This window comes from Rattus norvegicus, chromosome 2, assembly GCF_036323735.1.
Source record: "Rattus norvegicus strain BN/NHsdMcwi chromosome 2, GRCr8, whole genome shotgun sequence".
NCBI lineage: Eukaryota > Metazoa > Chordata > Mammalia > Rodentia > Muridae > Rattus > Rattus norvegicus.
This window is the reverse complement of record NC_086020.1, coordinates 26,266,772-26,555,129: the sequence shown is the minus strand read 5'-3', so window position 1 is coordinate 26,555,129 and position 288,358 is coordinate 26,266,772. Positions and strand designations below refer to the sequence as shown.

General features: G+C 42.5%; 2 protein-coding genes and 2 long non-coding RNA genes across 8 annotated transcripts; 2 read left to right on the top strand and 2 right to left on the bottom strand.

Annotated features, from left to right (window-relative positions):
- Positions 1-48,837: 48,837 nt before the first annotated feature.
- On the bottom strand, positions 48,838-55,996 carry LOC102548141 (uncharacterized). 2 transcript variants are annotated; one of them, XR_590823.4, is made up of 3 exons: positions 55,619-55,996; positions 50,293-50,348; positions 48,838-49,821 (listed from the first exon to the last, which is right to left on the bottom strand). It is a non-coding gene; the product is annotated as an uncharacterized LOC102548141 (long non-coding RNA). The 2 variants fall into 2 exon arrangements; XR_010064037.1 differs by lacking the exon at positions 55,619-55,996 and adding an exon at positions 52,320-52,823.
- On the top strand, positions 52,818-71,712 carry LOC134485817 (uncharacterized). The gene is made up of 2 exons (XR_010064036.1): positions 52,818-53,004; positions 71,327-71,712. It is a non-coding gene; the product is annotated as an uncharacterized LOC134485817 (long non-coding RNA).
- A 17,458-nt stretch (positions 71,713-89,170) lies between these two features.
- Jmy (junction mediating and regulatory protein, p53 cofactor) lies at positions 89,171-154,083 on the top strand. Of its 2 annotated transcripts, XM_039103451.2 has the most exons (11): positions 89,171-90,672; positions 107,467-107,640; positions 114,450-114,600; positions 118,173-118,342; positions 129,326-129,491; positions 129,881-130,068; positions 130,709-130,795; positions 141,151-141,246; positions 142,953-143,556; positions 144,851-145,161; positions 148,888-154,083. In XM_039103451.2, the coding sequence occupies exons 1-10, from the start codon at positions 89,680-89,682 to the stop codon at positions 145,156-145,158; spliced, it is 2,937 nt and encodes a 978-aa protein (XP_038959379.1). In that variant the 5' UTR covers positions 89,171-89,679; the 3' UTR covers positions 145,159-145,161; positions 148,888-154,083. The 2 variants fall into 2 exon arrangements, with proteins under 2 accessions (XP_038959379.1, XP_038959380.1); XM_039103452.2 differs by lacking the exon at positions 141,151-141,246 and having other exon boundaries at positions 89,172-90,672.
- Positions 154,084-166,850: 12,767 nt separating this feature from the next.
- Homer1 (homer scaffold protein 1) lies at positions 166,851-276,118 on the bottom strand. Of its 3 annotated transcripts, NM_031707.2 has the most exons (10): positions 275,820-276,118; positions 236,074-236,230; positions 231,397-231,528; positions 228,804-228,896; positions 221,519-221,658; positions 190,431-190,466; positions 189,228-189,384; positions 186,717-186,827; positions 185,893-185,973; positions 174,575-177,419 (listed from the first exon to the last, which is right to left on the bottom strand). In NM_031707.2, the coding sequence occupies exons 1-10, from the start codon at positions 275,822-275,824 to the stop codon at positions 177,231-177,233; spliced, it is 1,101 nt and encodes a 366-aa protein (NP_113895.1). In that variant the 5' UTR covers positions 275,825-276,118; the 3' UTR covers positions 174,575-177,230. The 3 variants fall into 3 exon arrangements, with proteins under 3 accessions (XP_006231837.1, NP_113895.1, XP_038958033.1); XM_006231775.5 differs by lacking the exon at positions 190,431-190,466 and having other exon boundaries at positions 166,851-177,419; positions 275,820-275,960; XM_039102105.2 differs by lacking the exons at positions 174,575-177,419; positions 185,893-185,973; positions 186,717-186,827; positions 189,228-189,384; positions 190,431-190,466 and adding an exon at positions 210,272-211,149 and having other exon boundaries at positions 275,820-275,960.
- Positions 276,119-288,358: the final 12,240 nt, after the last annotated feature.

The window sequence follows — 288,358 nt, the reverse complement described above, 5'->3', positions numbered from 1 at the left end:
TTTTGTGGAGCAACAACTACTCCCCAGTAATTTAAAGCTTGTTATATAAAAGCAAAGGCTTATAGTAAAACTCCTTCAGTGGGATCATCTAATAAAATATCAATATATAAATACACTATACAAATAAGGATTCAAAGTCCTAACTTCTTGTGTTAAAGCAGTGACAAATTTTTGACATAATGTAGAACTATTGGTAATCCCTTGAAGCAAAACGTTCCAGTGATATTGCTTCATGGGTTCTTTAAAATAACAAGCAGGCACACTAAATGCAAACCTTTTTGAGTCATGAGGATGCAAAAGAATAGTATAAAAACAATCTTTTAACTCTATAATAAGTCTACACATATTTTTTTGGAATGGCAGCAGGAGTAGGTAAGCCAGATTGTAATGTCCCCATAAGTTCCATAGTTCATTTATCTTTCCTAAATTTTGCAATAATCTTCACTTGCCTGAATTTTTTTCTTAATTGCAAATATAAGTAAATTAAAATCTTGAGCTAGTGACTGAATGGAACACTGGCAGTTTAACTATAATTTTAAAGTTTCCTTTGCAATATTACGGCATAGCCATAATTTTGGAGAGCAAAACCCAATTTTAAAAAATTTTAATTGGCCTTTTTAAATTTACATTTCAAATATTATGCCCCTTTCTGGTTTCCCATCCCATACCCCCACCCCTACTTCTATGAGAGTGTTCCCCACCCATCTACCCACCCCTTCCAGCCTCCCTGCTCTGACATTCCCCTACACCGAAGGGGTCCGGCCTTGGTAGGACCAAGGGCTTCTCCTCCCATTGGTGTCCAACAAGGCCATCCTCTGCTACATATGCAGCTGGAGCCATGGGTCTGTCCATGTGTACTCTTTGGATGGTGGTTTAGTCCCTGGGAGCTCTGGTTGGTTGATATTGTTCTTATGGGGTTGCAAGTCCCTTCAGCTCCTTCAATCCTTTCTCTAACTGCACTGGGGACCCCATTCTCAGTCCAATGGTTGGCTATGAGCATCCACCTCTGTATTTGTCATGCCCTGGCAGACACTCTCAGGAGACAGCTATATCAGGCTCCTGTCAGCTTGCATTTCTTGGCATCAGCAATTTTGTCTGGGTGCAAAACCCAATTTTTAACAGTGTAAATAATTCATTCTCTCTAAAATCCATGTCAAGTATGAAGGATCCTAGGTGTTTTCGCCAGCCTTACAACCTACCCACCTCGGGTCAAAGCTAGGCCAGTTTCCATTCTCCAGCCACAGTTCTCTGGAGGAGCAGGAACATTCTTGAAAAACCACAGAATGTACTCACTGATAGTCACCTGACCCTCTGGTCCCAGATAGAGTTCGAATGCATGTCATAATTTGCCCATGCTTGCTAGCCAATAGATTCAAAGGTCAATATGCTTAGTCAATAAGTTTAAACCGTAACCTTGCTGATGTAACCTGTACCCCTAAAAAGTATAAAAACTGCTCATTATAGCCATTTGGGATAACCTTCTAGTCACTGGTCCTGAGGAACTAACTGAAGGTCAGTCCCAACATGCTAGAAAATAAACCTCTTGCTTTTGTCTCGATGTGGTGTCTCACTCAGAGGATGTCTCTAAATAAGTACCACTAACCAAGGGTCCAAGGGGGTTCTTACTTTTGGGGGCTCATCAGGGATTTGAAGAGACACCCCCAGCCCCCAGCAACTACTGATCATAGGGGAAAAGACCAAGCTTGGCAATAGGCACCTACTCATAAGTGTTTGTCTCTCTGTCTTTGGCTTTCACTTTTGACTCATGAGCACAGTGTTGGCTAGAAAGTCTCTGGTCTGGTTCTGTCAATTGTGATGGGCAGACCTGCCTTAATGCTGTGACTGCAGGGAGTCTGGAGGACGTTTCAGGCCCCCAGAGGGAGTTGGGGGACTCCACTCCTTTTGAAAATGGCAAGATACAGTATCAGCAGGAGACAACCAAGTCTTCCTATAACCTAGTTTCTGCACCCATGGCAGGGGTGAACTGTCTGTGTGTTGGTGTCTTTTTCTGTGTTCTTGGACTTGGACTGATGTTATTTTTGGACATGGGACAGACTGAATCTATCCGTTAAACATCCTAGTTAACCACTGGAGGAAAGTTAGGGAAAGAGGAGAAAACTTGTCAGTAGTAGTAAAGAAGGGCAAGTTGGTTACTTTCTGCTACTCTGAATGGCCCTCCTTCAGAGTAAAGTGGTTACTCATAGGGACCTTCAATTTGCGGGTGATCAAAGCAGTAGAGGAAAGAATCTTTAGGCTAGGATCCTTCAGGTACACAGACCAAGTGCCCTATATAGTTACCTGGAAGGATCTAGTGGAGGACTCCCCCACAACTTCCCTTGGATAAAAGCTTTTTTTGTCTCCAAGACTCTCACAGGTCCTGGCCATGAAGGAGAAGAGCTTCTTAGAGACCATTGAGTCTGTAAAGAAGAACGTCCTCCAGAACTCTTCCACAGCAGACTGCTGATGGATCCTCCTCCCCCTTATCCTCCTACCATGATCCTGGTTCCCAAGGCCCATCCTCAAGGATCTCCCTTGAGCCCTTGTCTAGTGCCCCTTCCCCTTTCCCTATTCCTCCAGCCTCAGCAAGGGGGTAAAGTAATGTGAGGAAGGACCCTCACAACCGGGACCAGCTATGGGGACCCAAAGCAAAAGGGCCACTTCACCCAATACAAGAGTGGCCTTCCCTCTCTGAGCCTACTGGTCCATAGATGAGGATGGTAATCGGGCCATGCAATATTGGCCCTTCTTGTTGGCTGACTTGTACAACTGGAAGGCCCAATACACCCCTTTTCAGATAACCCCAAGTGGCTGATTAATCCCTTTGAGAGTGTTTTATTTTCTCATCAGCCCACCTGGGATGATGTCCAGCAACCCATGAGAGTGCTCTTCGTGACTGAAGAGTGACAAAGGATAATGTAGGAAGCCAGAAAGAATGTCCCCTCAGAAACAGGGTGACCATCGATTGACCAGGTTGTCATCAACAGTGGGTTTCCTCTGACTAGACCTGACTAGGACTTTAATATGGCATAAGGTAAGGAGCATCTGAAGGTCGACTGCTAGGCTCTGTTGGCAGGTCTCAATGGGGCCATACAACGACCAACCAATTTGATCAAGGTACGTGAGGTTAAACAAGGATGAGATGAGTTGCCCACAGCCTTTCTAATGTAACTCATGGAGGCATTCCATCAATATATACCCTAGGACCCCAGCAGTGAGAAGCATAAAGTTACCCTGACAATGACTTCTGTAGACCATGTTAGTAGTGTGAAGTCCAAATCAGACCTCTACCAGGACCCCTTGAATGAGACTCACAGAGGCGGTGATCGGTACAAAAGCAAGAGGAGTTTTATTGTTCCAACATGTTGGGGCTGTCCCACTTCAAGAGGGAGATGACCCTGACCAAATTCTAACAGGGGATTATATACCTTGCAAACACTTGGGGCAGAATTCAAACGTTGGGGCAAAATTTGCACAGTGGTAACTAGTCAGGGTTCTATGTACATTTGGTAGAGCAAAAGAATTTTCAAATTGACTCAGTGTACCGTTTTGGACTTTCCAAGGGAGTAAGTTGGGAGTCACAGGTAGCTTTGTTCAACAGTTTGGCTTTCAGCTGTTTCAGGAACTAAACTAGCTTTATTCCTCCTGGAAGGGAAGGGTCTTTGTGCTCAGAGGTTTGTGGTGGAATTTTCCCATGGCCTTAGGTTGAACCCAACTCTGGCTCTTTCATTCACTCCTTTTCTTTTAGCATAGCTTCTCTCTCTCTCTCTCTCTTTTTTTTTCTTTTTTTCCGGAGCTGGGGACCGAACCCAGGGCCTTGCGCTTGCTAGGCAAGTGCTCTACCACTGAACTAAATCCCTAACCCCTAGCATAGCTTCTCTTTAAGCTTATAGTCTTCTAGTTCATACTCTTGCTTCCCTGCTTCCAGCTGCATATAGTGTTAAGATCATGAACTGGACTGTATCTATTTATTCTCTTGTAAAAGCTACTAAATGATTTAAAATGCAGGGCCAAAAGTCAGAAGTAGAAGTAAAACTATCAAGGGATTCATAACAGGGGGAATATAGGACACACAGTACACATAGTTAGCAGGGACAATAGACTCAGTACTGAGACTGAGTCAACTTTAACTTGAGGGGGTTGGTGTCTTTGGAATCGTCTATTTTGGTACAGCTGTAGCCAAGTAGCCTTCTTTAGTGGCAAGACTGATGTGGTTATAGTGTGCCCAGGTCATGATCGTGGTCAACAGGATGATGAAATATCCTTTTCACCTGTGTTTAGAAGCATCTTGGTGAAATCTCCTCATATAGACCCAGTCTCTTTTTACTTGTGTGGTTCTGGACCTGGCCTGCATCATAGAGGGCACATAATTTAGGCCAAACATATTCATGAGCCAACTGGGCAGCTCTGACCTTAAATATTAAATTATTGTTTTTTAATTCTGTAATGTAGGCTGGACACAATCAAGGCTAGGATACCATATATATCTAATATAGGGCAAAGGGAAGGATCATCATGCAGTCCCCATCAGTCTCCAGGGCTAATTTGGTTAAGGTCTCTTTTAGAGTTCTATTCATTCTTTCTACCTACCCTGAATTCTGGGGACAATATGTCCAATGGAGTTTCCAATTAGTCCCCCAAATCTTAGCAAGTCTCTGACTTACCTGAGATACAAAGGCAGGCCCATTATCTGGTCCTGTTACTTTAGGAGCTCCAAACCTGGGGAAAATCTCTTCTAGTATCTTCTTGGCCATTATCAGCCTTGGTCAGGAATGCCTCTATCTATCCATCTATCCAGAGAAAATGTCCACAAATACCAGCAGATGTTTTGAGCCCATATCTTTCTTGTTTGATCTCTGTAAAATCAATTTTACCAGTAGGTCCCCAGTCTCTTACCTCACAGTCAGGAATTTGAATGTTTGGGGTTCCTGGGAGTGTTGGTCATCTGGCAAGCTTTAAAGTTTGTCATTATAGCCTGAAGAATGTTCTGCATAACCTTGAAAGTCATGCTGTGTCTGTCATTCATTTTACTTGCAAGTGAGTGACTCTGTGGATCTTTCTAAAAACAGTTCTTGTTAAAGAGTTGGATAATACTAGCTTTCGTTCAGTCAATCATCACCAGCCCATTCAATTTCTTTATCTGCATATATCAGTTGCTCTAGGTGGTTCAGGTAAGACAGCGGCCAATCTAGAGATGGCTCTTTCTTTCTTTCTTTCTTTCTTTCTTCTTTTAAATTTATTTATTTTATGTGAGTACACTGTCACTGTCTTCAGACACACCAGAAGAGGGCATCACATCCCATTATAGATGGTTGTGAGCCACCATGTGGTTGCTGGGAATTGAACTCGGGAACTCTGGAAGAGCAGTCAGTGCCCTTTACTGCTGAGCCATCTCTCCAGGCCCCCGCTGTTTCCTTAAGGCTACCTCCTTAGCAGCCTTGTCAGTCAGGCTGTTATCTCTAGCCATTTGTTCCTTTTTGGTGCCCTGTAGAATTTTATCTTTATTTTTGACAGTTCTTCTTTCTGCTGTTAGGAGCCCTTGTTCCTGGTAAATGGTTTCATGCACATGAGCAGTTGTAAATACATATCTGGCTGTCCCTGCAGATGTTAACAGCCAGTCCTTTTCCCATGATAAGGGCCTGCATTAATGTTGTTACCTTGGCTCTCTGGGTTGAAGTGTCTGAAAGAAGAGACTGCCCAGATTACCTCCATTTCTGTTGTCATTGCTGCCCCTGTTCTCTTCTGACCCTCGTGGATGAGGCTGTTTCTTTGTGTAAACCAGGTCTGCTCTGTCTCTGACAGGGGAGAGTCCTTCGAGTCAGGGCAGGTATTGTGTACTTGGACCCAAGCCTCATCATATTGATGAAGTAGACAGTCCAAATCAGGGTCTGGTGGGAGAGTCACATGGTTCAGGGAAACAGGTGGCTGGAAAATAATGCAGCCAGAGTTGATTAGTAAAATCTGATAATGAAGCGTGAAGGCATTACTGAGCCATCAATTAGAATTGCAGGGGGAAGGGGGTAGTCATGATCAGCTTCTATCCCAAAGTTAATTTATCTGCATCTTTTACCAACAGTGCTATGGCAACAATAAACACAGGCAAAGTGGCCATCCTGCTGCATCTGAGTCCGGTTTATTTGATAAATAAGCCTTTGGCTATTTCTATGGCAGTCTTTTCTCCTGGATGGAGGCTTTGTTAGACAGGTTCTAATTAATTTTTTTTTGTCTTAACCTGCACTCTTCTATAGTCTTCCTGCAACTTTTGTTAGCTTTAATCTGTACCTTTTCTCTATTATTTGACACTTAAAGCTAGGGCTACCATACTAGAATTCTCTTTTCTCGGGGTATATATATATATATATATATAGATAGATAGATAGATAGATAGATAGATAGATAGATAGATATAGATATAGATATAGATATAGATATAGATATAGATATAGATATAGATATAGATATAGATTAGATAGATATAGATATAGATATGTGTGTGTAGCCTTATACATATAGTCTTAAAGAATATCATTTTTATTAATTTCTTGTCTAATATCATATCTAAACCTTGGCCAAATTGCTTAAAGAGTCTGGTGGTAAATCTGGATATGTTCCCCACCCTTTACTGAGTTGAAACTCCAATCTGGGTGGGTTCCCTGTGGGGTCAGGAGCCGATTTCTTGGCCTCCGTCTATGGTGAAAAGAACCTGTGAGTGTTTTGGGGGGGAGTAGGAGTCATGCCCTGAAAAAACTTTATTCTACTTTATATCATCATGTAGCTGGTTCCTCAGGGGAAGGGATGCCTCTACATGAGCCTAGCAGAGGCATCCCCTTTTTTATATTTGATTATATCTTTTTAAAATAATTTTTTTCATCTTAACAACTCAGAGACCATGTTTATGCAGACAGGGAGCGAGCAATTCTCTTGGCAAGAAGGATAGCCATTTAGTGAACAAAATGAATGACCAGGAGTCAGCTGCAAGCTCTGTTGAGAGATACATATGCCCACTTGGGGCTTCTCTCGTCAGGGCCCCTGGATGCCAGTGTGCACTGTGTCTGTACTGGGCAAAAGGGAACAGGAAGAGGTGATAAGCTGGTGTGAGCTATAAAACCCAGAGCCAGTCCAAGAAAAAAGGAAGTCACTAAGTGACTGCTGCAAATTGAACTCAGGACCTCTGGAAGAGCAGTCAGTGCTCTTAACCACTGAGCCATCTCTCCAGCCCTAGAGCTGATGCTGTCAACAAGGATAGAGATGGCTGCTGGGCTGGAGTCGACTTTTGTTGTTCCTGTGGATGAAGAAAGTGTTAGCAAGGGGGAGGAGGGAAAATTTCTGAATCATTTTATCCCCTACTGCTGACACCCTGGAGAGATAAAAGGTCTTTCTCTGGGTGGCCCTTTAACATCAAAAGCAGGTCAGTCCAAGTTGCATTAAGTTGTCCTTAGTCTTTTTTAAAATGGGTCAGAATAAGGTTATGGTGAGAAACAGTCTGTCCCATGTTCAAAAATAATGTCAGTCCAAGTCCATTTCACAAAGAGACACAAACAATTGGCCCCTGCCACGGGTGGAATACACAGACTCATCTGTCCCACAGACGGAGTAACTAAGACAATCTGCCCCTGTCATGGGCAAAATTCACACAGACTACACACAAACTCTGCCTCTGCCGTGGGCAAAATACACACAGATCTGGTAACTTTGCTAGCTCAAGCTGGAACCAAAGTCCTAGAGACACCATTGGCTCATGCCAGAACTGGAGCTGGTGAGGCTGGCGTATCCTCCAAGCCCCTCCCTAGTTACTATGGTGATCCCGTCAGCTCACGCTCAAACCGGAGTCTGAAAAACTGGAGTGTTCTTCAAGACTCTCTCTCTCCCCTATGGGTCCCCCACAAGAGGTGAGCTCAGCCAATGCACCAAATGTAAGGACAGAATCAGACCTTTATTGAGACTCCTTGAATGAGCCTCATGGAGGAGGTGATCAATGCAAAAGCAAGAGTTTTATTGTTCCAACATGTTGGGGCTGTACCACTTCAAAAGGGAGCCAACTCTGAGCAAATTCTAACAGGGAATTATATACCTTGCAAGCAATTGCAAATCATCTTCAATTTCAATTGCAAACAACTTTCAAATCAACTCAGTGTTACCATTCAGGATTTTCCAAGGGGGTCAGTTGGGAGTCACAGGTGACTTTGTTCAATAGTTTGGCTTGCAGCTGTTCCAAGAACCAAACTAGCTTTAATCTTCCTGGAAGGGAGGGGTCTTTGTGCTCTAAGGTTTATGGTGGAATTTTCTCACTGGATTGAACCCAACTCTGGCTCTTTCAGTAGAAATATTAGGTAAAAGCTTCAGAGGCTAGAGGGACTACAGGGTAAGTTGTTGAGAGATTTAGTGCAGGTTGCTGAGGTTTACCATGATAGGGAAACAGAAGAGGAGAAGGAGCAAACAAAGAAAGAAAGAGGACAAAGGGGAGATGAAGAAAAAAAAAGACAGGAAAGAATATTGCAGAAAATTTTGGCTATGGTTGTCAGAAAGAGTAAGGAAGAAAGGACCCCTCCCACCAGGAGGAATAGAAAACCTCTAAAAAAATCAATGTGCATATTGCAAGGAAAAAGATCATTGGGCCAGGGAATGGCCGAATAAAAGGAATCAGGGTGGCTCAAAACCTTGGGAAAAATGAGCCCAGCCTGCAAAATTGTTGGCTCTGGGTGAAGACAGTCATTAGAGGAGACTGGGTTTGGCCCCCCTTCCCAAACCCAGGGCAACTCTGAGAGTGAAAGGAAAACCCACTCAATTCTTGGTGGAGACAGGGGCTCAACACTCATTCCTCCTCCAAGCTGATGGCCCCATTTCCAAGAAAAAAAATCTTGGGTTCAAGGAGCCACTGGCACCAAAATTTATTCATAAACTACCTGAAGAACAGTAGACCTAGTAGGGATGGGACCATTCATTTATGGTCATCCCAGACTGTCCCTACCCTCTGTTGGGGTGAGACTTACTCTCCAAGATGGGGGCCCTGATACACTTCCTGCCTGATGGGCCACAAGTAACTGGCCCCAAAGAAGAGCCCATACACGTTCTGACTACCAGACTAGATGATGAGTATAAATTATTTAAAACCACTTTACTCAGAACCAGGACTTGGCTTGGTGGTTGGAAACATTCCCATCAGCCTGGGCAGAAGCGGTGGGGATGGGCAAAGCAAAATGTCATCCTCCCATGGTGGTAGAACTCAAGGCACAGGCTACCCCAGTGTCTCTCAGACAATACCCTATGTCTTGAGAGGCACGACAAGGAATTAAGTCACACATCTACAGGCTCCTCCAGCTTGGGATGTTGAGTAAGTGCCATTCAGCCTGGAACACACTGTTCCTGCCAGGTAAGAAGTTAGGCACTAATGATTATCTCCCAGTCCAGGACTTATAAGAAAACCATCGAGTGGCTGACATCTACCTTACTGTGCCTAACCCCTAAACTCTGTTGAGTTCTTTGCCACCTTCCAGAATTTGGTACACAGTCTTAGACTTGAAAGATGATTTCTTCTGCCTGCCCTTGGCACCCCAAAGTCAAGAATACTTTGCCTTTGAATGAAAAAAATACCCATAGGATGGGACCACCAGCCTGCTGAAATGAACTAGATTACCCCAAGATTCAAAACTAGATTCAAAAACTCGCCCACTTTCTTTGATGAGGCATTTCACCAGGACCTGAGGTCCTATCAAGAGGCCAACACAGGTGATTCTTTTGCAGTATGTAGATGACATTCTCCTGGCAGCCAAAAGCAAAGGACAGTGCCTCAAAGGGTCTAAGAACCTGCTATCAGAGTTGGTCACACTGGGATATTGGGTTTCAGCTAAGAAGGCTCAAATATACCAACAATAGGTAAAGTACTTGGGGTACCTCCTGAAGAATGGGCAACAATGGCTCTTGGAAGCCAGAAGAGAGACTACACTCCACACCCCTCCACTTTCAGGCCCCAGGCAGCTGCCTGAGTTTCTAGGCACAGCCAGGTTTTGCTACCTGTGGATTCCAGGGTTTGCAGAACTAGCAGTCCCCCTCTACCCACTAACTAAGAGAAATGGGCCCTTTAAGTGGGGAAAAGAAAAACAAGAGGCATTTGATAACATCAAGTGGGCCCTACTGTCTGCCCCTGTACTTGGGCTCCTTGATGTCACCAAGCCCTTTCAGTTATATGTGGCTGAGAGTAGAGGTATTACAAAAGGTGTTTTGACTCAGAAATTGGGCCCCTGGAAAACACCAGTAGCCTACCTATCGGAAAGGCTCCCATGTCTTAGAATTATTGCAGCAGTGTCCACTTTGGTCCGAGATGCCAATAAATTGACTTTGGGACAACACTTGATGGCTCTGGAGAGCATGATAAGGCAGCCTCCTGACTGCTGCCTGACCAATGCCAGTATCACCCATTACCAGATTCTGCTTCTGAACTCTGACCAAATCAACTTTCCTCCACCAGTTGGGATCAATCCAGCCACCATGCTGCCTGATCCCAACTTCAAGCCACCATAGCTTGAGTGTCAAGAAATTCTGGCAGAAGCCCATGGGTGGAGGACAGAACTCTCTGACCAACCCCTACTGGGAGCCAAGGCTATCTGTTTTACAGATGTGAGTAGTTTTCTCCACGAAGATCAGAGTCGAGTGGGTGCTGCAGTGATGGACGGCACAAATGTCATCTGGACTGAACCTCTACCCCTGACTCATCTGTGCAGAAAGCGGAGCTAATTGCCCTCACCAAAGCCTTGGAACTTGGGGCCAGCAAGGAAATGAACATCTACACAAAAGCAGGTACCCCTTTGCGACAGCCCACATCCATGGGGCTATATACCAAGAGAGAGAACCGCTCACATCAGAGGGAAAAGAAATAAAAAACAAGCAAGAAATCTTGGATCTCTTGGATGCCCTGATGAAGCCAGAAACTGTATTATTCATTGTCCAGGACATCAGAAGGGAAGGGACCCAGTTCCCCGGGGCAATAATCAGGCAGATCAAGTGACTCAAGAAGCGGCTATGTGGGAGCCTATTCCAGTTATGGCCTGCAAGAGACACCCACTGGGAACTGGGATTGAACTAAGGGATGGCCTCACTAAGAACATACAGAATTTAAAAAAGACCTATATTGCTAGCCACCCTACAAAACTATTACCTAGAGAAGGAAGGACAATGACACACATAAGAAGGGAGAACTATACTCCCCAGAAAGCAAGCAAAAGACTTACTTGGCCAGATACATAAATGGACTCATTTAGGGGAGAGGAAGCTCATTCAAGTAGTCAAGGGATCTAAGGTATATGTAATGGACCTTAGGTCTTTAGACAGAGAGACAGTAGAACAGTGTAAGGTGTGCCAGCAAGTGAATATTTATGCAACAAAAAGCAACCAGGGCAAGAGACCTGGAGAGAGTGGCCTGGGGTATAGTGGGAGGTCGATTTTACAGAAGTTAAGCCAAGAAAATACGGTTAAAATACCTTGTAGTGTTTGTAGACACTTTCTATGGATAGGCTGAGGCTTTCCCCACCAAGCAGGAAACAGCTACTTATGGTAGCCAAGAACATATTAGAAGAAATCCTCGAGAGGTTTGGGGTGCCCAAGGTAATTAGATCAGATAACAGTCCTGTTGATGTTTCTATGATAAGTCAGGGATTGGCACAGGTATTAGGGACTAAATAGAAGCTCCATTGTGCGTTCCATCCCCAGAGCTTGGGGCAGGTAGAATGAACAGAATCCTAAAAGAGACCTTAACTAAATTGACCTTGGACTGGCACTGACTTCCCCTGGCCCAGAACACCCACTACCCTTTTAACCTTGACCCCTTGACTCCAGGGTGATTGAAGAGTCCCTAGCCAAAGTGTGAGAAAGTTTAGAACAACACCAAAGAGATCGAGGAAATTCCAAAGGCTGGTATCACTCCCTTTTTGATGCCTCCCCTTGGTTAATCACCCCTCATATCCACCTTTTTAGGACCCCTAATTGTTCTCCTACCTATTGTTGACCTTTGACCCCTGCATATTGAACAAGCTTATAGCCTTCAAAAAAGAGAGAATAGGAGTACTATAGCCGATGGTCCTGTGCCAACAATGTCAGACCCTGAGGACAGGACCTGAAGAATGTGAGTTAGTTACCACAGACCCCTGAGTGTAGCTCCAAGATTGGAGCTTGTACAAGAAAAAGGGGGGAATGAAGGACCGTAGTGGCTTTCATCAGCCTTACACCCACTGCCTCAGGTCAAGGCAGGCCAAGTACCAGCTTCCCACCTCAAGTCAAGGCTAGGCCAAGTTCCATTCTCCACCCACAGTTCTTGGGAGGAGCAAGAACATTCTTGAAAAACTGCAGAATGTACTAATTGATAGTCACCTGACCCTCTGGTCCCAGATAGAGTTCAAATGCACGTCATATGCTTGCTAGCCAATAGATTCAAAGGTCAATATGCTTAGCCAATAAGTTTAAACAGTAACCTTGCTAATGTAACCTGTGCCCCTAAAAAGTGTAAAAACTGCTTGTTGTAGCCATTAATGGTCACCTTCTAGTCACTTGCCCCAAGGGGCTGATTGAGGGTTGACCCCAATGTGCTGGAAAAATAAACCTCTTGTGTTTGCATCACACTCTGTTCTCATGTCTCATTTGGGGCTGGGGGTCTCCCAGTAGTTAGACTCACTTGAGTCTTACAAATCAAGGAGTGAATAACCAGCACATAAAGTTTTAACCATCTTTTCTTTTGAACATGAAACAGAGCAGAGCAATAAACAATACAACAAAATGAAAACACAGACATAAACTGACAGACATGGACAGCTTGGCATGTCAAAGACAGAGAATGGGCAGAGAGGGAAGAGAACTAGATGTGCCAAAGGGACCTGGATATCCTACCTAAGAGGCCTAGAATCAGAGCTAAGCATTTTTCAGCAGAAGCCAAAGAGGAAGCAGGACATTGTCTGGCCTCCTCCTGTCCCTAGGAGAGTTCTGGAACACCTTATGTTCACTTTCCTTCTCTTTTGCCAAAGCATCCCAGAAAATGCTTTTCCAAAACCCATTCTCTCTCTCTCATCTCTAGGATCTAAACTACCTCTAATCAAGGTCCAAAGACTAAAAGCATCTATGAGAATTATGTTCGCTCCTCAAGATTTTAGTATAACTCTAAGCACACACACAGAAAGTATTCTACCATTACCTTGTCCCCCTTTGCAAGGTTTATTCACTGCTGGCCCAAATTTTCCTTTGCAAGTGCTTCCTATTCCCACAGTGTCCTTCCCTGTGTCCCCCTTACTTGAGCTCCAACATTGAGGCACCATCTGACCAAGCCAGCTCATTCAGTCAACCGGATCTCAAGGGAGATATGGAGGACTGAAAAGAAAAAGACTTCCTGAGTCCTAGCCCAGCCTCAAATTTCTGCAAGGTGTTCCCAATGATCTCCACTCCTGTTAAAACTAACCTGGGCTACAAAGCGAGGCTCTGTCTTACAAAACAGAATAAACAAAAAGACCACTCTGGATAGTCTGGCATGAACCTCAATGTATATTTTTCTTTGGGTGTGTTTGTCCTCTTCTAGAGACCCTCACTATAAAGGCTTCTATGTGTTTGTATGTCTTTGTATGACACTGAAAAATTAGAACAGCAGATAGATTGATTATTGTACGCTCACAGGACATATTGCACAAGCTATAAGATTACCTTTTTGAAGAAAATTTAATGAGGAAATACTCAACTTATATTTAAAATATTTTTGTATGTATGCATGTATATGGAATGCATGTGTGCATGTCTTTATGTCTGTTCACACGTGTGTGGGACCATGTGTGTATGGGAATGTCACATGTATGTGTGAACACCTGTGCCTGGATGTCAGAGGTGAACATCTAACATTCTGCTCAATCACTTTGAACTTATAGACTGAGGCAGGATGTCGCCCTTGAACCCAGAGCTTGCTAATTCAGCTGGTCTAAGCACTCAGACTTTTCAGTCCACACCATCCATTGGCTGGGATTACAAGTGGGCCGCACTGACCCAGCACTGGCATAGGTTCTAGGCATCCAAACTCCAGTTCTCACATTTTTCTGTCAAGTATGGCTAGCACTTTACCTACTGAGCCATGCTCTCAAACTTCCAGTCTACTTGTTTTGTTTGTTGGTTGGTTGGCTGGCTTTTCATGACAGAGTTTCTTAGTGTATCCCAGCCGTCCTGAAACTCATTCTGTAGACCAGGCTGGCCTCTGCCTCAGAGATCCACCCGCCTCTGCTTTCTGAATCCTGGGATTAAAGGTATGTGCCACCACATATTGCCCAGCTTCAATCTATAATTTTTAAAGTGGCAATACACTTACCAATTTCAGATATGTTCAAAATTAAGATAATGTCACTGAATGGCATTTATTTTGACAAAGTTTCATAAGGTGGTGGGGAAATCTTCCTGCACCCCTACAAATTCAATGCCAAGGCCCATGTTCAAATAGACACTTTACTCTTCAGGAAGTCCCAATCACAAAGGTTATCTAAAGGGTTAGCATTTCTCACCAGCCATCTAGGTCTCTGTGCCATCCCATGTGGCAGGCAGCAACAATTTCTCCTTGTCTTTTTCCTCTCCTAGTTTAAGCTAATAGACCTTCATGAACTAGCCTTAGACGATGAAACAATTCTGTTGTATCTTGCAGCACTCCTCCAATTTCTTTTCTCTCAGCCATGGTCTCTGTCCTTCATGTTTCTGGCCACTAGTCCTAAAGAGGGGTTACAGAGCGCAGGACACAGGCCTGAACCCTCCTGAACTCCTTCATGAAGTCACTCTTCTCCCAACAGTGAGTTCTGTGCTATCTGTCTCAATTCAGCTATGATGAGGAACCCAGAGAGGAGAACAGGCCAAGATTCCTGTTTATCTCCTGCTATATTCTGACCTTGAAAACTTGGCTTTGTGAGTAAGAAAATTCCTTCTTGGTCCCAGTTCTAAAAGATACAAGTGTCTACTTGTACCAGGAAGTCAAGCTAAAAGGACTTGAGGCGGACACATTCTGTAAATGTTGGCTTGAGAATAAGTACAAGAAAAACCCAATGCCAGGAGGGCCTTTCAGTGCCACAGATTAGCAGATCCATGAGTGTGCGCTGCTCCCTGCCTACATACAGATCAGGATATTAGCACTTAACCACCACTCCAGTGTCATACCTACCTGCCTGCCTGGTACCATGCTCCCATCAACATAGTCCTGGATTAACCCTCTAAAACTAAACAAATCCCAATTAAATGCTTCCTTTTACTGAAAAGAAGGAGGAGGAGGGGTTGGGGATTTAGCTCAGTGGTAGAGCGCTTGCCTAGGAAGCGCAAGGCCCTGGGTTCGGTCCCCAGCTCTGAAAAAAAAAAAAAAAGAAGGAGGAGGAGGAGGAAGAGGAAGAGGAGGAGGAAGAGGGGAAGGAAGAGGAGGAGGTGGAAGAGGAGGAAGAGGAAGAAGAGGAGGAGGTGGAAGAGGAGGAAGAGGAAGAAGAGGAGGAGGGAGAGGGAAAGGAGGAGGAGGAAGAGGAGGAGGAAGAGGAGGAGGAAGAGGAGGAGGAGGAAGAGAAGGAGAAAGAGGAGTCCATATACCCCTGAAGGTATCTGTACACTGAGCATTGAAGGATCCACCCTAGGTGCTTTTACCAGCCTTACACCTACCACCTCAGGTCAAGATTAGGCCAAGTACCAGCTTCCTACCTCAGGTCAAGGCTAGGCCAAGTTCCATTCTCTACCTCCAGTTCTCAGGAGGAGCAGGGACATTCTTGAAAAACTGCAGAACGTACTGACTGATAGTCACCTGACCCTCTAGTCCCAGATAGAGTTCGAATGCATGTCATATGCTTGCTAGCCAATAGATTCAAAGGTCAATGTGCTTAACCAATAAGTTTAAACTGTAACCTTGCTGATGTAACCTGTACCCTTAAAAAGTATAAAAACTGCTTATTATAGCCATTCAGGGTCACCTTCTAGTCACTTGTCCCAAGAGGCTGATTGAGGGCTGACCCCAATGTGCTGGAAAAATAAACCTCTTATGTTTGCATCAAACTCTGTTCTCATGTCTCACTTTGGGGGGATCTCCCAGTAGTTCAGACTCACTTCGAGCCTTACAGCGTCATCCTAAAACTCCTTTGGAACTCTTTTTAATGTCAACTTCTGAGAGTGAATTTTGGGGGCATCGTGGCGTCTTTATCTTCTTCAGGGCTGCTTTCTGCCCTTGTGGTAAAAATGTATTCCTGATCTTTCCTTAAAGAGATTGAGTTGCCATTGGACAAATGATTACTGGATTCTATTTGCCTAGACAATGGATCATCTCTATTTTTAAAGAAAACAATTTGGAAGCATCTCACTCAGCCTTTGATGGTATGGTGTGTGTGTGTATGTGTGTGTGTGTGTGTGTGTGTGTGTGTGTGTGTGTGTGTGTGAATCAGCTCTCTGCGATTTGCATTTTAAGGCTAGGGGTGGAGTTCTTCTGGTAAGACTGAACAGAAATTTACAAACCAAGAAGGCATAGAGTGACTAGGGCTGAGTTTTGCTCAACACACATAAAGCCCTGAGTTCAATCCCCAGCAGTGCTTGAAGAGAGCTTGGTTGCTCAAGCCTGTTCCAGCACTCTGGGAAACAGTTCGGATGAGAAGTCAAGGTTACCCTCAGGCATATGGTGAGTTTGAAGCTGGCTTGGTCCACATTAGACACCACCTCACAGAAACAGAACCAAACCAAACAACAGAAACATCAGCACAGAGAATACAGCAAGCTTTTAAGGAAGGAGGTGAAAGGACATGGGCGGGGGACATGTCATTGCTTGACTATTACAAAGCTAAGTACATGGAGTGCACAGAAGTGTGTGTCCCAACTGAACATGTCCAGAAGGATGGTCTGGGCCATGAGAGAAGATGGAGGGGAGAGAGGGAGGAAGGGAAGAGAAAGGAAAGAAGGGGCTAAGAGAACCAAGACAGAACAAGGGAACCAAGAGAGTGATTAGCCAAACTGGCTGAGTTATACAGGGATCAGGCTGGGGGATGGGAAGCCCAGGCCCTGAGTTGAAGAGGTTTTGGGTAGTGGGCAGAGAGAGAATGGCTGGCAGACGGGACTGTGAATCTTGTCCCAGGTTTCTTTGAGACCTGACAATAGCCACTGGCTTCTCTTTAAAACTAAACGTGTCTCCATTGCTTCCTCTAAGGCCCAGTCTTTTCCTTTTGCTTCAACCTCTCCTTCCTTTTACCTTGTAGAGCACAGAAAAAGAGATGCAGACCTTCTTTTAGGGGTCTTCTCTCTTCTTCATGGAACCCAAAGCATCAAAATTTGATTTCCTCTTCGATCTGAAACTCTGCTCTCTTTGGATTAAGTCTCAAGTTCAGGGGCCTAGTTAAGAAACAAACAAAAGCCACCATTGCATTTGGAACAGGTTTCTGAATTTTCCAGTAGAACCGTCTGCCCATGCTGTGCTTGCCTGGTAGCTGAGATAAGAAACTACGAGTCTTTGCTGTCATCCACATTCTTGGGTGTACAAATGTGCATGTGTGGGCTAGAGGTTTAGCCCAGTGAAAAAGTGCTTGCCTACTGTGTGGTATGTTCTGTCTGCATCCTCATTTATGGCTATATATGTATTTACATCTTGACTGCATGGTATCAGTTTTTTCAGAACATGTAACAAAACAAAAGCAGCTCATCCAGGCAATTTCTTTTTGCAAAAAGGTTGCATCAGAACCAAAATCCAGCTAGTAAGCACACAGGGCAGGAAGTTGGTTTTTATTCTAGCACAGCTGGTGATTCTGTCTTTCCTCCACCACCACCACCACCCCCATAAGCTAGAATCCTACCTCACAATCTTTCTCAGTCTTTTGTATTGTTCTAAGGTTTGTTTTATTTATACATCTGAGTGAGTTCATGCCATATATGTTCAGATACCCACGAGAGCCAGAAGAGGGCATCAGAGCCCCAAAGCTGGAGTTGCGAGCTGCCTCTAGGGCTGCTAGGAACTGAGTTCATCTTTCAGAAGAGCAGTACTCACTCTTCTGCTGCTTCGCTGAGCTACCCCTCCTGGTCATGCGTGGCTGGTTTGAGCTCCTGGTCATCAAGCTCCAAGAAGCAGGGCGAGTGGGGGTCGGGTAAACAAAAGTCTTACCAGATGGGGAGAATTAAAGATTTGCAAAGATGTTTTTACAAGTGGGAAGATTAAAGATGGGGGAATTTGTAAAATATTGTCCCTTGACAGGCCAGCTTGGGCTACAGTGGTAAGATCCTATCTTTAAAAAAAAAAAAAAAGACAATTGTAAACTAGCATTTGTAAATTAACATCATCTTATACGCCATAAAATTACAATTTGTTGTGGAACAAAGCAATGTTTACTGCAGACTCAAACATATTTAGTTTTTCTATTAATCTAAGGAGCTCAATATACTTGAGCTCCTATTCCATAATCAACATTTTAATATTTCATGTTATCTGAAAATGACTTATACCTTTAACTTGGGAAAATAATTTAAGGATTAGAAAAATCTTTCAAATAAATGTTATGATATATAATTGCTACTCAAAGGGATCTTAATAAATTATGTTTTATATTAAGTTAAAGTTCTTGTTTTACTTTATTCTCTTCTCTCTGTGTTTGTTTGTTTGTTTGTTTGTTTTGAGACAAGGTCTCCCATTGTAGTCCTGGGAATCCACTATATTGTCAACATTGGTGTAGCATTGTGGAAATCCTCCTGCCTCTGCCTCCTGAGTGCTGGGATTAAGGCATGTACCATGTCCTGCTCAACTGCTAAGAATTAAGATCCTCACTACATGCTACTAAATTTATAAGAAGAATGATTTAATAAATTTTTAAGATATAAAGAATTACGATTTTTGTGTTTTGTTTCGTTTCGTTTGAATCAAGTTCTCACTATCATGTAGCCCTGTGGCTGCTCAAGAACTTGCAGTGTCAACTGACTCTTCAACCCCAAAACTCTAGAGGCAGAGGCAGGCGGATCTCTGTGAGTTCAAAGCCAGCCAGTTCTACATAGTAAGTTTCAAGGTAACCAAAGCTACATCATAGCGAGACCTTGTCTCAAACAAACAGAAAACAAATAATAATTTTTCCTCCTTTGGGGTTACCAACAGCTGGCAGCAATTGATAAAATAAGTTTTTGCTGAGTTTTCAGCTCTCTTCCAGGCTGTAACTCAGTGTTCGAGCACTCACGTAGCACACCCAGGTGCTGGGTTAGATTCCCCACACCACAAAAATAATCATAATGACATGAAGCCTCTCTCCAATTAGTCTCCTGGAGTTTGGAAACGGTTGAGTATTTCTAGCTTTATAGAATGTGGCGTTTGCATAGGAATCGATCGGCTCTTGTAACTGGACACACGTGGGCACTGGGTGTGTGGTCAAGTCTTCCGGTCATTCATACCACCTGCTGTAAGGAACTGAGGGCCGTCGGTGTGAAGCCAATAGAGAAGCTGACCTTTGCTGGTCTCATGGTAAACCAATGTCACTCTCTTGGGCGGCCATGCTCTGGTTAGCTATGAATTAATAAGTGTGCATGCAATTTCAGAAAGGAAGAAAAGAGAGGGAAGGAAGGAACTGCAGTTTTGATTCCTTGTTAAAAGTTCAGCAGCAGAAGTTTGAAAGAGCAGAGACGGTCGCTAACTTCTTCCTGTGTTTCGTACAAATAATTAGGCCAAGTTTAATGAGACTAAAACCTCATTTTGCAAACAAATTGAATTTGCTTGACTCTCACTGACAAAATTGGAGGAACAAGAAGATAGATTATGTTTCAGAAAAATACTATAATTTACTTATGATTGGACTTGACCTTCCTTCACTTTTTTTTTTTTTAATGTTATTACACATCTGCAACTTGAGCCAGATCTTGAATTCTTCCTTGGGTACAGGGTAATGAGCTTTTCACCACGGTAGTAAAATGCTTGAGACAGCTAACTCCATAGAGCCCCGTGGTTTATTCAGCCCACAGTTTGGGACATTCAAAGACCTGGTACTGCAGCCGGCTGGAGGTTCTGGTAAACATTTACGGTGACTCATAGATGGGAATCCAAGCTTGAGGAAGGGATAGTTATCATAGTTGAGTCATCCATTTCTTTCAAGGCCTGTCACAGTAGACAGAAGGGGCTCCTATTGGACCCCCACGTCAGCTATTATTACTATCCTTGGTGCTGTGAGGGTAAAAGCCTCCATTCTAGGGCTGGGGGTGTAGTTCAGTGGTAGAGTGTTTGTCTAATATGCATAAGGTTGTGGGTTCAATCCCGACAAGTGACATGAACGGAAAAGAAATTCCATTATTCAACTTGTTCACAGTCCTCACTTTGTCTCATACTATCATGGATCCAGAAAATATCTAATAAATACTTGTTTGTTGTAAGGTAAGATAATAAGAATGAAGACAACGTCCACACATAGCAGGCCATCTGCAGTCTTTCTCTACCCGAAAGAATAAACGTTAAACTCAAAATTAGCAAACCAGGAGGAAACAGTCATCCGGACACTGGAAGGCATCTTGGGATTCTAACACAGGTTAGGAGGAACCTTTCCCTTCCTGTCAGCTTGTGAAAGACAGCGGTTGGAGCATAGGCGCATGGACAGTCGGAAACAAACACTTTCCACTCTCTCGTGCCCAGTAGAATATCTCAGACTCGGATGCCCTAACGCTTCAAACTACTTTAGATTAGAAACACATATCTGATCATCTTACAACCGGGATTGGACTTAGCAGGTCTTGGCTGGCTCACCTGCTCATCTAACCAACTGCCAAAAGTCCCAGAATGTCTTTTTAAAGAAAACCTTCCCTGTCTTTCTCTTTCAGTTTCAACACACCCGGTAAGTGCGTTTGGGGGTCATAACTGTAGGGAGGTTTCTGCCCAAATTCATGCTTGTCCAAGTTTTAAAACCCTAAATCTAAAAGACCTTGATCAAGTATGAGGCTAATTTATTTATACTTAGAGAAAGGGCTTAAACATGTCCCAGAGGAATCAATATAATCTCCAGGAGTCCGAGGTGTGGTTCAGTGGTTAGAGCACTTGACTTGCACCAAGCAGGAGGCCCCGGCTGGGGAAGAAAAGGGGCTCTTGTACGTCCAAGTACATGAGCGTTTGTCCAAGAGGTGCCAAGCTCCTCAGAAGGGTCGGTTTAACTTTAAGTTTAAAATGTATCCTTTCAGGTACAGACATTGCCAATCGCCTGCCACATTACTTTCGCTTTCATTATCTTACCTTAAAACAAAGGAATAGTTGTTAGACATCCACAAAACAAGGAATGCGGCTAAGTAGAGTCGAGGGAGGGAGGAGTATTTCAATCTAAATCAATTCTAAACTATTCTGAGGCCCTCCCTTTCTACCTCATCTACCATCCATTGAGAGAGAGATACTGCAGAACTGGTATCTTTTGTCTAAGTTGCCTAAGCCATTTCCTCCGGATTCAAACAGTTACACATCTAACAATGTGCCTTGTCCTCCTGGACTTCTGAAAGGTGACCAGGCTTCACACGGACCCTTACTTCCATATCAACACACACACACACACACACACACACACACACACACACACACACACACACACACTTCCCACCCCTGTGTTCTCCAGTCACCATGACAACCCTTTCTGCCTCTATGTGCAAGCTATCTCAATCTGTCAAAACTTACTTTCTCTCTGTCATCCCCACTTCTGTTCCTGAAGCACACACGTTTACATTCTAGTAACCTAACCACCCTATTACCCCCTTTCTAACCTCTGCCACATGTATTCACAGTGTTATAGTAAAACCAACAACAAAAACCTTTAATAGATGCCATATTCTTTCATTAGCTACTATCATAGATCCTTAAATAGATTGTTTTAAGTTAAAATGATCTTCCCTTTTAATGCCACAACTTATTTTTATTTATTTTTGTTTTTTTGAGACAGTTTCTTTGTGTAACCCTAGCTGTGCCGGAACTGACACTGCAGACCAGGTTGGCTTTGAACACAGAGATCTGCAGGTATCTGCCCACAGACTGGCGGGATTAAAAGCAATGACCCCAACTTCTTGAGGCAGGATCTCACTGCAGAGCTCAGGCTGGCCTGGAACTTGCCATGTAGATCAGGCTGGCCTCGAACTCACAGAGATCCATGTGCCTCTCTGCATGATCATACCCAGCCCCCAACCTCTTCACATTGCTGGTGGGGCATCAGCTTCCTGTGAGGCTTTGGTTTGCTTTATAACTAGGTCAACTCCCTCTCTCCCTCTACTTCCAGCACTCTGTGCAGCTCCTTCGCATTACTCAGCAAGTTATCCTGCCTGCGTTACTATGTCTCAGTAGTTTCAGCCATAAAGGCGTAGATCACATTGAATTCTGTTTCCTCTCAGTACATACAAGCACTATACACCAACACCATGTCTGCCACATAGTAGTTGTTCAGAAGACAGCTATTGGGTAAATAAATACATAAATTCAAATGTAAGAAACCAACATCAAGCCTCTAGGAAACAGCAGCCTAAAGGAAAGGTTGGCGTTCTCTCGAACAAAAGAACGTATGAAAACTAGCGCCGTGTGGGAGCCCCCGTCAGTCAAGTGCATCTACGTTATGCTCTCCATGAAGCCAGGCTCTGCAACCCCACCCCTCTATGAATTTCTGGAGATCAGGACCACGGCAACTCAATTTGCTTCCAGGATGCTAATAACAACATAGTTCTTCTGTCAGTCCCTACCTCCTAGCATTCTTTGCTTTGTGCAAACTGTGACCACATAGACACATCATGTCCAAGGAAAGGGAGAGCCCCGAGGACGTCCACCCTGCGTGGTGGACAGCTCGTCTTGGAGGAACACGGGAGCTACATAGCTGTCTAGTCCTACCGCTAAGATGATTATTTTTTTTTAGAAAGACAATCACTTCTAAATGCAAGCCGGAGAATTTAGAATTTCAGATCAGCTTCCTCGGTGTGTGAGTGAGCCACTCAGGGGAGCAGAAGAGGAAGGATTCGAGTGTGTGAGTTCATTTAAGGACACGGCCCAATAAGGAAGAGCGGTGCAGCGGCAGCGTCTGATTGTTTTACGAAACAGTGTGAAGGGAATTGTTTGGCACTGTTTGTACATGACAGACTCACAATTCATGTCCTTAAATACGAAGCCCAAATCATTTGGCTATCTAAAAACTATGCTTCCTACCAGGAGCGTGTAGTAACTACTCAGAGGGAGGAAGAGGGTCCTGGAGGCAGGACCCTCAGCAATCCTCAGACAATGGCTCCCACTTCGAGGCACTTCCGGTTCCTGCTTGGTTTCTCACTGTGCACTGGCTCTGTGGCTCTCCAACGGCTTCGGTGTGTAAAACAAGAATGATGGATGTCCCTTCCAGCTCAGAATCACTTGAGTTAGAACTTTGTTTGGATAGGAGACTAGAGTCACCTGAACAGTTTATCCAGTTGCATGAGCATTTGCTGGTGAGGCTCCGGACTCCTTGGAAGAATCCATTTACAGGAGGAGTTGCCGTAAACAATAGAGTGGGCAGGGAAGCCTGTCCTTGCTTAAAATTCAGGAAGTAATAAAAGCTGTTGTGTTCGTGTGCCCTGGTAGGGTTACTGTTGATGCGATGAAACACTGTGACCAAAAGCAACTTGGGGGAGAAAAGCTCACCCATTTCCACATGGTAGCCCATCACTGAAGGATGTCAAACAAGGCAGGAACCTGGAGGCAGGCGCTGATGCAGAGGCCGTTGACACGTGCAGCTTACTGGCTTGCTCCTTGTGGCTTCCTCGGCTTGCTTTCTTATGAAACCTAGGACTACCAGCTAAGGATGGCACCGACCACAGTGGACACCCCAGCCCCCCAGCCCCCATCGATCACTAAGAAAATGCCTAACCAACTCGCTTACAGCCTGATCTTATGGAGGTAATTTCTCAACCGAGAGTCCTTCCTCTCTGATGACTCTACCTTGTGTCAAGTTGACATAAAACTAGCCAACAGATGTTGGAAGGCACTAGTGTGGCTTCTTGGGAGGTCCATCCGTTAAGGTCGCCAACTCACGATAATACCGGGCAACAACAGGAAGACTTTTTTGCAGAAAAGAACACGTCGTCCCAGTAACCCAAGAGCCTGGGAGGCAGAAACGGAAGGACGCAAAGTTTAAGGCTTGCTGAGTTTCTGAGGGAATTCTACAACAGTCTGAATGACACAGGGAGACCTCGTGCTGGGGAGAAGGTGGGTATGAGCAAGGGTACATAAGTTAAAGGTGCTTCAATCTCCCGCTTCTTCCTCCCAACACAGAGAGACCTCTTGTCCCCTCCTTAGGAAGACCAAATGTCAACAACGTCTTGATCCGTAAGGCCAAGTACAGTATAAACAGGAGTCTTATTTGCTCAACTCGTCTGCTAGGGAAAAAAAGATCTGAAATCCATTGCTTTGCTTTGCTTTACAGATGCTAGATATGTTGCTTTGCTGGGGCTTTTCCTGTTGGTTTGTTTGTTTGTTTGGTTTGGTTTTTATAAGATGGGGGTCTCACTATGCAGCCCAGAGTAGCCCCTATCCCAAAAGCCTTCTACCTCAGCTTCCCAAGAGCTGAGATTAACATGTATTGGCATGTCTGGCTCATTAAAAAAAAAAAAAAGATTCTGTATGCTTGTGTGTAATATGCATAAACACACACCTATATACAGACACATACACACACATATATATTCCTGAACACATAAATACAACCTACTCAGTCTGTATAACTGTCACTCGTGTGCATGTTCTCAGGGCTGACCATTTGGTATTGGAGAGCCAATCGGTGTGCTCTTCCCCGGAGATGACTATTTCTCGTGTTCTCAGTGTCCCCGAGTTGCCTGTAGATCTCTGAATGACTGAGACCTCCTGAGTTTCCCCGTCTACTTCAGCGTGTGCATTTTGATCCCTTTTCAGCTCATCTTAGGCAGTCACATTAGTGAGCCTTCGTGTCTTTAGTAGCTCAGGGAATGCGTCGCTTCGACATTCTTAGGAGAGGCAGTTCCACAGCACACCTCCTGCTGCCATTGGAAAAAAAAAAAGTCAGGGAAAACAGAATTTGTTAAAGTAATTCTCAAATTTAACACCCACGACTATACAGTCTCTCACATGTAGCAGAGCATATATATCTATATATATATATATTTTTTTTTAAAGAGTAATCTAGAAAATTGAGATGTGTACTTGGCTATCATACACATCTGTCGCTTCTCGCCAAACTTAATGCCGCCTCCCTTTGGAATCACGTTGGCTTCTGTTACTTTAAAGATTGAGTCTTGGGGTTGGGGATTTAGCTCAGTGGTAGAGCGCTTACCTAGCAAGCGCAAGGCCCTGGGTCTTACACAGACATGATAAAAGAGAACTTCTGCTTTGAAAGACCGCAGTATGAGTTCATTCTTTTAGTATCCAGTGCTAGCAGCTCGCTCTGAGTATTTTTAGCCTAAGCTGATCTTTCAATATTTATTTAATGTATGTAAGTAGCACATGTCCCTTCTGGCAATGGCGCTTACATTCTAACAAAGCCATGACTCTGAGGGGCCTACTGTTGTCTCTGGCGTCTCAAGGGTTCTGGGTCAAGTTACCCAGTGACTGTGGGCTCCGCCCTCATCCTTCTGAGTTCCTTATGAATAACATCGGCATAAGGACGCTTGTAATTACCTACTGCCAGCCAACCCTCTTTGAAGTTTCCAAAGGCACACTGCTCCGGATGTTTGCCCGTAGTTGTTTATTAGCTGGTCAGATTACAAAGCGAATCTTAATTTACTCAAAGCAAAGCAGCATCCTTTCATGCTTTAAGTCTGAGCTACAGTATCGCTAACTTAAACACAGAACAAGCACATAGAAACAATCCGTTTGCGTGGGAAACAGCATCATGCATAGATGTGACATGTAACCAGTTTTGTTTGGTGGCTAAGACTGAAAATGATCCAATCCCACCAAAGGAAAAGATAACATTTTTTTTTCTGGTAAGGTATGCTGTGCATTTCAACGACGTGACTCAGTGTTCACAGCCAATGGCTCGTCTTAAGATGGGCCGGGGAGGGGGCAGGAGTGTGGAAGCACACCTGTGATTCCAGCACTTAGGAGGTAGAGGTAGTTGTTGTTCAGGGCTATCCTCAGCTACGAGAGCATCTAAGGCTACTTGGGCTCAATGTGACACTGTCTCAAAGCAAAACAAGAACATAAAGTTGGATACAAATATTTGGGGGTTCTGCTGAGCACCGTTGACCCCACCTACAGCGCCTCACTGCAGCGTGTCTTAAATCTACTTTTGTTCTGAAAGCTTGTCATCTGGACTTCCCGCTGAATCTATATCCTAGCTTTTAAAATATGTGTTTTACGTTTTAATGATGTGCACTTGTGTGTGTTGGAGACAGGGGTACGGGTACACGAATGCAGATGCCCTCAGAGGTTGGAAAAGGGCATCCAACCGTCTGCGCCTGGAGTTATAGGTGATTATAACTCCCGTGCTCTGCGAGAGTAATGTAGGATCTTAACTCCCGCGTCGTCTCTCCAGACCCTACATCCTATTTTTATGTAAGAAATTTGCTAACAATCTGATATAAAGCATCCACACTTATTTTCACCTATCTCCATTGTAACTACACATGAACAGTCCTGTAAAACAAGAGACCAAGACAAAAGCCATAACCAAAAGCAACTATTTCCTAGGCACCGACTCTCTGAGCCAGTCGGGGACACGAGATGGCCAGATGCGCTCTCAGTTCGTCGCCATGGAATCAACTGTGCCGTCCCCATCAGCCCTAAAGAAGAGATATGGAGTTTGTGTGAAATCATGGACCAACCATCTTGTGCAAAGTCTGTAATGATAAAAACAGAGTTAAGGATTAGGAGATGACTCAGCCAGTGACGTGCTTGTCACAAAAGCACGTGGACCTGAGTGAAGATCTTCAGTCCCCACATTAAAATCCCAGGGATAGTGGCCACCATCTATGCCCCCACTGCTAGAAGGTAGTGCCAGGAGGAGAATTCCTGGGGCTCGCGGCCAGCCCAACAGAATCAGTGAGCTCCAGGTTCAGTGAGAACTCTGTCTCACAGAAGCAAAAAGAGGGTCAGTAAGATGGCTCAACAGGAAAAGGCCCTAGTGGTCAAAGCTGACAACCTGAGTTTGATCCCCAGAAGCCATGTGGTGGAAGGAGGGAATGCACTCCCTCAAGTTGTCCTGTGACCTTCGTATGGCACATGGGCAACTTCCTTACCCTGTACCACCAGCTCCCAACAAGCTAGATGGATAGAAGATAGATGATAGACAGACAGACAGACAGACAGACAGACAGACAGACAGACAGACAGAAGATAAATGCTAGATAGAAGATAGATTGATAGATGATACATACATACATAATAGAAGATAAATGATAAATAGATAGATACATAGATACATAGATACATAGATAGATACATAGATACATAGATAGATAGATAGATAGATAGATAGATAGATAGATACATAGATAGATAGATAGATAGATACATAGATAGATAGATAGATAGATACATAGATACATAGATAGATACATAGATAGATACATAGATAGATACATAGATAGATACATAGATAGATACATAGATAGATAGATACATACATAGAAAGAATCTGGGTATGATGGGATATACCTTTAATCCCAGCACTTAGTAGCTAGAGATATGGATCACTATTAGTTCAAGGCCAGCCTGGTCTACATAGAAAGTTACAGGACAGCCAGGGCTACCTAGAGAGACCCTGTCTCAAAAAAAAAAAGAAGGAAAGAAAGGAAAATTAAAAACAAAACAGAAGTAAGAAGAAGGTGGAGGGACGGAACATTAGCTCAGCAGTTGAAAGCTCTGGCTGCTCTTTCAGAAGACCTGGGTTCGATTCCCAGCATCCACATGGGGGCCCGCAACCACACCTAACTCCAGTTCCGTGGAATCTGACCCCCTCTTCTGACCTCTGTAAGGACCAGGCACAAACATACGTGGTGCACACGCATGCTTGCAGGCAAAACATTCATATACACAAAGTAAAATAAATAGGTCTAAGAGAGTATTAGTTAAAAATCATTAAGGTAGAAGACAACTGAGGATGAGGACAGACACGAACACAGAGCTGTGTGTACACTGTACCTGGACTGAGTTCAGACTCAGAGCCAAGGGGAAGGGAAATTTTGGTGTCAGGTGTGTCACAAATGGTTTCCCAACATTTAGGCATGACTAAAAGCTCCACCGAGGAAGCAGTTACCCTCTCCAGCAGGACTGTCACGGGAACCCCCCCGAGTCACATGCAAATTGTGTTGATATGATGTGTCGATTGTGGACGCAGCTCACAATCCCACAATTTTTCAACGTGCTCTTAAAGTCTAAAGGGATGATTCTGTGTGCTGTGCAGTCCTCAGACAAATAAGATGGCCTTTCCAGTGTAGTCCTGTGGCTGGCTCCTGCCGGACAGGACGGACTGCAGCAGCACAGTCTGTTTCTTTCTGCTTTTATTCCGGTCTCCCCACCCACCCTCATGACTCTCAGGTGTATTAACACCTCAACGATTACAACATGCAGAGTGACAAAGACTTATGGCGACTACAAAGTCATGTTCTCATTGGCAAATGCTTCAGATAATTAAAGAAAACAGCAGCAGTGAAGTTAGTAAATGGAGCTGGACACTAAGGGAAACATCCATATACAGTGTACAAAACAAAGGGTCCTGACTTAGAGTCACAGGTTACTACAGACCAAGTGCAGTACGGGTCATCTAGTTTAACGACCCACCTGACATTAACACAGGGTTCTTTTTGATTTTTAGTTTTTTTGATTTGTTTGTTTGTTTGTTTGTTTGAGACAAAGTTTTACTTTGTAGCCCAGGCTGAGCTGGAAATGTAGATCAGGCTGGCCTCAAATTTATAGAGATCTACCTGCCTCTGCCTCCCAACTGCTGAGATTAAGAATGTATCACCACATCTGGCCCCCTTTATAAATGAAATTAGTTTTATTTATGCCTTTCTGTCTCTGTCTCTGTCTCTGTCTGTCTGTCTCTGTGGGGGGGGGTTGTGTGGTGTTTGTGTGTGTGTGGGATGTGTGTGTGTGTGAGTGTGTGTGGGGGTGTGTTTGGGTGTGTGTGTGTGAGTGTGTGTGGGGGTGTGTGTGTGTGGGGGTGTGTTTGGGTGTGTTTGTGTGTGGGGGGTGTGTGTGTGTGTGTGTGTGGTGTGTGTGGGGGAGTGTGTTTGGGTGTGTGTGAGTGTGTGTGGGGGGGTGTGTGTGTGGGGGTGTGTTTGTGTGTGTTTGTGTGTGTGGGGTGTGTGTGTGTGTGTGTGTGTGGTGTGTGTGGGGGAGTGTGTTTGGGTGTGTGTGTGTGTGAGTGTGTGTGTGAGTGTGTGTGTGTGTGTGAGTGTGTGTGTGTGTGTGTGTGTGTGTGTGTGCGTGCTCAAATGCTCACAGATCTTCTGGCACTACCTGATGTGTGCTTGGAACCAAACTTTGATCCTCGGCAAAAGCAACAAGTACTCTTAACAGCTGAGTGTCTCTCCAACCCAGGCCTCTTTTCTCTGTTCTTCTTGACAAAAGGCCACTCTTGACCCAGCCCTGTGTGAATACGCCACCACCAATATCCAGCCAAATTCTACTTTGCTGAAACTTCCTCTCCCCGACTGCTCTGCCTCCCTCCAGTAGTCCATAGTTCAGTCTTTTTAAAAAATATATTCTGAACCACCTGCGTTCTCCTGTCCCCTCTAGGGAACCTTCTCCCCAACACCCAGGTCCGTCTCTAATTTCTTGTTCTCTGCAGTGACGCCAAGTTCACTTCCACACTTCCATCTAGGGAAAACAACAAAGAAAGAAACGACAGTGAAGATTCGGAGCTACGATCCACAAACAAGCGAGAATGTAGTGTTTGTCTTCCTAGGTCTGGGTTCCTCACTCCGGATAATATTTTCTAGTTCTGTCCTCTTCCCTATTTTCCTTCACAGCTAAATAGTGTTCCACACTGTATATGTACCACAATTTCATTATCCACATGAGATAGTTACTGACACCCTAATTTAATTTAATTTAATTAGCTGATGAAGCTAATTAAAAGGTTTAAGGTTTTGTTTTGTTTTGTTTTTTTACTGATGGCCAGACCAATAGCAGGCTTGTGCCTCTGAAGTCTCTTGCTGTTAGGGTTTAAATCTTAGCCCGTGTTCAGACAGAACACACCAAGCCAACATGGTTCCACGTGGAGAGGTTTAATGAGAGAAAAAGAATAGAAGAGAGGAAAGGAGGCCGGCCATGGGCATGTGGAGGGAAGGGGTTGGAGGGGGAGATGGGGAGAGAAGGGACAGGGACAGAGGGGAAGAAAGAGCAAGAGGAGAGTAAGAGAGAGGGGAGGGGCAAGCAGCCCCTTATAGAGTCAGGCACAGCTGGCTGTTGCTAAGCAACTGTGGGGCGGAGCATACCTGGCTGTTCCCAGGTGGCTGTGGGGGTGGAGCTTAAGCAGAATACCAACATTCCCCTGTTTTGGTTTAGTTAAAAAATTAGAGGTGATAGTGGAGCAGGAATAGGGTCATCGTGATCTCTGACTACTTCTTGCTTGCTTTGGGGCGACGTGTTTCTAGGGACCCTAGAAAAACGGGTATTGGATGTTTGTCCAGTCTTAGAGTTGGCTGTTTCCTTGTTGTCCAGGGTCTGTGGAACCAGCTGAGGACAGGTCAGAAGAAACAGGTCCAATAGAAGCATCTGTGTCTGTGAGAGGGGACTGGACATCTGGAGGTCGCTTCTCTGGAGCTGTCCTCAGTGTAGAAAGCACCTGGACTTGACAAGATGTTGGAACACACACACACACACACACACACACACACACACACACACACACACGTATACAGAATATACATATATACACACATATATTACGAGCGTCGTTTGGGAGAAAGAAAAATTTTCTCTTAGATGTATATTTGAAACCCAGAGGAATCCCACCCTTTGGAATATGTAGTGAGTGGGAACTTCGGGCAGATGTACTTATCTGGGTGGAGTCTATTCGGTCCATGAGAAGTAGGTCTGAGTGGGTTTCCTGTAGCTTACAAGTTTACAAAAGAAATAACATGAGTTAACAACATGAACATTCTTTAAGATAAGCTTTTTGGGGAGGAGAAGGAACAAGAATTTGTGATTACACTTGGATCATATAGTGGGAAGTTTCATTAGTTAGGCAAATTTATAAGAACTTGAATAGGACAGTGGAATAGCAAGAAGAGGAAATATGAAGCACTTAATCAATGAAAACCAACTTTAGGTGAGGAAGTAACGGATTACATCTGTGAAAACTTACAGCTGAACTAGCTGCTAGAAACTGAGTTCAGAGGTCTGTTTCTTAGTTGCTAAGTTAGTTACCTTAGCTGTCAATGTGGTCAGAAATCTGTGGAAGAATAAACCATAATCTAGCAGTCATGTAATATTTAAAAAATGACAGAGTCCTTCAGCCAGCCCTGTGGTCTCTGTGGTCTTCATGGCAACTTGGGCAGAGTCAGTCTGGCTTTCGAGCCCAGAAGACACAGAGCTTTTTCTCTGTGGAATGGATACGTGTGGCATGAGAAATGACTTCCCTTGATTTAGATAAATCATCTGACTCTGAGGGTATCCAGCTTTGTCCTCTGTGTTTCTCTGTGGTTGTCACAGCACAATTCAGGCAGACTCTCGAAGCTGTGTCCATATCTTCTGAGACCTTGTGTGGCAAACTGTTTAAGGCTTTGGGAAATTCTGCCTGTCATAAACTTAAACATATTAATATTATCAGACTTCTGACAAGATTGAGGGCTATATTGATTGGTCACATAAGAGTTACATAACATGTGCCTGTTAAATTGCATATTTGAGAATGTATATAGTAAATATAGAACATGATTGTTAGGGTTTAAATCTCGGCCCGTGCCTGGACAGAACACACCAAGCCAACATGGTTTCACGTGGAGAGGTTTAATGAGAGAAGAAGAGGAGAGGAGAGGAAAGGCCGGCCATGAGCACATGGAGAGAAGGAGGTGGGGGTGGGGAGAGAAGGGACAGGGACAGAGGGGAAGAGAGAGCAAGAAGGGAATAAGAGAGAGAGGAGGGGGCAAGCAGCCCCTTATATAGTCAGGCACAGCTGGCTGTTGCTAGGCAACTGTGGGGCGGAGCACACCTGGCTGTTCCCAGGTGGCTGTGGGGGTGGAGCTTAGACAGAATACCAACACTTGGTACCCAAGTGTTGCTATAAAATTATAAAAATTGCTGTCTTTTACCCCGCACTAGGTCCAGCACCACAGTGCCCCAAGATATCTGGTAGACATCTTCATCTCAGTCAGCAAAGGGTCTCACCTGCTCTGCTCCAATGGATGCAGAACTTTTAAAGGAAAACCCACAAAGAACATAATTTACATCAAAGTGAGAGGGGAGTCAGAGGCACTTTAAAACATTCATTCCTAGCAGAGCATGATGGTTATTTTAGGCATAATGTTTTGACTTAGATCTTTATTCACTATTTTATTTTACTGAGTTATTTTGGTTAATACATCTGGACAATGGCCAAACTATAGAAATCCCAAATATGTTGCCAAGGCTATTGTAACTGTTGAGAGAGGAAGAGGTTAAAGGGCTGTGAACAGCCTAAGCCCATACAAAATGGAGTGAGAACAAGATGACAGTACCTTAGTCACTTCAGGTGGAAGGACGTTTAAGGTATCTCCCATTTCTGAGCTATTGTGAACAGAGTGTCAATGAACACGGCTGGTCATTATCTGTGACATAGGAGGTCAAGTCCTTTGGGTATGTGCCAATGGGTGGTATAGCGGTTGGGTATGTGCCAATGGGTGGCATAGCTGGACCATGTGGTAGATCTGATTTTAGCTTTTGAGAATTCTCCACATGGTTTCAATAGTGGCTAGAGCAGCTGGCACTCCCATCGGGGTTGAGTCCGCCGTTCTCTTTCCCACATCCTTGTTAGCATTTGTAGTCAGATGTTTCTTGGTCTTAGTTGCTAAATAAAAGGAGTGAGATGTCAGAGTACTTTTAATTTTCAATTCCCTAATTATTAAGGAGGTGCTAATAAAGAGGGCAAAAAATGGGAAGGCAGATGTTAAGTTGGAGAGAGGAAGGGGGGTTTATACAGAGGAAGGGGAGAAGAATAAACAGCACTAAGGATGCTGGAAAAGCATTAAAAACATTTCATGTTTAATATATATGCATATATACATATATACATACACATGTATATATACAGATACACATATATACATACATATATGTATACATATACACCCACATATATATATACATATACATATATATTATACAACACTGAACAAGAAAAGTATTAGAAAAACATTTCACATTTAATATATATACATATGCATATATACATATGCATATGTACATACAGATACACACATATATACATATATGTATACATATATACACATATATACACATATACATATATACATACATGTATACACATATATATTATACAACACTGAACAACTTTTTGGCTTTCCTGTGACTCAGTTTCTCAACTATCTAAACGAGGTCCAGTAGTAACGATAATGTCTACCTACTAGAGCCGAAGAGACCAGGTGCTAGCGTCTGTGTTCTATGTAAAGCGGTGTCTAGTGTAGTGTTTTTACTTGATATGTAGAACACACTTTTAGTCCCACTTAGGAAGCAGAGGCAGATAGATATCTGTAAGTTCAAGAAGAGCCTGGTCTACACAGAGAGACCCTGCCCCACGCAAACAAACAAAATCCAATAGCACCACACACATGTACAATTCATATAAACACATGAATAAGCAGCCAGCAATGTTTCCATTATTTGTTTATTTACCCCACTCCACCCCTCTACCTCTTTGTCCCTGTCTCCATCGCTCTCAAGTACTGGGATTAAGCCTGGGACTTTGCACAGGTAAGGCAAGTGTTGCCATTGTCACGAAAATTCAGTTATTATTTCTCTTGAATATGTATGCATGTCTGTACGTGCATGTGTGCAAATGTAAGGGCATGGTGTGTGTGTGTGTGTGTGTGTGTGTGTGTGTGTGTGTGTGCGCGTGCATGTGTCTGCATGTCTGTGTGTAGAGGCCAGAGATCAATGATCAATGGCAAGTGTCTTCCTCGACTGCTCTCCATATTATTTTTGGTTTCGTTTGAAGACAAGGTTTCTCTGTCTTTCCCAGGCTGTCCTGGAACTCTCTCTGTAGACCAGGCTGGTCTCAAACTTAGATTTACTGGCCTCTGCCTCCCTACTGCTGAGATTAAGCCTCCATTCTATCTTTTTTCCCCCCTTTTTCTTTTTTTCAGAGCTGGGGACCGAACCCAGGGCCTTGCGTTTGCTAGGCAAGCGCTCTACCGCTGAGCTAAATCCCCAGCCCCCCATTCTATCTTTTGATTCAAGCCTCATATTGGGTACTGAGGCTCACCAATTAGCATGGGCTGTCTGGCCAGTGAGCCCAGGAGTCCTGTTCTTTGCCTGCATGGTGCTGGAACTACAGGCAAAGGCTACTACCATGCCCATGGTACATGGGTGCTGATCACTAAAGTTAGATCTTCATGCTTACAAGACTCCTGGGCTGTGTCCCCAGCCCCTTGGCCATTGTGATGGTTTGTCTATGCTCAGTCCAGGGGGTGGCACTGCTAGAAGGTGTGGCTCTGTTGGAGTAGGTGTTGTACTGTGGGTGTGGGCTTTAAGACCCTCATCCTAGCTGCCTGGAGGTCACTATTCTGCTAGCAGCCTTCAGATGAAGATGTAGAAGTCTCAGCTCCTCCTGCACCATGACTGCCTGGATGCTGGGATGATAATGGACTGAACCTCTGAACTTATACGCCAGCCCCAATGAAATGTTGTCCTTATAAGAGTTGCCTTGATCATGGTGTCTGTTCACAGCAGTAAAACCCTAACGGAGACAGCCATCATTAGTAGAAATGCTCCAGTTTGATAGATGAGGACACTGCATTAGGTGACGTAAGTGTGGTGGTTTCAATTATCATCATGAAATCCCTTTGTAGGTTGATGTCATTATGCAGGTGTAGACAGACAAGATAAAACAAGGCCTGTCATTGGGCGAGAGGGAAGGGAGGTGGGAACAGAGGTTTCAGAAGGGAGGGAGAAGCAGAGAGATAGGGATGGAGTGAGGAAGAGGAGCTGGGAGAACATGGCAACAGATGTTAAGATTCTTCTTTTCGTACAGATACAGGTTGTTATGACTATAAGGGATGGGTGTGTACAGGATTTTGTGTTATCTAGATGGGCAAATCATATCTTATCAATTGGATCAGACTTTATTGTGTGGTATGTTCTTTCATGTGGCAACTTAATTGAGGTCAAGAGAGTGTTTGGTGGCAGGATACACAGACCCACCATGGAATTGGTAACAACCCTCCAAGGAAGCTGAGTAAATGACTTGAGGACCGCCCGGGTCAGAGGGAGCATGGGAGAGAAAGTTAGGAGTGGTATACGCGGGACATCCCTTCAGGAATCAACCACTCTACCCTGAGTCTTCACTATGTCTTGCACAATTGATGTTCAGTTAGTTTTGCGTGCTAGCTTTGCATATTGGTCTATTTTTAAACAGATTCCACTCCAAGATTCTTTCCAGCGTCTGATTTAATCTAAGAGTTTGGGACCAAAAGTATGGCTTCCTGCAAAGATACTCCTATTATCACAGTTTATCACTAAATAAAACCTGTAGCACAGCCAATTTAAGCTTATCCCCCACTAGCACACAAATAAATGAGACTCGGATGATGGTTACTTTAATTGGCTTTGAAGGAACAAGTCCAATAGAAGTGTCTGTGCCTGTGAAGACTAGAGCATCTGGAGGTTGGTTCTTTGGAGCTGTCCTGGATGTAGTAAGTGCCTGGACTTGACAAGATGCTGAAACACACACACACACACACACACACACACACACACACACACACACTGTAGGTAGAGAATAAAATTAAGTATGTTTGGGAGAAAAAGAAATTCTTAGATGTACATTTGAAACCCAGAGGAGCCCCACCCTCTGGAATAGGTAGTACATAGGAACTTTAGGTTATCAATTAGCAGATGTGCTTATCTGATCCGAGAGAAGTATATCTGAGTGGGTTTCCTGTAGCTTATAAGTGTACAGAAGAGGTAACAACATGAGTTAACAACACAAACAGTCTTTAAGATGAGCTTTCCTTGGAGAAGAAGAAACAGGAAAGTTTTTTCCCTTCTGTCTAGGAGAGGGAATATACATCATTTTAAATTTAGTTAAAAGACAACCAAAGACAACTTAAATTTGAATTTGGGATTTAAACTCTTTTGGTTTGTGTTAGAGCAGTGGCATAGCAAAAAGAAGAAATATGAAGCATTTAGTCAATGGAAGCCAAGTTTAGGTAAGGAAGTAACAGATTACATCTGTGAAAGCTTGTGTCTGAACTTGTGAATCGTTTATCGTGAAGTCTGTAAGAAATCTGGCAGTCTTAGCTAGTCAACGAATTTATTAATGGGCTAATATCTTAGGGTAAGGAGCTAAGTCTGTTTTCTACCTGTCAAGCTACAGTTACCTCAGCTGTCAATGTGGTCAGAAATTTGGGAATAAATTATAATTTAGGTGTCATGTATTAGTTAAAAACTGACAGAGTCCATCTACAGTCCACTAGCTAAACAGTTCCCTGTGGTCTCCATGACACCTTGGGCAGAGTTAATCTGGCTTTCCAGCCCAGAAGATGAAGAGCCCTTTTTTCTCTGGAGAATAGATACGTGTAAAGTGAGAAATGACTCACCTTGACTTAGGCAATGTGAGTCACTTGATTCTTAAGGTATCCAGTCTTGTCTACAGTGTTTCTCAGTGGTTGTCATACCGAAATCTGGGCTGTTAGGCTTTGGGAGTCTCGGTCTTAAGTTTAAATATATTAATAATTAGTAGGCTTCTGACAAGATCGAGAGCTATATCGATTGGTCATATCTGAGTTAGACAACTTGGGTCTGTTAAATTATTTGTTGTGAATGTATATAGTATGTGGGGCATAACTTAGTAGTAGAAGCAAGAAGCATTATTTACCAAGGCAAGATTGGAACGATGGATTGTTAAGTAACTTTGACAGGTTGCATAGTATAGAAAAACATATTTTGCATTAGTAGAGAAACACTTAGTTAGAGTTCGCGTGCACCAGAATGTAAAGAAATAAGAGAGCTGACAGCAGTGGCTTGAGACCAGGGTGACAGAAAATGAGTGTGTCCAGGTGTGTTTAGGCCAGTGACATGAACTGAGTAGGTGCGCAGGCTATGGGAACAGGCCTGGAGTGTAGGAATGCCTGCCCCTTCTATTTCCAACCTGTGCTGGTCTGGTCCATGGAGGGAGAGACAGGCACGTACACGTGTGCTCTTGAAGCACCAGGCATGCACGCAGGCCAGGAGCATGGGATAAGCACACAGCCTAAAATGCACCCATCGCAAGAGTGACAATGGCTGCAGCAACAGAGTCAGGGGGTGGGGTCAAGAGCTGTGCTGTGGTGTGCCTGGGCTCCTGGCCTGCTGTGGGTCATGGGCAAAGCGGGCACCGCAGTGGCAGGATCAAGGAGGGCAGTGTGAGCGCAAGTGAGGCAGGATTTCCTCCTAGCAGCCAGAAGCCTGGGGCAGGAGCTGGCTACCTCACCCAACCTGTAGGAGCCCACCACCACGTGGGGTCAGGGCTCAGAGAAAGCACCTCAAGTAGCATGCTGTCTCCTAGCAACGTTTAAGCTGTTCCTGCGGTGGGCAGCCTGTGCTCACTTCATGAGTCCTGCGAAGATAGAGGGGGAGGGGGAGAGGGAGGGGAGAGCGAGGGGGAGAGGGAGAGAGGGAGGGAACAAGTAGAGGCACGTGGGAAAATAAGCATCCCCGCAGACAGTGTCCCGAGAAGCACAGGGAAGCAGGGCAAACGCTTTTTTTTTTTTTTTTTTTTTTTTTGGTTCTTTTTTTCGGAGCTGGGGACCGAACCCAGGGCCTTGCGCTTCCTAGGTAAGCGCTCTACCACTGAGCTAAATCCCCAGCCCTGCTTTTTATCTCCTGGCTGTGGCAGAGCTCGAGCATCCAGGCAGGGGCAGTAGCAGCCATGGCAGGCTGAGTGAGGGAGTCCAGGGGGCGGAAGGACAGGGGCAGATAGGCAGCACACTGGAAAGCAGCGTCTCAGCAGACAGAGTGAGTCCAAAGCAGAGGATGAGGCCAGACCCGCTTTTCACATAGCTAATGGGGAGCAGAGCAAATGGCAAGAGAATGAAGGCTGCTCCCTGCTGGCATGGCAGCAGTGGCTACAGTGGCAGGGCCTGGAGCGAGTGAGGGAGCGAGAATGCGGGAAGAGGGAAGGGGAAGTCTAGCTATGGATTCCTAGTGAGAGAGTCATTTTAAAGTGCCGGTTTAGTGGCTATGTAGAGATAATGCTTGCTGCATACTGTGAATTAGACCGGGGCATCCCAGTAAATAGGGATAAGGCAGCGAATACCGACCCATTGGGTGAGAGTAGGGTTATTAACTACCCCTACCAGAGTCCTGAGGATACTATTAGTAACCAGAGAGACAGACAGACAGGCCAGACCACCAGATTGGCACATACTGGTCTTGGGGACTAAGCTCTGGGCCAGTGCCCTGAATGACACAGAGCGGTTTACTCTGTGCCTGGCTGGGGATTTTCAGCAGTGAGAAAGAAACTGTCTCAAAAGGAGAGAGGAAAATCTCACCCAAGGGAAATTGTCTTAGAACGAGGGTCAGTGAAAAGACTGAATGTCTCCATCCTCAAGGGCAGCACAGGGGTAGCTCCAAGCTCAAGAACGCTCCCCTGGGACCACAGGGACGTTTATTCTGATCAGTGTGGGGAGGGGGCTTACCAGTTCTCCGAAGTTTAGGCTCTCCATGTGGTAGTGGGGGGTTGGGTAGGGAATGCAAACCTGCAGAGTTTCTAAATCGGAGTCACAGCCCCAAATTTTGTGCTTATAAAATGGTAGAGAGGGGGATATGTTTTGGTGGCTGTGTAGTCAGGTGTGGGGGAAGGGGGAGCCTCTGTGGGCCCATGCTGAGGCATCCCTTCCCCCTGAGGACCAGCCACATGACGGTATAGTATAGAACAGAGTTTATTCAGGGCATGGGGAGGAGAGATGAGAGGGTAGTAGAGACAGAGAACAGCCATATGCAGGTGGAGAGAGAGGGGGAGAAGCATGGGAGAGGGGGGTTCGGGGACAAGAGCCAGAGCAAAAAGACAAGAGTAAGAGAGCATCGGGGAAGCAAACAGCCCCTTTTACAGTGAGTCAGGCACACATGGCTGTTGCTAGGTAACTGTAGGGCGGAGCTTAGACAAAATGCTAACGCCAATGACCTGTGCTTGTAATCCGGAGGCTGAGGCAGGAGCATCAAAAATTTGAGTCAGAATGAGCTACCTAGTGAATTCTAGCCCAGCCTGGGCTACTCAGCGAGGCTTTGTTTCCAAGAGTAAAATAAAATTAGCCTCTGACATTGATGTATTGGTTCAGCAATAAAAATATAAGATTAAAAAAAAATTGTGTCTTTGCCAAGGAGTCTCTACTTGACTTACAAATTAGAGAGCCCCAGGGCTCTTCAAGCAGAGATATCCTCCGGCTCTGCAACAACACAAAGAACTTGGTGTGTGCATTATGCAAGAGAGGAGACATCGCCCAGGGGAGCAGGGAGACAGTACTACTTAGATTGTCACACCAGCAGCAACACCACTGAAAATGACACCCTCTACAGTATTGTTTTCCTCAGTAGAATGAGTTTCACAAGCCCTCTGTACAGGGCCACGTCTGTGCCTGCGGATTCCTCCTCCTCTGGGCCTCTTTCCGACTGGAACAAAGGAAAGGGGAGAGAGAGAGAGAAGCCCATCTGTTGGCCAGTGGCCGGCAGGCTTAGTCAGATTTCCATGGTGCCTGGCCAGCGGATACAGTGGCAGGATCGCCCCTGAGCCAGCGAGGACTAGAATCAGCTGTCTTCAGAGACAGTCTGCTCCGAAGATGGGCTTGAAGTCATGAGCAGATGCCAAGGAGGCTACAGTGGCCTGTGCCTCCCACTGGTTGGAAGAGAAAGGATCCCAGACTCCTTGAGCCACCGCTCTACCCTGTGGCTAGCTGCTGTTGTCCCTCAGTGGCCTTCCTCTGGACTGGAACCTTGGTTGCAAACGACATCTGTCTTTGTGTTTATTCTTTTCCAGGTTTTCTTTGGAAACCAGAATACGGAGAAGTACTTAGGTAGAGATAAAGAACTATGGGGGGTTTCTGGTTTTTGAGACCAAGTTGTTCTTTGTAGCTTAGACGCTCCTGAAATTTACTATTGTAGCCCAGGCTGACCTCCAACTTAGAGTGATCCTACTTGCCTCAGTATCCCAATCGTGGATCCCAGGAATGAGCTACCACACTTGGCTAGCCATAACTTTTTCTGGAGGTTCAGAGGACAGGGTCTGACTATGTGCCCCCTGTCTGGCCTCGAATTCAACGTAGACCAGGTTGGCCTTGAGCTTACTTTAATCACCATACCTCTAACTGCCTCACAGAGGGCAAAGATTACAGGCACATGCCACCACACTCAGCAAGAAGTGATTGTTATGTCAGAAAATAATAAAATATACTGTGTATTTTGTGTGTGTGTGCGTGTATGTGTGTGTGTGTGTGTGTACATAATATGTCAGCTTGTCTTTTTAGGGTTTCTATTGCTATGATGAAGCACCATGACCAAAAAAGCAAGTTGGGGAGAAAGAGCTTTATGGCCCACACTTCCACATTGCTGTTCATTATTGAAGGAAGTCAGGACAGGAACTAAAGCAGGGCAGGATCCTGGAGGCAGAAGCTGACACAGAGACCGTGCAGGGGTGCTGCTTATTGGCTTGCTCCCCGTGACTTGCATAACTTGCTTTCTTAGAGACCCCAGGGCCACCAGCCTAGGGATGGTACCACCCACAATGGGCTCTCCCCCATTGATCACTGAGGTCCTTAAAGCTGGACCTCATGGAGGCATTTCCTTAACTGAGGCTCCTTCTCCTCCTAGGACTCTAGATTGTTCCAAATTGTTATGGAACCAGCCAGTACAAAACTAAACTGGTGCTTTCATAGAACATACTTCCTTGGCACAGGAGAACTAGTAGTTCCTTAATCTACTGGAGACTGAAGTTTCTCACGGGCAGAACCTTAAGTTCAGACCAGACATTTGATTCTTTGGGTTCTCTCAGTCTATGATCCCAGAATGACAGGAAGTATAATATTTTTATGAAGGGCCTGAGAAATCCTCTGAGTCACAAGAGTTAGTCACAGAATGACCAAGGAAGGAGAAGAAAATAAAGACTGGAAACAGCATTGCTGACATTCACTTTTGTTAAAGAACCAGGCCCAGCTAGGAGGCAGATGGCTCAGCTGGCTGGGAGGCAGAGGCAGGGGGCTCTCTGTGGGTTAGAGACTAGCTTGTCTAGTGAGTTCCAGAACAGCCAGGACTATATAGAGAGGCTCTGTCTTAAAAAAAAAGCAAAACAAACAAATGAATATCTAAAATGTATAGACGTTTGATTGTTTGATGCTGAGGATAAAACCCATGCCCTTGCATCTGCGGGAGAAGCGCTCTACTGCTAAACAACACCTTCCAGGCCTCAAGGTTGTTTAGAGTGGATAGTCCAGTAATGTGTGCTGCCTACAGAGGAGACTAAAGAGTGCCTTGTTAATAAACAGTGACTTCCTTTCATCAGAAATCTTTTTTTCTGTGGGTGTGCCTGTGTGTTCAACAGCTGGTTTCTTTGGTCCCTTTGTCCAAAGCTTGGAGAAAAGGCCCCTGCGTTCTCTCTAGACTGGAGGAGCAGTGATGAATCCTGAGACACTGCAGATGGGCGTGTGTGTCAACATATGTGGGCAGAAGCAGGAGATTAGGAAATGCCACCACTGCTATTATGCCTGCCATCCAGAGCTAATCATCCCAGCGTCCGAAACAAAGGATGAGAATAAAGCTCCCTCCTGAGAATCACTTTGATAATATTAATTACACTAGCAGATACACTTACAAGCAACACACAGAGGTAAATCAAAGCTACTTCAGAGCTGGGCAGACAGAAAAGACCTCAGTCAAAGCAGAAAATGATGCCCAGTCTTGCAAAGGAAGCTAGTCATGATGACTAAAGAACGACTTCTGCTGCACGGAGTAACTCAAAGAAAGCAATCTGTGATCCCAATAAACACTGTGGTCATTTTGAAAGAGAAAAAAAAATTTTTTTGTTTAACGGCTCGTGAATACTAGTGATGTTCTGAAATGGTTTCTGGGGGAAACGTCTAGCAAGAGTGAGTCTCAAACACACTTAGTCACTGGGGCGATGGTTGAGCAAAGGCTGCAAAAGCTTCTACAGTCTGTTGTCTCCAGAGGCCAAGACCAGTCCAACCAGTCTGCAGATAGGAAGGAAAATAAATGAGAAAGAATAGATCAGAGGACTGGCCCTGTGCAGAGGAGAAAGAGTCTATCAACAAAGAGAACCTGGATAGCTCCCAGCCCAGGTGAAGGGGGAACTCAACGTCTTCCTAAGGAGAAGCCAACTGACAGTTCAGCAAGTGCATACTTTGCATCATCAACCAAGGGGCTACACAGACCCTGGGCAGGTTACTCTGGATGAGAAGCAAGAGCTCCTGCGTGAGAAGGTCGTGTTAAGATGCAACATGGCTCAGAGACACTATCTCATTAATCTAAAACCACTGAGAAGCACTGGGGGAGGGGCAGTGAAAGCTGAAGGACTTCACGTGACTGTGACTCTAGAGTCGCTGGCCCAAGGGCTTCATCAGATTATGGCTGAGCCAATATCCGAGAGGATTAAAGTTGGTGAAAAGAAGGAGGCAGGCACACGCACTCCAGAATATTGCCTTCTAAACTCTGGGTGAGTCCGAGATCAAGTTGTCTTCACTTGAGGAACTGAACACGTCCGTTTTGCTGCTCTGTTTTGTTCTGTTGAGGCAGGGTTTGTGTAGCTCTGGCTGTCCTGTCCCATTTTGGATATGAGGCTGCTCTGTAACTGACAGAGGATCATCTGCCTCTGGACCAAGGGTGTGAGCCACCACACCTAGCCTTTGAATATACCTTCTACATGATCATTACGGTGTAGACTTCTTTCTATGTAACCCAGCCAGCCTTAAACCTCCCCGAAAGCTGTGATTACAGTTATACACCACCACAGTGGAGTGGAAGTCCCCTTTTGAGATTCCTTCCCCCGACAGTATCATGGCATCAGTTGGGGGTTTTCATCCTAGGGATGGTGTCGGTGAACACAGATTTCTGTTTGTGTTATCTTTTGTTTGGCTTTTGTCTTGAGTCAGTCCCTCCTCCCTGACCCTCTCTGATATCTTGATTCAATAATGACTTCAAGGAGTGGCCAGGGGACGGGGGGCGAGAGGGGGAACAGAGCCTTTGATCATTATCATTTCCAATAGAAAATGCAGTTTCAATTCAAGGCCAGCCGGATGATAACCTCTGACCCACTTCCACCCCAAAACTCTACAGATAGATGGATATAGCATGGTTCACCTTTCACACCTCTTCCAGACACTGGGCTGAACATGGGGTACATTTCTAAGGATGAACCCTGCCCAAAGCTCCCTCCTCTGAGTAAGAGTGAGGAGTGGACCCCTGGCCTGAGGGGCAGAGGGGTGGGTCAGAAATAGAATTCTGATTTCTCATGGTTGTAAGACGGGATCTTAGGTAAGCGCTCTACCACTGAGCTAAATCCCCAGCCATAAGACGGGACCTTAAGAAGAACTCAAGATACAGACATCCCCAGCACTGTAAACCTTGCAAAACTGGAAACTAAAACAGATTATTAGCGTCCCAGTATGCCCTTCAGAAAGGATAGTTAAAGCACCAAAACCCATAAACGTTTCCTGATACTTATCTAATAACAGTTTTCCCCCTGTCAACGCAAGACACTGTCAGCATGTTCATACACTGTCACCAGGTTACTCATGGCCCCAAGATCAAAGGCTGGAGAAGATAGGTCTAGACCCAGGCTCTGTCCCTCATACAAGCTGCTGTAGGCTTGTATGTCTTCACATTCTAGAGCCTACATAATGCAACGCCAGTAATTGCCACAGAAAGGAGCATCTCTGTGACATACGTATGTATGTGCATGTGCATGTGCATGGATCACAATAGAACAGATTTCTGGACTTTTGTGTTCTGGTCTCAGCTCTGCTAATGAACCCTGAGAACAAGGACACATATCTTGATATGACCACAGTCTCTTCATCTGAAATATGTTGACATGAAACTGAACGGTCACAAAGTCACCCCAGGCTTAGTGGCACTCGCTTGCTATCCCAGGACTTGATAGGCTAAGGCAGGAGAATTTGGGGTTCAAAAGTAACTTTGACAGTATAACAAGCTCAAGGCCAGCTTGGGCTGTACACCAAAACCCCGTTTAAAAAACTTTTTTTTTTTAAGATGTAAAAAAAATTAAGCCCAGTGTTACCACACTATACCCTATAAAACCCTCGGGAGATATAGGCCGGTGGATCTCTGTGAGTTCAAAGGTAACCTGGCCCACAAACTAAGTTCCAGGCCAGCTGAGGCTACAAAGTGAGACCCTGTCTCAAAAAAAGAATTAATAATTTTAAGTATATATTCTAAATTAAAGAGTATGTTATAATTTATTTTTTAAATTTTATGTGCTTGGCTACATGACTGTCTCTGCACCCCTTGCACACCTTCCCCGGGGGGTCCAGAAGAAGGCATTAGATGTGGAGTTACAGACAGTTGTGAGCCACCATGTAGGTGCTGGGAAATCACACCCAGGTTTTTCGGGAGAGCAGCCAATGCTCTAACCATGAGCCATCTCTCCCACCTCTTAAATTATAATTCTCAGCCTATAGTGACATATTTGCACAGCTTATAGGAAGGCTCGGGGTTTTTGGTTTTTTTTGTTGTTGTTGTTTTTGCTTTATCTCATGCAGCTGTTGCAGAAGGCCGTGACAATCGACGTCTTGCATCGGGGAAGCACTGGAGGAGGCAAGGCAGAGACCAGCACTTTTTGCAATGGTCTCAGCACATAATGAGCTATAGATGCTGGACGGTGCTGCTGGAAATGGAGCATGCTGGAAAGACAGACATCTAAAGGACGGGAGGAGGTAGCTGGGGTAAGTATGGGACGCACCCGAGAGAGGGGCACTCCCAGCCACCAGGGTTATTAGCAACCCCGACTCTACATGATGGAAACACACCCATGCACATTGCTCCTAAGTAGTTCCTGGCACACACAACTGCACGAACTGACTCAGCCTTTCTCTGAGCTTATCCCGCCTTCCTTTCTTGTTCTGACTCTTGCCTCTACCTGCTTGAATCCCTGCCTAGGCATTTGTTGTGTGATAAAACTTTTCCTGGGGAGATAGTCTACTCATCCCAGATAGTGAGCCCACAACAGACCAAAGTGTGGATACCACCAAAGTCCAACTTGGTGAGCCAGTGAGTTTTATAGGGTTACTTACAGGAGGGTGAGGGGTTAGTTATGGGAGTGGAAATGACTCAAAGACTGATGCATTACCGAGGCCTACTCAGCAAGGGTGACGGCTCACAAAGCTGGGAACCTGGAGCACACTGTACAGCCTGTAGGCAGCTCAACAGGCTGGAGAGTGTCCTTTCCACGTGCCTCAGTTGATCTAAGCTTCTTCTGGGCAGCTCGGCTGGTTGTTTGCTTCTTCTAAGCCGGTCTGGTTCCAGAGTCCTCTTTGCAGTTTAGCTGGTCTGGAAGTGACTCTCAGCAGCTTGCCTTGTTTACTCTTGGGAAGAAGGGGCCTAGTGAATCTGATTGGTTTTAGGTACTTCCTGAAGCTATTTTTAAAATGTTTTACCTTATGGCTTATGAAGTTTTCCTGAAGCTGGAGTGTTTCAATCTTGCAGGAAATGCTTTTGTTACACAAAAGTATTATCATAAACTTGGAGGGTTCCCTGGGCAAGAGTAGAAGCAAAATGGAATTATAAAAAACAAAACAAACAAGCAAACAAAAAAAACCCAAAACTGACTTCTTTAAAAAAAAAAAAAGATTTATTTATTTAGTACACTGTAGCTGTGTTCAGACACACCAGAAGAGGGCATCAGATTCCATTATAGATGGTTGTGAGCCACCATGTGGTTGCTGGGAATTGAACTCAGGACCTCTGGAAGAGCAGTCAGTGCTCTTAACCACTGAGCCATCTCTCCAGCCCCTGACTTCTTATTCTTTTTTAAAGCTAGTTATTTATGTGTATAAATGTTTTGCTTGAATATATTCACATATATTCATATATTAGTCTGAGTCCAGGCAAAGGCCTTTTATGTTGTTTAAAGGTGTTTGTCGACTTAGAGGCCCCAAGCTTAGTTCTCAGCAGCAATGTCTGAAGTTTACAAATGTCTGTAGTAAATCATTCTCCACAGGGTCTGACACCCTCTCCTGACCTCTCTGGGCAGCTGCACACACACTCACGCACACACACACACACACACACACACACACACACACACACACATATGTGTATAGGATCCTTAGCCAGACCAGAAAGGTCCCCATGTCAGCTCTATCAGCTCTCACTGCAAAGTTCCCGAATCCTGTGGCCTGGCTTCTGCCCTCTGAGATTATTGGCTGTGCAGGTTCGTTGAGAGACCCATCCTGAATTAAATCATAACAAACGCAATGCTAACTGTTGTAGGTAACACGCACTCTGCAAAATTAACCTATCCTGAGAGAAGACTCATAAATATACCACTGAGGAAATGTGAGACCTCTCAGGTCTGATTGGTGTGTGGCAATAATGCATCTAACAGCCTAGCCCTGTGAGCCTCAGGCTTCCAAGCCACTCTGTATGTGGCTCTGTGTAATCTGAAGGCGTCTCTTCACTCTTGTGACACACCATGGGATGTGTGATAAGTAGCACACGGAAAGCATATCTGCTACGGATAAACAACTTCTAGTGGCCGTCCACTTACGGCACTGTACACTAAGAGAGTCCTCCCAATGTCACAGGACCCACCGTCACTCGGCTCCCCCTGGAGATGGTGTGGCATGTTGTCATTTAGCCGTATTCCCATACGTTTACTGACCTTGTCCCAAGCTTCTAACCACACCCAGCTTACTATCTATGAACACACTAAGCCAATAAAAATAAAATAAAAATAAAAATCTAACCTTTCAGTCTCTTTTAGGTTCTGCAGCAATGCACATCCCATTTGCTACATTGGTTTCTGCAAAGGAATGGCTGCAATTGTGACGATGCATTAACTTCCCATGCAGTGACCAACGGCCAAGGAGTCGGGGGTGGATCTGTCTAAAGTCATATTAATAGCAGCATATTCCAGTGTTCTTAGTATCTTCCTGTATGTTTTGTCTTAATCAAAGGAGACGTTTACATGTCGCTGTTTTTCTGTGAAATGGTTCATATATTAACATATTTATAAAATATGCCAAATAAAATAAAAGCCTGTTGACTCAGAAGTGATTAAATCTCTCGATGAACTCATGACTATTTGTTTTAGCTGCCTCGCTTTCCTGATTAAACAGCAGAAATAATTTGATAAATTATGTAAACAAATCACCACTTGAAGTGCCTAGTATGAGTCTTCTAAAGGCTGTTTATTTATGATCAGAGAACAATAAGATGGCTAAATTAAATAAGAGATAGGAAGCCACAGACAAACTTATTACATTCCCTCCCCCTCTTCCTGAGTGGTAATCTGAATTTAAATAAATTTTATTTAAATCAGGTCCATCTAAATTGCCGACATCACTGCAATCATCTTGAATAGTAGATGAGGCTGAATTTAAAAAAAAAAAAAACCACTCACCAGAGATTCATGGGATGAATAATAAAAAGCAAACCCTCCTCTTATTTTAATTAGGAGAAACATCAAGGGTAAAGTAAGCACTTACGAGATATATGATGAGAAGAAGAACTCTATGACCTCATAAAAGGGACACGGTAAGAAAAAGCCCCAAACCAATGTATGTCAAAACCACCCAGTTGGAATCAGTGGGTGTGCTGGCTGGTTTTGTGTGTGAATGTGGTGATCCTTTATTCTAAAAGTCGTAACCTCCAAACCACTAGTTAATCTATGTGAAATAGTCAGACGTAGTTCTAACTCACAGAACACACTCTTGGAGTGGCTGATGTAGTCGCACACACTTATAATCCCAGATCTTGGGAGGTGGAAGCAGGAAAATCAGAAATTCAAAGTCAGCCTTGCCTACAATCTGGAGTCCAAAGCCAGCCTGGGCTCCAAGGCCAGTCCGGGGTACACAAGTTCCTGTGTACAAAGAGGAGAGGGACACGGGGAGGGAGGAGAGGAGATGGGGAAAGAGAGAGTGGCAGAGAGAGAGAAGCATACACAGAGAGAGAGACACACAGAGACAGAGGCACAGGGAGACAGAGAGAGACAGAGACAGAGACATGGAGAGATTCATGGTGAGATGGGTCCGGCATAAATAAGCTCCCATCCTCTTTGGAGTTAAGAGAAGTTCAGATTCCTACTCTGCCTTGATTGCAGATAGCATGGGTATTTATAAAACTAAATTAATACAATGTCAATTTTTTTTTTTATCATCAGCACCAGAACCTCACTTCATTGAATTTATTTCCATTCTCCTATTGGCCTGTGACCCTGGTCCCTCTCGGGTGGTAGAACCTTTTGTTTGCACGGGGTGTGGTCTCACACTGGCTGGAACAGCAGAGAAAAGCAGGATGCAGGTGTATGACGCCACAGAGGAACGCTAGCCGCTTTATGGGTGTCCTACCCCGTACTGCTTCAGACTAATTTCCTGTGATTCGGAGGCCTTCAATCTGACCTGCTCCACTGCATTAGGCAGCCGCTGAGGTTAATACCACATCCTCATAGTCACCAGAGAAGTCAGTCCACCCTCCTGAGGCCACCGTGCACATTTGTTAACTACAGATGTTGAATGGAGCCAGGCTCTGTGGACTTATTATTTGGTAAAGAAATATGTTCTCCTCGGTGACTTTATTAGAAGCACACTTTTTTAGGCGTATGGGAACCGAGCGCACAGGTTATTAGTAAACAACCCAGTCTCAAATAAAACTTCGGATCCTCTTGCTTTCCGCAGCCTTCCAAGTGCTGATGTTACGGGCGTACCCACCACCTTCTCGCAGCCTGCAGACTCCGGCTCAGCTCTCCAGAACCTTCCTGGCTCTTCTGCTCATTTCCCATTCCTCCCATAATCTCCCCCTCTTTCTACCCATCAGCAGCTTCTAGAAGCTGGGCTTGCTCTGTGCTGCATGTCAGATTGAAGGTGACCACTACAGGGCAGCACAGGCACTGGATATAGGAAACAATGCATTGAATGTCTTGCCTTTATAGATGTATTCTGGGCACGACTTACATGTTGGAGGGGTCACATCAACCACATCAGGACTGCCCCTCTGTGAGGGATTTGCAATAGGGGTCTTGGTGGGGGTCAAAGTCCAACGGATTATGTTTGTCTCAAATTTTCTGGCATTCCCCTCTCTGCCTCTAACTGTCTCACAACCAGAAGGTTGCTTTGATCTTCCCCCATTACCAAGAGAACTTTACAGAATGAGGCCCGACCAGGACTTCCTGTTGCGCAATTTACACTTTTGGGGCTTTGATTACGCCTGCCAGGTGGCTTCCGGCCGTATCTAAACTAATGTTTGGTTGCTTCCTGTCCAGTCCCCACTAGGGCAGGAATCCCGAAGGATTCCGGGTCCCACAGTCCAACCTGCCAAATGGGTTTGTGGAATCTACAGAGAGCAGTTATAATTCTGAATTTCTGCGTCACTCAGACCCATTAGTAGAGGAAGAGTCGGCTGGGCATGGTGGGACATAGAATCCCAGCACACGAAAGGTCAGAACTCTAAACGAAGCCAGAGGATCTGAAGTGGGTGAGCCCAGGCTACAAAGCAAGTCAGCCTGCTACACAGGGATGATGCCCTTCCTGGAAAACAAAAACAAAACCAAACAAAACAGTAATGGCTGCAATGGCAGCGGCGGCAAGAATGGTGTGCAAAGCCCCAGGTTACAGGACCCACCGTTGACTTAGCAGGTGCTTTTTTTTTTTCCCCCGGAGCTGGGGACCGAACTCAGGGCCTTGCGCTTGCTAGGCAAGCGCTCTACCACTGAGCTAAATCCCCAATCCCTAGCAGATGCTTTCTTCTGCCTGGAGTTAGAAGACTTCAGGCATTAGGCAACAGCCAAACTGTTTTCAGTTAAAGTGAGACCAGGAACATGGCTCAGAGATGAGCACTGAGAGTGTGCTTTATGAGGTTGCTGAAGGTCCCAACTTAGGGCTTCATGTTTATAGCAAGCACTTAGGGCACAGAGCCATTCCCCAGCACCAGGAACTAAGAGAGGTAGCCTTGGCTAAACTAGACCCTCTTCATATAAACCCGGCTGACCTTAAACTCACCAGGATTCTCTTGGCTTCCCTTGTGCTTCAATTAAAGGCATGCACTCCAAGTAACCCTAAAAAAAAAAAAATCTAGTTTTCATTTTTGTTTTGCTTTTCTTTTTGTGTTTTTGAGAGAGGGTCTCTCTACATAGCCCTGGCTGTCCTGGGACTCGTTCTGTGGATGAGGCTAGCCTTAAACTCAGATACACCTGCCTCTGTCTCCCATGTGCTGGGATTAAACACATGGTCCATCATACACAAGCTCTAAAAAATAACTGATGGGGTTGGGGATTTAGCTCAGTGGTAGAGCACTTGCCTAGCAAGCGCAAGGCCCTGGGTTTGGTCCCCAGCTCCGAAAAATAGAAAAGAAAAAAGAAAAGAAAAAGAAAATAACTGATTAGAAAGAGTTTGGAGGGTTGGGGATTTGGCTCAGTGGCAGAGCGCTTGCCTAGGAAGTGCAAGACCCTGGGTTCAGTCCCCAGCTCTGAAAAAAAGAACAAAAAAAAAAAAAAAAAGAGTTTGGAACTGAGTGTTTCCCAAAGAACTGCGTGATATTTTATGTCTTAAAGGATTTTATAGTTGCATACACACACACACACACACACACACACACACACACACACACACACACACACATATATATACAGAGGAATGTTAGCATTTCTTCTAGGCTCTGCCCAACAATTACTTACAAAAGGGGCTGTTTGACCCCTTCTTGTTCTCTCTGACTCTTCTCTCCCTGACCCCTTTCTCTCTCTCTCTCTCTCTCTCTCTCTCTCTCTCTCTCTCTCTCTCTCTCTCTCTCTCTCTCTCTCTCTCTGCCTGTCTTTATTTCTCTGTCTCTACTCCCTTCTCAACTCCCCTTCCTGTGCCCTGAATAAACTCTATACTATACCTGTCATATGGCTGGTTCCTCAGGAGGAAGGAATACCTCAGCATGGGCCCACAGAGGCACCCCTTCCACCTCACCATACTGCACTCTACAAAACGTATCTTTGTCTCCTTTTTATAAAACACGACATTTGGTTCCGAGACTCGGATTTACAAACTCGAAGGTTGCACAAATTCATATTTCCCTCCCGTCACATGGACTTTCCAGCCATTGGATCGCTGAAATTCTCCATCCAAACAATGGCAAATTGGGAAGTCCCCATATTCACAGTCTTGTTTTAGGACCTCTACCCTTGATTGAGTGTACTCTCCCTCTCACCTAGAGACAGATTTCTCTTGGCTTCTCTCTCATATGCTGCTGAAAAAACCCTAGGCGTGGGTAAACCTTTCTCCCTCTGGCTCCTAGCTCAGCGCTGGTCCTGCACCTCAGTCACTAGTTTCCGTATGACAACATGGTATGTCCAGCCTGGGTGCTCATTCGTTCTAGTAATTAATTTACCTCGGACACCATAGTATGATTAATAGCTCCTTGGTTCTAGTTATTAATTTATCCTCGGGATGCTGCAAGTAATAAGATTAATAACTCCTATCCTTACCCAAACAGGGAAGGTCTTTGCCACTACTCCAAGGCTCCCTAGTGGGATATTTCCCTGTCTTAAAGGCTTCCAAAATTTGGCTCCAATACCACTAAGTAATAACTCTAAATGGTTTTACAACTCTTCCCAGGGATCCAAAAAATGGAAAGATTCCTATGCACAGGCATTGCTCCAACCAACTGTGCTGCAACTCTCCGCTTCCTGCCCCTCCACCTCCCTCTCTTACTCTCGGTCGGTCACTACCTGACTAGCCTCCATTCTCCACTTTCCATCCCTCCTCCTCTCTCCCATGCTCCCGGCTAACCCAACCCCACGGCACACGTGGTATGCTGCACTGGAGCAGAGTTGCTGCGAGGCAGAAGTGCAGCTACAAGCCTTGCCTCTCACCCTCCCCAGACGGGCTCACTCTCTTGCTTTTGCCCTCGCTTTTGCCTGCTTAATTGCCCTCCGCTGCCCAACACTGAGCGGAGCTGGAGGTGCGGCGTACACTTCTGCGATCTCACGACCGCCACGCTGCACCGTGTGCCCCTCACACTGCGCCACTTAGAGTCGTCTTACGTTTGCCTCTGCCGTGCTTCTGCCATTCCATTCTAAGATGCACAGCCACACTTCTAAGATATAACATGGCTTTCCTCCACCTGCGCCATCTTAGCTAAAGGCTAAGGGCGGTCACATGACTGGCTAGAGCTTCAGAGCCATCTTGGTTAAAGGCAGTTTCATGACTAACCGCCATCTTTTTTTATAGGCAGTCCCCACTTAGAACAGCCTCCGATTTCTATCCTTCCTTGACAAATAACAGTTTTAATGTTAATTTTAAGATATACATCAGTAAAAAGGTTAAAGGCCATTGCCTTAAATATGTATAGTCTTGTTTTTATTACAGTCGTTAAGTTTCAATGTACTCTCTTTGTTTACCAGATACATTCTAAGACAAGTAATTGTACAACACAGATTGACTAATTCAGATATACTTAATAGATACTGGCTGTCACTCTTGTCAGAAATCTGCTAAGTAAAACGTTAAATGTTTAAGCTTATTATGACAGAGACTCCCAAAGTCCAACGGTCCCTGCCCCCACCCCCAAGGTCTCTGAGAAGACACAGGGACAAGACTGCCTAGATTGTGGTATGATAACCACGGAGAAACACCACTCCATTGCCTTGCCTGCTGCCAGGCCTCAGCCTACACTGTAGACAAACAAAAGATACTGAGAGTTAATTGTCTCATATTGCCTAAGACAAGGTGAGTCATTTCCCACATTCCTACTCCATAGGAAAAAGCTTCTCGCCTTCTGGGCCTGACAGCCAGACTGACTCTGCCCAAGTTGTGAATGGAGACCCAGGGACATGGGAACTTTTTAGGTAGGGGACTACTGACCAACCTCTGTCATTTTAATTACTATATGACATCTAGATTATAATTTATTCTTCTGAGATTTCTGACTACATTGACAGCTAAGCTAACTGCAGCTTGACAGCGAGAAAACAGACCTCTAGCTCCTTTCTCCAAGGTAATCTACCACTGTATTAGCTTAGTAGTCAACTTGTTAACTAGCTAAGACTGACAGATCTCTTATCAAACAGATAGGTTTGCCTTGCTCACAAACTCCAAGATGAAGGATACACAAGTTCAGACATAAGCTTTCACAGATATAGCATTCTATTACTTATCTAAACTCAGCTTCTGTTGACTGACTGCTTCATATTTCCTCCCCTTGTTATGCCATTGCCCTAACATTTACCAATGGAGTTCTTATAAATTAGCCTAACTTTAATAAAACATTCTACTATACAGGACCCTTTATGTCACAAGTTCAAACTTTAAGTTTCCTTTGGTGTTTCTCATGCTAAATCTATATAATTAGCTATCATAGTCACAAGGTCAAGGTTTTGAGTTTCCTTTGTCTTTCAAATGTAAACTTAAAAATGTTTCTCATGGGATTGGAGAAATGGCTCAGTGGTTAAGAGCACTGACTGCTCTTCCGGAGATCCTGAGTTCAATTCCCAGCAACCACATGGTGGCTCACAACCATCTATAATGGGGTCTGGTGCCCTCTTCTGGTGTGTCTGAAGACAGCTACAGTGTACTCATAAGTGAGAAAAAAATTTTTTTAAAAAAATGTTTCTCGGGGCTGGGGATTTAGCTCAGTGGTAGAGCGCTTACCTAGGAAGCACAAGGCCCTGGGTTCGGTCCCCAGCTCCAAAAAAAAGAACCAAAAAAAAAAAAATGTTTCTCATTTTGATATTCAGTCTCCTAGACAGAAGATAAAAGCCCTTCCTGCTCCTCCTTCTGCTCCATGAAAGGTTTTTTTCTTCCCTAAGCTCACCTTAAAGACTGTTCATGTTGTTAACAAATTTATCTCTTTTATACACTTATAAGTGCCAGGAAATCCACGCAGATCTACCTCTCATGGACCAAATAAATTCCATTTAGATAAATACACTTGCTAATCGATAGCCTAAGTTCCAGCAGCTGGCGAGATGGCTCAGCGGTTAAGAGCACTGACTGCTCTTCCAGAGGTCCTAAGTTTGAATCCCAGCAACCATGTGTGGCTCACAGCCATCTGTAATGAGACCTGATGCCCTCTTCTGGTGTGTCTGAAGACAGCTACAGTGTATAAATAAATGATTATTTTAAAAATAGCCTAAGTCTCTACCTGTTACCTATTCCAAAGGGTGAGACTCCTCCCTGTTCCCTGGTTTTGGGATTGCCCTCACCACAGCCACTGAGACTTAATGGCTTCAAATGTAAAAACAAGTTCTTCTCCCATACTTTACTTTATTTCTGTCTGTAATATGTGTGTGTTTCTCTGTGTGTGTGTGTGTGTGTGTGTGTGTGTGTGTATGTGTATGTGTGTGTGTGCATGTGTGTATGCATGTGTATGTGTGTGTGCTTCAGCATCTTGCCAAGTCCATGCATTTACTCAAAATCTACATCCAGGACAGCTCCAGAGAAGCAATCCACAGATGCTCCAGTCTACTCTCACAGACACAGATGCTTCTACTAGACCTGCTCCTTCTTCCCACAGATCGTCCCACAGATCCTGGACAGCAAGGACACAGCCAACCCTCCTCAGACTGGACCAACATCCCCATCCCCATTTTCTTAGGTTCCCAGAAACATGTGGCCCTAAAGTCAGCAGGAAGTAACTAAAGATCACTGAGACCCTATTTCTGCCTCACCATCACCACTTTCTAGTTTCTCCTGTTTTAAATTAAACCAAAATGGAGGAATGTTAGCATTTTTTCTAGGCTCTGCCTAACAGTTACCTGGCAACAGCTGGGTAGGCTCACCACAAAAGGGGCTGCTTGAACCCTTCTTGCTCTCTCTGCCCCTTCTGTCTCTCTGACTCTCTCCTTTCCCTTACCCCTTTCTCCCTTTCCCCTCCCCCTCTCTCTCCAGTGTTCCTGGCCAGGCCAACCTCCTCTCTCTCTCTCTCTCTCTCTCTCTCTCTCTCTCTCTCTCTCTCTTTCTCTGTGTGTGTGTGTGTGTGTATGTGTGTGTGTGCGCGCGTGCGCACGCTTGTCTGACTTTCTCTGTCTCTACTCCCCTCTCAACTCTCCTTACTGTGTCCTAAATCAACTCTATTCTACACTGTACCCATCATACAGCTGGCACCTCAGGAGGAAGGGATGGCTCAACATGGCCCCTCCCACTTCAGCATACTGCACTCTACAAAACATGTCCTTGGCTCTTTTTAATAAAACACAACAGTTCTCCAAATCAAGATCCATCTGCCCCAGCCTTGATCCTCCTGCCCCAGCCTTGATCCTCCTGCCTCAGCCTCTGAAGCAGCTCCTATTAAGGCACACCACCACACCCAGCCAGAATAGGCCTTTTACTACCCAGAACTCACCGTTACTCTTGGAGCCATGCAAAGCCTTCTGTCTGTCCCAGAATTAGAGAAAACGAAGCAAGTAAAGAAGTGGTTTGTTGACAATGATGGGGTTGGCACCGTTGTCACTCTGGGGAAGAAAACTGATGTGTAAACACAGCTATGAGCAAATGACCTGGTGGACTTGTACAGAGGGAGTTTGGTGAGGCACCTGGCCCTCGGTCAAATGGCCTAACTCCCAGAAACAGGGCCGGCCAGACCCTTCAATCAGCCTCTGTCCTCTAGCCTTCACACATGCTGGCGTCTCTAAACATAAAAGCAGGGCAGTGGGCTTTGCCAGTGTTGTGTAGCCAAGATCCACGGTGAAGATTTATTGGCGCTTGAAAGTACCGCCCTCTGAGTTTGGTTTCTGTGTTTTCTTGGGATGAAAGCCAGGTCATGATGCAGTGCTAGGAGCTAAGGGTTGTTGGATGTCACTTCAGATGTACTGACTGGAGACAGAGGTGGAACATAACTCTGTGCAGCCATTAGCAGCATCAGGAAAGCCACACTTCTAAACGAGCATTGGAGCCTCACAAAGTGGAGGGCCCGACACCTCAGCAAACCCAACCCCCTAAAAAGCTGTGTGTGCTTTGACTCTGTGAGGAAGGGCACAGAGTGACTCAAGAGCAAGGAAACCTGACGAGCTGAGGAAGGCAGATGTCAATGCCACAGCACACACAAAGACAGACAGACACACACAGAGACAACACACAGACATACACACAGAGAGACAGACCTAAAACAAGCTCCTAGAATAAAAAGGAAGAATTTGACTGAGAAGCAGGGTCCACAGTCTTGAGGGCTGATGACAGAGAATCATATGACACAAGACACACATGAACACACACACAGACACACATAAACACATAGACACACATATAGAGACAGACAAACACACATACACAGAGTCAGACAGACACATAGACAAATACATAGACAAATAGACAAACACACACACAGACACAACAGATACACAGAAAGACATACACACAGACACACATGAACACATATACAAACATACACACACAAAGACAAACATACACACAAACACACAGACACACACAGAGACATATACAGACACAGAGAGAGACACACAGACACACACACACAGACAGACAGACACACAGAGACATACCTATAGACATACACACATATAGAAACACACAGACATACACACACAGACACACACACACACAAACACATACACAGAGAAACACACAGACACACACAGACACACAAACACACAGACATATACACACAGAGAGAGACAGACATACACACGGAGACACACCCATAGACATACACACACACACACACACACACACACACACAGAGAGACACATACAGACATACACACAGACACACAAGACATACAAATACACAGACATATACACACACAGACATACACAGACACGCAGAGAGACACACAGACATACACACACACACAAAAAAACATACACACAAAGTGAAACACACACAATGTGTTGTAGCTTTATAGCAAAATTTAAAACAGGAGAAATACAGACAGTTGAAAGCTCAGCTTCTCCAGCCTTCCCCAGTGCTGGCAGTTACAATACAACTGCTGTCTGTGACAGATGGACATATTTACAAGATATTTCTATTACTGTCCCCAAGTTATAGGTCATGAAACAAATGGAAGAGTTCATCCCAGGCTCCCAGGAAATGAGCAAAGCTGCCCTTCAAACTCTTAAGTCCTTGCTCTGCACCCTCCTCAAACCACAGTCACCAGCGTTCCCAGTACCAGGGTCTACAAGAGGACCTCTAGAGCCAGCTCTACAAACAGGATTCCCATCCGAAATCAGGTTACATGGGAAGCCAGCAAGGCTGTTGTCACCATGACACCCATTTGTAGCCTTATTTGAACATAGCACACCCCACTAACTCGAAGTTATTGGGATGACTGTCACTGAAGTCTGGGTGCCCTTTTCCCAGAGGGAAAAGCAAGAAAATCCTGGAAATCTGTAGAACAAGGCATAGACATACAATACCTGGGCCAGGGAGCTCTAAATTCCAGTTCTGATAATCACAGCTGTGGGCCCAATGCCCCATTTTCTTCCATTGATTTAGGAAGAGGAAGGACTCACTAAACACCCTGCTGTTATGTCTGCCAATAGAGTCAATTCAGGCCGATCACAGAGAGGGAGTTTTCCAAGTATGCCCAGAAAGAATGAAAGCTTGTGTGTGTCTGCCTATGACATATTGATTTCTCTTGCTACACTTTCTCTAATCAAACGGGTTGATGGCAACTTGAATCATTCATTTTCTAGTAATTTTATTTCCATGTGGACAGATCTCTAGCAAGGGTCCCCAAAATCCACGCAGATGAAGTCTGCTCACTGTTGAATTTACAGCTCCCAATGTGGAGGCGGGTTACATCAGAGGACAGGAAGGTGAGGGTGCCTAAAGAGGTCATTTTGATGGGGTGACCGAAGTTGTGGGAGATGGGCAGGGGTCTGGACTGGACAGTGAGAATTCCTGAAAACCTATGTGTAGAGGCTGTGGTGACCTCTTCTAGCCTGGTTTTCTAACAAAATGAAAAGCCTGCTGATCTCTAATCCTGCAACAGCGCTCACACACACATACACATGGCCGTTGGTTTGTACGGGATAAATCACCTTGGCTATAGGACACAACGTGTAGCCATAGATCTGCACATTGCTCTGAGGTGGCACCAGGGCGGCTCAGATAGTTCTAGTCTCCAGCAGATTTGGTGATGATATTTGCTACTTTTCTTGTTCCTGAGACAAAAATCCCTGAAAGAACAGATAGTTTTCCTCTGCTTGTAGGTTTAGATGTTCCATCACAAGGGGGAAAACATGGAGGAGCCCAAGGAGGCAGGAGAGTGTGGTAGTGGTGCTCCCAGGGCATGGACTAGGAAACAGAAGAGTCAGATTAGAACCAGGATGGGGTTTTGCCTTCAACGATCAATGACCCACCTCCACTACCCAGGGCCCACTTCTTAAGGCTCCACGGCCTCCTCAAAGAGCACCATAGCTTGGAACATGCCCTGTTCAGACTGTGACAGCAGCTATACTACAGAAAACATGTCAGGGAGGAGGAATACAGTTGGTTCTTTTACCCTGTAATCATGAACTGGAAGGAATAACATCTCATTAGGACCCTGAAAGAGAAAAGGCTCTTGGTAAGAAGTCACCACAAGAATATAGTCGATCTAAAACCTGGCCCTTTAAGTAGTGTGGATCATGCTAACTTCTGTTAACTATTCACCTAGTCAGATGGCCTCTGCCAGAGGAATCAGAGGCCATGAACAGGTGTGTGTGTGTGGGGGGGGGGCACGTGTATGCTGTGGCAGATGCTATGAGAGTTCTGATCACAGAATGTCACACCTGGCTTCCAAGGTGAATTGTTTTGCCTGGCAGAGAGGGTTGCCATTCTGAACGGCCAAAACCAACCCCGCTAATGGTTCTCTCTGGAGTCTGACCTGTATGGGCTGGATGCCAGGACAAGAGTTGAGTGTACCATTAGAGCAGCCTTGAATCTATGCAAAGCTTGAGGTCAGAATTTTGGGAATGTAGTTGCTGTAGATGTTCCAAGTTTCTCGTAACTCAGCCTGAATGGGTGCCTTCTCATTCCCTGGGCCTCTCACTGGCTACTCCACTGCCCACCCATCCTGCTGAGGAAGGACAGCAGGTCTGGGTCAGCCAACCAAAAAGATCAGGGAATAAATAATTACCACAATCTTTCACTGCTGAGGAGGAGGGGAAATTGAAAGTACTGACTGAACAAGAACCCAGACTTCAAGGTGATTTCAGAACATAGTTTCCAAGCAGGAGTTACAAAACATCAAAGAACACAGGAAAACTGTTACATCTCTCATCTGATGCTGCTCACAGGGCTGGGACTGGGAAACTAAAGCCGAGCCAGATTTGGGGCATGGAGAGAACTAGTGACCAAAGACAGGGAGAGCCTTTCCCAGGAAAATGTTTAAAAGGAGAGCTAGAGGGAGCTGCCAGGTCAGGCCAAGCCAGGCTAGGAGTAGGTCTTTGCTAATCATTTGCCTGGAAGAATGGAGGGAATGAATACAGATAAACTGGAAAAAAAATCACATCACCGGGCTGTTCCGTGCAGGGAATGAGAGGGTGGGCATGGACTAGTGACCAGGTACAAACAGCAGTTGGTAATCATGTCAGTTACAGGAAGCAGAAGAATTGGCCTTGAGGGGTTGGGGATTTAGCTCAGTGGTAGAGCACTTGCCTAGCAAGCGCAAGGCCCTGGGTTCGGTCCCCAGCTCCGGAAAAAAAAAAAAAAAAGAATTGGCCTTGAATATGAAGTTAGTTTTATTTAGGGGCCAGATGTAAGATGTGCAGAGGCTTTAGAGAGGGTCATCAGGCTGGGTGTGGTGATGCACACCTTTAATTACAGCACTTGGAAGGCAGGTAGGTGTGTGTGAATGAGCCTAGGGTATTGTGCATAGTGCATTCTGAGCCAGGCAGGGCTGCGGTTGCATAATGAAACTTGGGATATGGAAGACAGGGAGAGGGATGGGGAGGGGGAAGGAGAAAGGGAGGGGGACAGGGACAGGGAGAAGGAGAGGGACAGGAAGAGAACAACCTATGATCTGAAGGTACTTTAGGATCAGGAAAAGCTCTAAGATGATTAAACTCTTCAGCAGTTTTCTGACTTTGACTATCTCACTCTCTCAATGCATTTCAACCTCTCTGTTCCCTGGCTGCCGCAAAGTGAGCAGCTCTGCCCCACAGTATGCTGCCTTCGTCACACCTATTGGAAGGTTAGTGACTTTCTTTCTTGGTGTCTGGAGGTGGGAAAACCAGCTTCAGTTTATCTTGGTGATGAGGATCTTTCTTTTCTTTTCTTTTTTTCTTTTTGGTCTAGCGTAGGAAGCTAGTTCAAAGCAAGAGCCACGGTTGTGTAACTGCCATTCCTGGTGAGGTATTATTTATAGTTTAAATACTTTTAATTATTAATGTTTATTTAATGTTTTATGGGTGTTTTGCAGGCATATATGCCTGTGTACCATGTGCATGCCTGGTGTCTGATGAGGCCAGGAGAGGGTCAGAGTCCCTGTAACTAGAATAACGATTGGTCAAACCATGCTGGGAATCAAACCTATGTGTTTAACTGTTGTCTTACAGCTTCACATTTTAAACGATATGCCGATTGTGCCCAGGTCACAAGCCTTAAACCTGAACTCAGAATTCTTTCGTGCTCTGCATACTTTCTCGTGGCATTGTACAAATGAATGTGCTGTGTTAGTTTGAAAATCAGTTGATCTTAATTTTTCTTAACTCACAGATTGATTTAGCTTAGCAATAGGTTACCAGCAAAACTGGACAGAAACCACATAGTCCCCACGCGTGTCCACTGATCCGTGTCCACTGACCCACCATCCACAGCCTCCTCCACCCAGCCTGTGCATTCCCACATTCCACGGACCAAAGCGCTGGCAGCTTGCGGCATATCTTAAAAGCTCCTTTTCTCTTTCTTTCTCCTTCCTTCCTTCCTCCCTTCCATCCTTCATTTCTGTGTCTGTCTGTCTGTCTATCTATCTATCTATCTATCTATCTATCTATCTATCTATCTCTTTTTTCCCCTCCCTTTTGACAGAGTCTCACTCTGTAGCCCTGGTTAGCCTGGAACTTACTATGTAGACCAGGCTGACTCCAACACAACAGAGATCTGCCTGCCTCTCCTATCCACGTGTGCGGCATCTCATTCAGCATATTGCTGACATTGACAACCTGTGAATTTTAACAAATGTGATGGCATGTATTTACCATTTAGAATTAGGAAAATAGGGCTGGAGAGATGGCTCAGCCGTTAAAGGCTAGGCTCACAACCAAAAATAGAATTAGGAAAATAATTTTGTATTTAATTTTTTAATTAGAATATTTCTAACTCATCCATTCATTCACCAGAGGCAAGATTGATTGATTGATTGATTGATTGATTTATGTATTTATTTATTTTCGTGCCCAGGCTAATCTGGAACCCTAAGATCTAGCGATTCTCTAGACCTCACAGGCTGAGTCTGGAGTTACAGGTTCAGCTGGGCCAAGGCACCTGCCCTCAAGATACTAAGTTTGACAAAACAGATTAAGGGATTAAGATGTGTTTTGTCTTATATTTATATCGTTTGTCTAGTATGCTCAGAGCACTAAAAAATATTCAATCGTGGAATTGGAAAAAATATCTCCTCTTCCTTCCTTTTAATAGATCTTGAAAATGTTTTCATTTGAGATTTGTGAAATCTAAGATTTCTGGACTGTTTTCCAGGCTAAAGTAAAATTCAACATCGTCAGTCTTGCCTTTGTTCAAATGAATGGTATCAGTTGTCACAGTGCAACTCAGGGTCATAAATCTAAGTATGGTGACGTACAGTGTAAAACCAGTTTCCTGATAACCCCAGCTGGTCATGTTTCTTGTAGGGTATCTAAGGGAAGATACGGTGGGAAAGGTCAATTGTTTTAGGATAGGCAGCTTAAACAAGAACAATTAAATGGTCAAAAGCTGGAGGACAGCTCACTGGTGGAGAATTTACCTAGGAAAGACTCTTGGTTCAATCCAGAGGGGTGTGTGTTGTGGGTGATGTTTATAGAGTGCCCTGTCACCTTCAAGAAAAAGATACTGTCCCACAGAATCATGGAAAGGAACATTCTTCAACTCTGAGACACAGCTTCTGGGAGCAGGCACCAGAGAGGGGGGAGGGAGAGGAGGAGGGGAGATAAAGGGGAGTGCGGGGTGGGGGGGGACGAGAGAGAGGGAGGGAGAGAGGTAAGGGGAGGAGGAGGAGGGGAGAGAGAGCAGGTGATAAGGAATGTAAAAAGTTGTAGGGGCTGGGGATTTAGCTCAGTGGTAGAGCGCTTACCTAGGAAGCACAAGGCCCTGGGTTCGGTCCCCAGCTCCGAAAAAAAAGAACCAAAAAAAAAAAAAAATTGTAATAACATCTGAGGGGGTCAATGGGTGAAAAGCCTTTGATGACGCAATACCTTTGGTTGAGTTCCTGGAAGCAAAGTTGTAGGAAGCCTTAACAATGGTGTCTGCAACTGTGGAGGCAAATCTCCTGATAAGAGGATAAGGGAGGGAGGCATGACCAGAGCGTTTCATCAGATCTTGGTAGCCTCCACAGTGGCAGGGCCACAGAGAAACCAGGCCCAGGAGAGCACTGCGGTGGGTGACTGCTTTTTTGAGGCACTTGCTGAGCGGCTAGACTTTAACTCTCCGTGCTTTTTTTGGATCCAGAGCAAAAGTCAACTTCACGGCAACCAGGGTCTGACCAGTGTGAGCAGGGAGTGCTCAGTTATGTCATGTGGGGAAGGAGGAGGGGAACTGGAAACAGTACTTTGGAGGACAGAGGCTAGAAGAGAGGGAAGAAAAATGGAAATGAGTTGAAAACTTGCTAAAAGTTGGCAGCGATTAAATGAGAACGAGATCCAGTCCAATTTATGAACGGGCACCGTGTCTGGAGATGCTTTTCTCATCCGTTACTGATTTGCAGTTAACAAACAGGTGCAATATAGCTCAAATAGGGCCAGATCCAGGTAATCTGCAGTCGTGCCAGATAGCTCTCTATGGAACACAAAAGAGTCATTTCCGAACAGACTTTCAGAATTAGGCAGAAGCGCGGTAACGCTTACCTACAGCCTCAGCACTCAGGAGGCATAAGGGCAACACAATTTCACCGGCAAGCTGAGATCCGCGGTTAAAAACAGAGAAGAGGGGAAAATGTGGGAGAGACATGTATAAAGTATAAAGTATCACAGATCTATTAGTCTAGTTTTCTTAAACTAAAAACAAATCATTATGATTTGATTAATTTAGAAAAGGGATTTTTAAAAAATCTGTGTACTGACCATGCACACGTATCCTAGTTTGCATGTGGATGACAACCTCCCATGTTGGTCTCTTACTTGCCGCCATGTTATACCAGGGTAGCAGGTAGCTTCCGGGAGTCCTGCCTCTACCTCTTGTCTAGCTGTAGGAGCATAGGGACTCTAGGCATATACAACCACGGCCCGCTGTGTGTGCCTTAGCTCCTCCCACACAGTACGCACGCTATCCATTGAGCTCCCACTCTTCCTAATGCCGAGGCCCTGTAGTACAGCTCCTCCATTTCACCAGGCTCGCTCTCTCTGGGTTTGCCCCACTCATTGCCACCACAGACATTTACCACGGTGCTCATTGATTGCCAGCATAGACGACATTTACCACGGTGCGCATTGAGTGCCACCGCAGACACTTGCCACGGTCGGCTCACATGCGTTTTCAACTTGTTTACAGGAAGCTTCCATAAGGAACCTGAGAGTCGGCTTCCTGCTGCCTTCCTACCTCACAGCTTGGACCTTGTTCCTCTGACTAGAGAGACGTTTTGTTGTTGTTGTTGTTGTTGTTGTTGTTGTTGTTGTTGTTGTTGTTTTAAAACTTTTAATTTGTGGTCAACATAGCAGCAGGTTTCATTGTTTTCATACATATATCATTATGTTAATAATTTTGTCTTCTTCATCCACTGCCCACACCGCATACCTCAGAGTAGGCTTTTAAAAGCCACCAAAAGCTTGGTGGCCAGACCAGGAACTAGTGATTAGATTTCATCTACAGTACTTTTAGATTTGGGTGAAGTTCTTTTCTTCTTTTTGGAGGGTTGAAGGAGGGGTGTTGTTTTATCTTTTGTCTTGAGTCAGGGTCTCTCTATGTAGTCCTGGTTGTCCTAGAGCCTGTTATATAGATCAAGTTGACCTCAAACTCAGAGATCCTCCTGCCTCTGCTTCTCGAAGTCTGGGATTAAAGGCGTGTACCATCATGACTTCCCTAATTCCCTCTCCTTTAAAAATATTATTTAATGTATAAGATTACACTGTAGCTGTCCTCAGACACACCAGAAGAGGGCACCAGATCTCATTACAGATGGTTGTGAGCCACCATGTGGTTTCTGGGATTTGAACTCAGGACCTCTGGAAGAGCAGCCACTGCTCTTAACCCCTGAGCCATCCCAGCCCTAGTTCTTGCTTCTTTAAGGTCTCCAAAATGTCACAAGATTCTCCAGCTGCCAGAGCAGGACCTTCCCTTTTCCCCTCAGAGGTGGGAACTCTTGAAACCCACACCTGAACCTCACACCTTTTCTTTAAGAGATGTGAAAGAAGTGTCTATTTATCCCAGATAGAGAAGGAACCAGCAGACAAAGAAGGGGTTCTAGTTAAGTCTAGCAGGATGAGCCAACAGTTTATTGGGGTTACTTACAGGACCATGGGTGACTCAGAAACAGCTGTGTAACCCGAGCTCCACCCCCCTCCCCCATCTACTGTTTACCTCTTCTATAAAACTGGTGACAAGTGTGATGTCTTGAATGAGAATGTTCCCCCAAGTCTCAGGTTTTTAGATAAGTAGTTCCCAGTTAGTGGTTCTGTTTGGGGAGGTGGCACTGCCTTCCTGGAGTGGCTGAGTCACCGAGGGCAGGTCTTGAGATTAGTACCTCACACTGCTTCCTGTTTGTGCTCTCTGCTTCATGGTTGAGGTTGAAGATACGATCATCGTTCAGCTTCTTGAGCTGCAGGACGACTTCGAGTCTTCCTCGCCATCATAGATTCTGTCACTCTTGAACTGTAAGGCAAAACTGACTCTTTCTCTCTTAAACTGTCTTGGTCTTAGCATTTTATCACAGGAAAAAAAAGTTACTACACAGGGACCTCCAGGTATAAGCCAGCCCCCTCTCTCCACGAAGGGAATGTTAATAGGCTCAATCTCTCAGAGATGAGGGTCATTTGTTCGTGGTCACAGTTGCTCTGATTCAAGATGGCCAGGCTCTGGAAACCGATGTGCAAGAGCCAGGTAGTAGATGCTAGCCAAGCTTTGTGGGTGTTGCTTCATAAAATTTACTGCCGCTCCTAAAGGTTCCAGGTTGTCTTAGTGGCTCTGAAGCTATAACTTTTTCAATTACAATAATTTTGTTTATTCTCGCTGCTTGCTTTTTCGATAAGATCTTATTATATAGCCCCAGATGGCCCAGTACTCACTGGGTTGCCCAGGCTATCCTCGAACTTGTGACAATCTTCCTGCCTGGACCTCTGGGAGTATAAGCATGTGCTGTCATGTCCAACATCGAACTTGTGAGTTTTTTTTTTTTTTTGTCTTGAGCGTTCTGTTTAACCTTTGAAGACTCAAACATGAAACAAAACTTAAGAAAAATACAGCATTTTATCGAAAACCCAATGTCTTCAGGAAGGTGAAAGATGTAGATGGTGACCTTGGTCCAGTGCTGATTGTCAAAAACAAAAAGCAAAACGAAAACAAACCCAAACAAACAACCAAAAACCTCCATAAACCACAAAGGCAGGCCTATATGAAAGCTAAGCAAATTGAACTCAAACCTGTAGGGAGCAAAATGATAAAATCATGAAATTAGGCAACTTTCCCAGAATCCAAAGAGAAGAAAGGAAAATTCCCAGGCTTTATGCCTGAAATTTTTTGTTAAAAATGTTTTTTTTTTCCCATCCTTCCTTTCTTTTTTTTTTTTTTTTTTTTGGTTCTTTTTTTTTTCGGAGCTGGGGACCGAGCCCAGGGCCTTGCGCTTCCTAGGCAAGCGCTCTACCACTGAGCTAAATCCCCAACCCCCCATCCTTCCTTTCTTAATTTTTGTTGTCAATGGTTTTCAGGCAGGCTTTTGCCCGATACATTTAACCCAGGCTTTCTCAAATTCAAGGCAATCCTCCTGCCTCAGCCTCCCGAATATTGCTAGTTGTTTTTGAAGTGCCTCTGAGGGGGTAAGAGGTACTGGAGGTCAAGCCTAAGGCTTTGGTATGCAAGTGTTCTGCTACTGAGCTACACATCTATCCATACTTCTCTTTTCTTTCTCACCACACAGCTGGATGTCACTACATAGACAGGCTGCCCTTGAACTCAGAGATTCACCTACCTCTGCCCCCCAAGTGCTGGAATATTTTTAATTTTTTAAATTAATACTTCCCTGAATCGGTAATATGTTAAACTCCCAGTGGGTGCCGGCAGGCTTCTGCACCAGTGCTCTGAATTTGCAAATGAAAGACACACACACACACACACACACACACACACACACACACTGTTTTATTTTTAGTATACCCTAAGCAGCTCAATGGCTGGGCACTTCCAAACCTCCCTGTGGCTAACACACTCTCCCCTCCAATATTCCTGAATTATTACTTACTAAAATCTATGTTCCAACCTGGCTGCTGGAGAACCAGGCCTATAGCCCAATTGGGCCAAGATCCCCAGTTGTTACATGTTGGCAGTGTCTCTGTCTCTCTGTCTTACACGTCTCAGGCAGGACCTTCTCCTTCCCCTGCAATGGCAATTTTTCTCCTTCTCCTTTCCGTGGTTCCCTTACCTGAGAATTTTAAAGACCTGCCTCTGTTTTCTTTCCCAGCCATTGGCCACTGGCAACTTTACTTACCAATTAGAGCCAACTGGGGGCAGGGACCTTCAGTGTCTTACAGGCAGATGTGTGGTTCCCCATGTGATTTGGAGAGCTGAATTAACACAAACAACATTAGAACCAATCCATAGCACACACACCCCTTCCTCTTTCTTTGATAGTCAAGTGGATTTTTCAAAAGGATTTGCATTTGTTCAAGTTATTTCCCTAAAAACTTGGCACTCGAAAAAGTATTAGGGTTTTAGAGTATATGTTTGTTTTTCAACATAAGACAAGAGGTGTCTAACACTGAGAAGAAAAATAAAGTTTAAAAAGTTATCTCAAGACAGACAGCAACCACACTCAGTGGTAGAGTGATGATTGCGTACCATGTATAAGGCAATCATCCTTAGAATCAAGAAAACAAAAGTTTCACTGTGGAAAGATTGCTCGAGCTAGGAAGTTTGTTCAAGGCCAGTCTGGGCAACGTGAGAAGGACATGCCAGGTATTAAGTGGTCCGTGATAAGGCAGGAGGATCTGAAGTTCAAGACCAGCCAGGCTATGCAGCAAGGCCCTGGATAGTTGAAGCAGTGCTAGGATTGTGGACGGTCAGAATCACATCTGGCTCCTTTACATGGGTTCCAGGGACGGAACCAGCTCGAACTCACTGATGTAGTACATGACCAGGATGCTCTTACCACCTGGGACATGAACGAAAGGGGCTGACTGAGAATGGGAAGATTGGACTCAAACACATCTGCTCTCCAAATCCCAGTTCATCCAGGTGCTGAGGCAGGAGGGTTGTTTCGAGTTTGAAACAACTTGAGCTATATACAGTGAGTACCAGGACAGCCATAGCTTACATAGTAAGACCCTGTCTCAAAAACAAACAAACAAACAAACAAACAAACAAACAAATGTCTAAAAGTTAAATACTAGAGCTTAGGAATGTGGCTCAGTTGATAGAAGGCCTGCCTGGTATGCATGAGGTCCTGGGCTCAGGTATGGTGGTGAATTCATAAGAATCATAAGTTTAAAGTCATCCTGGATTACGTCCCAAGTTCAAGAGCAGGCTGAGCTATATCATACCTTGCCCCCACCCATATGCATATATACATACACACATACACATACACATGCACATACACACACATACACATACACACACATACACATGCACATACACACACATATACACACACACATACACACACATACACAAACACCTACACATACACATGCACATACACACACATATACACACACACATACACACACATACACATATACACACACATAAACATACACATACATACACACATAAACATACACATATACATACGTGTATGTATAAAGTCAATCTGAGCTCAACCACTTAGAAGTCTTGTGGCCTTCCTAACTACACGGCAAGAGTGGAAATATGGCTATTCTAATGTCTTAGCAAAAACTAATATTAGCATTCATGGGCCATCTACACAATGTCTAATTCTGAGTGGGCCAAAGATGTGCTATGGTGCAGTTCCTTATTGTTGTCATTAATTACTTCAAAGAAAGAGGAGGAAGCTGGAAGAAGGAGGCAGGATAATGTTTGGAAGGGTTTCCTCTTCAGGAAACAGTCAGCTATAAATGTATCCAAACGCTGAAAGAAAACTAATAGCATTTGGGACACGCTAACCCCCAAACATGGCACTGTGGCACCAGAACTGCAGAGAGGTCTCACTGCCCTTTGCCCCTGAAGCAGGTCATAAAACCTTCATTGCAAGGGTGCCCTCCTCATCCTGGCAGGAAAGGGACTGTGGTGACGCGTTCATCCTCAAAGACACAGAGCCGCCTGGAGGAATCTGAACAAACAGGCTTGCTGGGTTCTTTACTAGCATGAGCTCATGGTCTCTTTGTTCAAGCACACCCCTGCACTCCAGTCCACTCCTCATCCAACCTAAGCCCAAACACAGCTGTGCTCTTCCCTTGCTTCCTTATGTCTGATGACTTCCACGTCGCATAAAATTGGTAGTAATAGGGGTTGGAATTTAGTTCAGTGGTAGAGCGCTTGCCTAGCAAGTGCAAGGCCCTGGGTTCGGTCCCCAGCTCCGAAAAAAAGAAAAGAGAAAAAAAAATTGGTAGTAATAAATCTGTGTGCTCTTCCTCTATTAATCCGTCTTTTATTATATAATACTTAATCACCAGCCTTGCCGTGGGCAAAAGAAAACATTGCCTTTTCTCCTCTGCAGAACCAATGGGCAGATACTGTAAAAATAGTTCGGTAAGCAGGTTTTAGAATGACTAAGTCGGAAAGATAAGAGGAAAAGATGCTGAGGCTCCTTGTCATGGGCCTCCTTTTAATTAGAGAGTTGTTTGCTAAGAAGGTTGTAAACCAGAATCCCATGATGGTGGAGGATCCTTTTCAAACCCGAGATTGAGTATTCTCGTCTCACAGAGGTGCCTCTCTCCAGATAGACTACACTTAAGGAGCTTAGTGTGGATGCGAGTGAACACAAAGAAGACTGGTGAGCCAACCCAGTCAGGCATTTGTGTTAGAAAACATTCCCTTCATTTGTTCTACCTACCTTAGGCCTACGGGCTCAAGGGCCGCTCATTACAGATGTCTCACTTCTGCTTCCCATTCTTCCCCATCACTGTCCCAAGAGCCGAGGATGCCTACTCCTAACTTTGCTATTCGTGGATACGCTAGGGATTTCTCCTTTATTTTAAACTTTGTTGCTGCTGTCGTCTTTAAATGTATTTATTTATTCACTTCACAACCCAACATCAGCCCTCCTCTCCTCCCAATACCCCCTCATGCAAGTCCTCCCCTACCCCATCTTCCCCTTCTCTTTTGAGAAGGGTAAGTCGCCCCTCTAGGTGTCAAGTTGATCCAGGACTGGGTGTATCCTCTCCCACAGAGGCTATGCAGGGGTGCAGAAGCCACAGGCAGGCAGGCAGGCAGCAGGCTCAGGTACAGCCCCTGCTCCAGTTAGTGGGGGACCCACACGAAGACCTAGCTGCTCATACGATACAGATGTGCAGGGAGGTCTAGGTCCAGCCCATGCTCACTCTTTGGTGGGTGGTTCAGTCTCTGGGAGCCCTCAAGGTCCAGGTTAGTTGACTCTCTTGGTCTTCTGTGGAGTCCCTGTTTTCTTCTGAAGACACTGTTCCTCACCTGGGCAGCAGGGTAGAACTGGCCCTGGTAGTAGGGGTTGCTAAGAGCAGAGCCAATAACTTGAACAGCTCAGATACCTCTTAGGCCCAGACCCAGGGCTCTGAATTGACCCACCCAAATATCTACCCCATCCATGATCTGCCTAAGTGCACGGAGGGGCCAGGTCCTACAGATTTAAACTACAGGATCTCCGTGACACAGCACAACAACCAGATATCTGAGAAGAATCCCAGTGAGGTTCCAGTACTCATCCACAGGCTTCGTACCAGACCAAGGAGTCATTGTAATGAGCATTTGCAAACAAAACGTATGGGCAAAAGTGTGACATACTGTGACACGACACAGCTTCCACCATGAGATCCCTGTTTCGGGGGGAAGTTCAAGGGTGCGGGGCTGGTATGAGGGAGGGGAGGGGAGGGGTGAGAGGGATTGGAGGGCATGATGTGAAATTCACAAAGAACCATCAAAAAGTTTTGTTTTGTTTTTTAAAAAGATAGATGGCAAGATGACTGAGTGTGTAAAACATTGGCCTCACAAGCCTGGTGATCTAAGTTCAAGCCTCAGAACCCCACATAAAGGGGAAAGGAAAGACATGACTTCACAGAGCTGTCCTCACCTCACCACACGTATCTGTGGCACTTGTACCCACCCTGCCCCCAAGGTCCTACAGTCAAAGTAAAAGTAAATATTGAGAGAGAGAGAGAGAGAGAGAGAGAGAGAGAGAGAGAGAGAGAGAGAGAGAGAGAGAAAGAGAGAGAAAGAGGATTATTGATTCCTGGCTTTTGCTCCAAAGATGGTTTTCATTTAGCTGTGACCTGGGACGAACACACCCAACAAGACCTCCGGAGACTTCTGACAAGCACCATCGTCTATATTAAGTTTCTACGGCTGCATGACAAATTACTGGAGTCCAGCCACTTAAAAGAGCACACACTTATTAGCTTTCAGAGTTCCTGGGGCTCAAGAATCTTGAATCAGCTTGATTGAATGGTTCTGCCTCGGGGCTTCTCATATGGTTCTGGTTAAACTATCTCAGGGGACCTATCTACCACGTTCACAGGAACGCCTGGTTCTCAGGAGTTGCAGTCAGTACCACGTGGGCCTCCACACAGGGCCACTCACAATGTGACATCGTCTTTCCAGGTTTGTGACAATGGAACAGAGGTGTGAATGGAGGCAGAGACAGAGATGGAGGATAGGAGCCGATGAGAAAGAGAACAGGCGATAACCAAAGCCTCAGTTTAACATCCGAGCAATGGAAGCAGCACACTATCACCTCAGAGCGCTCACAGTCTGCTTGCCACTGAGACCAACGCTTCGTGCGGAAGGACAGGAGAGGACAGCATTGTGAATAAAGGAGGTTCCAGGGGCCACCTTGGAGGCTGACACCGCTCCCCCTAAAACAGGTCACCACAAACCCACACTAAGAGCTACTTGATCCTGCAAGAGATGGTAGATTGAACAGATGATCCAGAAGGGTCCTGGGGGTGGGGAGGGGCAGCTCATAAAGAATCTTCTAGACCAGTGAATTGGCTCGTGTGGAAAACTCCTTTGCTGTCCCTCCTGATGACTTGCTTCAGTTGGTAGAAGAGAGCTCTGACTCCTTTGCAGTGTCCTCTGACCTCTATACATGTGCCACAGCATGCCGGGGAATGCTGCGCTGTATGCACACATGCTAACACATGCATGCATATGTGCGCGCGCACACACACACACACACACACACACACACTATGTTAAAATTTAACTTAGACGACTGGAGGTCTGACTCAGCAGTTGGTAACATTTGCTGCTTGCTGCTCTTGCAGAAGATTCAGGTTTAGTTCCCAGTATCCATATATATACTGAGATATATATATATATATATATATATATATATATATATATATATATACACACATACACATATATATACTCAGGCACCTACATGAATGTGATGTACATACATAAACTCAAGGCATACACATATATCCATAGAATAAAATAAATATTTTAAAATGTAATTTTGAAAAAGGGTATGCTAAGAACAAACTTCCCATCACTTTATACTTTTTTCCTAGACATAGGTCTGAACTGAACTGGTATCCTTAGCAGGTGATAAAACATAGAATGTATTACATAATGGGTTGGGCAGTTTTCAGTATAAACAATGGGGCTTGAGTTATGAATGGCTATTCATCGGCAATTAGGAAAACTCAGCCTATATGGCATACTTTTTGACACTGTAGACCAGAGAGTGCAAATCTGTACACAGTGGCCTTTTGTGGCAGCAGGATGGGACACAGAAGTGGACGCCAACATTAGGCCATCGTTTTTGGCATCACTGATCAGAAGGAAGACAATGGCTTTCTCTGGAGCCAAGCCACCAGAAACTGTTGGCCTCTGGCCACCTTGTCCCTGTGCCCTATAGAGAGATGTCTCATTCTCTTGCTCTTTTTACCTCCAGGTTTCTAGACAAAAGTCCCTATGTGATTCAGGTTGGCCTCAAATTCCAGGCAACCTGCCCACAGCGGCTTCATGGATGCTGGAATTCTAGGCAAGTACGAACTACCATATCCAGTACATAGCTCACATGCTCCCTCTCTCTGCTCTCTGGCTCTCTCTCTCTTTCTCCCTCTCTCTCTGGCTCTCTCTCTGGCTCTCTCTCTCTCTCTCTCTCTCTCTCTCTCTCTCTCTCTCCCTCTCTCTGGCTCTCTCTGGTGCTCTTCCTCCCTCCTTCCCCCCTCCTCCAACCTCCTTTCCTTCTCCTCCCCCTCCCTCCATTTCTGGGGTAGGGCTTGACTGTGTATTTAGACTGATCTTAAAGTCATGGCTCTCTTCCTGTTTAACCTGCTAAGTGCTGGGAATTACAGACACATGCCTCCACATAAGGACCCTGGTCCTTTGCATCTCAGTTTCCTGGTTTCTGGTGCCAGGTTCTGACCTTACTGATGAAGACTTGTCATTCTGAGGCCCAGAGTCCCTGCTGCTCATTGCACTTGTCCCCGCACTGTCATCTCAGGATATGTTCTTCTCTGTCTCACCCGAGCGAGGCCCAGTGCCTGCAATTCCTCCTGGTCTAGCTAAAAGTTCCAAGTTTCACACAGTCTATTTTTAAAAATAACTTTCATGAGACAGTCTTACTATGTATCCCAGGCTGCCCTGGAACTTATAATGCTTCTGCCTTGCCTTCCTGAAGGCTGAAATTACAGGTATATATGGTCATGACCGGCAACAATCTGTCTTTTGTAGGGATTTTTGTTTTAGTGTCTGATATTGAGGATCGGACCTAGGGTCTCACACACGTTAGGCAAGTATTCTTCCACTGAGCCACACCAGAAATCAATGGTTTACAATTTTTGACCTGTCCTTTGAACTACCCAGCAACCCATGCATTCATCCATCCATCCACTCATCCATCTATCCATCTATCCATCCATCCATCCATCCACTCACCCATGCCTTCATCTATCCATCTATCTATCCATCCATCCACTCATCCTCCCTCATTCAATAATTCCAACTGACATCTATTCTCTTCCACTGTTCGCATGCCTGTGTGCCCCTGTTCATACATGCTGGTCCTCTCCATGGAGGGTAGATTCTGTCTTTGTTCTCCTTGAATCTGGACTTGCCTGTAGCTTCATCTGACTAATAGCATATGGCAAAGGTGTCCCATGCTGGTTCTAGATCATGACCATAAAAACCAGACAGCTTCTACTCTTGCTCTCAAAGACCTAGAGCCATTGTGTAAAATAGGCCAGCTACTTTGTTGAGAAAAAGACAGTAGGGGTTGGAAATGAGACATATTTTTGAGTCCCAGTCAATCTTCCTTTCCAATGGTTCTTGGAAAAGAGAGTTACAATCCCCATCCTCCCCTGCCCAGCCCACCCAAACAAAAACATGGTCACTGTTGTAAGATATGATGTTTCCAGGGTGGTTTGCAGTGGGACAACCAATACCATACTTTAAAATGGGAAGCACTGAAACGAACATGAAGCTTCTAGAAAGTTACCACAGTCAATTTGCACATCTACCACTTTAGGACTAAGTGGTATTGAGTTGGGTCAGAGATAAGTTACTGGTTTTGGAAAAGCAGTAGCTGATCCAGGAGCAGTGGCATAATTTATATTACTATACAGCCTTCAACTCAAAATCCGTCTGCCTCAACCTCCAGGGTGCTGAAATATAAATTATAGGCAGACAGACAGACAGACAAACAAACAGTGGAGGTTGGGAGTGCACACCTAGTGGTAAGAGCTTTATTTAACCTAGTCAAAGTTTGATCCTTAGCACCAAGTATTGGGAAAGCAGAAGACTTCATGTCCACTTTGTAGGGAGTTGAGAGGAAACTGATTCATGTAAAGGAAGAATGCAGGTATAGAGCAATGATCCTGGCACACAGGCTAAGTCACTTTCAACCCTGTTGATATGTTAGGGTCACTAGAGGCCTTGTGACAAATCTCTCAACCCCACCCTTTATCACCCTGTTTTAAATTATGGGGAGTGAGAGGAAGTGTCCTGAAATCTGACTGAGGTTGAGAATACACTGTGAGGACTAAATAAGGGGCTGAGGGTTTGTTTTAGTTAGTAAAGTGCTTGCTGTGTAAGCCTAAGACTCTGGGTTAGAATCCCAGATGCTGCAACATGTGCTAGAATCCCAGTGCTAGGGAGGCAGCATCAGGAAGATCTCTGGGTCTTTCTGGCCAGCCAGCCTGGCTGAATCAATGATGCCCAGGCTCAGGGAGAGATCTTACATTCTATATGTTGCAGAGAATAATCTAGAATAGCAATTTTTCATTTGGGTGAATGGATATATAGCAAAACACCATCAAATCACGTGCTCAAAATTCCAGCAGAAACTGAGTGGGGAAACCCATTTGAGACACTAGCTGGATTTCCCCTGCTAGTCCTAGGAGGGTCCCTTGGGTGAGGCTCCCACGTAAAAGCAGATAGAACAGGCAGAAATTGTATCATCAAATTGGACTCTCAACACCCAGCAGAAGCCAAGTGGAGATGGTCAACTGGTTTTCCTGATGAGCTTTCTCTCCATGGATGAGCTTCCTTGCTTCTCTTCCCACTGAAGACACTTTTATACCATGGGATAAATAATAGCAACTGCCTGCTGGAAACAATCACTCTCTAGCTATTCTCAAGGATACAGTGTTGCTACTCTTGGGATGTTTTACTGCTCTCTCCCCACCTATCTCCATATGAGGGGGAAGCTTGACATAAACATAAATATGCTTGGGTGTGATGACACAGACACCTTCTCAATGAATTCAAACAGCAGGTGGCAATTTGCCAATGTACTGATCATTAATTACACTTTGTCACAAAAACAAGGTAGCTAGCTGGGCGTGGTGGCACACCCCTTTAATCCCAGCACTTCAGAAACAGAGGCAGGCAGAACTGTTAGTTCAAGGCCATCATGGTTTGCAGAATGAGTTCTCAGTCAGCCAAGGTTATCACAGTGAGACTCTGTCGATGATGATGATGATGATGATGGTGGTGGTGGTGGTGATGATGATATATGACCAGTGATTGAGGCTTCCACACACATGTGTATACCCATGTGCATGCACACACCTGCATAAGAATATATCAAATCAGGCATTAGCAAGTACAAGGTTGGGAAGCTTGTATTACTTTAGAAGATTCAGAGAAAAGAGTGGGTAGAGTAGTGCAATAGATTTGTAGAGCGAAGGAAATATGAACAAGGAAGCTAAGACAAGAGAGAAATGTAGTAGACAGACTGCAGACTTGGCCGACTCCTTAAGACCTACAGAACGTGCCCTGCACTGTGCAGAGTGAGGCTCCTACGAGCAAATGAAGCCCCAAGGAAGGGTTAAACCGAGTGCAGCAGATTATCTTTTGGGGAGGTTAAAAGGCACTTTCTCTTGACTTTTTTCCCTCACTGTGAGAATTTATCTTAAAAGGCAAAACCAAGTATAAGGGTACAGGCCTTTCATCCCAGCACTTAGGAGGCAGAGGTAGGTGGATCTCTGTGAGTTCCAGGCCAACCTGGTCTACATAGTGAGTTCCAGGATAGCTCAAGGGGTACGTATTAGAGAGACCCCGTCTTTAAAAATTAAAAAGTAAAACCAAATAACATCTGGGAGAATTTTGAATTATGCAACATTAAAAAAAAAAAAAGAAAAAGACAGTTTAACTATGGCACCCAGGTGGACTTAGAACTCACCATTGTCGCTGCCTGAGCCTCACAAATGACAATATTATAAGCATGTGCTACTATTCTTGTCTTAGCAAATCTGAGGCAGGCCTAGGCTCCTTGAGATTCTGTCTAAAAAATAAAATAAAATAAGCGTAAATGAATAAGCAAGAGTAAAAAAAATGTTAAATTTTGATGTGTTATAGTAGCCATAGAAAGCTAACGCGTAACCATCCATATTGCCCGCACACCTTTAGTCCCAACATTTTGCAGGTGGCTTTGTGCATTTAAGGCCAACCTGGTCTACAGAATGAGCATAGCCAGGGCTACACAGAGAGACCCTATCTTGAAAAAACAAAAAAGAGAGAGGGGGGGAGGGGAGGGGAGGGGAGGGGAGGGGAGGGGAGGGGAGGGGAAGGGAAGGGAAGGGAAGAGAAGAGAAGAGAAGAGAAGAGAAGAGAAGAGAAGAGAAGAGAAGAGAAGAGAAGAGAAGAGAACAACATTGTGGTGATTTGTATATCCTGGGAAGTGACGCTCTTAGGAGCTGTGGCCCTATTGGGGTAAGTGTGTCACTGTGGGTGTGGGCTTTAAGACCCTCATTCTAGCTGCCTGGCAGCCAGTATTCTGGTAGCAGCCTTCAGATGAAGATGTAGAACTCTCAGCTCCTGCACCGTGCCTGCCTGGATGCAGTTATGCTCTCACCTTGATAATGGGCTGAACCTCTGAACCTGTAAGTCAGCCCCAATTAAATGTTGTCCTTGTAAGAGTTGACTTGGTCATGGTGTCTCTTCACAGCAGTAAAACCCTAAGTAAGACAAACATATAAAATGTGTGTGTGTGTGTGTGTAAAATAGAAGAGTGGGCTGGAAAGATGCTCAATGCTTAATAAGCTAAATAAATGCTAAAATAAGCATTTATTGCTTTTGAAGAGGACCCAGGTTCAGTGGCTCACAACCACCTATAATGCCAGTTCCAGGAGATCCAACTCCATCTTCCGACTTCCACAGGCAATGGGCACAAATGTGGTGCACATACATACATGCAGGAAAAACACTAATACACACAAAATGAAATAAATAATTCTAAAGGAAATTTTTTTTGAGACTGAGGCACTGGGGAAAAGGTAAAGTCAGTCCAGGCTACATAATGAGATTGTTTTGAAAAATAATGAATTAATCAATATATCATATTTTGATACAGTATCTCTTGTCACTCATGCTAACCTAGCAATTTCTGTGCTACCAAATATTTGGTTTTGGACCCAGGGACCTGGCACTGAAGAGCGTATTTTACAGATCAAAGCAGCAGACCTGGCCTCAGGGTTCTCCCAGCATCACTCAGTCCTTATCTGGCATACGCCATCCCCAACCCTGAACTTTCCAGGCCAGGAGCTGGGCTGCCCTTCTCACAGAGGCTCCTCTCTCTATAATCTAGACATTTTGATCTTCACTCTCCTCTTCTCTCTCCGTGCACTCCTTTCTCTCTTTCTCTTCCCCTTCCCTCCCTGTCTCTTCGTGGCGACTTCCTGGCCTCCTCCTTTGGGGCAAGTGAACTTGTGCACCTGCTCAACAAACCTGTGTTTAATATATTCTTATCTGGCTTGAATTAGCTCATCTCACTTTAAAATCCTAATCCTTTTGTCTCTATTTCTCTCTCAGGTTCCAAGACTACAAGCATGTACCATCATGCTGGGCTCAAAACATACTTTTAAAATAAGGCTTATTATGACAAGAAAACAAGAGGAAAATTTGTACTTAGAGATGTGTATATTTCCTCTCTCAAAAACATTTTGTAAAAATGTAGCTATGGTGTTATATTCAGACTTTGTTAATATTTGGCTTTACTACACCACAAAAAATTAGTACAGCAGATTCTATGCAATGAGAAAAAACCCAAACCCATTTTGTAGTTTCCTTAGAATTCCCCACACCCCCAAACTGTTGCAAATGTAACAATAAACCTATATGCTGGCAATTGGCCTTGGGGTATTCTGAAGATGTGTCCATTTCTAATTTCTGGGAATTATGTCGTGGTAATCCATTAAAATGGAGTTGAGGATCAGGCTTTGAACATCTCACTCCTGCTCACAGTGTGTCCTCGATGTGTCACGAATCAATGAACGAGTAGTAGAACGCCTTTCCAAGCACAGATGGCGTTCATGGCAGCTACGAGAATGGGCCTCGGATTGCTGAGCATAAGCAACAGATGCCCAGGCAGCTGCTTTAGGATCTGCCACCCTTCCCCCAGGCTCCCAGCCAGTGGTGGAGTAAGGCAAGGGGATGACGCAGGCCTGCTCCTGTGAAACACACCGAGTGGCCTCTGACAGGAGAGTGGACGATCCCCAGAGCAGGCTAGCCAAAGCTTCCTTAGCCACATTCTACTCCTAGAAGCTTTCCCCGCCGTCCTTTCTTCCCTTTCCTTCCCAGCAGTCCGGTAGACACCTCAGCCTTCCGGTTCTCCCTCAACGTTCGCGTCCTTCTTTGCCCTCGTAGATGCTTTCCTTTCATATCTCTTGTACCTCCGATCCCACCCGGTATTTGCTGCTTAGAGGATTTTTAAATAAGTGTTTCAATGTCTGAGTTTCTGAGGAGCCCCTAGAAGAAGGAAAACAGACACAGTTAGGGATGTGCTCAGGGGTATAAGTGGTAGCAGTTTAAATGTTGTCCTATTCTGGGCGTGGTCTGCAGCAATACTTGTGAGCATGTTACACACATACATTCATTAAATGTCCTAAATGGCTACTGTTATGTAAATGTACACATTAGAATTCTTTTTGGATTTTTGTTTCATTTGCTTTGGGACTGGTATTACTAGCCTCTAAATTGCACTCTTTCTGCTTCTGCCTACCCAATCCTGAGATTACAGGCATATGCTACCACATATAGCTTGGAGTTCTTTTAAAAAATAATATTAAAGTCCTTTAAAGACTTCACAGACACATTAGGTGAGGAGAGTAGCTTACTGTGGGATCTCATTTTTGTGTAAATAAATGGAGAAGAGGACATAATAAGATATACACCAAGGGCTTTTTTTGTCTGTTTTGTTTTTATGGTGTTGAGGTTTTGGGCATGGTGGGCTAGCATTCTAACAACAAAGCCATGTCCTCAGTTCTGCCATAGACAGTTTAAAGCAGTTATCTCTAGGTAGCATTTTATGTTTTTAGTCCTGGTGTGGTAGGACACGCCTTTAATCCCAGCATTCAGGAGGTGGAGACAGGTACATCTCTGTGTTCAAGGCCATCCTGATCTACAGATCGAGTTTCAGGACAGCCTGGGCTACACAGAGAAACCCTGTCTTGAAAAAATTTCCCCCTTGTTTTGATGAGGATAGAGAGATCCCTCAGCAGGGAAGAGCGTTTGCTACTCTTGTAGAGAACCCAGTTTGAGTTCCCAGTTCCCAAATGGCAGGCACACATGTGGAACATATACATATATAACATACATGCAGATGAAACACACAATGAAGTAGATAATAAATAAATAGAACAAAGTTTATTGTTTGGGAACTGGAGAGATGGATCCATTTTCTTCTTTTCTCTTTCCTTTCCCCCCTTTCTCTCTCCCTCTCTCCTCTCTCCCTCTTTCTCTAAGACAGAGTCTCACTGTGTAGTCCTGGCTGTCCTAGAACTTACCATGTAGGTGAGGCTGGTCTTGAATTTACAGAGATAATCTGCCTCGGCCTCCCAAGTACTGGGATTAAATGTATGCACCATCAAACTTGGTGTATACCACCTTTTCAAGGAGGACTTGAGTTCAGTTCTTTGATCCTAATTAAGGTGGTTTTCAACTTCCTATAATTCCAGCTCCAGGGAATCCAATTCCCTTTTCTGGATTCAGCAAGCAATGGGACTCCCATGTGTAAATACCCTCACACAGCATACACATACACACAAATTAAAATGGTACAAATCTTGGGCCAGGTGTGGGCATGAGCACCTTTAATCCCTGGGCTTGAGAGGTAGAGGCAGGTGCTTTCTGTGAGTTTGAAGCTGACCTGATCTACAGAAGGAGTTCCAGAAAAGCCAGGGCTGTGTAGAGAGATCTCTAGGGAAAAAAAAATCTATATATTGACATCCTTAAAAATAAGTAAAACTTTGTTTTAATGTGCCTGTAGTTTTAAATTTATATGCATGAAACACGCATTGTTTTTTGCAATATTTGATTTTCTCAACCTTTAAAGAAACTGTAAAGTCTGATTATGCATGGTGCTCATAGGTTCTAGATGTCACTCTCCTGCCTTTGAACTCTCCATATTCCAATCTTCCTACAGGTCAGTCATCCCAGACTACCCCACTGTTCCTGTCTCTCTCTCTCTCTCCACAGCTTAATGGCTGCAGGTTTGGCTCAGGGAACCTCTCTGATACGAGTCTCCTTCATTCCCAGGTTTGGTTGAGATCTCGACCTTCAGAGCACGGGCTCTGTCTTCCTGAAGGGCTGAATGGGGTAGCCTGGAGATGGGAGCTCCTCACGGGGTGAAACATGACTTTGGAGAAATGAGATGTGGGAAAGAAGCTGGCAGACACATTCTCCATTCCTGCCTAATTCCAGTCACTTCCCTGAGGGTGATTTTTCCTCCTCACAATCTCCTGTGTGGGGCTTGGAGGAAGCCCTGAGCAGGTTAAGTCCTGAGTGGGTGTGTGTTGTTGACACGTGAGCTGACCATGTCCAAGACAAAAGTCTCAGCCCTGTGGGAGTGTCATAGGGATGACAGACACTTAGATCAAGTGTTTATGCTGACAGTGTGTGCAGAAGATGCTTACCATAGCTTTCTCCCATGATGCACAGCGTTTTTCCTGGGACACATAGCTACTCTCTGGGATATTCACTGAAGATGTCTCCCCTACAGAGACAGCTGAGATTAGGTAAACCTACCACCTTACTCAGGTGTATACAATAAATACACTGACCTTCCAGGGCTGCTGTGGCCTTTCATCAGAGCCCAGACCATCCGACCCCACCTTTTCCACCTGACCCTGCCTTTTCTGTGTCGGTGTACCCGTGCGTTTGCTATTCTCTTGTCACCTCAGTCAGGTGAATTCCAAGCATGTGACATCCCTACCCATGCCAGGGCCTTTGGGCATCTTCGGAGTTGTAAAATCAGAATATGATATAAAACATCACGAAGGGTGATCAAAACACATGCGGACAAGCACTGTATAGACTTTCCTTAAAAAGGAGGAAACTGGTCTGGGGAGATGATGGCTTAGAGGTTAAGAGCACTGACTGCTTGTGGTTGTTTAAATATGCTTGGCCCAGGGAGTGGCACTATTAGGAGATGTGACCTAATTAAGACACTGCTCTACCAGAGGTCCTGAGTTCAGTTCCCAGAGACCATATGCTGGCTCACAACCATCTGTAACCAGATCCGATGCCCTCTCTGGTATGTCTGAAGATAGCTACAGTGTATTCATACATATACATAATAAGCTAAATAAGTCTTTAAAACAGAAAAGCTTGCTGTTCAGTTGTATGAAATAAACAGGCATTTTGGAATTCCAGGTTTGTCTTCCTTCTTTCCTTCCTTCCTTCCTTCCTTCCTTCCTTCCTTCCTTCCTTCCTTCCTTCCTTTCTTCCTTCCTTCAATATAGAATTTTGCTATTTTGCCCAGATAACCTCAAACTTGAGGTTCTCTTGCTCAGACTCCTGTGGCCACCACCGCAAACCAGGCTGTCTCAGCTTTGAGCCTTGGCCCACGATACATTGTGACAAAGATTGCCAAGGTCACATTGTTCTTGAGGTGGCGGCAAGCAATGACTGAGCAAGGCTTTCGTACCAGTGACCAGCCAGCCATTTCTGTTCAGCCTGCCTGCCCTTTAATAATCTTTGCTGCAGGAGGGCCCCTGGTTTGACTTCTTGCTCTGAGGTCTGAGGATAGGTTGTTGACTCCTCTGTTCAACGCAGTCTCCTCTGTTCTTTCACAGATGTTCATCTACAAACGCCTACATTCTTCACTCTGCTGTGGCCCATGTCCCAGGGAGCCTGCTGGCATGGGTGATACTAGAAGCTATCCCAGAGAACAGGGAGGAAGGTGGGTTTGGAGGCTGACCACTCGCCTTCTGGCTGATTGCCACAAATGCCCTCATTCTTTTACATTTGTTTTCTTTTATTGTTTGAGACAGGGTCACACTATATTGATATGGAACTCATGATGTAGACCAGGCCCACCTCAAATTCACAGATATCTGCCTCCCTTTTCCTCTCCGGGCTGGGACTAAAGGCGTGCACTATCACACCCTGGCAAGCAGCAAATTCTTAATGATAAGTGGAACAGAAATATTCTTGATAAAGACGGTAGTCCCCAGGTGGCCAAAAGAGGTGGTTCAGCAGTCGAGTGCCTTCCTTCAAGAGGACTAAGGTTTGGCTCCTAGCATTCACATGGCAACTTATAACCATTTTTAACCCCGGTTCCGGGGAACCTTTACCCCTTTCTGGTCTTTGTGGGCACCGGGCACAAGCGGTGCGCACGCTCGCACACACACAGACACACACAGACACAGACAGACACACACAGACACACACACACACACACACAGACACACACACCACCAGCAGACAGAACACTCATGAGATCGTAGCCCCAGTACTAGAATGTTTGCCGCTGGTGAGTTTGAGACAGTGTACCATGGAAAGGAATGCTCTGCTATTCTGTTTTAAGGTTTTAAAAATGTAAATGGATGCCAAGCCTGGTGCACAGACCAAGGCTGAAGCATGGTAGGCAGGCACAGGGTCGTCTTGGATGCCATAGATAGCTCTTGTTTCAGAAGAAAACAAAACAACAAAGACCAAATGGGGGAAGGTAAGAGAAAGGCGGGAGAAGCTGGAGTCAGGCAGCTGCTGCTGTTGCCCACGACCATGTTCCCCAGCATGCAATTGGTATAATGTAGGCCCATGGGACCTCGTGGTGGTCCCATGTTCATCTGTTGTGGAATTCGTCTGTCGTCTCAGAACTGGTGCCACCTGACTACTGGAGCGTGTCCATATGTGAGTGAATTAGAGCCTATTTACATCAAATGCTTATCCAAGGATGACCACGAATAACGAGATGGATAGCCATGTGGAAGACATCTTCCCAGCAGGCAGAGCTTCACAGAGGAACATCCAGCCATCCACAGTGTGAAAGAAGGGGTCCGGAGTCAAGCTATGCACAGATCGGTGGACAGTGATGAATAGTTGAGAGCCAGGAAAGAGAAAAATCAGAATTTTAGAGACAAGAAGTTAGGTACGACAATACCTAAGAACAAGCACACGGCGGCATGAGGCTTTAAAGAATCAGGTTACCACTCCTCTAGAAGGCACCTGCATGGCACGGGCATCACATACATAAGCAAAGCAACCTGAGGTGTTGGCGTTCCCTGTCCCAATAAGCAGATGAATGGCCATAGTGGCAGAGCTGGGGTTTGTGAGTGGTTTGGAGTGCATGCATTTAATATCAGCATTGGGAGGGAGAGGCAGACAGAGCTACATGGCAAGTTTCAGACCAGGTAGGCCTGCAGAGTAACATCGTCAGGGATCCCCTCCCCAGCACAGGGGGCAAGAAAGCAAGAGAGAAAAGTTACTGAGGTTGACCTAATAATTACTTGATTAGAAGGTTCCCCTTCTAATAAGACAACAGTGAGCCCCTGTGTATCATTATTGTCTGAGAAGGTTTGTGCTTGGCGGCAAATAGATTACTACATAAGATCCTTTCCTCTTATTCTGAAAAGGCTCCCCTGATCCCCATAGGAATAGATGTTTCATCTGAGTGTGGGCTGCCTTTTCTGTTCCCAAAGTCTCAGCCAGCACCAATAGTTAAGCCAGTTATACCGTATGTGGTCTACAGATTCAAAATATCATAAGATCCCACTGGAGAACCCACTTTTACAAGTGTATTATAAACTGTCCTCTGTAGAACTGGCTGGCGAGGGACAGATTTAGCTTGGTATGTCGAAGGCACGAGACAAATACCAGCTCACAGGCAGTTTCCTGAAGGGATGAGTGTCCAACCCCCAGGCAATGGTATAGACCAGCAGTTCTTAGCCTGTGGGCTGGGAACCCTTTGGGGGCTGAACGACTCACAAGGGTTGCCTAAGACAATGGGAAAACCATAGATATGTACACTGCGATTCATGGCAGTAGTAAAATTACTGTTACGAAGTAGCAGTGAAAATATGACTGAGTGTCTATGCACCGTGAGGAGCTGTATTAAAGCTTTAGGAAGGTTGAGACCACCAGTATAAACAATGGATTATAGACATTTATAAGGCGTCATGCTCCCGAGAGGAAGAGTACATGAGTCTGAGAACCAAGAGATGGAAGGATAGCCTCATTCTGTACATTCTTGGAGACTCGCAGGAGGTCAACCACGGTTTTGGGTTTTTCAGGGTTAGCGGTTTTGGGGTTTATTTTTGCCTGGGACATAGCAAAGGACCATTGAACTATAAAGCAACGTCTTCCACTGGACATTTTGAGTTCTGTCAGCTAGGGCCAGATAAAGGATCAGTGGTTTATAGGAAGAGCTCCTTGGCCCTGAGCATGACTTTGATGGAAAGAGAAATGCACGTGGACTGGAGTGATACGATAGGCTGTCTGTCCCATCTCCACACCTCCCCGCCCCCCACCCCACCCCCACCCCCAGTAGGCATTTCTTTTTCTTTTGTTTTGTTTTGTGAGACAGGGTCTCATGTAGCTTAGACCGGCCTCAAATGAACTGTGTAGTATAGAGGCATTTTAATCCAGCACCATGGCTACTTTGGCCGAAATATAGACACACCTTTAGTACACACACACACCTTTAATCCCAACAATGAAGCTTAAGTTAGTTTGTAGAAGGGAGCACCCTTGTTTGAAAGTGATGTCTAATTGAGAGGCAGATAAAGGGATGAATCAGAGAAAATTCAACAGACTAGGTAGGATATGCCCAACTCTCACAAAAACAGAGAAAAGAGAGGCTACCTGAGAGCGCAGTGTAGAGGGAGAAGGAGAGGAGACAGTTTTACCAGGAAAGTTTTACAGAGACAGGTTGAGGAGAGAAAAAAACCTAGACATGGGTGAAAAAAACAGAATGAGCTAGGGCATGAGAAGGAGCCAGAAGATTAGAGTATATTGTCAAAGCTAGTGTGAGACCAGGCAGAGCAATTCAGTCAGAAGCTGAAAGAAGCCAGTTTGAACCAGTCAGCGTAGAGAGGAGTTTGAGTCAGAACAGCTGAGTTGACCAGCCAGCCAAAGTTCAGAAAGAGCTAGAAAGGGTGTATTGTTCAGCCATAAATCACAGAGGCTGAAAACATTCTAGGCCTAGATAAGATTGCATGAAGGCTAGAAGCTTCGAGGACTAGGCCATTAGCAGACAGGCAGTGGGCCTCTGAGATGACAAAATCATTAGGCGAATAAAAGTTACATTTACAATGTAGTTGAGGCCAACCTGAAACTCCTGATCCTCCTGCCAAGTGCTAAGATTCCAGGCTCACGCTACTGTGCCTGCTTAATTATCACACGGATGGTGATGAGATAATTTATCACACGTATGGTGATGCGATAATATACAAACTAAATGACCAGGATTTAGACCTCTCAAGAATGAGGGCTTTGGACATTGTATCCAGGTGAACAACTGATGCAGAGAACAGGGAACTTTGGAATGCAGAATGGAGAAGCCATGAAAGCAACTGGAGTCCTAGATGTTGTAGTTTGTTCTAACCCCCCATTTGTAAATATTTCTCTTCAGAAAAGGAAGCTCACTATTCGAGGAGAGCAGCTTCCTAAATGCATTTATGAAACAGCTGTGGTGGCTCACAGGGTTGCGCTAAGACAGATACAAACATGTATGAATCGAGTCCTCCTTCAAGAAAGGCACATGTTTCTTAGTCCAGCGCTTGGGAAGCAGAGGCCGAGGCAGATAAAGCTTAGTGAGTTAAGTGAGTTAGAGGCTAGCCTAGTCTACATGGCCAGGCTAGGCTGGCCAGGGTGACATATTGAGATCCCATCTCAAAATAAATAATACATAAATAGATAAATGAAAGGCTCACTTCCCCACGGCTACAGAGGAAGATATGGTGGTTCGCTTCCACACTTTCAGGAGGTAGGCGAGTTCCAGTCCAGTCTCAGCTAAGAAGTAAGACTCAAAATTAAGCAACAAAAACAAGGATCGACTCCAGCTGTAAGGAGTGACCAACGGAGTCGCAGTCCTCAGCAGTCAGGGTCTTCTTGAGCCAATTTCAAGTTTCATGTCATGCCTTTCTCAGGTTGGGCCTCCAACGACCAAGCAAGGCTTCACTGCGTTCACTCTGATGGACCCCTGAAAGTCACACTTTGTCACGCAAGGCACTAAATCTTACTTAGGTCTCTTTTCTTTTACAGCTCACATTTACCCTCAGCTCTGCCAACCCTTTAAGTCCCCCTGTTTGTTTTCAGGGTCTGTTTCTGGGAAAATCTAGTGTGGCAGTCAGTGAATTTAGAACCTGCTCTGAGTTTGTCATTCACTCTCCTCCCCTTGGGACTAATCCTGATCGTCCAGAGTTCCTGTTTTCTCACATCCAAAGTTAAAGTCACCCATTCCTTTCCTGCCTACCTTGCACAGCATTGTGAGGGTAAACTGTGTAGGGAAATGCTATGCTTTTCGAAAATCTCAAACTGCTAGAGTTTCTATTAAAAGGTCTGAAGTGTTAAAGTAGCCCCCAGATGACCAAACAATCCTTGATAGTTTTCAAGCCTTTTCAGAGTTGCCATGGTGTTTGCGCCTTTTCTGCAGCTCTACCTATTCCCAGGGAGTGATTTACACACTCGACAATCAGATATAGACCTAAGTAAAGAATTCTAGAGTACTACAGTAGCGTGTCATGGGAATTCGGTTTGTTTCTTTTCTTTTCAAGGATAACAATGACTAAGAGAGGGGAAACTTGAAACATCGAGACTTCCCATTTGAAAAAGCACAGTGGCAAGAATGTTAAGAGAAAATACTTAACACCTGTGTAAACACGAACCCATTTCCCCACCGCTGGTTTGTGATAAGATGCGATTTTATAGCCGTAGATAAATATTACAGTTAATAGGTGTACATCCAATGCTGTTCTGTTTCGTGTGAGGCAGACTAACCTTGTAGCTCAGGTTTGCTAATGGAGGCAGTCGTGCCCCAGACTTCCAGATGGTAGGATTACAGGTGTAGCCACCAAGCCTGGTGTAGATTTCTTTTAGACAGATTAAGCATGCATTCTGCGGATTTGTACATAGGTATGACATGTATTGATCAAACAGAGATGGTGATTTAGAACTCTATCAGGAAAAAAATGTTTCCTTTTTATCAAAAAAGACAATTTTATTTTATAACCTTCTCATTTGCCTTGCCGAAGACTCCAATTTGCAGCGGCTTTCTTTCCTTGAGCATTTTATTTTTGTGTTGCAAGCACTGGGTTACAACTCCAGACCTCTCTGAGTTTTCTTTCCTCTCTCTCTCTCCTCTCTCTTTCTCACCGCCCCTCCCCCATGTCTCTCCTGGCCTGTGTAGACTAGGCTGGCTGTGAACTCCCAAAGATCTGACTGCCTCTCCCTACTGAGTTCTGGAATTAAAAGCGTGGGTCACCACGCCCAGCTCTTTCAGTATTTTCAAAGGTATGTTTTTGATTTGCATGGGAGAGCTGACACATATGTACAGTTACAAGCTTTGAAAAAATACTGTTCATTAAAAGAATTCCAAAAGGTTGAAGTCATTTTTTCTTTATGAATCTTGCTGTGAGGTTTTTTTGTTGATTAGGTTTTTTTTTGTTTTTTTTTTTTTGTTTTTTTGTTTTTTTTTGTTGTTGTTGTTTTAAATCCAAGAGTAGGCATGGGTTTCAAAGCAGGTATTTAAGGTTTAAAATGTTCAGCCAAGAGAGGGTCTAAAACTTGACTATCAATTTAGATTTCAAGCCAATACAAAACTGTGTGTAGCTGACAGTGTGAGGGTAACCCAGATGCTTTTGCACAAGTTTTGGAAATGTGGCTTAAAGTGTAAGAACTAATTCCTATTATACATTACTGTGGCACACCTGCCACAGTAATGACTTGGACACTGACAGGAAGAGATAGCATCAATTATATAAAGGACTATAAACCTCCTAGACAATGATAGGAATGTTTCAACACAGCTTAGTATGAATAATTAGATTTTTATGTCTTGCTTTCGAAACAAGGTCTTTCGCAGCTCCAGCTGGCCTTGAATTCCCATATCTTGCCTCTACTCACCAAGTGTTGGGGTTATAGTCATGCACTGCCTTCCAGGCTGATAAAAACTTTTTGTTTGTGCTCTTTGGGAACTCTGATAATTGAATACAACTTCAAAACTTTAGCGCAGTGACTGCCCAAAGAGATTCTCAGAACAGTACCCAATAAGGAGCAATAAAAGGGATACATTGAGATGAATGTTCACGCACTTTAGAACATAATTGAATTTTTTTGTACTGTTTCAGTATTCTACTGAGTTGTCTTCTGATACTTGTCTGTCTTGAATTGTGTCTGAAGGATCTCAGGGGAGAATCGAGCCCTTTGGCTTAGCCTTGTAAAGTGTGGCAGAGTTCTCGAACTGTTTAGGGTACGTTCTGAACACAGTTGAGATCCAGATTCACTCAGGGTGAAGGAGGGCTACATAAGGGTCCCTGAACAAAGTCTCAGTGTTCCTCTGCCTTTGCTCCTCTTTCCCGGGGTTCAAGGCCACTTGTGCAGCCAGACGCAGCAGTATCTCCTCTTGGAGAAAAGCGTCACCCCGCAGCCACAAACTCCCAGCCCGGGAAAAAGGGGGCGGGGCTGGGGCCCAGAGCGGCGGCGGCGGCGCGCAAGCGCTACAGGGGGACGCGGAGGGAAGGGGGGCGGGGCACCGCCGGGACGCGCGCCGCCGCCGCCGCCACCGCCGCCGCGTCAGCAGCGTGCCGCACGTGCCCGTGTTTACGTCCCTCGTGGAGCTGCCGACGTCACAGCCGAATGGCAACATTGTGGCGATGCTGAGACTGGAGGTTTAGGAGTCTGCTTTCTGGTTCCGGCTGGCTCGGCGCGGTCGCGGGGAGGCAGAGAGGCGGCTGGGAGGTCGGCCCCGGCGAGCGGCGGACGCGCGCCTCAGCGTCTCTGCACGCAGCTCCGTGGGCTCACGCAGGCCGGCCCGGCGGCCCAGGGCCCCGCGCTGCCGCAGCGAGCGGCTTGTAAACAGATCCGGCCGCACGTGACCATGTGAACTACCTGCTCCGGGCTGCGTATTGTCTCTTCTGAGAGTCGCGCCACAAAGGAGCCGGTGGATGAGCGGCCGGCGCGCTAAGATGGCTGAAGGCGCCGGGCAAGGGTGAGCTGGGGGCGCGACCGTCGCGGAGACTCGGCCGGGCGGCCCCCTTTGGCCGGACACCGGAGCTACCATGTCGTTCGCGCTGGAGGAGACACTTGAGTCCGACTGGGTGGCGGTGCGGCCCCACGTATTCGACGAGCGCGAGAAGCACAAGTTTGTGTTCATTGTGGCCTGGAACGAGATTGAAGGCAAGTTTGCTATAACCTGTCACAACCGGACGGCCCAGAGACAGAGGAGCGGTTCCCGGGAACAGACGGGGACGTCAGCATCTGATGGAAGCCGCGGGCCCGGCAGTCCGGCGGCCAGGGGTCGGCCGGAGGCCGCTGCCTCTTCTACAGCGCTCCGGAGCCCCGGGCCACGGAAGAGCCAGGCCTGGACTGAGAGCGGCTCTCCGCGCAGCGCGCGCAGCCTGAGGGAGGATTCCCTTCGGGGTCCGCTCGCCAAAGGACCGGAGAGTCCTCTCCGTAGCCCCGTGCGGGCCAAGGCCAGCCCGCACCGCAGAGGCGCCGAATCCCGAGATGCGACCGCCGGTGCCACGCCAACCCCGCCGGCGCCCCCGGTGTCGTCCGTGCGGGTGGTGAGTGCCTCTGGGGCGGTCTCCGAGGAGATCGAAGTCCTGGAATTGGTGAGGGAGGACGAGGCGCCACAGCCGCTCCCCGACTCGGAGCAGTCGCCGTCCGCCGCGGAGCAGGAGTCTCCGGCTGAAGAATGCAGCTGGGCCGGGCTTTTCTCCTTCCAGGATCTGCGGGCCGTGCATCAGCAGCTGTGCTCAGTGAACTCCCAGCTGGAGCCGTGCCTGCCGGTGTTCCCCGAAGAGCCGTCCGGCATGTGGACGGTGCTGTTTGGGGGCGCCCCCGAGATGACCGAGCAGGAGATCGACGCTCTATGTTACCAACTCCAGGTCTACCTGGGCCACGGCCTGGACACGTGTGGCTGGAAGATCCTTTCCCAGGTGCTTTTCACCGAGACGGATGATCCGGAGGAGTATTACGAAAGCCTCAGCGAGCTGCGGCAGAAGGGCTACGAAGAGGTGCTTCAGCGGGCCAGGAGGCGCATCCAGGAGGTGAGTCGGAGCTGCGGCCCTGGCTTTGATGTCTCTGCCAAGAGCTGGAGCCTGGGTTTGGGGCCCGCGAAGTGTCTTCTATCCGCAGGAAAAGGAAGAACGGGGGAGGTGGGGTGATCGGCTTTCTTTTCGTATCTCAGCGAGGAATCTTTGGGAAGTTTTTTGTCCCCCTCCCAAGTACCCAGTTTCCAAAAACAAAAACAAAAAGCAAAAAGATACAGGTAGAGATGAAAGTCTTTAGAAAACAGGTATTCTGTGAACTTAAAACTAAATGAATGTTACCCTCCCCCAAAGTAACTTGCCCAGACATTCACTCCTCTTTCAGGGTGTCATGTTTATGTACTGAAAATAGTTGTCTTATGGAACAAAGTTGATCTGCTTTCGTTTACCTTGTGTGTGTGCTCTGGTAACGTAGGCAGGTATGAAGTTTTACTTTTCAGCGTTTTGCAGTGCTGAAAGTGTACCACTGAACTACACCCCAGCCCTAAATTCATTTTTTAAAACGTGTGTTGACTTGTCCAAAAGAGAATTGACATATATAAAATTTTAGACTGTGATCTTTACAGACGGCTCATTTCACTCCTGATTTAGGAAGAGGGAAGGAAGGTCAAGGGCAGGGGTGCTTTACGCTATTCTATGGAGTGTGAAAACTTTAATATACTCTTCGATTTCTTTAAATAACAGGAAATTAAGGCTATACATAGGTATGTTTATTAAGTCAGACCTCCTCACCAGCTTCTGTAGAAACTTACTAGGAAAAGTGTAATTTAATAAGGTGACTTCTCCTAATGGACAGTATATACTTTTTCAAAGTAATTTACTGTTTTAATGTCATGTCACTACATTCTGTGCTTGAAGTTGGGATGGAGAAAAGCTCCTTTTCATGGAGTTCTTATTCCTAATTTGGTGTCAAATGTATGTTTGTTTAACTGGTGGTAGGCCAGGAATCCTGACTGTTCTTAGTTTCTTAATAGAATATTTGGTGGTTTGTCTTCCGTAGACTGTTGTTTCCCATTTATACCATGCACTAATAGTACATTTGCAGCTTCCTGCATCAAGACTCTTCACTCTAGCTCACGCCTTTAATCCCAGCACTTGGGGCAAGTGGATCTTTGTGAGTTCAAGGCCAGCCTGGTGTGAATAGGGAGTTTCAGGAAAGCCAGAGCTTCATAGTGACAAGCTGAAGGAAAGAGTTCAGAGTCTGCACCTCTTCCCTTTGGTTTACTGTATGGTGGCCATCACCCACAGTGCCTCCTGGGGTTCATCTCCCTCACTTCCAGCTTACTTCCTGGAGACTTCTGCCTTGACATCTCTTTGGGAGGAGGTGACACATAGGATGGATGTTCTTTCCATTGTTCATATCACCCTGTATTTCTTTAAGCTTTAAAGCCAAGTTTTTAGTATCAGCCATATGTATGTGTGTTATGTGCTCATTTCTCAAACTAGAAGCTTTTTTATCTCCAACTTAGAAGTATTTGCCTTCAGCCTTATTGATACGCAGTAAAAGGTGGTTAGCTGTCTTTAAAAATGAGCTTCCAAAAACTTAGTTTTCTAGAACTCAATTTTGAGGGTTAGTTTTTTTCTAAAACACATTTTTTCTTAGTTAAAATTGTATTGACTAGATGTTTTATTCTCTTTAAGGTGTTTTTTTTTTTTTTTTTTAAGATTTATTTATTTATTATATACACTGTAGCTGTCTTCAGACACACCAGAAGAGGGCATCAGACCCCATTACAGATGGTTGTGAGCCACCATGTGGTTGAACTCAGGACCTCTGGAAGAGCAGTCAGTGCTCTTAACCACTGAGCCATCTCTCCAGCCCCCCCCCCCCCTTTTTTTTTTAAGTAAAAAAATTTTAAACTTAAATTAAGGTCTCATTCTGTAGCCAGAGTGGCTCCGTGGCTTTGGAAACTGACCAATAGGTAGCCCAGTTAAGTGCTACAGCCCCTTGAGTGCTGGAACCACAGTGTGAGCTACCACAGCTGACTATTTATTCTCTTAGCAAAGGAAGAAACGGAAATAAGATAAAGTTTAAAGAGTCCTTTGTCTTGTGAAACAAATGTTTATTATAGACTCCTTAACAATAAATACATAATCTTTCAGTTCTTTAAGAAGGTGAATGGTATTTGAGACTAGCTCTCAATAGTGACAAGCAAGTTTGTAATACCTACTGTGAATTATACTGAAAGATTAAGTTCAGTGTGAGGATTAGAGTTGTCTTCCATAGACATGGAAGGGTATCAAGAACCTTTCTAAGTAATTTTATGAAGGTTGTTAATGTGTTCTCTTACTGCTTACATTCTTCTCTGTATTAGTGACTTGCTTTTTTTTTTTTTTTCTTTTTTCTTTTTTCTTTTTTTCAGAGCTGGGGACTGAACCCAGGGCCTTCCGCTTGCTAGGCAAGCGCTCTACCACTAAGCTAAATCCCCAACCCCTAGTGACTTGCTTTTATTGTGTCAGGGTATATGGGGTGGCTTGCATTATGCTAAGTAAGTGATCTGCCAGTACCCCATCCCTTGGCAGTAGCATTGGTTGGTGAAACAAGACTCTGTAAGTCTTGAGCAGCCCAAGTTTCCCTTGAGTACAACATCTCACATCAGCCTCTCTAGCACTGAAATGATAGATGTCACCGTAGCTACTTTTTCTTTTAACGGTAAAATCTATTTTATAGCAATTGTATGTCACTTGTATTATTTCTGTTGAGTTTATTTTTCCTACTTAGTTTAGTGTTTCAGTTGATATCTCAATCAACATAGCTTGTGGAATTGGACAAAATTATATTAGATATGTCTGGTAAATCACAGATACTTTAAAAGGTAGCTCTTGTTTATATTTTTCTTCTTCAGTTTCCTCGAATCTGCTACCTACTCTCATAGTATGACATTTTCCTAGCTATAAATTCCATATTTGTTTCTGTTCAAGATGAGTGAATTGCTTAAGGGAGGTTGTACCTCCAGTTAGGGTATTTAAGCAAAAGTTTTTGTACATAGTAAGCAGATCCTCTACCACTGAGCTACAGTTCCAGCCTCCCGTTTAAAAAAAAAAAAAAGTGGCTCAATGCTGTAGCATGTCAAGGCCTTGGTAGCCTTGGATTCCCAGCTTTGCCACCACTAGTTCAGAGCAGTCAACAGTAGTGGCTAAGGCATGGCCTCTTAATGTAGAGTTGTGGGTAAATATGGTTTTTATAAATTGATAAATGTATATTCCTTAAGGAAGATGTTCTTCAAAACTAGATTAAAATTCTCTTAAAGTTGCAAGTTTTTAGATCTTGAGACAGAATCCTTTATGTAGCTAGCCCAGACTGTCTTCGGATTTATGATCCTCTTCCCTTAGCTTCTTGACGGGGATGATGTGGAGGTCTCAACTCTTGACTTTTACACTTTTACACAGCAAAAAGGCTGAGGGGCTGGAAGAGTGGTTTCTGGGTGTTGCTGGACATCTGGAGTCCTGGTTTCAGTTTCCAGCACTGTGTAACGCTCCTGTAGTATCCCACACTAGTGTCAGCACTTGGAGTGGGAGGTCTTGGAGTGGAGGAGGATCAAGAAGTTCAAGGTTATCCACTGTGTAGCAAGTTGAAGCCAACCTGGGATACAGGAGACACAGTCTCAAAGACATAAAAATCAACAACATCCAGAAGAAAAACTGCTGTTGTAAATTATCTGTTCTCCTTGAATTGGAGTTTAATATTTGTAATACCCTTAAGGTCTAATATGGGTTACCAGATCTGTAGTCTCAGCTACTAAGGAGGTAGGTGGGACAATCATAGGCTTAAGACCTGCCCCGGTGAACTTAAGTGAAATCCTGTCAAATTAAGAAATAAGAAAGCTGGGAGATAGGTCAGTTGTAGAGCACTCACCTACAGTGTGTGAAACCCTAGGTTCAAAAATTGGTATGGGGAGCTTAAGAAGTCTTAAAAAGTTTTTGTTTATGATACATACCTTAGGACAAATGACTGGAGATTATAGTTCATGATGATTTTTAAGTTATACAATAATAAAATATTAATAAATTATTTTTAGATGGCAGACACATTCTTTTTTTTAAAATTTATTTATTATACATGAGTACACTGTAGGTGTCTTTAGACACACCAGAAGAGGGCATCAAATCCTATTACAGCTGTTTGAGTCACCAGGTGGTTACTGGGATTTGAACTCAGGACCTTCTGAAGAGCAGTCAGTGCTCTTGACCATTGAACCATCTCTCCAGCCTGACAGACACATTCTAAGATCATATATTACTTAAAGCCTGTCTAAACAAAATGCACTATTTGTTATTTGTAGTTTTGTCTTGGATTTTTCAATGGATTTATTGTAGTGTCTTCTGTTATATAGCAGAAAGGCAATTTTTATATGAATACAAGTGCCACCTCGGCCTCTTTGAACAGTATAGCAGTAGATCTTTGCTGTTGTCCAAGCTAAGGTTTGTGTTACTGTGTACATAGGTTTTGACCTAGATTTTGCAAGTAATTGTTTCTTGTATAAGCACAGCTATTCTTCAAATAATTGATTGTGGTGTTTCAGCTCATAAGCCTCAATTATAATAGAGGTTGCTTAAGATCTAAAATTTGTTTACTTTGGAATTTATTATTTATGTAAATATTCTAAATTCTAATATCTTTCAAGTTAAAACCATTGAGAGCAGAACATGCTGTCAAAAGAGGCACAGTGTACAATTTAGCAGGGTTTGGAGTCAGAATAGTCAGGATTTTGATTAGGACTCATTACATCCGATAGCATGCTTAGCTATTAAGTCTCTAGGATGAGAGGCAGAAAGATAAGCAAAGGATGTCTTATAGTTAGGACTGTGTGAGATTGGTAACTACCTAGCACTTCAGAGGTGGCTTCTAGTAAGTGTGACTTTCTTCTTCTTCTCAGGAGTCAGGATGCTGTAGTTTTTCATCCATCTTTTGAGGATTGTAACTTGTACTTGTTAGCATCAGATGGGTATTGAGCTCTAAAGACTCCTGGTGGGACCCAGCTTGAATGCTAGACAATACTCTACCATTGAGTTAAGTCTTCAGTGCAAGTGAATGTCTGCCTTATTATTGAAGCCAGAGTTGAGACTTAAGTGGGCATAGCTTTGGCTAGACATAAACTGTTAAGTGACAAATTCAGCTGCAGACCTAGGCTTGTCCTGCCAACCAACCTTGTGCTTTTTCTGCCATAACTTGCTACTTGTTTGGTTCCTTTTTCTTGCTAGCTTTCTTTTTTCTTTTCTTGATTAAAAAATAAAATCATTAGAAAAGGGTCTCAGGTAGCCCAGCCTGGCCTTGAATTCCTGATGCTTCTGCCACTTTTCCTATGCTGTGATTATAGGAGTAGGGTATCACTCCTGGTTCTTTTGGATTTCTTGGTCTAAATCATTGTGGTTCTCAATCTTCATAGTGCTGCGACCCTTTAACACAGTTGCTCATGTTGTGGTGACCCCAACCATAAAATTAACTTGTTACTTTATATCCTTAATTTTGCTACTGTTAATAACTGGTAATGTAAGTAATCTGTGTTTTCTGATGGTCTTTAGGAGAGAGCTGTGAAAGAGGGCCTTGCCCTACAGGTTAAAAGTTGCTGATCTAACTGCTTACACTCTTTCTTTGAAGCCACTCTTTCATTGAAGTCCAACGTTGCATAGTGCCACTCAAATTATTTCACAGATCCAATCTGTGTTTGGTTCCTCCTTGCTAAGGCAGGGCTAACTTGTACAGACTCCTGATGGTGTACTGGTGTGTATATTTGGAAGGCATGGTTATAGTTCCCTTCGTTTCTTAAACCTTCACCTATGACGAATGACGGGGTGTTACTGCTCCCGTATTACTTATTTGGCCTTTTGCTGACTATGAAGTACTTTTGGTAGTGTGACTAGAAAACAAAATGTGGGCTGTCTGTTGTTTAAATATCTGTGTGCTTTCTTGTAATGAGAAATTTCTTGTGGCTCTTTACTCTGTAAAAGGCTAAGATATGGTTCCTGTGAATCTGCCTAGTGCTCTGTTATTGATAGGAGGCTTGATTTGCAAGGTTGAGATAGAGCATTGAGGACTCGGTTTTTACTGTATTGCCATGAAGGGGCTTGATATAAACAACTTAAAAGAAGGACATATTTTTGGCCCCTGGTTAATAACTCTTTGAAACTGAGATAAGAGCATCATGGCAGAGAGGGAGTGGTGGGGCTGGGTTGCTCAATGCCAATGACTATGGACAAAATATTCTTTTCAGAATACATTCCAGTGACCTGCTTCTCTGGATAGCTTCACCTATAACAGCTTCACCTTCTAAAAGCTTCCACTATGAACCCATCAGTAGATTAACCCATTGTGCTCAGTCACTCCTAAATAGTGCCACTGTCTGACAAATACATGCTCTTCAATACATGAGCTTTTAAGTAAGTGGCAGGTCATATGCATACCAGAACAGGTTATAAATAGTGATGGTAAAGTTCTTTTTACTTTTGGAGTATTTTGTAACATACAGTACCAATTTCTGGAAACAGCACAGGCTCAGACAAATTGAGATCCTGGGACTCTGACATGGCCCTCACTCATGTGCTGGCTGGGTGGATGGAAGGATTTATTCTGGCGCACAGTGTGATGTTGCTGTTAATGAAGGTGGTGAAGCCATGGCAACACGAGGAAGCTGGTAACATTGCTCCTCTGCAGTTAGTAAGCAGGAGGTGAATGCTGGTACTCAGCTCACTCTTGTTATATGGTCCAGCATCTCACCCCATGGAATGGTGCCACCCATATTTAGGGTAGCACCATTCTTCCTGCCCCAGTTACCCAATCTAGAAGCTAGCTCCCTTATAAGTGCCAGGGGTTTGTTTATGTGATTCTAGATTCTATCAACTATTCAGTCAGGACCAACCATCATATTACTTAAAGTTTTTTGGAAAACCTTGATTTGCACATATACTGCAATCATCTAGTTCTGGCTGTGTTAGAGTTCTATGTGTAGACCAGGCTGGCCTCAGTCACAGATTTTCCTTGCCTCTGCCTCCCGATTGCTGGATTAAAAATGTTCATCACCATGCCTGGCATTTTTATGTATTAGATTTACTTATAGAAGTACTTTTATAGTGAGTCATGGCGGCTTATACCTGTAATTCCAGAGTTTGGGACAGTGAGGCAAGAAGGAGGGTCTGTAGACTTTAGACCAGATCCTGCCTCAGACAATACACACTCATTTTCTCCTCTACTCCCCTCTCCTCTCCTGTCCTCTTCTCTTGTCCTGTGTCTGTCTCCGTGTCTCTGTGTTTCTCAACCTAAAGTTACAGGAGGAACACACACAGTGTGTGATTTTTCTTTCTGTTCTATTTTTTGAGTTAGGTATCACCATATAGCCCTGGTAGCTTGGAACTATGTAGACCAGGCTGGCCTTATCTTCCTGCCTATACCTGCCCCAGGTAGGGGATGTGACTAAAGGTTCCTTCCAACACACCTGGCTAGATATTCTCAAGTTTTGTTTTATATTGTTCTGGCCAGGAGTAAGTTGGTTTAGATGTAGGCATATTTCACTTTAAAATTTTTCCACAGATATATCCTATTTGAAAGGAAAAATGCTGCCTCACAAGTATCTCTCAATACTTATTAGCCTCCAAAGTGGAAGTAGGGATCTGGCTTAGCCATGCTCCTGCCTAAAACAACTGAGTCACGGCTTTTAATTTAGTCTTTACTTTCCCCCTTATACTTGCACTTAAAACATGTTAGTTTCTTTACTAGTGTTTCTTGGTGGATCTAAAGTGAGGAGAAAGATGTCAACTCCTCACTTTGTTTTTAGTTTAGAGACCCTCCTTTGTATTGTTTATATTAAGTGCATTTTTGATACTAGGGAGCTAAATAAAAGGTGACAGTAAGTGTGGGTTAGCGAAGTCTTAAAAGAGGAAGTGTGTAGATTGACTTCCTAAGTAGTATTGAACCTTGGAAGTTTCAAGGGCATAATAAGTCATTGTAGTAAAAGGAAATTATGTTCATATCGAAGCTGCTTTGTAAACAGCTTGTTATGCTCGGGCTCCCTGGAGTTCCTTGGATTTGACTTTTTCTTGAGCTGTTTTTCTTCTTGTGGAACCTGAAGTTACTTATATTAAAGATATTTTATTTGTCTTGGTGAAAATTGCCAGACAGATTAGATAAAGGAACAGTTCTTAGCTGAAGTGTCAGCATGCTTAGAATTTATAGATTGGAATTGGAGGAATCTAAGTATGCTTTTGTTCTTTTAAAACCGAGTTTGACTGCACCATTTTCCAGTTGCCCTCTTCAGCTTACTATTCTTTTCATAGTTTCATATTTTCACTCTGTAAACTCAAAAGAACTACCTGTGAGTATAGGCCTCATAGTGAGGTAGTTAAGAAGGTGAGTTAGTCTGGGAGCTGTTGGTAACTTTCTTGGACTAAACTTTTGAGAAGTTACTGAGTTTCTCTGCCTCTGGTTCTTGGTTTCTGGAGAGATATAAAATTGCTCCTACTTCATAGGTCATGAGTGAGATCATCTGCTCTATCTATGCCTGGTGTGTAGAAACTCAGAGTAAATAAAATCATTCTTTGTCCCCTCACTCCTGAGGTACTGTACACTAGCGGGCTGCTGGACTCCTCAGAAATCCAAACCAATTTGTACTAAAAACAAGCTTGGTAATTACAGATATGTCTGGATGATAGAAGCTGATATCCCCAAACTGATATAATGTCAAAATAAGATCAGCAGGTTGATCTTGGCTTTGTGCATCATCAGAAACTCCTCCAGGACTCTCAAGACAGGTTGCTGCTACAAATGAATCTAATTGTTTTGGTTGGCCTTACGGTTGTGATCCTTTTGGTACAGTTGATTATAGTTTTGATTTTCCCCACCCTTATCCCAGAGTTCCACACCCTGCTTCTAAACTCTTGGTGTGTCTTTTTTGGATTTTTAGTTTTGGAGACAGTCTCACTGTATTGCCCAGGCTGGCTGTCTTAGTTAATGTTTTGTTGCTGTGAAGAGACACCATGACCAGGGCAACTTTATAAAGGAAAGCATTTAGTTGAGGTGGCTGGCTTACAGTTTCAGAGGTTTAGTCTATTACTGTTATGGTGGGAAGCATGGTACTGGAGAGGTGTATAGAGTGAGTTCCGGGACAGAACTACACAGAGAAACCCTGTCTTGGTACGTGGTAGGGAGAAAAAAGAAAAAGAAAAACAATAACAAAAACCCAGTTTAGCCCCTTAAGCTTTACTACATATTATACTCCTTGTCTTAGGGTTTTACTGCTGTGAACAGACACCATGACCTAGGCAACTCTTACAAGGACATCAATCAATCAATCAATCAATCAATCAATCAATCAATCACCAAGGTGGGCGCATGGCAGCTTCCAGGCAGGCACAGTGCAGGAGCTGAGCGTTCTACATCTTCATCTGGAGGCTGCTAGTGCAGAATACTGACTTCCAGGCAGCTAGGGTGAGGGTCTTAAAGCCAAAGCCCACAGTGACACACCTACTCCAACAAGGCCACATCTCCTAATAGTGCCACTCCCTGGACCGAGCATATACAAACCATCACACTCTGGGTTGCAACCCTTTTGGAGGTGGTTTTATGTAGGATATTTACATCACGGTTCATAACAGCATCAAATTTACAGTTGAGAAGGAGCAACAAAAATAATTTTATGTTTGGAGTCATCACAGCCTGAGGGACTGTATTAACTGGGCGCAGCATTAGGAAGATGAGGACCACTGCACTGTACTCATCTGTTCATTATTTCTAAGTTTCTCCTTTCTACTCTTTAAATGCTGGCTGTTTTGATCAGTTAAAATATACTTGCTCGGGGCTGGGGATTTAGCTCAGTGGTAGAGCGCTTACCTAGGAAGCGCAAGGTCCTGGGTTCGGTCCCCAGCTCCAAAAAAAAAAAAAAAAAAAAAAAAAAAACTTGCTCTCTCTTTCAGAATGTTGTGATTTTTTTTTTTTTAAATTGTACGTGCGTATCTTTACCTCAGTCTTGGATAGTATGGATTGCTGAGTTGAGTTCAACTGCCACTGAAAATATTCTCTTTGTGAGAGAATTCCTATGTATCTTTAGAGTATGGTGTGTCCGATAGTTGAGAACTGTCTGTCATCTTAGTTGGGTCATTCTTCCTCTCTCTATGCTCCCAGAAATAAGACTCAGGTTCAAACTATATTTACAAATCCCTTGACATATAGCTAGGCTCTTCTGACTAGATCATAACTTAAAAGAACCCACTTACTCCAGTCCACATTCTGCCACGAGGACGGTCCGCTGTGCTCAGCTGCCGTGCCTCTGCGTCCCATCTTCCCAGGTGAGCCTCCTGCCTGGAACTCCCAGAATCCTTTCTGCCCCCACATCCATACAGACACAAAATATTCTCTCTATAGCCTGTAATTGACTCCCTTCTACCTTTATTAATGTGCTTTTCAAAAGAGTTGAGTTTTACTTCGTTTAGATGCAGGATCTCACGTAGCCAGGAGGTAGCTTGACTTTGTAGCCAATGGTGACCTTGAACTTCAGGTCCTCTTGACTCATTAGTGCTGATAGTGTAGACCTGCTCCACCACGCACAGCCCAGTTTTATTACTTAGTTTTCATTATGTGTGTATGGGTTCCTGTGTGTCTTCGTGTGCATGCTTGTGGGGTCAGAGGTCAGAGCTGGGTATCTTCCTCAGTTGCTCTCCACCTTACTTTTGACATAGGATCTGTGACTGTTAAACAGTGGCTACTCTTTGAGCTTCACCATTGTCTTTGCCTCCCCAGCATTGGGCATCATAGTGCATGCCACTGTGCACAAGCTTTTCATCTGTTTTTTTCTATGGCTGTAGGTATCTGAACTCAAACAAGCATCTTACTGATTGAACTATTGTCGCAGCATGCCAGGGGTTTATTCTTGAGAAGAAATATTTTATATGTTAAATCTTTGAAAGGATTTATTCCTATTTGGGAAGGAGAAGATTTATGTGTTTATAAGTCAGTGTCATAAAATGTAGGTATTATGGCACTGTCTACCTAAGCTACATGTTGCAGTCTGTTGATTCTAAGTTACATGCCTGCATAGCATATTACTGCATGGAATGCAGTAAGCAATTGTAAGACAATGAACATTTGTGTATCTGAACAGAAGAGGCACTGTGAAAGCCTGTGTCCCTGTGAGGCCGTATCGATGAATGGGTCTTGCAGGATTAGTAGTTGTGTGTGAGTCAGTGATGAATAGGAAGGCTTAGGGCATGAGAGCCCTGGGACTGTGGCAGACTGCACATGGGACATGCTGTGGGATTGTAGTACTGTTACTGTCTGTGCCAGCTTGCTATTACAGTGATAAAGTATATCTCATGTGGTTACATGATTCTAGCACCCATTCCTGAAGAAAAGTGGCACTTTTTTCTTTTGCTACAGTTTTTAGGGACCCTTGAAAACTTTTTCACAATAATTGTTTGTAGGGCACTAAATAATAGTTTAGTACATTTATACATTATATATTGATTTAATCAGGTTATTACCTCATTCATTTAGTTCTTTTAAATCTTTGTTATTTTGAACTATATGAACAGAAGTAACTGTAACAACCTATGTAATTGAGCCCCTCCTTAATTCTTCTGTGACTTTGTACCCATTTAACATTTTCTCCATCCTCACCCTTCGCTCTACTCCCCCTTTTAGTGGCCTATCCACTGTTCTGTTTACTAGGTCTATGAGCTCAGCTGAAAAGTAATTTGTTATACTTTAAGAAACTAAAGAAAACTTTGTCCTTGTGTTAGAGGAGGCATTTTTCTCATTGAGCAGAGTTTTGTTTTAGGTTTAAGGTAGTTAAGAACCCACTCTTGCCAGTATTACCCTGGGATGGAAGCAAATGAAAAGGACATATAGCAGGGTCTGGTACCAGCCTGAAGCCCACTGCTTAGGAGGGTCTGGAGTAGAGTGGCCAAGTTCAACCCCTGCTTGAGCTATAGGAGTTCCAGTAACTTAAAGACTTTATGACAGAATAAAAAGTGTGTGTGTACGTGTGGGACTTGGGGGACAGGCATGATGGTTCCTTGTTAATACCAACACTCCTGAGGGAGAGGCAGGAGGATCTGTCTATATTGCAAGTACCAGGTTAGTCAGAGCTATAGTGAGACCCTGTCAAAAAGAGTGGGAAAAGGACCTAGGGGTCTCATTTGGCAGAATACCTGTCTCCCATGCAGAAAGCCCTGGGTTTAGAAGCCTAGCTTTTGGGAGGTAGAGACAGAAGGATGGGAAGAAGTTCAAGGTCATGTTTGGATTTGCTTAGTTCAAGGTAAGCCTGAGCTGTATGATCCTGTCTCAAGGAAAAAGAAAAGAAGGGTTGGAAATATAAGTAATGGAGAATTTGCCCAGGTGGTGTAAGCAAGGCCCTACCTACATTGGATTCTCGGACACACACACACACACACACACACACACACACACACACACACACGTTTGTTTTACTTATTAGGTTAGGTAGTTATATGTAAATCTTTACTTCATGTTTCCATGTTTGCAAAATAAATTACCTAAAAGTGCAGAAGAGCTTTGTCAGAGTTTAAAAAAACCAAAAAACATTATTATTTATTATGTGTAGAGGTGTTCAGCCTGCACGTGTGTCTGTATTCCATGTGTGTGTGATGCATGTGGAGGCCGGAAGAGAGTAAATCCCCGGGACTGGAGTTATAGACTTAGGTAGTTTGAACTGTGGCTGGTGCTGGGGGTCCTGGGAGAGCTGACAGTGCTCGCTAGCAGCCTCTGTGGTAGCTCTTGAAGCAGAAATAACATAGAACTGTACTTCCCACGCCCCTGCTTCTCCACGTGCCTTTTCTGTCACTGCTTATGCTGTGCTGACTGGTCTGGGCCCTGGCACATACTTTGCAGGGTGTTTTACATCCAGGTACATCTGCATTCTTAGTGCCTCAGGACTGCCCAGTTGGTCAAGGTGCATCATCCTCATTCAGAGACTTCACATTTTAAATGTGCTATTCTGACTGCCTTCATCCCAAAATCTGTCCTGAGTTCTTTCTACTTTTGTATTATTTATAGTATCCTATACATCTCAGTTTATGACCAGTGAATGTCCAAAGCACGGTTTGTTTATTCTCTGAACTTGAGAATACTGGTTGACTCTCTTCCCTTTCTTTCTTTGGTCAGTCTTCCTCATCTCGGTAGATGGTGACACACCCCTGTGCTAGTGTCTTGCAGGAGACTCATTTAAAGTTGAGCAAATTGTGATCTTAAATACATTCATTTATTTTAAGAATATTTTCAGATTACTTGGATTAAAATAGAAGTATATTTGAAGTTAAAAGTTATTGCTTTTAAAGTAATCTAGTGTTGGAAAACATGAAACTTTATAGCAAGGGCATATTAATAAATTAGTATTGTGAGGTGAGATGCCCTGCAAGACACTGCACGAGTATTAAGTTCATTGCTGCATAGTTGGGCACTGCCCTGTGGGAGAGTAAAGGCATGCTGGAAATACTGAATAAGTATTTAAAGGTCTCAAAACCTTTCTACCCTAGTTCTTGCATGTATCTGTGAAGCTTATTATAAGTTAATAGGCATGTAGTCACTCAATGTTTTTATTTGGGCAGAGAATAGTATTTACAACTATTTGTACTGCATTGCCTTTAGTGCTCTTGAAAGTCTTAACTAACTCAGGTCGGTAGTGTCTGAGGTTTTCTAACCTTGAATTGCTGTGCACCACACGAGTCACTGACTTCCCTTTGTTATTTAGAGTTGCTGCCATTCTTTTTTTTTTTTTCCCTTCATTTCTTTAATTTTGTTGTTTGTGAAACTTGGGAGTTTAATCATTATAAAAGCAAAGTTTCGTTTTCAAGTAGAATTAAAGATAAGGTTCATGTGTGTAACTGCAAGGATTTATTGCCTTTTAAAGGTATAAGTGAAAAGCTTATGATTAAAAATTTGGGGCTGGGGATTTAGCTCAGTGGTAGAGCGCTTACCTAGGAAGCACAAGGCCCTGGGTTCGGTCCCCAGCTCCGGAAAAAAAAGAACAAAAAAAAAAAATTTAGACCCTTCCTCCCTAACTGTTTTCATTGTTTTTGATCTGTGTAGCCTACAACATGCTTTGTGTGTGTGTGTGTACTCTCCTCTCATGTTCTCTCATCTCAGCAGTTCCCTGGGATTGCATGCTCTACCCACTGAGCAATTTCATGAGCCCTCTTCTTTGTTTTCATTTCTTCTATTTATCGTAGGGTTAATTTCATCTTTTACTGTTTTTTTTTAAAGTGGAAGTTTACTGATTTTATATATTTTATAGTATTTCCAGTGCTATACATTTTCCCCTTAAGTATTGCTTTTCTTTATGTCTAAAATTTTGTTATATTTTCACTTAATGTTTTTTAAGGTTTTATTTCAATTATGAGAATTCATTTATGTCAGTGTATAAGTATATACATGTGAGTTCGTGTGCCTACAGAGGTCAAAAGTTAGTTACCCCTCAAGCTGGAGTTCTGGGATATTGTGAGCCATCCAGTATGGGTACTGGGTTCTCTGCAAGAGTAGTTTCCTGAGCCATCGCCCTAAACATCCCCAGCATGGTTTTAAGACCTTTTCTTTGACTCATCCTTATTTAGAATTAATTTGGTTAATTTCTACGTATTTAAGAGATCTGGTAGTCTTTCTGCTAATGATTTCTATTTTAATTTTATTAGTGTTTGAGAGCATATTTAATAAACTTTCTAATCTTAAATTTGTCATATTTATGACACAGATGTCTGCCTAGGTGAATGTGTAAGCTTGAGAATGATGACTGTATTCTGCTGCAGTTACAAGGAGTGGCTGGTAGATGGAAGGTGGCTATCCAGTTGGTGGATGTGGTGTTGGGTCATGTTTTCTTATTGAGGGGTCCTGGGGTCTTCTCCTTAATAGTAGATTCTGTGTTTCTCTCCTGCAGTCTGCTTTTGTCTTGAATTTTGGTGCTCCATTTGTACATGTACACATACTAAGGATGTTTTCACTGTTGAATATTCCCCTGTATTTGATAACTTCCTTTGCTCTGAAGTCTGCTCTGTCAGGATTAATTCAGCTAATCCTATTTTCTTTTCTCTGATTAAGCATGTAGTTTTAATTATAGTCATGTAGAAATTGTTTTGTTAATTCCACTATCTTTAACTGAATCTGGTTAGGATGATTTCTTCTCTTTAGATTACATTTCACCTTTCAGTGTGTCTTGTGATTTTTGTATTGAGATCCTGGACCTAATCTACTGAGTGGAAAGACGATGCTAATAGGTGTTCAGTTTTTGGTTTTATGTTTAGTTGACTAGAATAGTTGTTCTCGAACTGTGAGTTGCGACCCTTTCACAGGGATCATATATTAGACATGCATATCAGATATTTATATCACAATTTATAACAATAGCAGAATTACAGTTATGAAATAGCAACTAAAATAATTTTATGGTTGGGAGTTATCCCAACATGAGGAGCTGTATTAAAGGGTCATAGTATTAGGAAGGTTGAGAACCACTGGGCTTAGGAATTAAGACTGTTATTCTAGGTATCAGGTTAAAACTTTGTTTGATAGTCTTCATGTTGTCTTTGAATTTCCCTAGAGACCTGGGTGAGATGTATCTTTTTGTCACTTGATCTTCCTTGTTGTCATAGGAGACTATTAGTATGGTGGCAAGGTACTGGATGGAGAGGAAGTATGGGAAAGTATTCTGTGCCCTTGGGTTGCCATCTTGACAAGTGCTTCGGTGTTGTGACAAAAGACAAGGGATGTTATGAATTGGATCTGTATCTCTTGTAGATAAGTAAGGTTCTGGTAAACTCCAGTAGTTTGTGCTCTGGTAAAATAGTTACTTTTGAAAGAAGGCCTTGTTAAGAACAGAATGTCACAGAATGGTATCCAGAATGGCTAATTTCTAACATGAGAACTAGAGTGGTCCAGGGAGTTGGCACTATTAGGAGGTGTGTCTCTTAGTCTCTTACAGGTGGTGTTTTGTTTTTTTTGGGGGTTTTTTTTTTTGGAGCTGGGGACTGAACCCAGGGCCTTGCGCTTCCTAGGCAAGCGCTCTGCCACTGAGCCAAATCCCCAACCCCCCCCCCCCCCTTTTTTTTTTTTTTGAGAATTTTCTAGTTATAATTTCACTGTGGTAAAACGAAACAAAAAACAAAACCATACGCAATATACTAGTTCTGTTCAGTTTCTAAGAGGTTTTTTTTTTTTTTTTTTAATGGCCTAAGACATGTCTCATGTCTGTCCTGATGCTTTGGGAGGTAGTGGGTTTTCTTCTCTCTCTCTCTCTCTCTCTCTCTGTATGTGTGTGTGTGTATGTGTGTGTGTGTGTGTATGTATGTCTCTGTGTCTGTCTGCCACACGCTGGTGGTGATAGGTAGTTTTTGAGATAGGATCTTATGTAGCTGAGCTTGCTTCCCCATTCACTAGATGAGGATGTCACTAAACTTGTCTATAGCTTCTACTCAGCTACCTTATATTACCCAGGCCCATCTGTCCAGGGGTGACACCACCCACAGTGGGCTGGGCCCTCCTGCACCAATTAGTAATCAAGAAAATGCCCTATAGAAATGCCCAGTCCCAGAAGTGTATAGGTTTGTGTCAATAATTAGTCAGCACAGTGATAGTTGTCTTTGGCTTTGTTTCATCATGTGATTGGAGGACATTTACTAGATTGCAGTTTAAAGCAGGCAGGTAGTATTCCTTTCTCTAATGAATCAGGCTGTGGTCTTGTACAGTGAGACACTTGGGGTATAGAAGTAAGCGACGCCGTACAAATTGTTTACTTCCTTTATGACTCTGGCTCAAAAGTACAGTATTTAGTGTTCTTAGTATTGAAACTTTGTTGTTCACAGCTCTTGGACAAGCACAAGACTATAGAAAGCATGGTGGAGCTTCTGGACCTGTATCAGATGGAGGACGAAGCCTACAGCAGCCTTGCAGAAGCTACAACGGAGCTCTACCAGTATCTACTCCAGCCCTTCCGAGACATGCGCGAGCTTGCCATGCTGCGGAGGCAGCAGATCAAGGTATTTGCTGTGCTCTAAGCCTAAGCTATGACCACACTGCCCCGTAGTTCTGAGGCTGGGTAGTCATACATTTTAACTACAAAAGAAGTTTTTAAAATAATGCAGACAGAGTCTTGGCCTTTCCTCCAAGGTCCTTGTTGGGACACTCCATTGACATGATCTTAACTTTTGAAAAATACTGAATTGTCAGTTATTTAAAAATAAATTTGGCACTTGCATTAAAAGGATGTCAGAAACCCAAGACTGGGTGTTAGAATTTGCTAACGTTGATTTGCTAAATCAACTGCAGACATATTTTGGGAATGTAACCTGAAAGGCAGGAAGAAAAGAGAACTAGATGGCATGGTTGTCCCACCAGTTCTGCACGGTGGCAGTGTTGCACTTTTGCAATTCAGGATTGACTGCTTCAGACTCTAGCCATCAACACAGCGTGTATTGAGTATCCACTTGAGAATCTGTAGACTGTGAGTGAGCTGCTGTCGCTAGTTACTCCATTTTCCTTGGGAAGCAGTGTAAGAAGAAACATTTCTTTACATTAGTAACTTTCTTTAAGGTAAAAATGATATTTTACTGTATTTGTTGTTCTAAGATGTTACCTCTCACACCATCAACCCTACGATTTTATTCTTTGTGCTTAAGAATGATTATTGCATACAGGTGTTACCTCCTAGTGACTCCCTACATCTAGTTATTGAGTTCATGGTGTGTCAGTGAATATGGTAAGTGGTACTATCACACAAATTACTCACTGGGATCGTTTAGGTCCTTGTCCGTAGTAATAGTTATCAGTTTAAATTGGTGTAATTCCAAAGAATGTTTTAAAATTAAATTATTACTACTTACCATTAAGTTAGAAAATACACATATTTGAAAAAAGGAATACTTGTTTGGCAAAGTATTTGTTATAAGCACCACTAAAATCAGTTGCTTATACATAGTATTTTATGGATATGATATTTCAATTCTTCTGAAGATCATTGTCTTAGAGTGTCTTTTGCTGTGATAAAGCACCATGACCAAAAGCAACTTGGGAGGAGAAGGCCTTTTCAGCTTACAGTCCCTATCATAGTCTATCACGGAAGTCGGGACAAGAACTCAAACAAGGGCAGGAACCTGGAGGCAGGACCTGATGCAGAGGCTAGGGAGAGGTGCTGCTTCTACTGACTTGCTCCCCATGGCTTGGTCATTCTTCGTTGTTACAGAACCTAGGACCACCTGCCTAAGGGGTGGCACTGTTCACAGTGAGCTTTGTGCCACACCAACTCCCAGTTGGTCCCAAGAGGCCCGCCCACAGGATAATCTAGTAGGGGCATTTTTCCAATTGAGCTTCCTTCTTCTAAAATGGCTCTGGCTTTGTAGCAGGTTGACATAAAACTAACCAGCACAGTGATTGAGAATTGAGATGTAAATAGAAGATGACAGTCAAGCTGGCCATAGCAATAACATTTCAAAATATTTTTAACATTTTTTTTTACAATGGTTAAATATATTGTATGTAGGGATATGTTTTTGTATGTATAGGTAACAGATTTGTATTGAGTTGGTAGCATTATAAATGCATTTCTAACTGGTAGTCTACAGAGGTTTTGGTTAGTCCATAGTGCTACTATTACCATGTCTCGGAAAGAGTTCCCTTGTGTGAGCACTACTCAACTTTGGGTGGGCTTATTGATGTCTTGGGAGAGCCAGCTCTGCTCTGCATGCTTAATGAGACATCAGGTGTGAAACAGAAGTCCAGCTTGGGGAGTATTCATGACATTACGTATTGCTTACAGAGCAGTCTGAAATATAACTCTTGAAGCTTGAACTCTTGAAAAAAACAGTGGTAGAGTATATGCTCAGCACCATAAAACAAGTTTAAAAAGTAGATTAAATTAAAAGGGAAAAAGATTGAGAATAATAAAGGAAACAGACAAAACTTAGACAAAAAACTGTGAGGGCAAACTTTACAGTGTAGGTTAGAAGCTTAGTCCAAATTTCTTTTTAACTCAGTAAACATAGATTGTGTGTGTGTGCATGTGTCTTTTTCCTTTTTTGAGAGAGAGTCTTTGTTTATGTAGTCCTGGCTGTCCTGAGCTCACTCAGGTCATGTAGACCTGACCCTGAGGCTCTCCTAGCTTCCACTCCCATCTTTTCTCACTCCTTTTCCTCAGAATTAGTCTGGAGGGCTCCCAGAAGTAAACCAGTACAGCAGTCAAATAATATATACGTTGGAAAAAGTTAAGTAAAACCTAGTATTCTTAGAAATTCTTCACTTTGAAAATTCGAAGGAATCTTAAAGGTGTTATTAGGAAGAATGTGTAAGTTTAATGGAATTTTGGTGTATAGTCAATATAAAGCAAGGCGTGTAAATTAATGCAGAGGTCACTCTGTAGGAGACTACCTGTCCCAGCATGTCTAATGTCCTAGGGCTCAATCCCCAGTAGCTCAGAACAAGTAACACCAAAACTGCTGAAATTGCAGCACATCTAAGGGAGAGGTAGAGCATAGTGATAGATTAGAAGACTTCATAATGTTTATAGTGTGCCAATATGTTAGTCAGTATTCTCTTACTGAAACAAAATGTCCAAGGCAGGGTCTTTTCAGTTCCAAGGAAGGGTAAGTTGGTAGTCTAAGCTCGGTGCCAGCTCTCGGGAGAGCACGTTTGAGGAGATGATAGCACAGTTGGTTGGGCCCTAAGCTGAAGGAAGAGCCTTTTACTCGGCTCCCACTCAAGGGCTTACCAGGCTTCCATCATCCATCCCCTGGAGCCAGGTTGTAGCAGACACACCTTTGTAGTGAGGTCTCACTTAATGGGTATACTGAATAAAATCACTTTTTGCCGTGCCTTTGCAATTAATTTTTATTTAAAGTTAATACTTAATAAAACTATTTGTCATGTGTTTTATATTTTACACACTGTAGAAGAGCAAAATTGAACTAGTGAACTTCTATAATTTGTCAAATTTTGGTGAGAACACTTAAGATCTGCTGTTAAAGAGATGTTTTTAGAGAGTATTATATTGTTAAGTATATTTTACTATGTTGAATAGATCTCTGTAACTTCCTAAAAGAAATTTTGTGTCCTTTAACCAAAATCTTCCCTATGTCCCAAGTCCCTCCCTTCTACATGAGTTAGTACCATTCTATTCCTTAGTACAGGCTGAATGGCATTTTTATATGTGTCTGTGTGCATGTCCGTGCTGTCTCTGTCCATTTGTCTAGTTGATGAACACGTGCATTCATCCCATCTCTTCACTATTGTGAGTAATGCTGAGTCAAATTGGACACACACGTCTCAGCATACTAACGGCAAGTCCTTTTCCCATACAACTAGACGTACGACTAGAAGACTATGTGGTCTGTCTGAGGAGCTACCATAATAGTTAACACTAATATGTTCCCATAGCAGTGTACAAAACCTCCCCTTTCTTCACTTCCTTTCCAGTATTTGTGACCTTCCTTTATGACTGTCCAATTAAATAGGAGTAAGATGATAACCTCATTGTGGCTTTGATTTACTTTTCCTGATTAGTGATATAGAACAATTTTTGTATGTCAGTTAGCCATATGTCCTGTTTCCTTAGCTCCTTTGCCAGCTTTTTAAAATTGTCATCTCCTATTTGGATACTAATCTTTTTTGAGATGTATGGCAGGGAATCAAATCCAGGCTCTTTTAATGCCACTCAGATACTTAGATTCTTTGCTACTGGCCAGCATCCTCAGGCCTCTCACTGTGCAACCTGGCCTCGAACGTTAGATCTGCCTTGTTGGCATCCTGGGTAGCTATGGTTACAGGTACATACTGGTGTACCCATTTCAGTCTTGGTGGTGTATTAAGAAGCTCTGATGGGGCTGGAGAGATAGGTCAATGCTTACTGCTTTTCTAGAGGATCTTAATTTGGTTCCCATTACCCATAGTGGGTGGCCTCTAACCAAGCATTTGTAACTCCAACTCCAAAGGATCTAATGCCTTCTGGCCTCCACTGTCACTTTAGCACTTACATATAACACATACACACAGAAAAACACATATGTATAAATAAACACATACGGTTTTTAAAAAAGTTCTTGATAATTGCTTATCATTGAACAAACATTCCCATTGCCTAATAAAGGTTACATTGTACTTAAACAGTATCAATAAGTATATTCACAAATCTGTGTTGGCATTTGCTTCACGGAAGAATCCAAAGTTAGGTTCTTCCAATATCTTAACAATGCACAGAAATACCCTAGTAACTTTTTACAAAATGCAGTAACCTAGCAAGGATGTACTTAAGGAGTCCCATGCCAGAGGATTTTATTTATAAGTCAGTCTTACTCTTCTGGCTACCAAAACTGACATACCTCTTCCCATGTGAAAACGGTCTCTGCTTTCTCTCTAGCCTTGACATTCCAAACAGAGCTGTCATGGTATTTAGCACATAATCCAGCTGAACAGGGCGGCTGCAACATCTTCAAGTTTTCCAAGTTAGGAGAAGATGCTAAGAGAGAGTTGTTGTGTGGGGCCTTGAGTACAATAAAATGATCGAGCAATTGGTTGCAACATTGTAACCGCTAAGTGCAAAAGTCCTCTGTGGAGCAGCCGAGGAAACAATGGGTAAAGCGTGTTTGTATTATTTGTGAAGGTGGAGACAGATACACATCTAACCAACAGCACTCTTCAGATGAGTGCTTTTCACCTCCTCCCACAAGAGCCATAGTACAAAATTGCAGTTTTCTAGATGTTTATCCCCTCCTTTTTTATCTGTTGCTCAGAGGCACAGTGTTTATTCATGCAGGTGGAAATAATTTCTGTCTTCCTCTTTTCTCTTTTCTCAGTTTTCTTTTGACAAGGTCTCACTTGGTAGATTAGGCAGACCAACCTGCCTCTGAGCTTCCTGAGTGCTGGGATAACCGGTGTGGTTTGAACCACCCTGCCTGGTAGAAACTGAAGCCACGGTCTTGCAGATCCAGGCAGGAGCTCTAAACTGACTTAGACCCCTGGGCCTTGCAAAATGCAGTTATTAAATAGGAAGAAAATGTCTGAAGATTTGCCACTCAAACACGACATCAGTACTATATTTTATATGCTTTCATTTCTTCCGTAATCTATTATGTAATTGAAATTTATTTTATCTATGATTTTGATCTGTATCCACCTATTACTATAGCATATTTTTATGTTAAGAGAAACACCATAAACATTCATATCGCAAAGAATTGAATTTTATGATCGGGTAACACAGCTTTCTCATTACAAGTCTGGCATTCATTTCACCCTTTAGTTCAAACAGCTCTTGGTGTAAACAGCTCTAGCTGTCACTCCTTAAAGATAGTTTCTTGTGCATGCTTGCGTGTGTGTTCATTCCTGCTCCTTAGATGACCTTATTTACCCTTATGGTTTTATAAATGCTTTCTTTGTGTTACTGATGTTCAGATTTATATCTCTGGCCCTGACCTTTGCAAAATTAATTCTAACACATATAAAACTAAATCCTAGGCCTTTAAATTTTTAAAGTTCCATTCCCTCTCAGAGTAAGGGTGCTAAATATCAGCTGGTTAAATTTTATTTTAGTTTTAGATTATTATGTTAATTCTGTATCTTGCATTGCTTAGAGAATATGGCTTGTTTTTTTATTTTTGAAATTCATTATTAGATTTCAGTGATTTGATACCTGGTTTTTATAATTTTAAAATATGCCATGGTTAGGGGTTGGGGATTTAGCTCAGTGGTAGAGCGCTTGCCTAGGAAGCGCAAGGCCCTGGGTTCGGTCCCCAGCTCCGAAAAAAAGAACCAAAAAAAAAAAAATGCCATGGTTGAATAACATCTGCTTTTCATTGATTTCTAATTTTTGTTTATTGCTCATGAGTTTAAGTGTGCATGGGTGTTTTGCCTACATGTTTATCTGTATACCATGTGTGTGCTTGGCACCCACAGAAGCCAGAAGAGCATGTCAGATCCCCTGGAAGTGGAGTTACAGATAGTTGTGAATTACATGGTGTTGGGAATTGAATCTGGGTCTTCTAGAAAAGCAGCTAGTCCTCTTAACTGCTGAGCCGCCTCTCTAGCCCCACTCCCCCTTTTAGGGTTTTCTCTATGAAGCTGTAGCTCTCCTGAAACATACTCTGTAGACCAGGCTTGACTCTTCCTCCTGACTGCTGAGATTATGGCGTACATCAACACTCCAACTCTTAGATCTTAATCCTCAAGTGTCATTAACATTCTTCCCCATGCTTCATCCTTCCGAGGACGGGGGTACCAGACATGGCTACTGTACCCTGCTTAAATGTATCTTATTCCAATTAATCTTTTGTATATGGTAAAGCAAGAATATATATGGATATATGGTCCATTTCTGTCCATTTTGTTTTCACCTTTGTTGTTGTAACTTTTGTAATACATAACTATTTATCTAAAAGGATAGAGTGCTTGTTTAGAATGTGCCAGACCTTTGTTTCCTTTAAAAAAACAAAAACAAAAACAAAAAAACCCCCCAAAACCAGTAAATTAAAGGGAAATTAATAATTGTTAACCTAAAATATAATTATTCTAAATAAATTGTTCATTGTCTTAACACTCACAAATGACCAAATGCTTTGCTGTATGCGCATTTTGGGGGGTCGGGATAGGAGGATGGAAAAAGGTAGGAAAGGAAGAACGGAAGGATATTCCCATGTCAAAAGTCTTCAGCGCCTTTATTAAGTCAGTTTAAAACCACTTACCTTTCTTCTAGAGCAGGATGAAGTAGTATCTTTATTGTAACACTGAGCCTGACTAGCACTCGCACATTACACCTATAAAGTGTTGGAGGACAAGTAAAAGAGTTTCCCTTTTCTCTCTAAAGATTTCCATGGAGAATGATTATTTGGGTCCTCGAAGAATTGAGAGTCTACAGAAAGAAGACGCTGACTGGCAGCGGAAAGCTCACATGGCTGTTTTGTCTATTCAGGACCTCACTGTCAAATATTTTGAAATAACAGCAAAAGCTCAGAAAGGTAAGCTTTTTGGTAAAACTCCTTAGGCATTTTTGAAACTGAGTAGTTAAGTTTTATGTTTAGAATAGTTATGTAGTAGAGTTTGGAGAATGCATTTCCCCCATTGGACAGAGAGTAGCCACGGTTAGCAGTCAAGGTATCCCTTCAATCCAAGCGTATGTGTGCACTGTATCCATTCTTTAGGTCGATAGGAAAACCTGGAGAAAGCTGTTGTGGGGTAGCCACCAACAAAGATGCTTGGACATCTTGTAAGTGTTCATTAGCCGGCTGGTGACTGCCCTGGGTGTTTGCAATCTGAGCCTTTCTCAGGAGGAGCATTTTAAGCACAAAACTATTTTCTAGGTTCACATATTTCAGTTAATAATTTTGGTTAGCCAGAAGTAAAACTACTGGAGCCAAAAGGCAAGGTTATCACATGCAGAGATTTCCCAGAACTGTGGACTCTGATGGATTAAGCCTTTGTTCCCATTTGGCAGGTGGTGCTGTCAGGGTGCTGAGTTTTAGCCTGAATGTTTTCCATCATGAAGTCAGTTGTGCTAAGGTCTGAGGCCCTGTTAAAAATACAGACACAGACACAGTGAGGTCATTTATTTAATCTTGGTAAAGCCAACAAATGGAGAAACAGTTGAAACAATTACCCATGTATATGCACACAAGTGAATTTTTACAGAACTAAACCTCACAGACTTGAGTTTAAAATGAATCTTAGTTAAAATAGAATGTTCCTTCTGTAGTACACTCTGTTGATCTGACAGTTGCTTTACTATTTAAATACAATTTTATAAGATGGCTAGAAAATTTAAAATGGCAGAAATATTTTTGATATAAAACAGACAATGGGGATATTTTGTTTGAGACCTTAAAATTGAGGATTAAGGAGACACTGAGTTGAGAGCTTCAGCTCCCTTTGTTACTATGTTCGTTGTTGTCACAGTACATGTTAAGACAGGTTCTTCCTTGCTCTTGTGGTAGTTTAGAGTAAATTCGTCTTTCTGTGTCTCTCTTCATTTGCTGTCTGTTGTCTTTCCCTAACAAAGAATGTTGTTTTGTATTTATTGAAGAGCACAGAAAACATGATATGAGAAAGAAATAAATGATTTTATTCTACAAAAATTTTTAGAGTTTTACAAGAGGTGTTTTACTGATCCAAGTTGACCCAAGACAGTACTCAAAACTGCAAACATGTTATGGACTTCTAGCCACATGTTGGTTCCAGCATTTATGGTGGATCTCTGGGTTCTTTAATATTGCTTTCAGCCTGTCGCCTGCTTACAGCAAATGATCGCAACACACACACATTACTCTGGGTCAGGGGCATGGCTGCGTATATCATTTTAAGGTCAAAGCTATGCATGTAGCTCGTGGTACAACACGGCTATGGAAGACTAAAGGTATAGTAAGAGTGGCTTCATTGTTTTCTCGAAGGACAGATTAGGCTGAGCACAAAATTTAGATTGAACAAAGTCTAACATGAGCTTAAGGCATGTTATTAGCATGATCTCAGGGTCTGGCAAAAATTGAGGTTTTGAAAGCAAGAGTTATTTTCAGAAAAAGCTATTTCCTCAGAGCCACTAAGAACAGCAGTGACTGTGACAGCAAAGCTCAGAGACCATGGAGCAGGACTTCTAAGGAAGCAAATCCCTATCTGTCAGAACGAGATTGTGTGATTTTTGAAGACTAAGTCAAGAAATAGCAATATTTGTAAAGTAAGCGCCAGAGGTAGTTTTATAGCTGGCTGGTATTCGAGCCTCAGTGTAGGAGCGGTAAGCGTGAGGAATTGACTGACAGCTACTTTTTTGTATGTAAATTATTAATGAATATATTTTTTTAAAGAAAACTTCTGGGGCTGGAGAGATGGCACAGCAGTTAAGAGCACTGGCTGCTTCTGAAGAAGGCAGATCGATTCCCAGCACCCACCTAGTTGCTCACAAACGTCTGTTAACTCCAGTTCCAGGGACTCTGATGCTCTTTTCTGGCTTCCATGGGTACTAGGCATACATGCTGTGCACAGACACACATGCACACCTGCACATGTAAATAAAACTAATATAAAGGATTTCTGAAAAATTTAAGGCAAAGCTTAGTAAATTCTGTATTGTGAAAGATAAACATACTACAAAATTAATCACTTGAAAATATGTGAGATTATCCCATGTTGTGGTTTATCCCATATCGCATTTTGAGCGAGTCTAATCGCCAGCTTCTGTCATTTGTTGAAATGTGATTGACATAAGGGTCAATCTTTTAGGGTTTCAGGAGGCATCCTGCCGGTGCTTCTATCTGTGATAAGCTTTTTCAAAAGGAGAGTTTATTTCAGTTGTTTATATGCATGTGTCTATGTGGTTGGTTCTGTGGATGTGACTTCAGGTACTCATGGAGGCCCAAGGCATTGGCTGTCCTGGAGCTGGCATATTTGTCTATAAACTGTCCAATGTTGGTGCTGCTAGTTGACCTCTGGTCCTCTGGAAGAGTTTGGGAGTTCATAATCACTGAGCCATTTCTCCATTTCTGCTTTTAAAAATTGGAACATATTAGCTGTCTGTCAACGATGAACTTTTGATCCAGTCCTGGATCAAACTACAAACTAAGACGCTTTTCCTCTCTGGGAAAGAAGAGGGCCATGCTGCCTCTGACTGCTGCTGGTTCCATCTGCACTCATATGTGGGGTTTGTTCCTCCTGCGTCTGGTCATCACAGTTTCCTGAAAGTTATCTAGGAACAAGTCAAGCTGGCCTGGAGATCCCCTACCTCTGCCTCCTGAGTGCTGGGACTAAAGGCACACACCACTACTCAGGAGAACAGAGAGTGTGTGTTATTGGACCAGGCATTAAAGACATTAAGTGTAATTTTTTGTGGGGTCAGTGAATGTTTTCAATATTTAGGGATTAGATTTCAACTATTATATACATATATGCTCTATATCTCTCTCTGTGCTCACGTTCATCCCAAATGTTATTTTTGTTGATTAATTTATTTCTTTGTTGTTGCTTTTTAAGATAGGGTCCCCCTATGTAGCCTTGGCTGTCCTGTAACTAATTCACTATATAACTCATGCCCAGCCTTCAATTTTTTATTTTACAATTTATACATATTTTAAATTTATGAGTCTGAGTTTATGTGTACCATGTGTTTATAGAATTCTGAGGAAGCCAGAGGAGAGTGTCTAATTCTCTGGAACTGGTTTTAACAGGTGCTTGTGAACTACTGTGTGAATGTTGGGAACCAAACCCAGGTCCTTTGCAGGAGCGGTAGAGCACTTACCTCCTCAGCCACCTCCCCACCCCATGGTGAAGGTTGTTTGTTTTGTTTGAGACACGGTCTCACTATGTAGGTCTGGCTGTTGAGGAATTCACAATGGAGACCAAGTTAGACTTGAAGATTTACTTTCCTTCTGGGTGCTGGGATTAAAGGCATATACACCACTACATGATAACAGAGAATGCATGACATTATTATGTGATAGAGATATTAAGTGTAATTTATTGTGGGGGGTCAGTGAAATCTAAGGCTTTATAGTTCTTCAGTGTGTAGTAGTCTTGTGCCTTAACATTTCTACAAAATTACCATTAACAGCTGTGTATGATCGGATGCGAGCAGACCAGAAGAAATTTGGCAAAGCATCATGGGCAGCAGCTGCTGAACGAATGGAAAAGCTCCAGTATGCAGTTTCTAAAGAGACTTTGCAGATGATGAGAGCTAAGGAGATTTGTCTGGAACAGAAGAAACATGCACTAAAAGAAGAGGTAACAAGACTGATCCTTAAAGTTTCAGAGACCATAAACCTTTAAGATCTGCATAAGTTAGATTCTTGATTTTGATAAACATCTTATTTAATATTTTTACATAACTACACTGACTGATTTTACATTGACTACACTGTCAGTTAATTTTATGTGCTTTGTGTGTGTGTGTATCTATGTGCATATTTGTGTATGTGTTGTGTACATGTATGTACAGATGTAGATGTATATATTTGTATGTGTATGCACAAGGCCTTGGGTGTCATTCCTCAGTTGATGACCACTTTGGTTTTTTTCAGAAAGGATCTTTCACTGTCAGTTAAGCTGGGTTAGCCTACCCAGGCATCCAGTTTGCCTGTCTCTCTAGCGCCTATGACTCCATACTTAGGATGTTTTAGTTTCTTTCTGAAGCTGTGATAAAATATAGACCAACAGCTAAGGGGAGGAAAGGATTTATTTGGTTTATTTTCAGGTCACAGTTGATTATCACTGAGGAACTTCAAGGCAGGACTTTGAAGCAGGAAGCTGCTTGCTGTCTTATTTTCTCCACTGGCTTAGGCTCATGTTCAGCTCTTTTGTTTAACTACCCAGGACCACCTGCTTAGGGAATGGTTCTGCCCACAATGGGCTAAGCTTCCCAACATCTGTTAACAGTCATTACAGTCCTTGATGATTGCACGGACCAACCATATAAAGTCACTCAACTCAGAGTCTTTACAAGTTGTTCTAGGCTGTGTCAGGTTGACAGTTAGGACACGTGACTATCTTCTTGCCTTATGGTTCTCGAGGAGTAGGGTCTGTGACCATTACAGCAGGGAATATAGTTGCAGGCAAGTATAACACTGGAGCCATAGCTAATGGCTTACATTTCAATCTGAAAAGTAGCTCAAGGCAGAGAGAGCCAACTCGGAATGGTGATGATAGATAGTCTTGACACTTTACAACCCATTCCCAGTGACACAGGTCCTCCAATAAAGCCTCACTCCCCAGTCCTTTCCAAACAGTTGACCAACTGGGACCAGGATCAAATGTGAGGCTGTGGGGGTCATTTGTCCTCAGGAGCCCATTCTCATTTAAGTCACCCCCCTTTGCAGCCCATTTTTATACTGTTTCTATGAGATAGCGTTTGTGATCGTGCTCAGCCTGTGGTGATCTGGTCACATGAGACTTCCCAGTAGCTTTGTCTAACAGTGGATGGACGGCGTACACCAAGGAACAAAAAGTCCAGTGGAGCTTAATTGTTTCTTGTAAGAAAAGTTTTTCAGGTTTTTGTTTTTGTTTTTTGAGACATGATTTCTCTGTGCAACTCTGACTGTCTTGGAGCTTGCTCTGTAAACCTGCTGGCCTTGAACTCAAGATCCACCTGCCTCTGCCTCCTGAGTGCTGGGCTTAAAAGCATGGGTCAGCACTGCACAGCTGAAAAAAGTTTCTTTGGCAGAATTTTTAATAGTCTTGAGGCAGTAGAACAGTGTTGGAAGTGGCCCTGTCAAGACCACATGCTATTACCTTTTATGTCAGGAACAGGACAGGGTTGGGCTTAGTTCCCTTGACTGTGTTCTGTAAGATGCCCTTCATCACCACCTTGTTCTTCTCACACGGCCAAGGACAGCACTAATCTCACTGCTGCTGCTGATTGTTTGCTTCTAAATGTTAGGAGAGTTTCATTAGAATGAATCATTTCAAAGTTCCCTGCGTTATGATATTTAATAATTTATTTAATCAGCCTCAGCAGTCTCTGCTGCACGGACTGTTTCCCAGCCGTCCTTCCCAAGGTACCTGCAGCTTGAGTTTCTTTAGGCTCTTGGTTCTGTCAGTCTGTCCTGAGGACGCATTTCCCAGCCATGTGTTCCGGGTCCATCCTGTCTACAGTGACTCTTGCTTTCTTCTTCCTTCTCCTTGTCTCTATCTGCTACTCCCAGCCCAGAGCTGAAACTCTACCTATCTCTATTTGCCCCAGCAATTAGCTGTCAGCCTCTTTTATTCAAGCAGTCAGAGAATAAAACTGAGCAAAGTTTACACATCATCATTTGGTTTATGCGAGGAAGTGCTCTTCTGACTGCAGCCAGGCCTTGGAGGCCACTAGCATTTGAGTACATAGCAGCACCAGAGCAGCCCTACACTGGTCTGCAACAGATTGCCTTTACTGAAAAAGCATTCTCTCTCTCTCTCTCTCTCTCTCTCTCTCTCTCTCTCTCTCTCTCTCTCTCTCTCTCATTCACTCTCACACAGCATTCCACTGATAGTTTCTGTAAGTATTAGAAGCAGTAAATGTTAAGACAAGACATACATTTTCAAAAATAAGGACAGTGAATAATTTAGGTATTAGAAACTGGAGATTGAGGAGAGTGTAGGAGGTTAAACCATAGAAGGTGATTTAGATGCTTCTAGCAGACTTGAGTTGTTGAGGTAAACTATTCAGCATGAGTATTTAACAGGTACCAGTGTTTGTGGAGGGCTGGAGAGATGACTCAAGGTTATATATGGCTCCTACTCCTACAGAGGACCTTGTTTGATTTCCAGCATCCACATGGTGCCTGGCTAGCTGTAACTTCTGTGCCAGTGAATCTGTGGCCTCCTGCTGGCCTCTATGGGCACTGCACACGCAGACATGCACACAAATAACATTTAAGTTTTAAGTGTTTATTAAATTTTGGACATTTCTCCTTGCTTTTCCTTATTAATACTTTGGGATAATTGTTTATTTTGGTACATATTATTTTTTTCCTATATGTGAGATAGCATTTCCCGTTGTAACTTTGTCTGGCCTTGAGACTGCAGCCCTCCTGTCTTATACCTTAGAGTGCTGCACGTTATATCTCTGCAGGAAAATGGGGCTTTAGTAAAGGGCCCGTGACTGCGGTTTGTTTGTTTGTTTTGGTTTTGTTTTAAATGTTTGAGTGCCTATGATTGTAAGTGGTTGTAAGCTGGTTATTGTAGGTTCTGGAAACTAAACTTGGCTCCCCTAGAAGAGCAGCAAGGGTTCCTAACTCTGGAACCACCTGTCTAGCTCCACAAACAATTAATTCTTAAAGGTACTTCAGTCCCCCACACTTTGGTGTTATGTTTATTTCTGGTTTCGTTTTCCCTGCCTTTTGGAATTCTACAGAATTCAATTACCCCTCTCTGTCTTAGTAACTCCTCTTGCTGTGAAGAGACACCATGCCCAGGGCAACTCGTATAAAAAAGCATTTAATTTGGGGCTTGCTTACAGTTTCAGAGGCTCAGTCTGTTTCACGGCAGGGAACATGGTGGCAGGCATGGAGCGTAGGTGAGAGCTATACCCTGGTCCACAGACTGGGGACACATTTCCTTCATCTATTCCCAACAATTCCAGTCCTTCTGAGCCTTTCAAATGAGTGCTACTTCCTAGTGACCAAGAATTAAGACATATGAGTTTATGGGGGACATTCTTAAGCAGTCTACCATACCCTCTCAGTTCATTCAACAAAAATAAATGTTTTTCTTAGAAATTTCAGTAAGTGATGGAGATAAATAACTCAATTTACCTCCTGCCCTGTCTTCCCCACATGGGCTGCATTTACAATTTATTCTCTCTCCCTCCACCCCTCTCTCTGTCTGTGTGTCTGTGTGTCTAGGGGGTTGTCATGCCATGGTGTTCCTCAGGAGGCTAGTGGACAACTTTGTGGGGTCACTTTGCTCCTTCCATAATTAGAAGCCTTCTGGAAGGGAAATTTGGTGTTTTTGATTTGGTGTTCTTAGGTTGCCAGGCTTATGAGGCAAGTGTCCTTAGTCCTCTGAACCTTTTCATTGACCCCACACGTAGTAGCCTTTTTAAAAGCAATTTAAAAAAAAAAACAGGAATAACATATGATCATAGACTAAGTGAAATTTGACAAGTACATGTGAAAATGATCTGTGAGTTTGATCAGATTCATGGTGGGCCATTGGAGAAAGATACAACTGACCAAGTATATAATTGACCGAGAGTCTTGGGCAAGACATAGCCTCGAAAGATTTAGACTAGTGTATGGTAGGAGAGGTAAGAAATAGAGTTGTAAAAATGGGTTTCTGTATGTTCTGCCAATGAGTCAGATTTTATCCTTAAGGCATCATGTCTCCATTGTAAGACAGATTTGCTATGGGTGAGCAGTTACTATGGAAACCCTGGGTTCACAAACTTGACGTCAGTATAACATCTCCACGGTGAGCACTCACTCATTCACACTCCACCCCTGGTAATTTGGACCTTTTGCATGGCTATGGATAAGGACTGAATTAAAAGCCATGTGGAGTTAACGTTGCTGCAGTCCGAGCATTTGATAAACGTTAGATCCAAGTTTGTAACACATTCATTTCAAATAGGTTGGTAAGAATGTATGCTTTTATTGTTTTGAGTAGAGTGAGCTGGGCAAAGGTGACTGGATTTATATTATGTTAAAGAAACTGCCATACTTATAGAATTATTATTAGATTTATGTTGATTTTTTTAACTATATTTTATATGTAGCAATACATACAGTTTACATTAAATAACATTTGGAGTAAAATGATTTAAACAGTAAAAAGGGGTAAATTTCAGGCTACAACAAACACTTCCTCCCCCAGCATGACAAGCATGTGTCATGTCCAGATCTTGTGCTCCAATGGCCAGTGGAATTAGAAAGCAAACCTAACTTTCAGAGTCGTTGCCTCAGAGGAGCGACACATGTTGGCTTCTTCTGGATGCAAAAATGTTTTTGATTTTTTAAAAAAGGATTTATTTATTTATGTATATAAGACACATCAGAAGAGGGATCAGATCTCATTACAGATGGCTGTGAGCCACCATGTGGTTGCTGGGAATTGAACTCAGGACCTGGAAGCCCAGCCAGTGCTCTTAACCTCTGAGCCATCTCTCCAGCCTGGGAAAATGGTTTTGTTATTTTAATACTCAGACACTTAAAATCATATCTATCATGAAAAAAGCTATGAAGGATCCAAAACTAGAGAGAGAAAAAAACAAAAAGATGAAACTTGCTTTGTAGACCAGGCTGACATCAAACTCAGAGACCTGCTTGCCTTTGCCGCCTGAATGCTGGGATTAAAGATGTGTACAACCATGCCTAGCCATAGAAAAATTTTTCCTCATAGTTTGCTTATATTTTCTCATCAGTGTACATAGATAGACGAAGCTCACAGGTCATGTTCACGTATCCTTGTCAAATTTCACTATAGTTTACGACCATATCTTATTCATGTTTTTAAAAAAATGGCTTTTTAAAAAGGTACCATTGTGGTATCAATGAGAGGGTTTAGTGGGCTAAATACACTTTATTAAAGCCGTTTTGTTAGGGAGGATAATTCTGTTGTGGGACTTTTATATAGAATTCATAGCACATGAATCCAGCACTAAATAATAATGAGAAGTTAAATAGAATAAAGCCACCTGGTCACATAACATCGAATACGAAGGCTGACCGGATGCTTTGTAGACAACCTGTATTGTTTTGGCTTGGGTATAATGAGCTATTCCACAATGGCAGTTATTAATTTAAAAAAATTAATACATGGTCTCAGTGTATATTCCAGGCCACCCTTGTACTTGGGATTGCAAGTGGATACCAACACTCAGGTCTTACTGACCCAGAAATTAGGCTCTGCTTGTTTGAAAAGAAGGGCCCCTAGCTGCACTCTAGAAAGCAGTCTTCAAATTAGTAGATTAAATCCTGACTTTTCCTTCTTACATTTATATATGAGTCGTTAGCTAAAATTGGACCTGGTCTGGGACACTTTACACTTTGTATTCAATCTCTGAAGGATGTCGGCCCCTCCCACATTTCCCTGAGGCATTTCTACTGCAGTCTCCCTTTATGGAGCTGGTTCCTCTTGGTTTCTGGCTCTCTGGATTTTCTTTTAAGTTAGCCTGTTTGTTGCTTGTGAAGTAGACTTTACCTTCATCTCATTTCTTAGTGTTGACATGGTCCTGAGCTGTTGGAGCAGTACAGGGTGCCAAAGGCAAAGACACCCGCCCCTAGCAGTAGAAAGTGCAGTCTTTTATAAATAGACCTCCAGCGTAGAGAAGGGAGAGGCTGACTAGAGGTCTAGAGTTTGCGAGTCTGTCGCCATTTTCCTTAGGCCACACCCATGATTGTAGTCATCTGCTTTATGTGTTTGTCTGCATTATGTGTCTGAATTCTACAGAGCATTTAAAATATTGCCAGTTAGTCATTCTTGCCAAGTTTATGCTTGTTGTATTTATAATATAGGTATTGTGCTTTATGTGTATTTAACTGTGAGGTACTGTCAGTTGTAATAGCCGTAATTTAAGTTGTCTGCATTACTCATGAGAAAAAGAACACATGAAAAAAATATTAAACCCGTTCCAAGCAAATGCTTTGCCCCTGAAGTCTTCTGTTGGTTAACACAGCCCTACCCAATGCTTTTAGATTAAGAGAGGCTTGTTTTTGTTTGTTTGAGACAAGGTAGTCCTGGCTGGCCTGAAATTTACTTTGTACAACAGAGGATGGCTCCCTGAGTTCTGGAGATTTGTTTAAAAAAAAAAAAAAAAAGTCAGTATTGCATTTTGAAGTGGAAGGAAACGGGAAGAAAAAGGACCAAGTAATCCAGCTCTAAGTGTTTTGTGTTGTCTGAGGAAGAGACTGAAGTAGTAGAAAATTAATGCAATTATTTTGTTTGTAACTCAAACAAGTCACTATGTTATGTACTTAAGTTACTTTAAAAACAAAATTATTGGTAATAAAATTAAAAGGTTAAAATTATGAATTTATATAATTAGAAATGCTTTTCATGAGGATAATGATGAACTTGAAGTACATTTTTCAAATTACACTTAGATATTGATAATCTCTTGAGCAGTGCTCTATTCGACACTTGAATTTTACTCACATTTAAGACTGTGGTGGCTTGAATAAGACTGGTCCCCACAGGCTTGCATTTGGGTGTCAGAAGGATTAGGACTTAAGTACGAGCTGTCCTGAGTGAAATGCTTTCTTTTATGAGAATTTCCTTGGTCATAATGTCTCTTCATAGCAACAGCACATTGACTAAGACAAAGATTAATAAGTTTGTTTTGATTTAAGCTTAGGTTATTTTCGTTATAATTATTAATTGAAGTAGAAGATAGTAAGGTTAACATGCCATTAAGAGACTAGTTATAATATGCCATGAAGAGACTAGTTATAGAAAGCACAGTGACAGTTCAGCTATCAGGGCTTCTGTCTTCTGGTTAGCCCACCCTCTGTAAAAAGCCTGCCTATCAGCACTCACTCTTTTCACAACAGAACATTTAAGCTAGTGGTCTTCTTGATATCTGAGTGTATATATTCTGTGCGTGTGCCCGTGTGCACCTGTTGAAGCCAACTCATTTCTTTCAGCTTTTTCCTAAAAGCGTGTAGGCAAGTTAAAATTGAGTTTATAGTTCCCTATTTCAGTTTTACTTTAGTACATGGAGCACTGAACGTTGTTGTAGAGTATTTAAGATTTGGTGGTACATCAGGACATCTCACAGTGAAGGAATCAGGTTTCAGTGTAATAAAACTACTCCTTGCTAGTAGCTGCCATGCTGACAGAACAGCTCTGGGGCTCAGGTCTGCAAGCTCACTCTTACTTCCCGAGAAAATGGCGGTCTTGTTTCTAGGTGTCATGAGCCCATGACTTGGTATGTATGAAACATTTAACACAATGTCTGGCATAGAAGGAGATTACACAATAGTAACTTGATATTACTCTAAATCTGATAAGTATTTTGTGTAAGTATTATGGATGGGGACAACAAAGAGGAGAAAGATATAATTCCTATGCCTTAGCTGTTTACCCATTTTAACATTTTAATGATCACCAAAGGAAGCTAAGGGGGTTGCTGTCTAAAGATAATGTGGCATTTTGTATGGGCCTTGTCAGAGAGCTCTAACCCCAAGGAGCTTAGATGTGGGCACAGCCTAAGAAATGGATGGGAAATTGAGGTTTTTCCTCAGGCAAGGAGACTGGGTTTGTAATATTTTTTCCTCTTTCATTCCTGGGGATGAAACCTAGTGGCTAATGTATGCTAAACAAGTATTCCACCAGTGAGCCTTGTAAAGACCGCTGTGCTTCTAGGAACTATGCATAGACCCGAAGAGAGAGAAGGGCACCTCTTATACATGAGAGAAGAACAGAAATGAAGCACCAAGTCATAAAGGAGTGGAAAAGCTTCACTATAACTTACACAGAGCAGACTTTCAAGGCCTACATCATAGCTCATTCACATTTAGGGGAACAGTGTAATATCACCTAACATACATGTCAGTGGTTTCTCTGCTCAGTTCAAGAGCAGATGCTAGGTTACAGCCCCCTTTCCACACAACAGACATACAAACGTGGAGCCAAGCGTAGGTGGCTACTACAGAGTGGGAAAAGACAATTACTTTTTAAAAACAAATCTGTTTCATAGAAATATTCCAAAATGCACAACTTGTCTAGTTTCCACTATATAAGTTTTTGATTTATATTACTTTAATTTTTTGCCATCTAATATATCTTTGCAGGAGCTACTAACAAAGGGAATTTAGGTTTTTTCATTTATTTATTTTTATTCATATCAGTATTTAGACTGCATGTTTGTCTGTATCATGGGCATGGTAGGTGTCTGCAGTTCAGAAGAAAGTTTTAGACCCTACTAATGAAGCAGCAGGCAGGTACAAGGCGCTGGGAACGGAACCTGCGGTCTCTGGCAGAACAGCTAGCACTCTTAGCCTCTGAGACATCTCTCTAGTCCCAGTGAAAAATGTAAACTTATACATTTATTATTTTAGATTACTTGTCCAGAAGAGGGCGTCAGAGACCCTGGAGTATGAGCTGTGAGCCGTCTGATAAGGGTGCTGAGAGCCTAGGCTAGCACATGCTCTTAACCACTGTGCCGTCTTTCTAGCTCCCTCCCGAAAGGGAAGTTTTCAGTATTCCTGAAAGCACTGAGGCTGTTCCCACCATTGAGGAATTCCAGCCAGGTCCATCAGGATTTTAGCAAGGTGAACTCAGAGCAGATAAATTCCAGAGAGGTGTTTTTGATTAATATCTATACATTTATTAAAAGATTTAACCAGACTTAGTTGATGGAATTTTTTTTTTTCTGGAGGCAGGGTCTGAGCACTGGTTGTCCTGAAACTAATGATATAGAGCAAGCTGGCCTGACTCATAGGCATCTGCCTGCCTCTGCTTCCCGTCTGTGTGCCCCACATCCGGATGGACCACTCCATAGTTAGATCTAAACTTCTGTCATTTCTTTTTCTGTCTTACTAAATGGATTTGAAGTTTGGCATTAAGAAAAACATTCTAATTAGTAATCTGTATGGATATCTAGATAATCAGGCAGAGTCTGAACTTTTGTTCAGAACGTCTGTTGGTGGTCTTATGTATCTATTACCTTCAAGGGTTCATGCAGCATTTAGATTTTGAATCCCCACCTTTCTGCCATAGAATCTCCTAGAACAGTGGTAATATACCTCCCTGATGTACTGGGTCCAAGTGATGCCAGCCTCACGTGCGGGAGGCATTAAACATTTCTTTGTGTTCTTCCCCTCTGGCCTTTACTACTAAATGCCCCTTTAGTAGTAAAGTCACTTGAAGCCACCAGGATCTCCAGGGCACCTTGATGTCTACATGAGGGTTCTGTGGGGCATTTAAAGACAACCTTATAGTTGCCATAACTGTGGTGTCCTATATTCTGGAAGAAATATTCTTGGAAGAGTATGTATAGTTGGACATGAGGAGCTGGTGTTGTCCACTTCAGTTCTTGAAAAGCTATCCTTTTGGCTTCTCGCGTCTTCTGGAATTGTAGTGTTGGGAGCAGCTTCTGAGTCCTCCCTTCTCCTTACTTGATTATTTCAAATGGGATGAAGGGAAAATCCCTTTCTCTTGAAGACCAGCCACACAGGCTTCATACAAGACACCTGCCACTTGAAAACATTTATGGGTTACTGCTTAGGCCCAACCGAGGGTCTCAAATTCATTTCTGCTACAGACAACAGGCTTGTTACTAAAAATAATATTGACCACCATTCATAGATTGCAAGGACCTTTCACATCTAAACCAATTCTCTCAGATCCATCTACTTAGCGTGTACTCACCTCACTCCAGCCACCAGATCCAGGAAGCTGTGCTGTGACCAAGGGGTGAGGGGAGTGCCAGCTGTGTGGATTAATCACTCTTGCAACCACCTACGCTAGGCTCCACGTTTGTATGTCTGTTGTGTGGAAAGGGGGCTGTAACCTAGCATCTGCTCTTGAACTGAGCAGAGAAACCACTGACATGTATGTTAGGTGATATTACACTGTTCCCCTAAATGTGAATGAGCTATGATGTAGGCCTTGAAAGTCTGCTCTGTGTAAGTTATAGTGAAGCTTTTCCACTCCTTTATGACTTGGTGCTTCATTTCTGTTCTTCTCTCATGTGTAAGAGGTGCCCTTCTCTCTCTATGCATAGTTCCTAGAAGCACAGCGGTCTCACCCCTGCTCCACCTTACGTAGTGGAAAGTAAACCTAGACAGTGAAGTTGTACAAGTAGGCCAGCCCTTTCATAGCTGAGCTGTTCCCAGCTCCCTAACATGTTTATTCTGAGATGACTGTCTCAGTGAGTTGTCAGACTGACCTTGAGCAGACTCTTCAGCAAGCTGGCCTTGAGTTGATCTAACAGCTTCACCTCCTGAACAGCTAGAGCTTCAAGCCTGTGCCACTAGGCCTGTGTTTTCCAGGTGAGCCACAGGCTCCAACCTTAAGTGGCCTTCTCTGCATTATCAGTTCCACACCTAGCTTAAAAGTCTGAGTTTCATTTTTGCATCTTTCATTCATTTGCTTATTCATTTGTTTTGTTTTGTTTTGTTTTTTTGTGGCCCTGCCTGCCCTGGAACTCACTCTGTAGATCAGGCTGACCTCAAACTCAGAGAGATTCCCTGCCTCTGCCTCTGCCTCCCCGGCACTGGGATTAGGCACAGTGCTACCACTGCCTGGCACTAACTTCTTCCCGAGCAGCTAACAGTGCTGTTTTCACTGCAGATGCAGAGTCTGCAGGGCGGCACAGAGGCCATCGCTCAGTTGGACCAGCTGGAGGCGGACTACTATGCCCTGCAGCTTCAGCTGTATGAGGTCCAGTTCGAGGTCTTGAAGTGCGAGGAGTTGCTACTGACTGCACAGCTGGAAAGCATCAGACGACTCGTATCAGGTGTGATGAGCGTGTGGTGAGCGTGTGGCGAGCGTGTGACCACAGACGCCCACAGAGACAGGATGTGCAGACGGTGACCACGGATCCCAGCTGGGCTCCTCCTGAGTAAAACATGTTTGGGAGCAGCCCCCCAACTCACAAGGTTTTGTAAACTCAGCATTCGAGGCTACACATGGCTGTTGAGTGTTTGTAGCAAACCTGCTTTGTTAAAGGAGGCCTCATCTAGAATCAGAGTTCGAAGTTTTACCTGTGTGGTGTGTCGGAGAGTAAGGACTGTATTTACCAGACACCGCTAAACATTGTGCATAATATAGTCTGAGGCTTATTTCCTTACCTTTTAATCGTGACTTAATGAAGAATCTCTTTCTTAACCCCCACTTTTCTAACAGAAAAGCGAGATGAAGTGGTGTACTATGACACTTACGAGAGCATGGAGGCCATGCTGGAGAAGGAAGAGGTGGCTGCCTCTGTGCATGCGCAGAGGGAAGAGCTGCAGAAGCTGCAGCAGAAGGCTCGCCAGCTGGAGGCACGGAGGGGCCGAGTCTCAGCCAAGAAAGCCTACCTCAGGAATAAAAAGGTACTGGCCCGTGTCTAGTAATTCACGTCGTAACGTGAGCTGTCATCATTTAAACTAAACATCCACTGCCTATTCTCAGCTCCCTTCCTTGTTTCTCTTGGCGGTGCCCTCCTTCATACTTCTCAGTGGGTGCACACTAGTGTTCTCAGGGTGACTGGATGGACATGGCTTCCCTGCAGGAGAGGTTCTGACGGGAAGACACCAGTACCACACATGGCCTTACCTAGTGCGGCTGGGGTGTTAAGGGAGTGAACTGATGCACAGTTGCTCAGGGTGAGACAGACTCAAGTGGTCAGTTCTGACTCTCCAGAGGTGATCTGTAAAGGAGAGAGAGAGGAGCTAGTCCTCATTAGCTCACACACACACACACACACACACACACACAGAGAGAGAGAGAGAGAGAGAGAGAGAGAGAGAGAGAGAGAGAGAGGGCAGTGGGGGAGAGGGAGAAAGAGAGGGAGAGGAGGTGGGAGAGATGGGGGAGGGATAAGAACTTACTTGCATCCATCCTTGTATCTTTCACAGAGATGTCTCTGTATAATTTGTTAAAAATGTGCTTAACCAAGGAATCTCTCCCTCCAGAATCTCTATGGTCCTTCTACGTTTCACTTTCATTACAACACATTTTATATTTCTCTAGGAAATTTGTATTGCAAAACACCATGAGAAGTTCCAGCAGCGTTTTCAGAGTGAAGATGAATACAGAGCCCATCATACAATACAGCTAGTAAGTGGGGACTCTTGGGGCCTGGAGACAAAACCTTACTTGTGTGTACTTACTGTGTGCCACCTATAACCTCAGGGTTGTCCACCTGTCTACTCTGTTCCGAGAGATAATGATTCTGAGACTTACATAGGACCAAATGCCTAGGCCAGTTGCCTTGGCTCTGTTCTCTGACTAGCTTCTAACTTAATTATCCTGCGTATTCTTAACTCTGTATGCCGCATGACTTATCAGCTTTAGGCGACTGTCTCCTCAGAGTTCCTCTTTTGCTCCTGACTCAATTCCTCTTTCTATCCTCTCTCTGCACCAGAACTTCCACTTTCCTATTTCCTACCTAAGCTTAATAGACCAAAGACATTGACAGGTGATGCTTCTGTACAGTATAAGAGATTCTACACTTGTGTCTGAAAAGGGATAAAGAGTATGAGAATTCTGTCACTAGCAATTGTGAATGTTATGTTTGAATGAATGAATGAGAGAATGAGAGATCAGTTTTAGGCAAAAATAAATTTCACATAAGAGAGTCCCCTCCTGGGGTTGAGGATTTAGCTCAGTGGTAGAGTGCTAGGCAAACGCAAAGCCCTGGGTTCGGTCCCCAGCTCCGAAAAAAAAGAAAAGAAAAAAAAAAAAAAAAAAGAGAGAGAGAGAGAGAGAGAGTCCCCTCCCAGCTGCACCTCCAGCTTTCTGTTCCTACCACTGTTGCACGTGTGCTGGTCACTAGTTGGCATGCTGTTGCTGTCCAAAGTCTGTTGTTATGTTCAAGTTCTTTGCTGGTATTGTGAGATCAGGGGCAAAATGGTGTGAATCTGTCTAGAATCAACCAGGTTAGTTTTACTGCCCTGCACGTGTTTGCAGTATACACATGGAACACACTCATGACTTTACTAATAATGCAGATGTAAAGTTTCAGTTGCTGGACACTTATCCTAGTGATTATATTGTTTTAGGAAACTGCCAAGCTGTTCTTCAGACAGAGTAAATGTGCTAGCGTGCACTTCCTCAGCAACCAATGAGAGCTCTGCATTGTTAGACCCTGTTCAGCTTTTCCTTGTTCACAATGATAGCTGTTCTGAAGGTAGTATTTCAGTGGTTTTAGGTCACATTCCCAAATGACATGGTGTTGAGTGTGGTTTTTGTGTGATCATCAGATTCCTTGCTGGGGATTTTTGTTATCTTTTGATAGGATGTCACGTAGAGCACGACCTTAGAATTGCTATGTAGATGAACCTCCCCCTCCCACTCCCGATGGACAACCACTCTGGGTTTTGTTGTTCACTCTTGAAATGAGTTTTTCTTTTCTCATTGTTGATGTTTTGTTTTGTGTTTTTTAAAGGTATATTTACTTATTTTGTATATGAGTACACTGTGACTGTCTTCACACACATCTGAAGAGGGCATCAGATCCCAGTACGGATGGCTATGAGCCACCATGTGGTTGCTGGGAATTGAACTCAGAACCTCTGGAAGAAGAGTCAGAGCTCTTAACCACTGAGCCACCTCTCCAACCCCACATTGTTGAGGAATTTTAAGAGAGTCCTTTATCAGATGTCTTTTGTGGAATTTTCCCTAGCATATGGTTATCCCACAGTTCCTAACTGTCCTCTTCAGAGATTTTACTTTGAGCAAACCTGAGTTCCTGGTTGCTATTTCCTGCTTTAAATACTGTAGGGCTCTTGTGCTTTACATTTTACACTATGGTCTACGCCCCATTTGAAGTCAGGCTGTATGGAAGTCTAAGGCGTCCACGCCCACTTTTGGTGTGTTATGTCTGCTTGTGTTCCACTGCGTTGCTTTTACCCGTTAGTCAAAGGTGAGTGATCTTGTCTCCATGGGTCTGTTTGGAGCCTGTTTTATTAACCCTAGTCTTTCCCTTTCAGTCTTCCTAAGGTTTAGAATACCACAAGATAATTTACAAGATTTGGATTGACATTGTTTTTAACTTGATAAAATTGAGAATAATATATTTTTATTGAATACAAATAAGGAGTAATTTTTTTATCAGAATTTTATATTTTCTTCATTTTGCTCTTGTAATACTGTGGTGGTAGGTTTTGTCTCTGTGGGGATTAGTAGTATTTGGTACTTGATTCCCAATTGGGTTGGGTGCACTAGGACTTGTTTCTGTGTCGTCTGTGCTGTGACGGGTTATTGCACTGGTACTCTTATGCTGATTGTCCTCTCTGCTTCCACATGGGTTTGTACAGAATTTCATTCCTTGACAATGTGTGTAGCTTTGTTTCATTTTCTTGTCTTACTACATTAGCTAGGACCTCTGTTTGGATCTAAGAAAGAATGGAGGAGGGGAACACCTTGGCCTTTTCCAGGTAGCAGAAAGCTGTCTTCTTACTGTTAGGTGTGGTGCCATGATTGTCACATTGAGGAATTGCTGCCGCCCTGCATTCCCGCTGCTGTTTACCTTGTGTGAGCTACATTAGGAATTTCCTTCCTCCCCACTATTGTACTGTAGCGGCTTCTTTACATAGTGAGTTCTGATTGTGGTGGGTTTGATATATCTATATTTAGTCAACACAAGGAGCTTATAAATATCGAATACCAAAAACACCAGGAAGGCTGTTTCTCTGAGCTTGCCACCACACTTGGGGTCAGTAAACCTTAGTTCATCTCTAGTTCTGTAAGCTAATTTGGTACAGTTTAGCTAAAGCTGCCCCTTATTATCAAAATTAAACAGGAAATTAGTCACTTATCCTTAATCATATGGCTATCTTGGCCAGACATAACAAACTAGTTAATATCCTTTTGCTTTCCATTTCTGTGTCTGTGGGTAAAAGTGCTGTGTGTACTTGGACAAGGGATCAGGTGGGGATTGAGGGTGCCCTGACTCTCATTGCTACCTGTTGTTATTACCTTAGTTACTAACATTCTCTTCTTAAATTTGTCCCTTTTTAAATGACTCTTCCCCAGAGAATTTACTAAGGGCAGAGAGAAATGAAAATGTACAGGGGTCTCAGAGATAAGTGTTGTCTTAAAACTTGGTGAAGCATTAGCATTAGATAGAGCACTTGCTGTGACAGAGTAGAATAGAAACGATGAAAGTCATGAAAGTCACCAAGTCACCGTCAGGCATGTACGTCAGGGAGTGGGAGTTGGCTTCAGGCACGTCCATTTTGAATTACCTCTAACAGTTTCACACTCAAAACATGCAGTCCCCCAGTCTCACAGTGCTCTAAGCTTTGTGTTGGACCTTATTCGCAGTTGCCCTTGCCTGCACTCAGCGCGCTGCATGCTCATGCATAGCTCATGCGCCTCAGGCTGTGCATGCTCAGACCCTGCGGTTATCTCTCTAGTGCCTCTCAAAGCCTCTTTGAAACTAAGCTTATCTTTGTTGAAATTTCTTGGGTGGTATGTCATTTAAAATATAACTCCTAATAGATTGACCATATTGTTTTAACAGTTTTTCATAGTTCATGTTGTAACTTCAGTGCAGCTCTGAGGGAGTTTAACATCCTATAAATGCTGAGAACAGCCCAAAGAAAGTGTGGCTTACTTGCTGACTAGTACTGCCCCTGTATGGTCAGAAACAAGTTGTATTTTCCCATTTAAAACATCCTTCACAGATATGGTGCTGCACAGCTATAATCGCAGCACTTACCAAAGGCAGGAAGATCGCTGGAAAATTGAGATCAGCATGGGCTACATAGAAAGATTCTGTCTTAAATGCAAAACAACAAAACATAATTAAGGTGAGCATGTGGCATATGCCTGTAGTTTGGCAGCCCTCTGGAAGCCGAGACAGAAGGATTCCAAGTTTGAGGTCAGATTTGGCTTCAGCCGTGGCAGTCTAGCAAAACTCTCAAAAATATCAAAGATCACACCAGGCGGGGATACAAGTCAGTGCCATGATTAACTCTTAGCAGAGCAGCCTTTTCTTATGGTAAGGGTTATTAACAGAGACAGAGACTTTGGACCACGCTGTCCTCAGTGGGCTGTCTTCATCACACCCCTGCCCTCAAGGCTCAGGATCTGTCCCTGTGGAAGAGAACTGGAGGGAAAGATCTTAAGAACCAGAGGTGGTTCATTTCTCCAAGGAAACCTTCTTCCACATACAATAGGACTGATCATAGAAACTGTGGCAGCATGTATAAAGTGTGCATAGGTTCAAGCCAGATGGGGTCACAGCATTGACCAGGAAGCTGCCTGCAATTCCCACTGGCAGAGGAAAATTCAGTTTTCTTCAATGGAGTACTACTGGGTGTATCAACCACACTACTGTGTTCCGACTGTGCCTGTCTAATCCCTGTCCTCAGATTCCCATAAAACACTGTATTATTGGGCTGGCAAGGGCTCTGGATAAAAGTGCTTGCCATATATGTCTGTGATCCTAGTTGGTGCCTAAGATCCTACAGTGGAAGAAAAGAACTGATTGTAAAAGTTGTCCTCTTGGGTTGAGGATTTACCTCAGTGATAGAGCGCTTGCCTAGCAAGCGCAAGGCCCTGGGTTCGGTCCCCAGCTCCGAAAAAAAGAAAAAAGAAAAAAAAAAAGTTGTCCTCTTGGGGCTAGAGAGATGTGGCCACCTTTCCAGAGGGTCCAAGTTCAATTCCTAGCACCTATATATGGCAACTCACAGGTGTCTTGAAACTTCTGTTCCAGGGGATCCAACACCCTTATATAGACATATAGTAGTCGGAATACCAATGTACATAAAATAAAGATAGATGAATTTAGAAAAAGTTGTCCCTCCCTTTGAGAGTCTCTCATCTCCCCCATCTCTGGTAGGTTCTGGAGGGTCCCCTTCCTTCTACCTCCCGAGGTTGCCTGTTTTCATTCTCTCTGCTGGCTCTCATGGCTTCAGTCCTTTTCTCCCACCCAGTACCTGATCCTGTTCCGCTCTTCCCCTCCCTGTCCCCTTTCCCACCCAGGACCCTCCCTCCCTCCACCCTCCTGTGATTGCTTTCTTCTCCCTCCCAAGTGGGATTGTGGTATCCTCACTTGGGCCCTTCAGCTTGTTAACCTTGTATCCTGGGTGTTCTGTTGTTTTGTTTTGTTTTTCCTTTGCTAATATCCATTTATTAGTGAGTACATACCATGCATGTCCTTTTGGGTCTGAGTTAACCTCACTCAGGATGATATTTTCTAGTTCCATCCATTTGCCTGCAAAACTCAGGATGTCCTCATTTTTAGTAGCTGAGTAGTATTCTATTGTGTACATGAACCACATTTTCTGTATCCATTCTTCTGTCGTGGGACATCTGGGCTGTTTCCAGCTTCTGGCTATCACAAATAAGCTGCTATGAACACAGAGGAACATATGCGCCTGCGGCAAGGTGGGGCATCTTTTGGGTATATACCCAAGAGTGGTATAGCTGGGTCTTCAGATCTATTTCCAATTTTCTGAGGAATCTCCAGATTGATCTCCAGAATTGTACCAATTTACAATCCCACCAGCAATGTAGGAGTGTTTCTCTTTCTCCACATCATTGCCAACTTGTGCTGTCACTTGCGGTTTTGACGTTAGCCATTGTGATTGGTGTAAGGTGGATTCTCAGGGTCGTTCTGATTTGCATTTCCCTGATCACTAAGGGTGAAATGCTTTAAATGCTTCTTTTCAGCCATTCAAGATTGCTCTGTTGTGAATTCTGTTTAGTCCTATACCTTGTTTGTTGATTGGGTTGTTTGGTTTCTTGGTGGTCAGCTTCCTGAGTTCTTTTTATATTTGGATTTAGCCCTCTATTGGATGTGGGGTTAGTAAAGATTTCTCCCAATCTGTAAGTTGCTGTTTTGTCCTATTGGCTGTTGTTTGCCTTACAGAAGCTTTCCAGTTTCAAGAGGTCCCATTTATTGATTGTTGATCTTAGAGCATGAGCCATTGGAATTCTGCTAAGGAAATTTCCCACTGTGCCAATGAGTTCAAGGTTCTTTCCCACTTTCTCTTCTATTATATTCAGTCTATCTGGTTTGATGTTGAGGTCCTTGTTCCACTCAGAAATGCCCTACAGTGGGGAGAGGGAACTTGTAGAGCCCACCTCCAGTAGAAGACAGGGCATCAAGTGGAGGGATGGGGTTGCCGTTTCACAGTCAGAAACTCTGACCCAGAATTGTTCCTGTCTGAAAGAACTACAGGGATGGAACTGGAGAAGAGCCTGGAGGAAAGGAGGTTCAGTAACAGTCCCAAATTGGGATCCAGCTCACGGGGAGGCTCCAAGACCTGACACTATTACTGATGCTATGGTGCTCACAAAAGGGGCCTATCTTGACTGCCCTACTAAAGACCCAACAAGCAGCTGAAAGAGTCAGATGCAGATAATTTACATCCAGCCAATGGACAGAACCTCGATCATAGGCCACATTAGAAAACTGGTACTCTTCTCTCCCACCATATCGATACTCTACCTCCATCTAGAAATCCCCACTCTAGTAGCCAAGCATAGTGCATGCTGAGTTCAAGGCCAACCTGAACTGTATTGTGAGACCAAGATTGAGGTTCATAGAACCCTGACCTAGCATGAGCTAAAAGAAAAAGGATGCCAGCTCCACCCTTCCTTTGATGTGTGGTGTAAGTAACTGACTCATAATTAGTGACCCAGAGGGACATGGACTTGCTCTTAAACAGCCTTTCTTACTGGCTTGTTGTTTGGAAGATATTTTAACAAATTACATCACTTCTTTAGTGCGTGACCTTGAATGAATTTCTTATGTAAGCATGGTTTACCCCTTTGCATTTGTGCCTATGTTTGATCACACGTCACATGTTGAAATATGTCCTGAGCAGGTTCATGATGCCTGGTGGTGTTGGCACATGACTTTTAGCCCCAGCACTGGAGAGGCAGAGACAGGCATTTTAGTTTATTATGAGCAGTTTTAATTTAGCATCGTGACAAGCAGTGTTTGCCTCAACCTGCTGAAAACCCTTATTGTGTATAATGTAAAGTGATGTGTGATCATTATAGAACAATAAAACAATCCAGAGAGAAGCTACAAGTTAAAAAAATGAATTCCAAAATTGTTGCTACTTTTAGCAAGAGTTCTTAATCATGACTCTGTAGGATAGTTGGGAAAGCATTGAGCATTGGGACCACAATAGATAAATGCTGGGAAGAGGAAAACTTCCTCATATTGCCCTTTCCTGGCGAGTGTGGTACAGATTTTGATGTAAAAACATCACATTCCTCCTCCTGGTTGGGACTCAGCTGTAGAGCTGAGCAAGTGCGTGTCTTCTGGGCTCCTCCTCTGCTCACTTCTTAATTTCTACGTGTTTGTTCCTTTGGATTGGTTGGGCTTAATTTAGGAACTGTTTCAGGACAACGTTCTGATATTTTCTTAAATTCTTGTTTGGAGAATGTCTTCTGGTTTCCCTTGTACAAAAAGAACAGGATAGCCAGCCGGTAGTATTACATGCATTATATCAGGGATATCTCCAAGTTTGAGGCCAGCCAGATGTTAGAGTGAGCTGTAGGACAGCCAGGCTGCACAGAGAAACCCTGTCTCGAGACCACCACCACCACCACCACAGATTGGGTAACCCGAGAGTAGTCACTGCCTCTCCCAACAGCATTTGGAGACACAGCCCCAGTCTTCTACAGCATTGATGTGGTAGTGAGTAAGTGTAAGACCCTCCACTCCTCACTGGATGGGGCTTTCTGTTTGTATTAACAGAAATCCAGTACATTAGGTGGTGAATGTTCTCCTGCCTTTTTTGTTGTCAATCTATTAGATGACCTATTTAAGAAACACCATGCTTCCATATGGAAATTGTCAGTTCATGTTGTCTTCTAAACTCGTTCTTTCCTATTTTGTGATGGTTGACACCGCTTTGTGCTGCTAGAGATAGAACCTAGCAGCATGCATGTGCCAGGGAGATGTTGGGTTCCTGGGCTGCATCTCAGTGCGTGTGATGGCCTCAGGCTCTGTTTCAGACAAGCAGTCACAGTCATCACTACCCTGTGCCATTTCTTACTGTCTTGGCATGGGACAAAGACAACCTGTGCCTGCTCTGTATTGGGCTCACTGAGTTCTCTCTACCCTAATGTGTCCATTCTTGAGGTTCAAATGATTTCCTGTGTGTATGTGGAAATCTTTTATATCATTGGCTGTTCTGGCTATATTTGGAAATCAATTGCTGGTGTTGCTGAGACAAGGCTTCACTCTTGTCCAGACTGACTCAGAATGCACATCATCCTCCCTCCTTGTCCCCCAAGTGCAGCTTGCTGTCCCCCTATAAAGTGTGAGCCACTTTGATTAGCTGCCGTTCTCAGTTCTCAGTTTTGAGCACTCCCGTGCGCAGTGAGGGTTACTGACCACAAGACAAGTCACTGCTTCTCTCTCTCTCTCTCTCTCTCTCTCTCTCTCTCTCTCTCTCTCTCTCTCATCTGCATCCACTCTGGTGTTTACTTTGTGATAAGCCATGGAGTATTTAGAGGAACATCCTCACTGAAGCTGTTCTCTTACTGGTGAGACTTGAAGGGTTTATCTGACATAAAAGGTTTATTCTGTAGAGATAGCTCAGATGTCCAAAGATGACTTGCTGTTCCTCATTCTAGTCAAAATTTCATTGTATTTGGCTATTATACACATCAAAATGTGACTGGAGGTTAATATCAACTTGGTACACTTGAAATTAGCATTTTCTTCTCAAACTTTCTGTTTTCAGTTTTAAAATAGGAAGGACAAACCAAGACTTACCTATTTAGTTTAACTGCCACCCTCTAAAGTGACCAAAATGACCTTGAGAATGATCTTGTTATTGTCTAGGTTTGCTAATAATAGTGTTTGTTTTGTGCCTCTGTTACTCTGGATATTTTAGCTTTTTCCTAAGGTGTTTTTGTTATCCTTTGATGTAAATAATTATTATTATTATATTATCCAGATATCCTATCATCTTTTATTTTTTAATATCCTCTCACCTAAAGGTTATACCCACCTCACATTTTTATTTTTTTATTTTTACCTGTTTAAAGGTAGACTGAGTTCACAACAATCTCTGTCTTGGCTTCTCAAGTATCATAATCACAAACGTGTATCTATCACGGGCCTTGGTTCAGTGTGCTTGCGTGTGCGTGCGTGCATGCTCGAGTGCTAGCGCTCAATTTCATTTGTCTTTCTTAGTCACTTTGCATTTTAGTTGTCTGTGCCAGGGTCTCATTGCACCTGTGACTACACTGGCTGGCCAGCAAACTCCAGGAATCTGTCTGTCTGTGCCCCTTTCCACACATGGCTTCTCAGTTCTCATGTTTTGCAGTAAATGTTTTGCTGATAAGCCATCTTTGTTCTTTTCTTTTCCTCTTATTTGTTTGTTTGTTTTGAGACAGGGTTTATTCTATAGCTACGGCTGTCCTAGAACTTACTATGTAGACCAGGCTGGCCTTGAATCCAGAGAGCTCTCCTGCCTCTGCCTCCTGAGTGCTGAGATCAAAGGTTTGTGCCCTCAGCACCCTCAGCCCACCTCTCACCTTCTGAAGAGACAGAGATCTTTTCCTTGTGGGTTTTGATGTCTTCATTCAGGGCTCACACAGCAAGAACTGCCGTTGTCAGGACTGAGGTTGAGCCATGAGGTGAAAGGGTGAGAGAAAAGAGGTTAATTCCTAGGTGAAATTAGTCTGTGAGAGGCAGTTTTGCTTTGTCTTGTCTTGTCTTAAATATGACTGCTTCGTGAGGTTGTGTGTCAGCCTTGAGCAGGGGTCACGGTAGTCTTCTCTCATTCTGTGTTAGCAGATGTGCAGCTGGGCGAGCCATCTCACCTAACATGATGCAGAAAGGCAGTAACACTTGCTTACCTAGAAAGTCTTTTCATTTGTTTAACTAGAATATGACCTGATGAGTGAGAGTTTCTTATGTAACACTGGGGTGGTTGAGCAGTGAGGAGAAAGTTAAACATGAGTGTTAATATCACAGGAGGCAAGGAATCAGGAAGAGTGTCGGGAGCACGCTTTTCTAATGCTGCTCAACACCGTGTAACATCAGATTATTGACATGGTTCCCTCCCTTCCAAAGGCCAGAGAAATAGAGTGAATTCTATGACAGCCAGAGCTACATAGAGAAACGCTATCTTGAAAAATAAAAACAAACAAACAAACTTATTGCTGTGCTAGTTGCTGATTTTTATTTGAAAACTCACTTATATTTGAGTTGGCTGAATGTGAAGCCAGAAGTAATGCTGACTGAATTTGTTTTAGCCCAAAGCCCTGAGACAAAGCTGTTTGTTTCAGAGAAGTGCCATCTTACTTAGCTGACTAGTGTGAGCTTAGGGAGTGTAGTGTTTTACATTGTCAAAGATTTTTGTCCAATGAGTCATCGTGACTAATTTGTTTGACATACTGGGGAAAATCTTCTCCTTACCTTTTCTCTTGTTGATAATTAAAATAAAGTGGGCACAGCATAATGCACTTACTTTGTTTGTTACCAGAAGAGAGACAAATTGCACGAAGAAGAGGAAAGAAAAAGTGCCTGGGTTAGCCAAGAGAGGCAAAGGACGCTGGATAGACTGCGAACATTTAAGCAGGTAATGAAAATGCAGTCTATTGATTATTCACATGGCTTTTCAGAGAACCATGGGCCTCTGACTGTAGGGCTTCTGTTCAGAGTGCTTCCTGGCCATAGTCGTTTAATTGGCTTCCTTCTCTATGGCCAAGCTGGACATTAATATTCTTCTGACTCCTGGTGCCCCACCTCCTGAGTGTATTAAGAATAGGGTTGGGGATTTAGCTCAGGCCCTGGGTTCGGTCCCCAGCTTCCAAAAAAAAAAAAGAATAAAGTGTCAAGAAAGCCTGGATTATTTTGAATTAAAGAAATTATTAATGGCAATAGTACAAAAACACTTCATTTCACTCCTATCAGAAAATTATCAGTTTTTTTTTTTTTTTTTTGAAAGGCAGTATAATTAAAAAAGCTGCAGGAGTGGTTCCCGACAGTTCCCACTCCTCGAGGATCTGTGCTCTGGCTGTTACTATGTCAGCCGCTTTCACACACTGTCCCCTTGGCAGGTTGTTACCTGCCTGGCACACACATTGCCTCCCGAGGGCTATGCTATCGTGGCCCCACATCACGCTAGCCCCACACATTCTATAGCCTAGCCTGTCTCCCTGTCACGGACTCTGCTCACACTCCCAACAACCCAGTGAAATCAAGACTCAACAAACTGTAACCCAACAACCAGATTTATATGTTAATACTCAATGTACAATACATCCACACGATAAACTTACAACCAATTGATGAGGATACAAACTGCCCACCTAGATAAGATAAATTTACAGAAATCCATCCTGACTATCTTGACAATTTAGGACCACCCAAGTCTGGGCCATCGTTCTCAGTCTCCATTTTCATTGTCTCCCTCTCCTGCAAAAACTTTGTCCCTGCCTTATTCTTTTACTGTCCAATCATGGCCTTGATCTAACTTGTGCCAGCCCTCACCTGCATAATGACATCAACCTACACCTTGTAAGCCCCCCTCCCCTGCCCCCTTTTTAAAGTTTCTTCTTTTTTTAAGCATTTGAAAATAGTTTCTTAGCTTATACATTAAGTAGTAATATATACATTGGATAGAGTTTATCTACTGTTTCTTCCTTTGAAGATTAAAGTCACGTGGCTAGTTTTCTTGTTTGTGACATGAGGTCTTGCTGGGTAGCCTTGGGTAGACTGGAATGTGTACAGACCAGGCTGGATGCAGACTCAGAGCCCGCCACTTGCCTCTGTGTCTTGGATGCTGGGATTAAACACAAGTGCAGCACAAGGCCCTGCATGTGGAGTTCTTAAGCAGTTGGCCTCATAGGTGAGAGGGGACAAGGCTTAGCATATTTGATAGTAGATAGTGAAGGGCTTGAGGATAATTGTTTGAAAGGTATTGAAAGTTAGGCACAGGGCTGGAGAGATGGCTCAGTGGTTAAGAGCACTGACTGCTTGTCCAGGGGTCCTGAGTTCAGTTCTCAGCAACCACATGGTGGCTCACAACCATCTGTAATGAGATCTGATGCCCTCCTCTGGTGTGTCTGAAGACAGCTACAGTATATATATATAAATTAATAAAAAAATTTTTAAAAGGAAGTTATGCACAGGCATTCTACTTTGTTTTTTTTCCCCCTGTCTCTTGGATAAAATCAGAAAAGAACCAAATAAATAACATTCTGTTAAAGGAGGAAATAATTAAGCATTTGTTGGCAAGTTAATTTAATACAATGCACCCATTCCCTAACTTTGATATTTTAGAGGTACCCTGGACAAGTCATCCTTAAGTCAACCAGATTACGAGCAGCTCATTCAAGAAGAAAAAGCACGGCAAGTCCTGTGCCCTGTGAGGAGCAGTGTGACTCTCTCCCAGCAGTGCTGCAGGGGGAGGGGAAAGCAGAGGCGGGAGAAGGAAGAGGCCAGCTTGGGTCTTCACAGACAGCAGAACCCCGGAGCCTTGTCCAGCTTGAAGACACTTCATCAGTACAACTTGAATCCACCTCATTACCTCCTCGTGCTGTCACCTCTGAACGGCCTCCTCCTGAGTCAGCTCCACTGTTGACCAATAGTGACCCCGAACGGTGTTCTGTTACTATAGATCCTCTCCCAGCCCCTCTTCCTCCAACACCGCCCCCTCCCCCTCCACCCCCTCCCCCTCCACCCCCACCTCTGCCGGTTGCAAAGGACAGTGGAGCCACCACCCCTGCAGAGACACTGGAGAAAGATGCACTTAGGACAGAGTGTGGTGGGAAGGGAATCCCCAAGTCGGCCAGCGCACCCACAGCACACCTCTTTGACAGCAGCCAGCTGGTCAGCGCCCGGAGAAAGCTCAGAAAGACTGCGGAGGGTTTGCAGAGGAGGAGAGGTGAGTGAGCGGACCTGTCCCACTCTGCTGGAGAGTGAAGCAAGGGTGTGTGTGTGTGTGGATGGATCCTTGCATGGAATTCTGTGTTGCAAAGCTTAAACTATGATTTTTCTATTTACCATTATTTGATAGTGAACATTCAGGGTCACAGCAGAGGAGAATTCTTACCAACTCACAGCAACAAGTGTTCTCAAACATGAGATGCTAGTCCTGTTTTTAAAATGGCCTCTGCCATGACATGTGATTAAGCAATACTTTTCGTGCTAGGTAAGAAGAGGTGCGAGGCCATTGGCAAGGCCATGTGTTTGGTCACAGTTTAGGATTGAAGACAGAAGAACAGGAAGCTATGTGTGCAACTCATTGCATGCCCCGGCATGCATCAATAGAGAGATTTCTAAACTCATTTCCCTGGCCTTTAAGGGACTTTGAATTTGCATGGGGCAAATAATGCAGAGCAATTTGCATATTACATATTGATCTGAGAATATTCTGTAAAATCTTTCATAATACAATCTGAATGGAACCTTGCATGTGAAATAACTGAAAAAAATCCACTGACAGTGAACCAGCATTAAATTGTGTGTGGTGGTGTGTTGGTGTGGGGGGGGACTGTGGGGGTGTACGGGAGTGTGTGTGGGGGTGTGTGGGGGTGTGTGGGAGTGTGTGGGGGTGTGTGGGAGTGTGTGTGGGAGTGTGTGTGGGTGTGTATGGGAGTGTGTGTGGGGGTGTGTGGGGGTGTGTGGGGGTGTGTGTGGGGGTGTGTATGGGAGTGTGTGTGGGAGTGTGTGTGTGGGTGTGTGGGGGTGTGTGGGAGTGTGTGTTGGGGTGTGTGGGAATATGTTGAGGTCAGAGTCTCTTGTAATACCATTCGAGTTGTTCTCTGCCTTACTTATTGAGACAGTTTCTCCCTGAACCTAGAGCTCACCATTTCAGATTGACTACCTAGCCAATGACCCTGCCCCACCCCCGTCAGGCTCCACCCATGTCCTTGCATGTCCCAAGTGCTAGGGTTATAGGTGTGCACAACTCTGTCCAGCTTTTATATGGATGTTGGTTCTAAACTTAGAGCCTCATCTTGGGCATAGCAAGGACTTTACCTACTAAGGCATCTTCTGGCTCCAGTATTAAATTAAAAAAAGAAATATGTAACAAATCACTGCCCTACTTTGGGTACTATGGGGGTCTCACCTGTCGTATTAAGACCTATCATATTCAGCGTGCATTGGAGGTCACAAAATTTGACCAAAACTTTAAAGCTCAATAATCCTCACTGACTGTTTTATCTTTTTCAAAGTGAGCTCACCCATGGATGAAGTGTTAGCATCCTTGAAGCGTGGTAGTTTCCATCTGAAGAAGGTTGAGCAGCGGACTCTGCCTCCCTTTCCTGATGAAGACGACAGTAATAATATTTTGGCGCAGATAAGGAAAGGGGTAAAATTGAAGAAGGTTCAGAAAGAAGTTCTGAGAGAGTCCTTCACGCTTCTGCCTGATGCAGACCCGTTGACACGGAGCATCCACGAGGCTCTGAGAAGAATTAAGGAGGCGTCCCCAGAGTCGGAGGACGAGGACGAGGCTCTGCCTGGCACAGACTGGGAGAACTAGCAGGTACACGGCCGCAGTCCTGGGCTGTGCTCGCTGATGAGCCCCGGCTTCCTTCCTGCTGAGTATGGGGCATGCTCATCATACGTGCTCCATAGCACGGATAATACATGTGTGCATTCCAGTTCTGACTCCAGAGCAGTGTCTTACTCAGTGCAGTGTCTATGTTTTAAAATCCTGTCCTTTACCCAGCATCCCTCTTGTGCAGTCAGGTGTAAGTGTCTCTAGTGTGTCACCGTTGCAGTTGTGAGGGCCTCTGTATCCAGTATCCAGGCTGGTCTGGAACTCCACTCGATTCTCTTGCCATCATGGTATGGATTACATGGTATGGCCAGCAAAGTGTTTTATTCATTTCTGTGTTTAAAGGTGTGTGTGGGGGGGGGGGTTGTCAGGGTGGGGCATGCACATGTGCGCAGTACCCACAGAGACGAGAAGAGACCATTGGTCTTTAGAGATGGAGTAACAGGTGGTTGTGAGCCCTCTGCCATGTGGTCTAGGAAGCTCTTTCAGGTCCTTCTGCAGGTTTTTAAGAGTGCTTGACCAACCATTAAGCCATTTCTCCAGCCCCAGAAAGACTTACAAACCGTTTGTTTCTATCTTGCTCATTAAAATATCTCAAGTGTAGTTATATTCCAAGTAAAGAAGACAGTGTTCTTTTTATCATCTTGACCAGAAAAGCCTTTTTAACTGAATTATTCAAGTTAGTCTTACTGAATCTTGATCCTTTCTTTGCTGCCCAGAAGGGAGTTTTCTCAGGCTAGAAAATTACCAAGTTATCTGGTTATATAGCTTTCTACATATTTAAAATGGTTCACTCACACTATTGTTCTTCACTGTCTACATTAATAAGTTACAAACACCTTGAATCCCGTGTCCAATATAATGGTTTTCACACGCACCGTAATACTTGCAGTCTGCTGTTTGCCGGCCTCCCTCCCCCTTTTGAGGTGGGATCTCACCTTGTAGCTCTAGCTGGTCTGGCACTAGATACACAGATCACGCTGGCCTCCCTTCTCATCTGCTGCTGTATTGGTGAGTTCTGGGATTAAAGGCATGTGCTACCAAGCCCTGCGGCTGCTTATTAAAAGCTAATTATGAAGTGATTAGCACAAATCACACTTACAGAATAGTGATGATAGCGTATGCCATAAGCTAGTTGCATAGCTAAAGGACTGACAGCTACGTCCTTGGCTGGAATAAGGTAATGTGTGCAAAATGTACAGGGCATATGACTTTCTACTCTGAATAATTCTGTTCTCTGACAGACTCTATGGCATTTACTAAAACAGGAAGAGTTAACGAGACTTGGTTGTACTGTTAATACCCCAGCCATGTTCAGGAGGATCATGACTTTGAGGCCAGCCTTTATCACATATCTCAAAACAAAAACTGACGAGTGAACCCCAAAGAGGCAACACACTAGCTAGAGGAGATGCGTGTGTGCGTGCGCGCACACACACACACACACACACACACACACACACACACACACACATGACAGCTATTATTTTTTTTAACCTGGGCATGGTGATACACACCTTTAATCCCAGCATTCAGAGACAGAAGAAGGACTCTGAGTTCAGTCTAGCCTGGTCTATATAGTGGTCTTCAGGACAGCAAAGACTACAGAGTTGTCTTAAGGGGCCTGCGAGAAAAATGTATTTTTAAAATGATTTTTAGCAAGGATGTATACAGGATAATTGTCCGTGGATGGGAGGGTCTGCACAGGATCCTTGGCTGTGTGTGATTCCATGAACTGGCCATAGGGACTTGGTGAGCCTGAATTCCGGCCTTTGACTCCAAATCTGCCGAGGTGGGTGTTTAGTGTATATGCAAGTGCACACGGATTGGGAAGACTTGGCACAATGAAATGGGAAGTATTGGGGGCGGGGATTTAGCTCAGTGGTAGAGCGCTTGCCTAGGAAGCGCAAGGCCCTGGGTTCGGTCCCCAGCTCTGAAAAAAAGAACCCAAAAAACAAACAAACAAACAAAAATATGGGAAGTATTCAAATAAATGATTACTACCAAAAGGGTTTTTACCTGTTCCTTTTGGACCTGGAGGTACGTTAAGGAAAACACCCCTCCTTGCAGCCCTCATCGTCAGCATGGGCCTCAGTCTTACACACAGGTCTAAAATCACATTCTCCATAATGTGTGATTGTGCATTACCTTCTCCCTGTGTTTTCCTTTATTGCTGTAATGTACGGAGACCCTAATTTTCAACCATAGCAGTGTTTCTGATTAATGTATTAATATTCAGAGACTCAAGTTGTCTTCCGGTCCTTTTCCAGAGTACATATTTGCATATCCTCTCCCCCTTCAGTGTCTCCTTTTGGCTTCTCCTGCTGCTTACCTGTGTAGCTCGCCCAGTCCCCACTGACTGGTTAACTGTCCTTTGTGTCCTTATTGCTACACACAACAGCACCTGTCAGCATTCCCATGTTGTCTTTTCCCATCCCACCAGGTCTTGCCGACACATAAGACAGGGCCTCAGCATGTTGTATAATTCAGCTGAGGTGATTTACATGGCTGGGCACTGAGTATCAGGACACTTTGTGAAGGGAGTATGAGAGGCTGGTAGTGTTGAACGAAAACCAGGGAAACACTGAGCAGATGTATGCCCTACATACCTTTAGAGCTCCTCTGAGAGATGACTGTGAGGTTTCCCAGAGATGACTGTGGCTAAGTGTCCCGCAGTAAGTAGCTTTCTAAACCTGAGACAGAATCATAGACTTTATGACAAGGTTCTAATTTGTCTCCTGTAGGGTCTTTCTCAAACTTCTAAGTATAACAGTTCAAAGAGAAAACTGCTGGTAGTCCTTTATAAAGGGAAAAGGAATACGTGAAATTGATCTCAACTTTTATCTGACAGGGGACTACAACAATAACCTTTCAGTATGCAATTGACATACAATTGTGAAATAGTTTGTGTGTGGTGTTTCCAGCTAGCACATCTCAGAGAAGGATCCTACCAAACCAAAATAGATGTACTGGGAAGACACTTTGTTAGAGCCTCTTAGTCTACAAATTAGTCATCTTCTGATCACATTAGCTGTGTTGAGATGCTCAGTGCCCATGTATAACTTCATTAGTAGAAAACAGAACTATAATACAGAAACAAGTTTGCAATACATGCTTGTTCATGTCTCTTTAAAGAATGGTTTTTATCCTCCTCCCAGCGGGCAGGTTGATAAAGCAGTCTGCCTCTGTTGAAGCTTAAAGACTACCATTTAATAGGTCCTACTTACTCTCCTAAGGAACGGAAATGAAAGTGAATCTAACACCCTCAATAGTGATCAAAATTTGTATTAAATGACTCTTGTTCTTACTACTTTAAGAATACAAACATCATGGGGTCTGGGGAGGCGGCTCAATTGTTAAAGATCATTGGCTGTTTTTTAGAGGCCCTGTATATAATTCCCAGTACCCATGTGGCAGCTTAGTGGGTAATTTCAGTCACAGGGATCTGACACCCTCTTCTGGCCTCTACAGGCACTGAAGGCACATGGTACACAGACATACTCATGCAGACACTCATTTACATAGAAAATAAAATCTAGTTTAAAAAATTATAAACATTTTTCTTAAAAGGAAATGCTATACCATTATTGTATAGATTACTATTGAAAAAATATTCATTGAAGATATTTCCAGGAGTATGAGGGAACAGACTTATGCTCTATATTTAAGAGGCATTTTGTTCTAATATTATATTATTTTGTTTGCAAACAGGTAACTTAACAGAGAGAAGAAAAATACCCATGGATGAAGACTGGCTCTGATTTTTTGGGGGAAAGTTTAAGCTCTTGGTCCCACAGTTGGATTCCATTAGATCCCGAGTCTATTGACAACATGGTATGACACACAAAAGGAAGGAGACAGGAGGTTATTACTGTTCAGTCACTCTCCTCGATAGTGCTGACGTCAGCTTTGTGTGCAATGTTCCTGACTGCAGTGAGAACAAGCGCCGGGGGACGGCTGTTCTTGCACATTCTTTTCCCCGTCTGCCCACTCATAGTCTCACCGTGGCCAGTCGTGTCCCTGTGAATTGGGAGAGCATGGGGTTGGCGTCCTTCTGCTGTGCAGGCTGCTTGGGATTCATCTTCCAGGGAACTGAGAAGATGCTTGCTTGAAGCACAGCTGCTTCTACACCAGGTTATAGAAGCAGAGTGACAGGCTGACGAAGATGTTTATCAAGGTAGTTATGGTCAGGAATTAAAAGAAAACAACACGAAATGCACTTAAAATGTCCACGTCACTCACTCATCTCCAAAGGAGATGTTCAGTACCTGAGAAGCCAGTGGAGATAGATGCCTATTGTGTGCACTGAAACATGGCACATTCTAACAGGGCATATTTTTAAGAGGCCACAGTCTTACATTTTGTAAGAGTTTGAAGTTAAAATTTCCATGCTTTTAAAATAGCGTTTCATAATTCTGTATTTAGAATAGTTTGAATTTTATGTGCGTCCTGTTTATGAGAAGCAATGCTTTGTAATTTGATAATGTTACTTTTAGTCTTTTTGTTTGAACTACTGCTTGATTACTATAACTCATGACTTTCCTATTGAGAATCAAAAATCAGGATTCAACAGTAGGGATACAAACAAATTACAACTCTTTGTATCATGCACCAGTTTAAGGTTTATTGCTGTGCTCCTGGTGGGGAGCATGTGTTGAGTAAAGGTCTGGAAGGCAGCGGGCGGTCCCGAGAGCCTCCAGCCGTTATTTCACCGTCTTTTTATTCCGCAGCTAGAACTTTAGGAGAGTGTTTGTTGCTGTGACTAAGTCTTTAAACTTACATGGGCAGATCCAGTGCTGGCTTGGCTGTGTCTGTAAGGGTCCATTTATGAGTGGAGCTGGTGCTGCTTGTCAGTGCGGACATGCCTGTAGGCAGATATGCAGGACCCGTTTCAGCACATTATAGTGTGTGCTAATGATGGAGGAGGAATTAAAATACCAAAAAGAACTTCATTCTTAGAACATTCTTCCCCAGCTTTGCCCACCTGAAAGCCTCGCAGTGTCTGCCTCCAGGAACATGGCTCCCTTCTTGTCACTTTTAAGAGATGTTTCTCTTTAAATTAATTATGAAAAATATTCTTGTAACGGGTTATAGAAAACCAAATCTTTGCACTTAAAACATTCATGTTTATTGATGAGACTAGTAGCATTTACTTAATGTATTGGTTTTAGTCCTAGCATAATTCCCACATCTTGTCCACAACAATTAAAGCAGCTCTGACAGACAAACCTCATTCCTAGAGGAACTCTGTGCCCTTTATACCCCGTAAGTACCAGAATGTGTCTAACCCAAAAGCCATTGGCTAGATAAAAATATTTGAAAAGCTTCAAAACTTAGAAACTTTCTAAAAGTCACCTATCATCCATGCACTGTAACATTTACAGACCTACCTGTCCGTCCGTGCATTGTAACATTTACAGACCTACCTGTCCGTCTGTCCGTGCATTGTATACCCAGGAGCTCAGTTACTTGCTTCTGAGACCTGGCCCTGCTGTGTAGCCCTGGCCAGCCTGGGACGCCCAGGTTTGCCACAGCCCTCTTCTCTCGTCTCTGCTCTCTGCCTCTGTTACAGGCGTGTGGGGGGGGGGGGGGCTGGATTTTTTTTTTTTAAAGATTCATTTTTAAAATTACTTTGAATTATGTATACAGAGGCTCTGGCTTGGTTACTGGGAACCAACCTTGGGTCTTCTGAAGTCATAGTGCATGTTCTTAATCCTAGATCCATCTCTCCAGTCCCATTTTTTTAAACTTCAGAAAAATCGGGAGTATAATTTAACAAAAGCCATTGTGTTGTAATCAGTTTTAGCAGCAGACGCCTAGGCTTTGTAGGTGGGGATGGATGAGGACAGGGAGCACCTCTGAGCACATCCTGACATCCAAGACACAGCACGGAGCCTTCAGCCTGTGCTCGAGGAAGTGATTTCCTCCCAACATGCCATTCTCTGCCTCGGATTCTTGTTCTCAAACTGGAGTGCAAGACCTCATGTTCCACCTCTAGCATTGCTTCTTAATCCTCAAGGAAAGATTTTTACTTCACAAAATCACACACACTGGAGTTATTCATCATAATAAAATTTAAAATAATTCGTATACATTATCAAATCACCAGACAAGTTCTCATTAATTAATTTAAAGTGGCTTTAGGGCCCCGGAAAATGACAGTAAGCATGGTGTGTTTTTCCTCCCATCTTAGTTTCCTAAACACTTAATAAAACACAGAGCTGCTGCTTCAGTTTAGATGCAACCGGGAGACCAGAAGTGATGAGCTCTGGCCTCACAGTTCATTCACGTCCTCAGTTGTCATGGCGTCAGCCAGTGTGTCCAGTTCCTCGTGTACCTGCATATTTTATACTGGAGATGGGAAAGCAGGAGATGACTTGGGATGCTCAATCTAGTGTTATTCTTCATACTTGAATGTCAGTTTCAATATTTCCCTGATTCAACCCCAATTATGTACAGCAGCCAGTGTACTATGTATAGAAAAGGCATCTCTCGATTCAAAGTCCTCATTGCTTTTTTAGCAGTAAGAGTTGCTGGAGAATGAGGACTTTTAGGGGCTAAGCAATGACCCTGTTTAAAGAGTGCTTTATATGGGGTATGAAGTTCATGAGACAGCCTGAAAACAATCATTCCTTACTTGTTCATTGTGCACTTAAAACTTTTTTGCAAAAATCTTTCCTTTCCTTCCTGAGATAGGTGTAGCCCTAGTTGTCTTGGAACTCCCTCTTTACACCTCAAACTCAGGGATTTGCCTGTCCCTGCCTCCTGAGTGCTGGGACTAAAGGCTTGTACCACTACACCTGTCGCAAAATCCATTTTTAAAAAGATACTGGTGTGGTGTGGACTCTCCTCCAGTGAACACAGACTCTACAGTGCGTGTGTTCAGAGGGTTCTCTTCTATAAACACGAATGTAGAATCATTCTTGGTGCACAGTCCTAGACTGTGGTGAGTTATGCAGACACCACACACTAACAATTAGAGTCCAGGAGGACACAGCATGGCAGCCAGCACCCACATGGCATGGGGTGTTGATGCACTTGCATTCTCTGGACACCCCACCCCCAGGAGACTTCTTTTTGGAATTCATTCACAGAATGTGATATTTGTTTAAACCAGTGCTTTTCACCCAGCTTTGTAATACACTCACCTCCAGACCCCAACCTACAAAGTGACTTTGGGTCTTCGTTGGGCCTGTCAGGGAGTTTCGAGTTTCTTACACTTCACCAGGTAAAATAGCTAAAGATTGACAGGACATTGCAAACAGTGCAGACAGCTTAAGATGCAGTGACGGGGAGCAGACACGTTTAAGGTTTCTGCACTGACTATAAATGATTATAGAAAGGTAAATGTGCGTATTGAACATTTTCTTTGTGCTTGGTGTTGCCAGTGAACCAAGACTTGAGACGGCAGAGGGGGAGAAGGCAGAAGCACTTAGTGCTGAGCACGCTACGCTCATGTCCTACTACTGGAGTAGTCAGGCCCGAGCCTTCCTGTTGGTTAAAGCACATTCAAATCCTGCCTAATTGCTTCGAAATATGAGGCAATGGTATTTTTTAATCCTATAAAATAATGTAATTTAAAAGGTTTTCCTAGAAAATGAGTTTATATTGTTATCTAAACTATGCTGTGTGTAAACAGAAACTTAAAAGTAGGAGGCAGGAGAGAAGGAGAGAGAGAGAGAAGAGAGAGAGAGAGAGAGAGAGGACTCCACTAAATGTTCCCCGAATTAAAGATGTACTTATTTTAACTTTTTTGTTTTGCCCACAGTAAATGTACAATTTGGCATGTGTATGATGATTTAATGGATTGGGTTCCAAGTTTATGAGTGCACTGTGTCTTCAGAGCACACTCACTGGGCCTCTGTAAGGCGCATGCACAGAACATGCCTGAGGCTGCATGCTACAGTCCTCACGACTGCTGCCTCACGCTGACTCCCAGCCGTTTGTTCTGAGAGGAGGGGAGTCTCATTTCATCTGTGTCTTTGCAGATTCAGTTACAGTGAACAGTGGCTCAGTTTGGCATTGGAAGTATGTAGGAAAGATCTTGAAATGTTTAAAAACAGAAGGTGTGGATGTTGAGTTTTAACAGGAGGAAACACTTTTCCTTGCATGTTGTATGTAAGTATGTAAGGGGTATGATGTGGTATTTTAGGTTCTCCGTGCACATTCCACTGCCTTTCCTGTAAGTCTTTGCAATTACTGGTGGCATCTCCCTTCTGTGTGGTTTCCCCTTCATTTGTGTGATATAACAAGGGTTGCATCCTCTAGCAGTTTCTTACAATGTCTTTGACACAATCCCCACTGCCTTGTTGAATCTCTCTCTGTACTGTATGCACTGCCAAGTGTGAAACCATAATACATAGTTTATTGAGAAAGGGAAGGCTGCATGAGTAAAACCCACTGGGGCTAAAGGAACCGACACGTTCTTTTCACCAGTTTTGGGTAAGTGAGAATTACAGTGGCAGACTGACTCACCATTACTAGCTTTGTACAATGTTATAAAGGCAGAACACTATGCACTGTGCTTGGCTTCACAGATGGCTTTCCCACCACGACATTAAGTGGATTGTCCACAGCATACTATAAATGCCATCTCTTGCAAATTTATATACCCAAATACGCTCAGCTAACTCAAGTGTTAGCAGTATAAGCAGACTCCTAAACAGGCATTTATAGCAATACTATGAATCTCCATCACTGTTGACCGCCGCCTTCTGCTCCTTAGTGCAGCCTTTCTGCATCGTAGTTGCCGCGTTTCTTACCTCTCACACTCCTGACTTCAGAGTTAAGTTCTTGCTCACCCAGTGTTGCACTCACCTTTCGTATTGTACATGCAATGTAACAACACAGTTTTGGTGCTTAACAAAATTCCTTTTTTCTTTAATAAAGGATATTTATTTGAATTAACTTGATTTTGTTTATTTAAATACTATCACCAGTAAGACATTTATTTCAAAATGGAGCATAGCAACATTGTGCAATATTAATATTTTATTTACTTCCTGCTGCCTAATACCTTGACAAGAGGCAGCTTGGGGAGAATGCATATTTTGGTTAGAGTCAGGGGAATAAGTCTGATGGCCTGGTCAGGATGAAGAGCAGCCTTGTGTTCAGATTGCTTCCTCCTTTCGACTCAGTCCAGGAAACCATGGAATGAGGCCTACAGGTTCACTGTCTGTCTCTTCCTCACTTACAGCGTGGTATTTCCGGTGCTGTGTTCCCATGGTGATTCTAGGTACAGTAAGGTTGATGATTCAAGAAGTTACAGTCACGTGGACTGTGTGTGTCCACTCTGAGCTCTTCTCCCCTGGATGCTGTTGTAAAACAGTCATGGCAGCTTTACATGTACACGGATGAAGCTCTAACACGTTTGCCCAAACGTGGAGATCTTTAAATGTCTTCATTTCAGGAGTTAATTCATGATGATCTAAATTGAAAGAGATTATCTTCATGCTTGGAAATGGATACTAGAGGCCAGTAGACACTGGCCAGTTTCTGTCATAATAGTTTAGTAGCAGAACAGGTAAAATCTATTTATCCCCCAAGGCCATGGAACTTGGACTGGCAACACGTGTTTTATGTAATTGAATGCCAGATTATGGCAGAGTTTGAGATAGGAGTCTGAGGCAGAAGGCAGAAGGTAACCGTCAGCTGCCTGGGCTGTAGCCCTGCACAGCGCCCTCTGGTTCTGAGGTCAGGTTTGTCCACTTGGCAGCAACTCCCCATGAGTGGATCATTTTCATGCTGAAACAAAGACCCAAAGACCCGAACTCCTGACAGCCCAGGTTGTCTGGTCACTCACATCCTTCTCTTTACTATTTGGCCTCCCATAGTCCAGACTGTGACCCTCTCCAGACACAGGCTATTGTGTCTGCGATACGGGGCTCAGCTTTGTTATCTTTGGGCCAGGACATAACTCTACAATCCCCCTCTGTCAAAAGAGGTGGCCATACTGTCCTGTGTCCCGGTACCTGGGAGGCAATTCTTAACTGCTCTGACTTCCTTTCTTATTTCCCAAGGTTTGGAAATCCCTGGATGCAGGACCTCTCACTCCCCAGCTCATACCTGGGCTTCATGATGGCTGCGCCAAATCTCCCATCCTCCCATTCTTGCCATGACTCAGTAACTCTTCTGGATAGGTGGTTTTCTTCTGGCCTGCGGCTCTCCAGCTATTTAACGAGTTCTTCATTTGGATCTCTGATCCAGAAATGGTGTCCCTGTCAAGATAAACTCACACCCGTCCACCTTTCCCCACCTTGCACAGTTCATGACCTGTTGCCCGTAGACCTTGCACTTTCTGCTCACAGCCGACTCTCAGAGTCTTACCAAAGTTGACTCTGACTTCCCATTTGGCAGGAAAGCCATCCTCTGGTCTCGACCTTCATCTTTGAGCTGTTCTGTGGCACTGGTTTCCATGTGGTCTCTCCGCTGCCTTCTCTCTCTCTGCATATTCTGTAGTGAGGTCAAGCCATGCTCCTCCCCGATGCTGCACTCTGTGAATTCCAGGAGGCTGACAGTCTCTGCCGTCTGCTCCTGTGTTCCTGAGCTCTCTGTAGACTTTTATTGCTGGAGCTCTTAAGCAAAGCCTCTCTTCCCAACAAACAACTTTGAGCAACTTTGTATGTCTCATTCACCTATCCATGTCTTAAAGCTTTTTAAAGTGTCTGAGCGCATGTTCTCACTTGGAGGTGTTTTACTTAAAGGGAAGGTGTCCCTCGCAATAGTTCGAGTTCAGGGAACTTGATTACCCTCACCTGTCCTTGCCTTGTGAGTGGTGAGGTTATAGATCCCTGCTCCCATGCCTGGTCTTTATGTGGAGACACAGAGGTCTTAGGCAAAGTGAGCTTATTAGGCTGGGCTCTCACCCAGAATCACCAGTGCCTGGTCACAGTGAGGATGGTGTTTGTACACTGACCACCTCAGCATGAATCCTTCTCTTGCTGCCTTCACAAGGAGCCATCCCTGCAGACACCTAAGTTTGCACTTCCAGAGCTGACATGTGACACCATCTGCCTGTGACAGCTGGATCCAGCAGCCCTAGCAAACCAAGGTAGTATCTATCAGGTTTCCACGATGGTGTCACCAAAGGACCTTGGCCTTTTTTCAAGTCTGTCCCATTACCTGACTCAACCTGTGTGACATCAGTTGTCCCATTGAGTGCCCTTGTTTCTTTCAGATGAACCAGGTAGCTAACTGTACCCACCAGATGAGAAATGCTAACATGGGTCTCCTGTCTGGGGCATGGCCCTCTGCTCAGTCAAGTAGTGGAACTGCCTGAGGTGATAAAGACTAGGACACCATGGCTGCTTCATCTGAGTTGTTTCTGTTATTAGGTAGACATGAAAGTGAGGAAAGAGAAAGCAAGACACTTGACTGGGGGTGGCTGTGTGCAGAATTCAAAAGTATCTACCACAATTAACAGTTCTGCTGAACTTTATAAATATTTTAATATACCAAATTTAGGAGACAGAGTTAAAAAAAATTAAGCACTTAAAAATGTCAATAGAGAAATGGGAGGAAAACCAGTACAGCACCTATAAAAGCAGTTAGCTTCCGTAGTAACTACAGTTTACTAATGGTTCCACTTTAGATCAGCAATTCCAAGTGTAGACACGGACTTGGAGTACAGTGTCACACTACTGACGGCACTAACAGGCTCTACAATACAGGACATCCACAAAGACAGACATGATGCTCTCCTGAGACAACTGTGTTGTGGATGACATGTGCCTGAATTAGGAGACGAGTGTGCTATGGCAGCAGTCTGTAATAGCCAACAACGAAAGAAAACCCAATGTCCTATCAGCAAGTAAGTGAACAAAGTGTTCCTAAAACATGAATGTACTTAGTGGGGGACAGTTTAAGAGAACCATTTGGGTGAATCCCACAAAGAGCAAAACAAAGCCAAATGTCTACTTGACATGATTCCAGTAAAGTTAAAAACACACAAAACTATAGTATTGAGGGTATTATTCAGATAGTAAAATGGTTGTCATAGAAATCACAATTGTGGTCACTGTTGAAGCAAAATACCAGGATGCTGACTGATTGAGGCTCTCTGTAGGGTGTCACATTGCTAATGTCTCAGATGGTTGTTTGAGAAGGGTTTAGTAACCTGTTTGATTAGGTCTATGCATTTTAGAAATGAGTATTGCACAACGTGTCTTTAAGGTGGTTTTAGGGTTCTAAAAATTGCTTCTAGAATTCAGTTAATTTTTTTTCTTGCAAAATAATTTGCATTGCTTATTACTAAAAGCACTGGGAACCATATCTAGCTGTCTAGCTGCTTCACTGTTTCCTTAGCTGGCTGCTAGTGAGCCAGATGCAGCGCCCTGGCGGGAGTAAGCACAGTGCAGGCTTCTGAAAGGAGTCTGTACTGTTTTAACTGGGACTCTGTGTGTGTGTGTGTGTGTGTGTGTGTGTGTGTGTGTGTGTGTGTGTGTGTGTGTGTGTGTCTATGTGTACTCTTCTGCTGTCAAGAGTATTTTTTTTAATGTATATTTCAAGTCTCGTGGGTGTGGTTTTTAAGAACAAAGCCACTGCAGTGTTCCGGTGTAGAATGAGGATCGAGGACTTGCCTAGTCTTGCCTCTCAGGATGTAAAGAGCGATGGAAAGGTCTGTGCATCTCATTATTGAGAGCCCTGAAAACATGACTATTGCTTATCATTACCTGGAAGGCAGTTTAGAAACAAAAATGTCCAAGACTAGGAAGATGTCCTGTGAGTCTGAAAAGGCAACAGTTACTGTTTATTCCCTTAATACTGAATATCAATCTGGCTTGTTTGTATCACAAACACTACTCAGTTTGTCACATTTTAAGTTAATAAACGACAGTAACTTCAACTTTGTGGAAGGAATGGAGTGCAGTCGTGCACACACTAGTGCATCTTTAAGAGTCTCCTGTACAGCCAGCCCCAAAGAAAAGACTATGGGTTGATATGTGGGGAGGGGAGTTGGTTAGATGGCAAAGCTGGCTTCCCACACCATTGCTCTACCCTAAAGCTACCATCACACTGCAGTCTCCAGTGTTCCCAACACAGAGCAAGAATGAGCTACTTAGAGGCACTGTCAAAGTTCCCACAGCATGGATGCAACCAAAACAGGAAAAGGAACTAACAGAAACAAACAGAACAGTTTGGAAACTGGGAAGGGGGTTATAATCACTTGTCTCCAAAGAGTAGAAATACACCCACACATGAATTCGCAATGAACACTTAGAAGTCAAGTCTGTGACTGTAAGACTGCCGAGGCTACAGACTCAGGCTTGGAACCAAGCTTGGTCACACTCCTTTATCCCTAGCAAGAGGATGGCTGAGCCGGTGGCGCTCTAAGTTTGAGGCCAACATGATCTATGTAGCAAGTTCAGTCCAACTAGGACTCCATAGTGAGACCCTGACTCAAAAATCAAAGTGACACTAAGTGAAGAAAGGAAAGCTGGCCAGAAGTAAACAATGGACAGTCGCGAGGGTTGATCCACGGGGATGCACTCTTTCTTGCCTGGAAGATGAGAGAAATGGCAGGGAAGGATTTTCCCAAATGTTCCCAGATGGTTGGTAGGAATTCAGGGTGGCCTTGCCTTCCGGTAGAACAGCAGTCCCCAAGGAACAGCCCAGCATTACCAGGACTTCAGGAACTCCCAGGAAGAGCTATAAAGGACAGTACTGGTTACCTGAGTGAGAGACATTTTAGTTGAGAAGTTGGTGGAATCCAGTGATGTCTATAGAGTGAAGTAGAAGAAACTCCATGAATATAGTTGTTCAGTTGTAGAGAATTGGGTAGGGTGTGTTTAAGGTCAAAGGCATTCGCTCGCTCATGTGAGGCTAAAAGAGATAAAAAGCCAAATAGGAAGCAGTCACTGCTCCCACCTCTTAGTTTATAATTAAGATGCTAGAGAGCTAGGCATAGAGGCACCCAGTTATGATTCTAGCACTCAAGGGACAGGAGAATCTCAGGTTCAAGACCAGCCTAGGCTACATAGCAAGACTTCAAGAAAAAGAAAACTAGGTGCCCCAAAGGTTAGATGAGGCAGGAAGAATATGCTCCTTTGCCCCCCATACCTACCCTAGTTCTCCATGGTAGTCATAGATCTGCTGTATTCATTGGAGTTTTCTGGTGACAGTTTCTCTTCCCCCTCTATTAAAAAAAATTAAAAATAACCATCACCAGTAATGGGATCCTACTGGTTCACATAAGAGGAGTTGTTTTAATGCATATTTACCCCGTAATTTGGTAACTCAACAGTGTTTGTGCATCCAGAGACACCCACAGAGAAGCCCAGGGAGGGCTCTCCCCTCACAGTAGCCATCACAGTAGAGAACTGGACATCTGTAGCACCTCCTGGCCTTAGACGGCAACTGTCTCGGGCATCAGGAAACCCTGATTCCTTCTGCCAGTTGATTTCCATTCCTTGTCTTCCTCTTGAAGTTCCCATCCTGATTACTAAGCCAAGCTACGTTTTCTGGAAAATCAGTGAAGAACACTCACATTACTAGAACTGCATATGCTCCAAGGGCCAGAGCATGGGTGTGTCCTATTTGTCCATGCCCCTACACTGTCATCTAAGAACACAGCCTGACCTACAAAAGGAGTGGACTGCCCAGGCCTGACAGCCTTGCAGTGGTGGGGAGGGGGTAGAGCTATGGCCGACTAGGGCATGCCAAGCTGCTGTCACCAGGCAATTACCAAGGCCTAATTTACTCCCTGGGTGACTGACTCACTGCAGAATACGGTAGTCCTTCGATCAAGAGTGTGCTGGTATCAAATACTTCAGTAGCCACCAAGAACAACAGTTATGAAGAGAAAGCACTAAATTGCGGCAGGTTCCCCGTGAGAGGCGGCTCCTGCGGAATAAATGATTTTGAACACTCTTTGCACATGTAAATATGAATGGAAATTTAACATGCCCATCTCTACCATGGCTTTATAATTGCTGCCCAAGTCTACAATAGTCTAGATGCCTCACCTTCCTTCCCAGGCTGAGGTCTCCTCTTGTTACCTCACAGCAGGCAGAGCTGAGAGGACTCTGCTAGGGTCTCAGCTAGAACCCAGTCATCTCACAGCCTGTGCAGGAAGTGCACTGAACGCAGTGTAGCCTCCCTGAGGGGAGTGACTTCAGACCTGTCCCTTCCCTTCTCTGTTTGTGCCGCAGTCTCCTCCTCTGAGACATAAGGCTGGACAGAACCTTATATTTTCAAATCTTCCATCTATAGTTTTTGAGTCCCAACAGGTCGCCGCAGGTGGTCGGTGAAGCGGAAGGGCTTTACAGCCCCAGGCTCCTGCCCACCAGCAGCATGAGGGGAATGGAGTCTCACACAGAAGAGAACATGTGCCAGCTGGGGGTGCAGTGAAAGAAGACAGGGAAAACCAGAGGGAGGCTGCCACCGTCCAGGAGAAGCCACAGAGCCCTGCTGAAGAGGATCAGTGGTCGCACCAGCCTGGGACAACGCTTCTTCCCAAGGCAGATCTTGTTTTGGGGACCCCAACCATAAAACCCACTTGTTCCCTTCAAAGTCATGTATGCCATGGTCAGAAATCCAAGGGACCTCATGCTAAGTGGTTGCTTCACCAACACTGACACCCTGGTCCCACAAAAGTCTCAGTACAGGTCTTTGCTCCCAGTCTCAGCTTAAATAACAGCTTACACAACACCCCAACATCACCCCGAGAAAAAATTTACATCTAAACGGTGTCCACCTAAAGAAAGAAACTGGTTTTTACAGTTGTACACACTGACAAGTCACCATGACAGATCCTCCAAGCAACCTGTATTTCCCACTAAAGTCCTCTGCTCCCTTGATGGCTTCTCCTTCCCTTCTCATTCTTTCTCTGTTGGGGATGGACCCAGTGCCACACCGCAGTGCTACACCCCCCAGCCGAGTCCTGTACTCTTGTAGTCTCAGTTCTGCCCAAGACAACCACTGATCTGCTTTTTGTCACTAGGGAGGTAGGCTTGCCCCCTTTCACCCAGCATGGGATTCAACACACACCATTCCCTCTCTAATTACTGGGCAAGCAGTCTATTGTACAGACGCAGTACTGTGGTCTGTTCCTTACACCATACAGTGATTTCCAGGTTGGAGCCACCGAGACTAGAGTCACACACTAGTGTCTACAGCATTGTGCACCTTTACTTTCCTTAGTAAATAATTGGGAGCAGAATGTTGGCTTGTATGGTAGGGGTATATTTAACATTCTCAACATTTTGAGGTAACACAGGACTTCTGGGCATTTGAAGAGGGAAAGATGAGTTTCTTCAGAGGCACAACCTTGAGCTCTCTCCTGTTCCCACAGTGTGATGAATGCCGTGGGGGACAAAAGGGAAGGTGGTTATAAGCTCTACACCATTTCCCACATCTGCAGTGGAAGACATCCGGGCCAGAGCTGATGGCACTTGCTAAACGGGCTGAGTCAGCAGTCCAGGGAGTGAGTGATTGTGGGAATGAGTGACAAAGGCAGGATGCATTCTTTGTCAAAGGAAATACCAGGAAGGGTATCTATCTATGCCTGTCAAGGTTGAATGTCCTTGGTCAACTTTATATTGGATGGCACATCAATAGTCTGCGGCTGGGGGATGGTGTCTAACAGGAGTGTCCCAACACAACTTCCTGAAGTTTGTGAATGTTGACGAATTCTCATTTCTCTAGGCCAGCCTCTTGGAGCTGGGAACAGTCCCACTCCTTTATGAGGACACGTCATGCCAGATAGAATGTAAGATGGCATTCTCCATTACAATAAAAATGGAATCAAACCACTACTTGACAAAATATTTGGCTATACCTCTCAATATTAAAATCGTATTTCAGTAGAAGGTCCTAGTTGAAACGTTTTTCTCTATTGTGTTGCTGTGTATTGTTCACAGAAGGTTCTTTATGAGCATTCTTAATGAGAGCAGCAAGTGTCTTATTTTAGCTGAACACACCTTGATACATGGCATTTTAAGTATTACAATTAAGTAGTCAAAAAATAAAATTTTGAGGACAAAAAAAATCAAGTCACTTGAATACTTAATCATAACCTCAACAACAAACAAAATTATACTTAATCCTTGTTCTGGCTAGTTTTGTGTCAACTTGACACAAGCTAAAATTAAAATCATCTGAGAGGAGGGAATCTTAATTGAAAAAAACGCCTCCATCAGGTGAGGTTGTAGGCAAACCTGTGAGCATTTATTCAGAGAGTAATAGAGAAAGGAGCAGTACAGGTGAGAACAGTCCTGGTTCTGTGTTCTGGAAGCAGCCCAAGCAAGCCAGGAAGGGCAAGCCAATACCAAGCTCTCTCCATGGCCTTGACATCAGTGCCGCTTCCAGGTTCTCACCTGGTTTGAGTTCCTTTTTTGGCCTCCCTCAGCGATTCTGGATATGTAAGCCAAAATAAACCCTTTCCTCCTCAGGTTGCTCTGGTTATGGTGTCTCCTCATGGCAACAGTGCCCTAACTATGGCACTCCTCCACGCATAGTATGTTGGGAATTTGAGATGTGAAAAGATTATATTGGTTAAGTTTTTCTTGGTTTATTTTTTCTAATGAAGTGGAAAGAATGGGAATGAAACTCAAGACTTCTTTGGACTAAACAATAAAAATAAGAACCTGTTGAGAGCTGCGGCCTTCATCTTGCTGGCACAATCGTCTGTTCTAATGGAAGCCAGGCTCACTGAGAAAGGCTCGTGAGCCTGAAGACGGGGTGTTGCCATGCGGCTCTGGCTGTCCCAGAACTCATGGAGATCAAAATAGCCTTGAACTCAGAGATTTGCCTGTCTCTGCCTGCACAGTGCTGGCATTAAGTGTACATCACCAACATCTAGCTTCCAAACACATTCTTGAACTTTCTATCAGGCAGAGTGCTAATGAGACAGTGTGTTTATGGAATTCTCACTGCAACGGCTTATCCTGCTTACCTCAGAACAAGCTATCTAGTCCTTACCTTAGAACATAATTTGAAATGAGAGATCTTTTCTTACAAGCGACACTCAGCATTATGTTGAAAACGTCTTTCCCGGAAGATCCACAAAGTCTGTAGCTGTGTTCCTTCACACGAATGGCATCTTTCCTTACAGTGGGAGGGGAGCCACACAGGTCACACAAGAGTTACCTAACTTTAGTCCTGGGGTGTCAGAATCCTGGCATCTCCACACAGTCACAATTCGGCTTTGGGTTTTGATATAAGCAAAACCAAATTTCCAATTGAGAATTTTAACAAAGAATTGGAGCATCTACCATGCAAATTTCCTTATGTTGGTTGTTCTTACCTGGAAGCTCAGAACCAGATGTCTGGAGTCACCTGCCCCTTTCTCAGGCCATGCTGAACTGTCCTTCAGAGTGTCCTTTCTAATTCCTTTCTCCTGGCACAGGGTTTACTATCCGGGATTTCAAGGGCTCCTGTCCTCTCTTCACTCTTCTGATTTGTCTGTCACAGCTACCCCAGCCATCCTTTTCTGGTAACTCTGAATCAATTCTCCCATTGCTCTCCAGTGTTGGCATCAGATCGACAAGACCTCTGAGAAACAAGCCACACAAATTCATGTGGCCCAAAAGAACTCACCTCCAGAATAAGCCAAGAAATAGGTCTGCCCAGCAGCCTCCCTACAAGTTCATGGTGGCGGGTACATTTTCTCAAGCTCAGCTAGGAAATACGGAAAGTCTAAACATCTATCTACTCACGGATTAGAGAGCCGGCTGAGCTCATCCCTGGAGTCCACATGAAGTTGGATGGAAAGATTTTTTCCTCTGATTGTCGCCAAGAGTAGGCTCATCTTGCCCTAACAAATTTTAAACATTTATTCTGTTCAGTAGAGGAAAACATGGCTTTTGTCAACTCAAGATTTAGGATTTCTTTTCTTCCTTCCCTGGTATTTAAGTTCCATGCCAGGGTGAAGGTGCGGCGGGCCTCTATCCATGCTGCATGTGCAGGAACATCTGAGTACTCCTAACATTCACCAAGAGGTCCCTCTCGGTGTTCTAGACCAACCCGTGGCCATGTTCTCCTTATCCTGGCCTTTGTCTAGGTACAGCAGCCATTTTTGTCTCTCATCCCTGTTGTTAAGGGGCTGAGTGGGGGACCTTTCTTTGTTGGACAGCTCCCTGGCTGGAATACATTTCCCCTCCATGCAGAAATATCTGTAGGTCACGCCCTGGGCCTCCAGGCTTCTGCTCTGACTTCTAGAGACTTCCTATTTATCACCAATGCCCATGGGATGGGAAGGAAGTCTGTGCCCAGGGACTCTATAGAGTCTTCCCAGCCCCAAACAGAGGCCCCTTCTGCTGTCCTTCCTTACCACACTGTCAGCTCTTGACCATCTCAGTCGACAAGAACACTCAAAAGTGGAGAGACTGCAGGAGCCTCTCAGTCCTGGGGGGCGGGGGGGGGGTCACTGAACTGGAAAGCTTTTGTGGGCACTGAATTGGTGTGGGATTGAGGAGATAAGGGAATGCTAACTATCAGGGATGGAGAAGAAAGTAAAAATGTCAAGCGCCTTTCTGTCACTTGCCTCTGGGCTGTTTCCTGTTTTGTTCAGCAGTTTCTCCACCTCTCTTTACCTGGTCTGCCACAGTGAAAAGCCTTCCTGAATCTGACCGGGAGGAGGTTTTGAGCCCCTCTTGCCTTTGTAGTCCCAGTGACTTAATTTCTCTTTGATGCAACTGCAGTCATGTTACTTCAAGGGTTTCACTGATTCTCCTTGATGGAAGTAGAGCTGCTGGAGGGCATGAGCCAAGCCTGCAGTCTGGGCTGCCCTCTGCTGTGCCACTGGTGTGCCCAGTCAGGGTCTCAGGGCTCAACTGCATGCGTTCTCATTTACCCTCATCCCTTGAATTTTCAGTCAGCAACTACTCTTCACGGTACAGTCCAAACACCTGCCCCCTCCAAAACGGCCTTCACGTGAGCACCTTCCCCACGCATGTGCCTTCCCCACGCGTTCGCCTTCCCACATGTGCGCCTTCTCTTGCATGCTGATGTCAGGCGGCTACCTGGCTCCCTCACAAGTCTGTACTGGTGATGGGAGGGCTGGCCTTCTCATCTGCTTCCTGGGCTGACGCATACCTCGTAAGTGTTCATAAAATGATGGGTGACCAGCTAGAGGACACTGGACGCCACCGGAGGCAAAGTGAAGGATGTGGCGGGGGCTCCTGACCTGAGGGGGAGACACTGTCCTTGCATTTTCCTATTTCTTTCCATCTTCCTGTTTGCCTCTTCAAAGACTATATATAAGTATTATAAATCAAGACTATAAAAGCATCATGGGCTTTAAACTATTTTTTCACTGGTACCCCTGGTATCTCCAGGACTCAGGGAGTGGCCTGGTGAGGAGCAAAGGAAACACAGGCTTTCTACTGCACTGTGCTCACCCGTTGCAGGATGCTTGAATCATGGCTTGCCAATACTATTTTAAAAGGCAGTGAAAACGGTCGTGAATTTATAGCATTAAGCACATTGGTTCTGTGTGTTAACAGTGCTTTTTCCAGAAGCCTGCAGCTCCGAGCCTGACCTCCAGAGTGCGTGGAAAGGCAGGAGGCGGTGGCACACGCCCCAGCTCACAGACCTGGTCACCAGGCAAAGACGAAAAGTGACCGTGCCATCCTTCTTCCAAGGCAGGCAATACGTTCAGCAATTCTAGCCACTGAATGACTACTCTTTCCAACGCATGTTGCTACACAGTGCTATAATTTTGAAGGAGTTTTATTATGGGAAATCAAACATTTATTTTTTGGTAGCTGGGAAATAACTGAATACTCCTACAACTTCACAAGTAATCTCTGGCTAAGGAGAAAAAATGGAAATGTCTAACCTTAGGTTCGAAAATAGAGAACTCTGTGGAGAAGAAAAGGGAATAAGGCAGATCTCTATGTGCCAACTTGGACACATCTAATAGCCTAAAACTAGGAAACGGTAGAAGGCCCCAGACCTTATGATACAATTTACCCCAAACTAAAAGTCTCATATATATATATATATATATATATATATATATATATATATATGCATGACATACTTAAAGGTTGTCATTCAATGCATCATACTAATGAAGTCAAAAGACAGAGTCAAAAGTGACCTTCCCTTTATCCTTATTACTTGAAAGTGGAAAGAAAACACGTGAATCCAGCGAGATAGCTCAGTGGGTTAGCAGTGTTTCACTTGAATTTGATCTCCAGAATGCATAAAGGCAGAAGAGTTTACTCCACATAGGAATTGAAGCCCACATGCCCCTCCCCCACAATAATAAACAAAGTTGCTTTTCTGAAGGCACATGAACCACTGCGTTTCAATTACAATGTGTCTCTGTAAAGGAGAGAGGTAGGAGGCCAGAGACAATACCACGGGAGATGGAAAACAAGCCACCTGATGATAGGACTTAACTGCCAAGGTGTTTGCATGCCTGGTTCGAGCACGCTGCCATGGGTGAGCACGGGGCAGTAGAAGGTCTGTGCTTTGAGGTGGCCTCACTTCTGCTGAAACTGACTCCCCAGGTTAAAAGTGGGGGCGACAAAACCACTTTGTTCATACAACTGCTGTGAAGGCTGCCATACTGAGTCAGCCACACCTCCACAAACCAGGTGGCCGTGTTTATGCTCACACAATACTCGTGCACGCAGCCCTGGGATCTCACTGCATGGGCACACCCCAAAATGATGGTTCTGCTACAGGAGACAAAGGTTAATAAAACAAAAAAGATGAACACAAGCAACTTTAAAGTTATTGTTTATTTGACAATTTCCAAATTGACTTGAAAAATTTATATGAGATTTTCAGCAAACTGTGAATACTGGTGGCTTCTTTTTCCTTCCTGTAATGTCAAACATGCTCAATTTGTTGCCCAGTGACAATGTCTACTCAAAGAATTCAAACTAATTATAAATGTCACTCAAACTAGAAATAAAAATCAAATACCACAGCAGACCAAAACCAAGTACAAAGAATATTTTTGTTGCTACCATTTGAGATTATTTCTATGAGTAATTTATAAGTAGTTATGCTTCTGAATTCATAAGAAAGAGGAACACTGAGGATAACAGAAATGTGAACTTTCTGAAGCAACGCGAATGTAATTCAGTATCAAACTCACAAACTGAAAGACTTTCATGAAAGACTACAGACCTAAGCCCCAAGAACTTGACCCCACGAAGCAAGGGAGCCACAGGAAGGCAGTGGCTACCTTCTTCTGGCTGTGGCCTAAGTATCCACCCCTCCCGATAACAAAATGAAGTTCAATACAGAGACAAACAATGGCATGGAGTATCTGATCAGCACACCATTAAAGACAATAACGCTGTTGTCATAAATGTAAAAATGAATCTTTAGAAGACACACCACTTCGGATGCCATTTATGTGCCACACTGAGAACATCCCAATCCCTACAGAAGTCAGCAGCAACCCTACCAATTTGGCTTAAACTCCAGGAAAAATTAGTTAACACAGATTTCAGTGTTTTTAAATGTTATATGTAGTGGATCTGAGTATGCTAAAATAGCATGTTTCTGTTTGTTGGTTTTTAATTCCTTTAAACCTAAAACATATTTAAAACAAATAAAGGATCTCAATGGAACACATTTTAAAGCATCGCCCTGAGTCCTGAGTTGAGTTGTGGCTTTATTTTCATATGAAATATGGCTTTCTAGAACTCTACTCTTGGCTCCCAGAGGCCCACTATGTGGGCTGAGCCACCCTTCCTGTCTAGTCTTCTTCAAGCTGCATCTAGCCTAAATTCTCACCTTCACTTTGTGTTCTCCCTGTCTTCAGGCTCTCAACTGCTGCCACACAGTGTCCATTCCAAAGTAGCTAATATCAGCTATTTTTTTTTTCCTAAGCTCCACACCTAGACTTTTTACATAGGTATTTTTCATACACACTAAATTCATTCAAAAAGAAACTCATTTACTCCAGTCATGCCCATTTTTGCATAAAGAACAACAGGTAGGAACCCATGCCTCTGGTCTCTGCCTACCAGCTTTTCCTTCATGTTCCACTCACCCTGTGGTTCAAGATGCCCAACAGTCAACCTGAATTCTCCCACAGCACCTGAACGAGTTAGGAACTCCTAGTTATTTCACCTCCTAACCACTCCAGACCCATCACTGCATATTTTATACCATCCCCAGGGCCATAGCTGTCAACAGTCTCTCAGCAGGATTACTGTCATTTACCTAACTGCCTGGTCTTATATTGTATTAGTTCTTTGCAACAAAATCACCTCACTATCTCTCCACTACTGCAGAATGAGCAATGTCCCAGTCAAACCTTGTATATAAACAACAATGTTCCAATATGCCTTCTGCCCCCTTTTGCCATGCCCTTTCCCATGTCTCATGCTTCTCTGCACTGGCCCACTCTAATCTAAATGGCTCCAGTGTTTTCCTGTCTTGAGCCTTTGCATATGATGTGCTCACAGTGGTTCTTTTACTTCTCTAATTGACTAGTTTTTGTCCCTTCAGCAAGAATTGAAGAAGGTTCATCTCCTTTGGAAAATACTTCCCCACCCTTCTCTAGGATGTTTCCTACCAGAGTCCTCTTTTACCACAGCACTTACAGTGCAAATAGTTCTTTCTTATACTCAAGTATGGCCTTTTTCCTATAGTTTCTATTCCAAAACAGAGCCTGGGCCATAGCTGGTGCTCAATGTCTATAGAAAGAATGTGTAAAAGGCATGTGGACTGGCTGGTGAGATGGCTCAGGAGGTAAAAGTGCTTGCCATGCAAGCTTGACAGTCTACATTTAAATCTCCACAGCTCAACATGGAAGGAGAGAACCAACTTACAAAAGCTGTCTCTGACCTCCACATAACGTGCACACATACTTTTCAAAAAGGCACGTGGGTCACATATGAATTTATTACAGAACACCAGCTTGGAGACTACAATTTCCCTGCAAACTTACTCCTTAACCTACAGCCTTTAAAAAAAATACATTTATCTAATTCAAACTTAATCTCCTACTTGCTCCTCAAAAAGTTAAACATAGAATTATCATATGAACTACCTATTTATATCTTAGGTATATAACCCCCTAAAACATGACACAGAGACTCAGATTTTTATACACAAATGTTCACAGCAGCATTATTGACAATGGTAGAAACAACCCAACATCCAGCAACAACTGACTGGATAAATAGTATGGCTAATCTTCATACAACATAATTTTATCAGTCTCAAGAAACAATGGAATTCTGAGACATTCCACAAGTGGATAAACCTTGAGAACATGCTACAAGAAACAAGCTAGACACAAAAAGACAAACACTGTATGACTCCATGCATACAAGGACCTAGAATAGGCAAATGCACAGAGATAAATGGTACAGTTCAGTCACCAGGAATGACAAAGTGGTTAAAATAACACCATGAAAGTATTTAAAGTCACTGAATTGTAATCTTAGAGATAGCTTAAATGGGAAATTTTATATTTGTTATGTCTATTTAAATTAAATTTGATGAAAGAGAAAAAGCCACCAAGGAGGCCTTTACAGCTCCCACACCTAGCACAATGCAAATACTTTAGTAATCATTAACTAACTGAGGTCTCATTGGGACTATGCTAAGTGCCTTCATCCTTCTCCAAGCTTTAACATACACTCATGATTTAATGGTTCAGAGCCAGCACTGACTAGTCATCCAGAATGAGCAGCAAGCACATCTCCAGTGAGCTTCCCTCAATGCAAGAAATGAGTTTCCAGGTTAGTTTGTTTCACAGAGAATAAGAGCTGCATTGTCTTCCTAAGGCCTTGCTACTTTCTAAAAAATATTTATTTCATGTGTTTGAGTGTTTTACATGTATTGTCTGTGCAGTATGTATATGTCTGGTTTCTGTGGTAGTCAGAAGAGGATGTCAGATCCCCTGGTTATGAATGGTTGTGAGCAGACAGGAACATGGGTGCTGAGAATTGAAACTGGGTGCTGCAACACGTGCTTTGAACTGCTGAGCCACCTTTCTAGCCCCTCTTGATTTTCTTTGCTTTTTATATTTATTATTTTCACTTTTCCCCCTTCCTTCCTTCCTTCCTTTCTCTCTCTCTCTCTCTCTCTCTCTCTCTCTCTCTCTCTCTCTTTATGGAGACAGGGTCTATGTAGATAAGGCTAGCCTTAAACTCACAGACATTTGTCTGCCTCTGCCTCCCATATGACAGGATGAAGGTGTGGTCCACCAAGCCCAGCTTCTATTATTTTGTTTTATGATGGGTTTTGCGAGGCATCCCAGGTTGGTCTCTAATTTGTAGCCCTCTCGCTTCAGTCTCTCAAGTGTGGGACTACCAATATGTGGTTCCAAAGTAAGCGGTCACTTATGTTCAAGGGATTGAAATCCTGCATATGAACAACTAGTTTCTTTAAAATCGCTGGAAAAGTCTGTAAGCTTTGTTTTCTTTATATTGGAACTAAAATATGGTCCATGAATAAGACACCTGTAAAAGTATGATGTGTAATTTACAATGGCAACAAGAGTTGTAAGCATCAAGAAAGGCTGAAGAGCAAACATGAGATATGTGGCTACTCATCATCTTAACAGGGCCAACACTGTCACCCAATGGACAATGTGTCCCCAGGACAGACGAAGCTCTGGGTTCAATGCCCAATACCGCACAAAAGTTGACAGGATGGCACATGCCTATGACCCTAGAAACTAGGTGCAGGCAGATCATCCTCAGACATTAGGTCTGAGACTACCCTGGACTAAATAAGACCTTTTTTCAAAACAACAACAACACAAACAAACGAAAAATAAGTTCTAATAGGCATTTTAGAGAGGCAAGGCAGATAAGTTAGGAAAACAAAAACAACAAACCCATAAACCTTGCACAGAAATATGCTCAAGAGCTGTACTTCCTGACAGATGCGCCAGACAGACACCCGACTGTGTGTGAACACCGCAGGGCCATCGTTTGAACCTTTCTCCTTTGCCCTGCTCTGCCTATGCCAAGCAGCTGGCACCGTGCCTCTCACAAAGCAGGTGTCCAACAGACACTCCTGTCCCCACTTACTTCAGACTACAGAGGAAGCCACACCACGCACATCTCACTGCCGGCCATGCTCTCTGAGATGCCATCCACGGAAGTCCAGAGGGACAGCGAGTCCACTTACAAGCCGCAGAGACCAGGTACTTACTGAATGAGTCCTCAGTAAGGTGGTGTCAACGCAGACAAGGCCAAACATGTCAACAGGAAACTACCATAAGGACTCCCTAGACTATAGACACAGCCATGGTCTGCACTTACGGAGACACCTGAGCACCTTCACTTAATGCCACGGTGAGAAAGCGGGGCAGTGTTTCTATCTTTGGGTCTATCAGTCATGAAAACAGCTAACAAAAGTAGGTCAGAATCCTGAGAAATGGTGAGTGTGGAAGCTTACGTCTTAGAGTTGGTTATGAGTCCTAACAAGAGGCAGGATTTTCTCAGAGTCTTTGAGATTCCTCAGGGCCATCCCCATTTATTTGGTGAAAAGCAGCAACAGCTAAGTAGTGTGGTGCACGCCTTTGATCCCGGTGCTCCGTGAGATCCAGGGCAGCCTACCTGGTTATGCAACAAATGCCAGGCTAGTCGGGGCTATACAGAGAGACCCTGTCTCAAAACACAAGCAAACAATAAAAAGAGTAACAGCAAACGGGGAGTACGACTGGGGAAGGAAGGGTTTTGTGTCTGGCCATCTCGATCTACCTCAGACAAAAACTGGTCATGTCGCTCCTCCCATCTGCGGCATTCACGTTCAGTAATGTTATTCCTCGATTTCCCCCTTCTTTTATTTACTTTTAAAAAGAGACAGGGTCTGTCTTGCCCTGACTGGTTCCCAACTCCTGGTCTTAAACTCTTCTCGAGCCTCAGCTGTCTGAGCTGCTGGGACTAGGGACACGGACTGCTATGCTAGACTTGAAGTGCGCCCTCTAAAGGACAGAAAGTGATTTTAGATTTCCTCTCTAAAGATGACAAAGTCCACAGGATTTTTGGGTGTTTCTAACCTTTTATTCTAACCCAGATGCAGTTTTCTTCATGTCCCACAGATCTTTGATAAAAATGACTTTAAAAATTCTGTAAATCTTATATTTTGTTTGTTTTTACTGAGGGTTTTTTTTTTTTTTTCCCGGAGCTGGGGACCGAACCCAGGGCCTTGCGCTTCCTAGGCAAGCGCTCTACCACTGAGCTAAATCCCCAACCCCTTTACTGAGGGTTTAATGTGTGACTCTGCATATATTTAAACATGTGTTCTACGTCTAAACAGTACCTGTAGCTCCTTGGAAAGGCATCTCCTCCAAGTCTCTCGCTCTGCGTGCTGTCCAGCTGTGGGTCTGTGTTACTTACTGTCTACTGCAGGAAGAAGCTTCTCTAATGAGGGCTGAGAAATCACTGACCTATCGGTACGGTGCAGTGGCAGACCATCAGGGGTCACCGCTAAGTTCATGTACGGAATGACAGTAGTAGGTTTTCCCAGAGGACCCTCACCATACCTAGTCACAGGTTCTTGATTTCATTCATACTATCTAAGCCCTGAATGAGGTATCTTTATCACATTTCTCCCCACGAGGCTGGGAACCTATGCAGAAGATGAGGCAGACAGATTCTAAGAGTCAGGGGTGGTGGATGATTTGAAGGAAGACATTTCCTAGACACTGCGGGCCTGATGACCGTATGGATTCTCAAAGACTAAGACAGTACTCTGAGACCTGCACAAACCCAAGCCAGAAAAGTCCCAGCACTGAGGAGGGGAGGTAGAAACTAAGTGTCTCCACTAACTAACAGGTTCTTTCCAATTGACAGCTGTTGGGGGAGGGAAAGTTCCTCCCGGGGAACACTGCGTATGCCAAGCCCAGGCCAGGGCAGGCCTGGTGCCCACACAGATCGGACTGCATGCTTTGAGTAGCTTCTCCCTCTTCTCTTTCATTCAAGAGAAAGACTATGAAGTTGGGCAGACAGGGATGGGGGAAGATCTGAGGAACAGAAGAGAATATAATGTGATAAAAAGCATGCATGAAGTGCTCGAAGGGCTGCATGGGTGGCTCTGTGGTCAAGAGCAGTTATTGTCCTTGCAGAGGCCCTGGCTCAGTCCCTAGCACCCACGCAGCAGCTCACAGCCATCTGTGACTCTCCTTCCATGGAGTCCAGCACCCTTCTGCACCTCCATGAGCACCAGACAGGTACTGGGTACTCAGACCGTGCACAGGAACACATGCAAAAACTCACACCTATCTTCTTTGTAAAGGTACCTGCTTTACCTAGTGGCTTAACACATTATTGTCAGCGTGGTACTGACGGGATGGGTGAAGCTGTCAGCGACCCAGATTCTCCCTGTGTAGTAGGCTTAAATTTATTTTTCTTTATTTTTGAGACACGGTCTTACCATAGATAGCCCAGGATAGTTTTCAACTCTCAGTCCTCCTGCCTCAGCCTTCTCAATGCTGGGATTAAAAGTATGAATGCTAATGGCCAGTTTAAAATGTGTTGTTGTTGTTGTTAGGACAATGGAATGAGTGAGTCTAAAATTTTTAAAAAATGTTCTTAACAAATACTTATTACTACCAGTCATATAGTGTGGTATTCTATTTAGGATATTTTTTTATAAAAATGTTTCAAACTCAACTATTTCTTACCTGAAAGTTCTCTTCTTTATGGTTTATATGGGTCTGGGAAGTGGCTCAGTGGCACAGTATTGCCTAGCCATGTGCTAGGTCCTGCCTGGGTTTGACCCCCCAAGCACCATAAAAGAAAAAGAAATGATGTTAATTTACCTCATGAACGCTAAAAGTTTATGTTAACACATATGGGAAACAAAAGTTCAATGAAGTCTATTTCGTGTCTTGAAGCACAAAATTTCAAATGTTAAAATTATTTGGTATCAAACACATGCGAGCTCAGAACAATAACCCACAAGCTTTCCCACGGCCTGCCTCCTAGTGCAGTCCCCGGGCGGTCAGCATCCAGAGAGGCAGCCTAAACCACGCTCCAGAGGCAAACAACAGCAGAGAAGGGGGAGGCTTACCTGCTAAAGGACAACGTAATTTTAACAGAGCAAGGCAATGGCTTTTTAAAGGTCACGTGGTAGCTTACCATTTCAGTCACCTGAAAGGACAAGTGACAAGCTCCTCCCCTAACTGCTCCCAGCGTCCAAAGACAACAGAGCATCCGGGTCTGAAGGTGCTGCAAAGTCCCTTTAGGGATGAGGAGCAATGCAATTTCTGAATGTTCATTTGTAGTCCAGAGAGGCAGAGCGAGAGAGGGAATGAAGAAAGAAGAATAAAAACTAATTTTCCAGGCAGGGAAATACTTATAAAACCTTTTATGTCAAAGTTAGGATTTTAAAACATCACATACTAATGCAAACTCCAGTAGCACCTGTGGGGTTGAAGTAGACGCTGCCGTCACTTAAATACTCAAATGTCCTTAAGAGACTGGGAAAAATGATGAAGTACATTCTCCAGAACAAATGTATTTCAAAATAAAAACTGTATTTTTGTTTTTTTTTCCAGTTTTTGCTTTTGTACAAGATTTCATAGTTATAATAACTTATACACAGATGGGATTGACCCCTGCTCTCCCTCGGGGTCTCTGCGAGTCCACACGTTCAGGCTACATTCCCCAACGCTATGATCTCATCAACATGTTACCACAGTTTGATCTAAATATAGATACACTATATAATATTTATCTCTGGGAAAAATCAAATTTTAATATGCAAATGTCTATATAATACAGCGATGGAAAAGCTACAGTAGGCACACAACCTATAGCATAGAGGCTCTCCTCATGTGAGTGATGTTTAAAATAGTCAGGAAGGTCTTACTCATATGTGCACTGTGTCCACCTTATCCCAAACACTGTACATGTCTACTGACAAGCTGGGACTTTATAGGTGCAGCCCTCAAGAGATTGTTAAGTTACTAAAAAAGAAACAGTTAGGCTCTATTGGACATGGAAAACACTCACAAAATTTTCCAATTTTAAATTTCACAGCAGTAGGAAAATATTAAAAATAATTTCTGTATATACATATAGGTATATGTATATATTGAGTTACACATATGCCTCACATTATCAGTACAATTCAAGTGGAGACATTTTGGTGAGTATTTTCCCATTAAATGATCACTATGCCAAAATTTAAAAATATTTTATTACATCATTAAAATAATTTGCTTACCTTATCAACAGCTTATACTGTTTTTTTTTTACTTTTTTAGATTTTTTTTTTAAACTCTTCATAACTAAATTCCCTGATCCCTAGTGTTAGACCTCTATTTAAATGAAAACCTGGTGTTCTTTGATATTCAGAAACTCATAGATAAAATCATGTCTGTTTTCAAAATTCTACCCATCAAATAGATTTTATTACCTGATTTATCAGAGAAATATCTCGGCTCTGAGCATGTGTACCTAAGTTATTCTCTTTATAATAGACAGGTAAGGAAAATACCCTAACGTCGATGGAGGTGACTGGCATGATGGGGTAGCACATAGAATGCATGGTGGCTAAGTGTCTGACACACATGTTTCAGAGACACCTTACTGTAGAAACTAATGTTAGAAACAAACAATTTATTTTTCACTCTAATATAAATTAATATGTATGTATTTACATACATACACATAAATATAAAACAAAACTAGTACTAAGAATCTGTTTATGAGTGAAAAAATGAGTTAATCTGCTTAATTTGTACTTAACAATTCAATCATTTGGGGTACGAACAAAAAAAAAAGTCAGTGCATTCATTGACTCCAGAGTTAGATACTCAAGCATACATGAAAAGAACCCTCTTCAATATCACAGGCATTGTACAGCAAGATATATGTATTCTGATGCAATTCCTACCCGGGCAGAGCAGACAGCACGTGGCTTACTTTTAAATTGTTTTGTGAAAGAAATGTATCATATAAAGAAATGCATGTTTGCTAAATGTCTTAAAATTACATCAAAACAACAGTAAAACCTGCTCTTGGAGAAGAGTCTGTTGACGGTATTTCCTGTTTTGAAATGCCTAGGTAACAGTTCAAAATATTGCCCTATGAAGTTTGAATAAAGACATGGTTTCTATGAAGACCCATCTGCCACGATCACGATTTAGATACAGTCCTCTGCTTGGCTGCTAGACGGGAGTGGACCTCCTTGAAAACAGCTATACACCTTAAAATTATCTATAATAAACAGCGCCCCTAACCATTATTTATCATAAATTGAAAAGCATTGATCATCCAGAAAAAATTTCTTGCCAAATATATAAATAAACGTAACTGCATATTTTCTCTAAATATCCTTAACATTGCTAGACTAAACCGTCAAAGACGGACTGCTGAATTTCAGTTCTGTGTCAAATTTACTATAAATTTAAAAAGAAAAATATCTGAAGGACTCAGCTGCCTTTGTTTAGTTGGCTTCAAAATGTATAATAAAATGGGAGATAATATCTTCTCATAAATACATGGAGTCAATATGGAAAAGTAAAGTACAACAGACAAGATTGGAGAACACGGAGTGTACCAGAGTAGTCACTAGAGTGAGAACACTCTCAGTACGAAAAGGGAAGAACTCCAGACACCCAGTTATAGTGATTCCAATTAGAGACATAGCTCCCCAACTCCTGGCAAGGATTAATTGGTAATGGCCCTTTCTCAGCAGCAAAAAAATATCCTGAGAAATTATTCAGATAACAACAAAGACAGGGCTTCCATTACTAAGTTTTTACACAAAACACAGCTGTAGATATCGTAAATAAATTTAAAAAGCAGATAATCTTCACTGTGTTGAACAGAAAAAGGAGAAGGGACCCAGACATTGTTAATTCTCCCATTGGCTACTATCAGGGGAAAAGATTGCATTAAGTGTCTACTTATAACTTTCTGGTTAACTATGGCCAATGTACATGGAGGTAATTTGTGGTTCAAGTTTTTCATGTCTTTTTTTCCCCCAACTAGCTATAAGCTAAATTCTAAAATTTATACTGAAATATACAATTCCAATTTTCAAAACACCCTCCTTCTGGAGGAATGATATTCAAAAAATTTTGTGCAATCTTGGTACAGAGCCCAAACAGTCCTACGAAGACAGACAGTATCTCTTCATCTATTGGCACTGAAATTTCACTTTCTTTAGCTGCATTCTAGTAGCTTGGCCAAATTATCCCGCAATTCTGTTAGTTCAAATATTTTCCCGTCCAGAATCTCTAGGAGAGTCTTCAGGTTACTGCGGAAAGCGTCCTGCTCGCTCTGGCTCTTCTCCAGGCGCTGCTCCAGCTCCGACAGCTGCCCCTCCAGGTCTTTATTTCGAATCTCAACTTCCTTCAGAGAGAAAAGTGTAACACACACACGCATGTCAGTTCATTCTTTAGATGACGACACATTCTGACTGTTCCTAGGTTTGACAATCAGGCTGTGCCTCTGACAGTCGCCTTCATACAACTTAAGGGGACTTGTATTGAGCCATCTCAGAAAGCCATGGCTTGACTATGAATACATCTGACTTCCCATCGTCAACCCATCCTCCTCTCTGTCTCACTCCAGGCGAAGGAGCACAACACCCAACCTGAGGATTAGGTCCAGCTCACTTTATGGAACTGAGAAATCAGGTGAGGGCCGGCGAGGACACAGTAACTTTAAAGAAAGAGTTAGCAAAGAAACTTCCTAAAATTCCATTGCAACTTTGTCTTATACTGATACTGATCCCATATTCAGGATCAAAGGATTGTATGTTTAAGAATATTTTTCAACTCTAAAAACTAAAATGAAAAGATACAGTAACTACATGTATCAGAAGTCTAAAGTTGACAATTCTATGCTGGCAATCCAGGAAAGAGAAAAATGACAAAAAGAAAGCAAAATTTTGTGACAGCACAAAAATGTTTAAACTTTTTTGATATTGTCTAAATTCTAGCACACTAAGAATTATTTAGGAATTATTATGACTTTTAACAATGTTTCTAAGTACGACAAATACTGTATAATGAAGCAAGTTGGAAAAAAAACCAAAGTTACATGAGTAATGATTTAACTTTAGCTTTAAAAATCAAATTTAGAGCTGGCTCAGTAGTTAACAGCACTGGCTGTTCTTCCAGAGGACCCGGGTTCAATTCCCAGCACCCACATGGCAGCTCACATCCACCTGTAACTTCATTTCCAGGTGAACAATGCCATCTTCTGGCCTCCACAGGCACAGGCATGCATGTGGTGCACAAATATTCATGTGGACAAAACATCCATACACACAGAAATAAAGATCTAAAAGAAAGAATTTTGGTGTTTAAATTATGAATACTTTTTAAACCATATTAATTTTTCTTACAGTTTTCTCTAAAATAAAATTTTTTAGAGCCAACAAGATAGTTCAGCAGGAAAAGCCACTTGTTTTCAAAACTCACATCCTAAGCTGGTGTAGACAGAGGCATGGATTTCTGTGAGATCAAGACCAGCCTGGTCTACAGAGTGTTTCAGGACAGCCGCAGCTACATAGTGAGACCCTGACTCATTCACTCACACAGTGTACACCATATACACACAGACCACACACATACACACACACGGATATGTAAATTTCCACTGTGGCACACACATGTAATAAATATATAAACGTAGTTAAAACATTGAAGTCTTGAGAAAACGATCTGGGTAAACTGATTTAAAAACATTAAAGAAAGTGACAGTTGATAATTCTGAATATAACCATGTGATTTTGATAGCACTGAGTATGAAGAAAGCTCAAGCAATATTGTAACATGCCCAGATGAGCTGCAGTGTAGAAGAATTAAGAGGGAAATAGAAAGCTATACTTAATAAGTCAAGAATATAAAGGCCCAATTTAATCTCAAAGTATTTGCTATTCAATATTAGCCATTTCAGTGTTAGTCACATATGTTTTTAATCAGTCTTTGACTAATCAACTAATAAAAAATTGAAATTAATATATATAAATTTAGAGGCTAAATCCATAGAGGCTGTAACCTATTAGAGAGAACAGGTCCTGCGATGAAATGTAGAACCCCCTCGTGACTGCAGAGTGCTCTTCTCAACAACGAGCTTACGGATCGAATGTTTCCAGCTACAGAAATAGACTGAACGTCATTTCCCCACCATGTCCAGCTCACAGCCACAGCTCAGTCTGCCCTCTACAGCGTCCCTTAGGAATGAAAGGCTCCCTTGTTCTCTCTCCCATCCAATGTAACATCCAAACATCTTAAATGGAACCACACAAAACAGTATTCCTTCAGTTGTTAAACAGCACTATACTCTTAAGATGACCGTCCTACCCAGAAAGGCCTCTGCAGGAATTTTACTGGTCAGGTAAGGTAGCAGCACTTGCACTGTGCAGATGGCTGTGACCTATTTTCAGAAGGGGAGAATATGTTTGTAGGTAAGAATAGATAACCTAGAGAACGGGGCCACTGGTGTGACTGGAGTCACAGCTAGCACTCTGCATGCTCTCTGGCCTTCGCTTCTCTCTCCGAGCTTATCTTCTACCATCATTCTCGCAGGTTAATTTCCTCATTTTCTAAGGGTCACAAAGGCCACCAATTTCATGGTGTACATGAAAATAAAAGTACTTTATAGGACAGAATCTCCAATTCCTTTGTGAAGAGAGTCAAAACAGAGAGATTTTTAAAAATTACCTATTATATCCATGGCCAATGGGACCAGGTATATTTAATTTTCTCTACATTCAAATCCTATACTATTCAATCTAAATAAAAGCCATACCAAAACTGTCTTATTGACATCTGCTGCACAGTTTACATTTAAGATATCAAGTATGCAATTAATATATATGCTTTATTAGACTTAGCATTTACATATAAGTATATTTTAATCAACAAGAGAAGCATCAATAACTCATTTCTACACAGAAAAAATGGATAAAAGAAATGTATGTATTTTGAAGAAGTTATTTTACAATTAGCTATTGGGCATTTTCTATTAGCAGACACTAGGAATAAAATATTCAGCATCAGTAAAATGGTCCCTACTTAAATGCGGAATGCTGTGTAGAAAGAAGAGACTGCCAGTAGAGAAGTAGAAGCTGTTTCTAGTGGACAAAGCGGTAAGAGTTTGTGCACTGACAGCTGCACCTGCCCTCCGCAAACCACAAGAACATACAATGAGGATAAACTGTGCAGAACAGACATCAGGACTTCACTATCACGAACGACGGAGAACACCGAAAGCATCAAATCACTGGCACTCAGAGACTGTAAGGAACAGTCTGCAGGTCTGATTCATAGGGGAACAGAGGGAGGGGGCCCTGCAGGGGAACACCTCTGCGACTGCCTAACCCTAAAACAAGAGCGGGGCAGGACGGAACAGGTCTGCATTTGAGGGATAACTCCACGTGAAACCTGAGAGGCAGTCTCAGCAAAGCAACACCTCTTCAGCAAAGAAAAAAGGGCAAGCGGTCTTTAGGAACAATGAAGGGATCACTTCTCGGCCTTTTGGCTAAGATCAAGGGCAGGAACAACAAAGGGCAAAAACAAAACAAAACGAAAAACCAACCGAACAAAAACGAAACAAAATAAAACAAAAAAACCAACCAACCAACCAAACAAACAAACAAAAAAAAACGAAAAACCAAGACAGAAAGTTTTTTTTTTTTTTCGGAGCTGGGGACCGAACCCAGGGCCTTGCGCTTCCTAGGTAAGCGCTCTACCACTGAGCTAAATCCCCAACCCCCCAAGACAGAAAGTTTAAGCTCTTGCTGTATAAAGAAAATTAAACACTGGAACACACATGACCCATCCCCTGCGGCCCTCAAAAGAGGGTGTTTGAAATACAAATTTATACGTCACTGAAAGTGCCATTCTGTCCACAAAAACACAAAGATATAGCACTCATTTATAAAGACAATGAAAAGAAAACACTAAACACTCAATAAAACAAAAAAGATTCTTGAAACCAAGAATGAAGCAGAAAAAAATTCTTAACAAAATATTCCTAGCTGAATTAAAGTTTATATAAAATATTTAAAAAGGAACTTGAATTGGGCATCCAGAACTAGAGACACACGGCTGGAGAGACGGCTTGAGCGGTCAGAGCACCTGGCTGCTCTTCCAGAGGACCTGGTTTCAGTTCCCAGCAACCACACGGTAGCTGACGGCAGAGTAGGAACTCCAGGTCCAGAGGATTCAAGGCCTTCTGCTGGCCTTCGAGGGTACTACAGATGTGACACAAAGGCAGAACATGAAGGCAAAACACTCATGAGCAAAAAATAAAAACAAATAAGTCTAAAACAACAGTAACAACGGAAATCAGGATGCTACAAAAATACACTGAAAAATATGAGTTAATTAAATTGGTGCAAACACAAGAAACTTAAACAAACAATGGAAACCCCACCAGAATTGAATTATAATGTCCTTACTAAAATAAAAAACAAAACAAAAATAGTTTTTACTAACATTTATAAATTCAGTTATTATTCCTTAATTTTATATATAAAATTTCAAGAGAATAGAAGCAAAGTAGGGAAAATCGGAAAACAGAAGACAAGAATATTCAACTGCATATAATTAGACATGTTGCAGAAGAAAAATAATACGTAAGAATAAATATTTAAATTCTGTATGTGACATGCTTTGCTAACTCTTTTGGCACTGAGGATGTCTAGAGAAACTGAAGTGAGGCTCTGCCACAGAGCTCAGGTCCTGAAGGAAGCGGAAGGTGAAGGTCTTGGATCTACACGGTTATTGCTGACATTACTACTGATGGACACAGCCTCTCATTATGTAGCCCTAGATGGCCTTTACTCTGTGACATAGACAAGGCTAACCTTGAACTCACAGAAATATGCTGGTCTCAGATTAAGGGAATACAGCACATCCAGCTGGATAAAGAAATCAAAATGGCCAATTAATACTTAAAAAAAAAAAACTTTCAACAATCACTTTGAGAAATATCTTGGTAAATCTAACCTTTTAAAACCACCACCACAACAAACAAACAAACAAACAAAAACAAAAAAAAAACAGAACCAGAACCAGAAGAAGAAGAAGAAGAAGAAGAAGAAGAAGAAGAAGAAGAAGAAGAAGAAGAAGAAGAAGAAGAAGAAGAAGAAGAAGAAGAAGAAGAATTAGAAGAAGAAGTCGTCATCCTCATAGCATTCAAGCAAACCAAGCCCCAAACTTATTAAGGCAAGAGAACAGAACTGCAAAGAGACTCTCAAGAGTGACAGATAAGGGCTGGAGCAGGGAAGGGCAGTTAAAGCACTGGCTGTTCTCCCAGAGGACATGCACACACATGGCAGCTCACAGCCATCTCTAACTCTAGTCCTTCTACGGACTATAAGGTACCTGGTACACACATGTGGTGCACACATATATGTAGGCAAAACACCAATACGCTTAGGTTAAAATTTAAAAACTGAATAATTTTAAGTGACATAAGTAAGGCTGTGAGAGTCGTGGCTGGTGGTGAGTGCTATGATTTGATCTGCCTGTCACTTCACAGCCCCTGTGATGAAAGCTAAGTATGAGGACATCTAGGAAGAAGAACTGGGGTCAAGAACAGAGCTCCATCCCCAGTGCCAACATCTCATTCAATGGATAAAACGCTCCTAGGTGTGAGGCTGGAGTCTGAGTCCCCAGAGCCCAGGGTAAATAAACGCAGGTAGGAGAGGCAGACAGTTTTAACTCTGAGCCAGCTGGTTAGCCAGCCTAGCCAGGCACGTGTGCTGTGGGTTGACGGAGAGACCCTGCCTCAGTGACTAAACTGGATGGAAAGCGATGCAGGACAGATTCCTGACACCAACCTTCACATGTGCATGCACATCTTACACAGTAAAAACATGCACACACACAGACCACAAACACACAGAAGAGGGAAATAGGGGAAGAAAAGTGGCTAATTTTAGGACCATGGATGAGAAACTGAGAGGAGCCTGGGATATCAACTTGCTCTGCAATGTGAAGTTCTTCAAAGAATGACATGGCCATGCCAGAGGACAGGATCTAGACTGAAGGATCTCTCCTTGGCCAAAGCTGACTCGCCAAGAAATACAGACATGACCACCAGACAGAACACCTGTCCCTGGAATGGACGGGTCCTACGTGGAAAAGCGAGTTTGTTATAAAGAAGAGTAAGATAATTGTAAGCGTCTGACTAAGGTATGAACAACTTTGATGTACGTAAGAGAAGACCCTCAGCTTTAGAAAAGAAGCAAGAGTGTTTACAGGGACAAGCACATGCGGTCCTTATGGCCAGGAAGTTCAGAAGAGAACCAGGACACACGGACACATCCAGAGAGTGACAGAGATGGCAGGATGAATGTAAGAGGGGAAGAGAGAGGGAGAGAGAAGGAGAGGCAGAGGGAGGGAATGAGGGACTGAGGTACGGAAGGGCACTACAAAATGATAAAACAAATAGAGCAAAGATATTAATGTTGGGGAAAGTGAGGAAAAGACCTATAGCTGACTTACTCTTGCAGCTTTTCTCTAACACTTCAGAATAGAAACCTTAGAGTAAACCAGACCATTTCAGTGGTGGTCAGAACAGGATGGGAGTGAAGCATGGTGACAGCACACAGAGCACACGTGGGAAAGGGGCACTTAGTGCTCTGTGAACAGACTGACTGAGAAGTCAGCATCTGAGCTAAGACTCCAATCACAGGGGAAAGCCGGGCACATGAAGACCCAGCAGCCTGAGGTTGTCTTGTTTCTTCTGTCCTGGAACTCACCCTGTAGACCAGGATGGCCTTCTACTCAGATCTGCCTGCCTCTGCCTCCCAAATGCCTGACTGAAGGCTGTCACGGTCTGGAGACAGCCCATGTGCTCTTAAGGGGAAACCTCAAATGGTACCTCAAAGATGTATGAAGAGGACAGACAGACAGGACAGGGAGACAGCTCAGCAGATGTCAGCTGCATAAACGACAGCCATCAATCCCCAGAACCCACGGAGAGACGAAAGGGAAACAAACACGACAAAGTTGTCCTCTGAGCTTCTCATACACACCACATGTAAACACACAAAGTTTAAAAAGTTTACAGATCTATAAATCTGATAAGTGGCCATCAGCATGGAAAATGGTTCAGTTTTACCCATAATAAAAAAACCTGTAACTTAAACAAGTGGGGGAGTGAGGCTTGGAATGGTGTTCGGCAGCGAGTGCTTACCCAGCCTGCACCGTGCGGAAAGCCCCGGGTTAATCCGAGGTCCATAGAGTAGAGAGATGCAGAAAAGTGAGCTGCTCCCTTTGTGTCTTAGGAGGGAAGACTGACGCTGGGCAGATGCCCTGCTCTCCAGACGGGCCCTCCTTAGCACAAACACTTAAAACCCCAAGCAAGCAACGCTTCTGAATCTCTCTCACAAGAATCACCAGAGTAAGCATTGACATGAAAGGATTCGTTTGGACATCATTACTATACACGGCACTGCAACAACATAAACGTCCATCCCAATAGGAATGATGAGAAAAAGCCGCGTTAAAAACAAAATTTAAGCAAACACTGGATAAAGTAATGTCACGTGCTTTGCTGTAGGGTGAGATTAGGGTTTTAAAAAATAAAATAAACTCTGCTGGGTACATTTTTATAAATACATAATATATTGATATTTAGAAATACCCAGGTATTAAAACTTAAATTATGACAACACATTACGTGTCCTCAGGCCTCAGGCCCCTCTGCACTGTACTGATGTGCTGCCAGCACAGAATCAGCAGACAGCAAGTGATGCTTCTTCCCATACACCGGCCTCCTCCTCCTCGCACGGGGCTCCCAGGCCTCTTCATTTGCCTCACTTGATGCACACTCTTGCTTCTATCCTAAAGGGCTTCTCGCCCTTCCTGAGGACAGTAGCTTAGGCTGGCAAAGGCAGCATAGTAATGACATTTGAAAAGTTTTTCTAAATCTGACTCCCACTAACACAGGATGCATGTATGTCTATTGGGGATGGCTTTGTGCACCGTGTATTCAAATGCTGGTTACTATACCAGGAGATCTGGGTGTGGTCGAGATTCCGTTATGCCATATGACAAACATCTTCTGACTCAGCATTTTGTACAACATTGTTCTCTGTCATCTTCTGATTGGTCAATAAAGAGCTGATCAGCTTATAGCTGGGCAGGAGAGGTAAGGCAGGACTTCTGTGCCTAGAGAAAGCGAGGGGTTTAGGGGAGGGAGAGACTGGACACAAGGCACTAGCCTTGAGCAGTGGCCAGAACACTGATGTAGGAGCAGCCAGGCCAGCACAACGGCGGCAGAAGAATAGATCAAAACCTGCCCAGCTTAGTGCCTGGAGTGTTTAATACAAACACCAGGTCTGTGTTATTTATTGTGGTGACAAAAAGGGAAGGAGAAAAGCTGAGTTACCTTTTACACGTGTCAATTAGAATCAGGAAGTATGTTACCTATACAGAAAAAAGTGGGCAAAGTTGACAAAGATCAAAGAAAGGAAAAAGGCACTAATTTTTGTTCCATTAAGGCACAAGGAACACCAGATTTCAGAGAGCAGTTCAGCACAAACACCAGCAAGTCCTTAGACTAAATTAATCCACTGGAGACATCCCCTTACATTTAGGGTACCTTTAATGATAAAAGTCAAAGTTTCCAAAGTACTTCAGTAAGAAAAATTATAAAAGCCCACTAATGACTACAAACTACCTAAATGAAGTAATCAGAGAATGTCAGGAAGAATGAATATTACTCATGAATCTGAGGTATTAGAAGAAAAAAAAGGAAAATGTATAAAAATGAAGGCTCAAAAAAGTCATTATGTTGTGAAAGAATGACGAATACTATCTCTATAGAAATCAGTAAATGTCTTGACTTAGCTTACCTGTAGTTTCTGAGTCAAAGAGTCCCTCTGTTCTTGAAGTTCTCTGGCGTTATCAATTTCTTGTTTTAATCTTTCTATTTCCTGGAAAAGGTAAGATAATATCTTTAATAACAGTTAACTTACGATAAGAAGGAAGAACTAATTTTTCCCTGAAATTATATCCTAGTTCTGAGGAGACAGTAATTAAAACCAAGCACACAAGCAGCCACCCTTTATTGACTTCCAGAGGGATATGTGTCCTTATAAGCGTTTTGCCTGAGACAGAACGGGGCTTCTGTGTTCCCTTCTTGGGAGCAAGGCGGGGTCTCACACTGTACAGTCCATGCCTTGAACTCACTATGTAGCAAAAGTTGGCTTCAAACGCAAGATCCTCCTGCCTCAGTCCCCTAGTTCTGGCACCATATCATATGCCCATCTCAGAATGATTTTTATCAACTAGTGTAATCTGATGGCTTTGGAATATCAAGAAATAGCTTTAAGTTTTAGATGAAATAATTTTTCTTGGTATATAAGATAGCTCTTTCTGACTATAAAAACCAAAGAAAGTAATAATTTGCAAAATTTCATTTTATCTCTAGTGGTTTCCTGTTGATTATATAAATATAATTCTCTTAAAATGGCAACACCATAGTTTAATACAATTAATAAAAACAGAAACAAGAGCAGGGAAAACACAAACAGGCTTCATAATATTCCATAAAAGTTTATCTTAAAAGAAGAAGCCCACACTCTCACGTTATTCCGGGTGGTGCTTTAGATCTGAGGGAATCTACTGTGCTGCACACCGTGTCCCACGGCGTGTGGAGGCCGAGTGGGGGGCTTACCTCTTCCTTTACTTTTAGGGTCTCTTCCAGCTCCTGCACTGTCTGACTCAGCTCTGTCTTGTGGCTGTGCACCGCGTTTGCTTGACTACTAACACATTCCAGCTCCGTGACCTGAGGTCAGTGAGAGCAGAGGTTAAATTAGGTGGTAATTTCAGGTTTCCTGCTGAGGTCACAGTGAACCCCCGAGATGCTAATAGATTCTGAGTTACTATATGAAAGACTATTAAGATTCTTGATAGAAAATAATTTTTTTTAAAGATAAACAAAAAAGGCAATGGCAAAAACCAAAGGATTATTAGATAGAGACAGGTTAGAGAAAACAAGTGATTATTCACTGTAAAAAATCCTTAAAAAGTCTTCCTTAAAATTTATAAAGTCTAGGTAGCCAGGCGGTGGTTGTGTACACCTTTAATCCCAGAACTCAGGAGGCAGGGGCAGGTGGATCTCTAAGTTCCAAGACAGCCTCCTCTCCAGACAGAAAAACCCTGTCTCAAAAAACACTTCAAACATTTAGATAAGTATAGATAGATCTGCTCTCCCCAGTGTAGTCTTCAAAACTAGTGTTTAGAGTAAGGATTTTTTCAAATAAATTTCCAAAATACAAGAGAATCTAAAAGGAAAGATATGCTTAAAAATACCTTAAAAGCTAGGATATCAGAATGACTTCATGTCAACTGTGCCTCTTATGGGAAAGAGAACAATTTTTCCACAAAGAATTTATCAAGAGCCTACAAGTAATATAATTTTTAATGAGCACTTGACACCCTTTTAATACAATAGGAAAAGCCAGTATCCTTAAAAGTTAGTCATCCCTAGTTAAGACTAGAGGAAATCATGTAACATTTACAGACAACCTACCACACACACTTTGGACGCCATGCTCTCAAAGTCTGCTTGACTAGACTAGAGCAAACTTGCCTTGCACTTTCCAAGTAGCAAATGGCCCTGCATATTCTCTAAGGACATCTTTCACAACCGCCCCTCCTTTCTACTTAGGCATTAATACACTGTCTCACACAGACCTTCTCCGGTCTAAACAAGTGCAGTGCTCCTGCAGTAGATTCAATTATAGCTGTGGGTCGGACAACTGTATGACATTCAATGCCTTCTGCTTTTTATAATACTAAATATTTTCTTTTTCTTTTCATTAATAAGGATTGAACCCAGGGCCTTGTACATGTGAAGCAAGCAATTCACCACTGGTAAATTAAATCCCAGGGACTTTCAATCATTGGCTGCAACCTATCAAACATTTACTTTGGCTAAGATGAATACTTCTGACAGAAGGCAACTGTCTTTGTCCTAAGAATAAATCAGGATCATGTCTATCTTCTTGACTAGAATCTCCTCTGACGACCATTCTGACCTTAGGCAGTCAGTTTTCAACTCAGCACCTATCTTCTGAAAGCCAATCCCTTCTGCTGGAACCCTCAAAGTTCTTTTCTCCCTGGTTCACAAAATGGAGCATCAAAAAAAAAAAAATTACTGGGAATGGGTTGGTGAGATAGCTCTGCAAGTAAAAGGGCTGCTACACTCACCCGATGATCTGAGTTCAGTCCCCAAAACTTCAACATGGGAGCCACAACATAAACTCACTCACAAGCCCATGCAGACGTTCTACACGCATGCACTCACGTGTGCTCACACACTTAAACATGCTTTGTTATTTAATATATAGCAGTTGTCTTTGGTTAAGCATTTCTTATATTTTTGGTTGTGAGCCTAGCCTTTAATGGCTGAGCCATCTCTCTAGCCCTGGTTAAAATTTTCTTAAAGGGACGTTCAGTGCTAGTAACAACCTTTCTCACAGATTTAAGAAAAATAAACCTGTGAACAAAATCAACAAATACGACAACAGCAGAACACAGAACCAACCAACTGTATTAGAGCAGTCCCATGAGTGTCAATGATTTCTGCACGCCTGTCTAAAGGCACTTGCCAGTATGGCTGCACTGCCTGACATACCCAAGCTGAGCTCTTAGCTGTGTTTTCCTGAGGAAAGAACTAAAAACTGGGGGGGATTAAATGGAAGGCAAATAGACCTCCCACAAGTCTTGAGTGGACTCCACAGCTGAGTACAGGGTTAAGAGTCAGGAAGTGGGGGTGGGCGTGGTGGAAGCAGAGAAAAGGCAGACACTGGAAGGGCTGAGCTGTGGTGGCACTGGCTATATGTACTTGGTACGACGCTCAGTCAGGTATCTCAGCTAACTTTCAGGAAGCTGTAGAGGACCTGTATTATTCCTATGCTACAGACTAACGTACTGGCTGAAAGAGAGCCGTTCCCAGAGGCCACGCAGCTCATGGTGGCACAGCTGGAACTGTAAATAGCTCCTTTGCTTTCAAACACTGTGCAGCCCTCACTCATTACACTGTGAAGAATATTCTTTGACCCAGCAAAAGCTCACACGTTTTCTGCCAACCAAAGAGTATCCCCAGAAGATGGCTGATGTGCATGTGCTGCACTCACTCTCCGCAGAGCCTGCTGCCCAGTCCTGGCAGAGCCGCCCTTACCCGCTTGTGCAGCCGCTCTGCCTCCTCCTGGTAGGCAGCCAGCTGTTGCTTCCACTGCTTCACGTTGGCAGTGGACTCCAGCAGCGCTGCGGTGAGCTTGGCATTGTTCCCCTTGAGCGTGGCTAGTTCAGCCTCCCAGTGTTTGCTGATGGCTGAACTAAAACGAAACAAGGAGCACATTTGGTCACTTCACTGAGGATTGTCCCCGAAAGCACAGCAACGTTTCGTTCTATTGTCAGATTTATAGGAAGCTTTTACGGAGTGCTTTCAAAGACAACCCCAAACATTAAAAAACAAAAGCACTGCGGCAGAACGATGGAACAGATCGGTGCGATACAGACATACATTGATATATATTGTACCTGACAACGTACGACATTGCTCAAGGGAATCCAAGCCCAGTACAACTTCATTCCTCAGTGGGACAAACAAGGAAGCTTACGTGACACTTAGGTTGGAACAGGTAGTGTAGTTTTTTAAATTACTGATTTGTATCTGTACATTAAGAATTTTTAAATGTTCCAATAAAACATTTATTATGATAATTAAAATGATTTCATAAGAGGCTAGAACAAGAAATCGGTTCTAATAACTTCTGTTACAAAAGCAATAGTATTCATTGGGAATTCTTGATAATTCTTGGTAATTACTTTGCTAACTTTCCAAAGGATAATCACCTTGTTTGAAAGAAAACTACAGTTTCTCTATTTTGTACTGAACTTTATTCCAATTAGTCGAATCCTAACTGTGTCCCAGTAAGCCCTGCCTCTCACAGCTTCCTGTACTCAATGGTTTTGTATTAAGTTCGTATCACAAGGCATGTGTTTTTACCAATTACTTTATGGTGATTTTTATCATATAATAAAAGGCAGTTTTCATCATCAAAATTCCTAAAGCTTACTGCCAGTTAAGACAGATTCACATCGTACCCCCTCACAGACAGAGAGGGACAACACAGCATTTCCAACGACAGCCTTAAAGAAAGCAAACAAACTCAAAATGTTAACCAAATAAGCAAAAACAAAACAAACAATATAGCCCCAAATTTAAGGACAGTCTTCAAAATAGTTGGTCAAAATACTTTAAAAATAATAGAAGACCGAGGACCAGAACAGAGGAGCAAACACACTAGACTCCTGGGTAGTTTTGGAAACAGAAAAGGAACAGAAGGCTGCAGGTGTAGTTTAGCAGTAAGGCACTTGCCTAGCATGAGAGAGGCCCTGGGTTCGATCCCCGGCACTGCCAAAGAAACAACACAGAAAAGAAAGAGTCGTTAGTGGAAAGCAGACTTTGTGGGTAACACTGCACTAGTGCTGACTCCCAGAGCTTTACGGTTACATCACAACCATACAGACGTTAATTCAGGGACGTGTGGTGAAGGGTATATGGGGACACTGAAGGTTTTATAACTGTCCGGGACATGTAAAGTTGTTTTACCAGTTAAACAACACAGTGAAGCAATAAATGAAACTATCAATTTAGCAAATTATTTTTCTCAAAAGAGAAACTCTTTTCAAGTTCTTCCTTTGTAGAATGGCACTTTAGATTTAGACTTTTTGAGAAAAAAAAAACATAACTATTCACTAGCTCTAAATGAATTAGTTTTTATTAAAACCACCTACCAGTTTTCCCCTAGAAGTGTTTCATTTAAATGGGCTCCTCAATCTGATAATGGAAATCTTATTGAACTAATTTAAAAATTTGTTATAAGCAAATATCAAATTTATTTAAAAAGGAAAATGACTTTAAGGACTTATCTCTAAAATCTACTTGCCAGATAACAGTACATTCTAAAGATGAACCACACCGTCTTTACAGAGAAAGAATGTGGGTACTTTAATATGCTATTTTTCTCGGTTTTATCTTATATTGTATTGATATAAAGTCCATTAAGAATTTGGTATGTCTACTTATTTCACTCATTATAGTGATACTGGACTCATCTCTTAACTCTATTGATCCTCCAGTCTTTACACGTTAACTAAACGCGTTAGCCAAGCATCAGTCAAATGCTAGCCACGAGCTGCATGTGGCTATTGAAACTGCTTAATGATAATCAGGTTAAAAATTCACTTTTCATCTCACTAGGCCCTTTCCCCATAATCAGTCAACAGCCACGAGCTGCACGAGACTCATGGTTTGCAAGGACACAGAATATTTCATTGTAGCAGAGGACTCTACTGGACCCTGTCATCCTTGCAGGATTTGAACTAGGTTTTCAGGGTCTTTTGTTAGGCATTTAATGATAACCCCGCAACCTAAATTTATATATCAAAGTTGTAATCCTTAGATCATCACAGTATCTGTGTTTAGAGAAGTAGGGTTTACACGAGATCCGTAGGGTAACCTAACTCATACGACCACTGTCTTTGCTAGAGAAGATATGACCATCTAAGTATAGCCCAACACAGTTTCCAATTTACCCTAGGATTCTCCAGTGTTTTAGTTAGGGCTTCTATTGCTTCAATGAAACACCATAACCAAAAGCAAGTTGGGGAGGAAAGGGTTAATTTGGCTTACACTTTCACATTGTCATCAGTCCACCACTGAAGGGAGTTAGGACAAGAACTCAAGCAGGGCTGCAATGTGGAGGCAGGAGCTGATACAGAGGCCATGTGGGGCTGTTAACTGGCTTGCCCAGCCTGCTTTCTTATAGAACTCCAGCCTAAGGGTGACCCGGGAGGTGGGGAGCATCTCCAGGACATGACAGAGACCTGGGATAAGGGAGGTGCCCCAGAATCAATGGGGGTGACCTTAGCTGTGACTCACAGCACTGGGGATATGGAACCTGAAGAGGCCACCTCCTGATTCCAGGCAGGAACCCCAGGGGAGTGATAGAGACAACAGCCCAGCCACAAAACTTTCAACCCACAATTTATACCATCTACAAGGAATGCAGGCACCCACATGGAGCAGAGACTGAGGAAATGGCCAACCAATAACCAGCCCAACTTGAGACCCATCCCATGGGCAAGGCCAGTCCTTGACAATATTAAGGATACTCTGTCATGCTTGCAGGCAGGAGTCTAGCATGGCTGTGCTTTGAGAGGCTTCACACAGCAGCTGACTCAGATGCAGATACCCACAGCCCCACAGTGGATGGAGCTTGGGGGACTTTTACAAAAGAATAGGGAGAAGGATGGCAGGCCTGAAGGGGACAGGAACTCCACAGGAAGACCACAGAGTTAACTAATCTGGACCCTTGGGGCTCTCAAGAGACTGATCCACCAAGCAAAGAGTTGGACCTACACCTCCCCACACATATGTAGCAGCTGTGCAATTGGTCTTCATTTGGGGCTTGAACAACTAGAGCAGGGGCTGTCCCTCAAGCCACTGCCTGCCTTTGGAATATGTTCTTCTAGCTGGGCTGCCCTGGCTGGACCTAGCCCTGCAGAGACCTGATGTGCCAGGGTTGGGGATACTCAAGGGAGGCCCCACTCATACTGAGAAAAAGGGGATAGGGGAATGGGGGAGTGGAGAGATGAGGGGAAGGATTATGGGAGGGGGTGACTGGGAGAGGGGCAGTGAGCGGGATGTAAAGTGAATAAGTTAAAAAAAAAAGGTGCCTGAAAGTTGGATCTTATGGAGGAGGCATCTTCTTAATTGAGGGTCCTCCTTTCAGATGACTCTAGCTTGTGTCAAGCTGACATAAAATTAGCCAGGACATCCAGTATCTTCTGCTGTTTATTTACATTCAAGGAGGCTCAAGTTTAAGGTAGAACTCCAAATGTCCAGTATGCCATGGTTAAATCCAGGTAAATATACTTATTTCTATGTCAAAGTAATTATATGATTATGCATGGAATATTATCTGTTTATGAACAAGAAGAGCTATTAAAAAGCATTTCTAGTTGGGTGGCAGCGGCACAGGCCTTTAATCCTAGCACTCGGCAGATGGATCTCTTGAGTTCAAATCTAGCCTGGTCTACAGAGCAAGTTCCAGGACAGCCGGGACAACACAGATAACCCCTATTACAAAACCCAAACCCAAACCAGGAGAGCATTTCTAAGACCGGGGAGGCAATACATGGGTAGAGGTGTTGCACTTTCCTGTAAGCTTATCTTCTCTCAGAAGCAGCACAGGTAAAAGACTGGAAAGAAAGGGGGACAAAGGAAGCCTGGATGAATGGAGACATCCTACCCTCACTCTGAAGGCTCTAAAGCCTGTCTGGGCTTAGTCTCCTGGAAAAGATAATCTCAAACTGTTACCTCTACTTCTTTGGACATAGGGGATGACCTATTACAGTCGGGAAACAGACAAATCTCTATACCTTAAAACAGAAAAGGGCTAAGGAACTCCCATAGAAGACCTTCCATTGAACAAGACTGAATTCACCGGCCGCTAGAAGGTAGCTGTGTGCTTAATGTCAAGCTGAGAGCAACCTCCCATTGTGGAAGGCATAAATATAAGACAAACCAAAAGCTTAGGAGGTGCCAGGAACTGTGGGAAAAATCTCTCCAGCAGGTCAGCATTGACCCTAAGTACAAGCTAATACTAGAGGTGGCTGAAAGTATAAACAAAACCAAAATCTAGTCTAAACCTGAGTAGAATGGCATAACTCCTAAACCAACACAAGAGTCATGCCCAAGTAGAGAATAAAATACAGTAGCTGGCCTTCCATATCTCTGGATCCCAACTCTGTGGACTCATCCAACCACTGGTAGGAAAGATTAGGAAAAATTTCTTGGTCTGTACTGAACATAAACAGATGTCTTATTAGTTCTTAAATAAGAAAGTGTTAACTATTTATCTAGCCTATATACTACATGAGTCTACCTCATCTAAAACTAGGACTACAGAAAGGTAAATGTGCGAATACCACTTGACTTGACATGAGACTTGAGGACCTACAGATTTTGGTATAGACAAAGGAACCAGTCCCTCATGGATAAAGGGGCAACTACTGTAAGTCACTGCTGCTGCTTACACGATATTTAGCATTCAGTAGGTTGCAGTGTGTATCACAGAGCGATAAATGAAGCCACTGTCAAAAGGGGACTCTCTTACTCAGAGGTGCACAGCGTACTGAGAGAGGAAGGCAAATGGCCACCTGAAGTCTTACTAGAGAAGGAGACACCAAGCTCTATCAGGTTGTGAATTTTGGCAGAGAAATGGAAAGTACAAACAAGAATCAAAAATACTAGAGATGAGAATGTTTTTTGACAGGTTCAGGGAAATTGACATAACTGCACAAAATTATTAGAAATCAAAGTGAAACACAAGGAGAAAAAGGAGAGCCCAAAACATGTATATTAATATCAACTACCTAGCAAAATATGCTACTGGACGAGTAGAACAGGGTTGAAGAAATAAATATTTTAAGACATAAAGGCCCATAACAGGGTTAGTCACAGCAGTGAAATGGTAGAGGGCAGCCCAATGTCCTTTAGTGGGTGGCTGGACCAACAAAATGAAGTATACAGGTACATGTAATGGAGGGAAATTCTGAAATGTTCTGTAACACAGACGAACCTTGAGGACATCATGTTACATACAAAAGGCCAGCCCCCAAAAGACAAATGCCATATGTCTCCACTCGTATTTGAGGTAGTCATGACAGGGAACACACAATGCTGCGAGGGAGGGGAGAGGAGCGTGAGGTAACTTTTTGATGAGTATCATAGATCAGATTTGCAAAATGAAATTACAGAAAAGGGGCTGACCACAGGGAGCACGGGGAACCTTACAGAACTGAGGACTTCCTAACCTTGCGTTACAGGCTTACAGATATAGAAACTGTTAAAATGTACTCGGATCTATGTTAGACACGTTAGGGAATGCCACTGTATGTAGATTCTTTAATAAAGTTATCTTACTACCAAGAAGACAGTAAGGAGCTTTCTATATGCTTCTCTACGTTCTTTCTGTGACTGCTTGGGAGAGCTGTCTTAGAATTGTTCCATGAGGTCTGTATTCTTGGCATGGGAAGAGACTGGGTGGGCAGGAAGTAGAGCAGCTGTGCTGCAGGTTAAGGAAAGGAGGTGCACCTCCGCTAGACATGGAGATAGGAAAGAGCTGGGGAAGGAGGAGTAGTAATGCAGCAGATACAGAAGGAAATAACACAGTCAAGGCATGAGGAGCAAGTGTGCTGGGGTCGTAGGCAACCGAAGCAGGGTCAAAGACACAGGACAGGAAAAGCTAGCTGAAGGTACCCAGGCTGTTAACGTACTTGCTTATCTCCATGCCTATACTTTGAGCCCCTGACGTATTAAGATCTGACACAATCAAGCTAAGAGATTTTCATATTACTATTCTCTTACTCTTCAGAGTACCCAAACCACAGTTGATTACACTACAATAAGAAAACACTGAAGAAAAATTCTCCTATCAGATTCTTTTACATACATTGCAGTCAGTACCCATGGACACAGTACACTAGATCTAAGACTCGTCTAGCCTGGACTAAGGGAGCACAGGGGAGTAGCTTAATATTGCATTCTTATGTTTTTATGCTTTGTGCTTCATTTTATTGTTTTATGTGCATGGTAAGCATACATGGGGGCATCACTTAGATGCAGTGCTCAAGGAAGCCAGAAGAGGTGTTGGAGCCTCTGGACCAGGAATCACAGTGAGGTGCCCTATGCCAGGAATCAGGCCAGGGTCCTCTGAAGGGCCATCAGTGCTCTCAACTGCCAAACCATCTCTCCAGCCCCAGGGCTCCACACTCCCTTCCACTGCTTACGAGGTAAATGAATGCACGATTTAAAAGTCGTTTGCCCACTGCCACGTCATCACAGGGTAAATCTGAGGGCATCTCTATTTCCTCTACTTCAGCTGTTCCTCGAGGCATCGTATTTCCAAAGCACAGTGAAATGCAATGTAGAGTGTGTATGCTGTGTGCGTGCGTGTATGTGTCTGTGTGTGTGTGCTGTGTGTGTCTGTGTGTGTGTGCTGTGTGTGTCTGTGTGTGTGTGCTGTGTGTGTCTGTGTGTGTGTGCTGTGTGTGTGTGTCACATCACACAGATTCTTTTGGCTACCAAGTATGCAAATGCCTTTATTAGAATGACTTATGCAATTTCAACTTCTATAAACTCGAAAGGTTGCCTGCCGTACTAAAGAAGGTTCCATGAGCGCTACCTCAGATGTGTTTAATTCTTCCATGCAAACATGTTCTAATATCCTTCCCAATTTTGGGAAAAAGATTTTTCCTTTACTTCAACTCTAAGATACCGGTTTCCTCCCTATTAGACTGACATTTAGTAGTAACTGATACCTTTGGATTAGCTCTGATACTGTAATTTTAAGCCAGTATTTTACATTTTAGAGATTTTTTGTTTTTAAATGTTGGGGAGGTTGTTCCCTGCCTTGCACAGATCCAGGGTCCTGAGTTTGATTCCCACAAATACAAAAGCATTGCAGGTGTTCTTGGGGATGACGCAAGTCTTTTATTAGAGACAATCTTGAAAAGTTAGACCTTAATTACTCAGGAAGAAGGCAAATTTGTCTAATGATTCAAAGTTATGATCTCATGTTTGAATGCTGGGATAAGTAGAATAATTATTTATTTTTGTGGATGCTTTTGGTTGTTCAGTAAAGTTTCCCTCCAGAAACGGCCAGCTAGTTTTCTCTTGGCTTCAAATCCACAAGGAGGTCAGAACACTTCAACAAAACCACCAGAGTTTCAAATTCAGTTTCCCTTTATTTAAAGTCAAAGTTTTAAAAAGTTAAAAATTTTAAAAAGTACCTCAAAAAGTGAGAGCATGATGTAGGAAGGGTGTATTTACTGAACCTCTGAGTAATGTCACGTGCACAGTCTAGGACAGCTGTCCTCCTGCCAGGCCTTCAGGGCTCTGGGTCACTGGAATCTCTAAAGTCACCACTCTCTACCTGTACCCTCTACCCAGGGAGCACTAAGAAAATATTTAGACAATCTTTTTCAAAATCCTTAAAGATAGGGTCTGAACAGGCTCTTCCTCCTCCCCCTCCCTTCTAAAACATGCTTCCCTATATCAAGGAGGAAGCCGGCCCCTACGTGGAAAGACTCATAGCACTGGCTGATCTGAAGTCTGCCTGCTACTAGTCTTCACTTCCCACCCCAAATGGGGAGATAGAGGGATACCTGTCTAAACATGTTTGTGTTCTCTCTGTGTTTTTGTATTAACTTCTGGCCCCAAGCAGTTCAACTTAAAAGGAACAACAAAAAGATATATTTAACAGTTTAGCATCTGAATTTTAGTCTTTCTTCTTTCTTTTTCCTTTTCTTCTTCTAGATAAGGTTTTTTGTTTTTTTTTTTTGTTTTGTTTTGTTTTTTTCGGAGCTGGGGATTGAACCCAGGGCCTTGCGCCTAGATAAGGTCTTTCTATAACCCTGGCTGTCTTGAAACTCACTCTGTAGATGAGCTGGACTCGAACTCACAGAGTTCTGCTGCCTCTGCCTCCGGAGTGCTGGGATTAAAGGCATGTGCTACGGCACCCAGCAAACCTTTGTATCCTAAAGAAACTTGTTTCTCTAAAGAGGGGAAATTCCCCTTTAATGGAAGAAGGAAAATCTTCTTTTTTTTTTTTTTTTTTTTTTTTTTGGTTCTTTTTTTCGGAGCTGGGGACTGAACCCAGGGCCTTGCGCTTCCTAGGTAAGCGCTCTACCACTGAGCTAAATCCCCAGCCCCTGAAAATCTTCTTTATAATACATCTGCCAGGAGGAAGTACATGAGTAAGAGCTCTGGAGTTTGACAGGCAAATGGCCAGGTGTGTGAGGGGATTTCTGACTCTGCATAAACTGTAACTTCCTCAACATTCAAAGCCTACTGTTATCAATCATTACGTATTAACCCCAGAAGTTCCTCAATACTCAAAACCTACTGTTATAATACACACACACACACACACACACACACACACACACACACACACATACACACACACACACACACACCCCTGTAACTTCCTCAACACTCAAAGCCTACAGTTACTAATCAGGGTGCTTCCTTCAACCCCAGCTATGTAGTCCCAGCTGGCCTTAAGCCTGCGTTCCTCTGCCCCAATCCCAGTACTCAGAAGGCTGGATCAGAAAGATTGCCACATGTGAGCTGGCCTGGACTACAGGTTGAATTCCCGGCCACCAGAGTTGCAGAATTAGCGGTCTCTACACAAACAAACAACAAATAAAGTTGTAGCATCAGGAAATGAATCAGAAGAGTGGGACGTGATGAAGTCCTAAGAGCTCCTTAACCAGTCACTATAGCTCAGGTGTGTAGAAAAGTAATCTGCCGTATGGCTGGGAGATTGCTCAGTGCTGGGCATGAGGACTTGAATTTGGATCCCTAGCAACAATGCAAAAAATTAGGTAAAGCTGTGCATGCCTGTAGTGCCTTAACTAGGGAGGCAGGGGTGGGTGGGTGTGTGTGTGTGTGTGTGTGTGTGTGTGTGTGTGGTGGAGTGTGAGTGTGTATGTGTGTGTGTGGTGGAGTGTGTGTGTATGTGTGTGTGTGTGTGTGTGTGGTGGAGTGTGTGTGGTGGAGTGTGAGTGTGTGTGTGTGTGTGTGTGTGTGGTGGAGTGTGTGTGTGTATGTGTGTGTGTGGTGGAGTGTGTGTGTATATCTGTGTGTGTGTGTGTGTGGTGGAGTGTGAGTGTGTGTGTGTATGTGTGTGTGGTGGAGTGTGTGTGGTGGAGTGTGAGTGTGTGTGTGTGTGTGTGTGTGCTCCCTGACCAGATAGTCTAGGTGCCTGTTTCTGATTCAGTGAACAACCCTGTGGAAAATGTGGCTGGAAAACAAAGTAAGAAGACAAACAATATAAACGTTTGGTCTCTTATGTACACGTGTGCCCCTATACCACAGGTACAGTTTTAACAAAAGCAGCCTGTATTAAGGTCTCTGTCTAAAAGAATTACCATAGTTACACTTTATAATAGTTTTCCTTGGTGAAATGCAGTATAGTTTTTTTTTTTGTTTGTTTGTTTTTTTTTTTCTTTTTTTCTTTTTTTTGGAGCTGGGGACCGAACCCAGGGCCTTGCGCTTCCTAAGCAATTGCTCTACCACTGAGCTAAATCCCCAACCCCTGCAGTATAGTTTTATAATCAATGACATCTTAGACATCAGCTAAAATATAAAATTTACCTAGCTCCTATAAGGAAAGTAGATATACTGGCTTAAGAAAGTTATAAAATTAACGAAGTTACTTCCAAATGTGCAAGGAGGCCTTTACGCCAGTCTATAAACACCTCTGAACTGTGAAGAACATGCACCTTAAGCAGGAACTAACTGTTGAAACAAGTAAAGCACACCTCGGAGTTGGAGGGCTCCAAGATGAGTTAGTTACAGGTCTTGGGCTATCCACTTAGCCTCACTAAGTTTCATCTGTAACATAAGGGTTAATAACTATCTTCACAGCCTGCATGAAATATGGAATGGGTGCTCAAACATTAGGGCTGCCCACCTGTGAATAAACAGTAAAGAGCCTTCAGAGCATCTCAGTGACCCAGAAGAAGCTAGAGATGTAACGTCGACTATTTAAAGGGGCTCTTTCTGGTCAGTGATGTAAATAACTGGAATAGATGTGACTCAAGTCAAATCGGCATCAAGCACTCACTGAATTACTGAAGCTTACTTCTTGGTGTTGTAGATATTTATGACAAGTCTAAACCTTTGGTGTAGATCTCAACAAATCCAACAAGTTAATCAAAGAGTGAAACACAATCACTGTGGGAATGCCGCTGCCGGAGGATGGTGAGGTTGGCGTCTGACGGTGAAAAGGAGCCACAGGAAACCCGAGTTTTATTGCGTTTAGCTCATAAAATGTTCAGCACGACTGCGCAGCTTCCTTCCTGTTAGATTTCAGAGAGAGAAAACTCTACTTCTGGCTCCATTTCTACTCACAAAGATGGAGAGAGTCAGAATGGCTCTCAGAAATGTCCTGGATCCCATAATTGGGCTCTGCATAGTGTAAATGTTTCCACATACATGAGGATATCTTACTTTAGGGGTGTACTACAGATGTGTGCCACATCTGTATACTTGCCTGGTCGCCTGTGGTTGCTGTTTTCTGTCCTAATGCAGTTATGGTGAGGGAAAACATACAGCTGAAGAACCACAGGAGCTCATAATTTTACGGCCACTTGGGGTTCCTAACACGGGGTGTTCAAGCTAAACAGAGGTTCCTACTGGAAATTTGCAACAGCCTATTTCTAGGTAAAAAATCAGATATGGGCACTGAATTCCTTCTCAATTATATTTACTGCTAAAAGACTCAATTTTTAAACGGGTATTTTAAATACCTAAACACTGAAATAGTCACCCTGTATCAGTAAGTTTACAGCACTGGAGTCCATCTAAAACAGGGTAGCAGCTCACAAGAGCCATTGGTAACTTGTAGTGAAAACTTACAAAAGATCTGGCCCAAGTTGATTTTATAAATTACAAATCTATTAGATTAATAGACACCTGTACTTAGGTTTGTTTCCCCTTTAAAAGCAGATAAACAACAACAAAACAACTATTTACTAAGCTTTTCCCAGCATTCCCTACTGAGGAGGTCGTCATGACATGAGTCTTATTACGTGAAAAATGATGTTTCTTTCAAGTCTTATGAATATATATCAGTCTTTTGAAAAAGTGAGGCCAACTAAATTCAAACCTGTCCTCTCCTGTCCAAACCTGTCCTCTCGTTTGCTAGATTATAATATCATAATCATAACCTACTCAAGATAAACATTCTAACTATAGACTGATTTAGTTTTCTTTTTTTTTTTTTTCGGAGCTGGGGACCGAACCCAGGGCCTTGCGCTTCCTAGGTAAGCGCTCTACCACTGAGCTAAATCCCCAGCCCCTTGATTTAGTTTTCAAAGAACTTAAAAATGCATTTCCCTCCAAAGACGGTCACTTAAGGAAAATTCACTGTAAAAACTGCTTGCTGTGCCATTAAGTATTGTTGGAGAAAAACCGAGACACAGAAATCACTCTAGGACTGGCAGAAGTGAAAAGACAGCGTTAACAGAGATTTTGCCAAAGCCATAATTGGGTGGAAGAAACTGGAGGTTTTAATATTTTGCCAGGAAAAATTTTCATCTTTTAGACACTAGTAGTAATCAGTATTTTTAATGGCCATTATTTGGTACTTAGATTCAGAAAACTTCACAGCTTAATTTTGTTTTTGAAGAGGCTTTAATCAAAAGACAACGCTATTTAATGCTTCAGTAGTGGCATGAGCAAACATTTATTTGTTTCTGTTGTCATTTCAGGCAAATTCATTATCTCCAACTCTCTTTGTTAGTGAATATTTAAGCTATGCAAACAATGTGCAAAGGTAAGGACATTGAGCAAAGCCACTGTGCAAATGATCTCAAGGGCAGATGGCAGAAAACTAGTAACAGCTTAGCTCATTACCTACTGCCCTTGTCAAGGGGAGGTTTCAGTTTATTTTCTCAAGCCTTCCTGATCAGCCTGGACAGCGGCAAAGGGAGCCAGAAAGCCCACTTACTTGCCACAGTGAGTCACACTGGTTGGTTAGCTGAGCAAGAGCCAGTATCTCGGCTGGAGGCTGATACAACTGAAATGGGCCAGTGAAAATACTCTGTGGTTCTTCCAGCAACCGTGACAAACTTGAGCACACGTTCCACAAAAACGGCCTTCCTTGATCCAAACAATCTTCTTTGCAATCTGTGGCTCTTTAGAGGACGTCTTTTGTTTGTCTGTTTTTGTGACAGGGTCTTACTGTGTGTTCCTGGCTGACCTGACGCTCTTACATAGAACACATTGGCCTCGACCTCAGAGACCCACATGCTCTGCACTCTAAATGCTGGGATAAAAGGTGGGCATCACCACGCTGACCTTTTGAAAGAATATTTCATGGACATCATCACATTACAACTGCATTTCATTAATGTGAATTTGATTTTGAACTAACAGACTATCCACATGCAAAGGCCACGAGAACTAACTTGCAGGTACACTGCAGGACTAGGGACTTGTACAGGGTTCCTACTTCACAGTTTCTCTCAGAGCTATAACTTATCTTTTTCTCATGGTCGCTCTGCTTCACTGCCCAAAAGATAACTATAATTGACTGCATATAGTCACATTACAGGGTGCTGAGGATGAATGCAGAGATCATAGAAAAACTACATTCCGATGAGTTTAGAATGTAGATTAGTAAAAGTTAGTGAGATCAGAAATATGCCAGTCACGAATAAAAACACTAAAGGCAGGCTGAAATTCTTTTCTCTTTTGAATTGATTTTGTGTGTTATGGGTATTTTGTCTGCATGTATGCCTGTGTACCCGTTGTCCAGACGCCTAGAAGGTGGTGCCAGATCTCCTGGAGTTAGAGACTGCTAGCTAAGAGCTGTCGTGTGGGTGCTGAGAACGGAACCTGGGTCCTTTGCAAGAGCAGTCACTCAGTGCTTGGGCTAACACTTCAGCCTTTGGATAAAATCCCTGAGTAGTCTGGAGGTTCACATTGTGGAAATGGACAGCACACTACGCTGGTGTTTACATGGGAGCAAACAGTTTTATAGTGCATGTGAATGCAGACTGCCCAGAGGACTGTTTTACTTCCACCAACACTCTCTAGGCTGCTTTCCGTGGGCAAATGAGGGCTGTGGTGAAACTTTCTGTTAAACACGGACTCTCTCACGAAGCTCCTCAGGAAATACAGTCCTCGTCTATGAGAAGCTCCCATCACATATTCACCCATACCAACAGCCTGTTGGAATAAATGCCTTAGTGTCTGGACTTATAACTGATGGCTTATTTTCAACCAGATAGATTGTATCTCTATAATTATTACTGACTTGTAGAAAACTCTATGAGAAACTATGTAAAATACAGACCTGAAAGTCTAGCCGCCATGTTGTTTCTTTGAAAAATCATGCACTTAAAGCTGTTAATCTTAAGTAACTGGGGACTAAACGCAGGGCAACAGGTGTGCTGGGTGTGTGCTCTGCCACTGAGCTCTAACCCCACGTCACGGAAGCGTTTATCTTTTGAGAGTAAAATTACAGCTTCAGATACATTTTTAATATAAGCGAATAAAGGGTAAGCAGAGAAATCTAAGACGATTGGACTTTCTAACCATACTTACAGTATATCCACACAAGACCTTAGCAGTGTTTAATGGCACTGGACTTTACTGAATCAGAAGTGACTCTTCATAAAGTTTTAGCAAGTTAGAACTGTCCGATAAATTTGACAAAAATTGGGCGTCTATGGATTTTGTCTTCTGAGTTTTATTTGAAGATGCTGAAATATCTAAAGAAGTTGGTTCAGTTAGTATCTATATTTAAGATTTGCAGCTCAGAAGGAAGGAACATGCTGCAAAGCCTGCTGGGAGCCAAGATGCCATTACCAGGAGCAGCGCGTTTGATGAGGAGCTGCAGGGTTTGGTGTTTGCCCCGCTGGCTTTCTGTTTTCCTGGGAATGCCCCATTCTTCCTTTATAGAGTAGGAATGTTCACTCTATGCCACTGCACATTCCTACTTCACAGGAGCTAAGAGTCTGCCCCGAGGGTCAGCAGACTGTGGAACTTTGTGTGTTGGAACTGTGAAAGTATAGAAGTGGAACTGAATGCATTCTGCATTAGGAGACGGCCCAGAGCCAGCTGGTTTGCACTCACACTGCTACCCAGGGGCTCGTGTATACAAATATCTGGTCTCCACCTGGTGCTTCTGCTTTGGGAGCCTTTAAGAGGTGAGGCAAAAGCAGAGAAAGCAGATTGCTGGGCAGGGGCACACTGAGGATTAGAGCCAGGGTTTGAGCCTGGGCTTCTCCAATCCCTGACTGCTGTCTGATGACCCAGCAGCCTTGGGTTCCTTCCCGCTGCACTCGTCTGAGCTCCTGCCCCTACCATGACAGACTGAGCCCTTTCAAATGGCAAGTGAAAACGAATGCATTCACTTCTTCTCATTTCTTTCCGTTATTTTAACATAGCCATGACAGAAGTACTTCCTATGCCAGCCAAGCAACCCCCCATCCTTCCCTTCCCTCTCCTTTCTACCTTCCCTGCCCCACACTTTGATGATGGCAACACAAGTTAATGCCGTACTCTGGTTTAGACTTAGACTTGTAAATACAAAAATATCCGGTATGGGAGGAAAACGAAAACTATTACTTCAATAGGTTCTATTACTCTGTACCTGAAAAGGAAAAATGCATTTATCCTTTCAAGCACATTTTCTCAGCATCTATAATTCAGTTTAAAAGATGGACTGAAACTGACATTTCTGTTACAATTTCCAGGACGACTCTGGACCAAGGCCTTACACTATGCAAGTTCTCTATTTCTAAAAGTGGCGACAACGCGACTTAGTACAAACTACGCTTCCTAATGATGTTGTAAGGGTTAAAACTAATGTGTCCACAATTCGGATAACTAGCTACTCAATCTACATTTGAGCTCCATGTTCACACAAAGACATACGTTTCTATTTTATCGAGATAAGTGGCGTTACATTTTGATAATTGCTAAATGGCAGTCTACCCTTTTATGTCTTTTGCAAGCTTAACTCAAGCAGTCAACGTATCAAATGTAGCAGGTCAATAGTATTTCCTAGCATTTTCAGGTGTTTTCACCATCCTCAAGGAATTTCTACCTTAACAACAGAAGAGGAAAAAAAAAACTAATATAGAAAAAAAAAACACCAGTCACCTGATTCAACAATGTTTATTATGCCTCTCCAATGTGTCAAAGACCATGGCAGACAGTGAGATCCAAAGATAAATGAGCTGGCAATGGTCCTCAAAAGGCTTAAGAGGATAGGAAACCAAAAATACACCTTTCCTCCTATTCTTTATTCTTAAATTCACGTAGGAAAAAAAAATCTTTACTTCCTCCAAGTTCATATTTCATCTTTCCAGATGTTATTTCTATGATCTCAAGATGAGGGCAAAACCAGCTCAAACCTACAAATATTATACACTGGTCAAGCCCAGCACGACAGGCCTTTCTGGTAACATCTACTCGTCAGCCCATCTTAACACTCGTCTGTTAGAAGTCATGAATGCAGCATGTCAAGACGGCATGTCATGAGAAGTAGACCATGTATGTGCTGTGGGTGATGACTACACTCATCACCTGTTATGTGATTTCCAATGCATGTGACTATGTATGCATATGCACGCATATATTAAACACTACAGAGACAACTCTGCCTGCCTTCCAGGTCCCCCAACCTCTGGATACGCTCATTTTTCAAAATACCTCTGAAGCTATGCTGGAAGATTCGACTTCTTACAAGGCCTCTCTAGATACTCTTGGTTTGCAATATTGCTTACACGAGAATCTGAGAAATCACAGGGCATATGTGCCAATGTGTGCTGAGTCCACGATGAGTTCAGAAATAGACTGCTTAGCTCTAAGCAGTGCTGAGATTGACAGCTAGCTACTTGGTAAATATACAGAATGTAGTCTTACTTCTACATTACCTAGTTACAGAACAAGGAGATAATAGATAAGGACATTTCACTGTGACGTACACTCATGTAAATCATTCAAACAAGGATCTCCAAATGATCCTTTGAAAATATAAACTAACAGATAATCAAGACCACCAAGACTACAAACACATAAGCATATATGCTAGACTTAAGTAAACTGCAATTATAAAATGAACACAATGTCAAACTGTCTTCTAAAATATTTGTTTATACCTATGGATTGATGCTGCTCAACCTTGGATGAAGAAATTTTGTTTTGTTTTGCAGTGGGCAGTGTTTAAGGCAGGAACCTGTATCGGGTCATGGTGCTACAAGTGACCCCTGAGACATCAGTTCTAAATAGGACCTCTTTTCAGCACCTCCACCCACCCTGCTCCAAGAGTCAGGTAACATAGGAGAAGGGGAATAACAAACACTAGGAGACAGAAGCTGGGAAGAGGATTGTAAGAGGTCCTCTGATTATTAAAAGCCACTGTGCTTATCTGCATGAAAGGAAGCCTGTCAACACTCCAAGATGAACGGGGGAAGAGACTTATGAAGGAGGCCTGACCCTTAGCTAAGGAGTGAATGGCTGAGGGAAGGAGTACCCATTTTTCTTCAGGGATGTAGCCACAAGTACGTTTCCCATGATGCAGTAAACAACACTGCACCCATACATATGCAAACAACACTTTTAGTTTGGCCAGTTATTGGGGCATGGAGAGGAGCCTGAATGTAGTGGGAAAAGTTTGGGGAAAGGGGTTCCAGAGAGACCGGGGAGGTAAGAGAAGAGGATGGAGGTTAGCATGATCAAATATATTAATTGCCAAAAATTAAATAAATGAACATGATCATGTGTACACACTCGATACTCACTACATTTCAACTGTACTTTTTGGGCAATTCTAACTTATTTTTGTGAGGAATAATGGCTAAAGTCTGTTAATCACTATTTTTGAAGTTGCTTTCCTGTAGAGACTTGCAATTTCCTTCCAACAGACCAAAGAAAAGATTAGGCTGAGACAGAGGATTAGTCAAGTTCTAATTCTGGTTCGTACAGATTTGTACAAGTTCCCTAACCAGGGCATGGCTACTGGTAGGCTGCCAACACTCTTATGGCTGTCCCTAAACCCATGCTCATAGGAGTGCATGAGCCAAACTCAGGGGGTTGTATAAAGTAAGAATAAAAAAGGAAGATGTCCAATGGGGACATGAAGGGGGGGCAGGTATCACAAATATATATTATATATGTATGAAAATTTCTAAGAACGTAAGAAATATTTTTAAACCCCTAACATTCCTACTTTTCAGATTTTTTCCCCTCTGAAAATAAATGGGTAATTCTGTCTGTTCTATTTCTTATGAGATGGGGCAAAATAAAAATTTATAAAAACACAGGAAAAATATAAACCTAGCTATTCTTTAATGAATACACTTCTACATACCCTATCATCTTAGTCTTTACAGGAACTAAGGATAGTGCATACAACCTGGCATTCAGACTATTATAACTAACATTTGCAAATAAATTAATCATTATAAAATATCTCCCCAGGAAATTAAAAACAAACAACAACAAAGATGGCATTTCATTTGATATTACTGAATTCCAGAGAATTAAGTGCAAGGGTGATCTCTGTTGGTCCTTGGGTAACAGTGCTTTACTTTTATAAACTAGTATAAACCTTTGGCTGGGCAAGCAGGTATGACTCACATGTACAAGATCAATCATCACTATTTAGGGTACTAGATGTTCACACTAAATATCCAGACACAGTAGTGTATCCCCCATTAAATGTTTACATCCTGCTTGCCCCGAAACACTTGCTTATCTATCTCATATCATCATTTCCCATACAACAATGGTACAACATTGCTAGGAATGCCATTATGTAGAGCAAATTCATTTTCAGCTTGCCATCTGCTTATTTGTGCCTACATGCGTGTATGCATGTACATATATGTAGGATTAAACCCCTATCTAGGGTTTCACTTAACTATATTCCCAGCCTAATTATCAGTAATGCTGCTAAGCCCAAATGTTCAAGTGTAGATTTAATTCAACCTGTGAGAGTTTCTATCAACCTGTTTCCACCTTTAAGTCTAGTTACCAGATAGCAATTATGTTTCTGAGACTTATTATAACCCATTCCATGGGCTTATGAATTTATCACGTATCTTAGGCTACTGTTTTAATGTTACGAGAGTCTATAACTGAACAGTGTCTGATATAGCATACATTTTGAATCTGTAGCGCCATCTGGGAGGATTTAAATAATTTCAATTTCACATGCACATTGTGCCAAAGCATAAAATACTACTTTCCCCTAATGTAATATTTAAAGGCAGCGCTAGCTAATTTGCTGTATGTAATGTGCTCCTTTATATAGCACGGTGACATTACTGTGTCTTAACAATTATAAAGCCAGTGCTGACTCTCAGCACAGCCACAGAAGACGGTGTGAGGAGATATTATTCATTTCTGGACTAAAGGCAGAGTCATATTAAGATAATTAAGTCAAGTTTACTTAGAAATCATGTGCTAACCTTTCTCTTCTACCAAACAGATGAAAACTGTTGCTCAGAGAGGAAGCCATTTGCCTAAGTGAATAGTAGCAGTGGCTGAGCCTGGGGGACCTAGGCACACAATCCCTTCACTTCTGGCATGGTTGAGAACATTCTATAGTGTTAGAGATCAAAATGATGGCAGGACCATTACATTACAGACTAAGCATCCTTCATCTAAAGTGCTTTATATACATGCTTTATGGCAGGCACACACACACACACACACACACACACACACACACACACACACACACACACACAGAGCTTACAAACACAATCTAAAGATAATTTTATATATATATAGTCTACTTAATTGTTGACTGTGACCTACTACATGTGATCAGATACATAACTTTCCATTTGTGGCATCCTACTGGCATTTGAAAAAAGGTTTCAGATTTTAAAACATTTCATATTCAAAAATCATATTCTAATTCACATGCCAAAATCAAGGATGTTCAATCTGAATATATATTTTCCCAAGAAGTTGATTCCTTCCTAAGTTAAATTAGGTTCAAGATGCATCCTATGAATTATTCCTGTAATAAAATTGGTAGAAGAATGCACTATTTTAAATATTACACAAATCACACTCCTATGGTACTGTGGTATGTCTCCGTCATTTCCAAAGCATATTCATTAACTTTAATACTTGTTTCTACCATTCATCAACTAGAAAAGCAAGCATATACCTTATTAGATGTATTATGGGGGTACTTTTTAATAAGTATAATAAGCAATAACTGGCTTCTTAAAATTATAATTACATTTTTGATATATAAAAATGAGGTTCAAGATTTAACTTTGTAAGCTTTATTTTATTAATTCTTATACATAAAGTTTTACCAGTGATTCCATGATTGTTTTCAAATTTACTACACAGTTCATGGTTTACATATTTTTTTTTAAAGATTTATTTATTTATTATATATAAGTACACTGTAGCTGTCTTCAGATACACCAGAAGAGGGCATCAGATCTCCCTACAGATGGTTGTGAGCCACCATGTGGTTGCTGGGAATTGAACTCATGACCTCTGGAAGAGCAGTCGGGTGCTCTTAACCGCTGAGCCATCTCTCCAGCCCACATATTTTTTTTTAAATAGGAGATCAAAATTCCCAAAATGCTTGTTTATGTATTCAAATGTGTACTATGGGCCACTTTCCCCTACTTAGATCAATTGATCATAAAACTATTAAATGAGCAATCAGGCTGTAGATAAAGCTCACAGGTCACAAGCCTGTTTAACCTCTAGGTTTGATTCTCAGCACTGCAAAAACAAAAGCAAACAAAAAAACACATATGCGCGCGCGCGCGCACACACACACACACACACACACACACACACACACACACACACACACGGGTTGGGGGAAAGAATGGAACAGGAGGGATGGGAACTGATGTAAGTAATTTCTCCCACTAAACCGAATCAGTAAAAGTCAGGTCTTTTGTATAGTTACTCCACATTTCTCCTTTGAGTGACCTATGGTGACACTGTGGACAGTAGGTAGTAGGTTCTAGTGAAGTCTGACAAGCTTGGTATTATGGGCTATGTGTTAAGAGTGCCGGCCTAGCCCATGTGACCTTCTGGGTTCCTCCTCCCCAGTACTGCAAAACCAACCAAACAAGCCCACCAACCGACAGCACCCTTCACCTAGAGCAGTGCTTCTCAGCCTTCCTAAGGCTGCAATCCTTTAATTCAGTTCCTCCGGTTGTGGTGAACCCAACCACAAAATCATTTTCATTGCTATTTTGTAATGTAATTTTGATACTGTTATGAATCTTCTTTTAAATGAATCTTAATGTAAGTATTCTGATGGTCTTAGGTGAAAGGGTCATTTGACCCCCCCAAGGGGTCACAAACCAGAGGATGAAAACCACTGTCCTACAGCTATGTTTGTTTTCCTTTTTAAATAGTACATAGGTTAAATCATAAAATAAATATTTCAATGATAGAATCATATAGGGAAGAATTTTATTTATTTATAATTATTGAGTATAAACTTGAATTCTTCAATTCACTTCCTGATTTCCCCTGATTAGAATTTTCTTTCTATATGTTATGAAATATTCACCAAGTCTTTATTTCTATAGTAATACCATCTAAATAAAAGGGAAACCCAGACATTCTTAGCATAGCTTTTATTATTATTACTATCATATAAAGGCCCAATCGTAAAAGAATCAACTTAACATCTCATGCAGCCAAATTATTCTTCATACAAGGATGCTCAGTGATGAACCACATACAATGCCATTATCTTCCATTTAAAAAATATTACCTAATGTTTGTTTGAAGGTGTAATAAAGCACTTATAATTTTAAAAAGACACAGAGACTATCAACAAAGAGCTAAGCATGAATTACTACTTACAGACATTAACATGGGCCTCACAACATCCCTGTGAGGTAGGGCGGAGGATTCATGACAGACAATACATGAACTTGGGCAGTTACATGTGCCAAGATTACATAGCCAAGAGATCCTAGTTTGTTAAGTTTCAAAAGAAATAAAATCCATGAACCAGTCTAGTTAGAAGTCCAAGAAAGCCAGCCACTTGGATTTTTTACTTTTCTTCATCGCAAAGTTACTTTGATTTCCAGCAGATTTTCCTCCCTTCATCAAGGGCTTCTCAGTCTTCTGGATATCAGTGAAGCAAGGACCATGATACTCTCCTAAGTTCTAAAGCATGAAAACTTCCCAAATCCATCTTTTCTTTCTCTAGATGGCTCTAGTTTAGCCGTCCTCCTCACCCAGAATTCAAGCAGGTGTCTTCTTTAAAAAGAACTCCCTTCTTTTCATTCTTCAATGTTAAAAGTGCACGACATTAGTTGTCTTTTTAGGCTGTCTCCTTTCTTCCAGGGGTTTCTCTCAGTCAGGGGTCATTTGTATCTTTTCAATCAGAATAAACTGCAGATCCTCTTCCTCCAAGGGAAATGGTGACTTCACTAATTTCAAAAATAACCAAGGCCAGAGAAGTTCTCCAGCAAAGAAAATTGGCTGCCTTCACAGTGAAGAAAAAAAAAAATCCATCTTGAAGAACTGATTTAAAAAAAAATGAAAAAAAAATCTACTATCCAGTAAGTGTCAGGATGCAAGGGACTAAAGAGTCCAACTTTTCCATAAAAAGAAAAAAAAAGTTCAAGTGGAATTTTTTTAAAAAAGTGGTAGTTGGGGAAAGGGGTAGGAATTGATTTAGAAATGTGATGTTTGTATTTATTTCTTACTGTCCAATATATCTTTCTCCAGCAAATCTCAAATATGCTATTCTGTCCGGTATGAGTCCTGGGCTTGACTACTAGCAGGTCCTGTATGTGGTAAAGCTTCTAAAATCCCACTAAGAATCTTTCTCTCTCTTTGTCAGAGAACCTAAGACTTTGTGGCCACATGTAATAAATGGTGACAAAACAGTTGATGTGTATTGAAAGAGGTAGGACTACCAGCTGGGTGTGGGGACAAACACTTGTAATGCAAATACTTGGAAGGGGAGACAAGAGTGTTCTAGGCCAGGCTGAGCTACATGGCCAAAGCACATCTCAGACAAAACAAGCAAAGCAAAGCCAAGGAAGTGGGTGAACAACAGCAGTGTGCTTGGTCTTACACAACACACACAATCTGCTTCACTAGATGACTTAACACATTACTACCACTCATTCATTCCCTGTGTTGGACTGGGGAATACTGCATTCTGTAGGGCATGAGAGAGTATTCTTAGGTGGTCTCTTAGAGTAACTTAGCTTACGAATAAGCATACCTCAGAAAAAATTAGTTGTAAAAAAAATTAAGTCATAGGATCAAATATGTTTTCTACAAATACATTAACCTCACATTATAGAGACCAAAATTGTGCCCTGGATTAAAAAAAGCATTTTGCAGAACTATGTCTAAAGTTGTAGTCCAAGAGTGTCATAGACTACTTTTATTGTTGAAAATTAAAACACACCCTATTTGGTGTATACATTGGGGTAAATATTTTTAACACTAATTTCTTTAGGACTTTCTATTCCACTATGTGTGTAAAGCTTTTAAAATGTCCTATGAGGTCATCACAGCATTTCTGCACTGCTTGAAGACTACTGCAGAAGTTTACTAAACACTAAAAATACCTGTATCCACAGACACAGCCCTCCAGAGCAAACTAGGTGGAAAACTGTCCAAAACCCACTACGGATCATTATAGATGATCATTTAAAATAACCAGTTGACATTTCTACAGTGCAGAACTGAAGAACAGTTCTACTAGAAATCAATTATTTGAAATGAGTAAATTTAACCTTCAAAACAATAATACATCTTAAAAACCAAGTAGCTAGTGAGCTCTGTTCATATCCTACATAAAAACTACTTCCTGTATGATGGAGAGAGAAAAAGACAGGAAATCTTCACAAATAATACAGCAAAACTGAGGCCAGTGTTGTGCTCTTTAAAAATATTAACATTTTTAATAAAAATTTTCCCTATCAAGGTTTGTTTTCTTGAAATAACCCATGAATATTGCTGTCTTTGCCAATGTATAAATATTAAAGCCATCACATTGTCGGAGAATAAGAGAAGGAATCATTAACAGGAATTAGTATGATGGGAAAAATGTTAAAAATGTAGGAATACAAGAGAACATGTTTACCCTGCTAAAAATCCACAAAAACTGCCGGGCTTATATCTGATGAAAGACTCTGAGTTAAGGTCAGAAATAAGATAAGGACCTCCATACTTCTCATGTAATGATCAATCCTGTAGTAGCTGGGGCTATTAGGGGAATAAAATACAAGGCATCTAGATAAAACAGTAATACTGTAAAGCTGTATCAGTTGGCAGAAAACGTAATTTTATCTATAGAAAATCCTGAGGAATCTGCTTTAAAAGTATTGAAATTAAGATTAATTTTAATTAATGCTTATCAGAATGCCAACAGCGTCTCTATAAGAATTTAGAATTTCAATAGAATAAACTTTGCTTAGAAATTGCAGGCACTCTAGACTCGATCTTTAAAAAACAAGCAAACACAAACAAACAAAAAACAAAGAAAGAGACTATACAAATCATACCTCCCAATTTTAAAGATTAATACAATGTTAAAATAGCAAAGGCAATACAGTACTGGTGTAGGATAGAACTTATTACTGAGTCAGAACTGAGAGTTCAGAAATAAATCTCCATTATCTTTACAGTTTTTGTTCAGAATGCCAAGATATTTTCAATGGAGAAAAGAATGGCCTTTAAAAGGAAATAAGGAAAACTAGATGGTCCCAGTGAAAAGAATGAAGGCAAGCCTCAACCTCATAGCACGTGCAAACACTGGATTAGTGTTAGAACTCAAGAGCTGAAACTCAGAAGAAAATAAAAGTGTATGTAGTAAATCTTATGACCTCAGACTAGTCAGTGACTTCTTAACATACGGCATTAAACACACGAGCGACTAAAGAAAAGCACATAAGTAAACCAGAAATAAAGAAAGGTTAAAATGTTTGTACTGAAAAGCACAACATCCAAAACACAGACAACCTACTGAAGCAGTGAAACCATTTGAAAACCGTTCATATGACATGGGTTTAATATCTAGAATATATAAACCATTCATATGATGTGGGTTTAATACCTAGAATATATAAACTATTCATATGACATGGGTTTAATATCTAAAATATATAACGGGTGCCCGCAAATCAAAAATACTCAAATCTCAACTGAAAGCAGGTACAGGATCCGAGTAGCCATTTCTTTGAAGACACACAAGTGGTCCACAGGCGTGTCGGAAGATGCCATTAGGGAAGTCAAAATCATGACAAAATACAATTTATCCCAGAGGATGGCGATCATTAAAAAGGGTGTGGGAGAAGGGAGCTCGGTGCTCAGTGCAGAATGCTTACTCAGCACACTTGGGCTCCGGCTCAATGCCAGCACCAAGAGGTTGAAGAAGATAAACAGTGAAAAGCTCGGGTGCTGTGTAAAGAAACTAGACCCTTATGCTCTGGTGCTGGAAATGTGAAATGGGCAGCTACTGTCCACAGCAGTCTGGCAGGCAATCCCTCTAAAGTGTTACCACGCGGGGCCAGAGGACTCCGTGCACACTGCGTGAGTTCCTGTACATGACTGTAGAGTAGGCAACGTCACAGAGTCACGAGTGCCAGTGTTGGCGATGGAAGAGAGAATGCAAGTGGGGCAGCGGGGTTGTTACTAATAGGTAGAGACAAGGGACAGGAGAGTGGTGGAGGAAACTCACTGTAGTTAAGGTTGTGTCAATCAATACACTAAAACTGCTGAATTGAACATTTCTATATGTGACTATGAAAGAGCGTAGGAAAAAGGTTAGCATGAATTATTTTGCTAAAAAGCTGTTATTAAAAATGGAAAAAGAGAGTATTAACGGCTGAATGGGTATGTTAGAATCAGGACATTGAGCTGATTAGTCTTCGAATATGTACTTCGTTAGTTCTACTAACGTGTCTTATGTTAACGAGCCAGCTGAACCAACGTGATGCACCTTGTCCTATTATCTCAGTTAACAGCAGCAACAGAAAATGTCATTTATTTACTCAAAAAATTAATCTTTTACTATCCATATAAAATAAATAGAAATGTACGAGAGGTATCTAGAAATTCTAGTCAAATTGAGAATTTCCAAATAAGAAGTTAAACATTCAGAGGCAAAGATGTTAAACAATCATAAAGTAAGGAGGTCCTGTGACTCAGAACAACACTTTCTTAAAGTTTACACAGAGGCTCTCCCTAGGTCAGGGAGACTGTAACGGTCCAGACTTCTGGATATCTCTCGGATGCAATCCAGCTACCGGGCAAATAAGGTTAGAGGACATTCTCTGACTCTGTTCCCACTTTTACAAAATAAAGTGGCTTCTAAACCACATAATGGCCAAAGTTCCTTCATCTCCAAAGTCCAAATATTTTAAATGTCAATGTAGGAAAGGTCGTGAAGAGTAGCATAGTCATCAAGCTAAACAGTGAATGCAAAGATGGCAAACTGGTGTAATGAAGATAGCTGGCATCCTCTTCACACCAGTGTGGTCATGGCTGCCCCTTCTCCACCCGTGAGGAAGGCAGGCACTGGCATAGTCCCGCACACTTCAGCACACTGTCGGTTAGTTTGGTATGAAGTGTGGGAGGCTTATGTAGGAAGCAAGCATTGGTGTGAGCTTTCTAGAGGCTGAGTTCAAGGCTTCGCAGCTCCAGATGAGCGATCAGGTGGGTAGCCTAGATGACACCCCTGACTCACGTCTTGAACATTCCAGTGTACCACAGACCTCTTCGCTCTTCACCAGCACCTGATACATCACAAATTCTCACCCATTTATGAGGTGTGCCTGCCGCTCTCCGGGTTTGTTATATTTTGGTCTTAACCCTTACTCCTCTTAGGTCTGAATCAAATAGAAACAAAAAGCGTTTCCTCATGTGCTGGAGCAGACCTGTCCAGACCACACGCCTCTCTCCACTGGAACCCATACAGTGCTTTGCTAAGGACATAAAGAGAAAGGGGGATTTTAAAAATCCTCCGAGGAGAGGGATCATAATCCAGATGGATCTCACCCATAGCCTGCTCCCACCTATCTAACGCCAGCAGACAGCTGTAAAGGGAAGCTGACAGCCGCTGTAGATGAACTAGGGAAAGGGGTTAACCTGCACTGGAAGTGGTTGGAAATGTCTGGATCTCACAGAATAGTTTTCTCATGAATAACCTATACTGACTGATAGTAAAAGGCTTTAGCAAATTTTAACATTGACACAAAATCTTGGCTGACTTCAGAAAAAAAATGAAAACATGTTTTCAAGAATTTAAGACAGAAAATTAGGTATATCTATTCAGAAAATGATTTAATAATTTTGGTTGATAAACTTTATTCTTCGTTGCACATTATTTTTAAAAAAATATAAATTGCTTCTCATTCTGCAGAGAATGCAGATCAACATTTAAAAAGCAAATTAACAAGATAGCACTTAAAAAATGTCACCCTTTTATAATTATGTAAAGTAAATTCTGCATTTCTAAATTGCTTCATTATGATCTCAAGTAATCTTAGTGTTCATATTAATTCTGAAAAAAATTTAATTTTTGAGATTTGACAATGAAAAAATCACAACTGTGGCGGTTATGGGAGCTGCAATACATATAGTTTTTCACCTACAATTTTATGAGTGGTAAAAATCTCTTCTAATGATAGAATTAAATCCTAGCTGTATAGATTTATTCCAAATAAAAATTTATACAGCAATTATTTTTACTTTAGCTCATAACTATAACCTTCTTAGTTCTGTTTACTACTTAAGAATGAGGGAGACAATGTGCCTGAATGTGCCCGGCATGTGGTGAGTTAGACCTCTGTGAGACAAGGTCCCACTCTGCAGCCCTGGCTGGCCTCGAACTCCCAGAGGCCTCCTCTGCTTTGCCTGCGCACCACCAGGACTAGAGGCCTGCGACAGCACACCAGGCAGCACTGAGACCTCTCACCACTGCTCACTTTTTTTTTTTATTTGTGAATTGGCAAATAAGTATAAACTGTATTTAATTTATTAAAAAGCACATTCATGTATATTTTAGCTTACGTAAATATAAATATTTAAATTTATTAAAAAGTTGTTTAAGATATTGCCTAAAGTATCCAAGGAAATTTAATTTTTGAAATGATACAAAGCCTCTAGATATAATTTCAAGTTAGTCCCTTTCTGACGCTTAGAAAGATAAATGTAAACAGAGTGGATCAACCCAAGTGTTTAATATTATAACTGTCATACAGCGAAGATCAACGAATTAGAAGATATTTCTGCATATTTCTTTTAATGAGTTGGTGCAAACACACAGATCAGAGAAAATGTCAAGCAGTGTGGAAGATACATGCAGTACCTCCAAAATGCATAAGTCCAGCAGCACCACGAGAACGGATCATCCCCCATCGGAAGAACCCAAATGCAGTCAGTGCCTGAGGAGCCTTTTACCATTACAGTAGCCAAACTTATCAAAATGCGTCAGTGCAAAAGCAGCTTCACATACTGCCGCCCTGTGCTCTGAACTCTCGGAAAGATGAGGTATCAATTTACACTGCATCTCTGAGAGTCAAGGTTGTCATTAGCGAAATAAAAATTCTAATTTTCAGTAATAATTTCAGGATCACATTCCAACAGAACTATAATAATATAAAACTACTTCTATTGTCTTAAATCTTATAAAAAACCTAGCCATTTTCTAGAATGCTACACAAGTAACAACAGGCAGCAAACAGTTACCTTGAATGAGAGAGGAAAACGTTTCCCCACACAAACATACAAGTTAGTCTATTAGGGTCTAATGACATTTTAGTCCCCAGATATAAGACTATGATCTCAAAGAATGCCCTAAAAAGTCACTTTAGTTTGTCAATGAGCTTCTGTTTAACCTCAAAGATAATTATCATTTAAGTTAACGATAATTTTGAAGAGAAAAGCAATTTAGAAAAGACTTACTAACACTCTCAAAGAAATAAGTAAACATTTACACCCACAGTCTTCCTGCTTTGCACATCCTAAGCTTCTGAAAGTATTTAAAGAAGCACACCAAAGAGTGATCGCTCCTGAAATGTGTCGATCAGACTGTTATTGCATAGTTGATGACGAGGACATCTACAGCACTCTACAGTATATACGAGCCCTATGTTTTTACATTGTAATTTAGCAGTAGAGTTTTTAGAAACCAAAGAAAGTAGTAAACGACTCAAGGTAAGGTATTATGCCACTGAATTAGGGAAAATAAAAACTATAATAGCTTAGTATATACATTTCCTTAAGAGTTCAAGATAATCTTAAATTATCATGGTTGAAATTATGTATCTCGTTTGCTTTAAAAATAAAACAAGGGGTTGGGGATTTAGCTCAGTGGTAGAGCGCTTGCCTAGGAAGTGCAAGGCCCTGGCTTCGGTCCCCAGTCCAAAAAAAAAGAACCAATAAATAAATAAATAAATAAATAAATAAATAAATAAATAAATAAATAAATAAATAAAACACAGGGCAGATAGTGGCTCAATGGTTAAGAGCGCTGGCTGCTCTTGTAGAGGACCCAGCTTCAGTTCCCAGCACCCACAATGGCTCGCTCACGATCATCGAGAACTCCAGTTTTAGGGAATCTGATACCCTCTCTGGCTTCTGTGGACACAGGCATGACATGCCTGGATGCAAAACACCCATACATGTAAGATTAAAATAAAAAAAACGAAACGGCAAGGCTGGGAGAGGCTCACTTGGTGCGGGCCTACCCATCATGTGTGAAGACCTGCATGCGTGTGAACCTCCACACCGCAGTAACAACAGATCAGTGGAGAGCAGGGTGAGTGCGGTGATAAAGTGAGGCTCCTTCTCCCTGACTGTTAAGGCTGAAGTGGTATCTCCATGGGAGTCTATTATTGTAGTCTGTGCATATCTGAAAACCTTATATACACTCATAATTAAAAATAAAAACATTTCTTGTGTTCCTAAATCAACACAGTAATTTAAAAATAAAGCTTACAAATACAGAATAGACTATGACCACACCACTAAAATTTTCAGGCCCAAATAAAAGTCATAGCCTCTTTACTAAGTAATGGTTCTAGACTTAGCATACACTATGACTCTTCAGAAAAGCACAGGCAGCTGCCATGTCCGGCAGCAGTACTGGTGGATTGGTACTCTCACACTCTCATTGCTTGGTCTCTGTTGTTTTCACTATGTACCCTGGGTATGGCCATCATAACGGTCCTGGCTTTCTTTTAAAACAGATACTCCAGGGGTTGGGGATTTAGCTCAGCGGTAGAGCGCTTGCCTAGTGAGCGCAAGGCCCTGGGTTCGCTCCCCAGCTCCGAAAAAAACAGAAAAGAAAAAAAAAAAAAACAACAAAAAACCCCCCCAGTACTCCAGTGATTCTGCTCTCTGTTTAACAGTAAAATTAGACTTAACAAAGCAGAAAAATACTGGACAATCCCTTTTCTTAAACTAGTCTTTTTTTGTTGTTGTTAAAACAAGTACTCAGGAAGGAAAGGCAAAAATGACAATCTACATCATCTCTAAACACAAGATTTTTGTCTTTCTTTGCCAAGAGGGAAAAATTGCATATCTAATTTAAATATATGGGTACTTTAGACTTAAGTAATATTAATTATAAAATCCTTTGTTTCTAACTCATGAAATGTTGATCTCAATTCTATATAGGTCTTTCCAGATAGATACTTACATAGTGTGCTTATGTTGGATATTTGGCTTAAATGTACTATTAACTAATTGAATATATATATTCATATATTCATATATAGTATATATATACACATACTGTATATATAGCATATGTATACAATGTGTGTGTATATGTATGTATATACATACAGACATACACATACACACACATATACATACATACTAGGGTGGGGTCAGAAGAACTGAGTTGTCAAATCAAAGTAAACTGGACCTAAGACACATAAACTGAATTTAAAGATTTCGTTTTCTCATAATAAGCCAAAAGCACGTGCTTTCACAGTGTGACACTTCGCACTAATTCAGCTTGCACATCACTGACACACTGCAGGGAACTTTACGGTCTTCTTCGTCAGAAGCCATGAAAAACCTATTTGAAACTATCCTGGTTTGGGAACTCTGAAGAACACCATGTCTCCTGCAATCGCTGTAAATAACCTACCTCACATGGACATTTTTATTTCAGTTAAGGAATTAGATGAATATAGGATCATAAGATATCAAATTCACAGGAATACTTTCATAAAACACTAGGGCTGGAAATTCTTAAAATAATAAGAAAGACTGGTTATAAGCTGCCTTTACTGTAACTCTGAGGTTGAAATAATGTAGGATTTCTATGGGAGCACTGTCAAGTCCTCCCTACAAGGCGCAGAAGCAGTGTCTTTACAGTGAAAGTGACTCCTCTCAGACACTCAGGGACAGGAAGTCAGGATGAGGACAACTCTAGGCTCTGGGGAGCAGTATGAATACAACGGGGTCAGCAAAATGGAAAACATTTAGACAAATTTAGGTGCATAAACTGCAAGTAGCTTCTTTAAATGTTAAATTTAAAAGTTCTTACTCCTAAATGTCACAGTATTCAGTGCGGATGGCTCAATCTAGGTGTCAGACCAAGTATACAGTTACCGTTCAGTGCAGTTCAGTCTTAAGTGGAGGTGGAAACCACTACTTAATAGATAGGAATTCTTCCTGTCCTTGATACAGTTTTTAACATTTTATCCTACAATAACGTTCTTTATAACGTTTAAATAACGTAAGTTTTGTAACGCTATCAAAGAACTGTGGTCTTCTGTTAAAAGACTACGTTCACTAAATGAATATGAGTACAGGAGTCAGACTGAGGGAATAAAGGTCTGCTGTGCTCAGCTACCTTTATAGCTCGAGGAAGCACTTGCACTAGAGTAATTAAAATCATTATTAAAAGTAATTAAAAGCAGCTTTCTTCAAAATGTATACCATCTTATGCAGAATTACTAGCACTAGCAGTAGAGTGTCCTTCCATTCACAAGTCCCATTTATTGCTTAATTTCCTTGTTCTGCAGCCTGGTAAGGAGATCCCTCAGTGTTGGTCTACTAAGTTTAATCGTATGTCCGTATTAATGCAGTCCAACGGCAATAAAACTCACTTAAGAGTTTGAAATATCTCACTTTGCAATTTTTAATCTGTCAAAGAATGTAATTCTCTAAAAGTTGGTCCTTCTAAAAGATGTGCAGTCAACAAAACTGTTTTCTTAATTTTACCTAAAACTGTTTAGTAAAAAGCATTTAAATAAGGGTAAAAATTAGTGTTAAGGTAGACAGGCTTTTTAAAAAAATACTTTCAATGGTGCCACTTCATATTCCTCTTTGTAGTCTAGTAATACCACAGTATGCCCAATAACTAATGTCACTAGTTTAAAATGCATTTAGAACATGATGTGTATCTTTTAGAATACAGAATTCTTTTAAGAATCAGCAGCAACTCAAGCTTTCCTCCTGTTGGCATACAAAAACAACCTTCAATGCTGACGGGTTCCTGCCTGGCCCCGTCCTCTGTGGCACCTCTGTGGGCCTGTGGCAAGGCTTTCCTTTGGAGCAGGAGTCCATTGATCCTAATCACAAGTTATTAGTCTTACGTAACATGTAGAAAATCAGAAAACTGGTTAGCAAAAGGGATCTTTAAAATATAGATAGAATGGAATGTTTTGTCCATTGAAAAAGTTTCTCCTATAATTAACGTTCCTTTTTCTACACAGATAATGGAAATATTCAGTCAATCTGAGCAACAGCAAACAATTAATTAATTAAAGAAGTCTGACCTGGGATTTTTCACTCAAGAGTTTCTGAAACCAAATGAACTTCATATTTATCCATCTCATTTAATCATGATTGCTGAATTGAATGTGTACCTATGTGAAAATGGCAATGCATTCTGAGCTGGCTCAGCCCTTGGCTCTGAGTTCTGTGTCACATCGGGTGTTCTCTCATCATCTGTCCCATTGATACTTTCTGGTGTTAAAGGAGACTGAAGATCTCCTCCTGCTGATTCCTTTAAACAAGAGAGAGAGAGAGAAAAAAAGTAAGACAGTGTTTTAAAGTGTCACAGTTTTGTTCAAGCACACAATTTCATCTAAATGAATTCTTTGTGATGAATCAAATGGCAGTTGAAATTTTAAATTAAATTTTAAAAAGACAACTATTTTTGGCAGGAAATCAACTCATAAGAAAACTAATCAAAATATAATAAATTATAAAGATAACAATTTAGAAATATAATTTCAAAAACCTAAAACTATTTGGGTTACTAAAAGCAACTAAGCAGCATGAAGGTGATGACTGCGGGGATCCCAGCACTCACAAGGCTGAGCAGGAGGACAGTGTGCTAAGGTCAGCCTGGGCAGTACCTCAGCCATGTGTGGCCCAGACAGGGGAGGAGGCAGGAGCAGGTCCACCCTCCTCGCTAGGCTCCGTACTAACTCCAAGAAAGCGAGAAATGACATTTCCTTGGTTTCAGCCCTTTTAGCTAAACTAAAGCAGACACTTTATTATTTTTTTTTAAGGCAATTTATTACTTAATGTTCACAAAGAACTTATTTCACTTCATTCTTTCATACAGCAATAAAGCTGTCAATATCTTTCTTTTCTGTATACAAATTTGACAGGATAATCTGAGGGAGAAACTTTATGAATTCGATACATAAAGAAGATGGAGTTGAGATTTCAGGCAACCCTGTCATACTCTCTTATAAATTATTTCCTATATTTTGTGACCACGAAGAACCACCATCTCTGAAATCCCGTTTCCCGACCACTGTGACAGTTCTTACACAGGGCACAGTGCATGTGCAGCACATAGCAAGGCCATAGGTTTCCTCTACTCCTATCCAACAAGAGACACTTTTACTTTAATTCTGAAACTCAAGTCCTATAATGGAGGTCTTTGACAGAGTTCTAAATATAAAATCTAACAGATTAATCTAATTTTAATTAATTAAAAATTAATAAATTAATTTAAGCTTTCAATTATGTCAATAGTAAGGATTAGCAGAACAGTAGACATTTAGGAATATACCCAACTATGAACTAACTAACCCATACTATTTTTTTAAAAAATATTTATTTCCTAATTTATGTGTAGGGGTGTGTGTGTGTGTGTGTGTGTGTGTGTGTGTGTGTTTGTGTGTATGCTGAAGTGACATGGTACTGTATGCTCCCAGCCATAAGCACTGGAAACTGAACTTGGGTCTCCTGTGAGAATGATGCACTCTTAACTGCTAAGCCATCTCTCCGTCCCGAGTTCATGACATGAGATGCACTGACTGAAGTTAACCTTCGCTCTCCTTGTGTCTTTTTCACTGTTTTACTCCATTAACTGCATAAATGCTTAACAAGAGCCAGCAGTATTTGCCTTCAAGATTGTTTGTGCCATGTACTTACATAATAAATAACTGGATTGAACATTATGCAAATTATTGAAATTTGAACACAAAACTAGGGTATTTTAATAAAAACCAAATAAGTGCTTTAAAATGTCTGAAAAGTAAATGGCTATAAAGTAAAATAAAACTCACAGGTGAATTAAGTATATACAGTACACTATGTATTTTACATGTCATATATACTACATGTCAGAGACATTATATAATAGGGTGTTCGGCTGTCTTTGCAAGTCCCAAGGTTTGACTTGGACTTCTGTCTCTCGACTTCTGATGCAACATGACCTCGCCTTCTCTGCCATAATGGATTACAGCCCTCTGAACTTCAAGCCAAAGTAAATTCAACCTTAAAAACAAGAGCAGAACAAAGCAAAACCAACCTCAAGACTAAAGGAAAGTTATAAAGGACAAAAAGGTCCTTGAGTACACAGATGCTGGAGACGCCAGGAAAAGTTAATACACAGCTCATCTCTCCAGAGGGAGAAGATACTTGGCTGTTCTCCCAGACTGCTGGGGGAAATGGAGTTCGCAACCCCATTTGCTTCCAGTTGGGCCAGGCTCTGCCCTCTCTGCCTATAATATTATATGCTTGTTTACCCCAGACCCTCTCCCCCTAAACCTTGAGCACTACTTCTGGGCCATAAAACCCATCCTTGTGAGAGACGTCACTTGTACTTTACAACAGTCTAAGTGACTTGTGTCCTGACTCCCACATGAACTGTGTTTACCCCGGCCAGTCCCCCTCCACCCTTATCCTAAGCATTGCTTCTAAGTCAGTATGGACAAAAGAGCTTGTGAACATGTCTTAAGCTTTGTAGTACTCATGGGGCTGAGTTAACTGTTACCTTAAAAAAAAAAAAAAAAAAAAAGGACCCTAAAGTGTGCTGTGCTTAGATACAGCAAAAATAAGCTGATATCAGACTCCAAGAACTCTTATCTAACCGGAGCTGAACCAGACTCATTCTTCCTCCCAGTCTGCTTCCCCTGCTGCTATGGAGCCTGCAGGGACCTCCCAGAATTACTATCAGTACAGTTAGGAAGACAAAAGTAGGGTTCAAGTCAACAACATATTCAAAGGTTTTAGATAAAAACATTGGAGAATTAAAATCATTGAATTTTAGCATAAAAATTTTAAGAATCCTTTAAAACAGTGGTTCTCAACATTCCTAATACTACAACACTTTAATACAGTTCATGTCGTGACGACCTGACCATAAAATCATTTTCATTGCTACTTCGTAACTGTAATTTTGCTAATGTTATGAATCGCAATGTAAACGTTTTTGGAGACCGACGTTTGCCTAAGTAGTTGTGATTCACTGCTTTAAACCATTTTTCTCCACATTTTCCCCAACAACAGGGACTGAATCTAGGACCTCCTGCATATTAAGCAAGCACCGTATCACATACAGCTCAACCCTATTTCTTTCTTACTGCCATTTTCAGACAGGGTCTTATTTATTTCAGTTGTCCAGACCGGCTCTCAGGCCAGTCGCGCCCAGGCACTTTTCAATCCCACTGCCTCAACCTCCAGGGTACTTGGGAGTACCGAGCTGTTCTTCAAGCCTCAGGGCTTTCTTGACTACATCAACTACTAGTTTTGATCCCAACAGACAAAACAGAGCCTGAATCCCTAGTCTCCTGTTCTCCCAACCTTCCACTCCCTTTCTACTGTTTTAGACTTCATCTACACTGATTACAACCTATACAGATTTGACTATATTACAGTGTTACTTTGCACACTCATGCTAACTTTAACGTTTTCCATTCTAAGCCGGGGTATACACAGTCTTTGTGGCAAGTTGAACAATATGAAGTGGTGAACTGTGGTCTTACTGGCAGACTCCTTTCATTTCAGGTCTTGAAGGAGGTGGGACGACTTGTCTGTTTCTATCATTTCTTACATAGGGCCAATTGCATCAGTATCTCTGGGAAAGGATTCATCTTAGGCTAGTAAATTAAACCTACAGCGTGCTTCAACACGCCTTCAAGAGAACTCTGATGCATGCCGTACTATTGGCTTTTGTCCGCTAACACAAGCTAGTCATCTGAGAAGATGATATCACTAAGGAATGGCCTCCATCAGACTGCCTGTCGGTAAGCTTGTGAGGCACGCTCTTGACTAATGACCATTGTGGGAAGGCCCAGCCCACCTCAGGCAGTGACATCTCTAAGATGGTCCTGGATTATGTAAGAAAGCAAGTTGAAGAGGACATAGGAGCAAGACAATAAACAGAGTCCCTTCATGGTATTTACTTCAGTTCCTGCCTTGGTTACCCACAATGGTCTATGACCTGAGTTATGAAAACCAAACAAGCCCTTTCCTCTCCAAGTTGCTTTTGGTCATGGTTTTACCAAAGCAATGAAAACCCCAACATATGGCATCTATGTTTTCCTAACAACTATTATGTGCCAGACGACTTAAAGACTATAATTATTACCCCACCATTATAACCACATCAACATCAATAGGTACCTGTACTTATTAAAAATTGACTGTGTATAAAGATTTTCTAATCCTTATTGAATTCTCACAGTAAGTGAGAATAGGTTGGTCTTACTCCCATTTTTCATGTATGCACATCCTAGCACCATCACTTACTTGTCTAGTTCATAAAGCTAGTAAAGGTCAGTGCCAAGATTCAAGATGGGCTCTAGAGCACACATCATCCACTAACCATGAGTTGCCATTGTCCTAAGCATGGCCACCTATCTCGGTGCAACAGAGCAAGTGATATAACACCCATGCTACAGGTATATAAGCACTCAGAGGTTAAGCATCTTCCCCAGTCACAGAAAACAATTAATTCTGTCTGACTTGAAAATATGTATGCTTTTGTTCTGTGCTTTAATTTAAATTTAATGTTTGTTGTGTATTTGTGAAGTAAAAGGATAAGAGGGGTTTGGAGGGAGGAGAGAGACAGAGAGACAGAGATAGAAATGGAGGGAGGAAATAAGAAAGAGAAGGGTCACAGAGTGTTACAGAATGAGGTATTAGAGTCAAGAGCTGGGTCTCCCCTTCCACTCAGGTTCTAGGGATCAGCTTTAGGCTACCAGGCCTCCAGAACATGGTTTTACACCAGGCTCACAGCTCGTGGTTTTACACCAGGTTCACAGCACGTGGTTTTACACCAGGCCTACAGCTCGTGGTTTTACACCAGGCTTGCACAGCTCGTGGTTTTACACCAGGCTCACAGAACATGGTTTTACACCAGGTTCACAGCACATGGTTTTACACCAGGCTCACAGCACGTGTTTTACACCAGGCCTACAGCTCGTGGTTTTACACCAGGCTCACAGAACATGGTTTTACACCAGGTTCACAGCACGTGGTTTTACACCAGGCTCACAGCACGTGTTTTACACCAGGCTTGCACAGCACGTGGTTTTACACCAGGCTCACAGAACATGGTTTTACACCAGGCTCACAGCACGTGGTTTTACACCAGGCTCACAGCACGTGGTTTTACACCAGGCTCACAGCACGTGGTTTTACACCAGGTTCACAGCACGTGGTTTTACACCAGGCTCACAGAACATGGTTTTACACCAGGTCTACAGCACGTGGTTTTACACCAGGCCTACAGCTCGTGGTTTTACACCAGGCTCACAGCACGTGGTTTTACACCAGGCTCACAGCACGTGGTTTTACACCAGGCTTGCACAGCACGTGGTTTTACACCAGGTCTACAGCTCGTGGTTTTACACCAGGCCTACAGCTCGTGGTTTTACACCAGGCCTACAGCTCGTGGTTTTACACCAGGTCTACAGCACATGGTTTTACACCAGGCCTACAGCTCGTGGTTTTACACCAGGTCTACAGCACATGGTTTTACACCAGGCTCACAGCTCGTGGTTTTACACCAGGCTCACAGCATGTGGTTTTACACTGAGCCACCTTGTGCTCCCATCTCGCTCTGTTTTGATTTGAGGTGCTGGGCATCCAACCTAGAGTCAGGTATACAAGTGATTCCTCTCACTACACTACATCCATCCCAACACTCACACTCAGAACTAATGTAGTCTGCCTCCTCAGAAAACAAAAACAAAAAACTAAACAAAGGTTTTGATCACCTGCTATCACCAGTTCTTCCATTTAAACTATTTCATCCAAACAAAACAGAAGCATTACATTATCACAAATGTAGGCAGGAGGAGAAATTGTTTTTCTACTTTTCCTCTCTGGCTCCTACACTGTAAGTTAATAGACTTCAAATATTTGAAAAGATAAATTAGGAATATATCTCAAATGCTGATCAAATTAAGATATTCTTTATTATTTTTATATCACAGCATTTTTCAAGTATGATTACCTTTTCTACATTGGTTTGACAAAAGCAAACATTTAAAGACTTCCTGTCTGTTACAGAGAAGAAATTAGCTTACCAAATTGTAGTCATTTGCAATCAATTAAACATAGCATTAAGTTATAGCTGGAGAAACAGTAAATAAATACAATGGTAATCTATTACTCATTACAATTCATTGATATTTTGTGTATTCACTTACTGAATGTGCTGTTTGTTATTTTTTGGTAACAACAAAATCATTCACCTAAAGAATCGGACTCTGAACACATATTGGCATATAACTTTAAATAGATTTATGCTTAAAGAAATCATTAGAGTAGTAGAGCATTTGACAGATAGATTCAACGTGTTTAACAAACATCACCCCAAGTTACCCCCAGACTGCCACAAATACGGAAGAGTGAGCCTTGGCTTCAATGGGCAGTGAAGATTTTGTCTTTATGGAAAGCACCTAGCAGAACTCTTAATGAAAATAAAAATGAACCATTATACTTAGTGAGGTTTATCAAATAGTTAGAAATAAGGAGATTTTAAGATCAGGAAGAACAAATAATATGCCTTGTATTTTACAGTGTTTTATATCTGTTTTGATTTTTAAATTGTTGTTGTTATGAAGAGGATGCACAAGCTAATGCAGACATTGAGGTACAAAGGACCAGGCTATCGGCTCTGTCCTGCCACCTTGTGAGTTCTGGGGAGAGAGCTCAGGCTGTCGAGCCTGCGCATAAGCACCTCCACTCATCCCAATCACCCACTGTCTTAATGCTTTGACTAGGTCTTCTGCTTCCTCTCGAACGAGCCAACTCTTAGGAGAAACTAAGGGCCTAGCAGGGAGCACAGCTATGGAGACAAGTTAGCCACGCCGACGTCAAACCAGTTTCTTCGTCTGGCCTCGTATTGCAGAAGCGTATTCCTTTGTCTTCATCACCTCCACAGAAATGGAGAGCCAATGAAGTTGTTCAAACTAGGGCATCCTAAACTACTGTTCTACTTTTCCCAAATCCAAAGCCCAGCTTAGACTCCCTTTGCTCTTTCTGCCTCTTCACGCCTCCCTTCGGGCTTCCCCAGGGGTTCTACATGATGTGCCACACCTAGTTCCCAGGACATGAGTGTATTTCTTGTTTGTTTGTTTGTTTGTTTGTTCTGAGAGCTTCTGGTAGCCAAACTTGTCTTACTATTGCCTGAATAAAAGAACACGGACAAAACCACAGGTTGATCATCTAGTACTTTTGCTCTCTTAATGGGTATATAAAGATTATCTGGGGTAACGATTTAAAAACACTCTTGTAAACACTGACGTTCTCTGTCAGCGGAGATTGGTTAAGCAGTGTACTTCTACATCTGCCTTGGTAATTTATTTTGCCATTATGCTCCCCATTTTACTCTGGCATACAGGGGCGGTCTGAAATGAGCTAGGCGCCCTCATGAGAGCAGGGCCTCACACCCACCTGTGAAGGGGTACTGGTCAGTTCCATCTTCTCCTGCGACTTCTCCTTTGCCAGCCGAGCAGCTTCTTTAAATTCCTGAAACTTTTCTGCAAACTGAACACACACAGACTATATCCATAACCGGGTAGCAGTATTCCACAGACCCCATATTTCCTTCATTTTATGAACTGACTCTTACATAAACAGCACAGCCTCCCAACAAACAGTTTGTGGTATGAAGATGGGGAAGAAGCAAAAACTCCGACACCTGCATATAAGCACTGCGTGAGTCTTGTTCAAAACATCAGCACATAGAGAAGTCAGAATTTGGCAAGCTGGCTTATCTGTGTTCTTCTTTTGTTATTAAGACACAATTTATTAAGACTCACATGAGTGGTAGAATCGCTAGACAAAAACATGCTATGCTTTTTCTTAATTACTAAAAAAATATACTCAATTATCTCTTATATATCCAAATAGTAAGAAAAAGTTTTTAATTATTAATAAAATATAAAATGCTCATATTGTGTAAGTCATCATTTTATTACCTATCGTTATATTTAGTATTATTACCAACAACTAAAAAACATTAGCAAAGGTTTCTACACAGCCAATTCAGTAACAGAAAGCAATAACATTAAGTTTAAAAAAAAATAACATAAAATGTTGTTGAGATAAAAAAGTTAACATGAAATGCTGACTCTTAGAAACCCACAGGAGCACCATTTCACATACAGTACCTGTTTATATTTGGGATATGGAAGCTACTCTACCATTACATTCAGAGGTAGGGAGGAGGGCTCTACAACAAACCCCAAACCCAAATTCTCCATGTAACTTGAAGCACCTGTTGGAGTTGGTTATTGCAATGTGAACTATATCACAATATTCAACATTCAATCAAAACTAAAAAGTGCTGGGGTCACAACTAGTAATAATTGTCTAAAAGTATATTCTACCTTGAAGAGGAAAAAGATAAAAGCCATTCCCAGACACAGACAGACAGACAGACAGACAGACAGACAGACAGACAGACACACACACACACACACACACACACACACTCTAACTCACTTAAAACAAGTAACAAGAGGCAAGATGAGACTGTATGATTGACAGGTCTTGACTCACTAATCCTTAACTATATTTGCTAGTTACCCAGCAACTTGGAAACATATAACGAAGGATCAAATTTACTGTCAAAATTACTTAAGCCTGGGAGCTGGAGAGGTGGCTCAGTGGTTAAGAGCTCTGACTGCTCTTCCAGAGGTCCTGAGTTCAATTCCCAGCAACCACATGGTGGCTCACAACCATCTATAATGGGATCTGACGAACAGTGTACTCACATAACTAAAATAAATAAATAATAAATCTAAAAAAAATTACTTAAGCCTAACTAAGAAGTTTTTCATAAAAGATTGTTTCAGAAACCAACTTAGACTTTAGCTCTTTGTTGTATAAATCATGAAATTCATGTAGTAGAAACTACTTAACAATTTCTCTCCCTGAGCAGACAACCCACAGGAAGCTCTGTAAAGTGAGTAGTGTCTGATGTATTAGAATAAACATATAACTTCTCAAGGAGATCATTCTGGACAAGTAATATTCATCTGCATTGCTACACTGAGGAATTTTGATCTAACACACCTATATCACAGCCCAAAAACACACTCAGAATGCAGGACTTGCCGAGCACAGTCAAATCACGCAACACTCACTGCCAGTACCTCACAGAGAGTGGTCTAACAGGACAAAGACAGTGGTTAACCTCGTACGCATCTGAAGTAGGGTAGGGCCTTTGCAGCACTCGCCGTTACCTCTGTGTGCAACATCTAGCGAACAGCATTCATCCTAACCATCAGCCCCTGGCGGCTGTCTCTCTTTCCTGCGCACTCCTTCCCCTTTCTTTCCATGTAAAAGCCACAAGAACTCAGGTGCTCCTGCTTTAGGCATGGGCGGCTTTATTTACAGGCAGGACAACTGTTTATTTCCAGCGTTTAGCCTGCTGATGCTCTGCATTTTATGTCTTTCTGCCGTCGTAATTCATTTGATCAGCATTATTCAAGACATTCCTCTGGGTGCCTACTGAACCTCTTCTGTACTGCACACATTTCTGTGGCTCTAGGTTCAGGCAAATCACTGTCGTCCTAAGGAACAGATGACAACCCTAACAACAGATTCCACCTGAAATCTAAGTTGTGTCGACTCCTAATGGTAGTAATGAATTTGGAAGTTTGAAGGTTACTTATCTTGCAGGCTGCCTCCGACTAAAGGGTCATAGTTTTTAGCAAAACCCCTTCTGAACAGAGTTCTTACCTTTTACTTCCTCCACACAGATAATTCAATACAAGAAGGCCCTTTTCAACCAGTAGTGACTGTTTTAATGTGCACAATAAGTCTTCATGAAGAATTATGAATGATCAATTATTTATAGTTTAGTATTATTTATAATTATTTATATAACATTTAATATATTAATATTCTTAAAGTCACTATACTTCTCAGAATATTAAACGAATTTCTCCTATATTTTGTACTCTCCACCTCCTAGTTCTATTTAGGACACACAAATTAGAGATGAAGATTTCCACAAAGATCTGCTGAAATAACTTACTTTTGAGAGATGATGCTCAGAGGAGAATCCCAGTCCATAAACAGTGTTTGCCCGGCTATCAGCCCATTGGCCAAACTTTTGAGATGTTTTAGTAAATGTCATGTTTGGAGTGATGGTGCTATTTATTATTGCCTGAAAGATAAAACAGATAGAAGTAGCCAGCTGAAAGTGGCAGGTAAGTGCATGACCATTTCAGCTGCAGGAAGAGGATCACCAGTAACTCAGAGTCAAACAGATAATGATCAGAACTGCAGCAACACAGAAATATATGACTAGAACTATAGACATGTGTTAATTGACCCACAAACTTTCAAAGCTGTGTGTGTGTGCATGCGTGTGTGCGTGCGTATGCTCACACATGCTTGTCACCTGTGCGCAGCCTGTGGAGCTTGCTTTTGAGAGGCTCTCTCACTAGGGCCTGGGGCTTGCTGATAGGTTAAGTTGGCTGGATGGGAAGGCTGTGGAATCTACTTGACTCCACCTCCCCAGTGTTAAGACTGCAGCAGAAGCTACCTAGCCCAGCACATGCCTGGTGGAGACAGACCTCAGACCCTCATATCTGCACATGTAAGCAATTTACTGACTAAGCTGGAAGCCAAGGCCCCAAAGATGCACCTTGTAAAACCACTGCCTTTAATAAGCTGATGACAGACAATGTTAGCAGCTTCTTTTACCTCAGTTGTCCAGCTACTGCCCCCTTTTGTTAGTGTGGCCATTAAACCAGGACATTGCATAGGTGAGGGAGCCTTCAGACAGTTTTGAATGTGGTCAACTTCTTCCTTTTCATATTTAGGACCACTATTTATTAATTCTGGACACTGTTCTCTAGAAACCAATACGCTTTGGTCTTAACAGAACCTTTCAAAAACCAATGTATGAGGAGCTGGAGAAAGATCTCAGTGGTTAAGAGGACTGGCCACTCTTGCAGAAGACTTGGGCTCAATGTGTAGAACCTACATAGTACAGTAGTTCACGACTGCCTGTAACTCCAGCTCCAGGGGATCTGCTAGCGCCTTCTACTGGGCTCTCCAGGCAACAGGCATGAATGTGGCACATTGGCATGCAGGCAGGCAAAACACCTACATATATAAAACTAAATCAAAAATAAAGTAACATAATATGTGGATGAATATATATATTTTAAAGATGTATTATAAAGCTCTTTCAAAAATATGATTTACATAAAATATATTTTTATACAGAAAAAGAGATTTACAATCACCTTAGCAGGTTTTTTTTCCTACTATAGGAAAAAACAAATTCCTAAGAAATATTTTCATTTCCTTTTTCATAGATTGGTAGCATTATCATTTCTATTTCATGTTATTTCTTAGAAAATGTAGCATTTCATGTTAATAATTAAGGATTAAGTCTGAAGATCATAGCATATTTCAGGTATTGTAACATCCTATTAACTCATGTTCTCTGCCAGTGCTAGAAAAAGGATCACTTTTAGTTGCATAGTCTAGTGCCCCCTAAAATTAAGAAATATAATTCCATCAATAACAAAAACATACATGTTGTCAAATTCAGAACCTGTCATCTAACACACTAATAAATATGCAACGAAAATCCAGCATTTTATGAAAAAATTGTTTATCAAGTGAAGAACACTACAAATATAAAATATTTATGAACTATCAGACATTGAACTTTCAACAAGGACATATGCACATATGTCCTACTAAGAAAAAGAAGGTGGCACAATAGAAGCCGGCTCTCTTCTTTCTCACAGGAAACAGATGTGTTATCCACTGCTCTATGAGAGCTTTTATCTTTGTACAAAATGTATGTATTTATAAACCTTCGTCACCATTTGGTTCAAAACTGCTTCTACCAACATACCATTTTGAGTACGTAAAGTATAGCTAAGAACTCTTCTGACTTGTGGAACAGTCAGCAAATAAGACTAGGGCTGGAGAAGCTGGTAAGTGGTTTAAAGCATCTGCTGCTCTCACAGAGGACCTGGGTTAGATTCCTAGCGCTCACACGGTAGCATATAACCATCTGTGACTCCAGTTACAGGGGCTCTGACCCTCTCCTTTGTCATTTTCAGGCACCGAGCATGCACACAGTACACATGCACATGTGCAGGCAAACCCTGATAGATAGATAGATAGATAGATAGATAGATAGATAGATAGATAGATAGATAGATAATCTTAATTTTTTTTAATTATAAATAAACAACAAAGGGTCAGGATTTTCTGCTGCTCTCTGAGTACTTATGGGCTACCAAGTACAATTCTGGAAACCTGAGACACACAGTGAGAGAGGCAATGTGGTCACAGAGCTGGTTGGGACAGGTAAAGAAATAGCTAACAGAGGAAAGTCTAAACGGATGTGACAGAGCAATCAAATAAAGACCAGGATGCATCTGGTGAACCTTCAGTGTTCTCCAAGAAATATCCGAGGAGGGACCCAAGTGTTAGACAAGGTGAAAGGGGAATCCTGGCATCAGACCCCAGCAACTCTAAAAGGCTTGGTGCTCATACATTTAATCAGCAACAAGAAGGATGATGTACTTAAGGGCATTGGCGCTCACTTAACCATTTCAAAATAACTTTTCTGTGACTTGTTAGAGAGATCCATTCTAATCTAAACTCTGAACCTTTCCTCATTTCTATACTACTGGTCACTGAATCACTGAAAAAAAAAACCTCAAATAATCTTTGCATGAAATTTTTATTTCTTAGAATTTTTTGATTAGGACATAATTAAGAATTTAACAGAAAAATTTTAGTGCCAGACGGATCTAAATAGTGAGAACCTGTCACAAAAAAAGAAAACTAGGACAGAAAGACAGGTTCATGTGTTCATGTGTACAATTCAAGCGCGTGCATGCCCACGCGCACACACACACACACACAAGAATACATGAACATTTTCTTCTTAAGATTCTCTGGGCTTTTTAACACAATGAAAAAGCAAAGAGATGGATGTGAGACAGTAGAAAAGACTTGAAAAAGCTGAAATGCACTTAATTTCAATGCAAATTCTCTTCCTAAGTATGGATTGCTTCAGTTGACCTGCACCTCCACCTTTTGTACCCGATCTACTAAGAGCACATTTTATTTGTACTTTGGTTCAGATGACACCATCGATTACAGAAAGTTCAAGGCGGGAAAACGCATTAGCAGTCTAAAGCCTGTACGTCACATCTGTCGTATCTCACGAAACCAAACATTTATGAGCAGTTACTCTTCATTAAATAACACTTCATGGAAAATAACTATCATCATCTTAAGTCTTTTCAGTCATTCACATAAAAGTGAAAAGAAAGACTAATTATTTGGATAACAATCCTTTTTCCGTGTGAACAACAGATGCACACAAGTTAAACACCTTGGGTCAGGTCCCATGGCTAGCAAGTGCAAGCAGGCCCAGGTTCAGTGAGGTGGTTTGGGTCTATGGCTCTACTCTGTCCCTAACTTCTGCACAGAACTGACAGAGGTAAGACAGGCCTCAACCTCCAACAGAGAATGAAGAGAGGAGACCTCAGGATCTGATGTTTGGAATGTGAGTTAGTTAAGCAGACTTCTCCCTTCTGAATAGCATCCTGTCCACCCTGCATGAAGTGTGTTCTGCTGACACTAACTTCCTTAATCCTTACAACTACTTACACTCGTGAGCGTGAGGATGCCCTTGAAAACGTTCTCTTCAAGGCCATAACTGTAACTGAGGGGCTGGGGGTGGAGCCATTGTACTTGCTGCCTCTCCTAAAAGCAAAACTTCTAAGATTTCTTCTTACACTTGTGTTAGTTTTCAGCTTGGCAGCCTTCATGATGTAAGGACTCTGAACTGCCTATGAGGATACAGCGGTTGCCATTGTTAGGTGTCTTTAACTGTGCTCTCCTAAAGGGTCTCTGCTGTTGTTTGGACTCACTTACTTAATGTTTATGAGTATTTTGCCACACAGTATGTGTGCCTGTTGCCTACAGAGATCAGCAAGGGATGTCAGATCCTGGAGCTGGAGACTATGTTGGGTGTTGGGATCCAAACGCAGACTCTCAGTCCCATGCCCTTGGACTTTGTGATTTGAAGGAGGTATTATAGAACATTCAAATGTGTGTGGGACCGAGAGGTAGGTAATCAGGCTGTTGGGAATGTGCTCTAGGAGGAATTGTTAAGAACTCCTTCAATTCTACTGAATGGACCGTCATAAAGAGAGCAGGCCTGACCCCATTCAGCTCTACCAGCTCACAATGTAACTACTTGCTAAGCCATACGATGGTCATCATTACCAAATCATCCAGTGCTGCAACCAAGAGGCCTCAGGAAGCCAGGGCTAGACCCTGTGACTGTAAGCCTTCAAACTGTAAGCTAAATGCCTTTCCAACGGCTGGTATTGGTAATAATGAGATGTAGAAATACTACATCTAATATAGAAATACCAACTAATATAGAAATTTTCTTACCACTTAACACCAATACAAAACTGATACAAGGAATGTTTACTAAATAAATTAACCCACCATGAAGCTGAGAGTATGTCTCCTCATACAACTCAATATATACAAACAGCTTGAGGGGAAAATGCTGTTAGTCTAATCACTTTTTGTTTCCTAAAGTTAAGCTTCAAAAATTCTAGAAGAAATTTTTCACGAAAATAAAAAACTGAAGTCCTATGTCGTACAGAGCAAGAGAGCAAGATTACCTGAAGTAAGCGTAGCTTACCTTTGAGCCGTCTAGACTGATTATCCTATACACATTCCTTGTGCTGTCATAGAAATAAGACACAGTAACTGCATGCTTGCTGGTGGGTACCCAGTTCTTCTTTGTGTTTGGGTCGATCTGGAAGACATGAGCTCGAGTGCTGAAGATAGGTTGTTCCCTGAGGGAGGAAAGGGAAAGCGTGACTAAAAACAGTTTTACTTCACCAGACAAGAGGACACACAACTGTAAAAGGGAGTGCTTAACGAGAAACTTACATATATCCACAAACAAAAGAATCTTTCTTTCCAGTATGCAATATAAGGAGTCCAATATAAATTCTGTTAAAACAATTACACTCAATTCTTGCTCCCCAGAGATTCTGTACACATGAATTCAGCTCCCCACTAAAGTCATCAGTCACTCTGCAGGATTCTGCTGACTTGGCACCACTAGAGTCACCTGAAGAGGAGACCTCAATTCAGGAACTGCATGCATCAAATTGGCCTTGGATGTGTCTCTGAGGAACTGTCTTTGATTAATGATTCATGGGGGCGGGGCGTCCAGCCTAATGTTGGCCACGCTCTCTGTGCGCAGGTGGTCCTGGGTTGTGTCAAGAGAGCAAGCTGGGCAAGCCAGGAAGTAATGTTCACCTGTAAGTTCTGCCTCTATTCCTGCCCTGGCTTTCCTCAGTAATGGACTGTAAGCTCTAAGCCAAAAAAACCACTTCTTCTCCCAAGTTGCTTTTGGTTATTGTTTTATCACAGCAGTGAAAAACCAAACTAATAGTCAATTAAGTGCTTGTGGCTTTCCTTTCTTAAGCTTTTGCCATCTACATAGAACCTTGGGAACCGTGACTCACCTAGCATACACTTTCCACCTGCAGATGAACAAGACAATACCATCATCTGGTTTCAGCACTCAGACTACACAAGCAGCTGTCTGTTCAGTGGTCTGCTTAGCACCACGGTTTCTGCACTTCCGTGTCAGGATAGATGCTTTCACTGTTAAATGGCCCTCAGCACAATGCTGAAGTGTTTCTAAGTGTTATATACTCACGGATGGAAAGTCAATGTGCCTTATGAGGAAAACTGTGTCAGATAAGCCAGACTCAGGTATGAGTCATACTATAACTGGTTGCATGTTCAATTTAAAGCAGCAGTAATAATAAATGAAAGCACACATCATTCTGTAATAACTGAAAGGTTCCAATCAATATACTATCCTGTCCTGGAAAGGATATGGAGGACCTACTCAAAACCATAGACAGTACCTTCTTAGTCACACAGGGTCTCTAGAAATGTACAACAGAGTTACAAGTAGAAAAACAAAAACTAATTAAAACAAAATGATATTACAAGGCAACCTGCAAGTAACAGGAGCACTGTAGTCCAAACTTCCAAGTTCTGAATAAACAGGCTTTGGAACAACAGCAGCTCAAGGTGCCAAAAATCTTAGCTTAACATTTCCTGAGAGGGAGGGAGGTCAGGGAGAGGTCTTGCTGTTGCAGCCCAGGCTAGTTTTGAACTGAAGATCCCCTGCCCTAGCTTTCTGAGTGCCGGGATTTCTGGGTAAGCTGCCATTCCTGGCTCAGAATGCTAAGCTTTTACATGGGAATTTTTAATGTTTAAACCTAAATAAATCAAATTTTATTCTAAATAATTTAAAGTATGCTTTGAAGAGTAAGTTTCAGGGAAACAGAGGATAGGAAAAAGAAAAGCAAAACAAAGTAACAAACAGACCAGTGACAGCAGATGGAGTTTGTGGTAAAAGGGCTCTTTGGAGTAAGCCTCATATGGGTGGAACACCATATTGCCTGCTATCCACATTAGCACTTACGGCACTGGCAGGAACGGTACCGTCCGTGCAGGTAATCTGCCTCGCTCCCAGTTTGTTTTGTTTTTTAAATCTAGAAATAAAACCTGGCCCCCACTTTATTAAAGCTTTTTTTTTCTTTTTCTTTTCTTTAAAGGAGTAATACATTTGTGCTAGACCCTAGAAAGGAAGCATAACTGCTCTTAGATGGATTCCCTTCACAGAGACGTTAGTCTGGCAAGGCAGCGCATCAAGAATTCTGCACGGTTAGGTCTTACTCATCCCACCTTTCCCCACCTTTAATCATTCGCTCGCATGACTTTCATCAAAACCTCTGCAGCCTCCATCTCCTTTTTCTTTTAATTAAAGTTACAGGTTAAAGTATAGCTGATCAGGTTATAGCTAGCTCCAAGTCACAGGGAAACTGAGTCACACACAACTTTATGAAGGCATATAAAGGGAGATGTGCCAACATGACTGTGATGGTTTGCCGATGCTTGGCCCAGGGAGTGGCACTATTAGAAGGTGTGGCCTTGTTGGAGGAAGTGTGTCGCTGTGGGGTGGGCTTGGAGACCCTCCTCCTAGCTGCCTGAGGAGGTTCAGTCTGTTCCTGGCTTCCTTCGGGTGAAGATGTAGAACTCAGCTCCTCCTGCACCATGCCTGCCTGGATGCTGCCATGCTCCCGCCCTGATGTTAACCAACTGAACCTCTGAACCTGTAAGCCAGCCCCAATTAAATGTTGTCCTTTATAAAACTTGCATTGGTCATGGTGTCTGTTCACAGCAGTAAGACCCTAACTTAGACAATGACTGAACCTTTGGTTGTTTACAACTGACAGACAAAATTATAGTTCAGACAATATATTTCAAACACAATTACTTAAATCGAGTAAATACTCTTCATATATTAACTTCTTTAATTTACATTAAATTCTTCAGTAACATCTGCTAACTGGCTCTGATAAGCAAATGACATTTGAAAGTCAACTAAATATATGTCCTGCTTTGTTCAATGTTCTGAATAAATGGCTCCTTAATAAAGTTGAATTTAGGATGTCTGTGGTCAAGAACCAACCTATCAAAGTCTGGATGACAAAGGTTGGGGAAATGATGGTCACTTATACAAAGAAGAGCATCCTAGAGCTCACGAGACCACTGCTGCAGCTGATGCCCTGGAGCTCATGAGACCCCTGCAGCAGCTGAAACAGGGAAAGAGCAAAAAGACTCAAAATTACCTACTACATGTCAACAACTGGGATAGAGGGTGGAGATGTTGCTCTTGAACACTTTGGTTTGGTGATGGGACACAGATACTTTAAAAATAAAACATACTTCAACATGATACATTATTTGAAAAATAATAAAATGAGGCCTCTTGTGGAGAAACAAATGCTTGGGGAAAGTTTAAAACAAGTCAGGACATAGTGGGATGAGGGCCCAGTTCCCTGTGTGTTCAGCGAGACAGGGTTCAAGTCCTAGCACTCACAGCAGATCAAGATCTAGCTTCAGGGCTTAAAACTGTGCAGAGTTGGGGCAGGGGAGAGTGTGCTGTTGCTATGCAATGGCTAACAGACAGGATGTTATTAAACACCTACAGTTACAGGACAGCAAAGGCTTATCTTGCCCGAAATGTCGATGGTGCGATGTGAATCCCGACGAGGAAGAACCCGAGTCTCCTGGATTTCCATTTTGGGAGAATAAAGAGACAACAGTGCTGCCAGCATGTAGCAAACAAAAACAGAACTTGAGATTGGAATGAAAGCCAAGAAGTAGTGCACACTCTTGACCAACTTCAGAGGACTAAGATTTGGTATGCTGACCTGTCAGGTCAGAAATCCAGCATCTGTTTAGAACTCAGACAAGGTGACCTTGTGGAAGGCAGAGTTTGGGGAAATCATCAGATCTTACAATCATGCAGCTTAAAACACTGTGCATGTTAATAAGTTTCTCTAGAGAAACGCTGTGGAGGAAGCAGTAGAAAGGATAGAACCAAATTATTAAGTCTCATCTTTAGAAAGACTTAAAATGCACTTCAAACTGTCAAGCATCCGAGTGACAGACGCATACATACTTCTTCTAATAAACTAGATAGCAATTATTAGGAAAAGTTCATCGTTTCACTTGCTTCACAGTAATAAAAATACTAACTGAATCAAACAATGCTTTTCTGTCTTATGGAACTATCTGAAAATCAGGAGCTCCCCTTAAAATATGTTTATTTCACTTCCAGTTCTGAAGTATGAGAATGTATGTTTGACTAGCAAAGATTCTAACAAGTTCTGCAATGAAGAATTCATGTAACTAATCTAGTTCATAGACATTTACTTTATCTCCAATCTCTTCTTCATGCTGGTCCTGTATTTCTATCCATACAGTAAAAATCAAACCAATCAATCAAGTTATTTCCTTACTGACAACTGATCTTGATACTGAACATTAGTACTGTTGTTACTAATTATACTTATGTAGTAACAGTCACTGGAAAATATGTATATAGAGAAACAACACAATATTAAGGGTTTGTTTAATAATGACTACAGTATTATTTATTTAGTAGAGTTAAGCACACCCAAAGTAACCATTCTAAGGAACTTAATATCAATCTCAAATTAAACAGCAGACAGGTTCACTAAGAAATGTTTTAAACAAGTTTAGAAAAGCAAAACCAGAGAGAGAGAGAGAGAGAGAGAGAGAGAGAGAGAGAGAGAGACTGATTTACACAATACATATACAAAATATCAATCTTACCGATATGCCTAGTGTAATTTCTTTCACACCTATAGCCAGAACACCACGTGGTTAAAAGCACTGTACTAATATAAGAACAGCTTACTGGGATGTTTTTCTTTGTTTCATTAATTTATTTTAGGAAACTGGTATGAAAATTAAAAAATTCTATATATTGAGTTAAAATTCTGTTAAGGTACTATATTCAATGTTAGATTCTAAAACTTTAAGTATAGACATGAGAACCTGTAAGTGGACGATAACTGAAGTGAGAAAGTTAAGAAAATAAAAACCTTGTTATAAAAATGAGTCTTATTCAAATTCACGAGTGGTGACAAAGAACTATATCTAGCTCTTAAACATCTGTGCAATAAGAAACAACTGAGCACTTAAAAACCGAACAAACGACACTTTCCAGGGGATGCTGACACTTTAGATTTAGGAAAAAAGTCCACATTTATCATTTGAATAGCCTTGACTTTCAAAAGAATCAATGCCAATGCTGCTGAAGATGACTATTAAAGTAAAATCTATACCTTTGCAAATATTGTAACTACTCAATAAAGCTTTGCTCTAAGGAAGCACAAAGCTACAGAGCCTATACATACTATCCAACTACAGAGAAATGATGTTCTCCTAGTCCACCTTTTCAGATATCTAAGTATCAATGGACACTTTAGCAACAGTATCAAGATCTTGACTTCAAATAACACCCTTTCTACTTTATTTTCAAAAGACAGTGGCTGGCTTGGTTATTGAGACTACAGTTGGTAACACTTTCTATTGAGACTCTGACTGTTAAGACACTGTTGGCTAACCTCAGATACCTCATCTTTCTCTACAATTTCATTCTTGTCAAAACATTCCTGGCTTGTAATGGATCGCTGAAGCAATCCTGATCAATGAAATAATTCAGAAGTTTGTTACAGGCTTCCAGGGACATTCACCAAGAGATAACACATAACAAAGAATGTTGTCTTCAATACCGTTTGTTCATAAAAACCACACCTGAAGAAGCCGTCCTACCATGTAAGGGAGATACAGCTGAAGAAGGAGAAGGAAGAATGTAGAATACCTCCAGAGTCTACCCAGTCGACCAACTATCAGAGATTTAACATCCAAAACTATTAACAGAGCAGAACAGCATTTGAAGCTATGTGAGGACAACCTTGGAAAGAAATAAGTATAGGTTAAAGCAGCTGCCTCTGGCTATGCAGATGATAAAGGAAGGCACTGGACAGAGAACTACTTTTGTTTACAATTCTAACTACTACTGAAACTTTTCCCTTGGAGAAGTATTACAGTATCTTTTAAAATGTCACTGTTGAAAAGTTACATTTATATATAAAACATGCTTGGGGGAAGCATGTTTTAGGGAAGACTTTGAAAGAGTACCAAAGAATCAAAGGATGGTCTTAGAGTTTGATGGACTTAGGAGTAGCTGGCACCAAAGTCTTCCAATTATTCGCAGAAAAGAAAAAGGGTAAAGGAGCAGAAATTTAAACCAGCCTGAAGGCAGTACAGAAGGACAGATGGTATATCCAACTCCTGATCAGAGTAAAATGATGACAAAACAAAGCGAAACTCTGGTTTGCACTGTATCTGAAGTGGCAAGAGAAGAAGAATGACACTTGGTGAGAGTAAAGTTAAGAGCAAACACAGGCCAAGCCAAAGAGTGCAGAGTACTATCTGATACACACATACACACACACACACACACACACACACACACACACACACACACACTCTCTCATGGCAGTCTACCGTGTGCCACGGAGGCAGCACAGCACGCCTCAAACAAGCAGGAGCACAAACACTGACATTTCTAAACAGATCTATCTTGTCCAAGTTCATGATATAAACTACTATTCTACAGTACTAAGTCTCAATTCCTTTCCCTCCCTTCCCAAAGGCACCTAACAAGAACCGTGACTAAAATGTTCGGTGTTTCTTGTACAAACCAATAGAAAAGTACCACATAATAACTCTTATTACTATGTTATATGTTTAGTTCTTCTATTTTTTTTAAAAGTCTACTTTGAGGACAGCATTTCTACCAATGCCTACCCAACACATAGTTATGCTGTAAGAACTCCATCTCGCGATGAACCAAACACACAGCAGGTGGTGGAGTGTAAAAGCTTCAAAAATCTCTATGGCAAATACAGAATTATAACACGACCTGGCTGCACAAGAGGGATACGGCAAATACAGAATTATAACATGACCTGGCTGCACAAGAGGGATACGACAAATACAGAATTATAACATGACCTGGCTGCACAAGAGGGAGACACACACTTCTGCCTCTCTACTCACTTAAAGTCTTCTCTACTTAGAAACACAACTAAGATACCATGAGTTCAAAATGGATCAGGTGTTATAACAGAATTATGTATAACAGTGGTATTAAAAGTTTTATTAAACTTTAAAATGTTCTTTTCCATCCTGATAAACTTGTCTAAATAAAGCTAAATTTAGAGTAATACAGTTTGTACTAGAAAAATCTGAGAAAGATTTTTCAGTAGACTTCCAGTTCTTTAAACTTTAAAAATGACTTAAACATTAAAAGGCCATTTAAAGTCTAAAAGCACCTTTAAAAAAAAAACAAAAAACAGGGTAATTCTCTACTACATTACACCATTCTTTATATAGGCGAAAAACTAAACAAGTGGATATGCAATCTCTGAGATATCCAAACAAATAAATACTCTAAAAAAATCAAGATTGACATTAAAGATACAAAGGTGTTATGGCAAAATATTAGTATTTGAAAAATTGATCATAGGTATTATACATAACACACACAAATAAAAATGTTTTAACTTGCTCAAACACTAGAGTCCCTCACCATTTCTCTAGCTTTATTAACACCACGAACTTTGACTAGTTATTCATACACAGGTAATTTAATTTAGTGTTTGTGTAACAGTACACTATGATCACTACGTAGTAGATACTGGCCACACTACTACTGAACTCCTGAAGAACAGAACTACTAAGATGAGTACATTGAAAGTCTGATAATCCAGTCACTGGAAAAATATATGAAACAACTTCGGTATGGAGAGTTTTTTCAACAAAATATTTCATGAAACATATATTTAAATGAAGTACTTCCAATGAAAACTTGACAGCGGAGTAGAAATGTGCACTAAATGCAAATACATAATTGGTTTCAAAGTTAGTGGGGTTTTTGTTTCTACACTAATTTTTGCATATTTAAGGATAGTGGGCTGCCTCAAAATAAGCTGAAAATGGGTTTGTTTTGAACTTCAAAAGTAAATTAAAATGACAGACATAACTCACATCACATGTCTAGCTGTACTAGAATGCTGTACTAGACAATGACTTCAGACCACACCCACAGGGATATCTCATATCTAGTACTAACTCTACGTACTGTAACGATAGTAATTAAAGTCAATATTCTCCACAGAAAGGCTGAGTTACCTATTTCTCTAATTTGGTAGTATCTGTTTAAAAAACACAGGATAGATACAATATACATACTCTGTTCTTTTCCCAAAGACAAACTGTTTCTTCAATATAAATTTTATATAATAAAAATATTAATTTTATACAATGAACTTTGCAACCCTCCTCTAAGTTTTTTCAAGTGGAATGTTATGAGAGTGGTAAATGTCTTAAGCTTATACCTTTTTCATTTACGATGATCAAGGGTGGTAGAAATACACACCTTTAATCCCTGGGAGGCAGAGGCAGGTGGATCTCTGTGAGTTCAAGACCAACCTGGTCTACAAGGCAAGTTCCAGTACACAGAGAAACCCTGTCTCAAAAAACAAACAAAAAAGTATTTTAAAATATTTACTCTACACAGTATAAATATTTTTTAGACAAGACATATTTAACCTACACATCAAGAGTAAAAACCCTATTGTCCTTCCAATTGGGGAAACCACCAAGTTTTCAAACCATACCCACCACAACTCCACTCTCATTCTCTGTAAGTCCACCAGTGAACATCTGGTTCTTTACACAAGGCAGCAACACGCCTTCAACTTCCTACTTCCTAGTATTACCCAGCTCTCATTCTTTTTCTCTGTTTAAAAAAGGCTGTATTAATACAAAGTATTGATGATCACTTTTGTCATATTTTAAGGTACCAAAAACCACAAGTGGAATTCTTTTATCAATGATGTTTCCATTATGGAGTCTGCAAATATGATATTTCTGCTCAAACACATTAGCTGTGTCTCCTAACAGTTAAGCGAATGGTTCAGCTGTTACTGCACCACAGAGACTCAAATGTATTTAACATTTGCCACAGGAATACAGCAACGTGGGTTTGGGCCTGTTCCCTATCTAGCTCTATTAGAAGGAAAGTTATTAGCTGGCTCCTGAATTTCTGGGCTGATCACCATAGATACAAGACCCAGCAGCACACAACTTAGAGAAGTACTGTGCAAACTCTAGGCCAGATTATGATCAATAATGGTCAGTAGAGCACTTATAGAAACAAGTGTGAATACAAGCTCTCCGAACAGTTCGAACTTGCGAAGGAGCTGTTCCATGAAATGTTTAGCTACAAAACTATGCGTCATGGTCAGTTTAAAACTCTCTATTTTTAAAATGCTTTAATATTCACGAGTAGCCACTGAAGCAAGTGTGTAAGTTTTAAGTGACTTAACGTCAAATAGGTAGCAACTGATATAAATAATTATTTTTAATGTAAATGGAGAGGAAACTAGAGTCTATCACATTAGAAATCAAAGAACTGCAAACTCAAACCAAGAGTTACTTTTTCACCTGTTGAAACAGTATTTTTAAAAATCTGACAAAATTCAGTTTTGGTGAGAGTCAGAACTGACACTTTCAGAAGCAGTCAGTGGGCGTAGTCTTTCTAGAAAATATTTGATAATATATTTTAAAGCCTTCGGATTTCTATATACACCCTTTGACAAAGCAATTCTATCCAAGTAATTTATCTTACGTGACTAATTACAGAGATCAGCAGAGACCTATTTATTGGGGTAGGTAGAGGCAAGTTTTATGTCAACTTGAGACAAGCTAGATTCATTTGAGAAAAAGAAACATCAATTGAGAAAATGTCTCCAGCAGACAACCCTATAAGCAAGCCTGTGGTAGATTCTCATGTTTATGAAGGAAGGCCCGGTTCACAGTAGGTGGTGTCCCCACCCCCAACCCCACGCTGGTGGAGCTGGGTGCTAGAAGTATCGAACCAAATTGCCCAATAAGCAATTAAGATCAAACCTTTAAGCAGCAATTCTTTTATGGCCTCCACTTCACTTCCTGTCTCTGGGTCCCGGCCTGACTGGCTGGATGTTGGACTACAAGCTCTAAGCTTAAATAAACTCTTTCTTCCCCAGTCTGCTTTTGATCATGGTGTTTTACCACAGCAACAGAAACCCTAACGGAGACAGGGTCTATCGCCACAGCTTAATACAAAAGGGTATGAGTTAAAATGTTCTATAATTTAAGATAGAATTAAAGTACATTCTAATGGGACATTATTCAACCACTAAAAATGAAGTTTCAGAATAGTCAATAACATAAAATGTTCAATATAATAAATGAAAGCAGTTCATAAGTGAGAGGATACACAGTGTATCTGCACTACCGAAACATCAACAACAACAAAAAGTACAAAATTTCCAGGCCTTGCCTGTCTCTTATTTATCTCAACTCAGAAACCATAATGATCCTTGTTTTGTTTTGTTTTAAAAAGAAAACAACATTAAAATATTCTAATTAAAAGGTGGAGGTGCAGGGAAGGGAACAAAACAATGTAAGCAAATATGGTAACATGTAGATAGCTACTGAAAGAAGAGAGTTAGTAGTTACTTTTCTATGTCTGGGACATTCCCTAAACAAATTTCCCTAAAAAAAAATTTTAAAATAAAAAAAACACAGGCAGAAAAAGAAAAGTCCTCCAAACTCTTCACTGGCTTTCAACATCTCCTCCTTTAATGTAGCCTACTGACTTTTTGCTACTGTTTCTTTACTCTGGCTGCACAGTAGCACAGCACCAGTGAATGATTTTTAAGTTTCCAAGGTAATTCTCAAAACCCCCATTCAATGTGCCTCCAGCTCTCACTCTGTCTTAGCCACTGTTCTATTGCTGTGAAGAGACATCATGACCAAGGCAACTTATAAACGGAAGCATTTAATTGAGGCTGGCTTACAGTTTCAGAGGGTTAGTCCATAGCCATGATGGTGGGAAGCCTGCCCATAGCCAGGCAGACATTACCGTGGAGCAGGAGTCTTAGCTACTTATATGTGATTCACAAGCAGCAGGTGGAGAAGACCAAGACTGGCCCTGGAAGCAACTTTTGAAACCTCAAAGCCTGCCCCAAGTGACACGTCTTCTCCAACAAGACCACACCTCCTAATCCTTCCCAAACAGTTCCAATTGGTAATAAAGCATTCAAACATATGAGCCCGTAGGGGTGGGGGGCATTCTCATTCAAACTTCCACACCCTTTAACCTCATTTGCTTCTAGTCTTTTACTTCAAATAACAATGGCCTTCATGATGTATCAGACACCAACCCTTTCCTTCAACACACACACACACACACACACACACACACACACACACACACACACCCTACCTAAAAACTTTATTTAGAGTCCCTTTCCCTCAGATCCTCCCAGCATCTTCCTTTGCCTCCTCCAGGTCTTTGCTAAGATGTTACCCTCAGTAAAGATGTACCTAGTATCTATATTAAAATATAGTAACTTTGTCTCTCTCAAAGAAAAGGATGTTGCTTGTTTTAATTTCTGTACCTCCTACAAAATAGCAATATTTAAGGCATATGGAAAAAACTCAATAAGTGAATAAAATATTACACACCAAAATGTTTAAGACTTCTCAGTGGTGGAATTACAAGTGATATGACTCATCCCATTTTTTATATGAGAAAAAAAAATGCTTCAGGAAACAATTTCAACCAAATTTATTCATCTATATTTAAAAACACAACTAGGAATGCTGTCTTGGTGATCACACACACACCACACACACACACACACACACACACACACACACACACACACACACACACACACACACGTAAATCTGAGCCAAGATTTGAAAGATATTGAAATGTTTTAAGTTTTAAAATTAATCCCAGTTAAAAAAAAATACACGTAGCTCTAGGGATATTAGATTCACCAAAAATATAAAGGCTTGGAGACACTCCTACCTATAAAATGATTCCTTCTTTCCAAAAGAAACCAGTCACAAATCTTTACTGATGCACACCTTTTCCATCAGGTCAGCTCAGAAGTATATTCTTGGTGTATAACAAACCTAGCATTTCCTACTTAAGAATTCTACGACTAGTAAGAGAACCAAATACTTAAGAGGAGAGCAAGCAAGGCAGTCATCTAAAACCACAGGACTTCCAAGCTAGTTCTCAAGCTAGCATAGAGAGAAGATAGGGCTTTAACTAAATGCAGATACTTACTTAACCAGTTTATTTGCAGAAGTATCAATTTTACTAAAGCCTGTCCATCTAGCCGACTTCTAGAACATTTAAATAAATACGATCCAAACCTAAATAAAATTATCTCAACCAACCATTTAAAAAAAGTTATTTTAACATCCATAAAAGCCATAGCTTATCAAAAAATTATTCAAAAAAGAACTCTTAAGTCTCAGTCCAATGTTTTTTAGAACCCTTGAAAAAGGTCAATTATTAAATGAAGAAGGTATTGTGAACAAGACAAGCCTCAAGGCACACTACAACAATTATACATTGTAGCAATTTTAAAGATTTATTTATTTTATGTAGATGAGTACAATGTAGCTAGCTGTCCTCAGACATACCAGAAGAGGGCATCAGATCTCATTACAGATGGCTGAGACCCACACACACCATGTGGTTGCTAGGAGTTGAACTCAGGACCTCTGAAAGAGCAGTCAGTGCTCTTAACCGCTGAGCCATCTCTCCAGCCCTGTGGCACTTTTAAAGATCTTTCACCATAAAGGCTGTAGAACACGAAGATGCAAAGTTGACAAGATTTATAACCCACACTGGAATACTTCCTTTAAAACGACACCATTCTATTTCCAGTATCTTAAATGCATTTATTCTTTTCTGCTATTAAAGTTGCCGCTCTCTATCCACAGGAGACTGACACCAGGACCCTCCCTCATAGGGGAAAACTCCAAAAGTTGTGTGTGTGTGTGTGTGTGTGTGTGTGTGTGTGTGTGTGTGTGTGTGTGTGTGTGTGTATTGCACCTGACTCTCAACATAACCCTCACATTTTATCTCTAGATTGCTGCTTATAATACAGGATGTAAATGCAGCATAATAGAAATGTTACATGGTTATCATTCTAATTTATTTAGGAAATGACAAGAAAGCCCAAACATGTCCAGTATAAACTTTCTTTTTCTCAAACGTTTTTAATCCATAGTTGAATTGTCAGATGCAGAATTATGAAAAGTATTAATTTAATGACATTAATGACATGTAAACTATTAAAAATTTCAAGAACCAAGTTCTTTACTGCTACAAAATAGTAATAGGTAAGATGCATTCACTAAATTAATATGCTTAGTTCTCAGGTGGGCATGGACGCACAGCCTGTTAACCCAGCATTCGAAAGGCTGGGAAGCAGTCACCTACATATTCAAGGCCAGTTTGAGGTTACATACAAGACCCTATACTTAATAAAAGAAAAAAAAGGGAAAGAAAAAAGAACGCTCCAAAAGGGGACTATGGCTTGTGTGTGTGTGTGTGTGTGGGTGTGTGTGTGTGTGTGTGTGTGTGTGGCATTGAGAGCAAACCGGGGAATCGTAAATAGAAAGGTTTAAACTGGGATGAGCTTGGGGAAAGAAGGGAGTGAAATGTGCATATGTGTGGAGGGGTGGTTAACCTAACTAAAAATATATTTTCAAAGGCCATGTGGAAACTAATGTTTTTAAGCTACTGAAAAAAACTTTAAGATTTTGGGGTTAAGTGTCCTGCACAGAAGGATAATGCTGCTTTCGGAAACCATGTATTACTGAACAAAAGTTACAGTGCCACGTGTGGAATACCTCCCTCCCTATGAGCAGTTGGCCAAGTACCTAGAGACTCCTAAAGCAACACAAGCTACTGTACTGTCTGACACTGCTCCTGACTGCCAACCGGAACTGAGCGGTATGAGCCCAGGGCTGAAGATATCACACCCTTCGGCTGCAAGAGACAGAGAAACCAAGCTTAGAAAGTTCTATGAAGGCTGCTGGAGAAGAAAAATCTTTAATGCAGAAAGAAACTTCTCTGACCAAGGCTCAGAACAGCACAGATTTGTGAGTATAAACATGAGTAAATACATGAGTAAACATGAGTAGTAGGTCTCATCTTAAAGCCTATGGTCTCCTAGTCATAGATTTTTGAACACGTCATCGTGCTTACCTGAAAGGTAAGTACTGTAGCACACAGCTTCTTTCCCCGTGGGTGGGGAGGTGGGGGTTGGGGAGAGCATAGTTACTGAAGAAAGAGTAACTGGTCAAAGTGTCAAGAACGAGTGACTGCTGAGTGCTGAACCTCCAAGACTCAGGGGACACTGCAGAAGTGGAAAGAATGTGAAGCACCTATTGGTTGGAAAGAGATGCTATAAATAATGTGTTTTGGGTGTGACACAGCCATCGAATTCGTGACCTCCTCACAGCAGCTATCTCTCGGACTCTAGTAAGCTTTCATTCACGGATGCAGTCACCAGTAATCTGCCATGTTTCAGGGTTACTGAAGGTAACTCTTGCAGCTCTCTTATTTTGTAGAATTGGCTTAAAAAACAAAATAACAGAACTTTTCTGTAGAAATGAATTCTGTGTAATAAAAGTCAAAGATCTAATATAATAAAAAAAATGGCTAAATACCAGATATTGAATCAAAAGGTTAATAGTTACAGGAAAATCCTGATAGTTTTTAACATTTTGCAGTTGGAATTAAGTGACATTTTAACACTATTCATCGTATAAATCAAGATGCATACATGAAGCTGTTCAGTAACCTCATCTGTGCCAAAGGGAAGAAAAGAACAGACACTGTAAACTACGACATTTAAATATGCTATTCTGAAGCCTGAAGACAAAAGCCTAGCTGTGGTAAATTATCGTCACCATTAACAATTTCTGAGTTTGGTCCTAAACACTATTGCACTAAATTCTTTACCCTTTGTGAATACTCACTGTTATCCTTCTTATGAAGATGAGGTATGCAATTAGCAGGACACATTGTATCACCAATATCCACACACATCTGCTCTAGAGCCCTATACTGAACCACTGGATGGAAGAATTATTGCAGAAACCTGAGTTTTCTGCTGTCACCAAACCTATGCCTTGACCATAGGGGAGGGGATAGTATTCAATAAATGCCGGAAGAGTAAGTTCTTGGTGTTTTTGCCAGGAAAAAATAAAGTCAGAGTAGAAAAACTCGTGGTGGGATAAGTAGAACGCACCGTAAAAGCTTGTTTTTAATGAAACTATGCTTATTCGTTGTGTCGTGTTATGCTTGTAAGATGCTGTGTGTTTTGAAACCCAAGCAATGGCTGAAGCAGATATGGGATTTGGACTAAGTATTCTATTTTGAGTTTCAAAGATATATACACATACACACACAGATACACACAGATACACACAGATACACACAGACACACACACACACGTATGTGTATATATATATATATATAATCTAAATAGGCTAACACTATCATTTTGTTAACTTATCTTTTTATTCTATCATAAAAGTAAAAATCATTCTTTTAAAGATTCAAATGAGAGTCTCCACTACTATTAAATGCTATCTTCACAATACACGTAAAGGTAATGCTAGTACACATACACAAATCTCATCAAAGTCTTAAGTAACTTTTAAAAAAGTGTTTAGCACACTCACTAACTAAAGTTAGACTGCTTTACTCTATCAACGACATTCCCGCAGAGACAATTATAAAGATAAACCAAACTTCTCTAAAGGAAGCCCTTTCCCAACAGAGTTTCAATCTTCCCCATGTGATAAAGGTGATAACCTTTATATATGAAACACAGCGTCTGATGCATTCCTCCACCCACGCTTATTAACATCCACTCTTTCCCAGTATTGTTAGGCACACTGACAAGCGACATAAATAGGCAAGGTAATCTCTTCAAACTGTCCAGTAGGAAGAGAGAGAAACTACTGAATCGTCAAGAGTCACAGCTGTAACAGCTATCCTGAAACGGTGTTGAAGAAGAGTTTGAAAGACAACATCATCAGTTCCAGTTGCTACACTGATGACTTGATCCCCACAACTGATCATCTAAAACCTGTCCCACAATCTCTCACTGCTTTTCTACCATCTTCATGTAAGGAGTACTCACCGGGCAGCATCTTCAGACCCCAGATAAACTCTGCTGTTCATGTGACACATCGCAACTACGACTTTAAAAAAACAAGCAAAACCCCTCTTCAGGTAACTAAGGGTCCACTCCCAGACCTATCCGTCCACTAAATCTACAATATTGAATAAAACACATGAAGTGTTTTCAGACACTGACAATACGTAAGATGGCACAGTGAGTTCAGTGATTCCTGAAAAAAGGGAATGTTTCCACCCACTGGAGAGGGTCTGCAGAACAGCACACAAATGTAACAGGGCACTATGCTTAGGACAGAATAGAAGTTGGAACGGCAAAGCAACCAGATGTGAGATGTGACAGGACCAAGAATTAGAGGAGAGAGCTAAGCAAAGAAGTTATACAGAATTTCCACTCTGGATATTGAGAGGGGTTTTCTCATGTCCATAGCTGATCTCATGATCACAGCTTAGGCGGGATCAGGATAACAATCGAAATGTAAATAAGAAATACCCAACTTAACAAAGATGGAGAAAAAAATTAAACAGCAACCTTTATTCAATAAAAAAAAAAGATTAAAAATGTAGGTACTGTGGAAGGTACAGGAATGGGAATGAAGTGTGTTAGGTTTTTGTTCTTGTTATTTGAGGAGAAAAGAACACCAAAGAATGTAAGTTGCAGCCAAGTCTCAGATGAAAAGCTTACCGCAGGCCTGGTGTGAAATGGAATGAAGGGAGTGGTGCCCTCAAAGCAGGACCCCACCCAGCTAATCCTGTGACTTGTGAAAACAAAAGGCCTGAGCAGTGATCTGTTCCTGCTGGACATATATTATTTCTCTTTTGGTTTTTACAAGAGGCTACATTTAGGAGGTTGTCTTGAGTCTCAGAAGAGGCCTTGAACTTTTTGTTTTTTGCTTTTTGTTTTTTTATTTGTTTATTTATTTATTTATCATTTTTGAGACAGTTTCTCTGTGTAGCCCTGGCTGTCCAGGAACTCACTCTGTTAACTAGGCTGGCCTCAAACTCAGAGATCTGCCTGACCCTGCTGTGATTGACATGTACACCATGTTCAGTTGAGACTTTTGGACTTTTAAATAGTGTTGAGACTGGGAAAGATTATGTGGACTTTTGAAATTTGATTAATGCATTTTGTATCATGATATGGCTACAAGGGTCTAGCGGTTTGAATGAAAATGGCTCCCAGAAGCCAGTAAGTGCGAATGTTTGCTTCCTAGTTGAACTGTTTGGGAAATTTAATTAAAAGGTGTGGCTCTGTTGGAGAAGGTGTGTCCCTGGCGGAGGGCTTTGAAGTTTCCCTTTGTCTTTTTATCTCTGCCTTACATGGTTGTTGTCTGACAGGTAAGAGCCCTTAGCTCCTGCTCCATGCCTGTCAGCATGGTAGTCAGGACTAACTCCCTGAAACTGTAAGCCTGAATAAACTCTTTTGTAAGCTGCTTTCAACATTTCGTTGCTTCACAGTAAGAGAAAAGTAGTTAAGACATTGATGTAAAAATACAGGGCTCGAAACATTAACAGAGGTAAGGCATAGGCTGGCACACTATGAAGCTGGCTGTCCATGCCCAGAGTATGCAAACCACACGGCACCTATCATGATTTTAACCAATCACAGACAGATGTGCTGTGAAAACCTTATATGCTGATGCTTTTCCCTTTCTCATTACTCTTTGAACAATACTAGCAAAAGAATTATTTCCATAGTACTTACGTTTTATTATCATAAATAAAAATTAAAAACAGAAAGCTGAGAATGTAGCCCAGTGGTAGATCTACTCAGAGAATGGACAAAATAAACATGAGCAAACTAGTATAATCTCAGTACAACGAAGTCACAACTAATCAAACTATGAGATAATGTGTGCAAATTACTTGCAAATACTGTGCCATTTTATATGAGACTTGAACATCCATGAGGCAAAGATTCCTTGAAATACAAAAGGATGGAAAGAATGAAGTTCTTACTGCCTGTGAGGTAGAAGCAGGGTGTGACGGACGGTTAAATGTGTATGGCTAACGGCAATGGTGATAGGCTTAGTGGCACACACACAGCACTCAGAGGCTGAGACAGGAAGGCTACGAGTCTAAGCATCTGCACTACATAATGAGGCTCTGTGAAAACAAATACATGAAATTCTGGTCACCTGTCAACACGTGCTAAGCTGTAGACAGGGACAGAGGCTCTGATAAACCACTGCACAGCACAGACTTCAGAAAACAACTGTCTTATTACTGCCTCGTAAAACTAAATGAATCTCTTGATTGTCCGCCAGAAAGCGAAAAAAATCAATCAATAGATTTAACCTAATCATGTAAGAAATAGATTTAATAAAACATCGTTTTAGTATTTTTAAAATTATTTTTAAGTTTTATTTTAATAATGTGTAACTTTGTGTGGTTTTATGTACCAGTAATACATTCATTTTCCTTATTAAAAAAAGAATAAGAGGTTGAGAAAATGGCTTGGTCATAAGGAGCACACCACATGTCTCAGTTACTTTTCTATGGTTGTGAAGAGATACCACGGCTAAGGCAAGTTATAAAAGAATTCAATTTGGTGTTCACAGTTCCAAAGGGGAGTCTACGATCAGATCATCATGGCGGGGAGCACCGTAACAGGCAGGCAGCCATGGAACTGGAGTAGCACTGAGAACTTACATCCTGTCTACATGCATGAGGCAGAGACAGAGAGACTGAGAGACCTGTGGACTTGTGAAACCTCAAAGCCCATCTCCAGTGATGCACCTCCTCCAACAAGACCACAGCTTACCCAACTGGTGACAAAGTATTTAAACATTTGAGCATGAGCGCTATACTCATTCAAACTACCAGACCAAACAGCTCTGAGGACTGAGTTCAAATTCCCATATTTAACAAAGCTAGATACAACAGTATACGCCTGTATACACTGGTAAGTACTAAAAATATATGGACAGAAAGGAGTCCTTAGAATTGCTGGTCAAGCCAGTCCAGCCAATTGGTAAGCTCCAAGTTCAACAGGGGATCCTGTCTCAAAAAAACATGAAGAACAATTGATGTCAACTTAATATTAGCCTCTCCCTCCATATGCACGGACGCTTGAAAGTTCCCATGGCAAAGGCAGCACAGTAAGAATGGAAGAAGGAAAGGGAACATGGCTGGCAGAATCTGATAAATATTCACAATTCTGGTTCAAATAACAGCATGTGAAAGGTCTAAAGGCAGCTAAAATGTTACCTTTATTTCCTCTTCTGAGACCATGCCACTTCACTGTCAAAAAGTGGAAACTGAATGAGCCTTTAGTGACTGATCAAATAAGAAAGCAAAAATCACATGGGTTATTGTGAGTTTGGGTTACAACAGGCTACTCGGCTCCAGCCTGGCTTCTTGTTGTTGTGGCTCTGGTTTGCGGCTGTTGTTGTTGGTTCTTCAGGACCCACCAACTCACTGTACGCAAGCCAAGCATGAAGAAGTCAAGGCCCCAACAACAGCTGACTGTCCCGCTGAGACTTTACCATGCCCATGAGTAACCCCACAGACCAGCCAAAACTAGGCAGGTAGAGGCACACCTTTACCCCAAAGCTCTCCCAAATTCCAAATTCATAAGCTAAACAAGTGGCCACAAATGTCTGAAGCTACTAATTGCTGGGATCCTTTGTCACATAGGAAGCAACAGTGGAAATGAGCCAAGCTCTTGAGGCTGACAAATGCTAGACAGATCCAGAACCTTTGAAGGGCAGTGATAAGAACACACAGATCAAGAACAAGAGCACCAGTGCCACACCAGCAGCAACAGGACAGCTGGCATTTCACTGTCATACTTATTAGATATTAAGAATCTGTGAGAGGGGTTGAGCTTTTAGGGGTGAGGGGTACTATAGCATGGAAATTTTGATTTTAAAGAACACTTAGTTATCACAAATTTAACTATTTACAGGTCACATAGACTGTCTCAAATTTACTTTAAAACAATTTATTGGACAGCTATGGTGGTACACTCCTTTAATCCCAGCACTCAGGAGGCAGAGGCAGAGGCAGAGGCAGGTGGATCTCTTGAGGGATCTCTTGAGTTCCAGTCCAGCTTGGTCTACATAGCAAGTTCCAGGACAGTCAGGGTTATATAATAGAGACCCTGTCTCAAAAACAAAACAGAACAAAACAAAACAAAACAAAAAAAAAAAAAACCAACCAGCTACCAACCAACAAAAGAAACACCGTGGGTTATACACTAATCACTGAAGCCAGCCAGTGGATGTGTAAGTGTTAAGCAGATAATCATCTTCTGGTGTTTGCCTAAAATCTATCACAACATTTATAATACAAAGCTTAAATTCTTAAAAATTTATGAATGTGTCTAAGTTCCCCAAATCTAATGAAGGTAAGGCTGTAAACTCAGGAAAAAACATAGACTAATGTGTAGGTTGATGTCCTCATGCAGGGGAAGGCAGATACTAGATAAACTGAGGCCTGTCATTGAAGAGAGGCGAGGACAAAGCTTTAGAAGGAAAGGGAAGGGCAGAAAGGAGCAGAGAGGCAACATGGAGGCAGACGTAAACAATCCTCGCCATGTACCTCTACATAGATACAGGCTGTTATGAATATTTCTTAAGGGATATATTTCTATGGGTCAATTTATCTTATCTAGGTGGGCGATTTATAACTTTATTGGTTGTGAGTTTATTATGTGGATGTATTGTGGATTGAGAATTTAATATATAAATCTGATTAATAAATTACAGTTTATTGAGTCCTGATTTCATTGGGAGTTGGGAATTTAACTACCAGAGGGTGGCTGTTGGGAGTGTGAGCAGAGTCCGTTGCAGGGAACCTTGATAGGCCAGCCCATGCTGGACTTCTAGAGCCCTGATTTTACCAGGCAGTTGGGACCAGAGAGTTCACAGCTAGTAGAGAGCCTCCGGGAGAAATACTAACCAGAGATAAATCATGGTTGGTTCCAATATGGGCCTCTGGTGCTGAACTAACTCTAGGGACCAGCGTGGTAAGGTGACACACTGGAACGGCTCACGGACCACCTGGGTCTGAGAGTACTTGGGGGCAGCATGGGAAGAACCCCACCCGGCACAAGCATGCAATAAAAGGTTCCGCCTGAGGTTCAGGCATGTTATACTATTTACCCCACACTAATGATTAAGTATGAAAGTCTCTGGTGTTTGCTCTTTCCAAGCTTAATGAGCAGGCAGCCCACAGCAGGTAACTATAACCCCTCAGCACAGGGGTGTGAGGGGTGATAGAGCAGAACCTCCCACACTCAGTGGCTCCTTATGCAAGCCTTAAAGTTGAATGAGGCATATATTTCTATCAGGTAAGAGAGGAGAATGGTGCTAACTCGCCATCACATAAGTAGGGTGAGGCTGAGGTAAGAACCCAAAACCTTACTGAGTCTTATGAAATGTAGAATAAATTATTGTAGCTTGCAATTACCAACTCCAGTGTACAATCTCTGTTGAGTATGTGTGTGATAATTCTAGTACCTAATGTTTGCCATGCGTTCTGTTAAGAGCTGAGGGGAAGACATAAAGAGAAAACACACCTTGACCATGTTAAGTTTCACCTCGAAGAAAAATGTCCTTACCTCTTTGTCTTTTGTTTTGTTTTAGATGGGGTCTCAGTAATGTAGCGTAGGTTGGCCTCAAACTTGTAATCTCCCTGCTTCTGCCTGTTTGGTGCTAGGCATGGTGAATACTACCATACCCAGCTGAAACATGTCTCTAAATACAGAAGATAATTACAATATGAACATAAGAGTGATCAACTCATAGACAGGGTGATACGTATACAAAGAGGATCCAGAAAGAATGAAACTTACACTTATAAAACCAGCACTCTAAACACAGTGTTAGTGTTAAACCAGCACTCTAAAGACAAGGGCAAGCAAGCCAGCGGTACTCCCAGCTAATGCTGGGACTTTAGGACCTTACACACCTCACTTCTGTCACACAAGCACTGCTCTGTAAGGATTCTGTACCTGAGAACAGAGGGAAAGAGATCAACAACAGAGCACCAATAAACCCCCTCTGAGCCTCTTACCTATGTGGAAAATTTATATTTTATTCTTTACAGTTTTATTTCTTTAACTCTGGAAGGGTAGAAATGTGTGCCAAGGGTGTGGAGGTCATAGGACAGCTTGTGAGAACCAGTTCTCTTCTTGTACCACGTGGGTCCTGGGGACTAAACTTGGCCATCAAGCTTAGAGGCAGGTGTGGGTCACCTAACTTTCACATGGGTATTTGAATGGAAGAAGGTGTTTAAATTTTGGCAGCAAAATGGCTTGGTGGGTAAAAAGCAGTTTCTACACAGGTTGACAAACTGAGTTCAATCCACAGAAACCATGGAAGGACCTCCACATGTGCCCTTACACACAGACAATAATAAAAAATAATTTTTAAGAATTCCATTAATTTCATTTTTGGTCTTCAGCACACCAGTACTTAAAAAAATACTTCTCTTTCTTTTGAAAAGTGGGGAGGGACTGGAAAGGTTGCTCTTCCAGAGGTCTGGGTTACAATTCTCAGTACGCACATGGGCATTCACGACCATGTACAACTCAGTGCCAGGGATCAATGGCCTCCTCTATGGGCTCTAAATACATACATGGCACACAGACACACATGCAGACAAAACACCCGTATACATACTTCTAAAACGTAATTATTAGTGTGTGTGCATGTGTCTGTATACATGGCCATAGCAGAAGTATGGAGGTCAAAGGGCAACTCCGCAGACTTGGTTCTCTCCTCCTACCTTTCCGTGGGTTCAGGGGATCAAAGTCAGGTTGCTCGGTTGCCAGCACATACCTTTACATGCCGGGTCACCTCATCAGCCCCCATACTTCTCATTATAAACGAAGCAGACATGGAACTGCTTCCTCTTTACGCAGTTAAGAGTTAAGTCCTCTTTCCCTTTGTCCTCTTTAAGTGCAAAATCAAGAAAACTAGAGTGAAAATTTAAAAAAAAAATCGCAGAATAACAACCATCATTAGTCACTCTATTTAGTATTAAAACACTGTTTTAACAACCCTCTAACTGCTTTATCCATTTATCTGCATAGTTCTGTCCCTGTCTTACAGATATGAAAACCGAGGCGCACAATTATTAGATAACTTGCTCAGTCTACTGTGAGCCTCTGGAAACCTCAACTGTTAAGCGAGTGGGTCTGCACTGAGTCAGGACTGTATCATACTACAGCCACAGCCCAGGTAACCTAAAGCCATAGCTCAAGATCTAAAAAGATTGCATGTTAAGAGCTTCACATGCAATTCTGTTTTGTAGAGAAAAGAATAAACTCTTCAACATCATCAAGTCTAATCTCTCATTTACTATTGATTTATCCAATGAGCAGTTACCATAAACCCCTTAAGCATGCCAGACCATCACAAAATTAAAACACTGCCCATGCTATCGTGGCATGATCAGAATTAGTACAGGGTCCAAGTTCTTTGAGTGACTTAGAAAGACAGAAAGACTGAAAAATATTTACTGAAAAAAGATAACGTGAAAAACAGTTTCTAAAATAATGATATACTGAGTTCTTAGTTGGAGTCAGAGCATTGTTTAATCACTTACGCTGAGTAACTTCTTAGATCTTCCTAGAAAAGAAAAAGCCTTAGTCATGTTTTTATACACTTTGATTCACCATGAGTAAATGTGCTGGATTGTGAGAGGACTATTAAATATATTAAATACAGTCTCAACTCTCAAAAAGCTTTAAACGCTCTATAGGGCTTGGTTCAGGATGTTTCAATGGTGGCTAAATGTACAGTTACAGCTCAGTGGTAGAGAGGTTTTCTAGTTTCTGTAAAGCCCTGGGTTTAGTCCGTCGTACCTGGGGAAGGGCCAGCAGGGGCTGGGGAGGGGAGGGTGGAGAAAGGGGGAAAGAGGAAGGGAAGGAAAGAAGGAGATGGTGTTTTTCACAAACTATTATGAAATTGATCTTCCGAGACTGCAGAACGTTCTCTAAGAAGAAAACAAGCAACTAAAAGGAAAACATTAAAATAATTCTGAGATCAGGTGTGGTAGCCCATAACTTTAACCCAGCAATTGAGGGAGAAAGGCAGGTAAATTTCTGTGAGTTTGAGACCAGCTTCATCTACACAGCCAATTCCAGGCCACCCAGTTACATGGTCAGACCCTGTCTCAAAGCACAAAACAAACAAACAAAAAACCTGAACAGAACACTAAAAATTAGACCTAGTCTTTTCATTTTTCAATAGAACAGAAGCTATGAAAATTATTGTGCCTACTTGAGTAGGACAGTCAAAGATCACCCAAACCTACGGTCACTACTTCAGCGGGGCCTTAAGCTATCAGAGGCCATGGCTGGCAGTCTCTCCCAGGATTCCCTCTCCCCAGGCCTCTGAGTATGTACTCAGAGATGGATTTGTCATTTTTCACTCACTAGATTCTAGTTATTAAGCTATAACCTTCATAAGGCAAGGCTTTGTTTATAGATTGATTTGTACATTTACAACAGTGCCAGACACATTAATATATGTTAGAGAACCCAGAGAGCAAACTGAGACAGTGCAGTCTACCAACTAAAGAGCTCCCTACGGGTCTCCTGCCCTTAAGGCACAAACAACACAGTCCTAGCCTTCCTTTCACCTTCCCCTCGGCTTCTGACAAAGACGTCTCTCTTATTAACAGTTAACTATTTTACCTAGGTTCCCTATCACATCCTGTCCTATGTTTCAACAATTTTCCCTTTGTCACTTTAAAAATACTTCCAGTTGCTGATTCTTTTCTCAAAGAATGCCTATATTTTTAAAAACAAAACTCAACTTCCTGAACCTTATAGAATTTTGAAGCTATACTGATTTACAGATGTGTGTGTGTGTGCGCGCGCGTGTGCGTGCGCGTGTGGAGAGAAAGGGAGAGTGTGTGTGGTGTGTGCTCTGCTCTCTCGTGCTCTGATCTCTCACTGAGCCTGGATCTAGCTGGTCTCCAGCACGTGCAGGGACACTCCTGTCTTCTTCACCTGTGGGGTATGAAGTTCCAGGCGTGTAACCGTTATGGGCATTTTACATGGTTCTGAGGATCTGAACTCACACCTTCGTGTGAATCCTCTTATTGCAGCCTTTTTCCTATACACAAGATACTCTTCATTAAAACAGATGTCTGTTTCCAATCTGCTCCTTCGTCCTGCACCCTCACTCTGTAGCAGTTTGGTTTCCAAGGCTGCGCAGTTTTCAAGGCAGAGTCTTTAAAGAACTCTGGGAGCAAACTCACTGTGCGCTCCTTACCTCCACTGGTCCCCGGTGCACCCTTCTTCAAGCTCATTTTCTTAATTTGCATGACATGTTCTCTCACCTGACAGTTCTCCCAGCTCCTCTGCCTGCTCCCAAAGTGATGGTTCCCAGAGAAGCCTAGCCTGTTCTTTTCTATAAATACCCTGCATGAGCTCATCCACACTCACAGCATCAAGCAATACTTATATAGTCTAATGATTCCCAAAACTCTATCCCTAGCCAAAGGATAAGATATCCTCAATGATGATGACCTCAACTTCCAATCACCACCTGTTTCCAGCTGTTCTCTACCTCAGTTCATGGTTAAGCAAGCTACCTTATTTATTCCCCTACTCTCCAAATTTATCTAGTTTACTGTCAGCTCTAAGATATGTCACTATTAAATCTCTTGAATCCATGCCCTAGGGCAGTGTTATAACTCAAACAATTACTCCTGACTTAACTCCTGCAACTAACCTACGTGGGAGTTAAATTCAAATGTCTTTCCATTCCAGTTACTTTTTACACACACAGCACTTGCCCACACTGTGGACTGGAGGGTTGATAAAACGCAAGGATGCTAATAACTACTAGTTGGAAATTACTCTACTGGTCACCATTACTTAAAGAATAGCATTAGCTTCCTCTTTATTCATGTCTACTTTTATGTTTTATTATATATAAGTATGTCTATTATGTAAGTTACGTGCCTATTATACAAAATGTACTTATATATAAAAATATACATGCATACAGGACGTATAATTTATAAATATATCTTGTGAAGAAAGACACTTCAAATCTTTTATGGTTACAAGCACATAAAAATACATGAAAACCACTAACCTGGGTGAAACGAACAATACTTGTAACACAATAATCATGAACTGGCTCCAGAAGCTTTCTATGCACATCTCTCTTACATACCTTACCTTTCTAACAAGGATACTTTTACTCCAAAACTACTCACCCTGTCTCCCCACCTGAACTGTCCCAGCCGCCTTCCTCACATCTTCCTTCAATTTTTCTATTTTTTCAAGTCTCAACTCAAACTTATCTGTCTATATCAAACGCCTGACTGTCCAAGGAACTTCCTTCTCTGCATGCTCAAACTCTATTACAGTATTTAGTATACTTTGTTGTTTACATGTCTATTAACAGTATCTAGCATGACTCATGACACAAATTAAGTGCTTAATGCTTTGTTTTGTTTTGTTTACAAGTGCTCAAGAGGCCCAGTGTCGGAGGACAACCCACACTTTGATTTGTCCAACGCAGCAGGGAGAGCAAGTTATGCTGGTATCTCTCTCTCTTTTTTTTGTTTTTTTGGTGTTTTTTTTTTTTGTTGTTGTTTTGTTTTGTTTTGCCTGCCCCCCCCCCAAGTATTTTTTATTTTAGTTTATGTGTAGTAGTGTTTTGGCTTCAAGTATGCCTGTGAACCATGTATGTGTCTGGTGCCCAAGGAGGCCAGAAGAGGGCGTTGCTGGGAATCAAACCCAGGTCTTCTGAAAGATCAACAACTACTCTTAGCCACTGAGCCATCACTCCAGCTCCCCAATTACATTATTTTTGAGTTTTCCGCTATTAGTTACAAACAAATTTCTAGAAAGTATTTTTGTCACCGACCAAACTCCACCCAATTACTCAATACCATCATCCCATTCTAAAGACGCCTTACAAAAATTCAAGAACTGAAGAATCAGCGATTCTGATTAAACATGGCAAATAATGAGACACATTCATCTTCCTTTTCTAAAGTCTCATTTAAGTCAAAGTGAGGGAAGAAGGAGGTATAATTCCATAGTATCAAAGAACAGAAAATGAACTTTTCAAGTTTGGGAAGCGAAGTGCACACTAGCTGAGTTGGCAGTCCAAGGGAATGTGAACGGAACCACGAAGAAAGAATTTAGGGAACAGCCTGCTGACCGGAAGACAGAGGCAAGGTGACTGCAGAGGGCTGAGGTGCGGGACTTAACTAGGGCTTTGCTGAAATTTTAATAAGGAGCACTGGGATCCCGACTCTACCTCCGTTCTAACATCAATACCTTTTCCACAAAAGGGAGAAGAGCTTGAAACAGGAGCATTAGGAGAACAGGCTACAAACAGAGCCAGACCCTCCCAAAAGACCCTCCCTCCCCCGTAACAGGAAATATACTTACCTTATCTCAGAATTCTAAGAGGTGCAGATGTGTGTGTGTGTGTGTGTGCGCGCGCGCAGAACCTTCTTTAAAGAAATTAAAATCGCATATGTGTGTGAAAAGAGGTCTGTTATCCAACAAACGGGCAGTTCATAAAGAGTGAAGAGGAAACGGGTAAGAAAATATTCCTGGCCAGGCAAGATAGCACACATCTATAATCCAGCATTTAGAAGGCTGAGGCGGGATAGTTTAAAGCATGAGTTATGGAATAAGACCCTGGCTCAGGAAATAGGGAGAGGAGGAAATTATTCCTTTAAAATACAAGGAAATCTCCAAATTTAGGGAGATGCGTTTGCAAATGCTAAAGAACAAATGATTAGAAAGTGAAAACGAAAGCAGAGCCGGGAGTCTAGCTCAGGGCAGAGCGCTTGCCTAGCATACAGGAGGCCAAGGGTTCAATCCACAACACTGCAAGTACATGGACAAATACGAGCATTCAAGAAAAACACCCCGTGCTTTATCATCTAGAAGGTTCAGACCATCAACAATACAAGAAACAAATGGCAGAAACAATCGGCTTCCACAGCACTAGAAACTACAGCACAGTAGCTTAGGAGTCTTTACAAAATGTTCTTCTAAATAAATACACTCAACTGCTGGAAGAGAACAATTCTACATATATAACACCTGAAAAAGTTATCTTCTACCTCACCCAGAATTTTATATATATATTCATATATATAAAATTTATAACATATAATAATATGTATGTAATAATTATAGCAAAATGTGTTGTTAAAACACAAAAGACATACAGTATCCAGCAAATGGACTAAATGAGAAGGGAAGTTCTGGAAGGCATAGAGAGTAACCAGTCCATGTAGAAACAGAAGTATAAATGGCAATTCTTAAAGGTTAAAGACTTCGAAAAAAAAGAAGAAGAACCATGTGCAGTTGGTATGATATGCCGATTTTAAGATGGCCTCCGTCTGCCATTTCCTTGAGGGCACTTTGTGCATAATCCCCCCCCCCCCCCCCAAGCAGTGGTTCTCAACCTGTGCTTTCACAGGGGTCATCTAAGACCACAGTTAAACCCAGATATTTGTATTATGATTTATAATAGTAGCAAAACAGCAATTTTACGGTTGTGGTTCAACACAACATGAAGAACTGTAGTCAAGGCTCACAGCATTAGAAGGTTGAGGACACTGCTCTGGAGCAGATGAACTGTTGACTATAGAGCAGGGGTGCACACAAATCTGCTGACTGCAAGGTAATCAACAGGGAGATTATTATCCTAAGTGGTCCAGATCTATGCAGATGAGTTCTGTAAATGGAGAGCCAAGGAGGCTCCTTGGTCTGGAAGGCACACGGCAAGCAAAGAAATTAATTCTAGAGACAACAGGAATATGAGTCGGTGTCAATGATCCCAATCCTAGCTTCCACCTGGAAGATTCAGCTATCACTGCCTGGACAATTTACCCACAGAAACTTCCATATAATAAATTATCTTGAAACAATAAATTGTTTTAAGCCAGTAAAATCTTACTAGCTTGTCACAGAGCAATAAAAGCCTAATATTTATGACACACAATGCAACCTGAAACTAAGTAAAAATCAGTAATTTAGAATAAAATCATATTTTTTCCTAAAACAGAACACCTCAGAAGTCAAAGCTACATCAGGTATTTTTATAAACAATGCATTTTAAAATGCCAGAAAGCAAGAGAAACCATTAACAGAAAATGGTCATACCTGTTAAGTATGGCTAAAGACGCTCAGGTTCAAAGGGATTGGCTTCAGACTGCCCTGGATCTTCTAAATTACAAAGAATAGGTCTGCTGCTAAATCAGGTGCTCCTGCCCCCAGTTTGTCAAAGGGTTTTTCTAACTTTAGAGTCTATGGATCGTGCCTAGGGAAGGAGGTAGGGAGGGAATGGGAGACAGAGGCACTTTAAGAATCAGATAAGCTTTCTGACTAGACAGAAGTTCTCACTTTCCTGAGTTTCACTGAAGGAATGCAAGCATCCCTCAGTAAGGTCACTAGCGTAGCAGGAGCAGGGGCAGGAGCAGGAGCAGGAGCAGCAGCAGCAAACTCACGAGAACAATTTTGGTTTTCTTTTTAACAAGCCCTCTAGGTGGTGCTGATAGAAGCTCACAATTGAGAACCACTAATCTAGTGTTAATTTCTGCCCATATCATTCTATAATCTAGTTTTCTTCCTGCTGTAAGCTCAAAAACTGCATCTGACCTAACATTCCACAGTTGCTATAAATGATAATAATAATAGTTTGTAGAATCAATAATAGATCAGGCTAGAGATGTGCTTCTTTGACTAGAAGGGTTTTAGAACAATGTGTTTAGGATGTGGATGGTCTCTCTGCTCTCTCAGTCCTTACTAACTTTTAACCTACGCCTTTTAACCATGTGTGCTTCTGACTAGCTAATGGCTTCACTAGAGTTCAGGAGGAAGTAATTACAAAAGAAGGACAAATCTAGGGACTAGAGAGATGGCTCGACACTTAAGAGCATATGCTGCTGCTCTTAGAGGACCTGGGTTCAAATCAGAACCCACATGGCAGCTCAGAACAGTCTGTAACTCCAGTTACAGGTGATCCCTCTTCTGCCCTCCATGAGCACCAGGTAAGTGTGTGGTATAACATTCATACACATGAAAGAAAATACTTTTTTAAACAGTGATGACAAAGTAGAATGTGGTACAGTATGGCCCAGCTTTTGCTTACAGATTAGAAATGCAAGTGACATAGAGACCATGTGACTCAGAAGCTGCAATGTTTTACCCTGGCCTTCCACATGTAGGTCTGTGCTTTTTAGCACAGGGAAAATATTCCAAAATGACATCTTAAGTGTCGTCCCTCCTCCCTGCACCAGCCTGAGATCTTCAGAGAAGAAAGATTCTATCTGCATAAGTATTCCAGGGGCTGAAGTGCCCAGTAACTACAAGGAGGGCTTGGCTTATAAAAATTTCAATTTAAAAATCACTGAAACGCTCTATACCAAACATGTGCAATAATGTTGAATCACTTAAAGTACTTCAATAGATTCCAAATCTAATGCATTAAGCAGATTTAAACACATTAAAGTAAAATGCAGGGTTTCATCATCTTAAAGACAAGAGACATGCATTTAAGGAACTCACCAAGATACCGAGCTTGCACTAAATGCGAATGTTTTATTAGAACTATAAGGGACTAAACACAGCTCTCCGAAGTCATCACTGAGCAACCATTCAGGTTCCCTGAACCAATGACAAAAGCTCCAGCAGCTGCAAGATTCAACACATGCTCTGTCACTTCATAGTTGTGCAACATTCCACTAGTCACGTGTTCCTATGGAGCCCTTTCTCTATAAAGATGCAAACAGCATTAATACTCTGGTAACTGTCAACAGAACAGTCCTTACATTTAAAACAGGTTTTTGCTGGAACAGTACAATAACTACTTTTTGGTCAATCTTGAACATAATGAACCAAAATGTTAGGTGTAAAAGCTAAAACTGATAAAATGCCTAGATTACTATATGTATGTGCAGTTACTGACTTAATGTATTCATTCCAGAGAAAACACATACTTCAGAAAGACTCAAAGCAATTCACTAGTCTTCCCAGAAACATGGCAGTACTTACAGCCCTCCTCCCCATATTTTTGTATATACAAACACACTTTATGTATGCAGTCCTGAATAATACACACTCTTGTACATTCTGCATTCATTTCATTACTTTATGTGACTGCCTACGCTCATCTTTGTGCACTATATGCCTCCGGTGCCCAGAGGCCAGAAGAAAACATCGGATCCCCTGAACTGGAGCTACAGATGGCTGTGAGCTCCCATGTAAGTTTTTTGAATAGAACCCAGGCTCTCTTGGAAGAGCAGCCAGTGCTCTTAACCACTCAGTCGTTTCTCCAGCCCCAGTTATACACTTTTGCATCATGGCAAAGACTACCATCTTTGAAAATACTGCGAGATTAGCTTCCTGCCACATTAAAAAAAAAACAAAACTGTAAATTTACCTATGGATTAAATCCTGACACTCAAAATACACTAATTTGGCACAAAATAAATGTAAACAGTAACACCGTCATTACTATCTTATACTTTATTCCATATTAACATTGAAACAGTAACACAAACATATATATAACACTAATAAAATGCCAAATGAATTCAATAACGAAAAAACACAATTAAAATTCTGCACATTACTTAAGCTAAATATATACGTAATCAAACTCTGTTCTAAACGTTTATAGCTACAGCCTTGGATCAACACTGCTGTCCATCTTGGCCAGAGAAGCTTCCTATCCCAGTGACATTCAACACAGAGACTCTGAACTGGTAAGATGCTGAAAAATAAAAATGCATAGCCCATAACTGCACGTCTGTCTCATACCCTCCAAGACCCAGGAGACAGCAAGGAAGAGGAAGCAGAAACACTGTTAAGTGCTAGGAAAGCAGTTTTCAGCCTGTGGGTCATGACCCCTTAGGTCAATCTCTATCTCTAAAAATATTTACAGCATGACCCATGACAGTAGCAGGATCAGTTATGAAGGAGCAACACAAACGATTTCACGGTGTGTGGGGACTGTCATCACAGCATGAGAAACCGTATTAAGGATTACAGTATTAGGAAGGTTGGGAACCACTGTAGAAGAGTCCTATAAAATGCTGGTTTCTATGTGTGACATGGGCAATCTCATCAGGAACACACACACAGCAGCTATGACCACATGCACTTGCACAGACCCACAGACCCAATTCAAAATAACAGGCAAAAGTGGGAAGGGGCGAGTTGGCAAGGAGGAGGGTATCTATACGAGAAGGAAACAGGAGAGGGCAATGGGGCGACTGTGTTCACAGCACAATGCATACACGCATGAACTTGTCAAAGACCTAACAAAATAAACAAGCTCTTGATTGTTAGCAGAAAAAGTAAAAGAACATCCTGCAAGATCTAGAACTACCTGTGCTTTTCTAATCAACAAAGAACCTCTAAAAAGTCAGGTTTAAGGGTTTTGTTTGTTTGTTTTTGTTTTTGTTCTGAGTCAAGGTTTCTCTATGTAGCCCTGGTACTCACACTATAGGTCAGGCTGGCTTTGAACTCAGAGACCTGCCTACTTCTGCCACCTGAATGCTGAGACTTAAGGCATGTGCCACCACGCCCAGATCTTCACTCAGTTGAACCCCAGTGATACTTAGGGATCCCGAGTGATACTAAGAGAGGAGCAGAGTCCTTATTAAGTACTATGATGGAAGCTGGCAGGGCAATTAAGCAAACCATATACACTTTAATGTTAGCAGCCCAAAGACAGGCATTCAAAACAACAGCGAAAGAGCAGCACTTTACAGAACAGGCCAAAAAGCTAACGGGATAGTAGGTTTAAGTTTAGGAATATCGGAGGATATAAGGATAACATTTTTCTGAGTTGAGATGCCAGGATCTTTGATTGTTTATTCCATTCAAGATATTTTACTAGGGAATCATTATGAGCCTAACAGGAGAAACTGAAAGTAACCAGGGATGAAAATTCCAAATCACAAAAATACTTCACAGAATAACCCTGGGACATCTCACAAATTCTTAAGAAAAACAAAAAAGCTACAGTAAGCTCCCATGTTATCCTGAGACATACATAAGTACAAAAAAGAATCTATATGGTCTACCTATAATAAATAAAATAAAGACCTAACCGAATTACTAGAAATATGCATTTTTCTGTATCTAAAAACGGGACCTAATCTACTCAAATCCTTTCAGCTAATTTTGCAAGTATGGTTCTGTGTTATAAACTCATCTGTTAGGAAAGACCCATGTGATTTACCCACAAAAACACATTAGAGGTAAGGCTCCCACTGCCTTCCTGTCTCCTTGAGGCAGTAGTACAAGCATTGGATCCAGAACCTCAGCTTGCTGGGCAGGTTATTCCATTACTGAGCTGTACTCCCAGGACCTCTGAGCTTCTTTTATAAAGACTCAACGACTAAAAACAGTGTGGAACTAGAAACAAGTCCTATTTCTGTATCTAAGATGTCAAGGACATGCTCTTTCACGGTCTTCTGGACACTGCAGCACGGAACACATAGATCCAGATGTGACATTAGATATAAGGCATGGTGACAATGACTTTACAAAACTTAACGCGGTGATGAAAATGCTATTCTTGACTGAAGACACGGTTTTTGTTTCACTTCCATTGTAATTCTTATTTGGTAGTTTTACAAAAAGCCATCAATTCTTACAACGCTTCTGCCTTAGGATTTGGTAGCAACCTTTTCATTTCAAAGATAAGGAAGAGCTCTTCGTGCTTTATAGAACCCAGAAAGAAAATACCCAGAGCTAGAGATGGCTCCACGGGTTAAAGCAAACCAACCCCAGCAAATGTGAAGCCTGCTGTGAGGTCTGGATCCCCAGAGCCCATGTAAAGCCAGGTGGGTGGGACGACGCTGGAACTCCAGAAGGGACATGGAAACAGAGACTCCCTAAAGCATGCTGGCTAGACTAGCCAAAAATGGTGAGCTCCAAGTTCAGCAAGAGATCCTGCTGCCATCTAAGATGGAGAGCTATTGAGAAAGACACTGATGTCAATCTCAGGCCTCCATAAGCACACCTACACACAATGACATGCCCCCTTCCTACATGCATGCAAACGCCACCCTCCTCCAGACACGCATTCACTTAAAAAGAAAAAAAAAAGCAAGATACCCCTAGGTTAGAGTTAACATTTCAATAATATTAGGTTTTAAAGAGATTAAGATGATTTTTCAAAAACTGCAAGGGTAAAAATTATAAGGATAAAACATTGACTAGACTTTTTTTTTTAGATTTCATAAACAATTTTGTTTTCTAATTAAAAAATGAGAAAAATATTTGGTCAGCCTACCTTAAAAATAGAAACGATAATTGAGTATAAATGAAATTCAGTTAAAAATTACTTTAGCTATACAAAAGCCATAATGGATTTAAGATCCATTATAGCTTTTTTGAAACTATAAAAACAAGACAAAAATAAAAGTAGAGAAAAAAGACAAAATATTAAAGAGATGCTGACAATTACTCATAAATGTCTTTAAAAACAAAAACAAAGAAGAAGGATTAGCTTGGTTTTGGACTGTTTTCCCTTCTCCTTCCTTAGACACTTAGGAACGCAAACGACCAACACGCTAGAAACTTAGCATCTTACGGGAAGACTATCAGTGTGTATGACGTGTTAACCATTAAAACACGAATGGAAGCTGAGTAAGGTACCCCCAACACTCAAGGACTGAGGTAGCTATGGATCACAAGGTCAGACCACCTGGGTACAAGAAAAACCTTTCATAAGTAGGACGGGTTGGGGATGGAGAAGGGGAGAGAGAGAAAGAGGAAGGAAAGGAGGAAGGGGTTCCAATAAGGAGAAAATGTGCTGTTATTTTTAAGATTTTATTCATACACTGACTGGGGTCTTGTTGCTGAAATCTTACCTATACTCCTATTCAGAAAGGATTAACAGTTTTAAGGAGTACTTAAGTTTTAAGTGGCACATACCTGTAAGGCCACTATCACAGGAGCTGAAGCAGTAAGACCAAAGCTGGAGGCCAATCTGAGTTACTAAGCAAGACCCTGGTGTCTCAAGTAAAAAAAAAAAAAAAGAGCTGCGTGGTTTTTTCCAGTTCTCATCCATGGACTTAAAGCTATCTAAAAGTTCCTTTTTACATACAAATTCTTCCGTAATTAATTTGAACTCTTACAATACCTCAAAATTACTCAGTGGGGGAAAAGGGGGGGGGGGGGCTGGAAGATGGTGCAGCAGTTAAGAGCACTGACTGCTCTTCCAGAGGTCCTGAGTTCAAGTCCCAGCAACCACATGGTGGCTCACAACCATCTATAATGGGATCTGGTTCCCTCTTCTGGTGTGTCTGAAGACAGCTACAGTGTACCCATATATGTAAAGTAAATAAATATTTTTTTTAAACTTTAGAAGTTTCTGATCTCCAAGAAAATCTTACTTTTACAAACAATGTATCTTGCAAACTTCATTGTCTCCACTGAGTATGTGAGCCACAAATCTTAAGGTATTAAACACAAGCAACACAGACAAAAGCCTGCGCGTTTCATTTAACTAGACAGGTCCTAACTAGACATACTAGAGCTAGCTAAAACAGTTATTTAAGCCTAGAGATAGGAATGGAGGATACCAGATAATGCTGAATATTTGGGATTCATTTTCCTGTCCTTCTATTCAGTTAGCAACATCCAAGACAGAAAGAAAGCTCAAAGGCAGAACAGAGCTGATCTTTTGAAATGTGAATCCTTTTATCTTGGCTGTCAGTAAGCAAGCATAAGGACAGTTTCTCTTGTCACCTCTCCAACTCATTGTTTCACAGCTCTCCTAAGTGCCTCTTATGTGAGTACACCACGCAGTTCCCAACACTGCTAACTCTACTTGAAAACTGCTAGTTCTAAAGTCCAATGACATATTCCTCTGTCCTCCCTCTGCACACTACGGCCTCCCAGTGATGTCATTTCCATTCCACTGCCCAGCCAGAGTCACTGTTTTAGCTTGTGGCTTCTACAGGACATACAAATCTGAATTAGCATAGCCTTTTCTCACCACTCCCCTGATCCTTCTTGTTAGTGCTTTGCTTCCTTCTGGTCCCATACTGGTCCTCCCACACCATCAAGAACTATGTTTTTCCAAATTGCCAGTTGCTACCACAGGTTTGTTAAATCCAATTACTGGGTCTTCACAATCATTTCTTCTTGAAAATGAAATGGAATATAATTGAATAGAAACTATCAGACTGCATTACATAAAGTAAAAACATTATTTTATGTCATTTTATATTTAAATGAGTACTAGGTCACGGCATAAAAATGTAAGCTGACAATGGATATCTTTTATTAACTGTCTGGCCTTAAAAGCAAACAAACAAAACAAAACAACCAGGCCCAAGCTGGTCTCCAACTCCAGATCCTCCTGCCTCACTTTTCTGAGGACAGGGTGTATACGGCATGGCACACATGCCTGTCTCTTAGGTTTAAAGACCAGTCTATAGTATAACCCAGTCTTTCATTGGCCTCCAAACCTCTAGCCTAGCTCTGGACAGTTCTGAGGACTCACTCTCTCTATCAAAGGAGCCCATACAAGCAAAGCTTTTATGCAGTGCTGCTGCCAATCACTGTTTACCTAAATGACCTCCAATGTGTCCACAAGGCCTTTTAGTATTCAATATCACCTCCTCCAGTCTTTTTATCTTTCCTATAGCCGCAAATGTCCCCTCATACGAATGTACTGTGGGCTTCACAAGTGCCCCACTTTTACCTCTTCCAACTTCACACCTTACTTTAACCTTGTTCCCCAGTTCTAAACTATAAACTCCTTCAGGGAGGAAGCACATTTCACTGCCTGTACACCAACACTCAGCTAGGTCTATGCCACATAACTGGTGCTCAAAGTTTGGTAAAATTAAGAAAGAAGTAAGGACTTGCACCTAAGTCGTTAGGCGCCTTTACAAAGTGCACTCCTCTCGTGACGGTGGATCAACATTTCCACATTTTTGCTACCAGCCCCGCCTTAAGCAAAATGAGACCCCAGGTAATAATGTAGCAGAGTACCCACTTCCTGCTTTAAGGCAAAAGGGCTCAAAGTTTGCAAAGTCAGGTAGATACCAGAACAAAAATTTCAACATTCTTTTGTAGGGACCACCCCCCCCCCATTTTATACATAACTATCTCTTAATAGAGACAGGCATCACTAAGCTACATAAAAACAAAAAAGTAGCACAAAATAACTGGCTGCGGTGGCTTGATGTCTGCTGCCTTCTCCAGTGTTCTGACAGAGCTGCAGACACCCTGCTACCCTATAATAAACTACTAGGGATGTGCCTAATGGGCACTCCTCCTGGAGATGCTGAAGCTTCTGGTGGGTTTCACTTTACATATTCGATCGTCTTTATTTGTAAGGTTTCTGACATCCTCCATTTTACACACCCATGCTCCTGACCTCACTCCAATTAAAGACGGTGCGGGCAGCTTTGACAGACTCTGCCGACTGCTGGTTTTGGCTGTTCTTTTCCTTTTCCACAGAGTTCATAAACTAGGATTACGGGAGTCATTTTTTCCTACCTAATCATTTATTTTTGGTTGAAAAAATAATTTCTTTACTCCCTAACTATACCTATGATTAAGGTAAATGTAAATCCTATTATAACTTAATATTAATCAAAATCCCATCTGTAATATATAAACTTATCCACATGAAAGTTCGGATATTCATCCAAGTAAGGTAATTTAAGGACTGCCTGGGAAAACTTTAAAGGTCATAACATTAACTTACGTTTCAAAGAGGCCCAGATGGCTGTGCTTATTCACTTACAAAGGGTGGAACCGCCCATAAATGCCTTTGCTGTGTATTTTCTTCTATTTCCACCTACCCTTCCTCTTTCACCAATGCAGATAAACCAAGTCACCCTCAGTAAGAAAGTGTCACATTGCCAAGTGTAGATTTCAGTAAGTAACACTCAGCTACCATCATGGCCATGAAGTTTTGGAGGGGCAAATTCAAATTATATCTATCACTCGCCAGGCAGAACTCTATTACAGCGTTATTTTACGTGTCATTTTTAAGTTTTATTCATTCTTTAAATTGAATAACGTGTATTGGTGTTTTGCCTGCATGCATGTATGTATGTGCACCACTTGCAAGCCTGGTGCCTGCGGTGGTCAGAAGAGTGTATCGGATCTCTGGGAACTGGAACTACAGAGGGTTGTGAACCACCATGTGGGTGCTGGGAATCAAACCAAAGTCCTCTTGAAGAATAAGTGCTCTTAACTCCCGAGCCATCTTTCCAGCCCTTAAAATGTAATTTTAACAAAAAGACAAGTGACTCATTTATAAACAAATTATGGTAAGTAGCTAAATGGATTTCCTGTAGGTAGCTTAATTTCCTATTTCAAATAGTAGTGTCCTTAGTACCTATCTCACTCTTCATCTGGTAAAAAAAAAAAAAAAGAGCATTCCTGTAATGTAAGAGATGCATAACTGATTCTCCTCTTTGACGATGCTACTCCAGTCTGAGGGACGCAGCATACTCCGTGAAAAACTATCACCTGATTTTGTGTGTAGGTGAGAGTGCACGACACTCCAACACGGCTTACAAAACACATTTCAAACGGTGGGAAGTCAAATGTTTCCAATATTAATTTTTTTTAGTATTTTCTCATTTGGTGAAACCGACCAGAACACTTTCTAACACCTTCATTTCCTAGCTTCCATGCTTAAACACATTAGAAGAAAAAAAGTCAACTGCTGACCATTAAATGAGGAAAGAAAGAAAATCATTTTTACAGGTTGGAAAACTCTTACACTCCTCATTTTACCGACAAGAATACAGCCCATAAAGGTTAAGTAATTTGCTGAAGGTCACTTTGCTACTAATAGCAGAACCAGAAATAGAATAAGGTATTTTAATTACATTCTTATCACTTGTCATTTAAGTATTAAAAATAATTATCAACTCATAATTAATTCCTGAGGAAGAACTGCTATGACACATGACTACATTTTCAAAGTTGTATAAGCCAATAAACTTCGAATTGTAATTACTAGGGCAAAAAAGCAACTATTCAAGAACTTTATAAAGTGTGTGTTCCTAAGCTATCACAATGAATTTCAAAATCCATCATTCCAAACCTCGTTCCTCAACTACTTTTTTATCGGTGCTAGTTGGACCTGAGGAAGAATGCAGAGACAGCACTGACAATCCACTAAAGAAATGCGAAGATCCCCACTCCATAACACAGGCTTCCAGCTTAATTAAGGAACTAGCATTTTATTATGCAGCAGTGTTAGAATGAAAAGTTTAGGAAATGCACTCTAGGCTGGCTTTGGGCTATGCCGAATATGTAAATCTGACACTGTTGGCACAAGCTAAAGGTTTGAGCTTAAAAAGAAACAAAACAGAGAAGTGAACACGTTCCTTCAATCAACAGCTTGCCTCTCCAGCACCCACACCGTTTAGATCGAAACAGCCTGAGATTTCCGTTTAATGCCCAGTAAACCAAGCTGTATATTTGGTTTCGGATGTTCAAGGATAGAACAGGGCACTGCGAGGGCAGCAACTTACAAGGGATCAGTTCCAAGGACTGGAGTCTAACCACTCACTACAATCCCCCCTTTGGACAGCTGATCATTTCTACAAAGTACTGGCAGAATGTGCAGCTTTGAACGACACCGCCAACCAAACCTAAGATAGCAAAATTTAGTGACCTATACAGCGGTTCGGTCTATTAGGAGGTTCAGGGTAGACAAGTGCATTGTCTTCATATATATCATTAATAAAACTGTAACTGAGTTACAAACATTACACATTCTAATTAGGACCTCTGGTGTCACTCTACAATAATACAAATATAATCTGTATTTTAAAGTAGTACCCGTTTTCCAAGGGATCGAATTTAAAAACATGGTCACCATCACCGCTCAACTGCACACACGCATAAGCAGATTTAAAGCTGTGATAAGCACAAAATCCTTACCCCATTTTGCCCAATGAAAACTTGCTCTGAAGTTTCTGCTCTTATGCTACAGAAATAACTTCCAAGGAATTTTCTCCGTCTGTTATTTTGCAGTTGCTTTTCCACCCCCGAGATCTTTTCCGGAGGCAACTCAACGAGGCAGACAATTCAGTTAGTTCTTGTCGGTAAAATGATTTCACTCGCGCTGACACCAAAACGTTCAAACATTTGGAATTTGAAAAGGTTGCGCGGAGAATATAGCACTTTAACTATTCCATAAAATTAGTGTACGTGTAGAAAAACGCAAAAGCCAGCTTCAGTGAGTCTGATAAAAAATGAGTTCGCTGATCATTTCGCTCACGTCTTCCACGACACTCAAGCAGCCAGGTTACTCGGCCTTTGGGCTAAGGCGGTGGGTTCAAATTTCACCACACCAGGTCCCTGGGGGTGGAGCGTGCAACCCAACGCGACGTGCACTTGAATAAAAATTCTACGGGTAGCAATTCCACTGTCTCCCTTACATTAAAAAAAAAAAATTATAAAGAAGAAATCTCGAAGTGCAAACCCCAGCCGCTCGCGATGTGCACAGCACACCACATTGGAATCTGTCCTTTGAATGTTCGTTCTCCTAAGACTCGGAGCAGAGAGGAGGTGGAGAGCAGGCAGAGAAGGCTGGGAAGGATCGATTCGTTCTCACGAGGAGCATCAGCGGAGCCATTTCCAGGCTGGCGGCTAGCTGGGGGCGCAGCGGCCGCCGGGGAGCAGCGCAGGGGGCCCGAGCCCACCTCCCACGGCTTCCCGGCCCCCGCCGAGCACAAAGGAGCCCCGCTCGCGGCCGCCCCCTCTTCCCGCCTCTCCTCGCAGCACCCGCGGCCTCGGGCTCCGGGCCGCGGAGAATGAATGAATCAGAGAACCCAGCCCCGCGCGGTCCCCCGCACCCAGCCCCCAAGCTCCCGGCGGTCGCGCGCTGAAGCGAGAGGCTCGCGGCTCGTCTGAGGCACGGCAGCCGCGGCTCGTGCCCCCACCCCGGCTCTTCTCTCCCGCTCCGCGCCGCCTCACATTCCCAGGGCCGCCGCTGCCTCCTCACACTCCCCTCAGCGGCCGCCTCCGCCGGCCCGGGCGGCCTGGCGCCCGTCGCTGCCTCTGACTCCACAGAGCGGGTTCCGAACCGAGCGCAGCCGAGGGCGCCGCTTCCCAGTCCGCGCCGCCGGCGTGAGGCGAGCACGGCAGCGGAGCAGGAGAGGGGGCGGGGCGGGGCGGGGCAGTGAACGCGGCCCTCCCGGCTCGAGGGGCGGAGCGCCGCCGCCGCCGCAGGCCCGCGGAGGAGGTGGGGCTCGCTGGAGGCGGGGCACGGGCTCGGACCCGGCGGTGAGGATCAACCCCGGAGGGGATAAGCCGGCCGGTCCGTCGGTCCGTCCCTTTTTTCTTCCCCTCCCCTAGCGGCGGGCAGCGGGCGGACAACACGCTCGGCTCCTGTGCTGGCTCTGGACGGCCTCGTCCGTTCCACACGCCAGGTGCTCGCGCTGTGTCTCCATCCTCCCCGCAGGAGGACCTTTAAATAGCTACGTCAGCGCGCTCCTCTCCGCACATACGTCACCCTCCGCTCACGTCACCTTGTGCGGGGGATGATGTCACGCGGCCGGAAGTACTGCTAAATTAGGGAAGGAGCTGGGGGAGGCGGGTTGGGCGAGCTGTTCGGTGCCCACCTGCTCTGGTTTCTCTCGCTTCTCCTTAAAGGCCAAGGCGCCGGAGACTGTCTGTGGAGAGCTTGGAGAGGGAGCGCCGGGAGGAGGTTTCCTTGCACAAATGTGCCAAATGCGAATGAATCACTCATAGCAACAGTGCCGAAGTGCCGCCGGTAAAGTCCTGTCTCCCTCTCCCACTGGGTTTGCCGCAGCATCCCCGGGCTGTTCACATCCCAAGCGGCAGGGAAAAGTGGGAGGGAGAGTGATCACTACTGGTAGACTTGCGGGGAACCACCGTTAATTTTAGGAATCATGAATACCATTCTGAACATGGTCAACTTTTAAGCTTTCTCCCCACTAATGGCATGCATTTTGACTTAAAGAAAAAAAGTAGAGCTAGGAACAAACCTCTTGTTTGGATAGCAGTTAAGGCAGAGGGAGATTTCCAAGTGTTCTAAATGTTGCTGTTCCCAACATAGCCATGGTTCTGTAAGGCATAATGAGTCAAATTCATTAAAGTAAAACTTAGTTCCCTCAGATAATTACTCTTCTACAGCATCGCAAATGCCAACGAATCTCCTCAGGTCTGACTTACCGAGGATATGAATTACAATCCAGAAACAAAGTCCTACTTTATTAGCAGAAACATACATTTGGGTTACTTTTTTTTTTTTTTGAATGTTGAAAGCACAATACCTCTCGAGTCTCTTTTCATTTTCTATGTGGCAAGGATGATTGGCCATCCATACATTTATAGCTACATGTGTGAAATTGTGTTTTTGAAATCGTAAAGTTTTAAAACGGCCTTATATTAAGAGCCTTCTATTAGACTCACAGAATGAGCTTCGCTATTATTTGATTTAACTTGACAATCGTGGTTCAGAAATAGAATTGCTGCACACTGCTGAAAGCCATTACTACTTCAGTTGCTCTGTAGATTCAGTGACCACTTCTTACAAACTAAAGTCATTTGACATTAAACAAAACATTCAAAACCTGAAGTGACCCGAAAATCCAGGATGTAGTACTATTATGAAATCATGAAATCGTCCGTAGAAGAATAGTACATCAATACCAATGCAGTTCAAGATAAAATCAGCTAAAATTCTATAGATTATGCCAGGAGTTGTGGGTTTTGTTCTGCCTTAAACTCCTGGGTTCTCCCTAGTCCCTCCTGAGCAACAGGAGAATGTCCCTTGCTTGCCTGCTATATATGATTTTTTTTTGTTGTTTTTTTTTTTGTTTTTTTTTTTTTTTGAGCTGGGGACCGAACCCAGGGCCTTGTGCTTGCTAGGCAAGCGCTCTACCACTGAGCTAAATCCCCAACCCTATATATGATTTTTAATACATGTTTTTAATGTTAACATATTCTGAATTAAGCCACAGTGATTTTAAGCCTTTTTAAAAAAATTTTTTTTTTGCATTGACATTTTCTTGCTCAAGTTTGGACCCCAAGATTAAAGGGCAAAGTGTTAGGACCGATTTGTAACTAATCAGACTGCCTAGTCATTTATCTGAACATTATAAAGTTATGATCTTGCTTTAAATTTGAAATATTAAAAAGACTGAGAGGTCCTTTTTCTTACATGTGTGTATGCATGTGTGTATGCATGTGCATGTGCTGGCACGTGTGTACATGACAAGAATAAAGATCAGAGATTTAATGTGAGGAGTCTTCCTTGATTGCTGTCCACCTTCAATCAATAAGGTCTCTCTCAGCCAAATTCAGCTCAAGGTTGGGCTAATCCAACTAGCCATCTTACTCCGAACATCCAGTCTCTGCCTTCCCAGTACTGGAACTACAGGTGAACTGCCAACTGTCTAATACTGATAGAAACTGGTATGGTTACATTTCAGACAAATTGAGCTTTTTACTTAAATCTAAAAATACGAAAACAATGGCACTGTTATCTTTCGAATAATGTTGCCTTGTGATCTCTGCAAAGTGAAATGCAAAGTGTTGTTATCTCTAAAATAAAAAACTCTTTAGAAAACTACTTTCCATCTGAAGTAAATCTCTATTAGTCCAGCGTTAACTAACTCTTATTTTGCCTTTTCACACACTTCATTCACGCCTATGATTATAGCTTCCTCCCATTTGCGTTCTTTCTCAAACTGATTTTCAACCAACTTCCAAGACTGTGTGTCAGCTGCTCCGTCCGGTGCCTTTAGAGTGGCCCTTTGCTCAGTCTGCCTCTCACAGGGTGGGGTTTCTTCTCGGCTGCCTCTTGCCAGCTGAAAGAGAGCAACTTTTTGTACGAGCATCTGACGGCTCGCTGTGATATGGTTACTCAAAACCTAGATGACGGTTTCAGCATCTCATTCTGGCAATAATCGGCCAAGGCTTGTCCTTTCCCGTTTGTGTGGATTCACATATCAGGAAGTAGCTTTGTGCATATCGCCAAAGGTGTAAGGGAACCCAGAAACAGTCTGAGACACGTCCTAGGGAAAATAAATGCCTTCCCACCCTACTTTGAAACAATTCTAGTGCACTTTCTATGGGAGTCGGGAGAGCCACCATACGGCTTTTTCTCTACTGATAAATGTCTTTTCTGATGAAATGAGCTGTCTTACCATAAATTCCAACTCTTAACTTCCTTATGCTGTCTTAAAGTTCTGAACTTCCTAGAAAGGAATGGATTTCTTCACCGGAAGAGGAAGAAAGTGCTTCAGTAGCATGTCAGTTTTTTAACAGTTCCTTTTTCCCAGTATGCTCTCAATTTTGTGGGGCGGTTTATGAATACCCTCTGCTTTTAGAATCTGTGGGCGAAGACATCTGTTTCCCTTTAGAATTTATTTCCATGCCCTTTGCAGGAGATGGTAGCCTCCAATGGGATGTTCATAGACATGTCATGAAATGGGTCTTTTTCAATGGAAAGTCATTCACGAGCTAGAAAAAAAAAAATCAGTAGAGAGAGTTAGAGCCAGGTTTTATTTGACTCTTTTTTTTTAATTGACTAACATTAGATAACAGAAACTCCTTTTGGAGCATCATATTTCTAATCACAAAATGCCACTGTCACTTCTGATAAAGCCATAAGCAGGAATACTGGATAGACAGCTCTCAAGCAGTAGAAATCCCACTAGCTTATGACAGAAACGTATAAGAAACTAAATAACCAATGAGGCTAAAAGTAGTAAGAATGAAACAGTAGAAAAAAATTATAGTGGAAGCAAAAAGTCTCATTTCACATGCTCTAAGATTTATAACATGCAGGCCATCATTAACTTGAGTTGGTTTGTACAAAGACATCTTTCACTATTAATACCAGTCTTGATCTCCATAGAAATGAGGTGACCAAAAGGTCTTTTCAAAGGAATTTCAATTAAAAGAAAAAAAAAAAACAACCTCAAGAGTGGAAATATAGGTGTCTGGCTTCTCCGAGGCTAAGTCTTCCAGACAGACTTACTCATAGAAGAGCACCCATTCTTGACACTTTTCCTCCCTCTTAAAGAGAATGTTGTGAGTTGCAGAGGGAGAGAGCTTGAAGAATTATCCACAGGAAAGCAGCTAGATGCCATGGGAGATGACCTCATGGCACACTCCTGCTTTGGTGTTTATTAGAATCTCATTGGTGGTTTTCCAAGTATTGTCAGAAATGTAAAGTACAGGGGCGGGGTTTAAAAAAAAAAAGTAGGGGGTTGGGGATTTAGCTCAGCGGTAGAGCGCTTGCCTAGCGAGCGCAAGGCCCTGGGTTCGGTCCCCAGCTCCGAAAAAAACAAAAAGAAGAAAAAAAAAAAGTAAAGTAAAATACAGTCCTAGGCTTGTGAAAGAAAACTCCGGAAGATCTCCAGTCAGGTCCTGTGGAGGGCCTGAAAGAACAGAGCAATTGATGATAATAATAACCCCACAGTCAGGAATTCAACGTGCAGACTATTTGTATTTTAACGTTTAGGGGATATAATGCCTTTCAGAAGTCTGAACTTTGTTTTGCCGGACACTTCAAGCAGCAGTCACAGAGAACAGGCTGGGAGAGCGCGCAGTCTCCAGGGAACAGCAGCAGAGAACGTGGAGTAAGCTGCACCTGTTGGTTACTTAGAATGGAATGCGGCGGAAGCTGGTTGCCATGGCAACCAATAATCTTTTTCCTGAATGGGGAAACAGAACAACCAGGAGGAAAATATTTTAAATGAGCTACCTCACTTTGTGACTCTTGGTGCCAGCAAGTATAAAAACAGCACCCAAGGCACTCAGAACAGGCATGCTTGTAAAAGGAAATTGCCTTCTTTCCAGAGAAATGAGGCTGAAGCCGCATGTAATTGGTAAAGTCTCGGACATGCCTGGAGCTGACAGAAACAATACCTAAAACCTCTGTTAAATTTCTCTCTCAGTATAAGCGGTCAGAAAATTTCTCAACATTTGAAGGTTTTAGCCGTAACGTTTTACGAGTGATTTATGAGGCTATTTTTTTTTGTTTTTTGTTTTTTTTTTAATCTGGTTCAGATCATAATTGCTCTAAAGGTTACGTTGGAATTAGTGTTCTCCAGAGAAGCAGAACAATGTATATACACATATACAGATGGGTGAGAGATAGATGGCAGATTTATTGTAAGATTTGGTGCTCATAGAAAGTCCCAATCTGCACATTGGGATGCAAGGAGCTGGCATAGTGATTCAACTTTAGCCCAAAAGACCCAAGAACCAGAGGAGCCAACAGTGTTGTTCTTAGGTCAGATCTAGAACCCTGAGAACCTGCGATTCTGATGTCTCTGGGCAGGGGATGATTGTCCAAACTCCAGTGTAGAAAAACATTCTGTCTGTTGTCTTTTTGTTCTACTCAAAACTGTCCAGAGATTAGATGGTGCCTGGTGAGGGTAGACGTATTATTAGTAAGACCACTGATGAGAGTCTCTTTATATACCTTAGACATTCCTACCAATAAGGTTTTACCAGTTATCCAGTTGTCCTTTAATCCCATCAAGTTTACACCTAACTTGACCTTTATAACATCTGTTATTTTAATAATGAATTATATTTTTATCACATTTTACATTTGATAAAAATGTATTTCCCGGGGTTGGGGATTTAGCTCAGTGGTAGAGCGCTTGCCTAGGAAGCGCAAGGCCCTGGGTTTGGTCCCCAGCTCCGAAAAAAAGAACCAAAAAAAAAAAAAATGTATTTCCCTAATTGATCAAGGTGTGTCTGTTGATGTCACTTAGAAGGAAACCCAGATTTCATGTCTTACTCTAAGAGAAACTACATGTTTGTGGCCCCTCTTTTCCTCTGTTAACTTAAATCCCAGTTCCCAGTGTGTGGGTTAGTCTGTTTTCAATGGCAAGAAACAGAAAGCTCAGATAATGCTGACAGCTAGAAGCACACTGTGTTTTACCTGTTTTCATAGCAGAAGGTTTAGGGGTAGGTCATTCTGCAGTTGACTCTGAAGGTCCAGCCTGTCACCAGCATCCTTTCTACCCCTCCACCTTGCTGTCTTCTAAATATGGTCTGCTAGCTCATGTTTGTCAGATCATTATACTTCCAGACTTCCAATCCAGACAAAGAGCATCTAAAGAAAGAAGAGGAGGAGGAGGCGACATGCATTTCCTCCTTTTCTCTTACTCATCAGGGAAAACAGTCTTCTGTGCTCTCTCTCTCTCCCTCACACACACACACACACACACACACACACACACACACACACACACACACACACACACACCATTCTCTTTCATGTCTTCACAGTCAAGACTAGACGGTATACCCATCCCTGTACACTGGCAGCCCGGATAGGATTCTCACAGCTAGGTTAGATACACAATAGTTCATCCCTGTAGCTGAACAAACTTAGGTGTCTTGCAGCAAAGCATAGGGGTCGCTGCCTTTTGGACAAGCAAAACACATGTTTATAAAAATACCTAGGACTAAACCAGACATAACAATAAAAAAAAAACCGTGTCATCATTTTTATTTTATGTGTTTGTGTGGTAGATGTATGGCATATGCACACAAGTGTATGTTGAGAGTTGAGAGTGTGCGTTTGTGTGTGTGCAGGGAGGCTATCTCACTGAACCTGGGTGTGTATTGGTGGGGGTGGAAGAGGTCTATCTCACTGAACCTGGGTGTGCATTGGTGGGGGGATCTTTCTCACTGAATCTGAAGCTCATCAGTTTGGCTCATCATCTGATTGACTCTGCCTCCCAACACTGGGCACACTGGCACAAATATAGCATCCCCAGCTGTTCCTTGGATCCTGGAAATGTGTCCTGGGCTCCCTGCTTTCACAGCAAGCAGTCTTACCCACCGAGTCATCTCTCTGGCCTCACAATGAAAACTTTAAAACATTGAAGGAAAAAAAAAAAACGGATAAATGACAGTAAAACTAGACCTCTTTCACTTGCAGAATTAACGTTGTGAAAACAACCGTTCTGCACATCTAATGCAAACCCCCCCCCCCACCAAAAAAATCCCAAAGACATTCTTCATGGGACTAAAAAGGCAGTCCCACATTTCATAAGAAAGCTCAAAAGACACCAAATAACCGAAGTAGTTCTGACGGAAATGTCAGCGTTGGAGGTATCAAAACACTGCATTCTATGCTATACTGCAGAGCCATGCCCATAAAGAGATCACAGTATTGGATCAAAAAACAACCCATAGACCAATGGAATACAATAGGGGGGTCCAGAGTAACTCTACAGTTATAGCCAACTCATTTTGGACAGAATTGCCAAAAACACACCCTGATTGGAGAAAAGGCAGCCTCCTTAACAAATGGTTCTGGGAAAACTGGATATCCGCCTGTAGAACAGTGAAGCTATGTTGCTGTGCCTCACCTTGTATAAAAATAAATGCAAAAAGCGTTAAAGACCATAACAAAAGAGCTCTAACAGCTCAGGAAATAATAGCAATAATTGATAGATGGAATGGCATGAGCTTGAAGACCTGCACAACAAGATAACAGGGTGAAGAGGCAGCCTAGCGAGAGGAGCTTTTTGCCTGCTGTGCATCTCATAGGAACTTAATAGCTAGAGTCTGTGAAGACCTATTGAAAAGTAGACAAAGAAACAAGTGGTCCAATCAATCAAAGGGCAAAAGACATGAAGAGACACTCCTCAGAGATGGGAAGCAGGGCTGGGAGATGCCTCAGTCAGTAAAGAGCTTACGGCAAAGCATGAGGACCTGCGTTTGGACGCCCAGCGTGCGTGTGAGAGTCAGGCTTGGCAGTTTGCCCCAATAAGCCTAGCACTGGGATGTGGTGACAAGGGTGTCAGAGACTCACTGACAAGCCAGTCTGTCCCACAAGTTAAGTAAGTGGCCCTGCCTCAACATAAATAAATATGGTTGGTGCTGGAGAGGTGGCTCAGTGGTTAAGACCACTAACTACTCTTCCAGAGGTCCTGAGTTCAATTCCCAGTGCCCACATGGCAGCTTTCAACCATTTATAACTAATCCCAGGGGATCCAACCCTCTTCTGACCTCTGTAAGCACCTGGTACACATATATACATGAATATACATCCAGACAAAATACCCATATGCATAAAATTAATTTTTAAACATAGGGAGTGATAAGAGGAGGTACCTCATATCAGTCTCTGCCCTACACATTCACATATATGGGCATGGACATCCAGAAACACATGCAATACACAACACACACACACACACACACACACACACACACACACACACACCCCTACCTCTCAGAACCCTGCTCATCTGCAGAGACCACTGCAAGGCAGTGTCTAGCACATAGTGAGTTCTCAGTAAGCTGTTATCCGCTGAATGAATCGTCATTTTCCGCTCTCCTAGAGCAGAAATTAATTGTATCAGATTCCTTATCCATTTAGAGAAACAGTTGAATCTGGAGTACTTAGACCACTGATTTAGATGAGTGGTCATACATAGCTCAGAAAAATTAGGGAGGCTTAGGTCCCAGACACCAAAAAGTTAAAATTGGGTACTTTGAGGAGCATTTAAGAAGGATATTACCCTTTACAGAGGTGGGAGAGATGGGAAGAAGGAGAGAGGGCAGGACCTGGCCCAGCAAGATAGACCATCCTTTCTATGCCTGAAGAGTCATGGAAGAAAGCAGTGGCTGGAACCCAAAGAGAAGGCTGCCTGGGCAGCATCATCCTTGGCTACAGCTGTGTCCTTGTGTCCTGGATGCAGAAATCCAGTAAGTGGTCAGTCCACCTCCTTACCCAGCCCTCCCTCTGCTACAGGTTTGCTCTCTCTTAAAGCTGGCTGACAGGAAACTGTAAGTAGAGCCTGGGATTGTCATCTTGGGGTAAGGAAGAGTGCAGCAGGAGCCTGGAGGGATAAGAGGAGACACGGTACATTCCATTTGCCGGTCCTAAGAAGTCAGTTATTTTCTCATTCACACCTGGGAAGACAAGCTCATCCACCCAGTAGGAATATCAATCGATTGGCCTTTGAAGGTAGGTAAAGTTTGACACAGGAGGTCTACTTCAAGAAATTTATTTTACAAACATTTCTTCAGTGTTCACAGCGACATGTGCAAAGATTCTTTTGTGTTTTAAATTGAAAAGGGAGTCAACTGTTTATCCATCTATGTAGAGCTGGCTAAATAAATGATGTCATGATCACTGCAATAAAATACAGTGCAACTGTCTAAAACCTTTTCAGAGGCCCTGTGTGCTGATACAGACAGATGCCTGATACAGAAGGGAGTTCTGGATGGACAGTAAATTGAGGTTACCTTTAGGACATGTGAATGTATATTTGGGAGTTAGAAATAAAGGTTTTGTTTTGTTTTACTTTTCTATCTTTTTCCTTAATAAACTTTTGTTGTTTAAATGCTTTTTAAATTCAGCATGTATTATTTTAATAATATAAAACCAAACCAATCCAATTTGTTTTAAATGTTATTAAAGATACCTGTTATACCAGCCTGAAAAGATGGCCCAGTGGGTAAAGTGCTGAGTTGAGGACCCAAATCTAACCCCCAGCATACACATCAAGCACTGGGTGAGTCAGTATGTGCTTGTGGCAAAGGAGCTTTTGGATTTCCTTGGCCAGCCTGAAATAAGACGGGAAACAGGGCGTGGTGGTGCACGCTTTTAATCCCAGCACTTACCGGGCAGAGGCAGGGGGATCTCTGTCTCAGCCTATGCAGTCTACAGAGATCCAGGCCAGCCAGGGCTACATAGTGATTCCCATCTCAAGAAACAAGAGACAAACAAAATAATAAAGTGGTGGAAAATCGGGGGAAGAAAAATTCAACTTTTGCTTGTACATCCACTTAAACACACACGCACATGCACACATAGCAAAAAGGGAAAAAAAACACATATAGTGATATCTAATTTGGGAGGCAGAAGGATTATAACTTTGAGGCAAACTGAATACTGAGATCCAGATCCTGGCTCAAATAAATGTTCCAAATTCAATTATAATACAATAGAATGAGACATTAATATGCATTTCAATTTTCTTTCTCATATCACGTTTTGAAGAAAACATTGTAAGTTTACAAAACACATTTATAAAGGGAAGAAAATGATATAACCAATTTTATTAGAAACACTAACCCCGTTGTAGTCTTCACTTATGAAATTGGGGCTGCGTGTTCTATTTTATGAGAGACCCAGATGAGGAAGCAGAATCACAGTGAGCACCAAGACAAGGCCGCGTGAGCCTGGATGGAAGCAGGTGTTCAGTTGGCTAATGTCACAGAAGGTCTGTCACAACACAGCTAGTGTGAGCGTGTAGTCTGTGGGCTCCGTGGAATGGTGACAGCAATAGCAAAGGTCATTAGGAGGCATGTTTCAGCTCAGGGTGAGAATGAATGCAAAAGTTACGAGCTCTCTATCTGTAGAATCATCTACCCTCAGACTTATTGGCCGTCTCTTCCTTTCCAGATTTATTGAAGCAGCAACTAGTTATGGGACTGGTTGCTGGGATGACGTAGGAAATATACTTTCATCAGAGAAGAATATAACATCCTAAAATCTTTTGTTGCTGTTCTTGTTGTTGTCGTCGTCGTTGTTTTAAGACAGGGTTTCTCTGTGTAACAGTGCTGGCTGTCCTGGACTCACTTTGTAGATCAGGCTGGCCTCAGACTCACAGAGATCCACCTGCCTCTGTCTCCCGAGTGCTGGGATTAAAGGCATGTGACACAATGCACACACCACCCAGCCCCACCATATTAATTCTTTTTTTTTTAAATATTTATTTATTTTATGTATATGAATACACTGTAGCTGTCTTCAGACACACCAGAAGAGGGCAGATGGTTGTGAGCCACCATGTGGTTGCTGGGATTTGAACTCAGGACCTCTGGAAGAGCAGTTGGTGCTCTTAACCGCTGAGCCATCTCTCCAGCCCACCATATTAATTCTTATTAAGAGGTTTTATGACAAGTTAAACAAACACAGCAGTCCTTCACCATTAACTTCTTTCTTCCTTTCAAGAAGTCGTCCTCTCTAGTAGAGTCACTGCCATGGCTTACATATAGCTTACCTCTGCCTCTTCCCTGATTGTGTTTCTTCTTCACTCTGCTGAAGAGCTACATTGACATTTTTTATTATCTTCTGGGATTTATTTATTTATTTTTATTGAGATATTATAACTTAGACTAGTCTACAACTTACTGTAGAGCCCAAGCTGGCCTCAAACTTGCGATCCTTCTGTCTCAATCCTCCTAAGAGCTGGGATTCTAAGCATGTGCCACCAGGCCAGCTTCCACTGCCATGCCTCTAAAAGTCAAATTTCTAACACAAATGGAATAATTTAATTTCCCTAACTTGTTCCTTTGAAATTTTTCTTAGTTCTGTACCTGACAAGCCAAGAAAGGCTAATGCCCTTGGCTGATTGAGAAACAATAAGCTTTTCTACAACTTCAGCCAGTTTATTATTTATAGAGTTAACAAAAGAAAGCACAGTAAAGGTGCTATGCCCCTTGTCCTATTGGAC

Bases quoted from the DNA above. Each gene is read 5' to 3' on its own strand.
- Jmy (XM_039103451.2), top strand. From the start codon at position 89,680: ATGTCGTTCGCGCTGGAGGAGACACTTGAGTCCGACTGGGTGGCGGTG. The intron at 114,601-118,172 runs GTAAGCTTTTTG...TACCATTAACAG, and splicing joins AACAGCAAAAGCTCAGAAAG to CTGTGTATGATCGGATGCGA. The intron at 143,557-144,850 runs GTGAGTGAGCGG...TCTTTTTCAAAG, and splicing joins GGGTTTGCAGAGGAGGAGAG to TGAGCTCACCCATGGATGAA.
- Homer1 (NM_031707.2), bottom strand. The intron at 190,467-221,518 runs GTACACATTCAA...TTTCTTTGGCAG, and splicing joins GCATTGCCATTTTCACATAG to TGCCGGGGATCGAACCCAGG. The intron at 177,420-185,892 runs GTAAGCTAAGTC...TTCTCTCTGAAG, and splicing joins CTTTGACTCAGAAACTACAG to GAAGTTGAGATTCGAAATAA.